Consider the following 288358-nt stretch of genomic DNA (forward strand, 5'->3'; position numbering starts at 1 on the left):
ACACCAATTGGCGTGGAGGTCCCCCCAGGTCCACATCAGACCCTTGTCCGAGACGCGCTACCCGGCCGGCCAGGAAAGGGGGGGCGAGCGAGCGCCCCCCCCTCCTGAGCCGTACCAGACCGCGTGCCCTCAACATGGGGGGTGCCTTGGGGAAGGGGGGGCCACGCGGCCCCCCACCCCAAAGTACCTTGTCCCCATGTTGATGAGGACAAGGGCCTCTTCCCGACAACCCTGGCCGTTGGTTGTCGAGGTCTGCGGGCGTGTGTGGGCGAGTCCGTTCATTTCAAAAGTACGGCGGATAGTACGGCGGACTTAGTACGCCGTATTAGTTCGCTGAAAAAGTGCCGTGTGTGTGCAAGTAGCCCGTTCGGAAAGTCCGACGGACAGTCCGGCGAGAAGACCCCCGAAGACGGAAGACCCCCGAAGCTGTGCAATAAACTATTTTATCTTGTGTGTTGTGTTTTTTTTGTACTTTATTTTACAGGTGAATGGGTAGGGGTACATTGTACCCCATACTCATTCACAAAGGGTGGAGGGCCGGTATCCGGGGGTCGCCTTATTAAAGGGGGCTCCCGGATTCCGATAAGCCCCCCGCCCGCAGACCCCGACAACCAACGGCCAGGGTTGTCGGGAAGAGGCCCTTGTCCTCATCAACATGGGGACAAGGTGCTTTGTGGTGGGGGGGCCGCGCGGCCCCCTCTTCCCCAAGGCACCCCCATGTTGAGGGCACGCGGCCTGGTACGGCTCAGGAGGGGGGGGGCGCTCGCTCGCCCCCCCCTTTCCTGGCCGGCCGGGTAGCGTGCTCGGACAAGGGTCTGATGTGGACCTGGGGGAACCCCCACGCTGATTTTTTTCGGTGTTGGGGTTCCCCTTTAAGTCCATACCAGGTGGCGAGGCCAGCGACGTCTCCTTCGCAGGCCCCACCTACCTGGAGACGCATTTGAAATGAGCGGACTTTCCTCCGCGTGTGTGGCGAGTCCGTTCATTTCAAAAGTACGGCGGATAGTACGGCGGACTTAGTACGCCGTATTAGTCCGCTGAAAAAGTGCCGTGTGTGGGCAAGTAGCCCATTCGGAAAGTCCGACGGACAGTCTGGCGGGAAGTCTGCCAGACTAAGTCCGTTGGATAGTCGGCTACGTGTGTACGTGGCATTAGATGCACAGCCAAAGTGCCCAACCCCTTAACAACAATCCCACACCATAATCCCCCCTCCACTAAATGATTTAGACCAGTCCAGTGCACAAAGCAAGGTCCATAAAGATATGAATGAGCGAGTTTGGGGTGGAGGAACTTGACTGGTCTGTACAGAGCACTGACCTCAACCCAATAGAACACCTTTGGGAAGATGGGAAGAATGAATGGAGAACGCAAGCCAGGCCTTTTCGTCCAACATTGGTGCCTAGGGATGTCCCAGTGATTGTAACAATCAGTCAAGCTAGCTAGAGGCTGGACACCTGTGTGCGGTGACCATATTGGGGGGGGGGGGTTGGGATAACTGTGGATGTTTGCAAAGTATACCTTTTTTTACTTATGTCCTGCTGTTTTTCACCTGTATGACGGTGCACGACAGTGCACCATTTTGCCTTGGTTCACCATGGCGCACGTGCATTCGCAAGAACGCAGCTGGGCTCAGCAGTGTTTTGGAGGCCATGGCACAGGCGGCTTTGCCGCACATGCGCCGTAGTCTTTATTTGGGCACACAAAGATTTGCATCATACCCGAATACAGCCACGCCCGTTCACCGGGACCCCGCATGTGCGTGCACATGCATGCACAGAACGTTCCGGTGCACAGCCAACTTATTTAAGCTGTATATGCCAAGCAGCTGTGAGACACAAGAGCAGCCTCTGAACCAGGCATTTGCATCGGTTCATTTCTCCTTACCTGGGTCACGTGAGTCATTAGGTGTTGTTGGCAGGCTAAAGGTAGCAGGATTGTTGCATAGGGGCTTAATGAGCTCTATTAAATGGTCTCCCTTCTGAGGTGTGTTAATACTACACCCAGGTACTCCCTTTTTGTGGCTAGTAAATGTCTTAAAAAAAAGAAAAGCGGGACTAACACTACAGGGAAGGGCACAACTATGTTGTCAGTAGTTCCTGATGAACCTAGTCATATCCCTATTGTTTTATCCCCTGAAGGACCAGAGGCTTCCGGGCAATCTGAGCCACTCTGCCTATCTGGGATTGTGCCTACAGTCAGTGCTGCTGCTTCACCCTTTATCATTAAGGATGAACTGTCCTCAGCCCTAGCTGGGTTAGAGCACAGGATTACTGGCATGATTGCCTCCATCCCGCAGGGTGGCAAGAAGCATGACAGATTCCCCTCCCCAGAGCCTCCTAGTCTGGAACAGGTATGGGTTGAGGATGGGGAAGAGCTTAAAACTCAGGATTCTGTGAATGGCCTGGCAATCTGCTTCTGAGCAATCTGGACAAGTAGATATGCAGATGGTGTCTGCCTCTCAGTTGTAGATGCTATTGATCCAGACTCTTACCGAGATTGTTCTTTCTGCCTTTAAGTTGCTTCTTACAGAGGTTACTGAGCCTCCCTGGTCCTCTTTGGGATCCCTGAAGTATCTTCAGGCCACACAGTCTTTCCCCTTATACCCTCTGTTGAAGCAGGCAGTGTATGCTGATTGGGAACATCCTGACAGGATTTGTGTTCCTCCTAAGAGGTTTTTCCTTTTATATACCATGCATGAAAAGTTTGTTAACCACTTGAGATCCGCGCTATAGCCAAATGACGGCTACAGCACGGATCTCCTTTTCCGGGACTACTTCTATTGACGTCGTCCTGTGTACGAGCGGCCTGCGCGCCCCCTGAGGGGCGCGCGCGGCGCGCTCTGTGATCGGCGAGTCCATGAGACTCGCCTGATCACCGATCCGTGCAAGGGGTCGATCCCGACCCCTTATCACGTGATCAGCTGTCAGCCAATGACAGCTGATCAGGTGACATAACGGGGCCGGTAATCGGCTAGTATTCCCAGCAATGCAAGCGCCCACCTGCCCCCTGCCAGTGCCCACCTGCCCCCTGCAGTGCCACCCTAATAAAAAGTAAGTGCCCCCCGTCAGTGCCACCCAGCAGTGCCCATAGTGCCACCCAGCAGTGCCCACAGTGCCACCCAGCAGTGCCCACAGTGCCACCCAGCAGTGCCACCCACAGTGCCACCCACAGTGCCCACAATCTGCCTCAAAGGTGCTGCACCCCAGTGCCGCCCATCAGTGCCCAGCAGTGCCGCCCAGCAGTGCCGCCCATCAGTGCCCAGCAGTGCCACCTATCAGAGCCACCTATCAGAGCCACCTATCAGTGCCCATCAGTCCCATCTATCAGTGGTACCTATCAGTGCCCATCCATGCCACCCATCCATGCCACCCATCCGTGCCATCTTATCTGTGCCCATCTTTGCCCATCAGTGCCGCCTTATCTGTGCCCATCGGTGCCGCCTTATCTGTGCCTATTAGTGCCGCCTTAACTATGCCTATCAGTGCCCACCAGTGCAGCCTATCAGTGCCCACCAATGCAGCCTATCAGTGCCCACCAATGCAGCCCATCAGTGCCCACCAATGCAGCCTATCAGTGCCGCGTAATCAGTGCACTTCAATGAAGGAGAAAAATGACCCGTTTGCAAAATTTTATAACAAACTATTAAAACATGATTTATTTATTTATTTTTTTTGCATCTTTTTTTGTTTGTTTAGCAAAAAATAAAACTCCGAGCTGTAACTAAATACCACCAAAAGAAAGCTCTATTTGTGGGAAAAAAATGATAAAAATTTCATTTGGGTACAGTGTTGTATGCCCGCGCATTTGTCATTCAAAGTGCATCAGCGCTGAAAGCTGAAAATTGGTCTGGGACTGAGGGGGGTTTAAGTGCCCAGTAAGCAAGTGGTTAAGAAATGGAGCATGCCAGCTGTAGATGCAGCAGTCTGTTTTTTTAACAAGAACTAGACTTCTCTGGTAGATAACGCACAGAGCTTGAAAGACCCTGTTGACAATAAATTGGAGTCATTATTAAAGGTTACCTTTTCTTTGGCCAGTTCAGCTATTCAGCCAGCTTTTGCAGCAATTGGTATCTGCCAGTCCATAAGGATCAGATCAGATGGCTTGACAGGCCTAACGAGGAGGATGATCTGCCTGAAAATAAGGCAGATATTCCTTGAGCGCTGTGCTTTGCTGTTGACTCCTTAACCACTTTCAGACCGGACCATTTTGCTGGTAAATGACCAGAGGTCTTTTTACACTTTGGCACTGCGCTGCTTTAACTGGTAATTGCGCGGTCATGCAATGTTGTACCCAAACAAAATTTGCGTCCTTTTCTTCCCACAAATAGAGCTTTCTTTTGATGGTATTTGATTGCCTCTGCGATTTTTATTTTTTGCGATATAAACGTAAAAAGACCGCAAATTTTGAAAAAAAATGATATTTTCTACTTTTTGTTATTAGAAAAATCCAATAAACTCAATTTTAGTCATACATTTAGGCCAAAATGTATTCAGCCACATGTCTTTGGTAAAAAAAAAGTCAATAATTGTATATTTATTGGTTTGCGCAAAAGTTGTCACATCTACAAACTAAGGTACGTTTTCTGGAATTTACGCAGCTTTTAGTTTACGACTGCCTATCTCATTTCTTGAGGTGCTAAAATGGCAGGGCAGTACAAAACCCCCCCAAATGACCCCATTTTGGAAAGTAGACCCCCTAAGGAAATTGATAAGAGGCATGTTGAGCCCATTGAATATTTTATTTTTTTGCCTCAAGCGATTGAATAATGACAAAAAAAAATTTTTTTTTTTTTTTTTACACAAAGTTGTCACTAAATGATATATTGCTCACACATGCTATGGGCGTATGTGAAATGACACCCCAAAATAAATTCTGCTGCTTCTCCTGAGTACGGGGATACCACATATGTGGGACTTTTTGGGAGCCTAGCCGTGTACGGGGCCCCGAAAACCAAGCACCGCTTTCAGGCTTTCTAAGGGCGTAAATTTTTGAGTTCACTTCTCACTACCTATCACAGTTTTGAAGGCCATAAAATGCCAAGATGGCACAAAACCCCCACAAATGACCCCATTTTAGAAAGTAGACACCCCAAGCTATTTGCTGAGAGGCATGTTGAGTTCATGGAATATTTTATATTTTGCCACAAGTTGCGGGAAAATTACAAACTTTTTTTTTTTTTTTTTTTTTTTCACAAAGTTGTCACTAAATGATATATTGCTCACACATGCCATGGGCATATGTGAAATGACACCCCAAAATAAATTCTGCTGCTTCTCCTGAGTACGGGGATACCACATATGTGGGACTTTTTGGGAGCCTAGCCGCGTACGGGGCCCCGAAAACCAAGCACCGCCTTCAGGCTTTCTAAGGGCGTAAATTTTTGAGTTCACTTCTCACTACCTATTACAGTTTTGAAGGCCATAAAATGCCAAGATGGCACAAAACCCCCACAAATGACCCCATTTTAGAAAGTAGACACCCCAAGCTATTTGCTGAGAGGCATGTTGAGTCCATGGAATATTTTATATTTTGCCACAAGTTGCGGGAAAATTACAAACTTTTTTTTTTTTTTTTTTTTTTTCACAAAGTTGTCACTAAATGATATATTGCTCACGCATGCCATGGGCATATGTGAAATGACACTCCAAAATAAATTCTGCTGCTTCTCCTGAGTACGGGGATACCACATATGTGGGACTTTTTGGGAGCCTAGCCGCGTACGGGGCCCCGAAAACCAAGCGCCGCCTTCAGGCTTTCTAAGGGCGTTACAGTTTTGAAGGCCATAAAATGCCAAGATGGCACAAACCCCCCCCAAATGACCCCATTTTGGAAAGTAGACACCCCTAAATTTAGGGGTACACTAGTGAGACTAGGTAATAAATGGCGGGTGCCCTGAAACTATAAAAAAATAACTAACCAACCAGCGTCACCTGTAACAGTTATATGGTGATCACTGGTGAAAGGGTTAACTAGGGGGCAATCAGGGGGCTTTATGCGGTAGTATATGGGGGTCCCTGGCGCTATAAAAAGCTGCGGCGAACCTAAATACCTACCTGCCTAACTAGCGTCACCTGTGACACTAATACAGCGATCAGAAAAACGATCGCTTATTAGGCTGGGTTCACACTGGAGCGATGCGAGAACGCCACGAATGCGCGGCGGGTTCCCGCATCGCATGCCTCCCGGCGGCAGTTCACACTGCCCTATGCGAACTGCTGGGAGTGTCAGTGAAATGTTACTGACACCCCCAGATCAGTTCGCATATCGCAGTGCGATCTGCAAACTCGGATCGCATGGTGTGAACACCCATGCGATCCGATTCTGCTGCGGGCCAAAAAAAGTGTCCCGTTGCGAATTTGCGGCGGGTGCGGCGGGTGCGGCGGGTGCGGCGAATGGCTGAACTCGAATCGCACAGAGATCGGATGTGATTTGCACTGCAGTGCGGTGCGAATCACATCCGTTCTCAAACCGCTGCAATGTGAACCCAGCCTTAGTGACACTGGCGACGGGGGGTGATCACGGGGTTAAACCTTTATTGGGGGGGTTAGGGGGGTACCTTAGAACTAAAGGGGGCTAACCCTAACTGCCCTAACAGTTATTAGTCACAAATGACACCCGCCGGGTGATCAGGGGGTTAAACCTTTATTAGGTAATAAATGGCGGGTGCCCTGAAACTATAAAAAAATAACTAACCAACCAGCGTCACCTGTAACAGTTATATGGTGATCACAGGTGAAAGGGTTAACTAGGGGGCAATCAGGGGGCTTTATGCGGTAGTATATGGGGGTCCCTGGCGCTATAAAAAGCTGCGGCGAACCTAAATACCTACCTGCCTAACTAGCGTCACCTGTGACACTAATACGGCGATCAGAAAAATGATCGCTTATTAGGCTGGGTTCACACTGGAGCGATGCGGAAACGCCGCGAATCCGCGGCGGGTTCCCGCATCGCATGCCTCCCGGCGGCAGTTCACACTGCCCTATGCGAACTGCTGGGAGTGTCAGTGAAATGTTACTGACACCCCCAGATCAGTTCGCATATCGCAGTGCGATCTGCAAACTCGGATCGCATGGTGTGAACACCCATGCGATCCGATTCTGCTGCGGGCCAAAAAAAGGGTCCCGTGCGAATTTGCGGCGGGTGCGGCGGGTGTGGCGGGTGCGGCGGGTGCGGCGAATGGCTGAACTCGAATCGCACAGAGATCGGATGTGATTTGCACTGCAGTGCGGTGCGAATCACATTCGTTCTCATAAACCGCTGCAATGTGAACCCAGCCTTAGTGACACTGGCGACGGGGGGTGATCACGGGGTTAAACCTTTATTGGGGGGGGTTAGGGGGGCACATTAGAACTAAAGGGGGCTAACTCTAACTGCCCTAACAGTTATTACAGTCACAAATGACACCAATGCAAAAAAATAAAAAAAAATAAAAAAATGACATTGGTGTCACTGTGACTGGGGGGCAGGGGTAATTGGGGGGGTGATCGGGGGGTAAAGGGGGGGTGTGAGTGTGCCTGGCATGTTCTACTGTGTGTGTAGAGTGTTGGTGCAACTCACCGATCCGCTCTCCTCCGTGTCGGAACGAAAAATACCGACACGGAGGAGAGAATACATCACTTCGTCTCCTGTGTTTACATTACAGGAGAGGAAGTGATGTCACCGGGGATTTCCATTCGTCGAGAGCGATCGCGAGGGGGTGGCCATGAATGAATGGCCGCCCCCTCATCCCGGATCGCTCTCGACGGAATGCCGACCGCCGCAGGCACCGGGGGGGGGCCCGATCGGGCCCCCCACCCGCGGGCAGGCAGGGACTTATATATACGCCCATATGCCTGCCCGTGCCATTCTGCCGACGTATATCGTCGTGCGGCGGTCGGCAAGTGGTTAAAGGATTCAGCACAGCAGATTTCTCGTTTGGCTCTCTTGTCTGTACATATGCGCAGACTTTTGTGACTTAAGAACTGGTCAGCCGAGCTTCCTTATAAGAAGTTATTGGCAGGTTTCCCCTTTTGTGGGGAAAGTTTATTTGGTGATCATTTGGACAAATATAGCCAAAAGATTTCTGGAGGAAAGAGTTCTCTACTTCCTTTGAAGAAAAGCACCAAATGTCCCTCGTTTAAAACCTCAGGGACTGCTTCCTCATATGTCTCAGCGCCAAGGATGTTCCGCCACCAACAGAGCCAGGGGCAAGCTGCAAAGCCAGGGCAAGAAAATGCCCTGGGTCCAAAATTCTTCTAAACCCAGCACCAAGCCCTCCTTTTGAGGGGACACCTCCACTCCATCTGGTGGGGGGGAAGGCTGCTGCACTTTACGGACATTTGGAGAACAGTAATTCAGGACTAGTGGGTCACCTCAATTATATCTCGCGGTTACAAGCTGGCGTTGTGGGGGTGTTCACCTCAGAGGTTTTTAAGATACAGCGTTCCCTCGGATCCTCCCAAAAGAGACTTATTGCTTCAGGCACTACATCATTTAGTGCATCAAGAAGTGATTGTAGAGGTTCCTGTATCTGAAAAAGGCGCAGCATTTGGAAAGTTTAGGCTGGATCATAAATACCGACAAGTCAACCTTGAGATCAGCTCAAAGTCTAAAGTATCTAGGTCTGATCCTAAATACTGTCCAAGCAAGAGTATTCTTGCCACCTGCAAGGATCTCTTCCCTGAAGGATCTGGTGCGTCAGATAAGGGGCACCAAACAACACTCAATTTTGGCTCTGTATCAGTCTTCTATAGGATGGTATCCTCCTTTTGAGGCAATGCCCTATGCCCAGTTCCATTCCAGGCCTCTACAACAACACATCTTGTTGGCTTGGAACAGGAGAGGACAAGCCCTGGATTATCCAATGATCTTATTTCCTTGGGCATGCTTAAATCTAAACTTGTTTTCCCTGTGATTTTCCCTGCGAAAGGGAAAATTCCTCACCCCGGTAACTTGGAGAGTACTGACTACAGATGCCAGTCTCTCAGGCTGGGGAGAAGGGCTCACAGCTTAGGGAAAATGGTCAAGGACACAACAGATCCTGCCCATCAACATCCTGGAATTATGGGCAGTATGACTGGCCCTACAGTCCTGGACGGTGGAGCTTCAGGACTGCCCTATCAGGGTTCAGTCAGAAAACGCCATTGCAGTGGCCTATATAAACCACCAAGGCGGTACCAGTAGTTGTTCAGCTCTGAAGGAGGTGAACCACATATTAGCTTGGGTAGAGGGACATGTGTTGATTCTATCGGCAGTCCATATCCCGGGAGTTGAGAAATGGAAGGCAGGTAATCTCAGTCGCCAGCAGACCTGGCCAGGGGAATAGTCCCTACACCCAGGGGTGTTCCAGGAAATTTGCCAATGTTGGGGATAAACAGAGGTCGACCCACTGGCATCTTGAACTTGGCACTGTCTGTGTTACAGAAACAACTATTTGAGCCTAACTAGGCAATTCCATCTCACTTGCTGTCACGCAAGCTAGCTTTCCTGATGGCCATCACCTCAGCTAGAAGGGTGTCATGGTTGGTGGTCCTTTCGTGCAGAGAACCCTACTTCACCACGACAGGGTCATGTTATGACCTTTTTCATCCTTTTTGCCAAAAGTGGTGTCAGCCTTTCATTTAAATCAGGACATTTGCCTTCCTTTTTCTCTCAGCCTAGTTCAGTGGAAGAGTGACGACTGCCTTTGGACATTGTCTGGGCAGTCAAGGTTTATTTGTCTAGAACTGCAGAGATTTGTGTATCAGACTCCTTTTTTGTTTTACCAAAAGGACCCAAGAAGGGGCAAGCAGCTTCCAAAGCTTCCATTGTCAATTGGATCCATTAATTGGTCATTCAGGCCTATGGTCTGAAACATAAATCTCCTCCCTTTAGGGTGAGAGCTCATTCTACCAGGTGTCATAGAAATTTTGGCCGTATGCAGAGCACACAGCCAAATCTCCTGTTTCTAATAATAATAACACTTCCGTCTTAATGATATAATACTTCTTACCTTCCAACCCACTCAAGTATTCAGACATCACCCGCATTCCTACATCCTCATCTCAGCCTGGCCTCCTCAACCAGGCCCCTCTGGTCCCCCTTTAAAGAGACATCACCAGCATTCTTACATTCTCAAATTGGTCAGCATGTGTGTCCTCTGAGCTGAGCAATCTGCTTTTATCTACATTTCAACAGGACACCATGCCCTGGAGGGTTTGCCTCCAGCAGCTAAACCCCTCCGACAGGATGTGAATGACCACCATATAAGGACAATACTATGCAATATAATACAGAGGAAAGTGGTGTCTTCACAGACAGCCAATCAGACATTTGTTTTCCTTCAAAAGAACCAATCACAGACATGTATACATTCAAATAGTCGATGATGCAAACCATACAAAACCAATGAACGGTGACTACAATTCTGCTGATAATAATCCTTAATATACATTGTTCCAGAGAACAATGTATACCTGGATTATTGTACACTTTCCTGTGGATGAAGGTTATCCACAGATGTGCGCTGCGATCTCCACATGTGGTGATCAGACACAGCAGAGACAATGAGCGCACATCTGCCCACAACCAATCCTTGCAGAGCAAGCATATGCCCCCAGACGATCGTCTGTACAAGGTACAGGGGCCCTTTCACTGGCGGACATACCCCCACTCCGCAAACACCTCTCTCCAATCCCAGGAAGTTATCCACTACCTAACGGATCTCAACCAGCGTCAGTCTGCCCCAGTCAGCTCTTTTAGAGCGGGCTAGGGGGAGAATTAACACAGGGGCACTCTTATGACAATACATATAAAAATACATCTAAAATTTTCCACAACACAGAGGTGGAGGTACCTCCTGGGCTTTTCGCCATCAGGTATCGTGGCTCAGATTTGTAAGGCTGCTACCTGGTCTTCAGTGCATATATTCATAAAATTTTATCAAGTGGATGTTTGAGCAACCGAGGATTCGGCTTTTGGCCACAGTGTACTGCGGGCTGCTGTATAAGGTCTGATGGCCATTGTTTTTTTTTTTTTGCAAATCTGTTTATTGGAATTTAAACAGTGAACAAGCAACCAAAAGCAAAACAAAACAAACAAAAACAAAAACACATACATTGGTCACGATTAGTGTTACAGGCGTGACGTGTATAGAGTTGCAATATAAGGCAGTGCGTTACATACAAAACATGTTGGAGAATTCAAGGCATCACACCGGCCATAAAGAGCCGTCTCCATGTGCAGTAGGACGGCTCGGAACTAAACCATGCTACTCAAATATACAACATTTCCACTAGTGCATATTCCTATTTATCAACAAACGATAATGTGTTAAGTAGGCTGTGGGTCTGAGGCCGTGGAGGCATCCGCCAGCCAGCTGGACCAGACCTTGTTATATTTTTGCGGGCAACCCCTATTAACATAGCAGTCTTTGTAGAGAGGCAGGCTATCGTTCACCAATTTTTTCCACAGGGAGAGAGGAGGAGGAGTGGGCTTACGCCAGCTGAGTGCAATGGCCTTGCGGGCATAGAAGAGAAGTAGCCCAGCTAGGGTGCGCTGCGCCACAGTGGGAATTAGATGGTCTAGCAGGCCCAGTATGCAAGTTTCTATAGAGAGTTGGAGCGATATGGAGGTGACCTGTGTAATGACCCCTAGTATCTCCTTCCAATAGTCGACAATGGCTGGGCAGGTCCAAAAAATATGAATGAAGTCCCCCGGTATTGTCCCACAACGCCAACATCCCGGGGGGGAGGCGGGGTTCATTTTGTGCAATCTGTATGGGGTGAAATATGCTTGGTGGGCCATCTTAAACTGTATCAGCCGAACTCTTAGGGAGACCAGGGATCTGAAGGGGAAGTCCCACATGTCATCCCAATCATCATTATCAAAGGTGGGAATGTCTCGCACCCACTTATCTCTAAGTTTTCCCAAAGTAGGGAGGGAGGTCATTACCAAATGGAAGTAAAGTTTTGAGGTGGGCTTATTGTCACAGCTGGACCTGAGGAGGCCTTCCAGCGCGGATTGGACAACCAGGGGGGGAGAACTGGAGAACTGGCATCTGAAGGCATGGGAGAGTTGTAGATACCTAAAAAAATAACTCAGCGGGACGTTGAAATCAGAGATCAACTTGGGGAGCGGAGCCAGCGATTGGTCAGAAATCACCTGGTCCACTGTTCTAATATTGAACTTAGTCCAAGCATGGGGTTCAGGCAGTTTGTAAAACTGCTCCAGGGTGGGGTTTCGCCACAAGGGGGCAGCTGGAGAAAGTGCATTGGTAGGGTATTTTTCAATTTTAAGTCCTGCCCCCCATGCACGTAACGTGGTGCGCATGGAGGGGGTCAGTGGGTACGGGGCCTTCGGGCCACGATAGAGTAAAAATTTCAACGCCTCCAGCGACCCCAACACCGCCGCTTCAACCAGGGTGGCAGGGTTTGTCTTATCAGGAGTGAGCCACCAAGCTGCTGTAACCAGCTGGGTGGCTAGAAAATATTTGTACAGGTCAGGGCATGCCAGTCCTCCCTGGGAGGACGGACGCGTAATTGTTGACCATCCATACCTGGGGGACTGGTTTCCCCAGATGAAGGAGGCAAAAAGACTATGCAGGTGGGAGAAAAAGGATTTGGGAATCCAATGTGGAGATTGGCGAAGTAGGTAGATACATTTCGGTAGGATTTTCATTTTTATCAGGTTTATCCGCCCTAGCAATGATAGGGGTAGTGACTCCCATGCCTTCAGACGCAGCCGTGTCTCATGAACCACTGGGGATAGATTTAGGGGTACGAAGTCCGAAGCCTGCCTCGAGACCACAACCCCAAGGTATCTGAAGGTCTCCACCCACTGTAGGGGCACATCAGGGGGGGCAGTGTCGCGAGCTGCTGGGTCTATGGGGAACAGAAGCGACTTCGACCAGTTAACCTTAAGGCCCGTGATCGTGGAGAATGAGTCAAGAATTTGTAATGCCCCTCTGAGTGAGGAGTCCGCATCGTTGAGGAAGAGAAGGAGGTCATCCGCATACAGGGCGACCCTCTCCTCCAGCCAGCCAACACGCAGGCCCCTGATATGCAGGGAGGTACGCAGGGCCTCCGCCAGTGGTTCCATTGCAATGGCGAATAGGGCCGGAGAAAGAGGGCAGCCCTGCCTCGTGCCCCTGGACAAAGGGAAGGACCGTGAAAGACTCCCCCCCAACTTAATGGCTGACGTGGGGTGCCTATAGAGCGTCTGAAGCCACTTAATAAATACCAAGGGGAACCCCATTCTGCGGAGGACCTCCCAAAGAAAAGGCCACTCTACAGTGTCGAAGGCCTTCTCTATGTCTAGGGAGGCCACCACCCTGGAACCCTCAGTAAGGTGCTGAGCATGGATGTTAGTAAACAGGCGTCGTAGGTTGATGTCAGTGGCTCTATTAGCCATAAAACCAGTCTGGTCTGTCTCTATCACAGACGGCAGTAGGGGCTGTAGTCTCGTAGTGAGCAATTTGGTGAGAATTTTGAAGTCCGCATTTAGGAGGGCGATAGGCCTATATGAGGCGCAGGATGTGGGGTCCTTAGGGGCCTTGTGGATTAGTATTATGTGTGCATGGCTCATGGAGGTGGGAAGGGTGCCCTCCGCCAGACAGTGAGTATAGAGTTGGGCCAGCTGGGGGGCAAGCAGGTCCCCGTGGGTTTTGTAGAACTCCATAGGGAGGCCATCCGGACCCGGGGATTTCCCTGCGGGAAAGGAGCAAATGGCCCTCCGAACCTCCTCCGGGGTAATGGGCCTTACCAAATTTTCCCTCTCGGCGTCCGAGAGCCAGCCGAGTGCCAGGGGGTCCAGCCAAGGTGCCAGGTCCTGTGGCCTGAGATCCGAGGGCAGTACGGAGGTATAAAGGGAACTATAGTATTGCCTAAATGCGTCCAATATGTCTGGAACTGATGGCCATTGTTTAGCAGGGTTTCTCCCTCCCCTCAAGGCTATTGCTCTGGGATGTCCCAGCAGGTAATGAATATTGGCCTAACTATGTGTCCCATGATGTATGAAAAGAAAAATTATTTTACAGGTAAGTATAACGAAAAAATCCTATATTTTTTGCCCCAACTTCATGCCAACTAACAGAGCCAAGATTGAGACACACATGGATCTCCGCGCAAAGGGAGTGATCTGTCAGTGATCATTGGTCTAAAGCAGCACACTATACACACATTACACCTAGTTAAAGGGGTTATAAACCCCGTGTTTTTTCACCTTAATGCATCCTATGCATTAACCACTTCCTGCCTGGCTTATAGCAGAATGACGGCTGGGCGGTGGTTCTGTTATCCTGACTGGGTGTCATATGACCTCCTGCAGGATAACAGCGGCGATCGGTGGTGCGGTGTGTCAGTATGACACACTGTTACACCGATCTTGGTAAAGAGCCTCCGACGAAGGCTTTTTACCACATGATTAGCCATGTCCAATCACAGCTGATCACGATGTAAACAGGAAGAGACGTAGATCGGCTTTTCCTCACTCGCATCTGACAGAAGCGAGTAGAGGAGAGCCAATCGGCGGCTCTCCTGACGGGGGGGTCTGTGCTGATTGTTTATCAGTGAAGCACCTCCTCGAATGCCCATACTGAACCACCAGGGAAGCTGCCAGGACCACCAGGGAAGCACATAATATGCGGATGGCCAGGTATATCCCTCATGGCCATCCACATGTGCAAATTAATGCCCAATCTATGCCAATCAGTGCCCACAAATGGGCACTGACTGGCACCATCATGGAACAAATTAATTCAGTGATGCCCAGCAATGCCACCCATCAGTGTACATCCATGCCACCTACCAATGCTACCCATAAATACCCATCAGTGCTGCCTATGAGTGCCCATCAGTGCCACATACCAGTGCCACCTATCATTGCCCATCATTGCCACCTCATTGATGCCCATCAGTGCCGCCTTATCAGTGCCTGTCAGTGCAGCCATATCAGTGCCCATCATTGAAGAAGAAAACATGCTTATTTACAAAAAAATTAACAGAAACAAAGAAACTTTTTTTTCTAAATATCCAGTCTTTTTTTATTTGTTGTGCAAAAAAAAAAAAAAAAATAGCAGAGGTGATCAAATACCGCCAAAAGAAAGCTCTATTTGTGGGAACAAAATGATGATAAATTTGTTTGGGTACAGTGTAGCATGACCGCGCAATTGTCATTCAAATTGCGACAGCGCTGAAAGCTCAAAATTGGCTTGGGCAGGAAGGTATATAAGTGCTTAGTATTGAAGTGGTTAAGGTGATAAAACACTTGGCAGTGACTAGCCCCTCCATTTTACTTAACTGAGCCCTGTATATATCGCATCTCAGAACCCTGCACTCTGTACATAGCTCATCCCAGAACCCTGCACTCTGTACATAGCTCATCCCAGAACCCTGCACTCTGTACAAAGGTCATCCCAGAACCCTGCACTCTGTACAAAGCTCATCCCAGAACTCTGCCCTCTGTACATAGCTCATCCCAGAACTCTGCCCTCTGTACATAGCTCATCCCAGAACCCTGCACCCTGTACAAAGCTCATCCCAGAACTCTGCCCTCTGTACATAGCTCATCCCAGAACCCTTCATTCTGTACATAGCTCATGCCAGAACCCTGCACTCTGTATATAGCTCATCCTACAACCCTGCACTCTGTAGGTAATGCACTCCAAACAATTAATTATTTTATCCTTTTTTTTAAAGAATGTGCTGGGGTTTGTATGTATCCATTGTATGTATCTACATTTTTGTCTGAATACTGTGAATAACTTTACTACAGTTTTTCATCTTCTATTACCAGGCTAAAATGTTTGTATATAATCTTGTTTGAATGCGCAAATTCTGTTCAGAACATGTAGATCTTGTCTTACAACTAATCAAGCCTTTTTACACCTTTCTTTCAGCTTACTCAACTGCACATGCACATTGACAAAGCACACCCTTTTATGCTCACCTGACAGGGCACACACGTTTTAGCTTGTTAAATATGTGTGTTGCGCATGGGCGTATCTGCATTCTCCAGCGTGCACAACTGCTTATACATCAGGCATGTGCTCATTGTAATGCTGATCATGTTAATGAGCTTTTTCTTATCACATGGAGAATATTGCTTCCAGTTTTATTCCATTTGTTAATTTCTTTTTGAAACAACTCAATATTCATTCTGGAGATCTTCCTCCTATCAACAATTGTGAAGATGTTTCCTAGACTTGTATTTGTGCATTTTATGGTGATAGTCTATAAACATTGGTGGAGCCGAAACTTCCATGAAAACATCTTCTCAATACATGTTTGTGTATTGTGCATTCTGGACAATTCATTTCCCCATACACCCCATACATAAAATGTACACAATTACATTTTGACAGTTATGACATTTCCCATCCAAGTCCAGGGAATATCTGCACAGTTGTTGATAGGAGGAAGATCACTAGAATGAATATTGAGTTGTTTCAAAAAGAAATTAATGAATGGAATAAAACTGGAAGCCAGGGATGGACTGGCCATCGGGAGTTTCCCAGTGGGGCAGTTTGAGCGGCCTCCTATTGCCTCGGAGGTCAATCGCTGACAGCTGGTGCCGGACGGGTAGATCGAGATTTAGCCAGCATGCAGAGTAGTGCAGAAAGCGTTTGTCTGTAAATAGTTCTCTCTCATGTCACGCAGCGCTGCTTGCTCCCCGGTGGCCCCTCCTCTCTTGTCGTCTATCCCCATTGGCTTGTGACATCATGTGGGATAGACGAGAAGAAAGGAGGGGCCGCCGGAGAGTGAGCAACGCTGCGTGACATTAGAGAGAACTTATTACAGACAGAGGCTGGGAATTTTGCTGCGCACACTTTATAATAAATTGTCTAATAAGGAAGCCAGACTTAATAGGCTATACATCCGGGGGGGGGGGGGGGGGGGGGACCCAGAGCGCTCCACTAAGCACTATCTGCCTCTACAATGGTGCCAGAAGTCTATTAGAATTTCAGCTGGTGATTGGCTGTGTGGTCCCCCTTAAATCCAGCTACCAGGTACATGTGCACAGATTTAAAAGTCCTGTTAATATGTGCGGCCACACCTTCCTGTACAAGTTCTCTTTAAATATTGTGCTACTTTTATTAAAATAATTCCTGGTGATCCTGCCTTGTTGGTCTTTGTCCAGTCACTTCCTGTTATAGGGTGACAACGCTGTGTCCCTATCTTACAATTGCTCTGCTGCGTTGTCACCTGTCACATTGACTTCTGATGAAGAACCCATAGCCCTCAACTGTCCCTGATTTGGAGGGACTGTCCCTGATTTGGAGCAATGTCCCTCTATCCCTCATTCCTCCACATTTGTCCTTCATTTTGGTCTGATCTATATAGTTATATATAAAATTGACTTTTTATCTATCAAAAAGTGTTTCCCAGTGCTAAACCTTTAATCTGATTTCTAAATTGCTGCATTTGTAAATTCCAAAAGCCAATATAAAGGAATAGTAGTGTTAAAAAAGCACTTGTGGGTTTAATCACTCTTGCTTTTTTTGTACAATTCTGCTTTAAGGGGGCGGGACAAGGGGTGTGTCCTATGGTTGCATACTTTTGCAGATAGGTGTCCCTCATTCCCATCTCAAAGTTGGGAGGTATGCATGATGTTCTGGGCTTTGCACATGCACAATGCCAGGTGTTCTTTTGTCTATTGTAGGTCACAACTATTTTGCCAAGATGGCAAAATCTCTGTATTTCAGGCTCATGAATGGAGAGAAATATATGTGATGGTGAGCCACCTAAATCTACAATAGCACAAGGTGCAAAATGCGCTTTTTGCCTCTCCAAAGAATTTGAGGAGCACTGTTTCCCTCAGGATGCCTTCTTGAAGTAATCCCTTTACAACAGTTCCTGTACAGTAATCTAGAGAGTGAAGGTGCTCACATAAACTGTAGCTCAGTCCACTACGCTAAGCCAACAACTGATAGTTGTTGCATTAAGGTGAAAAATCACCTTGCACTCTTTGGCCCCTCCAAACCCCCGTTTTACTTACCTGAGCCCTGAATCTCTGTGGGAGAGATCCTGTGTCATTCTCTCCATGGCTGATTGGCTCCTCATTGGATAGATTGATAGCACTGCAGCCATTGGCTCCTGCTGCTGCCAATCAAATCCAGTGACGTGGCCACCGGGGGGCGGGGCTGAGTCATACACTCGGCAGCTATGCCCCGTAAGGTAACCCCCTTGGAATATGGGGGTTAGCTCTTGTGGGGAGGAGCCGAGACAGCCGATGTAGGACCCCAGAGAGGATGTTCGGGGCCACTCTGTGCAAAATGAACTGCACAGTGGAGGTAAGTATGACATATTTGTTATTTAAAAAAAAAAAAAAAACTGAACCTTTAGTGTCCCTTTAAAGCGGAGTTTCACCCATTTAAAAGTCAGCAGCTACAAAAAGTGTAGCTGCTGACTTTTAATAATCAGACACTCACCTGTCCCACAGTCCAGCGATGCTGGTGCAGGAAGACTCACTCGTCTCCCCCTCCTCTCCGCAGCACCAGCATTCTAATTGTGGGCGCCTGGCTGTGGCTTAACAGCCGGGCACGCACTGCACGCTGTGAATGGCCAGGCAATCTTCTGGGCGGGGGAGAGGTGATCTTCCTTCCAGCGGCAGGGGAGGAAGTGCGAGCTGGGCGCCTCTAAAAACAGGGTACCTGTTCCTCCCACCAAAAACAAAAAAAAATTACATAACAAATGTGGCATATTAGGGGGTCACCAGCACTTAAAGCGTAAGTTCCATTTTTGGGTGGAACTCCGCTTTAAGGACAGCACTTTAAAAGAAAGTACAAAACCTCCCCAAAATATATATTTTTTTTCTGCAAATCCCAGGCTCCACTTCCTGTAGTGTTGTCTATTTATTGTTTGTTACATTAAAGTTTAATTTTAACCACTTACGGACCACCCACTGCAGTTTTACAGCAGCTGTTTGAAGGAAGATATCGTTGTTATGGCAGCAGCTAGCTACCATAACCCTTTCCTTAGTGGGCGGTCCACTACAAGATAAAAGTAGTCTCTGTGGTGGATTTGCCTCAAGATTACTTTTATCGGTGGCGGGAGAGGGCCCCCCCCTCCTGCCACCATCTGGTGCCCTCCGCTGCTTACCTGAGCTGTCTGCAGTGGCGGAGGCGATTGCATCCTGTTGTAGCTGTGCACGAAGAAGAGTGAGGGGAAGATGGCCCCCACCCATCTCCATACAATTGCTGGGTGGAAGTGACGTTAAAACGTCACTTCCGCCCATAGCTCTTAAAGGGACAATTTAAAAAAAAATGTTTGATTTACAATTTTTTTTTTTAATTGCATTATAGTCTAAATATGAGATCTCATATTTAAGAGGTCCTGTCATGCTTTTTTCTATTACAAGGGATGTTTAAATTCCTTGTAATAGGAATAAAAGTGTAAATTTTTTTTTAACAGTGTAAAAATAAAAAATAAAAGGTAAAATAAATAATGATAAAAAAATGTTTTCGTGACAGACTCCATGGCAGCCTTATGGGTTAATCCCGCCTCTCATACCTCATAGGACCCCACTCCCATAAATCTTTGCTCCTAATCAGTGTTCCTTTTTTGTCCTCCTCTTCAAGGACCAAAGAGGTTGTTCTCACCTGAAGGAGTTGTGAATCTGGTTCTGGCTCTTGTTCGCAATGGAATTTTCCTGGTTCCTGATGGAATTTTCTTGTGTCTGGAGTCCAGTATCCCAGCTACTAGCAGGGAGGACATGGGGATGAAATGCGCTGCCATGAAGAGCTTACTATCCAGCCACTGGCTGGTGAGCGGCAGTATGGTCATTCGCCCTAGCTACTAGCGGGAGGCCTTTCCTCTTAAATGATCCCCAAGATCGTGCCTATGGATGGGAGCCAGGTCAGATGGTCGGCGTGCTGGAGTGGTATTGTATGGCAGCCTGTGTATGTGTGTGTCTTTTATCCTGTGCCGGTCGTTTGGTGTGGGGATGGCGGCTGGAGCACATATGCGTTCCAGCTCGCCGCTCTGTTCCTGTATTGCACAGCTGCAAGCCTCGACTGAGATTGAGGCTTGGTTTGCGCCTGCGCAGTATGGTCGATGTGGCGGCGACTGCGCATGCGCGTCATGACGTCATCCGGCGGCAGTTTTAAAGACAGGTTTTCAGACAGATTTGCTGCTTCACCTTAGCAAAAAAAAAAGAGGAAAATTCACTACTTGCTCTGTAGAATTTGGGGGTAAGAGTTTTTATGCTTAATCCTTGTTTAGTTAACTCTGTATTGGCTGGTTTTGAACACTAGATGTATTGTGTTATTCATTAATTTATCTTTTTGCTATTGACTTAGTTGCAGCTTGTCTGAATCAATCTATTACTATGGATGTCTCTTTGCCCCCTTGTGGCCAGCCCTTGCGCCGCAGGTAGGATGGAATTTTATTGTTCCTTTCTGCCTGTTTGTTGGGTTGGTCTGGGGGTAGCAGTTATTAAAAAAAAATAAAAAATCATTTATTCCTTATCATTTATTTTAGCCCTTCCATACCGGATCTTTGTTCGTAAGAACGCAAAGATAATGCTCAGTCTGGGTCACGTCGTGGCCATTCAAGATCAAATTCTGAATGTCATAAGTCCTCTACCAGACACCGCTCTGACAAGTCAAGGTCCGGGTCTCAGCACTATTCCCACTACCATTCTGGTCGCTCGGAAGGAAAATCCTGTTGGGGTTGTAGAGCTAAAGTTCCGGAAGATAAATTTTCCCGAGCCGCAAAAGAAAGGGATGCTAAAGACCAGCAAGTGGAGGCCTTGGTCAGGAAGGTGGTTCAAGAGTCTTTGAGTAAATCAGATTTCACGCATGGGGCCGTTCCTCCCTCTGTACCAACTTCAGTGGTTGAGATGGAAGACCTTGAGGTCCCGGGTCCCTCCCGTGACAGTTGTTCCTTCAGTGGTTCCTCTGACAGTGAGGCTGAAGTGGATGATTCTAATGCAGGGTTTGTTTTTTCGCTGGTTCCTCATCTGGTCAGAGCAGTCAAAGACGCAATAAGATGGGAGGAGCCGGTGGAAGCACCCTCTAAACAGAGGAAGTACTTTAAGCATCTTAAAAAAGAGCGCTCAAATTTTCCATTTTTGGGGGAACTAAGTGAAATCATCTCGGATGAATGAAGCAAGGTCGAGAGGAAGAATTCTTTGATCCCCAAAGTGGCAAGGATGTACCCATTTAAGGGTGAGGAGGTGAAACATTTGAAATCTGCTCCTCTTATTGATGTGGCTTTCATGAGGCTGGTGAGACATGCCACGCTCCCTCTGGAAGACACCATCTCTTTTAAGGATGGTCTTGAAAGGAAAATCGATATTTTTTGAAGCGTATCAATATTATGGCTGGGATGGCCTGTAAGCCAGCATTGGCATTGGCAGCATTATCTAAAGCTATGGAGTGCTGGACTGATGATATGGGTGTGACTTTGAGAAGCATTTCCGCAGATGCATTCAAGAATTCTCCAATACACGAGATGAAGATGGCATCAGCGTTTCTGGGTGAGGCATCTCTGGACATTATTCGCCTAGTAGCACGTGTCACGCTATCTTCTGTTACAGCTAAACGTGTCTTATGGTTACGCCCTTGGGTGGCGGTTCGGCCTCTAAACAGGCTTGGTGCAAAATTCCCTTTGAGGGTGCCTCCCTCTTTGGGAATAAACTTGATTCAGCCATCACACGTGCTACCGGGGGGAAGTCTGCATTCTTACCTCAGGATCACCGGCTCGTGCTAGGGATGCACGCTGTTACAGGCCGGGTCGTGAATTTAGGAAGAACTGGAGAAGAAACCAGCCCTCTGATCAGAAGCCTTCGAAAACAACATCTTCTGGGAGTCGAGAAGCTGTTACATTTTTTTTTTTTTTTACATTTAAACTTTATTAAGAAAAATCGAGCTACAAAACACAATAATTGCAGATGCAACTGCCTGATTGGATAACATTTCAGCAACAGTAGTTACATACTTGCATTGTTAGATAGCTTGGTTTCAGTGGTGGCCGATCAGCGACTATCAGCTAACTTTCCATAGTCAAACATCAATGTAGTGCTTGAGCGGATCAACAGAGAGCCTATTGAACTAGTAATCACATCTATAATAAATTCCCTTGTAAAAGGGTTAAGGCACAATACCGTTCATATTGTAACAATCAAAACCTAAACACAAACATTAAAGCATTGCAAAAGCCTTATTAGGCATATTTTCATTTTTATCAGAATACAGAGCAAGTTACACCATGCTAATTGCAATCACAGAGCCAGAAGTGGCGAAGGAAGATAGAAAAGAAGTGCCAGCCTTTCTCAAGGCCGGCACCATGAAAAGGAAAAAGATAGGATGCAGTTGTCTTAAAAGAAAGAGAGGACATTGCTAGGTCAGGTACTCAGAGACACTCCCGAGAGTGATATAGAGCCTGTCCAGGTGGAGGAGGTAAGGGCCCATCTACTCCGTTTCTGCCATGTCTGGGCAGCCTCGATACAGGTCTTTTGGGTCATAAAAACAGTTTCTCTAGGGCATGCCTGGGTGTTCAGCAGTCCACCCATACATCGCTTTGTTCCCATGAGTCTTCCTCATTCAGAAGAAAAGAGAGAAGTTCTTCTGGCTTACACGGATTCCCTTATCGCTCAAGGTGTGGCCATTTTTGTCCCAACAGAGGAAACATTTCAAGGGATCTATTTCCCTCTTTTTATGGTCCTCAAAAAGAGCGGGTCTTGGAGACCAGTCATCGACTTGACTTACCTGAATTCCTTTATAAATAGGAGAAATTCAAGATGGAAATATTACTGACTATACAACAGACAATACAACCAGGCAATTGATTAGTTTCAATAAATCTGAAAGATGGATACTTTCACATCCCAATCGCGAAGGACTTCCAGAAATATCTCAGATTCTCAGTGAACCAAAGACATCTCCAGTTCATATGTCTCCTATTCGGGCTTACAACATCGCCGTGGATTTTTTCAAAGCTCTTACTGGCAGTGGTCGCCTTCATCAGAGTCAAAGGTATCCGATTACATCATTATTTGGACGACCTACTCCTGCTGTCACAGGACAAGGAGCAGTTGCTTTCACACCAAGATCAAGTCATCTCTACCCTGATAGGGTTCGGTTGGCTGTTGAACAGGGAGAAAAGAGACATGGAGCCAACACAGTCTCTAGTGTTTCTCGGGGCACAGTTCGACACTGCGAAGAGTACGATCTCTCTCCCTCTGGAAAAGAGACAGAATTCATCTGGTAATTTCAGCTGCCATTCTCAGGGCTTCTCAGTGCCTCAGGATAATAGGCACCATGGTGGCCACAGCCCCTATGGTGAAGTGGGCGCAATGGAGGATGCAACCTTTTCAGAAGGGTTTCCTTCAACAGTGGAATGCGGAGTTGCAAGATCCCCTGATTCGAATAACTCCTTCTATGCGGGAAAGTCTCCCATGGTGGTTGCTGCAGAAGAATCTTCTCAACTGCCATTCGATAGCTCCAGTGTCTTGGATAACAGTAACAACAGATGCCAGCAACAGGGGCTGGGGCGCTCTCTGTCTGTCAGAGGTAGCCCAGGGCAGGTGGGATTTTCCACCTCAGGAGGTGGTTTTGAACGTATTGGAGCTTTGCGCTGCCTTCCAGGCCCTTCGGGCTTTCCTCCATCTGACATCGGGGGCCTTAGTCTTCATGAGGTTGGACAATATGACAGCGGTATTGTATATCAAGAGACAAGGAGGCACTGTTCGCATCCCCCTGCAATGGCAAAATGAAGAGATATTATACGAGGGGTTGTTGTTCCCAAGCCATCAAAGTAGAGGCTCTCACGGATCAGTGGAGATTCCACAAGGCATATGCCTTTCCTCCAGTCCCGGTCATCCTTCAGTTTCTTTTGAGGCTCAGGCAGGAAGTAGCTGAAATAGTGGCAATCATCCCATATTGGCCCAACAGGCCATGGTTTCCTCTCCTGTTACAACTGAGTTACCGGGACCCAGTTCCGCTCCCTTCCAGACCGGATCTTATTCTACAGGGAACATCCCTTCATCCATGCCCATCTCATCTCCATCTGATGGTCTGGTGGTTGAGAGGAAGAGGCTGGAGGCGTTAGGATGCCCAAGTTCAGCATTGGCTACTTTGTTAAATGCCAGAAGACAGGGTACGAATAAAGTTTACCAGAGAATCTGGTCTAAATTTATGGACTATGTCTCATCTTCTGGTGGTTCTTGTAACAACCCAAAAATTAAGGATGTTTTAGGTTTTCTCCAATCAGATTTGTATCTGCCATTGTCTGTAAGTTCTTGTCAGGGCTGGCTTAGCCCTTCCTCCTCTGGGCTGGCCGCTCAGCTGTCGGCTAATTGCCAGCTCTCTTCTCTTTCCACAGTTACCAGCTGTTCCCAATGATGCTCGTCTGACCTGCCTATTTAAAGCCTTCCTGCTCACTTTTCCATTTGCCTTCACATTGGTCACATCACAGGGAACCATCTCCTGCTGTTTGTTTCAAGACTGGCTTGCTGACATCCCACCTGGCTTCTTATCCTGCTTGCGGTTGCTCTCCTTGGATCCCTGACTTCCGGCCTAGCTGATTACGCGATCTGGTTAATGAACTTTGGACTGGCTGACTACCCGATCTGGCTACAGGACTCTGACTATGCTTGACTACGCTTTTTTCTATTTACCTTTTTATTTTTATTAATAAACAAGTGTTATTTGATTGTACTTCTGTCTCAGTCTGTTTTATGGTTTCTGACAGTACACGAAGGCCATGAATTCAGAAAATACAGTCAATCCACTTGTTGATAATATTTTTTCCAAATTGGATGAGCAAGATCACCACATGGATCAGTTTGCCTTGGCGTTACAAACGCTCCTGAATCGCACAGCTCACCTGGAATCCCCCATGGTGTCTGCTCCGGTACAACCTGAGTCACAGGCCGTCCCTGCTGCTGTGCCAGTCTCTGTGCAGGTACCCGCCTTGAGTATTACCTCTATAAGAGGTATGTCTGGTTCTGCTCCGCTTCCCCAGCGATTTGGGGGCGATCCAGTTCAATGCAGAGGGTTTCTCAGTCAGGTTGAGATATACTTCGAAATGCTGCCCCAAGCGTTTCCCACGGACAGAAGCAAAGTGGGTTTTGTGATATCTTTGCTTTCTGAGAGAGCCTTGGCCTGGGCTAACCCTCTATGGGAGATGCAAAAACCTGTTGTCTTGTGTTACCCTCAGTTTGTGGCCTCCTTTAAAAGGGTTTTTGACGTTCCTGCACGCTCCGCTTCTGCTGCCAAGTGCCTCATGTCCATCAAACAGCGTACGAGAACTGTTGCTGACTACGCCATTGAATTCCGTACTCTGGCAGCAGAGGTTGCTTGGAACAACGAGGCCCTTGTGGCTGCTTTTTCTCATGGTCTCTCGGATTCCATCAAGGACGAGATAGCAGCCCGAGATATACCCACTGAGCTGGAGAGCTTGATCTCGTTTGCCATCCTCATTGACTCCAGACTCAGAGAAAGACTTTCTCTTAAGGAGCGCTTATGGAAGCCTCCTGTATGTTTGCCTCCGAGCTTTGTAGTCCCACCCATGCCTCCCTCACCTCCCATGCCTCCTGGTACCGAGTTGGTCAGTGAAGATGAACCCATGCACCTGGGCTTCACGCGTCTCTCTGCGGATGAGAGAGCCTTTAGGAGGAGGGAGAGATTGTGCCTTTATTGTGGCCAGGCAGGTCACTTTCTGAAGTCTTGTCCTACCCGTCCAGGGAACGCTCGAACCTTGAGGTCCTGTCATGGACAGACCTTAGGTGGCATTGTTTCGTCCCCAGTTATCCAGAAGGATAAGCCTCTGGTTTTGGTCACCCTTTCTTGGGCTGAGTCATCCATCGAGATACAGGCTCTAATCGACTCTGGGGCTGCAGGCCTGTTCATTGATGCTGCATTTGTTTCGTAGCACTCGATTCTGCTGCAGCTGCGTGACACTCCACTTGCCATTGAGGCTCTAGACGGGAGACCTTTACAGCCTGCCCATGTGGCTCATGAGACGGTTCTGTTGTCCATGGCCGTAGGGGCTCTTCACCATGAGATAATCCAATTCCAAGTTATTTCCTCACCCAGATTTCCGCTGGTTATTGGTTATCCTTGGTTACAGAGGCACAACCCCTCTTTTGATTGGCTCCATGCTGAGGTTCTCTCCTGGTCACCACAATGCAGTGAGACATGCTTCCTGAAGGTTTCCAAGATCCTGTGCACCGATTCACTCCCCTCCTTGCCGGAGGAGTACCGTGATGTTGGCGATGTCTTTGATAAGGGTCAAGCTAGTAGTTTGTCTCCACACCGGCCTTATGATTGTGCAATTGACCTTCAACCTGGTGCCATACCTCCTCGTGGCTGGGTTTACCCTTTGTCGGTCTTGGAGGATAAGGCCATGGAGGAGTATGTTGCTGACGCACTTTCTAGAGGTTTCATCCGCATGTCCTCGTCTCCTGCTGGTGCTGGTTCCTTCTTTGTGAAAAAGAAGAGCGGTGAACTGAGACCTTGTATAGATTATAGGGGTCTCAATCGTGTCACGATTAAGAATGCCTACCCGATTCCATTGATTACGGAGTTATTTGACCGCCTCAAGGGTGCAACGGTTTTCACAAAGCTTGACCTGAGAGGGGCATACAATCTCGTGCGCATTAAGGAGGGCGACGAGTGGAAAGCTGCGTTTAATACCAGAACAGGCCATCATGAATACCTGGTAATGCCTTTTGGCCTTTGTAATGCCCCGGCAGTTTTCCAGGAATTTATTAATGATGTCCTCCGAGATTTGTTGCAATTGTGTGTGGTGGTTTATCTCGATGATATCCTCATATTTTCCAAGTCCCTGGAGAGCCACCACACAGATGTCTGTCATGTACTTCATAAACTAAGAGAGAACAATCTCTATTGTAAACTGGAGAAGTGCGAACAGGTTACATTCCTGGGTTATGTAATTTCCACTGCAGTTTTTCGATGGACCCAGAGAAACTGTCGGCAATCCTACAGTGGCCTCGACCCTTGGGTTTACGTCCTCTGCAGCGTTTCCTGGGCTTTGCCAACTACTATCGGAAGTTTATTTGCAACTTCTCGTCTCTGGTCAAGCCTCTGACTGATATGACCAGAAAGGACGGTAACCCACAGAGTTGGTCTCCGGAGTCCATTAAGGCCTTTGAGACTCTCAAGGCTGCCTTTGTTTCTGCTCCTGTGTTGGCACATCCTGATCCTATGTTGCCTTTTATCCTAGACGTTGATGCTTCTGAGATGGGAGTTGGCGCCCTTCTGTCTCAACGTCCTAACTCTGAGAGCGCTATGCATCCGTGTGGCTACTTTTCCAAGAAATTGTCACCTGCTGAGTGCAATTATGAGATTGGTGAAAGAGAGCTGTTGGCGATCATTTTAGCCCTGAAAGAATGGAGACATCTCCTTGAAGGTACCACTGTGCCCGTTCTTATTCTTACTGACCATAAGAATCTTACATTCTTGTCTGAGGCTAAGCGACTCTCCCCCAGAAGGGCATGATGGGCTCTTTTCTTGTCGAGCTTTAATTACATTGTCTCATTCTTACCTGGTACTAAGAATGTAAGGGCTGATGCCTTGTCTCGACAATTTTCCTCCACTTCCAAGTCGGAGTCGGTTTCGGTTCCTATGATTCCTCCTGATCGTATCTTGGCTACGGTTCGCACCAGTCTTACTTCTTTGGGTGACAAAATTCTTGCTGCTCAGGTCCATGCTCCTCCTGATAAACCTTGTGACAGCTGCTTTGTCCCAGAGAGTCTCCGTACTGCTGTGCTCCATACTTACCATTCTCCCAAGGCAGCTGGCTATCCTGGGAATAATCAACTAATTTGGGCCATCTCCCAACAATTCTGGTGGCCTAGTCTACGGGCTGATGTTACTGCCTTCGTAGCTGCCTGTCCCGTGTGAGCTCAGAGTAAGATTCCACGACACCTTCCAGTGGGCCTCCTACAACCCATACCCAATGGAGAGAGGTCCTGGACTCACCTGTCTATGGATTTCATTGTGGAATTGCCCAACTCCCAAGGCAACACTGTTATCCTTATGGTGGTTGACTGGTTCTCAAAGATGTATCATTGTATTCCACTTAAGAAGTTGCCCACCTCTAAGGAACTGGCTTCCATTTTTGCTCGGGAGATCTTTCGCTTACATTGTGTCATGGTTATGCAGTGATCTTCCTCTGGTTGCTTACCTCCCCTCATGTCTTCTGACTAAGAGGCCAGCTACTTCCACCTGGTGGTTTTTATAACCTCTCCTCTAAGCATGGCTCCACCCCAGGCCCTATCAGGGAACCCTATATTAACCTGTGCACTGCAAGCCAACAATGCTGATCAACCATTGTGTATTCATTGTGTGTTTGGCTTCCTGGTTCCTGCTTGCCGTGTGCTCTATGTTTGACTCTGTTACCGACCTTGGCGTGTTCTCAGTGATTCCTGTCTGCTTGTGACCTTGACCTTTTGCATGTCCCTGACCATCCCTGTCTACCTGTGACCTGAACCTTTGGCGTGTACTTTGTTGTTCCTGTCTGCTGGTTGCCCTGACCTCTGCCTTATCCCTTTACTATCCTTGTTGTTCCAGCCTGCTGCTTCCTTCTCCTGTAGTCTACTGTGAGCGTGAGCTGTGAGACCCTAGGGGCCGTGACCTGGAGCCAGACTGCAGCGAAGTCCATCTTCACCACTGGAGGCTCTGGCGAACACCCGCTGGCTCTTAGACTCCACGCCCTGAGGAATCTATGCTCCAGCTCCCATTGGGATCTGTGTTAGTGATCCTGTAGACCTGTGTCCTGAATCTCCCTGGGTACAGGGTCCACTACCTAGCGGTGCACTTCCAACTCCTACGGAGTGCATCTGTCAACTGGTCTCAGGTGACCTGACAGTTTGATCAGCCATGGACCCAGCTGATGTGCCACTACCCGCAGATGATCCATTGCAGGGCTTAGTTCGCAGACTTGAGACCCAAGAATCGCATCAGACCCAGGTGATGCGATTCCTTCAGGATTTGGCATCCCGTGTTGAACAGGTTCAGGCCTCATTAGGACCCTCGGTTCAACAACCTCAACCGCTATCTGCCGCTGCACCTATCGCATCAGTCACAGCCACACATTCATTACAACTACCAGCTCCGGCCCGTTTCTCTGGGGACTCCAAGGCTTGCAGAGGGTTCCTTAGCCAGTTCACAATTCATTTCGAACTTCAGCCCCAAAACTTCCTGTTGCCACCATCCCAGTATCTTCTGCTCTTCCCGCTGTATATAGCGATCTCTGCAATAGTCGGACTCATGCACTCTCTGGGTCATGTGGTAATCTGGATGAGGGGCCCACCTGTGAACCTGAGTCGATCTTTCGCTCCAATTTGCATGACCATTTACCTTTGCCTGTCCCTAATCTCCCTTGGACGCACAGCCAGGCTAACTTGTCTGAAAGTTCCAGAGTCACTGTGCCCTGTGATGCGATTGAGATGGTCGCTACACCTGACAATACTATTCAGTCAGCCTCTGCACCAGTTATGCCAGTCCAGCCCATGCCCAATGAGCTTCCTGCTTCTTGTTCAGGACCTTCTGTAACCTGGCCTCACCCTACTGCTACTGTGTCCGTTCAAACCCGTTTAAGAGGCTCAATCCATACTTTGGATAGACTGCCTAATTCGGCCATGTGGGGTTTTCAATCTTTTTCTCAGGGCTCTCTGCATTCTGTTTGTGTTTCAGCTATCCAGCTTGACTCTTGTGACATGTCACCTTCTAACCAACCTGACCTCAGGGATCCACTGACCCCTGCCCAGTCTGGTGGTCCTGTGCTGGATCTCCAGCTCATCTTTAAGGGTCTGGGGGACCCTGCTCAGACTCCTGATCTTCTCATGCCCTTACCCATTCCTAAAAAGCCTTTAGTCCTCAAGTCCTCCAGTGCATTGCTGGCTCATGATTGGCCAAGCATGCACTGTGACCCCGCATGCTTGGCCAATCACAGCGCCGGCAGCGAGGAGAGCCATGATTGGCCACAGGCAGGATGCCTATGGCCAATCATAGCTCAGGCTGTGTAGTACACGCCCCACACTATATAAGGCCGCCAGCGCGGCGGCCCTATGTAGTGTGTTGGCGTCTGTAGCAGTTAGTGGGTGTTCTGTGTACCTTCAACACAGTATACACCGATCGTTATCGGCCGATTTTTTGTTCTTGCTCTTCTGTAGTGGTTGTTGTCTGCGTGCCCTGACCACAGTATACACCGCTATATTCACCTATATAGCTAGCGATATATCTATCTTTTATAATAGAGCTTGCAGTCAGTGTTAGGAGATTGTGCGTGCTGTCTGCGTGCTCTGAACCCAGTATACACCGCTATATCCACCTATATAGCTAACTATCTTGCTCATTTTAAATAGAGCTGTCAGTCAGTGTTAGGAGATTGTGCGTGCTGTCTGCGTGCTCTGAACGCAGTATACACCGCTATATCCACCTATATAGCTAACTATCTTGCTTGTTTTAAATAGAGCTTGCAGCCAGCGGTAGGAGATTGTGCGTGCTGTCTGCGTGCTCTGAACGCAGTATACACGGCTATATCCACCTATATAGCTAACTATCTTGCTCGTTTTAAATAGAGCTTGCAGTCAGCGGTAGGAGATTGTGCGTGCTGTCTGCGTGCTCTGAACCCAGTATACACCGCTATATCCACCTATAGAGCTAACTATCTTGCTCGTTTTAACCTATACGGTTTAGGAGATATTTGCCCGAAGATGGGCACCGCTGTCTACGGCGCATACGCCGTAGACAGCGGTGCGCAGGCGCACTGAGCGTGGCATTCTCGATAACGAAGATGCTGCGCGTCTCGGCTCCCATGCGCATGCGCGGGAGTGACGTCATCGCGGCTTCGCCGAATGACAGCGACGGAGCTGCGAGACCCACCGAGAAGATGGATGCGCCGGACTACAGGGGACAGCAGTGACTTCGCTGGCTCCTGTGTCAGGTAAGTGACACATAATGGGCTACTATGCAATGCATAGTAGTCCATTATGCTTTGCCTTTGCTGGGAATGAAAGAGGAAGTAAACTCATCAGGGTTTACTTCCTCTTTAAATGCCCTGATTCCTGTGTAAATGACACTGGCAGTGAAGGAGTTACAGTTACCGCTAGGGGGCAGTGTAGGGGTAGGGTTGCCACCTGTCCAGGATTCATCTGGACAGTTCGGGTTTGGAATCATGTGTCCGGGTTTCAGACTGTCTGCAACCCGGACACATTATTTAGACTGGCCTATGGCTTCCCAGCAGGTTTGCTGGCTGCAGTTGTCTAAGCTGAGAGTGTCTGTTACTCTCTTTTACACTCCCCAAAGCCAACATTAACAACCCCCCCCCCCCCCCAAACACATACAGACAGGAGAGGAGAGAGGGCTCAATCTTCACCTCTTCCCCCCACCCCTACCCCTCTTTGTCTGCCCACACTCCAATCCCTGGCACTGTGCCTCAGAAAAGGGAAATTTGGGCCAGAAATTTGAAGTCCAGCAGCCTCAGATCCAACTGGATGAGAGGTGCTGACTGTCAAGAGGTGAGTGAGCTCACCATCCATCTGTGATTGAAGTTTCCCCCTTCACTCTCTTGGCTCTGAGTAAGTACACTAAGGCAAATCAGGGTTCTCAGAGCATCCCTTATATCAGAGTTCCCCTTTACACCAGAGGCCACAGTCTTTCCCCTTACATCAGAGTCCTCTCCGTACATCAGAGTTCTCAGTGTTCCCCCTTAGATCAGGGTTCCCAGCGCATCCCTTATGTCAGAGTCCCCAGAGTTCTCCCATACATCAGAGTCTGCAGATGTGACGGACTGGGGTTTATATGGTCACAAAACAGACAACCCAAAGCAAAGTACATATTCATTTTTTTTTATTTTTACACATCTCCCTTCTATTCTATTAATAACCAGTAGATGGCAGAGAAGGTACACAAACAGAGTCTATATAAGGCCACACACCATGTGACTGGAAATTAAACTACTTCCAGCCATAAAGTCAGTGGTCATATCTCATGCTGTTTGTGTGATTCTTTGCAGGTATGTACTCTAAATTGTTCCTAATCTGTATTAACCTGTGATAAAAAGATTCCTAAACATCTTGAGCAGATGCAGAAAAAGTCTCAGCAGATTTTATGCTATAGTTTTGCTGTAATTAGAAGTTTAGAACAGCATGTGTGAGAAACAAGGGAAAAGGGCATAAGAACATGAAAATACTGCATTAGTCAGAACAAATGTCTATGATAAACACTAAACCTTTCTAAATAGGTATATTTAAACCTGATTTATTGAAAATTGCATAGATTTATAGAAGCACATGTTTTCTGTTATTTAATATAGAAAAAAACCTATTGTATGTAAAGCTTATGTATTGCATCATACAGACATGCAATGTGCACCATCTAGTGGTTAAAAAAGAGTACCACCATGAAAATATTTGTATTAAAGCAATACATTGCTAGTATGATTATTGCACACTTAAAGTGTACCAGAGAGATAAAGATAATTATCTATAACACTGAATAACAGGGATATATATGTTATTAAATTTAGTAATGTTCATTGTTATAACTACGTTTTAGAATACTTTAGTTAAAATCTGTATTATATATATTGTTAATGGTTATAAACATGTGACTATAAAAATGTAAAAGATGTATTGTTATGTAAAAATTAAACTACTTCCAGCCATAAAGTCAGTGGTCATATCTCATGCTGTTTGTGTGATTCTTTGCAGTCCACGCCAAGCTGATCACCTTATCTCATCGCGTCTACAATCATCGGCTCTCTTAATTAACATTTTGAGGCCGGTAACACAGAGCCCCCCCCCCCCCTGCTTACAGTGAAAGGGAACTCTGCGAATTCAGATGTAAAGAGGAACTCTGTGGAATCTGATGTAAAAGGGAACTCTTGTTATTAACTTCATATGTTTAGAAATGTTATTTAGTAGCAAAATATATGTATAGTTTATACTATAAAAAAAAAAATTGCTGTGCACCGGTAAAGTGTTCGGGTTTGACTTGAAGAAAAGGTGGCAACCCTAGTGTAGGGGTTATGTATGACATTATGTGTTTTTTTTATTGTAAGGGGGCATGGCCTGGCATGTGACGTCACTGATCGTCTTTCCCTATAACAGGGAACAGACGATCGGTGACAGACACAGTAGGAAGCACGGGGAGAGGTATGTTTACACAGACCTCTCCTCGTTCTTCAGCTCTGTGACCCGATTGTGGGACACCAGCGGCGTTCAGGTCTGCTGGTCCCACGGTCACGGAGCTCAGGACCGGGTCAGGAGCACGCCGCCACTGGCACGTCCCCGGTCCACGGCTGGGCACTTAAAGAGCAACGCACAGGTACTTGCTTGTGCTATACGTTGCCATTCTGCCAACGTATATGTGCAGGAGGCGGTCCTTAAGTGGTTAACCCTTTCATGACTAAGCCTATTTTTGGAATTTGGTGTTTACAAGTTAAAATCCATATTTTTTGCTAGAAAATTACTTGGAACCCCCAAACATTATATATATTTTTTTAACAGAGACTCTAGAGAATAAAACGGCGATTGTTGCAATATTTTATGTCACACGGTATTTGCGCAGCGGTGTTTTAAATGCAACTTTTTGGGAAAAGGGACACTTTCATGAATTTAAAAAAAAAAAACAGTAAAATTATCCCATTTTTTTTGCATAATGTGAAAGATAATGTTACGCCGAGTAAATAGATACCAAACATGTCACACTTTATAATTGCACGCACTTGTGGATTGACGACAAAGTACGGTACCTAAAAATCTCAATAGAGATATGCATATGCGGGCGCGACTTCCGTATGCGTTTTCTTTGCTTCGCGAGCTCGCGGGGACGGCGTTGCTTTAAAAAAAATGTTTTATTTTTTTATTTATTTGATTTATTTTAAAATGACTAAATTGTTTTAAAAAAAAAAAAAATTTGATCACTTTTAAAAGACCCCCCACCCCTCCTTTACACTTCAATGTATTCAGATCGCCGAAAACGGCGATTCTGAATACCGGATATTTTTTTTAAACCCTCGCCATTGGCAGCCGAGTAAACGGGAAGTGACGTCATGATGTCGCTTCCGTGTTTACTATGAGGAGACTGGAACGAAGCCGATTGCGGCTTCGTTCCAGTTCCTCCCCAGCGGCCGGAGGCATCGCACCAGGAATCGGTGCTCCCGATCGAGCGGCTCCTCAGGCATAACAGCCGAGCAGCTTTTAGCCGCATCGGTTGTTATGGCTGGATAGCCAATCGCCTGCTGAAAAAAACGGTACCGGGATGATGCCTGCAGGTGCGGGCATCATCCCGGTATACCCCCCAGAAGCCGAGTTCGCACATCTGCATACGCTCGGCGGGAAGGGGTTAAATGTGCCGCGTCCCGCGCACAGAAGCGAATGCATACGTGAGTAGCGCCTGCATATGAAAATGTTGTTCAAACCACACATGTGAGGTATCGGTGCGATCGGTAGAGTGAGAGCAATAATTCTAGCCCTAGACCTCCTCTGTAACGCAAAACATGCAACCTGTAGAATTTTTTAAACATCGCCTATGGAGATTTTTAAGGGTAAAAGCTCCAGTCCACAAGCGGGCGCAGTTTTAAAGCATGACATGTTGGGTATGAATTTACTCGACGTAACATTATCTTTTACAATATAAAAAAATTGGGATAATATCTTATTTTTTTTATTCAAAAAAGTTTTTTTTTTCAAAAAAAAGTGAGCTTGTAAGACCGCTGTGCAAATACGGTGTGAAAAAAAGTATTGCAATGACTGCCATTTTATTCTCTAGGGTGTTCGGTGTTAAAAAAAATATGATGTTTAGGGGTTCTAAGTAATTTTCTATATAAAAAAACAGTTTTAAACATGTAAAAAACAAAATCTCAAAATTAGGCTGGTCCTTGAGTGGTTAAAATAAAAATTGTGGAGTTGTGGGCAGTGGAGCTCAAGCTGCAGTGATTAACAATAAAGTTCAGTTAAAAAAAAAAAGTGGAGTGGAGGCCCCATGCTTCCTGTCATCGGTGTAGCTCCACTCTGCAGCTAGATCCCCTTGGAAAAAACGTGCTAAAGGTCGACGGGAAGTGACGTATTAATTGTGAGGTTTTTTTTTTTTTGTTTTTCAACCTCGCGGGTGCTGAAGGAGAGTGCGGGTTGCATGCAGTGAATTTTCTTTGTCCTCTTTCTTTTTCGGACGCTTCTGAGAGGAAAAAGAGCAAGATGGTGGTCGTGGGAAAGACTAGCGCCATTGCGGCAGGCGTTTGCGGGGCCTTGTTTTTGGGTTACTGCATTTACTTCGACAGGAAACGGAGGAATGATCCCAACTTCAAGAACCGTCTGCGGGAGAGTAAGAGCGGAATTTATTGCTTTACAATCCGTTTGATTTATGTGACACGGGATTAGTAAAGCACGTGTACCAGTCAGGTTTTCTCTTGTATCGTTCAGCCTTTTCTGTGGAGGACTTCCTGTGGCTTTTAGCTCTGTAGAAATAAGGGGATCACTTGTTGCATATCCAGGGGATTTATAACGTGCGTTTATGAATTCTAGCTTACCTTTTTTTTTTATATATGTTTCAGCGTGGACAACAGATTCATGCACCTGTTAGAAACAATGAATTTGCTGCAAGCAGTGCTTGCCAGGCTATCCATCCTCAGCAAGGATGAGCTTAGCCACGTTCGTACACAAGTCTGAACCTGCCTGAGCTATCCTGCCAGGGAGCTGTCAAAGCGGACAGCTAATTGTAGGCGGTGGGATAATTATGAAACCACTCCCATTTGTCCCACTTGTGCAGAAACAAACGCACAGACTCCACTTTAGAGTAGCAAAAGGTAGGAATCTGCAACAAAGGATGTTGTAATCCCTGCAATGTACATAGATCACCCAGAAGGAATTTTTTATGGGACATACTAAAAGGAATGACAGAATGGAATGCCCATAGACTTTAACAGGGAGATGGAATGCCCATAGAGAATAATGGAACAAAGTGGAATGCCCATAGAGAATAATAGAAAAGAAAAATCAATTAGTCTTTAGACATACCAAATGTATTTTTTGCTAACCTACTTTTAAATATCAGTGGCCATGTTTAATTTTGAGATTAGGTGGGATTATTATTTGTTTTCTATGGAATGACAAACATGACAGAAGGGAATGTCCATAAAGTATAATGGGAAGTAAAATATAAACTAATTTGCAGGCAAATCTGAGTGACATAGCAATTTATTCTTTACCACAGCTGTTCCTCAAGTAGAGTATTAGATTGTAAAATTGAGATTATTTGGGATTACAGCTGTTTTCTATGGAATGACAGATAAATAATAGAAAGGAATGCCCATAGAGTATAATGGGAAGCAAGATGTGTCCTGGAGTCAAAACCATGGTCATATCAGATCATTCTTTAGCAAACATACTCTCTATGTCCAGTGGTGATGTCCAAAATTCACATTAAGTGGGATTAATTTTGGTTTATATGGAATGACATGCATATGACAGAGTGGAATGCCCATAGAGTATAATGGGAAGCAAGATGTGTCCTGGAGTCAAAACCATTGGTCATATCAGATCAGTCTTTAGCAAACATACTCTCTATGTCCAAAATTCTGATTAAGTGGGATTATTATTGGTTTCTATGGAATGACAGATAAATAATAGAAAGGAATGCCCGTAGAATATCATGGGGAGCAAGATGTGACCTGGAGTCAAAACCATTGGTCATATCAGATCAGTCTTTAGCAGACATACTCTCTATGCGTTCGACTCTAAACAACAAGCTCATCCCTAATCGTCAACGATCCGTGATCCGAATTAGAGGTCGACCGATATGGGTTTTTCTCTGGCCGATGCCGATATTTAGAAATCGTGGTGGCCGATAGCCGATATATAATGCCGATTTGTTTTTTTTTTTTTTTTTTTTTTTTTTTTTTTTTGGGCCGATATGTTAGGCCGATTTTATTTTATTTCTTTATTTTTTTCCTTTTTTATATATTATTTTTTTTTTTAATCCCCCTTGATCTAAAACACCTTTCCCACTGGGGCGTTTTTCAGGCGCTTTTGGGCTAAAAATAGCGCCTGTAAAGTGCCTGCAAAATGGCTCCCCTGCAGTCTGTGTGAAAGACAGAGCACTTTCACACTGAGGCGATGCGCTGGCAGGATCTTAAAAAAATCCTGCAAGCAGCACGTTTGGAGTGGTGTATACCGCTCCTCCACCACTCCTGCCCATTGATATGAATGGGCACCACTGCCGAAGCGCATGCAATGCGATTTGGCAGCAGTGCTTCATGGGCGCATTTAACCTCTTCCTTGGCCGCTAGCTGGGTTATATGTGCCCCACTAGCAGCCAAATAGCACCGCTAAAATGATGGTAAAGAGCCGCTAAAACTTGCGTTTTACCATCAACGCCTGCCCGCTCCAGTGTGAAAGCAGCCTTCATAAGTGATACAGAAAATTTCTTACATTTAAACATTTATTAAACAAAACAAACCTCCAATCAGTTTACTTGTATGTATGATTTAGATAAAAAAAAAAAAACCTATGTATTAAATAAAAACAGGTAGTCAAAACTTTTGGACAAAAAAAAAAAAAACGGGCTAACTTTACTGTTTTATTTTATTTTTTAAATAGTGTATTTTTTTCCCAAAAAAATGCATTTGAAAGACCTCTGTGCAAATGCCGTGTGACATAAAATATTGCAACAACCGCTATTTTATTCCCTAGGATCTCTGCTAAAAAAATATATATATAATTTTTGGGGGGTCTAAGTGATTTTCTGGCAGAAAATACAGGATTTTTTATTTGTAAGCAACAAGTGTCAGAAAAGATTTAGTCTTTAAATGGTTAAACTGAGAATTTCTACACACAGAGATGACTTCATTCATTCAAGTGTAAACATTGTATCATTTTGTTCTTTTCTTGGCAGCCTGCCCAGAGAGGAGGAAAGATGTTTCTATGACGACTCAGGCAACTTACACTGACTTCTATACAGAAGTAATTTCAAAGTCCCGCTGTAGTTCTAAATCGGCTTTTTATCAGCACAATCGGCCGATGCCGATTAATTAAAAAACGCAAATATCGGCCGGCCGATATATCGGTCGACCTCTAATCCGAATGGGTCACCCTGCTCGGATCGGCACACGCCGCGATCCACGGAGCGCTCCGCAGTCACGGCCTTAGGAGAGGCCGAGGCTTAGGCTTAGCTACGAAAGCGGCGGCCATCTTTCTACACCCAGGCCGTTTACAATGTGATCGCTCCATCATCACTTGTAAACAAACCAGCGTCATGTCATGACGTCGGTTCCTCTCTCCCCTCTCTGTACTGAGCTGTACAGTGGAGGGGGAGAGATCGGATGGATGCAGCGCTGTGGGCAGCATCTGTAGTGCCAACAGCGCTGCTCTTTGACAGCCTACTCTGCCATGCCCTGACAATACCCTGCCAATTCTCTGCCAATACCCAGCCGTGCTCAGCAATACCCAGCCGTGCTCAGCCAATATTACAGTGGGGGAGATTGTGGATATTACAGTGGGCACTATATGGCGATGGAATTTTCACAGGTTTTTGCAATTTCAATTATTATTTTCTGAACCCAAAAATGATCCGATCCGTGACTCTGATCCAAGGAACGATCCAATCTGTGAGTTATTTGATTCGTTGCACCCCTACTCTATGGGCATTCCCCTTTGTCATTCCATAGAAAACAATAATAATCCCACTTTATCTCAATTTTGAACAACACCACTAAACATAGAGAGTTGTGCTGGAATCACAAATAATCTCAATATTACTATATCCTTCTCTACTTGAGGAACACCTGTGGGAAAAGATAAATCGCTATGTGTCTCAGATTTGCCTTGAAATCAGTTTTATATTTTGCTTCACATTATACTCTATGGGCATTCCATTCTGTCATTCACCCTTGTCATTCCATAGAAAACAATAATAATCCCACTCAATGTCGCTCAATTTGGACATCACCACAGAACATAGAGAGTATTTTTGCTAAAGATTGATCTGAAATGACCAATGGTTCTGACCACCTTGCTTCCAATTGTACTCTATGGGCATTCCACTCTCGTATGTTTGTCATTCCATAAAAAAAAAAAAAAAAAATCCCACTTAATGTCAAATTTGGACATCACCACTGAACATAGAGAGTATATCTGCTAAAGAATGATCTGATATGACCAATGGTTTTGACTCCGGGACACATCTTGCTTCCCATTATACTCTATGGGCATTCCTTTGTATTATTTATCCGTCATCCCATAGAAAACAGCTGTAATCCTAAATAATCCCAATCTTACAATCTGCTTCTCTACTTGAGGAACAGCTGTGGTAAAGGATAAATTGCTATGTCACTCAGATTTGCCTGCAAATGAGTTTATATTTTACTTCCCATTATATTCTATGTGCATTCCACTCTGTCATATGTATGTCATTCCATATAAAACAATAATAATCACGCTTCAACTCAATATTACACATTGCCTTTCATTATGGACAGAATGTCTTCTAAAGATTGATCTGATATGTCGAATGGTTCCCAGTCCAGGTGACATTTTGCTTTCGATTCTACTTTGCGGGCATTCCTTTGTATTATCTGTCATTCCATAGAAAAGAGATGTAATCCAAAATAATATCAATATTAATATCTGCTGCGCTACTTGAGAAACACCTGTGGGAAAAGATAAGTCAATATGTCTCTCAGATTTGCCTTCAAAAAAGATTATATTTTGCTTCCCATTATGCTCTATGGGCATTCCTTTCTGTCATTCACCTTTGTCAATCCATAGTAAACAATAATAATCCCACTTCATCTCAATATTAAACATTGTCACTGAACATAGAGAGTATTTATGCTAAAGATTCTTCTGATATATTGAATGGGTTTGATTCCAGGAGACATCTTGCTTCCCATTATACCAGGGCTCGACAAAACCCGGTCGCCAGGTTGCATTGGCGACTAGAATCAGCGACCTTGCGCCTGGGGCAGCATAGCTAGGGGTATCCCGTCTCCGTGGACCCCCCCCCCCCGCGCGATCGCGTCGGGCCGCGCCGCAGGCGGCCGGTAATTGAGCCCCCGGCTTTGAGGCCTTCTGTGATCCTATGGTTCCTTCTGGAATCTGGCGCCCTCTTGTGGTGGCCGTTGGAATTACAACCAACAATGCTAATGGGCCAGTCTTTCTCCATCCCTTTACTTAGAACCCCTAAACAAAAAAAAAAAAATATATATATATATATATATATATATATATATATATATATATATATATATATATATATATATATATATATATATATATATATATATATAATATATATTTTTTTTTATTATTATTTATTCTAACACCCTAGAGAGTAAAATGGTGGTCGTTGCAATACTGTCTGTCACACCATATTTGCACAGCGGACTTACAAGCGCACTTTTTTTGGGGAAAAATTTTTTATTTAATAAAAAAAAAAAAAAAGACAACAGTAAAGTTAGCCCAATTTTTTTTTTTTTTTTATATTGTGAAAGATAATGTTACGCCGAGTAAATCGATACCCAACATGTCATGCTTCAAAATTGCGCCCGCTCATGGAATGGCGACAAACTTTTACCCTTTAAAATCTCCATAGGCGACGTTTAAAAAAATTCTTCAGGTTGCACGTTTTGAGTTACAGAGGAGGTCTGGGGCTAGAATTATTGCTCTTACTCTACCGATCGCAGCGATACCTCACATGTGTGGTTTGAACACCGCTTTCATATATGCGTTCGCTTCTGCACGCAAGCTTGGCAAGACAGGGCACATTTAAAACAATTTTTTTTTCTTATTTTAACTTTTATTTTTATTTTTTTCACTGTTCTTTAAAAAAAAAAAAAAAAAATGTGTGTCACTTTTATTCCTATTACAAGGAATGTAAAAATCCCTTGTAATAGAAAAAAGCATGACAGGTCCTCTTTTATATATGAGATCTGGGGTCAGAGAGACCTCACATCTCATATTTACACTAAAATGCAATTTAAAAATGTCCCTCTAAGAGCTATGGGCAATGACTTGGAGACAGGTGGGGGGCTGGGGGCGCTATCTTCCCCTCACTCGTCTCCATGTCAGGCCAGGGACAGGTCCAGATCGCCGTCACGGACCCGGCTCCTAACTTTTTTAGCTGGCTCCTAGATTCCAAGCAAATTTGTCAACCCCTGCATTATACTCTATAGCAGGGATATGTAATTAGTGGACCTTCAGCTGTTGCAAAATTACAAGTCCCATCATGCTTCTGCCTGTGGCTGTCAGAGTCTTGCAGAGCCTCATGGGACTTGTAGTTGGAGGTCCGCTAATTGCATATCCCTGCTCTATGGGCATTCCTTTCTATCATTTGTCATTCCATAGAAAACAGCTGTAATCCCAAATAATCTCAATTTTACAATCTGCTACTCTACATGAGGAACAGCTGTGGTAAAGGATAAATTGATACGTCTCTTAGATTTGCCTGCAAATGAGTTTATATTGTACTGCCCATTAGAGGTCGACCGATATGGGTTTTTCTCTGGCCGATGCCGATATTTAGAAATCATGGCGGCCGATAGCCGATATTTGATGCCGATTTTTTTTTGGGCCGATATGTTAGGCCGATCTTATTTATTTATTTTTAATCCCCCTTGATCTAACACACCTTTCCCACTGGGGAATTTTTCAGGCGCTTTTGGGCTAAAAATAGCGCCTGTAAAGTGCCTGCAAAATGGCTCCCCTGCAGTCTGTGTGAAAGACAGAGCGCTTTCACACTGAGGCGATGCGCTGGCAGGATCTTAAAAAAAAAAAGTCCTGCAAGCAGCACGTTTGGAGTGGTGTATACCGCTCCTCCACCACTCCTGCCCATTGATATGAATGGGCACCACTGCCGAAGCGCATGCAATGCGATTTGGCAGCAGTGCTTCATGGGCGCATTTAACCTCTTCCTTGGCCGCTAGCTGGGTTATATGTGCCCCACTAGCAGCCAAATAGCACTGCTAAAATGATGGTAAAGAGCCGCTAAAACTTGCGTTTTACCATCAACGTCTGCCCGCTCCAGTGTGAAAGCAGCCTTCATAAGTGATACAGAAAATTTCTTACACTTAAAGCGGAGGTCCACCCTAAAATGGACCTTCCGCTCATCGGAACCCTCCCCCCCTCCGGCGCCACAATTGGCACCTTTCAGGGGGAGGGGGGTGCAGTTACCTGGATAATCCAGGTAACTGCACCCACTTCCGGGCTAGCTCTCTGCGGAAAGGGGCGTACATTACGCCCCTTTCCGCAAGTGCCCCGCTGCCTGCTGGGAAACACACAGATCCCAGAGGCAGCGGGGACCGTCCTCATTGCGCAGCGCGGCTCGCGCATGCGCAGTAGGGAACCGGGAAATTAAGCCGAAAGGCTCCACTTCCTGATTCCCATACCCAAGATGGCGGCGGCAGCACTCGAGTGTCGATCTAGAGATCGGCTTCGGGTGCCGACATCGCGGGTGCGCTGGACAGGTAAGTGTCACTATTTTAAAAGTCAGCAGCTGCAGTATTTGTAGCTGCTGGCTTTTAAAAAAAAAAAAAAAAAAAAAAAAAAAAAAAAAACGCGGAGTCCCGGCGGACTCCCGCTTTAAACATTTATTAAACAAAACAAACCTCCAATCAGTTTACTTGTATGTATGATCTAGATTAAAAAAAAAAAAAACCTATATATTAAATAAAAACAGGTAGTCAAAACTTTTGGACAAAAAAAAAAAAAATGGGCTAACTTTACTGTTTTTATTTTAATTTTATTTTTTAAATAGTGTATTTTTTTCCCCAAAAAAATGCATTTGAAAGACCTCTGTGCAAATGCTGTGTGACATAAAATATTGCAACATCCGCTATTTTATTCCCTAGGATCTCTGCTAAAAAAATATATATAATTTTTGGGGGGTCTAAGTGATTTTCTGGCAGAAAATGCAGGATTTTTACTTGTAAGCAACAAGTGTCAGAAAAGATTTAGTCTTTAAATGGTTAAACTGAGAACTTCTACACAGAGATGACTTCATTCATTCAGAAGTGTAAACATTGTATCATTTAGTTCTTTTCTTGGCAGTCTGCCCAGAGAGGAGGAAAGGGTTGCTATGACGACTCAGGCAACTCACACTGACTTCTTACAGAAGTCATTTCAAAGTCCCTCTGTAGAATCGGCTTTTTATTAACACAATCGGCCGATGCCGATTATTTAAAAAACGGCAAATATCGGCCGATATATCGGTCGACCTCTACTGCCCATTATACTCTATGGACATTCCATTCTGTCATATGTTTGTCATTTCATAGAAAAAAAGAATAATAATTCCACTTAATGTGAATTTTGGACATCACCACTGGACAGAGTATGTCTGCTAAAGAATGATCTGATATGTCCAAAGGTTTTGACTCCAGGTCACATCTTGCTTCCCATTATACTTTATGGGCATTCCACTCTGTCATATGTTTGTCATTTCATAGAAAACAATAATAATCCCACATAATGTGTAATTTGGACATCCTTAAACATATAGAGTATGTCTGCTAAAGAATGATCTGATATGACCAATGGTTTTGACTCCGGGTCACATCTTCCTTCCCATTATACTCTATGGGCATTCCATTCTGTCATATGTTTGTCATTGCATAGAAAACAGCTGTAATCCCAAATCATCTCAATCTTACAATCTGCTACTCTACTTGAGGAACAGCTGTGGTAAAGGATAAATTGCTATGTCACTCAGATTTGCCTGCAAATTAGTTTATATTTTACTTCCCATTATATTCTATGGGCATTCCATTCTGTCATATGTATGTCATTCCATATAAAACAATAATAATCCCGTTTAATTTCGAATTTGGACATCACTGCTGAACATAGAGAGTATGTCTGCTAAAGATTGATCTGATATGACCAATGGTTTTGACTCCAGGTCACATCTTGCTCCCCATGATACTCTATGGGCATTCCTTTCTATTATTTATCTGTCATTCCATAGAAAACAGCTGTAATCCCAATCTTACAATCTTCTACTCTACTTGAGGACAAGCTGTGGCAAAGTTGAAATTGCTATGTCTCTCAGATTTGCCTGCAAATGAGATTATATTTTACTTCCCATTATACTCTATGGGCATTCCATAGAAAACAATAACAATCCTGCTTAATGTCGAATTTGGACATCGAGAGTATGTCTGCTAAAAATTGATCTGATATGACCAATGGTTCTGACTCCAGGTCACATCTTGCTTCCCATTATACTCTATGGGCATTCCACTCTGTCATTTAATTTTGTTTTGCCATAAAAAACAACAATAATAATCCCATCTAATCTCAATATTAAACATGGCCACTGATATCTAAAAGTAGGTCTTTAAAAAAAAAAAAAAACATTTATATGTCAAAAGAGTCTGTCACAAATTGAATTTTTTTTCCATTCTGTCATTCCTTTTAGTATGTCCCATTTTTTTTATTTTCCTCAACAAAAGTGGTGTTATGCTCTAACAATTCTTTTTAGAACTAGCCTTAAAGGGGTTGTAAAGCCTCAGTCAGAAAAAACTCCTGTGTTCCAGGGCCACCTTTTTTTCTTACCTGAACACTATCATTCCAGTGACGGGGACGAGCACACCAGCTTCAGCCAGTGTCAGGGGATGATTACGGGAATAGATTGATAGCAGCGCAGCCATTGGCTTCCGTTGCTGTCAATCAATTCCAATGGTGCGGGGGGCAGGGCCAAGTCCTGCTGTCTGTGTCAATGGACGCAGACAGCAGGACAGGAGCACAAGTGCCACGAGGGAGAGTGGCTCTCTAATGGGGCACTTGGGAAAAGGAGGAGGCGCCAGGAGCACTGCTGAGGGACCCCAGATGAGGATTGTAGCCACTCTGTGCAAAACCAACTGTACAGAGTAGATAAGTATGACATATGTGGGTTTTTTTTTTTTTTTTTTTTTTAGAAATCTTTTACTTACCCTTTAAAAAATATAATACATGTGTCATGCTGTTGCTGGCTGTGACATCCTCTCCTTCATCCCATGGATTGTCACATGAGGTCTGATCAGAGCTGCCTCTATGCGCTGTTCTACGTGTTTTGGCTAGGTGGGGGATGCAATCTATCCTTCAGCTGCCTGTAATTGACATTTAGATTGTGGCAGAACCCCTGGGGACATCTTGTGGAACCCCAGTTTAGAAACCCTGCTCTGGACATTCACCTAGCCTTCCTACAGCCTTACAGATAGCATGAAACCTTCTTGTACCAACATCATTTTGTGAGTACTCTTTGTGGGCTGTCCCTCACTTGTATACTTAGGATGGATAGTCCTGGTAGCCCTGCCAGCTTATGCTCCTCAAAGTGCTATAAGGTCTTGTAGTTTACTCTCAAAGGGACCTGATGCCACTGGCTGTACAATCCTCAGTGTCTTCTCTAACTTCTTCAGGGTCAATGGTCCAATCTGTCATATCTAGGGAAGAATTATCTGCACAGGGGCCACACGTGTGATTCCATGTCTTCTCGATGATACAAGCTGCTTTGCCGCCTCACCTGTTGCCTGATATCTGAGACACTCAAACTTGGCTCCTGCGTTTATTGCAATTCCTTCTTACCAGGCATGCTGGTCCCTTGTATCCATTTTGTGTGTAATTTGTAGGGGAAGCTCCTCACTTGGTGGATTACAGGTACTAGGGAGCACATAGGACAGTGAATAGAGGTTCTGCTTCAGACCCTGAGGAAGCTCCAAATACCTCTCAGGTTGATATCTGTTCCCTTGTTCTGAGGCAAGATCTTACATTAACACTATTGTAGCACCCTAAGGCCTTTTTCACACTGAGGTGCTCCTAAACTGCACACTTTTGAAGAGCTTTGCAGGTGCTTTTGAAGAGCTTTCCATTCATTTCAATAGAGTGGGGTGTTTTTTCACCGACCTGCCAACACACTGCCCCAGTGTGAAAGGGGTCTAAATGTTTCCTGTCTCACTAAAGCAGAATTCTCTGCCGCTACGTCTGATCTATTCCAAAAGCTATTGCCACTTCTGGAATTTGTGGATACCAAAACCTGTAAATGCTCTTCTGCCTCTCCAATCCCTTCATACATTAAAGAGGAAGTAAATCTTGATGAGTTTACTTCCTCTTTCATTCCCTGCAAAGCATAATGGACTACTATGCATCGCATAGTAGCCCATTATGTGTCACTTACCTGACACAGGAGCCAGCTAAGTCACCGCTGTCCCCTGTAGTCCGGCGCATCGATCTTCTCGGTGGGGTCTTGCAGCTCCGCCGCTGTCATTCGGCGAAGCAGCAATGACGTCACTCCCGCGCATGCGCACGGGAGCCGAGACGCGTGGCATCTTCGTCATCGAGGATGCCACGCTCAGTGTGCCTGCGCGCCGCTGTCCACGGCGCATGCGCCGTAGACAGCGGTGCCCATCTTCGGGCAAATATCTCCTAAATCGTATAGGTTTGGGAGATATTTCTTGGACCTACAGGTAAGCCTTAATCTAGGCTTACCTGTAGGTCAAAGTGGTTTTAAAATGGTTGTAAACCTTTACAACACACTTTGACCTACAGGTAAGCCTAGATTAAGGCTTACCTGTAGGTCCAAGAAATATCTCCTAAACCTACATGGTTTTGGAGATATTTGCATGCGCCATCACCGAGAAGATGGATGCGCCGGACTATAAGGGACAGCGGTGACATCGCTGGCTCCTGTGCCAGGTAAGTGACACATAATTAACTACTATGCATCGCATAGTAGTCCATTATGCTTTGCCTTTGCAGGGAATGAAAGAGGAAGTAAACTCATCAGGGTTTACTTCCTCTTTAAAGCCTGAACTAGTTCACTTCCATTTGTAGAATGTGAAGGGGACGTTTTAGCAGAGATTGTGCAGAGTTTTTTACCACCAGAATTTAAGGTACTACTTTAGCTTCTTGCCACATGCTGGCTGGGATCCCACATTTAAAGCGGTAGTAAACCCGCAATTTTTTTTTTTTTTTTTTTTTTTTTTTTTTTTTTTAAAACCTGCAAAGCAAAAGGCATAATGAGCTAGTATGCACCGCATACTAGCTCATTATGAAATACTTACCTTAGAACGAGGCCCCGACATCTCGCCCGATCCACGCCGAGGGAGCCGACATGCTCCCTCGGCGTCTCTTCCGGGTATCGCGGCTCCGGCGCTGTGAGTGGCCGGAGCCGCGATATCGTCACTCCCGCGCATGCGCGCGGGAGATTTAAATCCGGCCGGACGAGCGCTGCCGGATTTTCACGGAGAGAACCCCCTTGTGCGCATGCGCCGCTGCAGTCAGCGGCGCATACCGAGGGGAATATCTCCTAAACCGTACAGGTTTAGGAGATATTTTTTTTACCTACAGGTAAGCCTTATTATAGGCTTTCCTGTAGGTAAAAGTTAAAAAAGTGGGTATACAACCACTTTAAGCATGAAAAAAGAAGGCAATTCCTAGAAAGCCTTTCCCTATACTTGATCAAGTGGAGTGGGCCTTATACAATGATTTGCCTAACTAAAAGTGGTTATATAGTTGCATAGTAGGTGAGGTTATTAATAATAATAATAATATTATTATTATTATTATTATTATTATTATTATTATTAGATTTATATAGCGCCGACAGTTTACGCATCGCTTTACAACATTAGGGCAGACAGTACAATTACAATACAATTCAATACGGGGGAATCAGAGGGCCCTGCTCGTTATTGTAATCTAGGAGGTTGAAAAAAGACACAAGTTCAACCAATGTGTGTGATTATATGTCAGTATTATATTGTATATCCCTGTATGTTGTGGTCATTCAGATGCTTATCTAATAGTTTCTTGAAACTATCAATGCCCCCCGCTGAGACCACCATCTATGAAAGGGAATTCCACATCCTTGCCGCTCTTACAGTAAACAACCCTCCACGTAGTTTAAGGTTAAACCTCTTTTCTTCTAATTTTAATGAGTGACCACAAATCTTGTTAAACTCCCCTTTTCAAAAAAGTTTTATCCCTATTGTGGGGTCACCAGTATGGTATTTGTATATTGAAATCATATCCCCTCTCAAGCGTCTCTTCTCCAGAGAGAGCAAGTTCAGTGTTCGCAACCTTTCCTCATAACTAATATCCTCCAAACCTATTATCAGCTTTGTTGCCCTTCTTTGTACTTGCTCCATTTCCAGTACATCTTTCCTGAGGACTGGTGCCCAGAACTGGGCAGCATATTCCAGGTGTGGCTGGACCAGAGTCTTGTAGAGCGGGAGAATTATTTTATCTCCTGGAGTTGATCCCCTTTTTAATGCATGCCAATATTCTGTTTGCTTTGTTAGCAGCAGCTTAGCATTGCATGACATTGCTGAGCCTATCATCTACTAGGACCCCCAGGTCCTTTTCCATCCTAGATTCCCCCAGATGTTCTCCTCCCAGTGTATAGATTGCATTCCTATTTTTGCCACTCAAATACTCTGTTATGCTCTGTCTGATAATTTTTATGCATTGTACCCCATGGAAGGGGAGTTTGAGAAGAGATGGACTGTTTCCACTGTTGACCCAGACATTCCTATAAAAAAAAAAAATCTATAAAATAATATATATCTGTAGGAAGGTTTAGGAAGTGCATATTGTATTTATATAGTTCAGCATTTCTCAACCAGGTGCCGAGGCATCCTGGTAGAAAAGATGAGATTGAGCTCCCAAACCCCAGCCCAACCCCAAATATACATTGGCATTGTGAGCTCGGCCAGAATACACTCAGGAAAGTGAAGGTAAAAGGAAGACAAGTGTGTGCTGTGCTCTCTGCCTCCCCCTACAGTGCAGTACCTGGCTGTGTGAGGGAAGGGACTGTACTGTAACTTTTTAAAGGCTGTATATGTGTGCTTGTATGTTACCTTTTTAATCCTGACCCCCTATTCCTGTACCATCAGAACTGCTTTTTTTTTTTTTTAGGGCTTGTTTATAATAACAGCAAGGACTGCCGCTCCTCTAAAAAGCAATCCACGCTCAATTGCTTTTCAGAGGCATTTGACAGGTGGTAGAGGCAATATGTTGCCTCCTCACCACCTGTAGATGCAGCGCCGCTACACCGCAATTACATGCAATGCACACAGTTGTGGGGTGGTTGCAGTACAGCCCCATTCACCTGGGAGTATACTTCCAGCTGCACTGTACACCCCCAGATGCTGCCTCTGCAGCTAAAGGGGAGCAGTTGGGGGTAGGGTACCGATTCCAGTTTTTTAAGACCGAGTAGCAATACTTTTCCTCAAGTACTCGCCGATACCGAATAATTTATTTTATTAACTTTGTGGTGGTTAGGGTGGAGGGAAGGGGGTTATTTGGGTTCTCAATCACTGCACTACAACACCCAGCAGACCTGCCCTCCCCCTCCAAGAAGTTCTGCAGCAGCAAAGCCTGGCTCAGTGCAGGACACACTACTCACCAGGCAGGCAGATCGGTCACCATGCAGAGTAGCCCGAGGAGGAGAAGCACATCGCAGGAGGACACAAAAAAACCGAGCCGCCATGGGAGGGGGTGCAGCCGGGGTGGGTCTACTGCAAGGAATGAAAATCCCCACTGACAGCTAAAACGTCATTGTTTAAGGAGGCGGCGGACCTGAAGGTATCGGTTTCAGGTATCGGCGCATTTGCACGAGTACCGATATACTCGTACAGATCTTAGTATCGGTGCAACTCTAGTTGGGGGTAGTAAAAATAGCAATGGCCTACTGTGAACTAGGGCTGAAACAACTAATCGATTACTATTTTCATAATCGATTAATCGGCCAGTAACAAAATGGGGTTCAAGTTAATGAGTCTGATATTTGCTAGATTGACCCTTTAAAAGTATATCTCTCCTCTAATAGTATATACACTATATCTCCTCTAATAGTTTATTCTGTATATCCCCTCTAATAGTATATACATTATATCTCTCCTCTAATAGCATATACAGTATATTGCTTCTAATAGTATATACAGTATATCTCTCCTCTAATAGTATATACCAGTGATGGCGAACCTTGGCACCCCAGATGTTTTGGAACTACATTTCCCATGATGCTCCACTACACTGCATAGTGCTAGAGCATCATGGGAAATGTAGTTCCAAAACATCTGGGGTGCCAAGGTTCGCCATCACTGCTATATACAGTGTGTGTGTGTGTGTGTGTGTGTATGTATATAGAGATCTCTCTCTTCTGTCTGTTATTCTCAGAGTGGATTAGATATTTTGGTCCCTAACCATATAGTTGGTTATTTATATTTTCTACTGCATAGAGATATTTAAGAATAAATTGGCTTATTTTTTTTTTTTTTTTTATTTTAAACTTGACATATTAACAAAATTATACACCACACTTTTTTTATTTATTTTTTTATTTTTTTATAGGTTATTAACCGATTAATCAAAACAATAATCGGGCAACTAATCGATTATGAAAATAATCGTTAGTTGCAGCCCTACTGTGAACAAGCCCTTGGTTCACATCTAGCAGCGCCTAGAGGCGATTCAGTTCGCATTGTGCGCTATACAAGTATTTCATTCATTCATTTGCATCTATATGGCTGTGTGTAGGGCAGTCCATTAATTTCATTGGCCTGCCCTACCTGCAGAAATGCTGGAAACAAAGTCCCTGAGACTTTTTAAAATTGCACCACACAAAAACGCCCTGCATTTGCCAAAGTCCATCTAGTTCAACCATAAAAATAATATACAATTGCAAATACCCAATCCTATACCCACAGTTGATCCAGAGGAATGCGAAAAACCCCAGCAAAGCATTATCCAATTTTCTACAGCAGGCAAAAACAATTCCTTCCTGATCCCCGAGAGGCAATCTGATTTTCCTTGGATCAACTTTACCTATAAATGTTAGTACCCAGTTATATTGTGTACATTTAGAAAATAATCCAGACCTTTTTCTTAAAGCAATCTACTGAGCTGGCCAGAACCACCTCTGGAGGGAGTCTATTCCACATTTTCACAGCTCTTACTTTGAAGAAACCTTTCCGTATTTGTAGAGGAAATCTTTTCTCTTTCTGTTAGGATTCTTCTTCTCTTGTGATCAGTCAAACTCCAGGTGTATTGAGAAGCAGACAATTTATTTTTGATGTGTGACACAAAAGGGTGAAGCTTACAAGCCAAAAGATGCAGTAAGACTCACACAAAGGAATGCATACCCCCCCCCTCCTAATACCTACAATAATACAGCCTCTATGCTTCTATTGGCTGAGGAAACACAGCTGCCTGGTACAAGTTGGTACTTTATTTTGGCTAATCAGGGTTTCCTGTACAATCTTATGCTACCATATATAGTTGAGCATAATCATCCTACAACTTACTAGGGAGTTAAAGCAAAACGATACAGCAAGTTAATTCCAAAACGTTCTCAGAAGTCATTTTAAAAATCAGTCTCTGGGTTATTGTTTTTCTAATAGTCACACAATAAACATTTAAAACATTTCGAACATTCCCTCCTCTTTCTGTGACTTTATCTCAACACATTTTGATGATAGTCCCTTTTGTTATACACTTTCAGACTGTATGTCATTAAGTTGAGCTTTGATGTCCACATAGATCTCCTCAGAGGTAGGAAGGCTTTGATACATTGTTCTTGAAACTGCAGTTTCAATCAGTTTTTGTGAAAGTCCTCGAATACAGGGAATGCAGCAGCATCCGCAAGTGACCAAAACGGCCAAAGCCACAGCGATTGAGATCAAACATGATGTGGTAAGTCCAGTCCATTTACCGAACCATCCTTCAAGCCAGTTTGTGAATGGATCATTAATACCTGAGTTTTCCGCTAATTCATTCGCTAGAGCAGTCAGTCCTAGACTCTAGTCACGGTCCCTCCAGGAGCTGTATTATTAGATAAAGGTGTAACACATGCTACCAAATGTTTTGCATACCCCTCTTTCAGCTAGGACCATATCTAAAGCCATTTGGTTCTGCCATAACATTAAAGATGTGGGGGCCAACTGTTCTGCTAGGCCCTTCACAGCATCCCTAGTATAGTTTACAAATCATTGTTGGTTATAGTATATATTTGTTGGTTATAGTGTATATATAGTTAATCCAGTCAAGATTTTTGTTTATAGTCACCCACCAGAGAAGAGACTCAAACTCAGCTGTCACCTGATTCCTGGCCTTAAACTCATCTGCCACCCCGCGAGGAATCTCAACCTTATCTATGTAAATCTGAGAGTCAAGTGACCCCATGGGAGAGGTGTCCCTCCGATACTGTTGGTGACTCTTACTCCACATGTGTTCTGACAGGATCCTCCGGGGCATAGCCAGCTGGACCATAGTGCAATTGCCTTGGGCATTGGCCGGTAGCCTAGCTCGAAGTTTCTTATCCGCACACATCCACCAGACGTCAGCTCTCTGAATGTCTTGTTCAACCCAGTCACCATTGTCTGTGTTAATCCTCCACACAGTAGTCATCGGGTAGTGACCCAAGATCCACCCCGCTATGGTTCCTTGGGGGTGCAAAACAAGTAAAGTTGCCTAAATACGCGGTAACTGCTGGAGGTATCTGAGGTCTCTGTACTGGGGGAAACAACAAACTCAATGTGTGACAGGTAGAATTTTTTGTTTCAGGTTTATAGCTCTTATTATACAATCACAACATACATTTTAAACCTTCTGGATCTGTATTGCAATCTAGAGGAAAAGGGACCGTTGCTAAATGTGGTCTGGCTTAGGCACAAACTAAACAGTTACTTTTTTTTTTTTTTTTTTTTTTTTTCCCTCTTGGTAACCAGTCTCCAAAGCTATTGCATCTTCTATTGTTAGATTTACTAATCTTATAGTTTTACTCAGAACTTCTATTTTAGTATGGCCTTCTTCTTTCCCTTCCATGTCTACCTTTTTCCTGTTGTCTGGTTTTATTAGGTGGTAATACCTCAAGGAAAAATTTGCCTGAGGGGTCAGTTCCTGACACCCATGCTCCCATAGAATACATCCGCTGATCTTCCTTCCTCGGTTCCTTTAATGTTATCGATAATTGGTTACAGTTCTTACAATGTGTGCAGGAAGAGTTGGCCGCTTCTGTAATTTTAGTCTTTCCTTTTATTCTACTCTTTTTAGGCCCTGGTAGATTATACCCCCAATCTTAATACACTGTGGTCCACGGGGCCTGATTCCATGCTTGACATCCTGTCCTATTCCAGAGCCAGCAAATGTATTTATCTGCCAATAGAAGTCCTCTAGCCCCAGTTGTATCCCTGCAATCTGACAGAAGGCTACCAGTATAGTGCTAGTTATTCCCTCTATAAAGGTTAGATTCAATGCTTTTCCTGTTCTTTCCCAATCCAAAGGTTCCTCTGTTCTTCATAACTTATAACCCCTCTTATGGATGCATCTCCAAGAGTCGCCAGTAACCCAAGGATAAATACTGTCCCTTTCATCCTAACCAGCTACAGAGTTCCAGTGGGGGTAGGGGTGTTGGATGGGGAGGGAGACTTCACCCGTTTAAGACAAGTCCACCTTGTGTGAGACCTCCTTTTGTAGCCGGATTTTCTGGACCTCTTGTAGCCTACTGGCCCTATTCTGCCTGTAAAACCTTTTTGTAATGGGACTGGTGAATCCAGGTAGACCTCTCTGCAATCCTTATTGCAGTAGGGGTAGTTAAGAGGACTTTGAAAAGACCATCTCACCTTGGGGAGTACCACTGCCTTTTCTTATAACTTTTTGTTAAGACCCAATCTCCCATATGCATCTCTTCTTGAATTGGACCTTCTAGGTCAGAACCAAAATCATTAGTACATCTTTGTCTTCACAACCTAGACATGTATTCTGCTAGTGTGTGCTCAGGCTACTCAGTAGGTGTTTCCTTTCATTGTAAGGGTATCTTTTATTTTTTTTATTTTTTTTTTATGGCCTTCCATGTATCATTTAAAATAGGCTTAAAGCTTCTTTTGTGGGTGTGATATGCATACTGGTCACAGCTACTAGTAGGCAGTACATCCAATTTTTACCCGTTTCTTCCATAGCTTTTCTCGGTTTGCTTTTTAGAATGCCATTATGTCTTTCTACCAATCCGGCTGATTGGGGGTGATAGGCACAATGGTATTTCACTTTAATTCTCATCACTTCTGTCAAATGTTGTAGTTTTATTTACAAAATGGGGTCCATTATCACTGTCTGTGCATCTGCGCTTCCTGTCGGGAATATCTCCACCCATTTGGTCAGGGTGTCTGATGACCAAACAATATTTCTTCCTTTCACATTTGTTTAATTCAATAAAATCCATGCAACTGTGTTGGAATGGATATTGCTGTGTGGGGAACTTCCCTTTCCGTGGTCCTATGCCTCCCTTAGCATTGTATCTTGAACATATAATGCATTGCATAGAGCAAAAAGGTATGTTTGTTTTTTTTTTTTTTTTTGTAGTGAAGCCATAGGCTGTACATACCTTTTTTAACCACTTGCCGCCCACCCTATTACAAATTGACGACGGCAAAGTGGTTTCATAATCCTAACCGGACGTCATATGACGTGATTAGGATTATGAGCCGCTGCGCGCCCCCGGGGGCGCACATCGCGGCGATCGTTGTTGCGGGGTGTCAGTCTGACACCCGGCAACTACGATCTCGGTAAAGAGTCTCCGACGGAGACTCTTTACCATGTGATCAGCCGTGTCCAATCACGGCTGATCAGTGTAAATGGGAAGAGCCGGTGATCGGCTTTCCCTCACTCGCGTCTGTCAGACGCGAGTAGAGGAGAGCCGATCGGCTGCTCCTCTGACAGGGGGGGTCTGTGCTGATCGATTATCAGCACAGCCCCCCCGAGGATGCCCACACTGGACCACCAGGGACACCACTAGACCACCAGGGAAAAGGTAATAAAAATCCATAATCCTCCCTAGACCACCAGGGTGCCAGTCAGCACAATGGGTGCCAATCAGTGGCCACAATGGGCATCACTGATTGGCATGCATTATTGTTTGGCACTGATTGGCATCCATTACTATAACACCTGTGCCGCCTGTGAGTGCCCACCTGTGCCGCCTGTGAGTGCCCACCTGTGCCGCCTGTGAGTGCCCACCTGTGCCGCCTGTGAGTGCCCACCTGTGCCGCCTGTGAGTGCCCACCTGTGCCGCCTGTGAGTGCCCACCTGTGCCGCCTGTGAGTGCCCACCTGTGCCGCCTGTGAGTGCCCACCTGTGCCGCCTATCCTTGCCAGCTATCAGTGCCAATTTGTGCCACCTATCCTTGCCAGCTATCAGTGCCAATTTGTGCCACCTATCAGTGTCCGTCCGTGTCGCCCATCCGTGCCGCCTATCAGTGCCGCTTCATTGGTGCCCATCAGTGCCACCTTATCAGTGTAGCCCCATCAGTGCCCATCAGTGTAGCCCCATCAGTGCCCATCAGTGTAGCCCCATCAGTGCCCATCAGTGTAGCCCCATCAGTGCCCATCAGTGTAGCCCCATCAGTGCCCATCAGTGAAGGAGAAAACGTACTTATTTACAAAGTTTTGAAACTGAAACAAAAAAAAAACATTTTTTTTTTCAAAATTTTCGGTATTTTTTTATTTGTAGCGCAAAAAATAAAAACCGCAGAGGTGATCAAATACCACCAAAAGAAAGCTCTATTTGTGGGAAAAAAATGATAAAAATTTCATTTGGGTACAATGTAGCATGACCGCGCAATTGTCATTCAAAGTGCGACAGCGCTGAAAGCTCAAAATTGGTCTGGGCAGGAAGGTGTTTAAGTGCCCTGTATTGAAGTGGTTAAATAAACATCTGTCATCCCCCTGTTTAACACATGAGTTACCCCATGTGTCAATACTGCTGCATACCTAAATAGGGATTTTGACAATACCGATTTTCAATCAGGTGACATGTAAATGTTTATCTATTGTGCAACCTTTTGTTTTCCAATATTTAGGTTCTTTTTGGGGTGCATTCTGCTGCATATCACTAAGGACTGTATGATCTATCTCTACGGATTTCTCTTTCTGTCCTTATTTGTGTTTCTTGTGCCGCTATTTTGGCCTTTTTATTTCCCTTTTGAAATGGAGATGGGGTCTGTATATTTTGTGTGTGCTTGACATTTGCAGAGTACAAGCTCTTTTGGTAACTGTATTGCATCTAGGAATTCTAGAATTAAGTCCGTGTGTGAAATTGGGTTACCGCTGGAGGTGACCATCCCCTTGTTTTCCATTGTTGTGCAAAAACATGTACTGTTGAAAAGGCATATTGACTGTCAGTGTATATGGCTATGGATTTTCCTTCTGATAGCATGCATACTCTTGTCAGTGCTACAAGTTCTGCTACTTGTGCTGAATAATGTTTTGGTAATGGCCTAGCTTCCAAAATTTCATCCTGTGTCGCTACTGCATATCCACTTGCATGTGTGCCATCTGGATTTCTTATATTCACCGACCGACACAGCTCCTCTCTGTAACTACATGGGTTGTATATCCTGCCATTAGGAGAAACTAGGCAAAATTGTTACACAGAACTTTAATCCTGCCCCGGGGTGGGCAGACAGGCCCCTTGCTATCAACCCTCCTGCTGCTAGCAGCTTCAGTTTTTTTATTTTGCCTAGCAAGGAGAATGACCTAGGAAATCCTGCGGGCCTCTTGGTCCATATTTTTACTGCAGGTTTGCTGCTTTTTTGCGTAAGATGAGATATCCTGAGATCTATCTACTGCCGGCTGGGTGACAGGCTGGTTAATGATATCCTTGTAGTCTCCCCAGTCCGGCCATCAAGCGTGAGCAGGCTGCAGCTATGGCTCAGGAGGCCACGACATACATCATGCTCCAGAGGTGGTTGGTGAGCTTCAATGCTCCGGGGTGTACATATGACCGGCTACTGATGTCTGGATCACAGTATACCGAGGCCAACAGCTACCCTGTAACTGCGCAGGTGTAGGTCTGTGATGGAATGCCTCCCAGCTCTTCAGGACTGGTAAGTAAGGCTCTCCCTGCTTCGGTGGGGTGAACAGCTGGGCATTCCCTGGGGGGTCGATTTGGGGGCCACCTCACCTCATCTTCTCTCCCAAGTCCCTATCACCCCTTCCTTTCCCCCCTCTGAGGGGGGTGGCTGTGGGCAGTGTGTGTGGTCGCTGTTTCTCACCTGTGGGGGCTCTGTGCGGTTGATGGTCAGTCCTGGTCCAGGTCTGGGGGTCCCAAAAAAGCAGTTTTTGTGGAGGTTGTCTGTCTGTCAGCAGGTAGCTCGTTTTTTTTAATTTTTGCTCTCTTCACACCATGGTGCCGTTCCGGTGGCCATCTTGGATTTGGGAAAGCTATAGTTTACCCTAGGGAGCTTCAGCAGCCATTTTCTTTAGGATTCTTATTGATTACATTGGCGGCCATTTTGTGAAAGCCTGAATGCTTTCTTTACCACTGGCCTCTTGTGACAGCATGACATGTGCTTTCTCTTGTTACTTCCTGTATCCACTGTGTGTGTGTGGGACACTGGATGGCTCTGTGCTGAATGCTGAAGCTGTTCTGCAGATTGTTGCACCGCTGTTAGAGCTGCAGCTGCTGACAGTTTTTTTTTTTTTTTTCTCCTCTCTGCATCTGGGAACCTCCTATGGACTACAGGCACTATTGTTGTCATTCACAGAATGCCCCAGGGTGGTGAGTCTAGCGCTAAGTACCCCCCCCCACGCAGCAGGAGGGTGGGACCTTCACTCCCTTGCAGGTGGCCGACAGGATAGGGTCAGCATGGCTTCAGAAATTGGTAATTCTTCCCCCGAAATCCAGGTTATAGCAACCGGGTCACCTGCGGTTAGTGCGGTGCGCATGGACACCCTGATGGCATTCCTTGACTCCTATGTTGCTAAGATAGAGGCGGCACGTGGCAGGAAAGGTGTACGTAAGAGGGGGCCCCCCCCCCGTCCTCGGGGGAGAGCTCTGATGCAGACTCGAGCCCTGCTGCGGCTGGAGACCCCTGCTCTGACCTATCAGATGTAGCTGACCAGGACCGTTCGGACAGTGAGGATGATTCCCCGTCCAGGTCTGGGCGCGACAAGGCACTTGTTGGAGCACTTATCACAGCTGTGCGTGGGACCCTGAAGATTCAGGAGCCAGCGGATTCCTCTGCTGACTTACCGGTCCCTTTTGGGTCCCACAAGCCAGCGCGTTCACCTAAGGTTTTCCCGTATTTGACTTTTTGACAAATTCATCTACAGGGAATGGGGTCGCCCGCAACGGACCTTTTCGGTCCCCAAAAACTTGGCGGTGCATTACCCCTTTGAGGAAAGCCTTCTCAAAAAGTGGTCAGCTCCTCCGGTCGTGGACCCCCCAGTATCCCAGTATCTAGGTTAAATAAAGTAACCACGATTCCGGTTGAGGGGACTCCTGCATTCAAGGATCCCACGGACAGGAAGGCCGAAGCAGTGGCTTGTTCCTTGTTTACGGTTGTGGGGTCAGCCGTGCAACCTGTATTGGCATCCGCACTGGTGTCGCAGACACTGACTGAGTGGGCAAAACTTTTGCATCGGGAATTGGGAGAGCAGCATGCCTCCCCGGTTTGCGTGGAGCTAGCAGACCAACTAGTGCATGGCCTTCAGTACGTTTGTGACGCGGCCCTGGATACTCTCCCTCCGCTATCCAGGGCCTCAGTGTCAGCTGTGGTGCTGAGGCGCCATTATTTGGCTGAAATGCTGGTCTGCTGACCAGGCATCCAAGAAAGCCCTGACGGATCTTCCCTTCCTTGGCAAACGGCTCTTTGGAGCCTCGTTGGATGACCTTATTAAAAATGCCACGGGTTTTAAGAGTACACTACTCCCATAGGCCAGGAAGGCTAAGGAGCCATGCCGCAGGCAAGGGCCCTCCTTTTCCGCTCACAAGTGGCTTTTTTGTCTGCCCGGTGCTTCGCCAAAGCGTTCCCAGTCAAAAGTGTCCCTGGAACCGCAAACCTGCGAACAAAAGTGCTACTGCATGAAGGTTTGCCCCCACCCGTGTCTCTGGTGGGGGGTCGTCTTCGGGCGTTTGCAGCCCGTTGCACCTACCAGTTATCAGACCAATAGTTCTGCGATCTGATTTCCACAGGCTACAAGATAGTTTCTCTCTTGGCCGCCAAACAGATTCTTCCCCCCCCCTCCAGCACACCCGTGTCCCCGGTTCGCCGGGAGGCCCTGCTAGGGGCAGTAAGGGATTTGCTGAATCGGGGGGTGATTGTACCAGTTCCGGACTCGGAACGCTTCCAGGGGTTCTACTCAAATCTGTTTGGACATACCCCTTCCTTCTTAGGAACCACAATCTTTGACTTAAAAGCCCTCAATCACTTTGTAAAAGTGCAGAGGTTCAGAATGAAATCAGTTTGCTCAGTAGTCGCTGCACTCCATCAAGGGGACTCCCTGGCGTCTTTGGACATCCAGGATGCGTACCTGCACATGCCCATATGTCTTTGGCATCAAAAATGTCTGTGTTTGGCAGTCGGGGAAGCCCATTACCAGTTTGTGGCTCTTCTTTTGGCCTGGCATCAGCCCCCCGAGTCTTTACCAAAGTACTGGCTCTAGTATTGGCGTTGCTGCGACAACGTGGGATCGCGATCGTGGGTTACCTAGACTATCTCCTCCTGAGAGCTTTTTCCACCTCAGAATTAGAGGAGGATGTGGCGATCACCATGCAGACTCTGCAAGAATTTCGGTGGCTGTTGAACCTAAAGAAGTCGGTGGTTGTACCGACCCAGCGTCTGGAGTACCTGGGTTTACTTTTGGATTCTGGGGCAGCGAGGGTCTTTCTCCCCTCAGACAAATTGCAGACTCTCAGATTAGCGGTCAAACTACTGATGAACCGCAAGTGGTCATCACTCCGCTTTTGCATGCGAGTGCTGGGGCTCATGGAAGCCCCCTTCGAGGCAGTACCTTCTGCCCAGTTCCACACCAGAGTCCTGCAGGAGGAGATCTTGAAAAAATGGGACAAATCTCTGTTGTCCCTGGATCGGCAGATCCAGGTGAGCCAGCTAGTCAGGGACTCCCTGATCTGGTTGTTGAGGTCCCCAGTGATTCTGGCCGGGAAATCGTTCCTTCCTCTAAAATGGACAGTGGTCACTATGGACGCCAGTCTGGCCGGCTGGGGTGGAGTGATCGGGATTCAGTCGGCTCAGGGCCTCTGGTTGATGGTAGAATCTGAGTTGCATATCAATCTGCTTGAATTGAGAGAGATCAGGCTGTGGTCGACGTGTCTTCAAGGGCGTCCGACCAGGATACAGTCAGACAACACCACGGCTGTGGCATACATAAATCACCAAGGGGGAACAAGAAGCTCCACCGCTGCTCGGGAGGTCGCTCACATACTTCGGTGGGCGGAGAGACCCATTCTGGCCCTTTCAGCCATTTACATCCCGGGGGTGTAAAATTGGCAGGCGGACTATCTGAGTCGACAGATGCTGGACCCAGGAGAAAGGGGCATTGCATCCGGAGGTATTCAGGCTGCTGTGCCTGTAATGGGGCACACCAGATGTGGATCTATTGGCCTCCTGGCTCAATTGGAAGGTCCCTAGATTTGTGTTCAGGACAAGAGATCCGTGGGCAGGCGCGCTGGTGGCCCTGTGGGATCAGTACCAGCTGATCTACGCCTTTCCTCCGCTGATACTGTTGCCACGTCTGCTTCGCAGAGGGGATTCCGGTAATCCTGATTGCCCCAGATTGGCCTCAGCGGGCCTGGTACATAGACCTGGTGCGCCTGGTGACAGACGCTCCCTGGCAGCTGCCGTTGCGCGAGGACCTCCTATCTCGAGGTCCAGTCTTTCACCCTGCTTTACCATCGCTGGCTTTAGCGGCCTGGCTGTTAAAAGCCAGGTATTGAGAAACCGGGGTCTGTCGGGCTTGGTGATTCCGACTATGCTGAGAGCGCGGAAATCGTCTTCCAGGAAGATATACCATCACCATTTGTTCAGGGGGTGTGCCATGTAGTCCCTCCATTGCCTCCGTGGGATTTGAACCTGGTGTTGTCAGCGCTTACGAAGCCGCCGTTTGAGAATATCGGGGAGATTCCTCTGTTAACTTTCTAGTGGCCATAACATCGGCCAGGAGGGTTTCGAACTGGCAGCATTGTCCTGCAAGTCACCTTATCTGGTCATCCACAGGGATAAGGTGGTGTTGCGTCTGCAACCGTCCTATCTACCGAAAGTGGTTCAGCATTTCATATCAATGAGGACATTGTATTACCATCGTTGTGTCCTAAGCCGAAGCACCCCAAAGAGGTGGCCCTTCACACTCTCGATGTGGTTAAGGCTCTGAAGGTGTACTTGCCTGTCACAGCTTTCTTTTGGAAGTCAGACTCGCTGTTTGTTTCGGTGGCTGGTCCTAAGAAGGGTATGGCGGTCTCGTCGGCCACCATTTCCAGGTGGATCAGACAGATTATAGTCCAAGCCTACACCTTGAAGGGGCAGGTGCCTCCCTTTCCAGTCACGGCCCACTCTACAAGAGCAATCTGAACGTCTTGGGCCTTCCGGCACCAAGCGCCTGCCGCTCAGGTGTGTAACCTGGTCGTCTGTCCATACGTTTAACAAGTTTTACAAGGTAGACGTCAGTGCATCGGCTGGTTTTGGCTGCAAAGTTTTGCAGGCGGCCGTGTAGTTGCTATTGAGTGTGGGGGTTTTTTTTTTCCTTGTTTCTTTTTATCAAACAGTACTGTTTCGTTTTGCACTGTTGCATTACTTCCACAAGGTTGCAGTCTGGGGGATCACTCCTGTTGAGGATGCCCGGTTTTGTGGTGAAGTTTCCACACACTGCTGTTTTTTTGTGGGTTTAGTTTCACTAGTTCCCATGTGCCATGGTGGATGAAGGTTTTAATGCTGTTTTTCCCACCCCTCATTTGGCACTGCTTGGGGATGTCCCATGTAGTTACAGAGAAGAGCTGTGTTGGTCGGTGAATATAAGAGAAAATAGGATTTTGTACTCGCCGTAAAATCTTTTTCTCTGTAATTCACCGACCAACACAGCACCCACCCCTCCTTTTTCTAAGTTATACTGCTTATTGACGTACTGAAGCTGCTAGCAGCAGGAGGAGGGTTGATAGCACAGGGCCTGCCCCCCCGGTGCGGGATTAAAGTTCTGTGTATTGTGTCACAATTTTGCCTAGTTTCTCCTAATGGCGGGCTATACAACCCATGTAGTTACAGAGGAGCTGTATCGGTCGGTGAATTACAGAGAAAAGGATTTTACGGTGAGTACAAAAATCCTATTTTCATACTGGAGCCATCAACAAAGTGTCATGTCAGGTTTTAGATAACGGTACATCTTTCAAATCACTTTGTGGCAGTACCTTTTCTGCTATGACAGCAGTACAGTCATGTTTATGACCATCACAAGGAAGTGGTATTAGTGTGGACGGGTTTAATGTAGTACATCTCTGTATTGTTAAGTGAGGTGTCAAAGTATTGTCATACAAGAAAGTGTCGTGCTGAGCTCAAATGTGATATCTTTTGTTGTAAAAGGATAATAGATACTGCATGTGGTACTTTACCCACTTCAGCCCCGGTCCAATTTGCAGCCTAAGGACCAAGCCCCTTTTTGCGATTCGGCACTGCGTCGTTTTAACTGACAATTGTGCAACGTGGCTCCCAAACAATATTGGCGTCCCTTTTTATTTTTTTTTCCCCACAAACATAGCTTTCTTTTGGTGGTATTTGATCACCTCTGCGGGTTTTTCTTTTGTGCTATAAACAAAAATAGAGGGACAATTTTGAAAAAAAAAAAAAAAAAATGCAATATTTTTTGCTATAATAAACATCCCTAAAAAAAATTTTTTTCTTCAGTTTAGGCCGATACGTATTCTTCTACATATTTATGGTAAAAAATCGCAATTAGCGATTATTGATTTGCGCAAAAGTTATAGCGTTTGCAAATTAGGGGATCGTTATAGCATTTTTATTATTTTTGCTAGTAATAGCGGCGATCTGCGTTGTGTTTTTTTTTTTTCTCTTCGTCCTTCCCTATAAAAGGGAAGAGACCATCGGTGACAGCCACACAGGGAAGCATGGGGAGAGGTTTGTTTACACAGACCTCTCCTCGTTCTTCAGCTCTGTGACCCGATCGTGGGACACCAGTGGCAATCGGGTCCGCTGGTCCCGTGGTCACGGTCACTAAGCACAGGACCGGGTCTGGAGCGTGCTGTCGGCGGTGCTCTCCAGACCCATTCTGCTGACAAACATCGGCGTGAGTCAGTGGTTAAGTGTCAGCGAGTGATATAACACTATAGATGCAGAGGCCTTAACTGCTTCAGCTGCAGCTACCACTGCCTGTACACAAGGTGGAAGTGCTCTAGTTACACTGTCTAATTTTGTAGAGTAGTAAGCAATCGGCCTCTGGTGCCTGCCATGTGATCTTCCCTTGAGTCTATTTGTCATACCCAAGAAAGATGTCATTTGTCTTTGTCTCTAAGGACTGTGTAGTCTACATTATTTTAGGGCTGAAACGATTGATATTATCGATAATGAAAATCGCTGTCAACGATTTTCATTATCGATTAGTTGGTCCGCATCATGCTATCCGCAGAGCGGGCCGCGGCTTCGGCCTAGCTCTGGAGCTGGCGGCCATCTTGGTACACCCAGCAGCGGCCAGCTGCGCGCTGACGTGACCCCCCCAACACGTTGTTCAGCCTGTGTCAGCCCAAGTGAAGGAATTCTGGAGGAGTCACGCTGGATGCCTTGCCTGCCCTCATTCAAAACGTCTTTTATGCAGGTACCACTACATTTATTACCTAATCTAACCTCATAACTAACTACTATGTAAGCATTTCCACTTGCTCGGCACAGCCATATTGTTGATTTAAATAAAAGGTACAACACTATCTCCCCCCCCCCCCCCCCAATAAAAATGCAGCTTATTACAAGCATAAAAACATAGCATATCACTGATGATTTGCGCCAATAGGCATCCCGGGACTCATCACGGCGGTCTGTTTGGAGGAACTTTGATCGGTGGTGAGCTTGGCGCAAAAGAGATGCTGCCAAAAAAATGTAATTATGTAAAATTAGATAGATATATAGATAGAGAGATATATATATCTATATATATATATATATATATATATCTCTCTATCTATCTATCTATCTATCTATCCCCTTCCCGCCGAGCGTACGCAGATCTGCGTACTCGGCTTTCGGGGGGTATACCGGGATGATGCCCGCACCTGCAGGCATCATCCCGGTACCGTTTTGTTCAGCGGGCGATTGGCTATCCAGCCATAACAACCGATGCGACTAAAAGCCGCTCGGCTGTTATGCCGGAGGAGCGGGAGGGGACGTCCCCCCCCTCCCGCAGCCTCCCGCCGCTGTTACCGGTGCTCCCGTTCGATCGGGAGCACCGATTCAACTTGCGCTGCCTCCGGCCGCTGGGGAGGAACTGGAACGAAGCCGTAATCGGCTTCGTTCCAGTCTCCTCATAGTAAACACGGAAGCGACGTCATGACGTCACTTCCCGTTTACTCGGCTGCCAATGGCGCCGGTTTTAAAAAAATATCCGGTATTCAGAATCGCCGTTTTCGGCGATCTGAATACACTGAAGTGTAAAGGAGGGGTGGGGGGTCTTTTAGACCCCCGATCCCTCCATAAAGAGTACCTGTCACCGCCTATTACTGTCACAAGGGATGTTTACATTCCTTGTGACAGCAATAAAAGTGATCAAATTTTTATTTATTTTTTTTAAACAATTTAGTCATTTTAAAATAAATAAAATAAATAAAAAAATAAAAAAAAATTTTTTAAAGCGCCCGCCGTCCCCGCGAGCTCGCAAAGCAAAGAAAACGCATACGGAAGTCGCGCCCGCGTATGTAAACGGTGTTCAAATCACACATGTGAGGTATCGCCGCGATCGTCAGAGCGAGAGCAATAATTCTAGCACTAGACCTCCTCTGTAACGCTAACCTGGTAACCGTAAAAAATGTTTAAAGCGTCGCCTATTGAGATTTTTAGGTACCGTACTTTGTCGTCAATCCACAAGTGCGCGCAATTATAAAGTGTGACATGTTTGGTATCTATTTACTCGGCGTAACATTATCTTTCACATTATGCAAAAAAAAATGGGATTTTACTGTTTTGGTTTTTTTTAATTCATGAAAGTGTCCCTTTTCCCAAAAAGTTGCATTTAAAACACCGCTGCGCAAATACCGTGTGACATAAAATATTGCAACAATCGCCGTTTTATTCTCTAGAGTCCCTGTTAAAAAAATATATATAATGTTTGGGGGTTCCAAGTAATTTTCTAGTAGAAAATATGTACCGTATATACTCGAGTATAAGCCGAGATTTTCAGCCTCTTTTTTGAGGCTGAAAGTGCCCCCCTCGGCTTATACTCGAGTCATCGCCGTCTGACTGCTCGATCAGCGTATCGAGCAGACAGACGGCGGACATACTACAATTTGAAAGCCGCGCCTCCGCCTCCGCCTGTGATAGGCGGAACACTGAATTTCCCAGCAGCCTGTGTTCCGCCTATCACGGACATCGTCTCTTCCTCGTCCGTAGTACGAGGATGAGACGATGTCCGTGATAGGCGGAACACAGGCTGCTGGGAAATTCAGTGTTCCGCCTATCGGAGGCGGAGGCGGGGCTTTTGAATTTTAGAATGGCCGCCGAGGCGCCGACGAAGAGCGGCGATCCTGGCAAGGCACGGGACGGAGGCAAGGCAAGGCACGGCACGACACGGGACGGAGGCAAGGAGGCAAGGCACGACACGGGACGGAGGCAAGGAGGCAAGGCACGGCACGGGACGGAGGCAAGGAGGCAAGGCACGGCACGGGACGGAGGCAAGGAGGCAACACGGCTCGGGACACAGGTAGGCTGGACACACACACACGGACACACACACACACACACACGGACACACACACACACACACACACACGGACACACACACACACACACACACACGGACACACACACACACACACACGGACACACACACACACACACACGGACACACACACACAGGGATGGATGGATGGAGACACACACACACAGGGATGGATGGATGGATGGATGGAGACACACACAGGGATGGATGGATGGATGGATGGAGACACACACAGGGATGGATGGATGGATGGAGACACACACACACACAGGGATGGATGGATGGATGGAGACACACACACACACAGGGATGGATGGATGGATGGATGGACACACACACACACAGGGATGGATGGATGGATGGACACACACACACACAGGGATGGATGGATGGACACACACACACACAGGGATGGACGGACACACAGGGATGGACGGACACACAGGGACGGACACACACACAGGGATGGACAGGCATGTCTCACCCTCGGCTTATACACGAGTCAATAAGTTTGCCAGTTTTTTTGGGGGTAAATTGGGGGCCTCGGCTTATATTCGGGTCGGCCTATACTCGAGTATATACGGTATTTTAACTTGTAAACACCAAATTCCAAAAATAGGCTTAGTCATGAAAGGGATATATATACATATACATATACATATACATATATTTTTTTTTTTTTTTTTTTTTTTTCGAAAATTGATCCGATCCGTGGCTGATCTGCGGAACGATCCGATTCCATGAGTTTCTTTTTTTTATTTTTATTTTTTTTTTTGTTTCATTGCACCCCTAGTCCGCACCTTCCCCCCCCCTGCCGGTCCGTTAGAATCCTGTGTATCCTCCCATGTCCTACGCATGAACCACGTCCATGAGCACGCAGCTACGCCTGCTTGCATTCTCCACCCAGCAACGCACCTGTGCTGCTTTCGGCTCCTCCTCCCCCCTCTACCGAGCAGCCTTCCGATGGACTCGCCGCTTTCCAGCGCTGCCGTGATTGGAGGTTGTGCTCTGCACATGCGTGTATCCATCTCACGGCTTCGGGGTGCCCTTCGCTCCATTCGGAGGAGTCGGCCGAGTCACGTGTGGCGAGTCCGGACTGGGGCTCCACCCCACACCAAAAGAGAAGGTTCCCATTTTCGGAGGATCCAACATCCCATTTGGAACAAAAGCCCCTAATTGGACACTGCCTTTTCTCATGTCTCTAGCCACACGGACCTGGCATTTGAGGATAAGGGGGGGCCTTGTCCGATGTCATGGACAAGAGGATAGACTCACTGCTCAGAAAAACATGGGACTCAACAATAGGCAACCTAAACCCAGAAATGGCTGATACTGTTGTAGCCCGCAATTTAGAGCATTGGCTCTTCTAGATTCAGGAGCACATTTAAGCTGGTACAGCTAAGGACTATTCTATCCTCTTATTCTACGAGGTATCGCATACATAGCAGACGCGTTGGCAGAATCGGTTCGTATGTCAGCCTGGTCAGCGGCTCTGGCCAACTCGGCCAGAAGAGCCCTCTGGCTGAAGACTTGGCCTGGCAACAGCGCCTATAAAATCAAGTTGTGCGGGATACCTGCGAGGGGTGATCTCCTCTTTGGTCCTGGGTTAGATACTGTCCTAGACCGTACGGCGGACAAAAAAGTCCTTCCTTCTCAAACAGAAGGCCCCAGCGCAAACCTAAAAAGGGGTTTTGTCCGCAAAAGCGTAGGGAGGCTCCAAAGCCGTAGGGGCGGTATTTCACCCTCCTGACAAGGCCTGTAAAAATCAATGACTGCTCAGGTTCAGTGGGGGGGGGGAAGACTGGGGGTCTTCCTTCCGCAGTGGGAGACCATCTCCCCCAACCGATCCATCCTGGGGGTGGACCTCATAAGAAAGGGGTATCTCCTGGAGTTCACAAGACCCCCCCCCCCCCCCCCCCCCCAAAGGTTCCTCATCACTCGCCTATCCAGCTGCACGAGAAAGGCAGAGGCTTTGTTAGAGGCTCTAAGGGAACTAGAAGATCAGAGTAGTTCGCAGAGTACTAAGGGAGGAAGGAGAGGCATTCTATTCCCACATATTTGTGGTGAAAAAAAAACCCTTGGGAAAATTCAGATTGATTCTGAATTTAAAACCCCTAAACGGGTCAATTACCTACAAGAGGTTCTGCATGGAGTCAATCTTCACGGTCAAAGCCTTTCTTCCGCACAATTGCTTCATGGTCTCTCTGGACCTGAGGGACGTGTATTTACATGTCCCTATCACAGAAACTTCTCAGAGGTTTCTCCGTTTAGTAATAGACCTGGATGGTGTAATAGTGCATCTACAGTTTCAGACACTGCCTTTTGGGCCATCCTCCTCACCCCACATATTTACCAAGGTCTTGGCCGAGGCCATGGCTTTCCTGCGGCTCCGGGGAGTGTCAGTTAGCGTATCTGGACGACCTGCTCCTATTTGCAGTTTCCTCAGAGCAGATACTCAAAGACCTCGATCTAACAAAAAGGGTCCTAATAGGCCTGGGGTGGTTGCTGAACTTAAAAGTCCATCCAGATTCCTTAACAGCGTATTGTGTACCTAGGTTACCTGCTGGACTCAACACTGTTGAGAGTTTTTTGCCTGACTGGGAAAATTCTGAAACTGGATAGAGCAGTGGCCTCTCTTCAGTGAAGCCAACAGGTCTCCAAAAGGGCTCTAATGTCAACGTTGGGCCTTCTAACCTCTACCCTCCCAGCAGTGCAGTGGGCAGGACTGCACTTTTGTCCCCTGCAGACATTTGTACTAAGGTTGTGGGATGACAGTCAGAGGGACCTATACACCTTAGTACACATTCCTCACCAGGTAAAGAGATCTCTCTGGTGGTGAGGAGGGAAGCGAACCTGTCACAGAGACGTCTGTGGTTTATTCCAGTTTTTCAGATGGTAACCACAGACGCAAGCGGCGGGGGGCTGGGGGCATATCTGGGTTCCCTTCTTGCTCAGGGCAGCTGGGAAGGCGAAGAACTTTAAAGATCATCCAATTGGAAGGAGCTGAGGGCAGTTGGGCTAGCCCTCAGGTTCTTCAGCAAAGAGTTCCAGGGTCACCACGTCCAGGTGCGGTCAGACAACTCATCAGCCGTGGCCTATATAAACAAGCAGGACGGCATGAGAAGCACAGTCCTGCTGGCCCTAGCAACAGACCTTCTGTACTGGGCTGAGTCCAACACTCTCACACTCGGCAATTTTTATGAGAGGGGGGAGGAACGTGATAGCGTGATAACGTGATTTCTCAGCCAAAGAAAGCTGAAGGAGGGAAATTGGGTCCTCTAAACAGGAGGTCTTCAATCTCATATCCAAAAATGGGGACCCCCAGAATTGGAATTTCGCGTCAAGAGACAACGCAAAAACCCCCTGTTTTTTCTCCTCCCTAAATGGAGGAGCATTGGGGGTGGATGCATTAACCCAGAACTGGCAATTCAGGACATGCTATGCCTTCCCTCCTCTAGCATTGCTACTGGCAGTTCTGAGGAAGTTTCAACTAGACAACACATCTCTGATTCTAGTGGCTCCGCATTGGGCATGGTTTTTGGTTCTTTCTACTCTCCTCAATAGCAGGAAAAAGGATACACGCCGGATATATAAAAAGGTCTGGCTTTATTGCAAAGATTGGAGTGTAGGAAGCGCATTCCCAGTGCAGAGCCCCATAGCTGTATTGAAATTTCTGCAGTGCGGGGCGGACAAGAGTTTGTTCATAGCTACCCTGAAAAGTCAGGTATCAGCACTTCGTGCTTATTTAGAAAGATCTCTAGACAGAGACGAGTCCAAGGTCCACCCTTTCCCGGGTGGGACCTACCTTTTTTAGTTCTGTAGAGCTTAACGGGACCCCGTTTTTGATCCTTTAGGCCAGTGACTCTCAACTAGGGTTCCTCCAGATGTTGCTAGGGGTTCCTTCAGCATTGGGAAATTTCTGCTTCTCAGATAAGTTCCCACGAACACCATTGATCTTTTTAGCTATCTGTAAGGAGGTAATTCTTCCCAATGACCACAAGTGTAAGGACCATTCCTCTCACTGAGCGTCACACTAATGTATCATGAGTTGTAGATCTGTAATTTTTTAGCAGGGGTTCCTCGAGACCGGAGAACTATTTCAAGGGTTCCTCTGTATTGAAAAGGTTGAGTAAGGCTGCTTTAGACGGATGTTTGCTAAAGGAGCTCATTCTAACAAACAGTATTTCCTGACGCCTTCATGGCAGCACACACTGGGTTGTGACTCCGCCCCCACAACCTGACAGGATTGGATTAGCTATAAATTTGAAGAGGAGACCCCCCCCCCCCCGCATTCTTTTTTTAATCCTCACCTGACAGGTTGGTCGGACGCGTTTCCTTGTTACAGATGAATAAGCCTCTTACCGCCTTCGCCCCAGCAGGTTCAAGCCTCTCCTGTTTGGAAGTCCCTCCTGTACAGTCTCTAAAGGAGCTTCTATGGAGGGAGCCCCCGCTCTGGTGGTCTCAAGGGGCATCTTATTGGCATATGACAAGCTTTAAAGAAGCTTTTATCTGCAGTGGAGTTCCCTTCTTTACTTTCCCACTCTCTTCCTTATGTGTATGCAACCTGGCATCTTTTGGGTTAAATTTCTTTGGGTAATTTTTAAAATACCTTGTTTTTTCCAGCAGGGGGAGCAGGACTTGCTGGTACCTGTTATCCCTCATGACCGCCATTTGTTTCTCCGCTCTGCGCATGTACAGTCTTAGGATTTTCTTTCCTATGTTTTTATTGGAGCTTCCCTCTTCCAAGATGGCGCGGGGGTGCTCGTGTCACTTACGCGCATGCGCGGAGCATCATTCAGCGGCGGTATGGCGCCATTTTTTTAAAAACACAGTGTCTGTGTAATTCCAGTGTATGATGTATTGCTGGCTGCAGCTGAAGACTGCTCTGCATCCCTAATTTCAGAATTCTACTAAAGGTAAGTTCCTGTGGGGTATATATGTGTGTGTGTGTATATATGTGTATGTGTATATATGTATATATATATATATATATATATATATATATATATATATATATATATATATATATATATATATATATATATATATATATATATATATATATATATATATATAATATAATTTTTTTTTTTTCGGCTTTATTATGTTTGAATTTAAATATTAAAATATTATTGAAATAATTATAAAATATTCGATATTTTTCTGTGTATTTCGGGCAATTAAATGTTTTTAAAAAAGAAACATTTTTTTTTTTCGGTGGCAATCATAGTAGTTGCTTCCTGCTTATGCGTTCCTTCTTACATTTTAGACTGTCCTGTACCTTTTTTCCTTATGGAGTCCACTGCCCACGCAGACCACCATCAGCAAGTTGGGTAAGAGGCTATACCGGTTAGGTACATATTGAAGGGGAGATAGAAAAAAGAGTGCCAGATGCTTAGTGCTGCCTTTTTCTCTTTCGATAACCCGGCTGAGTAAAGAACCACAAGTTATAGACGGGGGAGAAGATCCAGCCATACCTCAAGTAGAAAATCTCGCAGAAGCCGCTCAAGATCCCCTTCACGCCACCGAAGGCATAGCCACTCACACCATAGCCAGTCAGGACGCAGGAAATCTCCTCCTTCGCACCATCAGAGTCGCCATGCCCGTCCTGCAGCAAATGCTTGCTGGTTATGCGGTGCCCTGGCTTTGCCAGATAAGCTTGCTTGTCGCTCCTGCTTCAATGAGGCTACTAGAGAAAAGGAAGCAGATGCTAGAATGGCCACGGATCTCATTAGGGAGTCTGTACGGGAAACATTACTGGGGTCAGCAACACCAGCTATGGATAGAGCAGTTCCCAGCACATCCCCTGCGGAACCTCGTCTCACCCAAGCATCAGAATCCTCCTCTGAGGATGAGAGTCAGGATATGTCAGCCGGCTTTGACTTTTCCCTTGTGGAACCTCCGTTCAAAATCCGTTAAGGAGGCAATTTGCTTGCAGAAGGACGCGACTAATCCCCCTAAGGTACAGAAATATTTTCCGAATTTGAAAAGGGATCCGGAGACTTTTCCTTTCATTGAGGAACTTGAGGATCTCATCAAAGATGAATGGGAGAGATCGGATAAGAGAGCTAGCCTCTCCAATAGACTGGCAAAAATGTATCCTTTAAAGGAAGCGAAAGTGAGACCCCCCCTAATAAATGCTTCCATCGTCGACTCTTCATTAATGTGTCTTGCCCGTCACGTAACCTTACCGATCTAGGATGCGGTCTCTTTCCGGGATGTTTTGGATCGAGGGATGGATCTAGAATTTAAAAAAGGCTTATTCCACGGCTGGAGGGACCTGTAGGCCAGCGATTACCACGGCGGCAGTGGCCAGAGCCATCTCAGGAGGGGCATCCGGAGTGGAGAAAGACCTCAAGGACGGCGTCGAGATGGAGAAAATAATATTTTCCCTGCAGGAGATCAGACTTGCAGGAGATTTTGTGGCAGAGGCCTCGATAGATGTTATAAGATCTCCTGCTAGGTCAATGCTGGCTTCGGTGACGGCAAGAAGAGCTCTATGGCTGAAACCATGGATAGCAGACGCAGCCTCTAAAACTAATTGGTGCAGGATTCCGTACGATGGTTCAAACCTGTTCGGTGCCAAACTAGATTCGGCCATCTCCAAGGTTTCCGGAGGGAAATCGGGTCTGATCAATTCCGACAGAAGACCCAGGGCACAGAGAGGTCCACCCTTCAAGCGTAATTTGCCAAATACCGGGAATCCAGATCCTACCGTCCGGGTAGGGAGTTTAGAAGGGACTGGAGGAGCACAAAATCCTCCTTTCTCAAATTGCAGAAATCCAAGGCCACCCCAGCTGGGAATCAGCCAAAATCATTTTGAAAATTCGCCTGCCCACCCGGCCCAGGTGGGCGCCAGGCTGAAAAGCTTTTTCAAAATTTGGGCGAAACACAAAAGACTTATGGACACTTTCCACAATAAGATTTGGTCACAGATGGAAATTCAAGAACAGTTTTTTCCACCACACTACTTCCGCTCAACCAGACTTCCGTCTTCATTGTCCAAGAGGAGCCTGTTAGTAAAGTATATAACAGAGCTGAGACAAAAGGGAGCACTCCTAGAAGTGCCATCACACCAAAGAGGGAAAGGGTTCTATTCCCCTCTTTAGTGAAAAAGACAGGCGACTTGCGACCCGTGCTGGACCTCAAGAGACTCAACAGAGGCATAAAAGTGGAGTCCTTCAAAATGGAAAGTCCATTCTCCTAGCGATTAAACCTAAACGACTGGATGCTTTCTATAGATTTGTCAGACGCTTATCTACATGTGCCAGTTCACCCGGTTTTTCAAAAATGTCTGCGATTCGTCATAAAACACCACCACTTCCAGTTTCAGTGTCTTCCGTTCGGCATTTCCTCAGCTCCCAGGACATTTACCAAAATTCTGTTGCCGCTAGTAGCTTTTCTCAGGGGAAAAAGGATTGCAAGTTCACCACTATGGACGACATCCTGCTGTTAGCAGAAGATCAGGAATCTCTGATTCTCCACCTGGAGATTCTCCTTGCAACGCTTCAGAAATTTGGGTGGATAGTCAACTGGTGGAGGAGCAGTTTACAACTTAGGCCGCGTACACACGCGCGGACTGTTTGCCCAACCTTGTTCGTCAAACAGTTTCGGCAAACAGTCCGCTCAAAATTTGCATGAGCGGACTTGCCCACACACGAGCGGACTGTTTCAGCGAACTGTTTGCCAAACAGTTCGCTCAACTTTTGAAATGAACGGACTCGCCCACGTAAGGAGGAGGCAAATCCGCCCATTTCGAGCGCGTGTACAGGTAGGCGGGGCCCGCGAAGGAGACGTCGCGGGCTCCGCCGCCTGGAATGGGCTTAAAGGGGAACCCCAACGCCGAAAAAAATCGGCGTGGGGGTTCCCCCAAAGTCCACACCAGACCCTTGTCCGAGCACGCTACCCGGCCGGCCAGGAATGGGGGGCGAGCGAGCGCGCCCCCCCTCCTGAGCCGTACCAGGCCATGGGGGGTGCCTTGGGGAAGGGGGGACCGTGTGGCCCCCACCCCAAAGCACCTTGTCCCCATGTTGATGAGGACAAGGGCCTCTTCCCGACAACCCTGGCCGTTGGTTGTCGGGGTCTGCGGGCGGGGGGCTTATCGGAATCCGGGAGCCCCCTTTAAGAAGGGGGCCCCCGGATACCGGCCCCCCACCCTATGTGAATGAGTATGGGGTACAATGTACCCCTACCCATTCACCTGTGAAATAAAGTACAAAAAAAAACACAACACAGGGAAAAAATATTTTATTGCACAGCTCCGGGGGTCTTCCGTCTTCGGGGGTCTTCTCGCCGGACTCCTCCGCTATCTGTGTGTAGCTCTTTTACTAGCGGAGGAGTCCGGCTTTCTTCCTCCCCGCCGCCGGCCTCTTCTCCCGACTTCGGGGGTCTTGTCCCCCTCTTCGGTTCTTCTGCCGGGCCACCGCGCCTTCTTGTAGCTCTTGGGGTTGGGGTTCCCCTTTAAGCCCATTCCAGGCGGCGGAGCCCGCGACGTCTCCCTCGCGGGCCCCGCCTACCTGTACACGCGCTCGAAATGGGCGGACTTTCCGAGCGGGAACAGTTTGCTCATTTCGAAAGTAGCCTACACACGGGCGGACTGTTCGCTCAAACACAGTTTCAGCGGACAGTTTTTCGGAATTTCCGAAAGACTTTGTCCGTCCAACTGTCCGCTGAAACGGTCCGCTGAAAGCCCACACACGGGCGGACTGTCCGCCCAAACACTGTTCAGCGGACAAGGTTGGGCGAACAGTCCGCCCGTGTGTACGCGGCCTCACACAGAGAATGGTCTTTCTGGGGGCAGACCTAGACACCAGATTGAACAGGATACAGCTTCCGCAGGAGAAGCTCAAGCCTCTAGTGTGGAAAATGCAGAGACTATTGTTGCCAAATCAGTTGCCAGCCAGAGCCTGCCTAAGTGTACTGGGGTCCATGTTGGCAACCATATCTATGATACAGTGGTCACAGTGGCACATGAACTCTCCAGAACTCATTTCTCAGGCAGTGGGATGGAGTATCGATGCATCAAATAATCATCTTTGTCTCCAGATCAGTGAAGCAGTCGATATGGTGGTGGACACACCACAGCAATCTCAGGAGATACAGACCAATAGTCCCTCCGGATCCAGAAATAGTCACTTCAGACGCCTGCCAGACGGGTTGGGGAGCCCATTTTCAGGACCAGGCAGCCCAGGGGCAGTGGCATTTTCAGGCGTTAGGCCTAGTCTCGAACATTCTGGAGCTCAGAGCGGCTTTCCACGCCTTGGGAGCTTTTGCGCCACTCCTGAGAGGCAAGAATGTGGTTATCCGCATGGACAACAAAGTGGCAGTGTCCTACATTCATAAGCAAGGGGGTACCAGGAGTGTCACTTTGATGGAGGAAGTTCGACCCATTTTAGAGTGGGCTCAGATTCATCTTTCGAGCCTAAGAGCAGTATATGTTCCAGCAGTGCAAAACATATTAGCCGACTACCTAAGTCGAGAGACTTTATCCAACAATGAGTGGCCCCTGAACCCTCTAACCTTCTCTCTTTTGACGGAAGTTTGGGGAATGCCGGAGAGAGACCTAGCAGCTACCCCAGCGAATACCAAATGCCTCAGGTTCCTATCAAGAGGGTCGTTCCCATCGGCAGAAGGGGTGGACTGTCTGTCTGAGTCACCCATGGAACTTCAGGCTGGGATACATTTTTCCTCCAACTCCATTAATCGCAAGGTTTCTGTCCAGACTCCGGAGATCCTCAGCGACGGTAATCGCAATTATTCCACTATGGCCGAGGAGGCCGTGGTTCACGACACATCTGCAAATCAGCCTTCAACCTCCTATTCCCCTTCGGGTATCTCCGGATCTTTTTGTCCCAAGGTCAGTTCCTGCATCTAGCTCCAGAGAGGTTGCACCTGATGGCCTGGAGATTGAGAGGGCTAGGCTGAGAGCCCAGGGATGCTCTCAAGAGGTCATAGCGACTCTAATGCAAGCTAGGAAAGTTACGACCAATTCCATTTATTCTAGAATTTGAGAGAGATTCTGCTCCATGGCTCAACAAAAGGGATGGAATAGCGTTTCTCCAGAGCCTGCTCACATTCTGGAATTTCTCCAATCAGGGGTCAACAAGTACCCTCAAGGTTCAGGTGTCTGCCCTATCAACCAAAACGGATACGAAGTGAGCTTTTCATCCTCTAGTTATCAAACCCCCCAGGAAACCAGTTTTTCCGTCATGGGATTTATCAGTAGTTCTTCACGCCCTGTCTTCACCTCCGTTTAATCCAACAGAAAAAATCTCTCTATGGGACTTGACTTTAAAGCTGACTTTCCTGATTGCAATTGCATCAGCAAAAAGGTATCGGAAATCCAAGCATTAATGATCTCGGAACCTCATTTAGTTCTTTTTCCTGACAGAGTGGTTCTAAGACCCTCGGAGCAGTTTATACCCAAAGTGGCCACTTCATTCCACTACAACCAGGATATCCTTCTTCCATCCTTCTCTAACGATCAGGGGGATCCACACCCTCTGGTTGTGAGGTCAACCATCATCAATTACTTAACTGCTACTACCTCGTTTAGAAGGACCGATTCTCTCTTTGGTCATCCCTCACGGATCCAAGCGCGGACAAGCAGCAGCTTCACGTACCATCGCATCCTGGCTGGTTAGAATCATTAAGAAAGCATATTCCTCCCAGCAACTGGCAATTCCTGAAGGCATCAGGGCTCATTCTACAAGGGCAGTGGCTACCTCCTGGGCAGCATATTGCAGAGTGTCTCCAGAGACGATATGCAGTGCAGCGTCTTGGTCTTACAGGCATACCTTTATTTCCCATTACAAGGTGGATTCAGCTCACTTGTCCATGACTGACTTCGGCAGATCCATCATTAGAGCAAATTCTTCTGCATTATAAGGAATTAGTTTTTTTTACTTGCACCCACCCGACTGGCGAGTTATTTCCCAGTGTGTGTGTGTGTGTGTGTGTGTGTGTGTGTGTGTGTGTGTGTGTGTGTGTGTGTGTGTGTGCTGCCATGAAGGCGTCAGGAAAACGGAAAATTGTATACTCACCTTCCGTAATTTTCCTTTCCTGACACATCTTCATGGCAGCACACGGTTCCCTCCCTGTCTTTGTGATGATATATACAGAGAATGCAACAGGGGGTCTCCCCTTCAAATTTATAGCTAATCCAATCCTGTCAGGTTGTGGGGGCGGAGTCGCAACCCAGTGTGTGCTGCCATGAAGATGCGTCAGGAAAGGAAAATTACAGAAGGTGAGTATACAATTTTCCGTATTTTAGTTGCAGTAACAACTGCCACATGGGTCAGCAAAATTGAGGCTTTATCTATTAGACCACTTTTTTGTGTTATTTTTTCCCAGACTGGATAGTTCTCAAGACTGATCTGCATTTTTGCCCAAAGTGGCTTCAGGTTTTCACAGAAGCCAAGAGGTAGTCTTACCTTCGTTTTGTCCCAACCCCTCAGGAGAAGGGGAATTGAAATTTCATTTTCTGGATGTAAGGAGATGTATCCTACAGTACCTGGAGTTGACCAAGTCAGTAAGAAAGTCAGACTCTTTGTTTTGTTTACTGGGACCAGAAAGGGATTTAGAGCATCTCAACGCACTATTGCCAGATCGCTTGGATCAACCAATGGCCAAGCATATACATTAGCAGGGAAGGCACACTTAACCAGAGCCATGGCAACGTCCCAGGCAGAGAGGGCTGGAGCAGCGCCAGATCAAATATGCAAGGCAGCAACATGGTCCAGCTACTCCATTTTCGTAAAACATTACTGGTGTCGGCAGGTGAGCATTTATAAAGATATGCTGTGTCAATACCCATCCCCATTATGGATTTTAGCTTCCCCATGCTCATTTTGTATGCACAGAACTGAAGAACGTATTTTAATAAATTTGCCTTCTTTGTCCCCAGTCACCCACTCTTGATTATTTTGTAAAGGGCCTACATACTCAGACCTGACCTTTCTTACTATTATATTTGAATACTTTTTTGGGGTTTATCCTAGCTTTTGCAATCTGTCTGTTTTTGTTTGAATTTTTGCATCCTTGATTTCCTTTTTACATATTCTGTTATATTCTTTGTAACATGTAAACAATGGTGTTCCTTAATTTTTATATTTTTTAAAAGCTTTTATAGCTTTTTTTTTTTCCCCTCTGGTTGTGAGCCGCATAGGTTTTATTTATTTAATTTGCCTTTTAAACTTATTGCTCATGGGAATATACTTTGCAGTGAGTTCACAAACAGTCTTTTTGAAGAATTCCCATTTCTGGTCTGTTCATTGATGCCAATATTCCTTCCCAGTCTAAGTCCTGCAGAGCAGCCCCCGTCCTCTTGAAAATTTGCTCTCTTAAAATCAAGTGTTTTATCTTTCCCGTATGGGTTTTTTTTTTATTTATTTATTTTTTTGCCTACAGCTTACATTAAATGAAATCGTGTTATGGTCACTGATACCCAGATGGTTTTTATATGAATATCGGTAATAAGCTCTGAATGGTTTGAGATTACCAGGTCCAACAGATCATTCCTAGTTGGGACCTCAATAAACTGCAACACACATTACCGTAAAACTGAGACAGAAAATATTTATCAAGGGCACCCCGACTGGAAAAAGGTTGAGAAACACTGATATAGATATATATTACCTGTCTGTAAAATTCCATTCCCTTACTGATCAGTCAACTCTGGTCATGTTGATTAGAAGACAGATTTATTACAGATGTACAGTACAAACGGATGAGGGACCCTTCCAGCAGAAGGTCCACAGCAAAATCACACCAGGAAATATGTACACAGTCACTTTATAGTAGTATTTGGCAACCTGCCATTGGCTAAGGCACACTGGTGACTCATGGTGCATTGTCAGCTTTATTGCCAAAGCCAGAGTGCCTTTACAAGCTTTCCTAATTTGGTAATATCTGCTAGTTTAAGTATTGAAAGCAAAGATCTACAACTTTTTCTATGTACGCAAATGGCCTATTTCGCTCAAATATTCATAAATCTATGTTGGTGAGCACTTTGCCGAGAGAATCCACCCACCTCACAGGTGTGGCATATCCAGATGCTGATTAGACCGCATTATTTTTGAACAGGGGGGCCTTAGGCTGGCCACAGTAAAATGTGCAGTTTTACTGTATTCGGAGGGGGGGGGGGGGTGTGTGTCCTGAAAACCAGTCGGTATCTGGTATGACCACCATTTACCTCATGCAGTGCATCACATCTCCTTCACATAGAGTTGATTGTGGCCTGTGGAATGTTGGTCTATTCCTCTTCAATGGCTGTGCAAAGTTGCTGGATATTGGCATGAACTGGAACGCGCTGTCATATATACCGATCCAGCGCATCCCAAACATGTCTGCCCATACCATAACCCCACCGCCACCATGGGCCACTCGATCCACAATGTTGACAATCGTCGACGAGAAACAGCCTGCTGTTCTCTATGGGGCAGTGTCCGCCTGTACATTTCCATCTGGTCCGATCTAGATCAGGCATGTCCAAAGTCCGGCCCGGTTTTGAATGGCCCGCCTGGTTATCAGGGCTGTCAGATGAGCGATCACCTGCCGAACTGTACATCGGCACTGAGAAGCTCCGTCGGCCTCAAAGGTTTTTTGGTGTGTGTGTGTGTGTGTGTTAGCAGCCAGGACTGCTGCTCCTCTGAAAAGCAATCCATGCACAGATAGCTTTTCAGAGGCATTTGAAAGGCAGTAAAGAGGCATTATGTTGCCTCTTCACCACCTGTTTTAATCCCGTAAATGCAGTGTCACTATACCGCAACTGTGCAACCACACAGTTGTGGGGTAGTTGAAGTGCAGGCCTATTCACCCTGGGTATCCCTCCCGGCTGTAGCCACAGCATGTGTACACCCCCAGCTGCTCCCTCTGCAGGGAGAGAAGTCCTCGAACTTTTTTTATTTTATTTTTTAATAGCGCACCAAAAGCACCCCATGTTTTCCAATGTGTGGGGTACCATTAAGAATTAACAGTACCCCTAAAGAACAGAGCATTAGTCTGTGTGTTGGGAACGAGCGCGACAAAGACAAGAGAATTCTTGTTGGACCGCGTATTAGTGCTAGGATGGACACACTTAGACAGCATTTTAATGGTTCAAAGAATGGCAAGCAAAATGATCGGCCCCCACGCATGTTCACTTCATCAAATCTGGCCCTCTTTGAAAAAAGTTTGTGCTAGATGGATGGGGAATGGAATCCCCATCCTTCTCTTTTTTTAGCAGACTGGATCGGATGCAGGCGTATGTAAAAACAAAAAACAATGGGTGGTCCAGTTGAGCCCGACTGGTCTGCTTGCGTGAAAGGGGCCTAAGGCCTGGCTCACACAGGGCATATACAGCGTACCTTTACAGGTATGCACAGGTGTTCCATGCATCTCTGTGCAGGAAGTCCCATTGATGTAATTTGGGAAGTAGCACCTGCACTAACGGAGCCGTTGCTCCCAATTTTTGATCCACGTATGTCCCTGAGCGCCCACTATCTGCGTTTGGGGTCATGTACCCTCACAGATGGCAGATTAGGAACAGCACCTATGCATGTGCAGCAGTTGCATCCCAATTGACATAAATGGGATTGCTGTACGGGGATGCACGGAATACCTTTCTTTTTTTTTTTTTTTTTTTTTCCTTATATTCACCAACCGACACAGCTCCTCTCTGTAACTAAATGGGTTGTATAGCCTGCCATTAGGAGAACTAGGCAAAATTGTTACATAATAAACAACTTTAATCCCTCCCCTTGTGGGCGGACTTTGTGCTATCAACCCTCCTCACTGCTCCCAGCAGCTTCAGTTTTTATTTTGCCTATTAAGAATGACCTAGGAACCCTGCGGGCCCTCTCGGTTCATGTTTTTGCTGCAGGTTTGCTGCTTTTCGCGCAAGATGAAAGATTCTGAGATCTTCTTCAACTGCCGGCTGGGTGACAGGCTGGTTAATGATATCCTTGTAGTCTCCCCAATCTGGCCATCGAGCGTGAGCAGGCTGCAGCTAAGGCTCGGCAGGCCACGACATGCCTCAGCTCCAGAGGTGGTTGAGCTTCAATGCTCCGGGCTATACATATGACTGGGCTACTGCTGTCTGGATCACAGTATACCGGGCCAACAGCTACCCTGTAGCTGCGTAGGAGTAGGTCTGTGATGGAATGTCTCCCAGCTCTTCAGGACTGGTAAGTACGGCTCTCGGTGGGGTGAGCAGCTGGGCATTCCCTGGGGGGTCGATTCGGGGGGCCACCTCACCTCCCTATCTTCTCTCCCAAGTCCCTATCACCCCCCCGAGGGGGGTGGCTGCATGCGCTGCTGGCAGTGTGTGTTCGCTGTTTTCTCACCTGTGGGGGCTCTGTGCGGCTGGCGTTGGTCCTGGTCCAGGTCTGGGGGGTCCCTTAAGGTGTTTGTGGAGGTTGTTCTGGCTGTAAGCAGGCAGTGCGTTATTTTTTTTTTTGTTCTGTCACCGCATGGTGTTGTACAGCAGCCATCTTGGATGTGGGAAAGCTGATATTCCCCTGGTGAGCTTCAGCAGCCATTTTCTTTAGGATTTCCTATTAGTTTCATTGGCGGCCAATTTCTTGAAGCCTGATCGCTTTTTTCTTTGCTGTTCTCTTGTGGCAGCATTACATGTGCTCTCACTTGCTGTTTCCTGTGTCCACTGTGTGTAAAGGACGCTGGATGGCTCTTTGCTGAATGCTGAAGCTAGCTCTGCAGAATGTTGCACCGCTGTTTATAGCTGCTGCTGACAGTTTTCTCCTGTCTGCAACTGGGAACCTCCTAGGGACTACAGGCACTACTTGTGGCTTTCACAGAACGCCCCAGGGTGGTGAGTCTAGCGCTAAGTACCCCCCCCCCCCCCACATGGTGGCAGCAGGAGGATGGGACCTTCACCGTCCTAAGTCCCCTTGCAGGTGGCAGACAGGCTAGGGTCAGCATGGCTTCAGAAACTAGTGTTTCTTCCCCCGAAATCCAGGCTATAGCAACCGGGTTAGCACTGTGCGCATGGACACCCTGATGGCGTTCCTTGACTCCTATGTTGCTAAGATAGAGGCGGCACGTGGCAGGAAAGGTGCACGTAAAGAGGCCCCTGCCCCAACCCCCCCCCCCCCCCATTCCGTCCTCTGGGGAGAGCTCTGATGCAGACTCGGGCCCTGCTGCGGCTGGAGACCCCTGCTCTGACCTATCAGATGTGGCTGACCAGGATCGGTCGGACAGGACGCCCACGGATGGTCAGAAGCATCCCTGGAACCACAAGCCTGCGAACAAAAGTGCTACCGTATGAAGGTTTGCCCCCACCCACTTTTCGGATGGGGGGTGTCGCCTTCGGGAGTTTACAGCCCGGTGGACCTCCCGGTTAACCGACCAATGGGTCTGCGATCTGATTTCCACAGGCTACAAGATAGTGTTTCTCTCTTGGCCGCCAAACAGATTCCTCCCCTCCAGCATACCTGAGTCCCCAGTTTGCCGGGAGGCCCTGTTAGGGGCGGTGAGCGACTTGCTGAATCAGGGGGTGATTGTACCAGTTCTGGAATCGTAACGCTTCTAGGGGTTCTACTCAAATCTGTTTGTGGTTCCCAAGAAGGAAGGGGTACGTCCAATCTTGGACTTGAAGGCCCTCAATCACTTTGTAAAAGTGCAGAGGTTCAGGGTGGAATCAGTTCGCTCAGTAGTCGCTGCACTCCATCAAGGGGACTTCCTGGCGTCCTTGGATGCTTACCTGCACATACCCATATGCCTTCGGCATCAAAAATTTCTGATTTTGGCAGTCAGGGAAGCCCACTTCCAGTTTGTGGCTCTTCCTTTTTGGCCTGGCATCAGTCCCCCGTGTCTTTACCAAAGTACTGGCTCCAGTATTGGCGTTGCTGAGACAATGCGGGATCCCGATCATGGGTTACCTAGACGATCTCCTCCTGAGAGCTTCTTCTGCCTCAGAATTAGAGGTTAATGTAGCGATCAGCTTGCAGACCCTGAAAGAATTTGGGTGGCTTTTGAACCTAAAGAAGTCGGTAGTTGTACCGACTTAGCGTCTGGAGTACCTGGGGTTACTGTTGGACTCGAGGGAACCGAGGGTTTGTATCCCCTCAGACAAATTGCCTGCCGATCTGAGAGTCCTCAATCTACTGATGAGCCGCAAGTGGTTGTCTCTCCGTTTTTGCATACGAGTACTGGGGCTCATGGTGGCGATACCTTATGCCCAGTTCCACACCAGAGTCCTGCAGAAGGAGATTTTAATGAAGTGGGACAAATTTCCGTTGTCCCTGGATTGACCGATCCAGGTGAGTCAACCAGTTAGGGACTCCCTGATCTGGTGGTTGAGGTCTCCAGGAAATCTTTCATTCCTCTGACACTTATTTTTTTTTTTTTTTTTTTATTCTAGAGGTCATATGCTTTCATAAAATGTTTTTTGGGGTCTTTCACAAATTATTAAAGCTGTAAGGAAAATTAAAAACCTTTTAGATTTTTGGAAACATTTGGATATTTAAAATTTTTTGCGTTAAAAAAAAAAAAAAAAAAAAAAGTTTTTTTTTTTTTTTTTTTTTTTTGATTCTCACCATTTTGCAAAAAGGAGCCATGTAAAAGTGAAACATTTTTTGTTGTTAAATCCATACAGGTTAAGCTTTTATATTTAGTAGAGTTTTAGCAGGAATTTTGTAAAATCGGCTGTTTTTGTCTGCTAATAATGGTTTGTGGATTTGTTTTTGCAAATATATTGGTTTGATAAACATTTGCGCAAATACCGCGGGGGGTCTAAAAATTAGTAGCACTTTCTTTTTATTCTAGCGGTTATATGGTTTTGGTGTTTTCGCAAATTCTGAAGGCTATAAGGGAATACATTTCAAATCTTTCGTTTTTTTTTTTTTTTTTTTTTTTTTAGAGAAATTTGGTTATTTACACTTTTTGCATCTGTTAAATTTTCACAATTTTGCCAAAAGGTACAGTTTTAAGTTACAAATATTAACTCAGCACAGGTTAAGCTTCTATGTTTAGTAGGAATTTTGTAAAATTTGGTGTGTGTGTGTGTGTGTGTGTGTGTGTGTGTGTGTGTGTGTGTGTGTTATTTGCTAATGGTTTTGGTGTATTTTTTGCAAACCTATTGGTTTGATAAACATTTTACGCAAATACCGCGGGGTCTAAAAAAAATCAGCACCTCTTTTCTTCTACTGATCATGTGCTTTGTACAGTTTGGCGGGTCTTTTACAAACTCCAAGCTATAGGGGAAAAAAAAGAAATTTAAATGTTCTAGTATACAAAATGTAGCACAGGGCCTGGCAGCGAAATGGTTAAAGGGTATATGTGTGTTCATTTAAAAACATGAACGTGTCCTACTGCCTCCTGTGCAGTTGGTTTTGCGCAGAGTGGCTCCGATCATCCCTTTCGGGGGGGTCCCTCAGCGCCGCTCCTGGCACCCCCACTTCTCCAGAGCCCCATTGGGAGAGACGCTCCCCCTCGCGGGACACTCATGTGTCCTGCTGCTGCATCCATGGACAAACAGCATGACTCTGCCCCGCCCCCAGGAGCCAATGGCTGCACTGTTAATCTATCCAATCAGGACCCCAGACAACGGCTGGAGCTGGTGTGCTCGTTCCCATTCCTGGAAAGACCAAGTTCAGGCAAGTAAAAGGTGGGGCTCTGGGGGGTTGCTGCATCACAGGAGGTTTTTCATGCATGGAATACATTAACCACTTCATGCCCCCACTATAGCCAAAAGACAGCTGCAGCACGGACGCTAACTGCCGGGAGGCTGTCCCTGGATGTCCTCCCTTTAAAGCGGTAGTAAAACCGCAAAGCAAAAGGCATAATGAGCTAGTATGCACCACATACTAGCTCATTATGAAATACTTACCTTAGAACGAGGCCCCGACATCTGGCCCGATCCACGCCGAGGGAGCTGACATGCTCCCTCGGCGTTTCTTCCGGGTATCGCGGCTCCGGCGCTGTGAGTGGCCGGAGCCGCGATATCGTCACTCCCGCGCATGCGCGCGGGAGATTTCAGTCCGGCCGCTCGGCTGCTGCCAGATTTTGACGGCGAGAAACCCCTTGTGCGCATGCGCCGCTGCAGTCAGCGGCGCATACCGAGGGGAATATCTCCTAAACCGTACAGGTTTAGGAGATATTTTTTTTACCTACAGGTAAGCCTTATTATAGGCTTTCCTGTAGGTAAAAGTTAAAAATGTGGGTATACAACCACTTTAACTTCCCCTCTGTGCGCTGCTGCGGGTGTGCATCGGGCAAGTTCTGTGCTGGCCGTGTCCCCTGCACACAGCCAGTCACAGATCGCTGTAAACGGCCAATCACAGCGGCCGTTTACAGCGTGATCGGCGTGCCCAATGAGAGATGATCTCATATGTAAACATATGAGATCATCTCTCAGCGCCGCTTTCCCTCCTCACACAAACAGCGTGTGAGGAGGGAGAGATGAACTGCAGAGATGCAACGGTCAGTGGAAAAAATAAAATAAAATGCCCACCTGTCCCCACTGCCACATAGTGCCATATCGGTGTCACGTGTCATCAGTGCCACATATTAGTGCCATCTGTTATCAGTATCACCTGTTGTCAGTGCCATCTGTCATCAGCGCCACGTGTCATTGTCCTGGTAACTCAAAACATGTAACCAGTAAAAAAAATTTAAAGCGTCGCATACAGGGTTTTTTAAATACCAAAGTTTGGCACGATTCCACGAGCGTGTGCAAATTTGAAGCGTGGAATGTTGGGTATCTATTTACTCTGCGTATCTTCATCTTTCACATTATGCAAAAAAAATAAAAAAAATTTTTTTTTTAGCATAACTTTTTTTTTTTCTGAAAAAAAGGTGTTCGAAAAATTGCTGCGCAAATACTGTGCGAGATAAAAAGTTGCAACGACCGCCATTGTATTCTCTAGGGTCTTTGCTTAAAAAAATATATATAATGTTTGGGGTTTCTATGTAACTTTCTAGCTAAAAAATTATGAATTTTACATGTAGGAGAGAAATGTCAGAATTTGGCCTGGATGCAAGTGGTTAATTGTACCTGGAAGTAACTCTGGGAAAGATGCCAGCCGTGGGAGCCGTTGGCACTACCGAGCATTTTTCTAAGGGGAGTATTTCATAATGAGCTAGTATGCGATATTCGATATGTCGCATGACGTGTGAAAATCACTGTTACCTTATGGGAGCTGTCTTAACTGGTCTGACTTTGAAAATGCTCCCTGCACTACTTTGGTCCAATTTTTTGATAGTACTTCAGCCCATTGAAAATCACTCAAGTTGGATCGCCGTCTTAACTGATCTGACTTTTTGGCATATGACTTGTGCTCTGATCTTAAAGTGGTAACTCCATGACAAAAAAAAAAGGCATGGGTTCCTCCTCCAAGAGCATACCATGCCCTTCAGTCTGGCATGGATTTAAAGGGGAACACCACACCAAAAGAAACGTTATGGGGGGATCCCCCAAAATCCGGATTGGTCCCATATTGGTTGGAGCATGCCGCCCGTAATGAAAAGGGGTGGGGATGAGCGAGCGCCGCCCTCAACATGTGGGGGTGCCCCCCACCCCAAAGCACCTTGTCCCCATGTTGAGGACAAGGGTCTCTTCCTGACAACCCTGGCCATTGGTTGTCGGGGTCTGCGGGGGGCTTATTGGAATCTGGAAGCCCCCTTTAACAAGGCCCCCCAGATCCCGGCCCCCACCCTATCAAAACTCATTACACATGGTTTTGAAAGTAATGTATTAAGCAGCTCCGCCGTCTCTTCTGATCTCTTCTCCCCCCCCCTCTGGCTCTTGTCTGCTCCGCTGATGTCTTCTGCCTCTGCCGGTTCTTCTCCCCTCTTCGGGTCTTCTCCATTGATGTCTTCTAGCCCTCTCTGGTTCCTCTCCCTCGGTCTGCTGCCTTCTCCCTCTGTTCTTCCGATGTTGACTCGACGCTCTCTCCCGCTCTAATTGTGGGTGCGTCGTGTCCCACTACTTATATAGGCATGGGGAGGGGTCACCGTGTGACATCTGGAGGCTCCACCCCTTATCTCACCGCCCAGGGCATGGTAGGCAGCAATGTCATAGGGGGCGGGTCTCTGGTGACCCTGCCCCATGCCTATACAAGTAGTGGCGCAACCGGCATTAGAGCAGAAGAGCACGTCGAGTCAGTATCGGAAGAAGACCCAGCAAAAGAGCACAAAGATAGCGTAGAAGACCCAGTAGAGGCAAAAGACAGCAGACAGGTGGATAAGAACCAGAGAGGGCTAGAAGATATCAGCGAAGATCTGGAGAGGGTAGAAGTCGGAAGAGACGCTGGAGCTGCCTTAATAAATTACTTTAACACGTAACATTAACATTTTGACTTTTTTTCTTTTTTTTTTTTTTTTCTTTTTTTTTTACTTCAAGTGAATGGGTAGGAGTACAATATACCCCATACTCATAGGGGGGGTGGTTGTGATCTTGGGGCCCTCTTGTTAAAGGGGGCTTCCAAATTCCGATAAGCCCGCAGCCCCCGACAACTCTGGCTGTTGGTTGTTGGGGCCTGTGGGCCCTTGTCCTCATCAACATGGGGACAAGGTGGTTTAGGGTGGGGGGGGGGCACAGGACCCCTCCCTCCCCCCATGTTGACAGCATTCAGCCTGGTGCGGTTCGGGGGGGGGGGGCGCTTGCTCATCCCCATCCCCTTTCCTGACCTGCCGGGCTGTGTGCTCAGGTAATAAATTACTTTAACGCTCTGCCACTCCCACTCCGAAAGGGCCGGGTAGGCCCATGGAAAGGGTACCCATGCCGTGTGGGTTTTTTTTTTTTTTTTTTTTTTTTTTTTTTTTTTTTTATTATGGTGTGGAGTTCCCCCTAAAAATTAATACCAGACACAGTCCCTGATATTGTTGGGATCCCTGTTCATTGAAGTCAGGCGCATGTTGGACTTCATCGCAGGGCAAAATCTGATCCAAAGTAGTACGATTGTCCTGTCGTACCAGTGTTAACCCGGCCTCAGACAAAAATGTTTTAGTAGCACATGTTTAACTGACCTCCCCTAACCCCTTTAGGTCTAAGGGCTCCTTCACATGGACATGTCCCAGTATGGAGCCCGCTCTGCTCAGCGGAGGATCGCTCCGTCGTGGTCACCTGATATTATCCGCAGACGGAAAAGTAGGTTTTTCCTCCGTCACGCTTTTTTGGAGCGGGTCGGATGTCAGCGGACATGTCATCGCTGGCATCCGATGCTCCATAGAGGTTTATGGAGTGTCCGTTCAGGTTCGCCTAAAAAAAAATAAAAAAAATAAAACGGACGTTAACGGATCGTCCGTGTAAAAGAGGCCTAAAGGTAGAACAAATGTTAAACAATTTTTGTAACTTCTACGTGTTATGAACCTGCATGCACAAAGTATGGTTTACTTATACCTTGTTTTTCTCCAAGGCGGCACAGTGGTGTAGTGGTTAGCAGTAAGAAGGGTTGCTGGTTCGAATCCTGACCATGACACTAGCTGCCTGGAGTTTGCAGGTTCTCCCTGTGCCTGCGTGTGTTTCCTCCGGGTACTCCGGTTTCCTCCCACACTCCAAAGACCGCAATTGGGTGACCCGGAGTTGGGAGTTCTGGGTTGCAATTGATCTTCTTCTTCTTCTTCTTCTTCTTCTTCTTCTTCTTCTTCTTCTTCTTCTTCTTCTTCTTCTTCTTCTTCTTCTTCTTCTTCTTCTTCTTCTTCTTCTTCTTCTTCTTCTTCTTCTTCTTCTTCTTCTTCTTCTTCTTCTTCTTCTTCTTCTTCTTCTTCTTCTTCTTCTTCTTCTTCTTCTTCTTCTTCTTCTTCTTCTTCTTCTTCTTCTTCTTCTTCTTCTTCTTCTTCTTCTTCTTCTTCTTCTTCTTCTTCTTCTTCTTCTTCTTCTTCTTCTTCTTCTTCTTCTTCTTCTTCTTCTTCTTCTTCTTCTTCTTCTTCTTCTTCTTCTTCTTCTTCTTCTTCTTCTTCTTCTTCTTCTTCTTCTTCTTCTTCTTCTTCTTCTTCTTCTTCTTCTTCTTCTTCTTCCCCCCTCCCTATTCTCTCTATTCATCCCCCTACTTCCTTCCTTCTGTTTGTATTTGTGTGCATTATTTGTCTTAAATTTTTAACCTCATTTAATTTTCATTTTTTTTTATTTTTACAGAGAGGAGAAAACAGAAACTAGCTAAAGAGAGAGCTGGCCAGTCAAGGGTAAGCATTCACACAGCTTTTAAAAATTGAGAGAAATAACGCTTTTGGACAGTTGTCACCAGTACATGTGTCTCATTTTAAAGATTTCCCCTCACCTTGGGTTCTTTGACAGTGACCACCAGGACTAATGGAGTGAATCTATCTAGAGGAGACATTAACAATAAAATCTCAAGCGTTTCTAAACTTTCTTGACTATATCTAATGCCGGCCATACACGGTTCGAATTTCGAAAGAATTTTCTTTCGAAAATCGTATCTAAGAATTTTCGTATGAATTTCGCACCATTAGTGGGCTGCAGCAACAGCCGATTTTCGTGCAGAAATAAAATTTGAGGAATCGGACATGTTGGAAATTTTTAGAAAAACGAACGATTTTCTAATCAATGATGGGAGAATCGTGCGAGAAACGTAAGAAAATGTACGGAGATAAAAGAAAATGTACGGAGATAAAAGAAAATGTACGGAGAGAAAAGAAGATTCCCAGCCAAGAAAATTCTTTTCTGTAGCAACATGAGGTGAAATTGAAGGCTTGGTCGGCCGAATTTCGAAAATCAATGGTGGCATCATCGGATCACAAAAAAAACGAATTTTCTGATTTTGAAAAGAAAATTCGTTCGAAATTCGACCGTGTATGGCCTGCATAACTAAAACAAATCTTGTGTGTTTTTTTATTTAAAAAAAAAAAGTCATACTTACCTGTGCTGTGCAGTGGTTTTGCACAGAACAGCCCCAAGCCGCCTCATGGAATGCATTCAGATAATACACCACCTGCCTTTACAACCTCCTGTGCTGCCAAATCCCTTTAGTAAGTAATGAATAGTGTGTGTGTAAAGGGCTTCAGTGCTATAAATTAAAATAAGCCTAAAACTTAATATAAAGCCTGCCACTAACACTGATGTGTGTTCCCACAAATTGATAGTGTTATTAATAGTGCTGCGCTGCTATCAATGCTAGTATAAAGTGCAATATCTTAATGCACTAATTATATCGTTCACAAAGGACTTGCTATATGTACGACATAAACAATAATGGGGATAATAATTAAAATGCATGATTTAATTCGTTATAAATTCCTCAAAAATTTGATGCACAGTGATTAATGCTGATTTCAGTTCATAATATCTAAGTCCAGCAAAATCTCTCAAGTTGCTCCACGTTTTTGTAATTCTTTTATTGATTTTTTTTTTTTTTTTTTTTTTTCACCAATGACTAAAATTATAAATTGCAACAAAATACCACGCGCTTCTTATTGACTCTCAGAACTCTAACCTCAAGCATGTATCAAAAACGCCTATATAACCTAATATGTATTGTGTTCCCCCTGCTTTAGATGGATACCACTCTCTCCTCCCCTCCACAGGGGTCCCTCTTCTGGATCACTCATTATTCAGGATGTGTTTTATGGCTCCTTAAATCTCATAATATTCTTGCGGCTATTCTTCATAGCTCTCAGCAGCCTCTCCTCTCACCCATGTGTTACATCTCGCTCATGTAACTCGGAGTTTCAACTTTGGTTTAATACAAAGAGTGGTTTCAATATACCATATTTATCAGCATATAACATGCACTCCAAGTTTAGGAGGGAATTTTAAGTAAAAAAACATACACTTAACCGCTTAAGGACCGCCTCCTGCACATTTACGTCGGCAGAATGGCACGGCTGGGCACATCAACGTACAGGTACGTTGCTCTTTAAGTGCCCATCTGTGGGTCGCGCGCCGCCGGTGGCACACTCACGACCCGGTCCTGAGTTTCGTGGCCGTGGGACCTGCGGACCCGATCGCCGCTAGTGTCCCGTGATCGGCTCACAGAGCTGAAGAACAAGGAGGGGTCTGTGTAAACAAACCTCTCCCCGTGCTTCCTAGTGTGGCTGTCACTGATCGTCTGTTCCCTATTATAGGGAAAGACTATCAGTGACGTTGCATGCCAAGCCACACCCCCTACAGTAAAAAAAAGCACACACACGTCACACATAACCCCTCCCTGCCCCCTAGTGGTTAACTCCTTCACTGCCAGTGTAATTTACACAGGAATCGTTGCATTTAAATAGCACTGCTGTATAAATGACAATGGTCCTAAAAATGTGTCAAAAATGTCCCATGTGTCCGCCATAATGTAGCAGTCACAATAAAAATCGCTGATCGCCACAATTACTAGTAAATAAATGTATAATAATTCTATAAAACTATCCCCCGTTTCTCTTATATTCACTGACCGAAACAACTCCTCTCTGTAACTTCATGGGTTGTATAGCCTGCCATTAGGAGAAACTAGGCAAAATTGTTACACAATACACTGAACTTTAATCCCGCCCCATGGGGGCGGGCTCCATGCTATCAACCCTCCTGCTGCTAGCCGCTTCGGTTTTTATTTTGCCTAGCAAGGAGAATGACCTAGGAAACCCTGCGGGCCTCTTGGTCCATATTTTTACTGCAGGTTTGCTGCTTTTTGCACAAGATGAGAGATCCTGAGATCTTCTATCAACTGTCCAGGTCTGGTGGTCCCAAGAAAGCGCTTTTTGTGGAGGTTGTCTATCTGTCAGCAGGCAGCTCGTTTTTTATTTTTGCTTTCTTCACCGCATGGCGCCATTCCGGCGGCCATCTTGGATTTGGGAAAGCTATAGATTACCCTGGGGAGCTTCAGCAGCCATTTTCCTTAGGATTCTTATTGATTACGTTGCCGGCCATTTTGTGAAAGCCTGAATGCTTTCTTCACCGCTGGCCTCTTGTGAGAGATTGTTACACCGCTGTTAGAGCTGCAGCTGCTGACACAGATTTTTCTCCTCTCTGCATCTGGGAACCTCCTAGGGACTACAGGCACTATTGTTGGCATTCACAGAACGCCCCAGGGTGGTGAGTCTAGCGCTAAGTACCCCCCCACGCAACGGCAGCAGGAGGGTGGGACCTTCACTGTCCTAAGTCCCCTTGTAGGTGGCAGACAGGATTGGGTCAGCATGGCTTCAGAAACTGGCGTTTTCTTCCCCTGAAATCCAGGTTATAGCAACCGGGTCACCTGCAGGTTGTGCGGTGCCGCATGGACACCCTGACGGCGTTCCTTGACTCCTATGTTGCTAAGATAGAGGCGGCACGTGGCAGGAAAGGTGCACGTAAGAGGCCCCTGCCCCCCCCCCCCCCCCCGTCCTCTGGGGAGAGCTCTGATACAGACTCGGTCCCTGCTGCGGCTGGAGACCCCTGCACTGACCTATCAGACGTGGCTGACCAGGACCGTTCGGACAGTGAGGATGATTCCGGGTCCGGGCGCGACAGGGCGCTTGTTGGAGCACGATCACAGCTGTGCGTGATACCCTGAAGATTCAGGAGCCAGCGGATTCCTCTGCTGACGTACCGGTCCCTTTTGGGTCCCACAAGCCAGCACGTTCACCTAAGGTTTTCCCGTATTTTGACTTTTTGACAAATTCATCTACAGGGAATGGGGTCGCCCGCAACTGACCTTTTCGGTCCCCAAAAACTTGGCGGTGCCTTAACCCTTTGAGGAAAGCCTTCTCAAAAAGTGGTCGGCTCCTCCGGTCGTGGACCCCCCAGTATCTAGGTTAAATAAAGTAACCACGATTCCGGGTGGAGGGGACTCCTGCATTCAGGGATCCCACGGACAGGAAGGCCGAAGCAGTGGCTCGTTCCTTGTTTACAGTTGTGGGGTCAGCCGTGCGACCTGTACTGGCATCCGCACTGGTGTCGCAGACACTGACTGAGTGGGCAAAACTTTTGCACCGCGAATTGGGAGAGCAGTATGCCTCCCCTGTCTGCGTGGAGCTGGCAGACCAACTAGTGCATGGCCTTGAGTACATTTGTGACGTGGCCCTGGATACTCTCCCTCTGCTATCCAGGGCCTCAGTGACAGCCGTGGTGCTGAGGCGCCTTATTTGGCTGAAATGCTGGTCTGCTGACCAGGTATCCAAGAAAGCCCTGACGGATCTTCCCTTCCTTGGCGAATGGCTCTTTGGAGCCTCGTTGGATGACATTATTAAAAATGCCACTGGTGGTAAGAGTATACTACTCCCACAGGCCAGGAAGGCTAAGGAGCCACGCCGCAGGCAAGGGCCCTGCTTTTCCGCTCACACGCGACTTTTTCGTCCGCCCGGTGCTTCGGAGAAACTGCCCCAGCCTGACAGGACGTCCACGGACGGTCAGAAGCATCCCTGGAACCGCAAGCCTGCGAAAAAAGTGCTAATGCATGAAGGTTTGCCCCCACCCCTGTCTCAGGTGGGGGTTCGTCTTGGGGAGTTTGCAGCCCGTTGGATCTCCCAGTTATCAGACCAATGGGTCTGCAATCTGATTTCCGCAGGTTACAAAATAGTTTCTCTCTTGGCCGCCAAACAGATTCTTCCCCTCCAGCATAGCAGTAAGGGACTTGCTAAATCAGGGGGGGATTGTACCAGTTCTGGACTCGGAATGCTTCCAGAGGTTCTACTCAAATCTGTTTGTGGTTCCCAAGAAGGAAGGGGTATGTTCTCTCTTGGACTTAAAAGCCCTCAATCTCTTTGTAAAAGTGCAGAGGTTCAGGGTGGAATCAGTTCGCTCAGTAGTCGCTGCACTCCATCAAGGGGACTCCCTGGCGTCTTTGGACATTCAGGATGCATACCTTCACATACCCATATGCCTTCTGCATCAAAAATGTCTGCGTTTTTGGCAGTCGGGGAAGCCCATTAACAGTTTGTGGCTCTTCCCTTTGGCCTGGCATCAGCCCCCCGAGTCTTTACCAAAATACTGGCTCCAGTATTGGCGTTGCTGCGACAACGCGGGATTGCGACCGTGGGTTACAGAGGCAATCTCCTCCTGAGAGCTTCTTCCGCCTCAGAATTAGAGAAAGATGTGGCGATCATTATGCAGACTCTGCAAGAATTTGGGTGGCTGTTGAAACTAAAGAAGTTGGTGGTTGTGCCGACCCAGCATCTGGAGTACCTGGGTTTACTATTGGATTCCAGGGAAGCGAGGGTCTTTCTCACCTCAGACAAATTGCAGACTCTCAGATCTGCGGTCAAACTACTAATGAACCGCAAGTGGTCATCACTCCACTTTTGCATGCGTGTGCTGGGGCTCATGGTAGCCTCTTTCGATGCAGTACCTTATGCCCAGTTCCACAACAGAGTCCTGCAGAAGGAGATCTTGACAAAATGGGACAAATCTCCGTTTTCCCTGGATCGGAAGATCCAAGTGAGCCAGCCAGTCAGGGACTCCCTGATCTGGTGGTTGAGGTCCCCGGTGATTCCAGACGGAAAATCGTTCCTCCCTCTAAAATGGATGGTGGTCACTACGGACGCTAGTCTAGCCGGCTGGGGTGGAGTGATGGGGATTCAGTCGGCTTAGGGCCTCTGATCGACAACTTGGATTCTTCAGTCGACAAATCTGCTCGAATGGAGAGCCATCAGGCTATGCCTCCACATGTAGTCGACGTGTCTTCAAGGGCGTCCGACCAGGATACAGTCAGACAACACCACGGCTGTGGCATACATAAATCACCAAGGGGGAACAAGAAGCTCCGCCGCTGCTCGGGAGGTCGCTCACATACTTCGGTGGGCAGAGAGACACGTTCCGGCCCTTTCAGCCATTTACATCCCGGGGGTGTAAAATTGGCAGGCGGACTATCTGAGTCGACAGATGCTGGACCCAGGAGAATGGGCATTGCATCCGGAGGTATTCAGGCTGCTCTGCCTGAAATGGGGCACACCAGATGTGGATCTATTGGCCTCCTGGCTCAATTGGAAGGTCCCAAGATTAGTGTCCAGGACAAGAGATCTGTGGTCAGACGCATTGGTGGCTCCGTGGGATCAGTACCAGCTGATCTACGCCTTTCCTCTGCTGATACTGTTGCCACGCCTGCTTCGCAGCGTGGAACCCGAGGGGATTCCGGTAATCCTGATTGGCATCAGCGGGCTGGGTACGCAGACCTGGTGCGCCTGGTGGCAGACTCTCCCTGGTGGCTGCCGTTGCGAGAGGACCTCCTATCTCGAGGTCCAGTCTTTCACCCTGCTTTACCATCGCTGGCTTTAACGACCTGGCTGTTGAAAGCCAGGTATTGAGGAACTGGGGTCTGTCGGACTCAGTGATTCCGACTATGCTGAGAGCACGGAGATCTTCTTCCAGGAAGATATACCATCGTACTTGGAAGGCCTATATCTCCATGTGTGAGGAGAAAGGGTGGCATCCGCGCTCCTTCTCTATATCCAGGATCCTGCTGTTTCTTCAGCAAGGTGTAGACCAGAGGTTGACGTTGAGCACCATCAAGGGGCAAATTTCAGCTTTGGCTGTTTTTTTTTATTTTTTTTATTTTCCCTCAGCGATCCCTAGCGTCTCACTCACTAGTGAGTACTTTTGTTCAGAGGGTGCGCCATGTAATCCCTCCGGTGCGTCCTTCATTGCCTCCGTGGGATTTGAACCTGGTGTTGGCGCTTCAGAAGCCGCCATTTGAGGATATCAGGGGGATTCCTCCGTTGACCCTTGAACAGAAGGTGGTCTTTCTAGTGGCCATCACATCAGCCAGGAGAGTTTCGGAAATTATGGCCTTGTCCTGCAAGTTTCCTTATCTGGTTATCCACAGGGATAAGGTGGTGTTGCGTCCGCAACCGTCCTTTCTACCAAAGGTGTTTTTGGCTTTTCATTTCAATGAGGACATTGTATTACCATCGTTGTGCCCTAAGCCGAAGCAACCCAAAGAGGTGGCCCTTCACGCTCTCTATGTGGTTAGGGCTCTGAAGGTGTACTTGTCTGTCACAGCTTCCTTTCGGAAGACTCGCTGTTTGTTTCGGTGGCTGGTCCTAAGAAGGTTATGGCGGTCTCGTCGGCCACCATTTCCAGGTGGATCAGACAGATTATAGTCCAAGCCTACACCTTGAAGGGGCAGGTGCCTCCCTTTCCAGTCATGGCCTACTCTACAAGAGCAATCTGAACGTCTTGGGCCTTCCGACACCAAGCGTCTGTCGCTCAGGTGTGTAAGGCGGCGACCTGGTCGCCAGTCTATACTTACCAAGTTTTACAAGGTAGATGTCAGTGCATCGGCTGATGCTGGTTTTGGCCGCAAAGTTTTGCAGGCGGCCGTGTAGTTGCTATTGAGTTTTTCGTTTTTTCGATTAAAAACGCAGTACTGTGTCGTTATTGCACTGTTGCATTACTTCTGCAAGGTTGCGGTCTGGGGGATCACTCCTGTTGAGGATGCCCGGTTTTGTGGTGGAGTTTCCACACACTGGTGTTTTTTTTGTGGGTTTAGTTTCACTAGTTCCCACTTGCCATGGTGGATGAAGTTTTTAATGCTGTTTTTTCCCACCCCTCGTTTGGCACTGCTTGGGGACGTCCCATGTTGTTAGAGAGGAGCTGTGTTGGTCGGTGAATATAAGAGAAAATAGGATTTTTGTATTCACCATAAAATCCTTTTCTCTGTATTTCCATGGCTGACACTGCACCCACCCCTCCTTTTTTCTATGTTATACTGCTTGTTGACGTGCTGAAGATGCTAGCAGCAGGAGGAGGGTTGATGGCACTGGGCCCGCGGGATTAAAGTTCTGTGTATTGTGTAACAACAATTTTGCCTAGTTTCTCCTAATGGCAGGCTATACAACCCATGTAGTTACAGAGAGGAGCTGTGTGGGTCGGTGAATTACAGAGAAAAGGATTTTACGGTGAGTACAAAAAATCTTCTTTTTTTTTATTCTTCAGGTCATGTACTTTTATAAAATGTCTAGTTTGAGTAGTCTTTTTAACCGCTTCCTGACCTTTTTTTTGGTGATATATTATTATAGCAATAAAAACGCAGAGGTGATCAAATACCATCAAAAGAAAACTATTTGTGGGGGAAAAAAAGCCAATTTTGTTTGGGAGCCACGTCACACGACCGCACAATTTGTCAGTTAAAGCGACTAAGTGCCGAATCACAAAAAGGACCTGGGGCTTAAGTGGTTAAATGCCAATCAATGCAGCCTTATCAGTGTCCATCTGCAGCCTTGCCCAGACTCTGCTCCTCTCGCAGTCCTGCCCATCTTCGCTGACTGTGAGCGGAGCTGAGCAAACTCCTCTGACATACAGAAAGCTGAGTTTACTCAGCTCTGCTCAGTCGTGGCAGGGCTACGAGAGGATCTGAGTCTAACTGAATACACTCGGCTTTTTGTATGTTGGCGGCGCTCGCTCATCTCCGCTCAGTCAGCCCTCCATCGGTGGGGGTTGCCATATAACACGCACCCACGATTTTCCCCTGATTTTACGGGAGAAAAAGTACGTGTTATACGCAGATTAAATATGGTACTAAATGTGAGTGTATATGCAACTTAATAAATGAATGTCATGTTTTTTTAAATTTACTACGCTATAGGGAGGTCTGTATTTTCACTTCCCATGTTGAGAGCTATGCAGAATGGCCGCATGAATTTTGTGACCCCTGTGGACATGACGAGACAAGATGGGGGTATCCATCCATCGTGTATTGGGTTATACAGGCATTATTGTACAAGTCATTAGTAAGACCTCATCTGGAATATGCAGTTCAGTTTTGGGCACCAGTTCACAAAAAGGATATCTGGCAACTAGAGTGCAGAGAAGGGCAACCAAACGGATAATGCCGCGTACACACTTTTTTTTTTTTTTTTTTTTTTTGTTTTGCGCAAAAAATAAAAAACCGCAGGGGTGATCAAATACCACCAAAAAGCTCTATTTGTGGGGAAAAAAAGGAAGTCAATTTTGTTTGGGAGCTACGTTGCACCACTGCGCAATTGTCCGTTAAAGCAACGCAGTGCCGAATCGCAAAAATGCTCTGGTCAGGAAGGGGGTAAATTCTTCTGGGGCTTTAGTGGTTAAGAAAGGCCTGGTTTCTTTTCTAAATGTACATAATTGTGTACAATCATTTTATAGGTAAACTTGAGCCAGAGAAATTTTGATTGCCTCTTGGGGATCAGGAAGGAATTTTCCCCTGCTGTAGGAAATTGGATCATGCTTTTCTGGGGTTTTTTACCTTCCTCTGGATCAACTGTCGGTATAGGATTGTGTATATGTGATTGTATGATATTATTTTTTATTTTTATGGTTGAACTATATGGACCTTATTTTTGAAACAAAATATAAAATAAGTATTCACTTGATGTGCCGTTTTACGATTTTGTATGAAAGAAGCACCGAGTGAACACCTTCTCTATGATTTATGATTATAATTTTTTATTTTTTTGTAGCACTTCTGGGATTTCATTTGGACTTTCATTTGGTCGTTTTTATTTTTGTTTCAGCTTTTGTTTGGACACTTGTTGTTTCTGAATCTTTGTATTCACTTTGATTATTGGTTTGCGCGCTTATATTTTTATTTTCTTGCACACATTATTGGCTAATTTATTCAAGCTATCCTAAGCAGCAGCACCTTTAATGTTTTGTCTCTAGCTCTATCAATATAATCTCTCCATCTATCAGGGTGGATTTGATTTAAATCGCTAGTAAAAAGGCTTGAATTAAATCATCTTTTTTTAAAGAGCAACTGTCATCTCTGTCCTGCTGTTGACTCACCGACAGTCCCATCCACTTTAATGATATGGCTGGTGATGCGTCAGTAAAACAACAAGATGAGGGACGTGGCGGCAGCAGGTGAGTGGATGCCCACTAACAAGTGCTTCTATGATGGATCTGAAATGACAGGTACTCTTTAAATAGGACTTATTCTTTTTTTTTCAAATAACATATTTATTTATATTCAAAGAGTGCATTACACGTCATGCATTACTACAACATAGTAGAACAGTTAGAACAGAGAAGAGAGGGCTGCAGGGACCACCCATCCAGTGGCCCGTTCCAGTAGGCCCCCCAGGGCCGGCAACTGCCAGCCCTGGGGGGGCCCCCCGCGAACAACCGAGCCGACCCTGTTAGTCAACGAGTGGCGTTGCCCACCTTAGGGTCCAGTAGGGTAGCCCCGCACCCAGTCATAAACAGCTACCAACAGTATTAACCTCTCATGAGAAGCAGCATCTACGAAGTAGTGTGCTAGAGGAGCAGCAAGGCACGTAGGAACACCAGCCATGAGGAAAAGGGAGAAAGAAACTGGCAGAAAGATATAGGAATACCAAGCAGTAGAGAGAGAGGAAAAACAAGAGCAGAGACGAGAAGGATAGGAAGTAAGAGGGGTAAGGAGAATGAGAGAGAGAATAGCAAAGGAGATAAAGAGAAGAGAAAAGAAAAAGGAGGGAGAGGGGAAGGAGGGGTAAGGAAAGGCAGGGGGTATAGTCACCGTGTGTGGTCCCTGCGGCATTTTCACCTCCGGAGCTCCCGTAAGTTCCATGGGCTCCAGACCACATCATGGGCCTCAAGCCTGTCCCGTATCCTGGCGGTCATCCTCTCCATCAACTCCACGTCCTGAACTCTAGCATGGAGTGCTCCGAGAGCGGGGGGCAGCACCTTTTTCCAATGTAGGGCTATTAGGCATCTCGCCGCTGTCAGGATATGTCGTGACAATGTCTTGCGGGATTTCGTCAATTTAGGGAAAGGGATGCCCAACAAGAAGGTTTTAGGATCCAGGACCACCCGCTGGTCCAAGAGAAATAGGACTTATTCTTGCTGGTAGTTAATATCTTTTAATATTTGCAAACTAAATGAAGGTTTCCTATTTAGAATAATATGTCAGGTTAGCAGAACAGTGATATTGGAACCAATTTTAAGTTAATAGGTTATTAACACATAGCTGAACTACTCAAATTCTTAAGTCTTTTTCATCACAGCACTTCTTCTCATGATGATGTTTCATTCAGACCACCATGTCTTGCATCTGTTTGTTGCATTTTGCACGCATACCTGCTTTACCCATAGGTAGAGGAACTTTATTAACCGCTTCCTGCCCGCCCTATAGCCGAATGCCGGCCTTAGGGCGGGCGGCTTCCCGTGCCTGGCCGTCCCTGGACGGCCTGGTGTTTACTTCCGCAATGCGCGCCGCCGCGGGCGCGCATCGCGGAAGTTCTGTGTTTGCCGTGTCCCCCGGGGACAGGCAAACACAGATCGCTGTAAACGGCCAATCACAGCGGCCGTTTACAGCGTGATCGGCGTGTCCAATGGGAGATGATCTCATATGTAAACATATGAGATCATCTCTCAGCGCCGCTCTCCCTCCTCACACAGACAGCGTGTGAGAGGGGAGAGAAGAACGGCTGCAGCAGCCGTCAGTGTAAAAAAGAAAAAAAAAAAAAAAAAAGTAAAAAAAAAGTTTAATAAAAAGTGCCATCCTCCCCCAGAGCCATCCTCCCCCAGTGCCATGCCCCCCCCCAGTGCCATCCTGCCCCAGTGCCATCCTGCCCCAGTGCCATCCTGCCCCAGTGCCATCCTGCCCCAGTGCCATCCTGCCCCAGTGCCATCCGCCCCAGTGCCATCCGCCCCAGTGCCATCCGCCCCAGTGCCATCCGCCCCAGTGCCATCCACCCCAGTGCAATCCACCCCACCCCAGTGCCACCTGCCCGCGGTGCTATCTGTCCCCAGTGCCACCTGTTGTCAGTGCCATTTGTCCCCAGTGCCATCTGTCATCAGTGCCACGTATAAGTGGCATCTGTCATCAGTGCCACGTGTTATTAGTGCCACATAGTGCCATCTGTCATCAGTGCCACGTATAAGTGGCATCTGTCATCAGTGCCACGTGTTATTAGTGCCACATAGTGCCATCTGTCATCAGTGCCACGTATTAGTGCCATCTGTCATCAGTGCCACGTATCAGTGCCATTTGTCATCAGTGCCACCTGTCAGTGTCACGTGCCATCTGTTGTCAGTGTCACGTGTCATCAATGCCACTTATCAGTGCCATCTGTCATCAGTGTCACGTGTCATTGGTGCCACGTATTAGTGCCATCTGTCACCGGTGGCACGTATTAGTGCCACGTATTAGTGCCACATGTCATCAGTGCCACGTATTAGTGCCACGTGTCATCAGTGCCACGTATTAGTGCCACGTGTCATCAGTGCCACGTATTAGTGCCACGTGTCATTAGTGCCACGTGTCATCAGTGCCACGTATTAGTGCCACGTGTCATCAGTGCCACGTGTCATCAGTGCCACGTATTAGTGCCACGTGTCATCAGTGCCACATATTAGTGCCACGTGTCATCAGTGCCACGTATTAGTGCCACGTGTCATCAGTGCCACGTATTAGTGTCATCTGTCATCAGTGCCACGTGTCATCAGTGCCACGTATAAGTGTCATCATTGCCACGTATCAGTGCCATCTGTCATCAGTGTCACGTGTCATTGTCCTGGTATTTCAAAAGTGTAATAAGTAGTCAACAAGTTAGATGTGTAATTTATGCTCCTAGAACACGTGATGGCGCTCCCTGCATGTTGGGCCTCTCTATGTGGCCAGGCTGCGAAAAAGTCCCACACATGTGGTATTGTAATACTCAGGAGGAGTAGCAGAATTTTTTGGGGGGTGTCATTTGTGGTATACACATGCCACGTGAGAGAAATAACCTATTACAATGACAATTTTGTGGAGAAAAATAAAGAAAATGAAAAATCTTCATTTTGCAAAGAATTGTGGGAAAAAAATGACAACATCAAAAAGCTCACCATGCCTCTTACTAAATACCTTGGAATGTCTACTTTCCAAAAAGGGGTCATTTGGGGGGTATTTGTACTTTCCTGACTTGTTTGGGTCACAAGAAGCGAGATAGGCCACCAGTACATCAGATGTGATCAATTTTGTGCGATTCGCACCACAGCTTGTAGACTCTCTAACTTTCACAAAGACCAAATAATATCCACTAATTTGGGTTATTTTTACCAAAGATATGTAGCAGTATAAATTGTGGCCAAAATTTATGAAGAAAAATTAATAATTTGCATAATTCTGTCACAGAAACAAAGAAATATGCGTTTTTTTTCAAAATTTTCGGTCTTTTTTCATTTATAGCGCAAAAAATAAAAACCCCAGAGGTGATCAAATACCACCAAAAGAAAGCTCTATTTGTGGGAAAAAAAGGACACAAAATTCATTTGGGTACAGTGTTGCATGACTGAGTAATTGTCATTCAAAGTGTGAGAGCACCGAAAGCTGAAAATTGGTCTGGGCAGGAAGGGTGTTTAAGTGCCCAGTAAGCAAGTGGTTAATATATTCACAACCTGGGTCTCTCTTACGGCCTGCTGCCATTTTGCTCCTCAAGGGAGGAATAAAGCACTTCAAGCTATGTGCAGAAAGATCACAAGGTTTATAGGCTGCTTAGGTTTCACCTTCATTTTTACTGCTTGCCTTTCCTCCTCACACTTAGAGCCTGGTACAGATGCATTTCTCTTCAAACAATCGTACATAGATTTGCAAAACAATGGGATAAAGGTATATTCCTGAACTTTGTTTTATCTCATGGTTACTGTGAAATTGTGTGAATGCATAATTGCAGTGCGTCTTATCTCTGCTTGCAGAGCTTGGCAGAGCTTGGATTCATTGAATGAGTTGCACAGTGGGGACGGAAAGTATTCAGACCCTCTTACATTTTTCACTCTTTGTTATATTGCAGCCATTTGCTCAAATCATTTTATGTTCATTTTTCTTTTCCTCATTAATGTACACACAGCACCCCATATTCACAGAAAAACACAGAATTGTCATTTTTTTTCATATTTATTAAAAATGAAAAACTGAACTATCACCTGGTCCCAAGTATTCAGACCCTTTGCTAATTATTTAGTAGAAGCACCCTTTTGATCTAATGCAGCCATGAGTCTTTTTGGGAAAGATGCAAAAAGTTTTTCACACCTGGATTCGGGGATACTCTGCCATTCCTCCTTGCAGATCCTCTCCAGGTCTGTCCGGTTGGATGCTAAACGTTGGTGGATAGCCATTTTTAGGTCTCTCCAGAGATGCTCAATTGGGATTAAGTCAGGGCTCTGGCTGGGCCATTCAAGAACAGTGCGGAGTTGTTGTGAAGCCATTCCTTCGTTATTTTAGCTGTGTGCTTAGGGTCATTGTCTTGTTGGAAGGTAAAATTTCGGCCCAGTCTTAGGTCCTGAGCACTCTGGAGGTAGTTTTCTTCCAGGAATATCCCTGTACTTGGCCACATTCATCTTTCCCTTGATTGCAACCAGTCGTCCTGTCCCTGCAGCTGAAAAACACCCCCACAGCATGATACTGCCACCACCATCCTTCACTGTTGGGACTGTATTGGACAGGTGATGAGCAGTGCATGGTTTTCTCCACACATACTACTTAGAATTAAGGCCAAAAAGTTCTATCTTGGTCTCATCAGACCAGAGAATCTTATTTCTCATTCATCTTGAGTCCTTCATGGGTTTGTGGGTGTTTTTTTTTTTTTTTTTTATCTAGCAAACTCCTTGCGGACTTTCATGTGTCTTGAGGAGAGGCTTCTGTTGGGCCACGCTGTCATAAAGCCCTGACTGGTGGAGGGCTGCAACGATGGTTGACTTTCTACAATGTTCTCCCATCTCCCGACTGCATCTCTGGAGCTCAGCCACAGTGATCTTTGGGTTCTTCTTTACCTCTCTTACCAAGGCTCTTCTCCCATGATAGCTCAGCTTGGCTGGACGGCCAGCTCTAGGAAGGGTTCTGGTCGTCCCAAACGTCTTCCATTTTTAAGGATTATGGAGGCCACTGTGCTCTTAGGAACCTTAAGTGCAGCAGAAATTTTTATGGGAACTTTGGCCAGATCTGTGTCTTGCCACAATTCTGTCTGAGCTCTTCAGGCAGTTCCTTTTGACCTCCATGATTCTCATTTGCTCTGACATGCACTGTGAGCAGTAAGCTCTTATATAGACAGGTGTGTGTGTGGCTTGTCTAATCAGTATAATCAAACACAGCTGGACTCAAATGAAGGTGTAGAACTATCTCAAGGATGATCAGAAGAAATGGACAGAACCTGAGTTAAATATGAGTTTCACAGCAAAGGGTCTGAATACTTGGTACCATGTGATATTTCAGTTTTTTTCTTTTTTAATCTGCAATAATGTCAACAATTCTGTGTTTTTCTGTCAATATGGGGTGCTGTGTGTACATTAAGGGAAAAAAGAACTTAAATGATAGCAAATGGTTACAATATAACAGAGTGAAAAATTGAAGGGGGTCTGACTACTTTCCTTTTTATGATGCAGTGGGGATGTAAACTATATCAGAGAGGTTTTTACTCCAAAAGCATTTTATTAAAATTAGATAAAAATCTAAAAAATAATCAATTCTAACACAAAAAATAAAATGATCAAATGAAAGTCCAAGTGCTACAAAATAAATAAAAAAGGGTGGTGTTCACATGATGCTGCTTTCATACAAATTCGTAAACGACGCAGATTTTGTATGAAAGGGGCGCATGAAGTGAACACTTATTTCACCATTTATTTTTTTTTGGTGCATTTGTTGGACTTTCATTTGGTCATTTTATCTTTATTTTCTTACATTAGGGGACACAGAGCCATAGTAATAACTGTGGGTTACATCGGCATATCGGGTGCTGAACACTGGCACGCCCCTTAAGGTGTGAACTTCCCCATTTAACCCTTCCCATTACTGGGAGTCCTCAGTTTTTTTTTTCGCCAGTGTCTAAGGTTTTGAGCATGTGTAAGGATGCGTGTACTGAGCTCCACGGGCATTAATCCTTTGAGAGCCAGCCATCCTGACCAAATCCGTTCTGATGTCTCCGTAATAGACTAAATGAACTGTCCCCGAGCCTCGTCATCCGAAGACGCAAGGTTTTGCTTATGACTGCTTTTAAGCTGGACCCTGGAATCCAGTACTTTTTGATAGTAAGGCCAATAAGTTTACTGGCAGGGTCTTCTTGTAGGTCCAGGATTACCTGAGTGTACCCCTGTTCCTGAAGGTTTCCTTTCAGGGTCTCGGAGCCTACCGTGAAGGTCGAAGAGGGTTTTTTTTTTTTTTCTCTCTAACAAACCCTGCTGCGAGGAAAGGTAAGGGAGATAATCTCTCCTTCCATGTATTGTGTTGTCATGTCTATGTCACCACTGGAGGCTGTATTGAGGCACTCGTTATTCTGACGCTGCAAACAGCAGAAGCTCCACTCTCCTCTCCGTTCAAGCCAGCTCAGACCCTCAGGTATGAAGGGGTGGTCTGATCACTTCCTGGGCCCCCAGATTGGCGATTTGAATGCCAGCCAGCTGCCTCTTTTTCTTGAAAAGAAGAAAAAAATTTTTTTGCCAAGTCACGGCCGTTCGCCGAGCAGAGGATTCCCCCCCCCCCGCCGCCCGCCATGAAGCCGGGGCTCACGTGGGAGATTCACTTCTCCGTTTGAAACAGGAAGGGGGGCGTGGCTAAATGGCGTCAGACACTGGCCACAGGTGTAGGAAGTAGTTAGAGCTCTGCAAGAGAAGCTAGTGCCTGGGGGTGGAGGGACATAGAGGGGTTGCTGGTCATGTTTGGTGGCACAGGCATTTTCCTTTTGGCAACATTGTATTGTATAGCTAGGACTAATAGCAGTTATTGTACTGTACTACAGCCTAGCAAGTGAAACATTCTTTTTCTGGTATTGCCTCTGCTTTGTACTATAAGCTATGAGTGACAAAGGGACCAGGAACCACTCTAAGGGTTCGAAGGGGTTCATGGTATACAACAAACTAAAAACCCTTCCAAAAGAATGTCTTCCTCCGCCGAGAGGTAAAAAGAAAAATTCAGCCAGTCAGATGAAGCCGTCAAGGGTAGAACACGTCTGTCACGGTGTATTTCATACAACAGGTTTTTCTTCTACCATTTAAAAGATTATTGCTATGATGTCTCTCCATAGTAGGACTAAACCTAGCAGATTCCCATCTAGTCCTCTGGGTCCTTTTGTTGAGGTGCAGGAGGCTGGGGATCATGTAGATCTTCCCAAATATTGGCAGATACTTATTTTTCAGAGGATCCTAACAGGGAGGGAGTAGCCACACAAGTCGGGTGTTTGTCTACTCCCTTACTTAACCCTTCTGTTGCCTGCCACAGGCTCTTGAGGTATCTCCCTCACCTGGAAATGTTTTTTTTTTTTTCCTATTCATGCATAACATATATTCTGAATGGGAACATTTCTTTGAAAGAAATGGGAGGTTCCAGCTATTAATGCTGCAATCACCTCAGTGAGCAGTCTCACATGTCCAGTGGATAATGCACTGATGTTAAAGGATCCAGCAAGTTAAGGTTGGATTTTCCTTTTAAAGACAAGATGTCTTTTGCAGTTCTGGCTGCAATTGGAGTTGCTCAGTTCATTAACCACTTTCAGACCGGACCATTTTGCTGGTAAATGACCAGAGGTCTTTTTACACTTTGGCACTGCGCTGCTTTAACTGGTAATTGCGCGGTCATGCAATGTTGTACCCAAACAAAATTTGCGTCCTTTTCTTCCCACAAATAGAGCTTTCTTTTGATGGTATTTGATTGCCTCTGCGATTTTTATTTTTTGCGATATAAACGTAAAAAGACCGCAAATTTTGAAAAAAAATGATATTTTCTACTTTTTGTTGTTAGAAAAATCCAATAAACTCAATTTTAGTCATACATTTAGGCCAAAATGTATTCAGCCACATGTCTTTGGTAAAAAAAAAGTCAATAATTGTATATTTATTGGTTTGCGCAAAAGTTGTCACATCTACAAACTAAGGTACGTTTTCTGGAATTTACGCAGCTTTTAGTTTACGACTGCCTATCTCATTTCTTGAGGTGCTAAAATGGCAGGGCAGTACAAAACCCCCCCAAATGACCCCATTTTGGAAAGTAGACCCCCTAAGGAAATTGATAAGAGGCATGTGGAGCCCATTGAATATTTTATTTTTTTGCCTCAAGCGATTGAATAATGACAAAAAAAAAATTTTTTTTTTTTTTTTCACAAAGTTGTCACTAAATGATATATTGCTCACACATGCCATGGGCATATGTGAAATGACACCCCAAAATAAATTCTGCTGCTTCTCCTGAGTACGGGGATACCACATATGTGGGACTTTTTGGGAGCCTAGCCGCGTACGGGGCCCCGAAAACCAAGCACCGCCTTCAGGCTTTCTAAGGGCGTAAATTTTTGAGTTCACTTCTCACTACCTATTACAGTTTTGAAGGCCATAAAATGCCAAGATGGCACAAAACCCCCACAAATGACCCCATTTTAGAAAGTAGACACCCCAAGCTATTTGCTGAGAGGCATGTTGAGTCCATGGAATATTTTATATTTTGCCACAAGTTGCGGGAAAATTACAAACTTTTTTTTTTTTTTTTTTTTTTTTTTTCACAAAGTTGTCACTAAATGATATATTGCTCACGCATGCCATGGGCATATGTGAAATGACACCCCAAAATAAATTCTGCTGCTTCTCCTGAGTACGGGGATACCACATATGTGGGACTTTTTGGGAGCCTAGCCGCGTACGGGGCCCCGAAAACCAAGCACCGCCTTCAGGCTTTCTAAGGGCGTTACAGTTTTGAAGGCCATAAAATGCCAAGATGGCACAAACCCCCCCAAATGACCCCATTTTGGAAAGTAGACACCCCTAAATTTAGGGGTACACTAGTGAGACTAGGTAATAAATGGCGGGTGCTATAAAAAATAACTAACCAACCAGCGTCACCTGTAACAGTTATATGGTGATCACTGGTGAAAGGGTTAACTAGGGGGCAATCAGGGGGCTTTATGCGGTAGTATATGGGGGTCCCTGGCGCTATAAAAAGCTGCGGCGAACCTAAATACCTACCTGCCTAACTAGCGTCACCTGTGACACTAATACAGCGATCAGAAAAACGATCGCTTATTAGGCTGGGTTCACACTGGAGCGATGCGGGAACGCCACGAATGCGCGGCGGGTTCCCGCATCGCATGCCTCCCGGCGGCAGTTCACACTGCCCTATGCGAACTGCTGGGAGTGTCAGTGAAATGTTACTGACACCCCCAGATCAGTTCGCACATCGCAGTGCGATCTGCAAACTCGGATCGCATGGTGTGAACACCCATGCGATCCGATTCTGCTGCGGGCCAAAAAAAGGGTCCCGTGCGAATTTGCGGCGGGTGCGGCGGGTGTGGCGAATGGCTGAACTCGAATCGCACAGAGATCGGATGTGATTTGCACTGCAGTGCGGTGCGAATCACATCCGTTCTCAAACCGCTGCAATGTGAACCCAGCCTTAGTGACACTGGCGACGGGGGGTGATCACGGGGTTAAACCTTTATTGGGGGGGTTAGGGGGGTACCTTAGAACTAAAGGGGGCTAACCCTAACTGCCCTAACAGTTATTAGTCACAAATGACACCCGCCGGGTGATCAGGGGGTTAAACCTTTATTAGGTAATAAATGGCGGGTGCCCTGAAACTATAAAAAAATAACTAACCAACCAGCGTCACCTGTAACAGTTATATGGTGATCACAGGTGAAAGGGTTAACTAGGGGGCAATCAGGGGGCTTTATGCGGTAGTATATGGGGGTCCCTGGCGCTATAAAAAGCTGCGGCGAACCTAAATACCTACCTGCCTAACTAGCGTCACCTGTGACACTAATACGGCGATCAGAAAAATGATCGCTTATTAGGCTGGGTTCACACTGGAGCGATGCGGAAACGCAGCGAATCCGCGGCGGGTTCCCGCATCGCATGCCTCCCGGCGGCAGTTCACACTGCCCTATGCGAACTGCTGGGAGTGTCAGTGAAATGTTACTGACACCCCCAGATCAGTTCGCATATCGCAGTGCGATCTGCAAACTCGGATCGCATGGTGTGAACACCCATGCGATCCGATTCTGCTGCGGGCCAAAAAAAGGGTCCCGTGCGAATTTGCGGCGGGTGTGGCGGGTGCGGCGAATGGCTGAACTCGAATCGCACAGAGATCGGATGTGATTTGCACTGCAGTGCGGTGCGAATCACATTCGTTCTCATAAACCGCTGCAATGTGAACCCAGCCTTAGTGACACTGGCGACGGGGGGTGATCACGGGGTTAAACCTTTATTGGGGGGGTTAGGGGGGTACATTAGAACTAAAGGGGGCTAACTCTAACTGCCCTAACAGTTATTACAGTCACAAATGACACCAATGCAAAAAAAAAAAAAAAAAAAAATGACATTGGTGTCACTGTGACTGGGGGGCAGGGGTAATTGGGGGGGTGATCGGGGGGTAAAGGGGGGGTGTGAGTGTGCCTGGCATGTTCTACTGTGTGTGTAGAGTGTTGGTGCAACTTACTGATCCGCTCTCCTCCGTGTCGGAACGAAAAATACCGACACGGAGGAGAGAATACATCACTTCCTCTCCTGTGTTTACATTACAGGAGAGGAAGTGATGTCACCGGGGATTTCTATTCGTCGGGAGCGATCGCGAGGGGGTGGCCATGAATGAATGGCCGTCCCCTCGTCCGGGATCGCTCCCGAACGAATACCGACCGCCGCAGGCACCGGGCGGGGGCCCCCGACCCGCGGGAGGCAAGGGACGTACATGTATGTCCTTATGCCTGCCCGTGCCATTGTACCGACGTACATCGGCGTGCGGCGGTCGGCAACTGGTTAATCCTTTAACATCTGCTCCACTATTGTGGTGGAGCACATTTTGAATGCAAGAGGAAGTCCTTCAATGACGTCCGTAAGTGCCTATGTGAAAAGGACATTAAATACAGCATGTTGTACCCTAGCCGTCTCTGGTCCCTCATAACGGCTCGGTCAGGTTCTTCGACTCTCCGGCAGATGCAGGTGACTGGCTAGATGGCCTGAGATGAGCATCAAATGCTCTTTCTCTGCAGGTTGTCCCCTGACTGTTTTCATAAAGATTCTGTCTCTCTTGGATCCGGGTCCGGAGGGGTCTTTTGTCCAGTTATCAGTCTGTTGTATAGCCCCTTGGGTCTTGCCACCTAAAGTTGTTGCTAGTTGACTCCTGAGCCCCCAACACAGGACTTGCCCATTCATTTTGGGTGAGAGATCAATCTCAGCCCGGGACATGGTATGTTTAATATACCCCCGACTGCAGTTTTTCTCTTGCTAGAGTCATTGCTCACTGGGGATCCTAGTTCAGGACTGGCCATGCATTTCTTCTACATCCTTCTACCCCCGGAGCGATCTCGTTGGACACAACTCACTGAAGTTCTAACCCCCACACAGTTTCTCTTTACCCCAAGTGGAGAGGCATCAGAGGCACTGAATTGCTGCACTTTGGAACTTTTCACAGAAGTCTGAAGTTCTAAGAGTTTTTTTTTTGAGTTCAGGTTTTGGGTATCAAACTGACCATACTTCTTCTTTCTTCTTCTTTCTTCTTCTTTCTTCTTCTTTCTTCTTTCTTCTTTCTTCTTTCTTCTTTCTTCTTTCTTCTTTCTTCTTTCTTCTTTCTTCTTTCTTCTTTCTTCTTTCTTCTTTCTTCTTTCTTCTTTCTTCTTTCTTCTTTCTTCTTCCTTCCTTCTTCTTCCTTCTTCTTCCTTCTTCTTCTTCTTCTTCTTCTTCCTTCTTCTTCTTCCTTCCTCCTCTTCCTCCTCCTCTTCCTCCTCCTCCTCCTCGGTACTTCATGGTCAGTAGGGAGTTTAAAAGAAAAAAAATAAACAGTAACCTGTAAACTCCCTACTAAATAAATAAAAAAAATAGTAACCTGTATTTATTTTTTTTGTACGCTCTATATCTGACTGATACTTATGTCGTGTGTTCCGGCAATGCTCACAAGCCTCAGTGTAAAATTTTGTTTTCCTCCTTGCATTCTCCCTCGGCTACACAGGGGTCAATCCCTCACACGTAGATATCATTATGCGGTCTCATAAATTATTGCCTTCATGGAGTTAAAATTGATAACATGGAATGTACGGGGTCTTAATGACAAGGTAAAAAAGGGCATTAATGTTTAAATACCTAAACAGTCACAGACCCCATATCTTGTTTCTACAGGAGACGTATCTCCTGGGGAATAAGATCCTGGCGCTACATTGACCCTGGGTACGGCAATCATTTCATGCGACGTACTCCTGTTATGCCAGGGAAGTGGCCATCCTATTGAGCAAATCCCTTCCTTATAAGGTCCTACGTCTAGGAACTGATCAGGAGAGCAGATTTATAATCATCTTGCTGGAGATCAGAGCAGTGGTCTATGCTTTAGTAAATATATTCCTCCTCCCTTCAACCAACGGGTCCTCTATAAGTTGTATGAGCATTTAGCGGCATTACAAGTCTCCAGACTAATATATTATATTATATTTTATATATATATATTATATCTCTCTGGAGACTTTAATTCCATTTTGGATCCGTCCCTGGACACATCCAATCCAAATAGGGTGTTTTTCACCAGACCTACTTCAATGGGCACAAACACTTAATTGCACTGAGATCTGGCGATAGAAGCACTAAACCACTAGGGCCTACTCCTTTCACTCCGCCACTCATAGGTCAGGCTCCAGGATTGACCTGATTTTTGGTAACACATGTGCCCTGGCGGCGGTGAGGGGGGTCTCATATTTACCTGTGGGCCTCTCTGATCATGCGCCCCTGGAGGTCATCTTGGGTTTGTCTGACTCCAGGAGTCGAGACTGCTGGCGTTTGGCATCTAAATGGTTGCAGGACTCGAGGGTGGGGGGAGGAAGTTTCTCCTAAACTACAACAATACTGGGAGATCAATGAGGACTCAACCTCAGCACAGGTAGTCTGGGAAGCATTTAAGGCCAACACCAGGAGAGAATACATTTCAGCTATCAAAGCGGTTCGTTCTGAGATGTCCTGTCAGGTTCAGGCACTTGAGGAGGGGGAGGCCAGGGCGGCAGAGGCGCTTTCTGGCTCCCCGACTCTGGATCACTTCAGTCAGCTAGCTGAGGCAATAAGAGCATTGTCTCTGCATCTTGCCGTGGCCACACATCTGGATTTGAACTCTCTGGCCGGCAGGATCTTTGAGTCCGGAGACAAAAATAGCAAACTCCTAGCGAATTTAGTTGCGGAATCTATATCGCAGACAGTGTCGTCAGAAATCTGTGGTTCGGATGGTCAGGTGATCTCTACTCCTGAGCTAATTTTGGATGAATTCAGATCCTTCTATTAACAATATGAAGCAGTCCCTGGCTGGCCTGAAGACCGGCGTAGGGAGTTTTTACATTCCCTGCACCTACCCACTCTTTCGCAGGTGGATCTTAAATTTTTAGACAGATTTTACCACCAAGGAGATAGAGGCGGCAATTTGCTCATTACCCAGTGGCAAAACACCGGGACCAGGTGGCCCACCTGGTGAGTGGTACAGAATGTATGCCTCATTAACTGCACCAAAACTGCTGAAGGTCTTCTCTGAAAGTAAAAAACGGATGTCCTTGCCCCCCCTCTATGTACCAGGCACACATAGTTTTCATCCCCAAGCCTGGCAAAGATAAATCCCTCTGTACTTCCTATAGACCGATCTCCTTGCTAAACTATGATCTCAAGAGCTTGACAAAAATATTAGCAACCAGGCTGCGGGCGATTTTTTTTTTTTTTTTTGTTTTTTTTTTTCCCATCCCTGATCAATATAGACCAGACAGGTTTCATGCCAGGGAAATCAACAGATATAAATTTCCATAGTGTTCACACTTCTTCAGCTACCACTGAGTCCTCCACGAGGGTAATGGTTACACTAGACATTGAAAAGGCATTTGGTGGCATGGCCTTTTATGTCTTCGGTTCTAGAGGTTATGGGTTTTGGAGCAGAATTCCGTAGGTGGATTGCTCTTTTGTATAAGGACCCGACAGCGCAGATAAAACTCATTGGTGTTCTGTCAGCACCCTTTTCTGTTGGAAGAGGTACGAGGCAGGATTATCCACTATCTCCGGCTCTGTTTTCCCTGGTGATGGAACCACTTGCATCGGCCCTTAGGCAGGTGGATGGGGTTAGGGGCATACAGGTGGGATCCATACATGAAAGTAGCTTTAAACGCAGATTATCTCATTCTTTTCTTGAATGACCCTGCTCAGTCCCTCAGACGCTGACTATTCTTTCAAATTTCAGTAGTTGCTCAGGTCTCAAGGTAAACTGAGATAAATCCAGACCCCAACCTCCCCTTATTATGGACAGACAAAATTAAATATCTAGGCATTCACATCTCCTCATCTACCTCTATTATACCCTTAACTTTGAGCCACTGATACAATTGACGAGGATTAGATTAAAGACTTGGGCAAATCTGCCCCTCTAATCGGCAGGATCAATTTATTCAAGATGAAGCTCCTACCTGCCTTTCTTTATGTCCTCAGACACACCCCTGTCTGGATCCCCAAAAAAGTATTTTGCCTGATAAACACAATTTTATTATCTTTCCTCTGGGGAACTAGTCAGCCGAGATTAAGGCTGACGGTGCTACAGAGACCTTGGGGAGAGGGAGGCCTGGCTTGCCCTGACCTTCACTCCTATTTTGTGGCTGCTCTGTTATCCCACAACTGGCTGGTCTCTGAGTCCAATGCAGCGGTGGCTCTGGAAGCAGCACATCTGGGGTCATATGAGGCACTAAGGAACCTACTTTACCGGGAGGTACTAGGGCTCCCTTCCCTATTACAACGGCAATGATAGCGGTCATACGGGTGTTTTCGGTGGCAAACTCCATGTGACCCATGCCTTCTGGACATATATCCCCACACAGCCCTCTTTGGTTTAACCCACAATTGCCAGAATTTGGGTCCATTCTCGACCCTAGTGTCTGGGCATGCAAGGGCATCAAATGTATAAATCAGATCTGTTTGGAAGGCTGACTACAGTCATTTGACAGGTTGAAACAACAATATGATTTACCCAACTCACACTTCTGTGGAAGAATGTGGCTGTGGGGTCCGTTTCAGATATGACACCTCATCCCCAAGTATTTAACCACTTTCAGACCGGACCATTTTGCTGGTCAATGACCAGAGGTCTTTTTACAATTTGGCACTGCGCTGCTTTAACTGGTAATTGCGCGGTTATGCAATGTTGTACCCAAACAAAATTTGCGTCCTTTTCTTCCCACAAATAGAGCTTTCTTTTGATGGTATTTGATTGCCTCTGCGATTTTTATTTTTTGCGATATAAATGGAAAAAGACCGCAAATTTTGAAAAAAAAAATGATATTTTCTACTTTTTGTTATTAGAAAAATCCAATAAACTCAATTTTAGTCATACATTTAGGCCAAAATGTATTCAGCCACATGTCTTTGGTAAAAAAAAAGTCAATAACTGTATATTTATTGGTTTGCGCAAAAGTTGTCACATCTACAAACTAAGGTACGTTTTCTGGAATTTACGCAGCTTTTAGTTTACGACTGCCTATCTCATTTCTTGAGGTGCTAAAATGGCAGGGCAGTACAAAACCCCCCCCAAATGACCCCATTTTGGAAAGTAGACCCCCTAAGGAAATTGATAAGTGGCATGTTGAGCCCATTGAATATTTTATTTTTTTGCCTCAAGCTTGTTGTCACTAAATGATATATTGCTCACACATGCTATGGGCATATGTGAAATGACACCCCAAAATAAATTCTGCTGCTTCTCCTGAGTACGGGGATACCACATATGTGGGACTTTTTGGGAGCCTAGCCGCGTACGGGGCCCCGAAAAGCAAGCACCGCCTTGTGGCTTTCTAAGGGCGTAAATTTTTGATTTCACTTCTCACTACCTATTACAGTTTTGAAGGCCATAAAATGCCAAGATGGCACAAAACCCCCACAAATGACCCCATTTTAGAAAGTAGACACCCCAAGCTATTTGCTGAGAGGCATGTTGAGTCCATGGAATATTTTATATTTTGCCACAAGTTGCGGGAAAATTACAAACTTTTATTTATTTATTTTTTCACAAAGTTGTCACTAAATTATATATTGCTCACACATGCTATGGGCATATGTGAAATGACACCCCAAAATAAATTCTGCTGCTTCTCCTGAGTGCGGGGATACCACATATGTGGGACTTTTTGGGAGCCTAGCCGCGTACGGAGCCCCGAAAACCAAGCACCGCCTTCAGGCTTTCTAAGGGCGTTACAGTTTTGAAGGCCATAAAATGCCAAGATGGCACAACCCCCCCCCCCCAAATGACCCCATTTTGGAAAGTAGACACCCCTAAATTTAGGGGTACACTAGAGAGACTAGGTAATAAATGGCGGGTGCCCTGAAACTATAAAAAAAATAACTAACCAACCAGCGTCACCTGTAACAGTTATATGGTGATCACTGGTGAAAGGGTTAACTAGGGGGCAATCGGGGCTTTATGCGGTAGTATATGGGGGTCCCTGGCGCTATAAAAAGCTGCGGCGAACCTAAATACCTACCTGCCTAACTAGCGTCACCTGTGACACTAATACAGCGATCAGAAAAACGATCGCTTATTAGGCTGGATTCACACTGGAGCGATGCCGGAACGCCACGAATCCGCGGCGGGTTCCCGCATCGCATGCCTCCCGGCGGCAGTTCACACTGCCCTATGCGAACTGCTGGGAGTGTCAGTGAAATGTTAATGACACCCCCAGATCAGTTCGCATATCGCAGTGCGATCTGCAAACTCGGATCGCATGGTGTGAACACCCATGCGATCCAATTCTGCTGCGGACCAAAAAAAGGGTCCCGTGCGAATTTGCGGCGGGTGCGGCGCGAATTCAGCCATACTATCTGTATGGCTGAACTCGAATCGCACAGAGATCGGATGTGATTTGCACTGCAGTGCGGTGCGAATCACATCCGTTCTCATAAACCGCTGCAATGTGAACCCAGCCTTAGTGACACTGGCGACGGGGGGTGATCACGGGGTTAAACCTTTATTGGGGGGGTTAGGGGGTACCCTAGAGCTAAAGGGGGCTAACCCTAACTGCCCTAACAGTTATTACAGTCACAAATGACACCAATGCAAAAAAAAAAATACAATTGGTGTCACTGTGACTGGGGGGGCAGGGGTGATTGGGGGGGTGATTGGGGGGGTGAAGGGGGGGTGTGAGTGTGCCTGGCATGTTCTACTGTGAAGTGTCGTGTTGGTGCAACTCACCGATCCTCTCTCCTTGGTGCCGGAACGAAAAATACCGACATGGAGGAGAGATTACATCACTTCCTCTCCTGTGTTTACATTACAGGAGAGGAAGTGATGTCACGCCTCACTTCCATTCGTCAGGAGCGATCGAGAGGGGGTGGCCATGAATAAATGGCCGCCCCCTCATCCCGGATCGCTTCTGAACGAAAACCGACTGCCGCTGGCACCGGGGGGGGGGGGGGCGATCGGGCCCCCCACCCGCGGGAAGGCAGGGACGTACAGGTACGCCCATATGCCTGCCCGTGCCATTCTGTCGACGTACATCGTCGTGCGGCGGTCGGCAAGTGGTTAAAGAGAAAAGAAGGAAATTGGGAGGAAGGGGGGATTATTGCGGTGCCTAGGTTGCTCGTAGACTAGTAAATATTTAAAAACCAAATTTATTCAGAAAAAGAGAAAAATGGAAAAAAAAAGATGCAAAATCACAATAATTGTCAGAGAATGTTGTACAATCATAAATGGACAAAAGCACATCTTATAACATAGGGCCAAGATGATATAAGCCTAGGTGTGCTGATGGGTCAAAATCCTCCCTACATGTTTCGCCGTACAAGCGGCTTCATCAGGGGAAATGAGATGAGACCACCATAAGAGGACAAATTAGTGCAATTTAAAATGGTACATAAGGTATTTTACACGCCTATGCGTCTGCACAAAATTTATCCTTCTATTCCTGCCTCCTGCTGGAGAGGCAACTCATCCTCAGCGGACTTTATTCACATATTATCCTCAGATCAAAATTTCTTTTGGTTTGAGGTAACCAATTCTATTCTGACCGTCGCCACCGTTCCTGTACCACTGTCTGTAGAGGTATGTCTGCTGGGACTTGTGGAACCCCTGGCTCCACGCCGGGCAATCAGAACCCTGCTAGGATTATTACTTAATTATGCTCGTAAGTTGGATGGAAGGCATCATCTGCACCCTCAATACATTTTTGGAAGAGGTTAGTGAATGTGGATCTACCACTATACAAGGCTACCTACCTGTCCCGCAGTTGTGCCAAAAAAATTCCACAAAGTATGGGATATTTGGACGGACTCCCTGTCCACTAATGCAGACTCGATGGACAATTAGTATCGTTCTAAGTACCGCGATTGTCCCAAGTGGCATTTCTGATCTCATAAACACATCTGGGTTGCTCGTTCAATAGTCATGGGGTGGGGGTGAATGCGAATGCAAATATGTAATTATAATGTACACTTTATCTCATAAGTATCTAAAGTAAGCTTTGTAGGGTATATGTAGAATCGGAAGATTGATTTGGATTTTCTACACAGGTGGTTGAGCGTACCGTGGTTTAGGTAGTTATGCATGTTGTATGTAATGCCTTGCCCCCCCCCTTTTTTATTTTTCCTCTTAGTTTGGTAGTTGTAGTGACTGAGCCTGGGTATGCCCAATAGGATTTGTATTGTTTTATTCACATCTTGAAATGACAATAAATATAACTTTAAAAAAAAAATGGCGCAGAGCGGATGTCCTGTGCATCTCAGCAGCGCTCGGTAGCTCTCAGCCATTCTCAGATATTTTCAGCTGTTCTCGGTGGCTTCCGGCCATTCTCTGGGGCTTTCGAAAGCCGCTGAGAGTGGCCGAAAATAGCCGTGTGCGGCCGAGATGGGCAGAAGAGCTTGCAATTGGCGGGGGATCCGCGTATAACACGCACCCCTGATTTCCCCCTGATTTTAGGGGGGAAAGAGTGCATGTTATACGCCGATAAATACGGTAATCTTTTTTTGCTTGCCTTTTAGTCTGCTAGAAGAGTATTGGAACTAACGGCTCTGTTTTGTAAGAGCCATATTTCATCATGCATAAGGATGAGGTGGTTTGATGTCCTCATCCTGAATTCTTACCAAAAGTGATAACAGGTTTTCATTTAAACCAGGATATTATTATTCTTCCTGGTTTCTCCCCAGAAGCCTTAATCTGGGGAAGAGAAAGCACTACAGTCTCTTGATTTAGTAAGCGCGATCAGAATCTATTTAAGGGCTATCGCTTGGGTCCGCAAAGCACAGGTTTTGTTTGTACTGCCAGAGGGTCCAAGATATGGACAGGCAGCGTCAAGATCCACTATTTTCCAAATGGGGTTGTCAAGTGATTGATCAAGCTTCAGCTTAAAGAAGAAAATTCTTCCTTCTCATATTAAGAGCACATTCATCCAAGGCAATTAGTGCCTCTTGGGTGGTGCATTATCGGGCCTCTATGGCTCAGATCTGTAAGACCACAACATTGGTCTTTGGTTCGGACGTTTATCTGACTTTTATTCTTTTCAAATCTATATTAAAGGTCATGAGGATATTGCCTTTGGGCACAGCATACACTGCAGGCTGCAGTATGAGTCCTCTGGCCTCCTGTTTTCCTTGATTCTGTGTCCGTCCGTCCCCCCTTTCAGTTGCCATTGCTATGGGACATCCCATACAGTTATTACTATGGCTCTGTGTCACCTGATGTAAGAAAATAAAATGGGCTTTTTAAAACGGCTGACCTGTAAAATCCTTTTCTTTGATGTGCATCGGGGGACACAGAGGTCCCTCCCTTCTTCTTCTTATACACTTGTATTGCTTGGCTAAAAAACTGAGGACTCTCAGTAATGGGTGGGGTTATATGGGGGAAGTTCATGCCTTTTAAGGGTGTGCCAGTGTCCAGCACCTGATATGCTGATATAATCCACATAGTTAGTACTATCGCTCCTTGTCCCCTTATGTACATCAAAGAAAAGTATTTTACAGGTAAGCTGTCTTAAAAATCTTATTTCTCTTACATTCACCGACCGACACAGCTCCTCTCTGTAACACATGGGTTGTTAGCCTTATCACTAGGAGAATACTAGGCAAAGTTGTAACACAACACTCAGGCTACAACCCCTCCGTCTGTAGACAGACCTCAGTTTTATTTTGCCTAGTGATGGAGTAAGACCTAGGAACCTTGCTGGCCAAAGGTCCATGTTTTTTTATGCAGAAGCTTTGCTTTTTGCGCAAGATGAGTGATCCTGTGATCTTCTATCAACAGCCGGCTGGGTGATAGGCTGGTTCAGTTATCCTTGTAGTCTCCCCAGTCCGGCCATCGATCGTGTGCAGGTCGCAGTTATGGCTCGGCAGGCCATGACATACCTCAGCTCCAGAGGTGGTCGGTGAGTTTTCATGCTCCGGGGCGTACATATTACCGGGCTACTGATGTCTGCGTCACAGTATGCCGAGGCCAGTAGTCTTCCCTGTACTGATCAGGAGTAGGTCTACAATGGAATGTCTCCCAGCTCTTCAGCGCTGAGCAGCGGGGCATTCCCTGGGAGGTCGATTCGGGGGTCCCTCAGCTCCCTCTCTTCTCTCCCCTGTCGATTCGGGGGGGGGGGGGCGCTGCATGGGTACTGAGTGGTGTGTGTGTGTGTGTGTGTGTGTATGTGTGTGTCCCTGAGGGCTCTCACCTGGGATCTGGCTGGCTGGGGGTGCCTGGATCCTGCATGCTTAACTCCCGGGAGGTGTCTGTGAGGTCATCCTGTGCGTTTTTTACAGCGCAGTGTCTCTGCCACGTTTGTCTCTGTCTCTCATGGAGCTGGCTGGCGGCCATTTTTGGTGTGGGCAAGGGCAGCATGCTTCTGGGCTTCAAGCGGCCATTTTCCCAGTGCTCCCTATTCAGGACACTGGCAGCCATTATCTAGAAGCCTGAGCACGTTTAGTGCTCTAGCAAAAGCTACATGTGCCCGCAGCTTCCTGTTTGACATTGCTGGACAGCCCTTCTATGTAGTCTGTGCACGCTTTTCAGATCGTTCAGCGATTATGATGGACTACCACCGACAGTTTTGGTTCCTCTGCACCTGGGAGCACTAGGGCGGAACTCCTCAGGGCTATGAGTCCAGCGGGTTAGAACTCCTCAATCAGGGGCAGCAAAGAGGGTGGGACTGTCACTGTCCTAAGTCCCCTTCGGGTAGCAGACAGGGTAGGGTCAGCATGGCTTCAGAAACTGGTGTTTCTTCCCCGGAAATCCAGGCAATTGTAACCGGGTCACCTGCAGACTGCGCAGTTCCGGGTCACCTGCAGGCTGCGCAGTTCCCATGGACACCCTGACGGCGGTCCTCAATTCGTTTGTTGCCAAGATGGAGGCGGTGCGTGGGGGGAAAGGTGCTAAAAAGAGCCCCCCCCCCCCCCCGTCCTCTGGGGAGAGCTCTGACGCAGACTCGGGTCCGGTGACCCCTGCTCTGTCTTGTTGGATGACGCTGACCAGGACCGTTCGGATAATGAGGATGAGTCCCCGTCCGGGAGCAACAAAGCGATTGTTGGAGCACTTATCACAGCTGTGCATGATGCCCTGAAGATTCAGGAGCCAGCGGATTCATCTGCTGATGTACCGATCCCCTTTGGGTCCCGCAAGCCAGCACGTTCACCTAAGGTGTTCCTGTATCTGACTTATTTTGACAAGTTAATTTACAAGGAATGGGGTCACCCTCAACGGACCTTTCCGGTCCCCAAATACATGGTGGTGCGTTACCCTTTTGAGGAAAGTCTTTTCAGGAAATGGTCGGCTCCTCCGGTCATCCCAGTATCCAGGTTAAATAAAGTAACCACGATCCGGTTGAGGGCACTCCTGCATTCAAGGATCTCAGACAGGAAGGCCGAGGCGGTGGCTCGTTCCTTGTTTACGGTTGTGGGGTCTGCCATGCGACCTGTATTGACATCCACACTTGTGTCGCAGACACTGAGTGGGCAAAACTTTTGCACCATGAATTGGGAGAGCAACAGGCTTCCCCTGTCTGCATGGAACTAGCATACCAACTAGTGGAAGACCTTAAGTATGTCTGTGACATGGCCCTGGATACTCTCCCCCTTTTATCCAGGACCTCAGTGTCAGCTGTGGTGCTGAGGCGCCTAATTTGGCTAAAACGCTGGTCTGCTGACCAGACGTGCAAAAAAGCCCTGACGGAGCTTCCTTTCCTTGGCGGCTGGCTCTTTGGCGCCTCATTAGATGACATTATTAAAAATGCCACAGGTAGTAAGAGTACATTACTCCCACAGGCTAGGAAAGCTAAGGAGCCACGCCGTAGGCAAGGGCCCTCTTTCCGCTCACAAACGGCTTTTTCATCCGCCTGGAGCTTCGACAAAACATCCCCAGCTGACAGGACGCCCACGGACGGTCAAAAACATCCCTGGAACTGCAAGCCTGCGAATAAAAGTGCTACCGCATGAAGGTTTGCCCCGACCCATGTCTCGGGTGGGGGTCGCCTTCCGAAGTTTGCAGCCCGGTTATCCGACCTATGGGTCTGCGATCTGATTTCCACAGTTTAAAAGCTAGTTTCTCTCTTGGCCGCCAAACAGATTCTTTCCCTCCAGCATACCCGCTTCGCTGGGAAGCCCTGTTGGGGGCAGTAAGGGATTTGCTGCATCGCGGGGTGATTGTACCGGTTACGGACTCGGAACGCTTCCAGGGATTCTACTCAAATCTGTTTGTGGTTCCCAAGAAGGAAGGGGTACGTCCAATCTTGGACCTGAAAGCCCTCAATCACTTTGTGACAGTGCAGAGGTTCAGAATGGAATCGGTTCCCTCAGTGGTCGCTGCACTCCATCAAGGGGACTCCCTGGCGTCCTTAGACATCCAGCATGCGTACCTGCACATATCCATATGCCTTCGGCATCAAACGTTTCTGTGATTTGCAGTCAAAAACCCATTACCAGTTTGTGGCTCTTCCTTTTGGTCTGGCATCAGCCCCACAAGTCTTTTACCAAGGTACTGGCTCCAGTTTTGGCGTTGCTATGGTAACGTGGGATCGCGATCGTGGGATGCCTAGATCTCCTTCTGAGAGCATCTTCCGCCTCACAATTAGAGGAGGATGTGGCAATCGCCATGCAGACCCTGCAAGAAGTTGGGTGGCTGTTGAACCTCAAAAATTTGATTGTGCTGACCCAGCATCTGGGGTACCTAAGTTTGCTGTTGGACTACAGGGAAGCGAGAGCTTTTCTACCCTTCCAACAAATTGCAGACTCTCAGATCCGTGGTCAAACTGTTGATATTTTTTTTTTCTTTTTTTTTTTTTCTTTTTTTGCCATCTCAGTCTATTACTTTATCCTTGCGGAGTGTAATCAACTCACTGTTCATGTCTCCGCTAACTCCTTTTGACATCATTGTGGCAAAAAAAATTTTTTTTTCTTTCCTCTTTTTTTCCCTTTTCCTTCCCCACTTTTTTCCTTTTTTTCCTTTCCTTTTCTTTGTCTTTCTTTTTCATTTAATAAACAATTATACATTTATTCACATATAAATACATTACAGAAAATTTCCCATACTCCCTTATTTCTTCAACCCCCCCCCCCCCCCCCCAAAAAAAAAAGAAAAAACCCTGTCCTCTCCCTCTCTGTCCCCTTAGCCCTCAAACATTTCACGACAGTCCTCCCTCTCCAGCAATGCCAGCCAGTGTTGCCACTCCCCATGATCTTTTTCCTCTGTATGCCAGCCAGTGTTGCCACTCCCCATGATCTTTTTCCTCTGTGTCTTGTAGTTTATGTAGTGATTCCTCCATTTTCCTCGTTTGTTCCACCCTCTGGACCCATTCCGTGATTCTTGGGATTTGTTTAGATTTCCAATACCGAGGAATCAGTACCTTAGCAGCATTTAGGAGATGGGGGACTATCGTGCTTCTATATTGTGTTGCTCCTAATTCAGTATCATGAAAGAGACATGTCCAGGGGTTTTTCTTAAGTTTCTTTTGTGTCACCAAGTTTATGATTTCTACAATTTTATCCCAAAACGGGGATATTTTAGGGCAACTCCACCATATATGTGAGAGGGAGCCCTCTTCCGAACACTCCCTCCAACACAATGCCTGCTGTGCCCCTGTAAACCTCTGCATGCTTTGAGGAGTCATATACCATCTTGATAGTAATTTATACGACATCTCTATCATACGGACTTCTCTTGATAATGAGTGAGTTAACTTGCATATTTTTATCCTGTGTTCATCATTCCTTAGTGCCCCTAAATCTTCTTCCCATTTCCCTATAAATCTCAGAAATTCTAAATCCTTTTCTTGTCTTAATAATTTATAGATTTTTGATACTTTTCGAACCAAACATTTATTATCTTTCAGTAAGTTCTCCAAAGGTCTCAAAGACTCTAATCCCCGTAGTGGGCCTGGTAAACTCTGTGCAAAGTGTGAGATTTGAGTGTACCTCCATTTGTCTAACGTTTTTTGTCCCCATTCTTGTATGAGTTCCATATACGTATACAACCTATTCCCTTTAATAATTTCTCCTAATTTTATTTCATCCTTACTTGCCCATCTACTAAAATATAATCGTTCCTCTTTCCCTGGCAAAAAATAGTCCGTGTCCAAAAGTGACATTAACGGTGAATTGTGAGTCCATTTATGTGCCCTATTAATACTATCCCATACTCTTAACGTGTGTCTAGTTAAATTACTCGTGTTTTCTCCTAAGTTCCGCTGATCAGGTGGTATCCATACCATCTTGTCTAGCGGCACTCCACTCAGTCTCATTTCCAAATTTACCCAACCCTTTTCCTTTTGATTATGTATCCAATCTGCCACTCTAGCTACTATTATTGCCTCATAATATTTCTTAGCATCTGGTAATGCTACTCCCCCCTTATCTTTTCCCTTTACTAAGACTTTATATGGTATACGCGCTCGTTTCAGGGGCCATACAAAAGTCATCATTTAACGTTTTTAATTTCCTAAAGAAGCACATTGGGATCGGAACAGGAATCATTTGAAATGTGTAATTTATAATAGGGAGAATAATCATTTTTATTACATTTACTCTACCCATCCAGGATACTGCTTTGTACCTCATGTTGTTCATTATTTTTTAAATTTTATTTAGAAGCGGGATGTAATTTGCCTCATAAAGACCTTGTCTCTGTGGGGTCAACATTATCCCTAGATACTTCAATTCTCCCTTACACCATCTAAAAGGTAAGCTTGATGCTAGGGCACTCTGTTCTACCTCTGGTACATTCAAATTTAAGATCTCTGTCTTCGTGAGATTTATTTTAAAGTTTGATAATCTTCCATAGTACTCCAATTCCTTCAGGATCGGGGGGATTGAAGTTCTTGGATTAGTTGTATACAATAACACGTCATCTGCAAATGCCGATAATTTATATTCCATCCCCCCCACCCTGATACCCTGGATATCCTGATTCCTACGTATTGCCACCAAGAGGGGTTCAAGGCTCAGAACAAATAGTAGCGGCGAGAGCGGCCATCCCTGTCTCGTCCCGTTGAACAACTCTAGGGGGCGAGACAGGGATCCGTTAACCCTTATTCTGGCCGTTGGGTGAGTATATAATGCCTTGATCCATCTCATCATTCTTTCTCCTACCCCCTTATAACTTAGGGTTTCATACATAAACTCCCAATCTAGCCTGTCAAAGGCCTTTTCGGCATCAATTGACATCAGCACTGTTGGACTCCTCTCTTTATTTACCTCTTGGATCAGAATGATGGATTTCACCGAGTTATCCCTTCCCTCTCGTCCCTGCACGGATCCCGCTTGATCGGCGTGGACCCATGCAGGTAGAAGAACCTTTAACCTATCAGCTATTATTTTTGCGTATATTTTTATATCTACATTCAATAGTGATATTGGGCGATAACTCTCCAACGCTTCTGGATCCTTATCCTCCTTCAGGATTAGGGAGATATGGGCCAGAAGAGCTTCTTTACGGAACAATAGGCCCTCTCCCACTGCATTAAAATACTCACATAGTTTTGGAACTAACAGGGTCTTATATCTCTTATAGTACCTGCTAGAAAACCCATCTGGGCCGGGGCTACTCCCTAGTGACATTTCCTTTATTGCTCTCTCAACTTCCCTAGGTGAAATGGGGACCTCTAGGGCCTCCATTTCCTCTCTCTCCTCTCTTGGGAACTCGAGCTTCCTGAGATATTCCCTGATTGCTTCCTTCCTTTTTCTTCCTTTACCATTTGTTCCTAGTTTATACATGGTACTATAGTATGAATGGAAATTCTCGGCGATTTCAGATGTCGCAAATTTCAACTCCCCCTCCTGATTTCTAATTTTAGGAATGAAAGTCCTATTTTTTTGTTCCTTGACCCTTCTTGCGAGCCATTTACCTGGCATATTCCCCCATTGGTATCTTTCCTTATCTCGTGATACCTTATTCTCCTATCCTGGTCCAGGTGCTCTTCTAACTCTTTATTTTTTTAATTTTTTTTGTAAATCCTGGCTCTCCTGTATCCCTCTAGGTCTAGTTTTCTGTTCCAATTGTTCTATCTCATTATATAATTGGGTCTTCCTTTTTCTGTTTTTCCTGTTTTTATTCCTGCTCCGATCCCAATTAGCCTACCCCTTATTACTACCTTATGTGTTTCCCATAGGGTCGCTCTAGATATTTCCTGCGTGTCATTAAGTTAGAAAAAATCATTCAACTCTTTATCAATTTGTCAACTTGTTCCTTGTTCCTGCATTAGAGAATCATCTATTCTCCAGATCATCTCCCTCTCTGTCCCTTCCTGCGTTTCTATTTGGGCAACTATAGGGGCATGGTCTGATAAGGTAATGGGCTTGATCTCGACTTTTTTCAGGTTGGGCACCAGTCGATGTTCTATGAAAACGTAATCCAATCTCGCAAAAGTTTTATGGACCGCTGAGAAATGAGTGTAATCCCGCTCTTTTTGATGGCTAATCCTCCAAGCATCTAAAAGCTGGGCCTTTGAGAATTCTTTAATTACCCCCCTATATCTCTGTTGCGACGCTCTTAAACCCCCTCCCCCCCCCCCCCCCCCCGAAGAATCCATCCTTGGGTCTAGACACCAGTTTAGGTCACCTGCTAGTACTACTATGCCCTCTCGGAATTCCTCAAGTTTTGTTAGATTTCTAAAGAATATTTTATCTGGGTTTCTATTTGGAGCGTAGATATTTGCTATTGTATATTGCATTGCCCCTATTTTTCCCTTTAAAAACAGAAATCTGCCTTCTGGGTCGGTTAAGCGGTCTTGGATATCGAATTTCAATTGTCTATCAAAACCAATGTCTACTCCTCTTGAGTGGGCTGATGGTGAGTCTCCATAATACCACACTGGAAATTGTACTGATGACATTTTAATTCCAGAGGTATTGGTTATATACGTCTCCTGTAAACAAATTACATTCCCCCTCAGGAAATGCAATTCCTCATTGATTTTAAATCTTTTTTCTCTTGTATTTAACCCCCTCACATTATGTTATCACATTAATGTCATTAAATATTAATTTCTTTTCACGACCTGCACCGACCGAGAGACATTTTTCGAGGGGACAGATCGGGATTGACGGACAAAAAAAAAACCACCACAAATTTTCCCTAACCTCCCCCCCTCCCCCCCTCCCTCCCATCCCTCTCCGTAACGCTATTCGGAGAACCCCCCCTTCTGCGTTGATCATATGGGGTCGACACATCACCTCGAGGTGTCTTTTTACTTCCCATATTTACCTAGGTGGCTCACATTAGTAGGCCTACAAGAGCTCCCGCCCCCCCTCTCCACTATCCCCCCATCCTTCCCCCCTCTCGCCTACTCTTTTTTAATTTAGCTTCTAACTGTCTCCCCGCCATTAAAATCTACCCCGCGCCCCCTCTTCCATCTTGCTCTCCTTTGAGTCGGTCCTTCCTCTATAGCTTCAGTTCCCCACCCTGGTAATAGGGGTTGGGGTATTTCCAGCCTATCGCAAAAGGCTTTAAGGTCTTCCGGAAAACGTAATACTGCCGAACGACCATCCTTTTTCCCTTTTAGACAGGCTGGGAAACCCCATTGGTATGCAATTATTAAGGCAGACATCTGTTGAGTTAGGGGTTTTAGTAATCTCCTTCTCCTTAATGTTTCTGGGGCTAGGTCTGAGAACACCTGCAGTCCTGCCCCATCCAGGGGGACAGTTCTGGGTGCGTCCTCAGCCTCCCCATTATTTGCTCCTTATCCTCTGAATAGTGGAATCTTGCTATTACGTCTCTTGGGGCCTCTTCTCCTGCCATCCTCCCCCTGGGGATCCTATGAACTCTCTCCAATTTTATCGGCTCAGAGGGGTCCCTCTCTAACAGGGGATTGAAAAGTTTTTGTAATGTATCTCCCAGAACCCCGGAGATATATTTCTCCGGGAGTCCTTTGATACGCACATTCTTTCTCCTCCCCCTATTTTCCTGCTCTTCAATTCTATACTGGAGATTTATATTTATTCTCTGCAAGTTTGCCACTTGTTCTGCTATCCCATCCAACCTTACATCCTGTTTATCCAACCTATCCTCCAATTCCTCTACTCTTTCCAATACCTGTCCTATGTCTGCCCTTACTCCTGCTATCTCTGTTCTTATTGACTCCTCCATTTTAGCAAACATTTCCGTTAGCATCTCCTTTATTGTGGCTGCTTCCCCTTCCTGAGGTATAGGGGAAGCAGCTCCTACCCCTCCTGTCCCCGTTTCTGTCTCTCTTGTTTCCTCCCTTTCTTGTTGAGTTCTTGTTAATCTGCTGGGTTTACCTTCCTCCGAACCCTTCTGTCTATTTAACCCTGATCTACGTATTGGTCCTGTTTTTGGGCTGCCTTGTCCTTCCTCTGGTGTGTTAGCCATGTGTGCCATATACCGCTGAATACCTCCCGGACTGGCCACCGGCGGTATATTTTTTCCTGCTTTTGTTTTGCCTTTCATTTTATTCAATTCTAGGCTTCGAGTCTAGGGTTCCCACTTCCTGCCCAGAGAGTCCCAGTCCCAGGTGATGTTGATGTTACAGTCCCAATTAATATTGGTGTTGCTGATATTGTTGGGACCAACAATATTCTACAACCTCAAATTCTACCGGCCTAATTTCCATCCAGTCAGAGCTCTCTGATACTAAATGTAAGGAGAGTCCGTTATGTTCTATTCTGCTCACTTTAACCATATATGGCCGGTAGGCAAGGTTGGGAGGATATAAATGTGGACAATCACCTACTTCTTTCATGCGACTTATGCTCCTGGTTAATATAACTTAAAGTCGCTTCCCACACTATTTCACCTCTTTTGGTATATCAGTTACTACATCACTTTTTAACCTTTACCATCCCGTGTCTAACACACAATAGGGAGCCTTACAGCAGTCCAACCAAGTCACTTATTATGATCGGCGTTGTATAATAACTGATATTTCAGGCATACCGAGCGAGCAGCGACATGCAGAGATTATCTCCTTCCTCCTTCAGATGTCTCACAAGGGACAGTCATTTAGTAGCTCAATTAAACCGAGGACTTTACAGGTATTGCAAAAATGTATCAGATATAACGAAGATAATGCAAATATAAGTCAACAACATCTCTGGATATTGCAGGTTTAGCAGAAATAGATACATATATATGTAGCGTGGACCATGCTGAAGAGTCAGTAGCCTGGGAGAATTATTGTGTGAGAAACAGCCATATAATAGTCCAGCATACCACTAGTACTGATAAGCGCTGCAAAAGTTGCGGGGGAACCAGCTATAATGCTGCAAAATGTAATGCTACAAAATCAGAGGCTTATGGAATTTGTCCCCTACCTCCTTCTTGGGACCTCTCTTCTGTGTTTCCCTTCCTTCCTGGTATTACTTTCCGCTCCAGACACTGACAATTTAGTTTACCTCACATAGCCATGCTGTCTTGCCATTTTGTTTAGTTTCACTGAAGCTACAGCTGTAGCCTGAGGCCGTACTCACTCACCACGCTTGGTCGGTCCAGGGGGGGGAGGAACTGTCAGTTACCTCAGGTTTTCTCTGCTGACTCTCCTTCTCTGGAGCCCGGACGGTGGACGATCACTGCACAGCTCCGGATATCCGCGCGGGCCATCAGCTAGCGAGATTCACAGGCAGGAGTTGGCAAGCTGTGAAGCCGAAGAGCCATAGAGCATTAGGCGGGCGAGGGGATCTCCGTCGGCGTCTCACGAAGACTCAGACGGGACGGCGGGACGATGGAGGTACAGGAAGTCGGGCATGGGAGAAGGTGCTCTCAGCCGCCTACATCATGACGCTCCGCCGCCTCATCCGTCGGCCTTGGTCAAACTGTTGATGAACCGCAAGTGGTCGTCGCGCCGTTTTTTGAATGCGAGTACTGGCACTCATGGTAGCCTCCTTTTGAGGCAGTACCTTATGCCTAGTTACACACCATAATCCTGCAGAAGGAGATATTGAAAAATGGGACAAATCTCAGTTGTCCCTGGATCGACGGATCCAGGTGAGCCAGTCAGTCAGGGACTCGCTGCTCTGGTGGTTGAGGTCCCCGGTGATTCAGTCCGGAAAATCGTTCCCTCCTCTGAAATGGATGGTGATCACAACGGTGATGGGGGTTCAGTCGACTGACGGCCTCAGGTCGACGGAAGAATTCGAGTTGCCGATCAATCTGCTCGAATTGAGAGTGATCAGGCTGTGTCTCCACACGTGGTCGCTGAGACTTCAAGGGTGTCCGATCAGGATACAGTCGGACAACGCCACGGCTGTGGCGTACGTCAATCACCAAGGGGGAATAAGAAGCTCAGCCGCTGCATGGGAGGTCACTCACATACTTCGGTGGGCAGAGCAACACGTACCGGCCCATTTACATCCTGGGAGTGGAGAATTGGCAGGCGGACTATCTGAGTCGACAGATGCTGGACCCAGGAGAATGGGCATTGCATCCGGAGATATTCAGGTTGCTGTGCCTGAAGTGGGGCACATTAGACGTGGATCTACTGGCCTCCCGTCTCAGTCGGAAGGTGCCAAGATTTGTGTCCAGGGCAAGATATCTGTGGGCAGACGCTCTGGTGGCTCTGTGGGATCGGTACCAGCTGATTTACGTCTTTCCTCCACTGAAACGGCTTCCACTCTGCGAATCAGACGTGGCAACAGAGTCCAGTAATACTGGTTGACTCAGATTGGCCTCAGCATCCTTGGTACGCAGACGTGGTGCGTCTGGTGGCAGACGCTCCCTGGCGACTGCCGTTGCTTGAGGACCTCCTATCTCAAGGTCCAATTCTCAATCCTGCTTTACTATCGCTGGCTTTAATGGCATGGCTTTTGAGAGCCAGGTGTTAAAGTGGAGGGCCACCCTGAAAACAAAAAAAATATTAAAAATATAAAAAAAATATAAAAAAAAAAAAAAATGAAAAAAAATTTTTTTTTTACTTACCAGAAATGCCTGTTGCTAGGCACTTTCTCCTAATCTTCCTCTTCCTCCTCCGCGGAGATCTTCTGTCTTCGTCGCGGCGTCTTCTGGGTAATGGGTCGCGCTGTGTTCTGGGAACTGTGTGTTCCAGAACACAGCGCGTCCCATTCAGAAAGCGCTGCGGGACTCGCGCATGCGCAGTAGCTGCGGGACTCGCGCATGCGCAGTAGGAAACGGGCAGTGAAGCCGTAAGACTCCACTGCCTGTTTCCCTTACAAGGAATGGCGGCGCCAGGACCCAAGAGCCGAGGGACGGGTCGGCCTCGGGCGGCCGAAATCGCGGGCGCCCTGGACAGGTGAGTGTGTTTATTAAGTCAGCAGCTGCAGTGTTTGCAGCTGCTGACTTTTTTTTTTTTTTTTTTTTTTTGTATAACCGGCCCTCTTTAAGGAACCGGGGTCTGTCAGACTTGGTGATTCCAACTATGTTGAGGGCATGGAAATCTTCTCGGAAGCTATACCATCGTACCTGGAAGGCGTACATCTCCATGTGTGAGGAGGAAAGATGGCATCAGCGCTCCTTTTCCATATCCAGGATCCTGCTGTTTCTCCAGCAAAGAGTTGACCAGAGATTGGCATTAAGCACCATCAAAGGGCAAATCTCAGCCTTAACTGTCTTTTTTTTTTTTTTTTTTTTTTTTTTAAACGACCCCTGGTTTTTGCACTCCTTAGTGAGTACCTTCGTTCAGGGGGTACGACATATAGTCCCTCCTGTGCGTCCACCATTGCCCCCATGGGATTTGAACCTGGTCTTGTTGGCGCTTCAAAAACCGCCGTTTGAAAATATCAGGGAGATTCCACTGTTGACTCTTTCCCAGAAAGTGGTCTTTCTAGTGGCCATCACATCGGCCAGGAGGGTTTCGGAACTGGCAGCCTTGTCCTGCAAGTTGCCCTTTCTGGTTATCCACAGGGATAAGGTGGTGTTAAGTTTGCAACTGTCTTTTCTACCGAAAAGTGTTCTCTGCTTTTCATATCAATGAGGACATTATATTACCATCTGTGTCCTAAGCCGAAGCACCCCAAAGAGTTGGCCCTTCACACTCTGGTTGTGGTTAGGGCTCTGAAGGTGTATTTGTCTGCCACGGCTCCCTTTCGGAAGTCAGACTCACTGTTTCGGTGGCTGGTCCAAAGAAAGGCATGCTGGTCTCGTCGGCCACCATTTCCAAGTGGATCAGACAGATTGTAGTACAAGCCTACGCTTTGAAGGGGCAGGTGCCACCCTTTCCGGTCACGGCCTACTCTACAAGGGCAATCGAAACGTCTTGGGCCTTCCGACACCAAGCGTCTGTCGCTCAGGTGTGTAAAACTGTGACCTGGTCATCTGTCTATACGTTTACTAAGTTCTACGAGGTAGATGTCAGTGCATCGGCTGATGCCTGGTTCGGCCGCAAAGAATATGCAACATATATTTTTCCTGTTGTGTTTTTTTTTTTTTTGCGATAAAAACGCAGTACTGTTATGTTAATGCACTGTTGCATTACTTCCAAAGTTTGGTGCGGTCTTGGGTGTTTACTTCTGTTGAGGATACCATTTTTTTTTTTTAATTTTTTATTTTTTTTTGTAGGGATTTTCTACGCACTGCTTTTTTATAATTTTTTTTTTGTGGGTATAGTTTCACTAGTTCCCACTTGCCATGGTGGATGAACTTTCTATGCTGTTTTTCCCACCCCTCGTTTTGGCACTGCTTGGGGACGTCCCGTTTGTTACAGAGAGGAGCTGTTTCGGTCGGTGAATATAAGAGAAAATACGATTGATTTTTTTTTTTTCTGGTACTCGCCTAAAATCCTTTTCTCTGTAATTCACCGACCGACACAGTACCCGCCCATCCGGTGGGCGGGTGCTGTCAGGTTGGGGAAAGAAAAAAAAAAGTCCATATAGTTCAACCATAATTGGGCTAAATTTGACACAAAGTATTGCAACGATCTCCATTTTTAATTCTCTATCCTAGGGTCTCTGAATATCTATATCTATCTCCATCACCATGTGTTTGTAATCCTGTGTTGATCCCTTCACCTATGACTAAAAACAAAGTAAAACGCAACACATGCTTTTAATAGGATGCCAGAATGCTTACCTCAAGCATGTTACAGATGTAAAAGATACATATTTTCGCTTATCCCCCCCCAAAAAATGGAAAATTTATATCAAATACGTACCCTAATTTTCCTTTCCTGATGGACTCCATGGCAGCCTACGTATGGGTTAATCCCGCCTCTCATACCTCATAGGACCCCACTCCCATAAATCGTTGCTTCTAGCCAGAGACTGTGTTCCGTAACTTAGCCTACTCCAGCAAACGGGAGGGAGCTCCTGCTGTCATGGAGTCCATCAGGAAAGGAAAATTACGGCAAGTATTTGATATAAATTTTCCTGACAGACTCCACGGCAGCCTACGTTTGGGAAATAACTACCCATACACACCTGGGTGGGCAATTGCTGGATAAAGAAAAAAAGGTTTAATTGGCACCGTCAACAGATAAGACATTCAAACCAAAATTAACCGAAGACAAGGATGCTGGTTCTACACAATAGTGCGTCATAAATGTATTAATTGACGACCATGAAGCCGCCTTGCAAATCGCTTCTGGAGAAACGTGACGGGCAGCCGCCCAAGATGTAGAAACGCTCCTAGTAGAATGAGCCGTCACCGCTTCTGGAGGAGCCAAACCCCTAGCCTTATAAGCCCCTTGGATGGCCTGAACGATCCAAGCTGCAATAGTTCTGGAAGAGGCACCGAAGAAAAGGATGAACAAATGATTGGATTTCCGGAAAGGAGCTATGGCTTTCAAGTATTGCTTTAAAACGTCCCCAACGTCCAAAGAATGAATACTGGAATATTCAGAGGACTGAAAGATTGGAAGAAAGATTTCTTGATTTTCATGGAAAACGGTTGACACCTTCGAATTTGACCCTAACATTGGAATCAAAACTGCTCAATCGGGAAAGAAAGTGAGAAACGGCTCCTTACAGCCTAGAGAACTGATCTTGGAAACCCTCTTAGCTGATGTTATGGCTACTAAAAAGGCAGTTTTACAAGAAAGTTCTTTAATAGATACTTGATCCCCATGATGTAAATCTTTGAAAAGTATTCCAGGACAAAGGGGAGATCCCACTTAGAAAATCTCGGTTTCCTCTGAGGTCTGAGCCTCACTGCTCCTTTGAAGAACTGTTTTCTGAGAGGATGCTTGGCCCAGGAAATGCCTGAAAAGGCAGATATTGTGGAAACCTGGACCCGCAAGGAACACAATGACAATTCCAGGCCTGTCTGAAGAAAGCCAATAACATCCCTTATCTTCAGGTCTTTACACGAACCATTGGTTGTGGACACATTGTCTGCAAATTTTGACCAAATTCTCTGATAAACCTTGTTGGTACCTGGTCTTCTAGCATTCAGTAAAGTTGCAATTGCCGTCTCAGGACAACCGAACGCTTCCAGCCTTTCCCTCTCAAAAACCATGCCATCAGATGGAGCTGGGATGGGCATGGATGAAGAGTCGTTCCCTGTGATAAGAGATCCGGTCTGGAGGGCAGAGGAACTGGATCCTGGAAACTGAGCTGCAACAAAAGTGGGAACCACGGCCTGTTGGGCCAATACGGAAGAACCGCTATTTTGACTTCTTCCCACCTGAGCTTCACCAGAAATCGGAGAATGATCGGAGATGGGGGGGAAAGGCATAAGCTTTGTGGAATCTCCACTGGTCCGTCAGGGCATCCACTCCGAAGGCCTGAGGCCAACGACACCTCGTGTAATATTTCTCCAGTTTGAAATTGCACGGGGAGGCAAACAGGTCTACTTCTGGTAGGATCCCCAGAGACAGAATCCAATCGAATACCTCGCTGTGGAGAGACCATTCGTTGTTGTCCAGGGAGAATCTTGAAAGAAAATCTGCCTGGACATTTTGAACTCTTGGGAGATAAACCGCCGTCTGATCCATCAGATTCGACTGGGCCCAGGACATAATCAGGCTTACTTCCCACAGTCAGGAGAGACTGCAAGTACCCCCCTGTATTTTGACGTAAGACACAGCTGTTGTATTGTCCATTCGAAGGAGAACTGAAGCCCCTGACGTCCGGTGAAAGGCTTGCAGCGCTTGAAAGGCGGCTTGTAGTTCCAGCGCGTTCGACACCACGCTTTAGAAAAGGCTACTTCCGAGAGACAGAGAGCTCCCCAACCTCTGCTGCTGGCATCCGTTGTCACTGTGACCCAGGAGACAGGTACTATGGAATGACAATGAAGATTTTTCCGCTGTAGCCACCAAGGGAGGCTCTCCCGCATGGAAGCGGTTATCGGGAAGAGATGATCTTGAGCCCCTGGATCCCACTGTTGGAGGAACCCTTTCTGAAAGGGACGCATCTTCCAGTGTGCCCACTTCACCATAGGGGCTGTGGCTACCATAGTAGAGGTCGACCGATATGGGTTTTTCTCTGGCCGATGCCGATATTTAGAAATCATGGTGGCCGATAGCCGATATATGATGCCGATTTTTTTGGGCCGATATGTTAGGCCGATTTTATTTTATTTATTTATTTATTTTTAATCCCCCTTGATCTAACACACCTTTCCCACTGGGGCGTTTTAAGGCGCTTTTGGGCTAAAAATAGCGCCTGTAAAGTGCCTGTAAAATGGCTCCCCTGCAGTCTGTGTGAAAGACAGAGTGCTTTCACACTGAGGCGATGCACTGGCAGGATCTTAAAAAAAGTCCTGCAAGCAGCACGTTTGGAGTGGTGTATACCGCTCATCCACCACTCCTGCCCATTGATATGAATGGGCACCACTGCCGAAGCGCATGCAATGCGATTTGGCAGCGGTGCTTCATGGGCACATTTAACCTCTTCCTTGGCTGCTAGCTGGGTTATATGTGCCCCACTAGCAGCCAAATAGCACCGCTAAAATGATGGTAAAGAGCCGCTAAAACTTGCGTTTTACCATCAACGCCTGCCCGCTCCAGTGTGAAAGCGGCCTTCATACGTGATACAGAAAATTTCTTACACTTAAACATTTATTAAACAAAACAAACCTCCAATCAGTTTACTTGTATGTATGATTTAGATAAAAAAAAAATATAAATATATATATATATATATATAGATATATATATATATATATATATATATATATATATATATATATATATATATATATATATATATATATATATATATATATATATATATATATATATATATATATATATTTTTTTTTTTTTTTTTTTAATAAAAACAGGTAGTCAAAACTTTTGGACAAAAAAAAAAAAAATGGGCTAACTTTACTGTTTTTATTTTATTTTTATTTTTTAAATGGTGTATTTTTTTCCCAAAAAAATGCATTTGAAAGACCTCTGTGCAAATGCCGTGTGACATAAAATATTGCAACAACCGCTATTTTATTCCCTAGGATCTCTGCTAAAAAAATATATATAATTTTTGGGGGGTCTAAGTGATTTTCTGGCAGAAAATACAGGATTTTTTACTGTGTCAGTGTCAGAAAAGATTTAGTCTTTAAATGGTTAAACAGAACTTCTACACACAGAGATGACTTAATTCATTCAAGTGTAAACATTGTATCTTTCTGTTCTTTTTTTGGCAGCCTGCCCAGAGTGGAGGAAAGTGTTTCTATGACGACTCAGTCAACTTAGACCATTCTATACAGAAGTCATTTCAAAGTCCCGCTGTAGTTCTAAATCGGCTTTTTATCAGCACAAATCGGCCGATGCCGATTATTTAAAAAACGGCAAATATCGGCCGATATATCGGCCGGCCGATATATCGGTCGACCTCTATACCATAGTGCTGATTTTATCTTTTGACAGTGAGAGACTGAAGAGAGAAGAGGACATTGCAAGATGAATCCTGTTTCGGATCACCGGAATTTTCTCCAGGGGTAAGGATGTGGTGCTCATTACTGTGTTGAACTGGGCTCCGAGGAAGATTAGAGACTGTGTTGGCTCTTCTCCTTGTTCAGGAGCCAGCCGAACTCCATTAGGGTAGAAATAACCTGTTCCCGATGAGACAACAGTTGCTCTTTGTCTTGAGAAAGTAGGAGCAGATCGTCCAGGTAGTGATGTAACCGGATGCGTCTGATCCTGATTAAAGCCACGACCGCCAGTAAGAGTTTCGAAAATACTCAAGGCGACGTAGAAAGCCCGAACAGGAGACATGTAAACTGAAGATGCACCTGATCTACCGCAAACCTGAGATACTTCTGGTAATCTTTTGCAATCGGTACGTGGAAATAGGCATCCTTGAGGTCTATTGAGACAAGCCAGTCGCCTGGTTGAATAGCCTGGCGTATTGTTAGTAGGGACTCCATTTTGAATTTTTCCTTTTTTTATGAAGGAGTTCAGATTTGTCCGATCGATGACCGGTCTCCAGGAGCCATTCTTTTTGAGGACCATGAAAAGAGGGGAGTAAACTCCTTGAAATCTTTCCTCGGCTGGAATCAGAATGGAGGCTCCTTGAGCCATCAGTGATTCTGTGTATGATACGAGAATCTGTCTTTTTTTTTTTCTTCTGAAAGGGGAAGATCCGTTGGTATAAACTGGTGAATGGGTGGATTGTTGAAGACCCAAGAATGTCCTGAAGAGACTGTTTTGATGGTCCAGTAGTCCTGAATCAAGGTTGTCCAGACGTGCTGAAAACTGAGTAAACAAGCCCCGACTTGCTCCGTCTGGACAGACCCCGTATCAATAGGACTTCAAAGCCTCCCAACCACCAGAAGAAGCAGCTTTCGAGGACTTTTGACCTGAAGGCTGGCTTCTTTTCCAGTTCTTCCTAAACTCGCCAGGTCTGTAACGACGTGCGTCCCTAGCACGTTCCAGTTCGTGTCTGGGGAGAACTCTTCTCTGACCCATGAGATGGCGATCCTAGGGCAGAAAACCCGATTTCCCCCGGTAGCACGGGTAATGGCTGAGTTAAGTTTGTTCCCAAAGAGGGAAGATCCCTTGAAAGGAATTTTACACCATGCCTGCTTAGAGGCAGGATCCACAACCCATGGGTGCAACCACAGGGCACGTTTGGCCGTGACCGAAGAGAGCATTACGCGAGCTACCAGACTAATCGTGTCCAGGGATGCCTCCCCCAGGAAAGCCGAGGCCATCTTCAGCTCATGCACTGGTGAGCTTTTGACCAGCTCCTCAGAAATGCTTCCTAAGGTCGTACCTATATCATCCGTCCAGGATTCCATGGCCTTCGATAACACTGCGAGGGCTGGTTTACAAGCCATGCCTGCAGTAATGTAGATGCGCTTGAGGTCCGTATCTATCTTCCTCTCCAGACCATCTTTGAAGGAAACGGAATCTTCCAGAGGGAGAGTAACATGCCTCACCAACCTCATTAAAGTGGCATCGATAAGAGGGGCCGACTCAAGATGTTTAACGTCATCGCTCTTGAAAGGATACATTTTTGCTACCTTTAGAGATCAAGGAATTTTTCCTCTCAACTTTGCTCCACTCATCAGATGATTTCACCAAGTTATTCCAGAAAAGGAAAGTTTGGACGGTCTTTCTTGAGATGCTTGAAGTATTTCCTCTGCTTAGAGGGAGCTTCCACCTGTTCATCCCATTTAAAAGCATCTTTGACTGCTCTAAGAACGGAACCTGGGAAAATTCAAAACCTGCGCCAGGTTCATCCGTCTCCACCTCGCTATCGGAGGATCCACTAATGGTAAGACTGTGGTGAGAGGGACCTGGAGCCTCAGGATCAACCCCATCAGTAACTAGGGCTGGAAGAGGAGGAGGATTGAAAGTATGGCTGGAATCTGACTTGTTCAAGGATTCTTGGATCACCTTCCTGACCAGAGCCTCAACATGCTGGTCCTCAGATCCTCTTTCCTTCATAGCCCGAGAGTAACAACTCGCATAGATTTACCCTCTGGAACCTGAGTTTTACATCCCCAGCAAGCCTTTTCCACAGAACGGCTGGAATGGCGGTAAGAATGGTGTCCAGAACCAGACTTTGAGCCTTCCTTCCGATGTCTGGAGGACGATCCGGTATGTCTAGTGCTTGAAAATTAAGGATGGCGCTGTGACCTAGATTTGGCACTATCGCCATGTGTCAAAACTTGAAATTCAGACCTACAGGGGCTGAGGAAAGAAGAAAATAGTTAACTTGCTCCAGAAACCCAAATACAAACAGGCAGAGGGGAAAAAAATTCCATCCTACCTGTGGCATAAGGGTTGGCCACTAGGGGGCGGTGACACATCTATCGCAGCAGAGATTCAAACAGCTAAAACAAACACAATTCGAATAAGCATGTAAAAGGTGGGAACATAGAGAGAGCAATGATATGCACAGTACCACACAATAACACTTGCCTGCAAACGATACCATCTTTGCCTTTTTCCTTCTGGGGATGTGTACTCCGGCTCTGTGACTGGGCGAAACCGCATGATGTTACCCATAAGAATGAGGCTTACCAGAACGTGCAGATGTAAAAGCCTCAAGTCGCAATGAGCTTTCAAATGGTTGTGGCAGGTCTCTACTTCTCATGGATCACCAATGCTTCCCTCAATAGGGCGCTTGCACAATCATAGGAGGTAGGAAGGCAAAATAATAGGCAGTATCGGAATGGTCATCAAAACTCCACGTATTCATATATAATCATACGGAAACTCTCACATAGTGTAATAACGTTAAAGGGTATTTAACCACTTAAGGACCGACGTATTGCCAATGTACGTCATTACAATGGCACCGACAGGCACAAGCACGTACATGTACGTGCCTGCCTTCCAGCGGGTGGGGGGTCCGATCGGACCCCCTCCCGCTGGATACGGTGGTCCGGTTCGCTTCAGGAGCGATCCGAGATGAGGGGATGGCCGTTGGTTTCTGGCCATCCCCTCTCGATTGCTCCTGGCGAATGAGAAGCTTCCTCCCACTGTGTATTGTATACACAGGCAGGGAGGAAGTGATGTCATTCTCCTTGGGGCGGTCTTTTTGACCGGACTACAAGGAGAAGACAAAGTGTGCACCAACACACTGACATGTAGGCACACACAGGCACACAAACCCCCCCCCCCCCCAGTCACAGTGTCACTGATTGCAGTGATCATTTATTTACTGATCACTGCATTCAGTGTCAGTTCTAACAGTAAAAACTGTTAGGGCAGTTAGTGTTAGGTCCAGGGTAGCCCCCTACCACCCCCCAATAAAGGTTTAACCCCCTGATTGGCCCTAGAGTTAACCCTTTCACCCCCTTTTGCCAGTGTCACTAAGTGATCATTTTTCTGATCGCTGCATTAGTGTCGCTAGGTAGCTAGTTTTTTTTTTAGGTTCACCGCCAGGTTTTTATAGCGCTAGGTACCCCGATATACTACCCAATAACGGTTTTAACCCCCTGATTGCCCCTAGTTAACCCTTTCACCCCCTTTTGCCAGTGTCACTAAGCGATAGTTTTTCTGATCGCTGCATTAGTGTCACTAGTGTCGTTAGGTAGCTAGCTATTTTTTTAGGTTCACCGCCAGGTTTTTATAGCGTTGGGTACCCCCATATACTACCCAATAATGGTTTTAACCCCCTGATTGCCCCTAGTTAACCCTTTCACCAGCGATCACAGTGTCACTGGTGACGCTGGTTAGCCAGTTAGTTATTTAGGTTCCCCGTCAGGTTTTTATATAGCGCCAGGGACCCCCATATACTACCTAATAAAAATTTGAACCCCCTGATTGCCCCTAGTTAACCCTTTCACCAGTGATCACCGTATAAGTGTTACGGGTGACTCTGGTTAGTTTGCTTTTTATAGCATCGGGGCACCCACCATTTGTTACCCAATAAAGGTTTAACCCCCTGATCACCCGGCGGGTGATATCAATTAGGTTTTAGGGTCAGGGTCTGCGTCGCCCCAGGCAGCGCTAGGTTAGTGCCAGTACCGCTAACACCCACACGCAAAGCATAAACCTCCCGTAGTGGTATAGAATCTGAACAGATCAAGATCTGATCTGATCAGATCTATACTAGCATCCCCAGCAGTTTAGGGTTCCAAAAAACGCATTGTTAGCAGGATCAGCCCAGATACCTGCTAGCACCTGCGTTTTGCCCCTCTGCCCAGCCCACCCAAGTGCAGTATCGATCGATCGATCACTGTCACTTACAAAACACTAAACGCATAACTGCAGCGATCGCAGAGTCAGGCCTGATCCCTGCGATCGCTAACAGTTTTTTTTGGTAGCATTTTATATTTAAATCCGGAAGGCAGTGCTTGGTTTTCGGGGTCCTGTACGTGGCTAGGCTCCCAAAAAGTCCCCCACATGTGGTATCCCCGTACTCGGGAGAAGCAGCAGAATTTATTTTGGGGTGTAATTTGACTTATGCCCATAGCATGTGTGAGCAATATATCATTTAGTGACAACTTTGTGCAAAAAAATAAATAAATAAAATTGTAAAATTCCTGCAACTTGTGGCAAAATATAAAATATCTCATGGACTCAACATGCCTCTCCACAACTTCCTTAAGGTGTCTACTTTCCAAAATGGGGTCATTTGGGGGGGGGGGGGGGCGGGGGTTTGTGTTATTTTGGCATTTTATGGCCTTCGAAACCGTGATAGGTAGTGAGGAGTGAAATCAAAAATTTGCACCCTTAGAAATCCTGAAGGCTCCCAAAAAGTCCCACATATGTGATATCCCCGTACTCGGGAGAAGCAGCAGAATATATTTTGGGGTGCAATTCAACATATAACTATGGCATGTGTGAGCAATATATCATTTAGTGACAACTTTTTGTAAACTTTTTTTTTTTGTGTCATTATTCAATCACTTGGGACAAAAAAAAATATTCAATGGGCTCAACATGCCTCTCCACAACTTCCTTGGGGTGTCTACTTTCCAAAATTGGGTCATTTGGGGGGGGGGGGGGTTTGTACTGCCCTGCCATTTTAGCACCTCAAGAAATGAGATAGGCAGTCGTAAATTAAAAGCTGTGTAAATTCCAGAAAATGTACTCTAGTTTGTAGACGCTATAACTTTTGCGCAAACTAATAAATATACGCTTATTGACATTTTTTTTACTAAAGACATGTGGCTGAATAAATTTTGCCCTAAATGTTTGACTAAAATTGAGTTTATTCGATTTTTCTTATAACAAAAAGTAGAAAATATAATTTTTTCTCAAAATTTCGGTCTTTTTCCATTTATATCGCAAAAAAAAAAATCGCAGAGGCAATCAAATACCATCAAAAGAAAGCTCTATTTGTGGGAAGAAAAGGACGCAAATTTCGTTTGGGTACAACATTGCATGACCGCGCAATTACCAGTTAAAGCAGTGCAGTGCGAAATTGTAAAAAGACCTCTGGTCCTTAGGCTGTTTATTGGTCCGGGGCTGAAGTGGTTAATAGTACTAAATGAGATTAAAAACACTCACATTTGTGAAGACAAAAACAGGCCTTTTCTAATCGCAGAAAGAGCGTAATGTGGTAGGTAGGTCCATCTGGCGCGTTTTGTCATCTGGGGTGTAGACCACCAGACCACAATATCACACTTAAATAAAAAATGTGACCACCCCCCAAGCTGAATTGGGGAGTTTTACTCAGGATACACACTTCCCTCCTGTTCCCATTTCACTAAGCTGATGGAGAAGAAATATGAGGAGAATTTTGAAAGATTGAAAGCGTCACTCAAAGACGTGGAATTAAAAATGGCTCTCACCACAGACGCATGGACCAGTATTGCCACAGAGGCATACTTGGGTGTCACGTGCCACTTCATCAATGAAGACTGGAATCTTACATCGTACAATCTGACCACTATGCCACTTGAAGATCGGCACACAGCTGAAAACATTGCTAACTGGGTGGAAAAGGCAGCTGAAAAGTTTGAGATATCCATGGCCAATGTAAATGTAGTTGTCCATGATAACGCTGCAAATGTTGTCCCTGCTCTGCATATTTTGGAAGAAAAGCATGGCATCTCTTCTCTCAGGTGTGCTGGTCATGCATTGCAATTAGTTGTCAACCATGCCCTGAGGGATCCCCAGATCAGCAAGACCCTGAGGGCTGCAAAGTGCCTTGTGGAACATATTTTTTAAAAAGTGAGCTGGCCACTACAAAGCTTAAAGCAAAGCAGCAACAAATGGGTACCCCTGAGCATGCACTAATAAATGATGTATCCGTAAGATGGAACAGTACTTTACACATGATTAGCCGCCTGCTTGAACAGAGGTGGCCTGTGACTACAACTCTTTCCGATCCTGATGTCACACCACGAGGGAAGTGCTTCCTGGATTTAAAACATGATCAGTGGAGCTTACTTGAGGAAGTGGAACAAGCCCTGAAGCCGTTTGAGTGTGCTACTGTTTTCTTGAGTGGAGAGTCCTATGTGACTGCTTCCGCTCTACCTCCTCTGGTAAAGGGCCTCCAGAAATCCATTCCAGTCAAGGCTTTCCAAAGTGTTGCTGCACAGGAGATGACATCAAGATGGGAGTGGAAAACTAAATTCAGAGATGGAGAAAATGTCTTGCGGCAGCAGCCCTGGACGCCAGATTCCGCAAACTAAAATTCCTGCCAGCAGAGCACAGTTTAAAAGTTCACCTCGAGGTCCAAGCTCTTACTCCTTTTTTTTTTTTTTTTTTTTTTTTACTTTATCTCTTTATTGATTTTTCTTTCCCAATTTAAACATAAGATACAACATTACCATATAAAACCAAAACACCATACAAATTACATATAGCCCTTTTACACCCTTCCATTCCCCACATTCATCTCATTCCCCCACTCACTCAGACGCACTCCTCACACTATTTAACTGGCAACACCCCCACTCACTCAAGCCCACTTCTCCTGCTGTTTCTTGACTAGCAGCTCTTCCCCTTTTAAGTATAAACCCCTTCGTTCATTTTCTCATACCACAACTTCCAGATCCTATCACATTTTTTAATACCACCCTGTCTTATATATGCTACCCTTTCCTTAAGAATAACCCTATTCATGTTCTGCCATTTCTGAGCTATCAATTTCCTGGCTTGATAGAGGGACCTTTATTTTCGCTAGTTTACTATCTTTGGGATCACTACCCCCCCCCCCCCCTCAATCCTCCCCAGTACGCACCCCATCGGCTCCACTATCGTCTCGAATACTCGATTGATTATCTTCACTACCTCTCTCCAATACCGATATATAGCTTGGGGCATCTCCAAAACATGTGCATCATATCTCCTTCTGTTCTTCCACACCTAGGGCAAGCCGCATCACACCTTCTACCAAACAGAAAGAGCCTCTTGGGGGTGTAATATGCTCTATACAACAGGAATAGGTGAGAAAGCTTTTGAGGAGGGGAGATGGACACCCAAGGTGCCAACTCAAGCATCCTCTCCCACTGATCTTCCGAGATGCTTCCCACATCTGCTTCCCATTTTTTCCTATTCGTTTGCTCCTGCGTTCTTACCTGGGTCTTCTTACACAAATTTACGTAGACTTTAGATATTAACCCTTTCCCCGATTTTACTCGCAATATATCCTTGATTACTGGCATCTCACACCATTCTATTGCCTCTTCCCCAAACAGTTTTTCCAACGCGTGCCTAACCTGCAAATATCTGAAAAAAAACTTCTTCGGAATTGCAAACTGGTCCCTTAACTCTTGGAATTGTTTCAAATTACCGTTCTGGTAGATCTGGTGGATAAGCTTTATGCCGCACCTTTCCCATTCCCTTATTTGTCCTATTTTCTGTATCTCATCTAGTTTATTGTTATCCCAAAGGGGGGAGTACTCCGTAAATCCCCTATATCCCAATATTCTTTTGGTTGCCTCCCACACCTTTATCATCAACCTTATAGTAGGAACATCTCGCAGATGGATCCCTGACTCTAGTGTCACTACCAACAGTCTACCCAGAAGTTGTTCAAGACGGGTTTTCTTTTTCCATCCTCCATTCTCTAAGCCCTCTCCCACCAGATGTTGTAGATGTTTAGCTACTAGGCTAAAAAATAGTTAAATGGGTGTGGAAGTGCCACTCCCCCTCCATTACTGGGAAGTTGCAACGTTTTTAAGCTAATACGTGCTTGACCCCCTTTCCAAATCAATTCTCTAAATATGGAATCTACCTTATAGAACCATTTTTTGTAGATCCATACTGGAGAATTGTGTAGAACATATAAAAGTTGTGGTAAGACTATCATTTTAATTAAGTTACATCGACCTGCTGCTGATAGAGGTAGATTCTTCCAGATATTAATTTTATGTTTGCTTTTAAATAGCAAAGGGACCAGGTGGTCCACTATGTACTGTTTGGGGTCTTTAGTGATGCATATGCCTAGGTATTTCATTTGCGTCACTATCTGGATATGTGCAGCTTCACAAGGTAGAGGACTATCCAGGGGGTCAATAGGCAATATACAGGATTTCTCCCAATTTATCTTTAATCCCGCAAGATGTCCAAAATCTTTAATTCTATACATTACCTCCCCTATAGAATGCTGCACATCTCCAAGAAGCAGGAGAAGATCGTCTGCAAATAACACTATTTTTTCTTCCTCATTCCCTCTCCTGAATCCCTTTATCCCCATATTTGATCTAAGGGATACGGCCAGGGGTTCGATTGCCATGGCAAACAAGAGAGGAGACAGAGGGCACCCCTGTCTTGTTCCTCTCTTCAATTGAATCCCTGCCGAGCTATCATTATTTATTCTTATCCTTGCTTCCGGGGACCTAATATAGCATTTTCACCCATTTTATAAATACCGGGCCCACATGAAATTCCCTCAAAACCCTCCACAAATAGCTCCACTCTATGGTATCAAAGGCCTTGGCAGCATCCAAAGATAGGACGGCTCTCTGACCCTCTCCATCCACTGGTATTTGAAGATTTAAGAAAACCCGCCTTATATTTATACTTGTGGATCTACCAGGGATAAAGCCTGATTGATCAGGATGAATAAGGTTTTCTATCACTCTAGTCTAGCTGCCAAGACCTTTGCTAGGATCTTTACATCCAAATTCAATAAAGAGATAGGTCTATATGACGAGGGGTGGAGGGGATCCTTATTTTCTTTCGGTATCACTATTATGGTTGATTCCATCATTGAAGACAGAAGCTCTCCTGTTTTCAATGCCCAATTAAAGACTTTTAACAGTTCAGGCAATAACACCTCACCAAAATGGCGGTAAACCTCCACCGGGAGGCCATCTGGGCCTGGAGCTTTTTGTCCTGCCATTTCCTGCACGATACGCCGAATCTCTTCTATCGTTATAGGACCATCAAGAGTATCACTATCTTCCTTAGAGAGGTGAGGTATTGTCAGCTCGCTAAAAAATGTGTCCATTTCTTCCCCCTTCTCAGCCTGGTTAGAGTGGTATAAATCCTCATAATAGGCTCTAAATCTCTCTAGTATGTCTAGCTTATTTGTAGATATCCCACCCTCTGCCATACTAATCCTTGTTACCATAGAAGGTGTCGAGTTCGTTTTCACTAAATGCGCTAGCATCCGACCAACCCTTTCACCTTCTCCGAATGCTTGTTGTTTCTGGAATATATATTTGTTTTCAGCTTTCTCTAACATTATATGACGGTATTCCTGCTGCGGTTTTAACCATTGTCTCTGGTTATCAAGTGTTGGGGCATTTATATACTGGATTTCTTGAGGCAAATTCCTCCCTTTCCCCAGACTGTTTTTTGATTTTAGAGATCTGTTGTATCAGGAGACCTCGAAGATAGGCTTTTAATGTATCCCACACCATCCCCTGCGAAGCCGTGCCTGTATTCATATTCCCTTAATGCATCGAGTAGATCTTTTGGGTCTCCCATAAGCTCCAGCCATAGGGGACTAAGTCTCCACCCTCGTTGCTGATTTCCCTTTTCTATCTCCAGGAAGGCCATCATTGCCGAATGGTCAGAAAGGCCCCTTGGCATATATTTTATTTTACTTACTAATCCAACTGCCTCATCATTCCCTAGGATCATATCTATCCTTGACAGGGTTGAAAGTGAGGTAGAGAGACACGAAAAAGACCGGGCTTTTGGATTCTGGATTCTCCAGAGGTCCTTCAGTCCCATTTCTCCCATGAACTGTAAAAAACGACTTTCTGTTGTACCTCCTTGTTGTATCCTCCCTTTGGGAAATCTATCCATTGTTTTATCAATAACCATATTAAAATCCCCCACTATCATCAATGGGACCCCTGGCTTATCCAACACAAACTCAACCAATGCATATAGAATATCCATGGAAGAGGGCGGCGGTATATAAATATTGGCCAAAATCAAAGTCTTTTCTTTTATCTTACCATATAAGAAAACATACCTCCCCTGTTCATCAATCTTAACCTGAAAACAATTAAAGGGTGTCCCTACTTTGATCAAAATACTAACCCCCCTAGAGATGGAGGTATGTACTGAGTGGTATTGGATAGGGTACTCCCCCCAACTTAACTGTGAAATAGAAGCATTTGTAAAATGTGTCTCCTGTAGGCAAAAAAACGTTAATCCATGTGACCCAGCTATTGACTTAACCGCCATCCTCTTCCTCGGATCTCATAGACCGCTAACATTCCAAGAATATACAATAAAGCTTTCCCCTTTTGACACTGTGAATTCACTCATTATTATAGTGTTCATCCTTATTATAAAATGTATATACTCCACCTTTGACACTCAGTTTTATGTGGTTATCTCTTACCCGTTGTTTCCTTGTGGTTAAATATTCATTATACAGTGCTCTTAGAGTGTGCTTCTCCCACCCTTTACTACATCCTATATACCGACCCTCCCTTATACCCCTCCCCCCTACATCTCTCCAATCACACCCACCACTCGACTCGCACACTTCTCCCATTGCCTCTCTAGGCACCTCCTGGGGCCTTCTAATGTGACCTTCCCATACAAAAACTTTCCACACCATTCTACCGTGGGTTACTCCCTTTCCTCGCCCCCACCCCTCTACCCCCCCCCCCCCAAAAAACCTCCAAACACAGAGTGTACCCCATACAACAAACATATGGGGAGAGCAGCTCGCTAACCCCCCCATATAAAGGGATGTAATGCGTGCCGTTCCCCCTCTTCTCTATCTCGCACTCCCCCACCAATAGTAATAGAAACACCTTCTTTAACAATTGCCTCCACCCCCCCCCCCCCCCCCACAGCAAAAAATGGCCCAGCATTCTCCCTCCTCTCCCCCCCCCCCCCCAAAACAGGGAGAGGGGGAAAAGCCGAAGAAGAGATTAGCAGTCCACCAGCATTATAGTCTCTAAGAGTGGGACTCCAACCACTCCTCAACCCCTCTAGGGCTATCGAATATCATAGCCCCTCCTGGGGCGTTTAACCGCAATCTTGCTGGATATAGTAAAGCATAAGTCACATTCTTCTGGCGGAGTTTACGTTTTACTTCCCCAAATTTGGCTCTCCTCCTTTGCAAATCTGGCGAAAAGTCCGGAAAAATCGATACTCAGGAGCCATTATATACAATCTTGCCCATCTCTCTAGCTTTATATGTAATGGTTTCTTTGTCTTTATAAAACAATAATTTGGCCAAGAATGGTCTTGGGGGAGCACCAGATTGTGGGGGTCTTGCAGGGACTCTGTGTGCCCTTTCGATAGCAAAGAATGGTGAAAATGTATCTTGACCAAACATATCTCCAAACCATTTCATTAAAAAAGCTATAGGGTCTGATCCTTCAGTGTTCTGGCAAACCCACTATCCGAATATTTTTCCTCTTCATCTTGTTCTCCATTTCATCTAATTTGTTTTCCTGTTTGGTTAGCTGTACTTGCATAGTCCTGACTACCCGTATCAAAGGATCTAGGTCGTCCTCGACCCGACCAATCCGGCCCTCTAAGGCTGTAGTCCTTTCCTGAATTTTTTGGATATCCTGTCTAACATAGGATAATTCCTCCTGAATGGAGATAAGTTGAGCACTCATTCCTCCTAGGGATTCTCTACATGAATTGACTGCCATCAGGACTTCTTTTAATGTTGGCTCAGATTCAGGTTCCACCCCTCCCCGAGTCCCCTCTTCAAGCGGGGCAGGTACTCCTTCCAAGTTTGCAACGATGGCCTGACCTTGGGTGTTTTCCATATCTTCACCTCCTTCCAATACCATCACGGGGTGGTTTAACCCGTGACTATTCCTAGTTCCCTTGGCGTCTGACAGTCTATTAGTTTGATTTTGCTGTCCTTGTTGGATACCCTTCGGAGGGGTCTGGCGTATTTTTCTAGTTTCACAGCCGCAGCTGCTTGGCTTGCTTTAGTCGCACGATGCGACGGCATAATGACTTTAACTTTATGCAGGGTTAATATTCAAAAAGTAAAAACACTGAATCCAATTTACCCGATATCTCGTAGTAGCTTAATAACCTAGTATATTACCCCAGAGTAAATCAGCCCCTGGGGGAAAAAGTTGTAGTTGTTGTCAATACTATGGACAGAAACAGCTCTCTACCATAGGTTAGTAACTTCTCCAGTGAATACAGTTCTTTATGTTGTTCTCTTAAACAAAGACCTTAGTTATCAGAGCTGAGGCAGGGGAGAAGCGCCGAGCAAGCAGATATATAGAGTGGTATTTTAAAGGACTGTCTGGCTTTAGTTTACCAAGTAGCTTCCATAGCCTGATGTGCTATCCCAGCATCAAACAAACCCTGTGAGGGGGCAATGTCCCAGCAGATCCAAGTGGGTCTAACAGCAACAACTCCACTCAGTACTTGTGCACCCAGATAGGCTCTTCAAAATAAATTAGTGACTCCTCCAAAAAAACAAAACCCAAATTCCTCATATTATCTTTTAAGCAAACTGCTTAATTGTCAGGGCTGAGACAGGGGGGGAGTAGAAAACAGATGTATAGGGTGGGAGTTTAAGGAACTATTCAACGTCCTTCCACAGCGTATACAATCTTACTCGCAGTTCAGTTCAAGATTCACTGGACAATACTCACTCACCACCCTATTTATACAAAAGGGTTTCACTTCGCTCAGCTGCTTCTCACCACCTTCTTTGAGATCATCTGCATGTTGCTCAGTTCCTGTCTCTTTTAGCAGTAGATACGCAGAAAGCCTGTTCCACCCATTGTTTGCTTCTCTGGTCTCAGCCTTCAGGTCCCGGGTTAGTCTCCCGATCTAACTACTCCACGGGAGGCAGGAAAAGAGCTACCCCCATCCAGAGCTGCGCCCACTGCCTCCGGATCACAGGCTCCGCCGCACGGCGGGACGGCAAACGGGGGGAGGAGAGAGCGTCCGTTCTGCGTAGGGTCGCATCCCAGGCCGCTGTCCATCCGCGAGCAGGTGGGGCTGGCGGGGGGAAGACACCGCTCAGTGTGGAGACATGGAGAGGAGAGCGAGACGCCGGCTCACTCACACACGTACAACCTCCTCCCTCTGCATCCGGTCACGCCCATGGCATCAAAAGACATCAACTTAGGAGGTGTTTAGAATGTGGCCTGCCCCAAGCTCTTACTCTTGAAGTGAAAAGAAGATATGAGGAAGAGCAAACGCAACATCGATGTGAGGAATAACAGTCAGCCAGTGCAGACATGAAATTTTCTGAGAAGAGGCAAGTGTCAGACACTGCTTGGTTCTTCAGATTCAGATGACCACCACAGTAATGGCGAGGATGACATGACTGGTCTCGTCCAAGATCAAAAAACCCACAGTGAAGGTGTGAGGAATGAGATACACATGTATTTCAGTGAGCAGGCTATGCCAAAGGAAGAAAATCCCCTAAAACGGTGGAAGAAAAATTAAGTTTTCCCGTCTTGGCCATGCTGTCAATTACTTGTCCGTGCCTGCAACATCAACCCCCATCTAAAAGGCTTTTCTCAGTTGCTGGCAACATTGTGACTAAAAAAAAAAGCAAGCCTAACTTCAGAGCATGTCGATATGCTTACCTTCCTCCATTACAATGCTAAAATATAGCAATGCAATGGAGTAACACAGGCCCCCAACCTTTGGCACTCATGCACTGTTCTTGTTGGGCTGTATTAGTGTATTTATGTTGAGATGGCTCATGGCTGCCTTCAGTGTATTGGCCATTATTTTTGCACAGCCACAGTGTTGAGCAGTGCTTTTGTTGGGCCTTCCTTCCTTCCTTCCTTCCTTCCTAACTGTTACCTCCTCGGGTATGTTTTACATTACAATTACCACACCACAAAAATACTTCTAAATCAACACTCTACAATAACACTATTTAATGATTACAATTACATAGTGTTATTGTATGTTGACCAGCTTTTTTGTGGCGTTACTTTATAAACAGTTGTGCAACAAAGTGTGCAACCTCTTAATATGATCCAATCTTCTTGAAATTTAGCATATATATCTTTTATGTCACCCAGACTCGGGGCATAAATTTTACGGTGTATTTTTTTTTTTTTTTCCCATTAGAAAATGACACCTTCATAACCCCCCCCCCCCCCCCCAAATAGATATCTAAATAAATATATATATATATATATATATATATATATATATATATATATATATATATATATATTATATATATTTATATTTTTTTGCCGAGACCCTAGAAAATAAAATGGTGCTTGTTGCAATATTTTATGTCAAACGGTCAAAATTTGCGCAGCGGTCTTCTTTCAGTTGTATTTTTTTGGGAAAAATGCACTTTATTGAATTTTTAAAAAACGAAACCGTAAAGTTAGCCTATTTTTTTTTTTTTTTTTTTTGTGTATACTGTGAAAGATATTACGTTGTGAGAATTGTGATTCTCATTTTAGCCAGAATCGCGCAGCTCTAACCTGTGTATAATTGAATCTCTGTAAAAAAAAAAAAAAAAACAGCTGTTTTGTAAAGCCCTCAGAGGTTTGTTAGAAAACCTTGATAAACATCATCATGAAGGCCAAAGAACACATCAGTCAGGTCCGGGATAAAGTTGTAGAAAGGTTTAAAGCAGGGTTAGGTTATGGCACGACTGCAAACCTACCAAGACATGGCTGTCCACCTAAACTGGGGCAGACTGGACAAGGAGAGCATTAATCAGAGAAGCAGCCAAGAGGCCCATGGTAACTCTGGAGGAGCTTCAGAGATCCACCACTCAGGTGGGAGAATCTGTCCACTGGACAGCTATTAGTCATGCACTCCACAAATCTGGCCTTTTATTTAAGAGTAGCAAAGAAAAAGCCATTGTTAAAAGAAAACCATTAGAAGTCCCATTTGCACTTTGCAAGAAGCCATGTGGGGGACAAAGCAAACGTGGAAGAAGGTTCTCTGGTCAGATGAGACCAAAATTGCACTTTTTGGCCTAAAAGGAAAACTCTATGTGTGGCAAAAAACTAACACTGCAAATCACCATGCACACACCATTTCCACTGTGAAACATGGTGGTGGAAGCATCATGTTTTGAGGCTGCTTTTATAAAGCAGGGACAGGGAAGCTGGTCAGAGTTGATGGAAAGATGGGGCAAAATACAGGGCAATCTTTAGAAGAAAACTTGAGTCTACAAAAGACTTGAGGCTGGGGTAGAGATTCACCTTCCAGCAGGGTAAGGACCTTCAGTCAACCAGGCGGCGGTGGCTTTCCTCAAAAGGCACCATTGTTGCTGTTGCAAACTGCAGAGGGACCGAGCAAAGGTGGCATGTAATACAGGTTTTGGTAACACAGGCATTCCTTTTGACACATTTACTACTGCATCAGGCTGAGCATTAATAGCAGCAGCAGCAGCAGGGCTAGACTATTGCTATGGTCAGAAGGAGGGGTTAAAAACGCCTCAAACAAGTACTCTAGAAGGACTATAGTCACTGGGGAGCCTAGAACTATCTGAAAAAAGATGGCATCCTCCCCTTAGAGTAATATGGCTGGTCAGAGTGAGCCATCAAGAGGGGCAAGTGTTGCAGTTGCTCTTAACACTGCAGCCCCTGTGTATATTACTAAGGGGTTTTTTTTATTCAACCATTATAAGCTTGGAGCAGAAAATTGATGCCTTAATCACATCCTACAGTGGGACTAAGCGTAGCAGGTCCCCGTCCATTGCTCCGGACCCTCATGCTGAGGAACAAGGGGCGAGAGATGACACATTTCTCTCAAAGGACCAGGAAGAGGCTGATGTCTCCTTCCAACCTAATGTGGAAGGATTAGGTTCGCAGGAAAGGTTGTTGGTACAATCTCACTGAATTGGTCCCCTCCACATTTTTACTGCCAGTAACGCAGTCAGTTGACTAAAGCCTCCACAATCTGGTCATGCTTTTTCCTATCCATTCATGGCTAAAAAAAGCTTATGTATTCTGTGTGGGAGCACCCAGATAAACAGGTTTTCTCTTATATTCACCGACCGACACAGCTCCGCTCTGTAACAAATGGGTTGTTTGCCTAGTGATAAGGCTAAGTTGTAACACAACACTCAGAACTCTTAGTTCCTCCCGGGGGGGGGGGGGGGGGGTGGTCCCTCTACAACCCCCCCCACCCTGCAAAGCAGCATCAGTTTCCTTTTGCCTAGGATTCCTCCCATCGGTCCGTGCTTTGAGCAGAAGCTTGGGTTTTTGCGCAAGATGATTGAGCCTAAGATCTACTATCAACAGCCAGCTCGGTGACAGGCTGGATACCTTTATCCTTGTAGTCTCCCCAGTCTGGCCATCGAGCGTGTGCAGGTCGCAGCTACAACTTGGCAGGCCACAACATACCTCAGCTCCAGAGGTGGTTGTGAGCTTTTATGCTCCGGGGCGTACCTATGACCGGGCTACTGATGTCTGCGTCACAGTATGCCGAGGCCAGTAGCTACCCTGTACCGATCAGGTGTAGATCTACAATGGAATGTCTCCCAGCTCTTCATGACTGGTAAGTACAGCTCCCCCTGGCCCGGCAGGGTTGAGCAGCTGGGCATTCCCTGGGAGATCGAATCGGGGGTCTCTTCTCTCCCCTGTCCCTATTCCCCCCCCCCCCCCCCCCCCCCACGGGGGGATGTCACATGTGGTACGGAGCGGTGTGTGTGTAAGATCCCTGAGGGCTCTTACCTGGGATAGGGGGCTGGCTGGTGGTGCCTGGATCCTGTGTGTTAAGCTCTTGGAAGGTGCCTGTGAGGGTCTGGCTGTGTTTTCAGTGCAGCGCTGTGTGTCTGCCACATTTCTGTCTCTGTCCCTCATGGAAGCTGGCCGGCGGCCATTTCAGGTGTGGGTGGGGGCAGCATGTCTTCTGGGCTTCAAGCGGCCATTTTCCCAGTGCTTTCCTCTGCAGGACACTGGCGGCCATTTTCTAGAAGCCTGAGCACGTTTCAGTGTTCTCCAGCAGCAGCTACATGTGCTCTCCGCTTCCTGTCTGTTTTTACTGGACGTTGGGTGGCTGTTTTATGTAGTCTGAGCATGTTTTGAAGATAGTTTAACAATCATTCTGACGAACTGCCACCGACCGTTTTGGTTTCCTCTGCCCCTGGGAGCACTGGGGTCTACAGGCACTGCTGTGAACAGCGCGGAACTCAGGGTGGTGAGTCTGGCGGGTTAGAGCCCCTCAGTCGGCGGCAGCAAGGAGGGTGGGACTGTCACTGTCCTAAGTCCCCTTCGGGTGGCAGACAGGGTAAGGGTCGGTATGGCTTCAGAAACTGGTGTTTCTTCCTCCGAAATCCAGGCAATTGCATCCGGGCCACCTGCGGACTGCACAGTTCCCATGGACACCCTGACGACGGTCCTCAGTTCGTTCGTTGCCAAGATGGAGGCGGTATGTGGGTCCTCTGGGGAGAGCTCTGATGCAGACTCGGGTTCTACTGAGGCTGGTGACCCCTGCTATGGTCTTGTCAGACTACGCTGACCAGGACCATTCGGACAGTGAGGATGAGTCCCCATCCGGGTGCGACAAAGCGATTGTTGGAGCACTTATCACAGCTGTGCATGATACCCTGAAGATTTAGGAGCCAGCGGATCCCTCTGCTGATGTACCGGTCCCTTTTGGGTCCCGCAAGCCAGCACATGCACCTAAGGTGTTCCCGTATCTGACTTATTTTGACAAGTTAATTTACAAGGAATGGGGTCATCCGCAACGGACCTTTTCGGTCCCCAAATACATGGCAGTGTGTTACCCCTTTTTGAGGAAAGCCTTCTCAAGAAATCGTCGGCTCCTCCAGTCGTGGACCTCCCTGTATCTGGGTTAAATAAAGTAACCACAATCCCTGTTGAGGGGACTCCTGCATTCAAGGATCCCACGTACAGGAAGGCCGAGGCGGTGGCTTGTTCCTTGTTTACGGTTGTGGGGTCAGCCGTGCGACCTGTACTGGCATCCGCATTTGTGTTGCAGACACTGACTGAGTGGGCAAAACTTTTACACCATGAATTGGGAGAACAGGCTTCCCCTGTCTGCGTGGAACTAGCATAACAACTAGTACAAGGCCTTAAGTACATCTGTGACGCTACCCTGGATACTCTCCCTCTGTTATCCAGGGCCTCAGTGTCAGCTGTGTTGCTGAGGTGCCTAATTTGGCTAAAATGCTGCTCTGTTGACCAGGCATCCCAAAAAGCCCTGTCGGGTCTTCCCTTCCTTGGCAACCGGCTCTTTGGAGCCTCATTAGATGACATTATTAAAAATGCCACTAGTGGTAAGCGTACCCTACTCCCACAGGCCAGGAAGGCTAAGGAGCCACGCCGTAGGCAAGGGCCCTCCTTTTTCTGCTCTCAAACAGCTATTTCGTCCGCCCGGAGCCTCGACAAAACGTCCCCAGCCTGACAGGACGCCCCGCGGATGGTCAGAAACGTCCCTGAAACCGCAAGCCTGCGAATAAAAGTGCTACCACATGAAGGTTTGCCCCCACCCATGTCTCGGGTAGGGGGTCGCCTTCGGGACTTTGCAGCCCAGTGGTCCTCCCGGTTATCCGACCAATGAGTCTGCGATCTGATTTCCACAGGCTACAAGATAGTTTCTCTCTAGGCCACTAAACTGATTCTTCCCCTCCAGCATACCGTAGCCCTGGTTCACCGGGAGGCCCTGTTGGGGGCGGTAAGGTATGTTGAATTTGCGGGGTGATTGTACCGGTTCCGGACTTGGAATGCTTCCAGGGATTCTACTCAAATCTGTTTGTGGTTCCCAAGAAGGAAGGGGTACGTCCGATCTTGGACCTAAAAGCCCTCAATCACTTTGTGAAAGTGCAGAGGTTCAGAATGGAGTCAGTTCGCTCAGTAGTCGCTGCACTCCAAGGACTCCGAGTCTTTACCAAGGTACTGGCTCCAGTATTGGCGTTGATCTTCTTCTCGGAAGATATACTATCGTACCTGGAAGGCTTACATCTCCATGTGTGAGGAGCAAGGATGGCATCCGCACTCCTTTTCCATATCCAGGATCCTGCTGTTTCTCCAGCAAGGAGTAGACCAGAGATTGGCATTAAGCACCATCGAAGGGCAAATTTCCGCCTTAGCTGTCTTTTTTTCAGTGACCCCTGGCATCGCACTCCTTAGTGAGTACCTTCGTTCAGTGGGTACGACATGTAGTCCCTCAGGTGCGTCCACTGTTACCCCCTTGGGATTTGAACCTGGTGTGGTCGGCGCTTCAAAAACCACTGTTTGAAAATATCAGGGAGATTCCCCTGTTGACTCTTTCCCAGAAAGTGGTCTTTCTAGTGGCCATTACATCGGCCAGGAGGGTTTGGGAACTGGTGGCCTTGTCCTGCAAGTTGCCCTTTCTGGTTATCCATAGGGATAAGGTGGTGTTGCGTCCGCAACCGTCTTTTCTACCGAAAGTGGTCTCGGCTTTTCATATCAATGAGGACATTGTATTACCATCTGTGTCCTCAGAGCGAAGCACCCTAAGGAGGTTGCCCTTCACACTCTGGACGTGGTTAGGACTCTAAAGGTGTATTTGTCTGTCACGGCTCCCTTTCGGAAGTCGGACTCACTGTTTGTTTCGGTGGCTGGTCCAAAGAAAGGCATGCAGGTCTCGTTGGCCACCATTTCCAGGTGGATCAGACAGATTGTAGTACAAGACTATGCCTTGAAGGGGCAATGCCCCCTTTCCCGTCACGGCCCACTCCACAAGGGCAATCAAAACGTCTTGGGCTTTCCAACACCTGGTTGTCTGTCCATACGTTTACCAAGTTCTACAAGGTAGATGTCAGTGCATCGGCTGATGTGTGTTTTGGCCGCAATGTTTTGCAGATGGCCGTGTAGTTGCAATTGAATATGCAATAGATATTTTTTTTTCCTGTTTTTTTGGGAAAAAAACGCAGTACTGTTATGTTAAAGCACTGTTGCATTACTTCCGCAGTTTGGTGCGGTCTGGGGATCGCTCCTGTTTTTTTTGTGGTGGTTTTCCATGCACTGCTGCTTTTTTTTTTTTTTTTTTTTTTTTTTTTTTTTTTTTTTTTGTGGGTATAGTTTCACTAGTTCCCACTTGCCATGGTGGATGAAGTTTCTATGCAGTTTTCCCACCCCTCGTTTTGGCACTGTTTTGGGGAATCCCATTTGTTACAGAGGAGCTGTATCGGTCGGTGAATATAACAGAAAATAGGATTTTTTTTTTTGTACTCACCGTAAAATCCCTTTCTCTGTAATTCACCAAACGACACAGCATCCGCCCCTCCTTTTATCTTTACATTGTACTGCTTTGCAGGGTTAGGGGCTTGTAGCCCCGGGCGGAACTAAGAGTTCTGAGTGTTACAACTTTGCCTAGTATTTTCCTAGTGATACGGCTAACAACCCACTTGTTACAGAGAGGAGCTGTGTCGGTCAGTGAATTACAGATCAAAGGATTTTACGGTGAGTACAAAAAAGCCTATTTTTCCCTCCGAAAAAGTGTTTAATACTTTATCCTATGGAGGAAGAGTTCTGTAAGAAATGTGGAATTCCAGAAATTGACGCTGCTATATCCTCTGTAAACAAAAACCTGACTTGTGCAGTAGACAATGCTCATATGCTAAAGGATCCGACAGATTCCAAGTTGGAATTCCTTTTTAAAAACTATTTTGCTCGCAGGTTAAGTTGTTCAGCCTGGGCTGGCAGCGATTGGAGTATCTCAGTCCTTAAAGGACCAGATAATAGAGGCACGCAAGGTTATTTCTGATCAGCAGGCCCAGGATTTGGCCGGGATATCAGAAGCTTTGTGTTTTACAGTCGACGCTATGAAAAATTCTATTCTCCAGGCATCATGGCTCATTCTAGGGCTGGTACATGTGCGTAGAATCCTATGGTTGAAAAATTGGTCAGCCGACGCTCCATGAAAAATGCTCTTGGCCAGTTCCCGTTTCTTAGTGAACAGTTATTTGGAGACGTTCTGGATAAGTATATCCAAAGAATTTCTAATGGGAGAAGTTTCCTTTTATTGGTTAAGAATAAGTTTAAGCATTTTTCTTTTAAACGTGCTTCTTCTCCAGTGCCAGGGGCATCAGTCTCCAGGCAGTCATGACGGCCTCCACCGTCTGGGTTCAAGTAAACCTCAGGGTCAGACCCAGGGCCAAAAGAGGACCTGGGGGAGGAAATCCACAAAACAAAATACTAAAGCCTCCTTATGCAGGGGTGTCCCCGCTCGCTCGAGTGGGGGGGGGGGGGGGGGGCTTCAATTTTCAAGGGTTTGGCAGGAACAATGTCAAGACAGATGGGTGGCTTCCTCAATTTCTCTAGATAACAAACCGGATTTCCGAGAGTTCCCGTCTCATTTTCTCAGGTCAATCGTTCCCAGAGATCCATTGAAAAAAATCTTTCTTGCTTTGGATCATCTCTTGTCTCCAAAGAGTGATATCGGTGGGCCCCTTGGAAGAGCAATGATTAGTTTTATTCAAATCTTTTCATGGTTCCAAAACCAAACGGGGATGTCGGACCCATTTTGGATCTCAAAGATCTAAACCAGTTTTTGAATATTTTTTTCTTTTTGCATGGAGTCAATCTGATCAGTAGTCTCCATCCTACAAGGGGGAGAATTTCTGTCAATCGACATCAAGGATGCTTATCTCATGTGCCAATTTAACCCGCTCACCAGAAATTTCTACGCTTTGAGGTAGAAAATCTTCATCTTCATTTTCCGTTTGTAGCTCTGCCGTTTGGTCTGGCTACTGCACCTTGAGTGTTTACAAAGGTCCTGGTTCCTCCTTTAGCCAGGCTAAGGGCTCAAGATATAACGCTACTAGCCTACTTAAACAATCTACTCTTGATAGATCATTCGGTAGCCCACTTAAAGTTTGGTCACCACAGTCAGCTACCTGGAATACCTAGGTTGGATTCTCCACCTAGAGAAATCCTCTTTAAAACCCTCAAGGATATGGCAGTACTTGGGGCTGATCATAGATACAGTTCTGAAGAAAGTGTTTTTGCCCCAGGAAAGGATCACTTCCATAAAGGAACTGATTCAGTTGGTCAAAACCAAGAATCCTTCTATTGGACTTTGCATGAAATTATTGGGTAAGATGGTGGCTTCTTTCAAGGTTTCATTCAAGACTGCTGCAAAACAGTATCATGTCAACTTGGAACAAGAAGGTCCCAAGCTCTGAACTTCCCAGTGCGTTTATCCCCCGAAGTGCTTCAGAGCCTCAATTGGTGGTTCATATCCAATAATCTTCAAAAAGGAAAATCCTTTCTACCAGTTACCTGGAATGTGGTAACAGATGCCAGCCTTGTGGGCTGGGGAGCAGTCCTGGAAGAAGCGTCTGTCCAATGGAAATAGTCTGAATCTGAGATTACCTTGCCCATCAATATTCTAGAGATTCAGGAAGTATTCCTGGCCCTAGAGGCCTGGATGCTCAGACTATGGAATTGTCCTGTCCGGATCCAATTTAATAATGCCACAGCAGTGGCCTATATCAATCACCAAGGGGGCACGAGAAGTCATGCGGCCCAGAGGGAGGTCCCTTCACCCCGACCTCTTCCTGTCAATATGTCAAAAATGGGGCGTTCCAGATGTAGATCTGTTTGCGTCCAGGTTCACCAACAAGATCGACAACTTTGTGTTAAGCACAAGGGATCCAATGGCATTTGAAAAACAGATGCCTTGGTTTTTCCATGGGATCAGTTTTGCCTGATCTATGCATTCCCCGTTTCCTCCTGTTCTGCTTCTGCGTCGTCTTCGCAGGATCAAGCAAGAAGGGAAGGTGGTGATTCTTTGTGGCCCAGGAGATCTTGATTTGCCGAGATCGTAAAGATGGCACTACCCCTGTGGCCAAACCTTCTCTCGCAAGGTCCGGTATTCCATCCTACCTTACAAACGCTAAATGTAATGGTATGGCTATTGAGACACACATTCTGAAAGACCTTGGGCTGTCGGCTTCAGTAGTTTCTACTTTGGTTAATGCTAGGAAGCTAGCCTCCAGAGTCATATATTAGAGTCTGGAAGGCATATGTCTCCTGGTGTGAATCCAGGGATTGGCACCCCAAGGAAATTTTGTCATGAGTAGGAGCCTTGAATTCCTCCAGATGGGATTAGAAATTAAGCTGGCCTTGAGTACTATCAAAGGCCAGGTGTCTGCCTTATCGTCTGTCGCCCAGGTGTGTAAAGCGGCGACCTGGTTGTCTGTCCATACGTTTAGCAAGTTCTACATGGTAGACATCAGTGCATCAGCTGATGCCTGTTTTTGGCCGCAAAGTTTTGCAGGCGGCCGTGTAGTTGCAATTGAATATGCAATCAATATTTTTTTCGATAAGTACTGTTATGTTAATGCACTGTTGCATTACTTCCACAGTTTGCTGTGGTCTTGGATCACTCCTGTTGAGGATGCCCTGTTATTTTGTGGTGGTTTTCCACTCACTGCTGTTTTTTGTGGGTTTTTGTTCACTAGTTCCCACTTGCCATGGTGGATGAAGTTTTTGCTTTTTTCCCACCCCTCGTTTGGCACTGCTTGGTGACGTCCCATTTTGTTAGAGAGGAGCTGTCAGACGGTGAATATAAGAGAAAATAGGATTTTTTTTTTGTACTCCCCGTAAAATCCTTTTCTCTGTAATTCCCTGACCGACACAGCACCCTCCCCTCCTTTTTATCTTTACGTTATACTGCTTGTTGACGTACTGAGGCTGCTGGGGCAGAGTGTGGGGGATTGTAGCCTAAGGGACCGCCCCCTGGGTGGAACTAAGTTCTGAAGTGTTGTATTGCAACTTTGCCTAGTAATCTCCAGTGATAGGGCTAACAACCCATTTTGTTAGAGAGTTGTGTTGGCCTGTGAATTAAAAGGGTTAAAAAGGATTTTACAGTGAGTACAAAAATCCTATTTTCCCCAAGTCATCTTCCAGGACAGCCCTTGAGAAAGGGAGCTCCTCTCCGCAGACAGGAAACACATTGCCTCCATCTTTTTAAAAGGCAGTCCCTCAGGCATTTGGTCAGTTTTTTGTTTCCTCAGCCGGAGACATGTTGCCTAGGGGAAATGTCTTTTAGGAGAGATGGAGTGAGAGAGCATCAAGGGCTGTCCAGACCAGCCGAAAATTCCCCTCACCTTAAAGGCCAGGAGGCCTTCCTCTGCGCAGGCCACGTGTTCCTTCCACGTTGGTATTGAGTCCCCCCCCCCCCCCCTCTCTCTCTCTCTCTCCAGTGCCGGGCGAGGGAGTGGGCAGGGATGGCAGAGCGACTGCGTCAGCTTTAAGAGAGCTTGCTCTCCTGTAGGGCTGAAACTAATCGATTATCAAATTAATCGATTACTATTTTCATAATCGATTAATCGGCCACTAACATAATGGGGTTAGAAAAAAAACTAAAATTAGCCCTTTATAGTACAAAAAGAGCAAATCGGTACTGTAAATATTACTTTCACTGTCCCATAGTAAAAAATGAACCCCTTACAGTAGCGATTATTTGCTCTTTTTGCTCTAATTTTAGTTTTTTTTTTAACCGCATTATGTTACTAAACATCTCAGGCCTGGGTCACACCTCTTTATTTTTTGGTGCTTTTTGCAGAAACACACTACAGTTCGTTTACATGGTTACCTATGGGACACGTTCACATCCATGATTTCTTCAGCTGCTGCGTATTTGGAAAAGACTAGGACTTTTTTTAACGAAAACAGTGCTATTTTGTTTTTTTGGTTCAATATACTTCAATGGAGAAGCTGCAGAAAAGCATGCAATAATGCGTTTTTGCGGAAATTTGTTTTTTTTTTAATATGCCCAAGAAATCGGGCCAAAAAATATGTAAAAATGTAGCAAAATTACTTTTTTTTTTTTTTTTTTTTTTAAGGTTATCAATCGAAACAATAATCTGCCAACTAATCGATTATGAAAATAATCGTTAGTTGCAGCCCTACTCTCCTGGCTGTAGGACGCCATGACCTGGAAACCGCTGGGCATTCTGGTGGATATGATGTCATTACTGCATGCTGGAGGTTGTAGCTTCCGGTGCAGAGAGCCAAGAGGTATGCTGAGCTGGTGTATTTAAATACGCAACAGCATGCTCTTTAGACGTCAATATCAACAGAGCACCGTTGAGGCATCGAACACTCCGGGGGAGTACAACGCCAGCTCATCACAAGTAAGCTGGCCTGGCCAGAGCCTTTTTCCAGTGTATCACTTATTACAAGTGGAGCTAGAATACCCTAGGGGAACCATCTTTTTATAGCTCTTTTTGTCCACTTTAGTACACTGGAAAGAGGCCAGGATTAGATGAGTTATTTTGTTAAACAAAACCCTCTTTCCTTGTCCCACACTATGAATCGTCCAGATCAGAGACGGGAGAATTCCCTTAAACACTGACCTGGACTCCTCCCGATCAGATTCAGGAGAGGAGGAAGCTCAGGAGGATTCAGGAGTGAGTACCCACAAGGTTATAAGTAGGTGTGCACCTTTATGGGCTTTTTGGTGCCGAAACAAATACCGAAAATTAAAAATACACTAGGCCGAAAAACTGATACCAAAACTTAGTGCAGTTTGCCTGCGTCCCCAGTGCAGCCAGCCTGCCTGCCTGCGTCCCCAGTGCAGCCAGCCTGCCTGCCTGCGTCCCCAGTGCAGCCAGCCTGCCTGCCTGCGTCCCCAGTGCAGCCAGCCTGCCTGCCTGCGTCCCCAGTGCAGCCAGCCTGCCTGCCTGCGTCCCCAGTGCAGCCAGCCTGCCTGCCTGCGTCCCCATTGCAGCCAGCCTGCCTGTGCAGGGGATAAGAGGAGAGCTGCCACTGCCATCTGGTTGATTAGAGCACCAGGAACATAACGTATTTCATTTCAATAGCTGTGCTCCGCACGCTGTCACATACAGCCCCTCCTTGTCCGGACACTTAGACAGATCACCCATCCAAATCTGGGACGGGTGTTCTGTCTGTCCAAGTTCCCCGGACAAGGGGGATGGGCTTATGTGACGGCACGCGGAGGGGAACATGGCTATTGAAACGAAAGCGGTTATGTTCCCTGCGCTCTAATCAACCAGAAGGTGATGGCGGCTGTCCTCTCTTCTGTGCTATAGGACACCCCCGTAATGGGGGGCTGAGCCCCACCCCATTTTCGGCTCCATTATCAGCCATTTTTCTCTTTCGCAAATTGCCAAAAAGGTGGAAGGCACATATACAAACTGTTGTAATTCATATGCCGTTCACCTGATTTGGATGTAAATACCCTCAAATTGAAGCTGAAATTCTGCAGGTCAAGTACATCTTGTTTCATTTCAAATCCATTATAGTGATGTATAGAGCCAAAAAGGTTAGAATTGTGTTGATGTCCCAATATTTATGGACCTGACTGTAGGTTTTGTAAAAATTCCCAGTAGCGCACAGCCACAGTAAATTTGAAAATAGAATGCTGCACCCTGTTGAACCGACCAAATTTCATTGCATCTATCTCCTTTTGTTGCTTGTGTGTATTCTGTGTATATAGTTGATCTGGTATCAAAAGATGCAATAAACGTTTTTATAATTTACATGTAAATAAAATAAAAACAATCTAAAGCGCACCAACCCTTCATGCTCATGTGCTGGTCATGTAAGATGTCACTGTAAATGTGTGTGAGAGAGAGCAATATTTCTAGCACCAGAGTTTAGTAACACTAAACTGGCAGACTGTAAAGGTTTTTAAAACGTTGCATATAAGTGATTTTGTTTGTAGCAAAAAAAGATTTTTACTTGTAGGAGAGAAATGCCAAATTTTTTCCTTTGTGGCAAGTGGTTAAAGAGGAAGTAAACCCTGATGGGTTTACTTCCTCTTTTTTTCCCTGCAAAGGTAAAGCATAATGGACTACTATGCATCGCATAGTAGCTCATTATGTGTCACTTACCTGACACAGGAGCCAGCGAAGTCGCCGCTGATCCCTGTAGTCCGCCGCGTCCATCTTGCTGGTGGCATCTCGCAGCTCCGACCAATGACAGCGGCGCAACCGCGATGACGTCACTCCCGCGCATGCGCACGGGAGTCGCGCCTCGCAGCTCAGCCGCTGTCATACGGCGAAGCCGCGATGACGTCACTCCCGCGCATGCGCACGGGAGTCGACAAATTTGGCAAATCCATTCTTGGATTTGCCGCATTTAGTGCGCCTGCGCTCCGCTGTCTACGGCGCATGCGCCGTAGACAGCGGTGCCCATTTTCGGGCAAATATCTCCTAAACCATATAGGTTTAGGAGATATTGCTTGGACCTACAGGTAAGCCTTAATCTAGGCTTACCTATAGGTCCAAGTTGTTTGGAAGGGTTTACTTCCTCTTTAATGAAGGTGTCTGAAGGTATGTTTGGAAAGCTGCTTCTTGTGAAAACGTTTATTTTAATATAGTGAAACTTTGAATCTTCTTACAGTTGCCTGACCTTAAAGACGCAGAGGCTGTTCAGAAGTTTTTCCTTGAAGAAATTCAACTTGGAGAAGAACTACTTGCACAAGGTTGTCATAGCACAGTTTTTGTTGTATATTTCTAAAAATAAATTTTAGTCTTCATTATATATTAAAACCAAAGAGCTTGTTCACTCCCATGCACTGTGATTTTATATGCAATATGAATGCATAGTTAAAATTGTGTGTGTGTGTGACACTTAAAACAGTTTTGCATGCAAAATACCATATGTTGCATTTTTTTTTTTTTTTTTTGCATTCAAAAATTAGCATGCCAAGTTGTAGCCTCTACTTAATGATCCAAAGAAACCGTGTGATCTGCACTAAATTTCTGCAGCCCTGTCAAATGTTTGGTCATTGATTGCACTATACAGTATGTGCAGCTATAATGAATTAAAATAAAGACAGTTCTAGACTGAAATTTTATCAAAGCTTTGGGGGTTCTTTGAGTTAACCTTTACATGAAAAGGAGTACAACTTTGAACATGAATAGATGTATAAAGGAAAAAGTTACAGCAAACCTGTACTTTGTCCATGCAGGACACAGCAACAGGTTTGCTTCAAAGCCGAGGCCTCTGCAGCATTGTCCTTCTTTAGCTTTTCTCCCCACTCAATGCAGCTGCTATAAAAGCATTGTTGCTTGATGATTGAACCAGGAATGTTTTTTGTGAGTGGGAGACAGCCCTGGGTACACTCGCACTGTAAATTTGACTTAAACGTACGTGGTGCTGTCTTTCCTCATTCCTTGCAGCTAAATAGAGTGATGGTGTAGAGGAAGAAAAATATATGCTGGGGACATGGAAAACTTTAAATGACCCTGTAGCATATTGTTTTCTTTTCTCTTATATTCACCGACCGACACAGCTCCTCTCTAACAAAATGGGTTGTTAGCCCTATCACTGGAGATTGCTAGGCAAAGTTGTAATACGACACTTCAGAACTTTAGTTCTGCCCCGGGGGGTGGTCCCTAGGCTACAATCCTCCATACTCTGCCCTAGCAGCCTCCAATTTTATTTTGCCTAGTGAAGGAGATACACCTAGGAACCCTGCGGGCCCATAGGTCTGTGATTTTTTTTTTTTTATGCAGAAGCTTGGCTTTTTGCGCAAGATGAATGATCCTGTGATCTTCTATCAACAGCCGGCTGGGTGACAGGCTGGTTCACTTATCCTTGTAGTCTCCCCAGTCCGGCCATCAAGCGTGTACAGGTCACAGCTACGGCTCTGCAGGCCACGACATACCTCAGCTCCAGAGGTGGTTGTGAGCTTTTATGCTCCGGGGCATACATATGACCGGGCTACTAATGTGTGCATCACAGTATGCCGGGCCAGTATCCTTCCCTGTACTGATCAGGAGATGACTACAATGGAATGTCTCCCAGCTCTTCAGGACTGGTAAGTACAGCTCTCCCGGTCTCGGCAGGGTAGAACAGCTGGACATTCCCTGGGAGGTAGATTGGGGGGCCCCCTCACCCCCCTCTCCCCTGTCCCTAACTTCCCTCCTCCCCCCCCCCCCCCACGGGGCTGTGCATGAACACTGAGCGGTGTGTGTTTGTGCCCCTGGGTTCTCACCTGGGTTCTGGCTGTACTGGGGTGCCTGGGTCCTGAGAGCTTTATTCCCGGGAGGTGCCTGTGAGGTTTGCCCCTGTGTTGGTGTAGTGCTGTGTCTGCCACGTTTTCTGCCTCTCATGGCACTGGCAGGCAGCTATTTTCAGTGTGGGCAAGGGACAGCATGCTTCTGGGCTTCAAGCGGCCATTTTCCAGTTGATTCCCTATTCAGAACACTGGTGGCCATTTTCTTGAAGCCGGAACATGTTTTTTGTGCTCTAGCAGCAGCTTCCTGTGCCCTCAGCTTCCTTTGTCATCCCAGAGCGCTGGAAGGCCTTCTGTGTAATCTGGACATGTTTTTCCGATCACTCAGCGATCTTTCAGCAATCGTTCTGACGGCTTGCCACCGACACAGCTTTGGTCCCTCTGCATCTGCGAGCGCTACAGGCACTGCTGTATACAGCGCGGAACTCCTCAGGGCGGTGAGTCCAGCGGGTTAGAACCCCTCAGTCAGTGGCAGAAAGGAGGGTGGGACTGTCGCTGTCCTTAGTCCCCTTCGGGTGGCAGACAGGGTAGGGTCAGCATGGCTTCAGAAACTGGTGTTTTTCCCCCGAAATCCAGGCAATTGCAATCGGGTCACCTGTGGACTGCGCAGTTCCCATGGACACCCTGATGGTGGTCCTTAATTTGTTTGTTGCTAAGATAGAGGTGGTGCGTGGGAAGAAAGGTGCTAAAAAGCGGCCTCGCCCCCCCCCCCCCCTCTGGGGAGAGCTCTGCCGCAGACTCGGGTCCTGCTGGAGCCGGTGACCCCTGCTCAGTCTTGTCAGATGACACTGACCAGGACCGTTTGGACAGTGGGGATGAGTCCCTGTCCGGGTCCGTGCACGACAAAGCGCTTGTTGGAGCACTTATCACAGCTGTGCGTGATACCCTGAAGCTTCAGGAGCCAGTGGATTCCTCTGCTGATGTACCGGTCCCTTTTGGGTCCCGCAAGCCAACACGTTCACCTAAGTTGTTCCCATATCTGACTTATTTTGACAAGTTCACTTACAAGGAATGGAGTCGCCCGCAACGGATCTTTTCGGTCCCCAAATACATGGCGGTGCGTTACCCCTTTGAGGAAAGCCTTTTCAAGAAATGGTCGGCTCCTCCGGTCGTGGACCCCCCAGTATCCAGGTTAAATAAAGTAACCACGATCCCGGTTGAGGGCACTCCTGCATTCAAGGATCTCACGGACAGGAAGGCTGAGGCGGTGGCTCGTTCCTTGTTTACGGTCGTGGGGTCAGCTGTGCTACCTGTACTGGCATCCGCACTTGTGTTGCAGACACTGAGTGACTGAGTGGGCAAAACGTTTGCACCATGAATTGGGAGAGCAACATGCTACCCCTGTCTGCGTGGAACTAGCAGACCAACTAGTGCAAGGCCTTAAGTACATCTGTGACGCGGCCCTGGATACTCTTCCTCTGTTATCCAGGGCTTCAGTGTCAGCTTTGGTGCTGAGGTGCCTAATTTGGCTAAAATGCTGCTCTGCTGACCAGGCATCCAAAAAAGCCCTGACGGATCTTCCTTTCCTTGGCGACCGGCTCTTTGGAGCCTCATTAGATGACGCTATTAAAAATGCCACTGGTGGTAAGAGTACACTACTCCCACAGGCCAGGAAAGCTAAGGAGCAACGCCGTAGACAAGGGCCCTCTTTTTCCACTTACAAGCAGCTTTTTTTCGTCTGCCCGGAGCTTCGACAAAATGTCCCCAGCTGACAGGACGCCCACGGACGGTCAAAAATGTCCCTGGTATCGCAAGCCTGCGAATAAAAGTGCTACCGCATGAAGGTTTGCCCCCACCCATGTCTCGGTGGGGGGTTGCCTTTGGGAGTTTGCAGCCCGGTGGTCCTCCCGGTTATCCGACCGATTCTTCCCCTCCAGCATACCCATATCCCCAGTTCGCTGGGAGGCCCTGTTGGGGGCGGTAAGGGATTTGCTGAATCGCGGGGTGATTGTACCGGTTCCGGACTTGGAACGCTTCCAGGGATTCTACTCAAATCTGTTTGTGGTTTCCAAGAAGGAAGGGGTACGTCCAATCTTGGACCTGAAAGCCCTCAATCACTTTGTGACAGTGCAGAGGTTCAGAATGGAATCGGTTCCCTCAGTGGTCGCTGCACTCCATCAAGGGGACTCCCTGGCGTCCATAGACATCCAGGATGTGTACCTGCACATACCCATATGCCTTTGGCATCAAAAGTATCTGCGCCTTGCAGTCGGAGAAGCCCATTACCAATTTGTGGCTCTTCCCTTTGGTCTAGCATCAGCCCCCCGAGTCTTTACCAAGGTACTGGCTCCAGTTTTGGCGTTGCTGCGACAACGTGGGATCGCGATCATGGGCTTCCTAGACTATCTCGTCCTGAGAGCATCTTCTGCCTCAGAATTGGAGGAGGATGTGGCGATCACCATGCAGACCCTGCAAGAATTTGGGTGGCTGTTGAACCTAATAAAGTCAGTGCTTGTGCCGACCCAGCATCTGGACTACCTAGGTTTGCTGTTGGACTCCAGGGAAGCGAGAATTTTTCTACCTTCAAACAAATTGCAGACTCTCAGATCCGCGGTCAAACTACTAATGAACCTCAAGTGGTTGTCACTCCGATTTTGCATGCGAGTACTAGGACTCATGGTAGCCTCCTTCGAGGCAGTACCTTACGCCCAGTTCCACACCAGAGTACTGCAGAAAGATCTTGTCAAAATGGGACAAATCTCAGTTGTCCCTAGATCGACAGATCCAGGTGAGCCAGTCAGTCTGGGACTCGCTGATCCGGTGGTTGAGGTCTCTGGTGATTCAGTCCGGAAAATCGTTCCTTCCTCTGAAATGGACAGTGATCACAACGGACGCCAGTCTTTCCGGCTGGGGTGGAGTGATGGGGGCTCAGGGCCTCTGGTCGATGGAAGAATCTGAGTTGCCGATCAATCGGCTCGAATTGAGAGCGATCAGGCTGTTTCTCCACACATGGTCGATGAGTCTTCAAGGGCATCCGATCAGGATACAGTCAGACAACGCGATGGCTGTGGCATATGTAAATCACCAAGAGGGATCAAGAATCTCAGCCGCTGCACGGGAGGTGGCTCACATACTTCAGTGGGCAGAGCGACACGTACCGGCCTTGTCGGCCATTTACAACCCGGGATTTGAGAACTGACAGGCGGACTATCTGAGTCGACAGATGCTGGACCCAGGAGAATGGGCATTGCTTCCGGAGACATTCAGGTTTCTGTGCCTGAAGTGGGGCACACCAGACGTGGATCTACTGGCCTCCCGTCTCGGAAGGTGCCAAGATTCATGTCCAGGATGAGAGATCCGTGAGTAGATGCGTCAGTCGCGCTGGTGGCTCCGTGGGATCAGTACCAGCTGATCTACGCCTTTCCTCCACTGAAACTGTTGCCACGTCTGCTTCGCAGAGTGGAAGGCGAGGGGATTCCGGTAGTTCTGGTTGCCCCAGATTGGCCTCAGCATCCTTGGTACACAGACCTGGTGCGTCTGGCAGGCGCTCCCTGGCGATTGCCGTTGCGAGAGAACCTCCTGTCGCAAGGTCCAATTCTCCATCCTGCTTTACCATCGCTGGCTTTAACGGCATGGCTATTGAGAGCCAGGTGTTGAGGAACCGAGGCCTCTCGGACTCTGTGATTCCAACTATGTTGCGGGTACAGATCTTCTTCACGGAAGATATACCATCGTACCTGGAAGGCCTACGTTTCCATGTGTGAGGAGAAAAGATTCCATATCCAGTGTCCTGCTGTTTTTCCAGCAGGGAGTTGACCAGAGATTGGTATTAAGCACCATCAAAGGGCAAATCTCAGCCTTGGCTGTCTTTTTTTTTTTTTTTTTTTTTTCCAATGACCCCTGGCATCGCACTCCTTAGTGAGTACCTTTTTGTTCAGGGGGTACGACACGTAGTCCCTCCGGTGTGTCCGCTGTTGCCCCCATGGGATTTGAACTTTGTGTTGTTGGCGCTACAAAAACCACCGTTTGAGAATATCAGGCAGATCCCCCTTTTGACTCTTTTCCCAGAAAGTGATCTTTCTAATGGCCATCACATTGGCCAGGAGGGTTTCGGAATTGGCGGCCTTGTCCTGCAAGTTGCCCTATCTGGTTATCCACAGGGGTAAGGTGGTGTTGCGTCTGCAACGGTCTTTTTTTACCGAAGGTGGGCTCGGCTTTTCATATCAATGAGGACATTGTATTACCATCGCTGTGTCCTAAGCTGAAGCACTCAAAGGAGGTGGCCCTTCACGCTTTGGATGTGGTTAGGGCTCTGAAGGTGTATTTGTCTGTCACGGCTCCCTTTCGGAAGTCGGACTCACTGGGTTTTTTTTCGGTAGCTAGTCCGAAGAAAGGCATGGCGGTCTCGTCCGCCACCATTTCCAGGTGCATCAGACAGATTGTAATACAAGCCTACACCTTGAAGGGTCAGGTGCCCCCCTTTCTGGTCATGGCCCACTCCACAAGGGCAATTGTAATGTCTTGGACCTTCCGACACCAAGCATCGGTCGCTCAGGTGTGTAAGGCGGTGACCTTGTCATCTGTCCATACGTTTACTAAGTTCTACAAGGTGAATGTCAGTGCATCGGCGGATGCCTGTTTTGTCCTGCAAAGTTTTGCAGGCGGCCGTGTAGTTGCAATTGAATATGCTATCAATATTTTTTTCCTGTTTTTTTTTTCGATAAAAACGCAGAACTGTAATGTAATGCACTGTTGTATTGCTTCCGCAGTTGGCTGCGGCCTTGGGGATCACTCCTGTTAAGGATACCCTGTTATTTTGTGGTGGTTTTCCACGCACTGCTGTTGTTGTTTGTTTTTTTTTTTTTGTTTTTTTTGTGGGTTTAGTTTCACTAGTTCCCACTTACCATGGTGGATGAAGTTTTTATGCTGTTTTTCCCACCACTCGTTTGGCACTGCTTGGGGATGTCCCATTTTGTTACAGAGAGGAGCTGTGTCGGTCAGTGAATATAAGAGAAAATAGGATTTTTTTGTACTCGCCGTAAAATCCTTTTTCTCTGTAATTCACTGACCGACACAGCACCCACCCCTCCTTTTTCTCTTTACGTTATACTGCTTGTTGACGTACTGAGGCTGCTAGGGCAGAGTGTGGGGGATTGTAGCCTAGGGACTGCCCCCCTGGGCGGAACTAAAGTTCTAAAGTTGTATTACAACTTTGCCTAGCAATCTCCAGTGATAGGGCTAACAACCTATTTTGTTACAGAGAGGAGCTTTTGTCGGTCGGTGAATTACAGAGAAAATGATTTTACAGTGAGTACAAAAAATCCAATTTTTTTTTTTTTTTTGAAGCTCTTGCCTGTAAGACTCCATTCACACTTGTGCGACTTCAAAATCATGTGATTTCCAGTGCGGCTTTACATTGCTACCTAGATGCAACTTATGGTTAAGGAGCATGTGGCTGCGACTTCCTTAACCAATAAATCGCTAGCTAGTTGGAGCGGAAGGTCGCTGCGTCCTTGACAATGTCCCCCGCCGACAGCTGATGAGCCATCGGTTGTCAAGGACGGAGCGGCTGCCCACTTAGTCCGACTGGTCTCAGTATCCTTGGTCATGGGCACTATAGAAACGTCACAATCGTGCCCTTTCTTCTGTGCGCATGCGCTGATGACGTCAGGGCAAGCGTATATGGTAAATACCTTCTAAACCATACAGGTTTAGATCTTTCTAGTACCTACAGGTAAGCCTTATTATAGGCCATATGCCGCATACACACGACCGGCCTTTCCGTCGGAATAAACTCTGACTGTCTTTCTGACCGAACGGACTTGCCTACACACGATCACACCAAAGTCCGTTCACTTTAAACGCAATGTCGTACGACTAGAAAATGAAGTTCAATAGCCAATAGCCGCCCTTACATCGTATTTGGTCCATCGGACTAGCATACAGACTAATGGTTTTCCTGATAGGAAATGAAGTCGAGGTGATGTCACCTGCCAATCAAGTCGTAGCATTGTGGACACCCGAAGTGCAATATGTTGATGCTACAATTATATTCAACATCCCTAATACCGCTGCAGGTGCACGTGCTGATGTGAGGTCAGAGGGAAGAACCAATGAGAACATGGTAGTACAGAGATTAACACTCCTGCAATAGCTGGTTTCCCGGGGGTGGGGGGGGGGGGGGCAGTTCTGGTGATAAATTTTTTTGGCAGTGCAGATCCCAGAAATTGTTAGGCTTTACGGTCACCTTCTTCAGGTCAGCTTACTTTAAGAAAACAAAACATAATGTCACACTCAGTCTAAATCTGAACATCTTGCACATCCTATAGCTAAAGAACACCTCTTAGGCCTCTTCCTCACAGGAGTTAAAATTTTTAAATTTTACCTCCGGTGCAGTAATTTTATGTGCATGTGCTGCAACATGTGCAATTGGGCATGGATTAAGATTTTTATGCGCGCACATATTTGCAGTACTCTCAGAGCATTTTAATTAGGATCTTTCTGTCTTATCTGAGTATAGACATCGATACTTTATTACGTTTGTGTGCAACTGGCCTTACTCATCACTAGAAGAATATTAGTTTTATGCTTTGTTCCAATTGTAACTAAAATATTGTTTTTCTGTAACCAGGTGATTTTGAAAAGGGTGTGGATCATTTGACAAATGCTATTGCAGTTTGCGGGCAGCCTCAACAGCTTCTTCAAGTTTTACAGCAGACTCTTCCACCACAAGTTTTCCAGATGCTTTTGACTAAATTACCAACTATCAGCCAGGTAATGCGCTCTTTACATTCCACTATGTATGACAAATATGTCCTTTGGGAGATATTACATGACAGATCTAATTTAGCAGCATTCTAAAAAAAAATTAAAATAGTTTTGAATGCTTACCGTAATTTTGCTTTCCTGACGCTAAACCATGGCAGCATACTAGTGATAGAGCTCTGTCTGCCTCTTGACCACTCCTTCAGGACTAGTGAATAGCCTAAAAAAAAGTAGTTAGCTGCCCCCTCATTCTTTGTTACAAGCCACATACCGAAAAGTACAGTGTGGAGACCATATGCTGCAATGGGTTGACATCAGAAAAGGAAAATGTTGGTAAGTGTTTGATCCATTTTTTCCATTTTCCAGGTGCCAACATGGCTGCATACTATTGATAAATAACTAGCTGACAAGGTGAAATTGATATTTTATAGATGGGCAACTCCTATCCTCATATTGATTAGTGGTTCCAAATTAATAACTACTGCAGTAGGGAACAGACACAAAAGATGCGCTCAGCATCTTTCCAAATAACCGTTCTCCTTTATTATGACACATTTGAAGGTTTTTATACACATGATTACGTGGGTATCACATTAATATTACAATTGTATGTTTATGGTAACAAGGGGCATTACATAGGCAGGCTAATTCTAATCAGGACTCGAAAGAATGCAAAACATGTACTGAAAACATTTAGTGCCGTGAGGACGTATAAAATGGAATACAATTATATACAGAACCTACAAATTTCCGTTAGTCTCCTCTCTTTTGATCAATATTTTGATCACTAACCATACCTGCTATCAGTCCTGGCCAAAGAGGCAAAAACTCCATTGTGGAGAAAATAATAGCTGAGCAGCTTTTTTCATTACAAAATGACATTTCATTGTGAAAAACAGACATATTTACAGAGTACTGGCTGTAAACTCCTGTGGCCAGAATGGCCTTCTAGCTTAATTGTTGGTATGCTGACTTATCAGCTTATGTAAACACAGACAATTCTACGTAAAATGGAAAAGGTACAAAAGACAAATATGACTTCAACATGGCTAAACTACTTTTCAAATATATATATATCCCTTACAATTAAAGTAATTGAATTAAAAAGTACCCTAGACTGTGATCGCAAGAGGGAAACAAATCAAACAGAAATTTCTTTAATTTAGTCTTTTTTTTGCAGTGTCTGGTGTGGATCCAGGTGACTTTTCCTTCAAGTTTTGCAAAACTGTTCATGAATTAGATGCTGTATTGAGTCTCCAAAACTTTCCTTATAGATAAATGTCTCTTAATCCACAAGTCACCTGGCTTTAGTTTTAGATCCTTCCAAACTTTTAGGATCTGGAATTGGGGAGAAAACCCATAAGTTTGTCAAAAACCCTAAAAGATCAGCAACATTCTCTGTGAGATCCAAATGGAGGACTTCAGCTGCTGAAACAAAATATAAGCAAGTGAGTAACACACTCCCAAACCAATTCCCATAGGGAGAGAGTCCAACATCCACTTAGGGGCTTGATAAAATAAATTAAAACATTCAGGCAAAGGTTTTCTAGTTTCTTTAGTCTACTTTGTCTGCTACATTGTAGACAGTAGGGGGTGTAAAAAATAAAACCTCAAAACTTCTAATAAGGACTCTCCTATAAAAATGATTTCCTCTGTTACTCTCTGTAGATTCTGTACTTAAAAACTACTTCTGATAACACTTTTTTACTGTGGCATTTGCAGTAGCATTTGCCACTGGACATCCAGAAAACATGTCCACACAAACAAAATACATACTCATAAGATCCTGACTTGGGCATCTGCTTATATCTTTTTGTTATCTCTGGAAGGGATGTTCAGCTTTTGGTGACGGGTAAAACAAGAAGTGGTATGTTATAAAAACAAACTGTGGTGAACCCTGGCTCTATCCCATTCTCATTTTTCTAAGGCAGCCATAACTGCTTGTGACTGATGACACGGTCCATGTTTCAAGCTGAAGGGAAAAGAGTGTCTGGCAGACATAAATGATCACCTTTTCCAAACTCTTGTTTCGTAAGAAGTTGCCCTCTGTGGACCACTTGTTCTTCTCGTTCTGGGATCCTTAAAGTTGAATTATTAATCCTAGCTATACTGGGCCAGAACTAGGGTCGAATCTGAGTTGCACAGACCCAGCAAGTGTCCGGGGCTGTAAATGCAGCATCCTTAGAGTTGCCTGGTCTTGCTTCCTTGTGTGAGTTTTACTGTTAGTATGGCTACCTCAGCAAGAACCTGGAAGGCTGAAAACAGCCAGTCAAATTTAACTTGGCGTGCTTGATTGTTTTACCTGCCGAAGTAAAAAAAAACTTCTGGGCCCTTCAAATGGAACCAAAAGCTCTCTCTATCTCAACTATCTACATAAATATCGCACTTTTTTTTTTTTTTTTATAGCTCACAGGCTTTGCTAAAACATGGAGCTCTGCTTCTTGAGCTGGGGAAAAAAGATCCAATGACTCTGAATAGAGAATACTTCTGGGTGATAAACTTCATCCTCCGTATAAAACCGGGCATAACACTACAAAAAAAAGTAAATACTTGGGTCTTCAGGGAGAGTGTACTGCACTGGGCTCACAGCAGCTGATTTCTACGTCATCAATTTAACACATGTGGGTTTTTCTTTGTCTCCAGCCTCCTCCAATAGAGGCAAGAAGGTGGCTGGATTCAAATGTACGCATTTTTCATTGTTAGATTTGTACATAAACAAAACAAATTCATATTTTGAACCTTTCATTAGACAAACATTTAGTTAGCTATATATTTGCTGTGCAGAATGTCGGACCATTAAAAATTAAATATTCAACCAAAATGTCTGTAATTGTCTAATAGCAACTTTGCATAAAGCTACAGCTCTGATATATCGGGGTGAACCCTTCATTACTGGGTCCAGCTTGCATAAATATAACAATGGCTTGTTTTCTACCAAGGTTTTTATGCACATGATTATGTAGGTATCACATTAATATTACAATTGTACGTTTATGGTAACAAGGGGTGTTGCATAGGCAGGCTAATTCTAATCCGGACTCGAAAGAATGCAAAACATGTACTGAAAAGTTTATTAGTGCTGTGTGCACAGTGAGGGCACTGTGCAATACATATAAAATAGAATACAATTATATGCAGAACCTACAAATTTCCATTACACAAGGGTAGGTTATGCTTGCCAAATTTTTTTTTTTTTTTTTTTATGGGACAGAAGACTGAATAGTCCTTCCAATGTCCATTGTTGACAAGGCACCTGGGTCCACTCTGTAAGGCTTGAAAAGGTATGCTGGGACCACCAAGATACCTCTACAAATGGGTTCCTCTTTTTTTAATATTAATCTTTATTAGAAATTTTTTCATATATTATACAGACATCCTTTTAATCATTTTAACAATAACCCAAGGTTACCAATAATCCAGTACAGGTTCCTTCCATTCCAGAGTCTGGGATTTTAGAAAAAGGGGGGGTCATGTTTATATGCCCATACTCCAAAAATAAATAACAACATGAAAACTATATTTTAAACAATACCATAACACCCCAACATCCCTCCTCGACTATTTTTCACTACCTTCATTTTTCCTATTTAATTACCCCCCCCAACCTTTCTCCCTTTCTATCCCTTCCTCCCCCCCTTCCCCTCCCCCCTAGTGCTGTATTTGTACTTTTGCCCTACCGTGCATCTTCCTTTTCACCTTTCCCTTTTAAAGCTAATTTCTTAAAGTGATACCAACTCCCCTATTCCTCTCTTCCCTACTCCCTCCCACCTCCCCCCCCCCCCCCCCCAACTCATCTTCTTTTAGTTCTTATAATTTATATTGGGGTATGCATCTCCTCTAACCAATCTTGCCAGTTTTTGTTAAACTCTTTTAAGTTATTTCGTTTTGCGTATACTGCTCTCTCCTTACATAGATACTCATTTACAGCTCTCACCCAGTCTTCTACTGTGGGGGCTAAGTTTGATTGCCATCTCCTAGTGATTATCCTCCTGGCTTGAAATAAACATCTTAAAATTACAGTGGTTACTCCCTTTTTCTCTGCTCTCTCATTTCTGTATCCTAGAATACACACCACAGCGTTTAGTTCTATTACTGTCTCGAAAATTCTACTTAATGTCTCTGCTACTCCTTTCCAATATCGGAATAGTTTAGGACACTTCCAGAGCATATGTATTAAGTTTCCCAACCCCCCACACCTAGGACAGCTATCGTCTACTCTTTTACCAAATCTAAATAGTCTCTGGGGGGTATAATATGCTCTGTTAATCACCATCAGGTGTGATATCTTATGGGGGGGAGAGACCGAGATCTTTGGGCATGATTCTAGAATCGTTTTCCACTGTAACTGTGTTATATTACCTACGTCTAGCTCCCATTTCTCCTTCTCAACCCTACTTTTCCTCTCACCATTAATCTGTTTATCTAAGTGGGAGTAGAGTTTTGATATTAATCCTTTGGTGGGTCCTGCTTGCGCTACCAGTTGTATCAACGGCAGTTCTTCCCACACCAATAACAGGTTTCCAAACTGTGTCTTTATAGCATGCCTCACTTGTATATATGCATATAGTGAGTTTTGTGATATCTTAAATTCTGTTTGCAGTTCCTCAAAGGTTTTGATACCCGTGCCTCTATATAAATGGTTCAACCTTTCAATACCACATTTTTCCCATTCTAAGATTTTACTGACTCGCCATAATTCTTGTAGCTTCTTGTTATTCCATAGAGGGGTGTACTTTGTTATTTCCCTATATCCCATTTTTTTTTTTAGCCATATCTTTAACATCATTTTTACTGTAGGACATCTATACTGGAATGAGTCTGCTTCTAGGGTCTCGATCAGCGTCCTATGTGGTGAGCCTGTTAAAACCAGTCTCCCGTTTGGGGTTCCTCCATTCGCCACCTCAATTCCCCCTAACTGTTGAAGTTGTGCTGACCAAAAATAACACTCTGGATATGGTACTGCGAATCCTCCTTCCTCTACCGGTAGCTGGAGCATCCGCAGTCGCAATCTGGCCTGTCCTCCCTTCTATATTAAATCCCTAAACAACATCTCGATCTTATTGAACCAACTTCTGTTAATCCATATCGGAGCATTATGCAGTATATAAATAAGTTGGGGCATCCAAATCATTTTTATCAAATTACATCTGCCAGCCACCGATAGAGGAAGTCGCCTCCATATAACAATTTTTTGTTTAAATTTAACTAATAGGGAGGCTAAATTATAACTTATAAATTGCTTGGGATCCTTAGGGTAATTCCAAGGTATTTCAATTTGTCCACTATTACCATTTGGGGTACTCCCAGGGCTGTTTGTTGATCAACTGGGTCCATAGGAAGACATTCCAACTTTTCCCAGTTAATCTCCAGCCCAGTAAAACCACCAAACTCCTGCACTATTCCTATTGCTTTTATCGATGAATGTCTCATATCTCGCAGAAATAGCAGAATATCATCTGCGTAAAGCGCAATTTTTTCCTCCCCCGTTTTTCTCAGAAAACCAACTATCTCCCGATTTGCTCTAATTGCACAGGCCAAGGGCTCTATAGCGAGAGCGAAGAGTAGGGGTGACAATGGACACCCCTGCCTCGTTCCTCTCCCCAGCTCTATTTTATCGGAGAGCTCATTATTGATTTTTAGTCTTGCACAAGGTTTATCATATAGCATCCTAATCCAACCAATAAAGGATGGGCCCAGACCAAATTTTTCCAATACTTTCCATATGTATCCCCATTCTACACTGTCAAATGCTTTTGTTACGTCTAGTGCCACAACTGCTCCCGGGGTATCATTATCTGTTGGAATCTGTAAGTTCAAAAAAGCTCTCCTAATATTCATGCTGGTTGACCTATTGGCTATGAATCCTGTTTGGTCCATGTGCACAAATCTTGCTATAACTCGGTTAAGTCTGATTGCTAATACCTTAGCCAGTATCTTTGTATCAGTGCACAGAAGAGAAATTGGTCTGTACGCTGCTACATTTAATGGGTCTTTGCCTTCCTTATACAGCAAAATTATAATTGCCTCCATCATTGATAGGGGCAATTTGCCCTCCCCACTTACTCTTAGTGTCTCCAGAAGTTCAGGGAGCAGTATCTCGCCAAGATTTTTATATACTTCAATCGGGAGCCCGTCTGGCCCGGGCGATTTTTGATTTGACATGCTTGCAACTGCTTCCTGAAGTTCTTTCAAAGTGATTGGGGCTTCCAATTCTTCTCTTTCTTCTTGTTTCAAACATGGTACCTCTAGGTGACCCAGAAATGTCTCCATCTGCTCATCCATCCCTGTTTTCTGTGCGGTGTATAATTTTTTTATAATATTCTCTAAATGCTTGACCTATACTCCCAGTTTCAGTTGTAACCTCCCCCTCCGTTGTTCTAATCACCGGTATTGAAGATGGACCAGAATTACTCTTCACTAATTGTGCTAACATTTTTCCCATACTTTCCCCTTCTACAAAAGAGACTTGACGATAGAACATACGTTGTAACTCTGCTTTTTTCAAAGCCATTAACCTAAATTCTTCTTGTTTATCTAGCCATATTTTTTCTTTTCCCAGGGTAGGGTCACTGATATAGTTCCTTTCAGCCTCTAGCACTTCTCTCCCTATACTTGCCTCCTGCTCTCTTGACTTTCTATTAATTTTTGCTATGGATTGAATCAGGAGCCCCCTCAAAAATGCTTTCAGAGCATCCCATAATATCCCTGGTGCTACTGTACCTCGGTTGTTTTTAAGAATTCTTTTAGTTCCACCTGGATTTTCTCTAGGCCTTCTTCTGACTCTTTTTTTATTAGTTCTAACCAAAGAGGGTTCAATTTCCATACCTTCTGTCCCCTTCGTTCACTCATTTTTAAGGTTACTATCATTGGGGAATGATCTGATATACCCCTGGGCTGATATTCAATCTTTTCCACCAGTTGTAGGGCCAGGTCATTCCCCAGCGTCATATCTATTCTGGACAACGTGGAATGCGAGGCCGAACGGCAACTATACTGCCTGGCTCCCGGATTCCCCGTTCTCCATAAATCCAGTAGTCCTACTTCTTCCATATATTGACCCAGCCTCCCATGCCCAGCTGATTCCACCAGTATCTTTTCTGGGAATCTATCCATTTTGGTATCTAAAACTGTGTTTAAATCCCCTACTATTATAGTAGGAATTCCATCTACCCCCAATAAAAATTCATATAATTTAAACAACACTTCCATTTTAAATGGTGGAGGAATATAGATATTTGCCAACACACATTCTCTATTTTCAATTAAACAATGTAAAAATATATATTTACCCTTTTCATCTTGGATGACCCACTTACAAGCAAAATTCACCCCTGTTCTTACCATGACACTCACCCCTCTACTATATGACGAGTATACAGAATGATATTGATATTTTCTATTCTGCAGCCGATGTATTGTATCTTTAATTGAGTCTCCTGCAGACAGACCAACCCAACTCCGTATCCCTCCATCATAGAAAACACCGCTTTTTGTTTCACCTGTGTTCCCAGGCCCCTCACATTCCAGGAGCCTATCTTAATTTTCCCATCCTGCATTCACAAAGTAAACAGACAGATAAAGAGAAAATCAAGGAGAAAGAAGGATATAAGAAGGCAGGGGATATTTCTAGAAAAAACAGATTGAAATCTCCTTATATCCCAATACCTTCCATCTCCTCGCTACCTTCTCTATTAAGTTAAACCCGGCTTCCGAGACCTTGATCCCCACTAAGATGACATATTTTCTAACCAACACCGCTATTTCATCTATTATATATCTCCTAATGTGAGTTGTGCTATATACTTGTTTATTACAATTTTTCCCCATGTAACCAATCAGTTTTCCTTGTTTTTTACCTCCCAGTATTTTATATCTTTTCTTTATTTGAGTTATCTCCCGAGCCCCGTTCATTAGTACACACACCTTTTTTTCCCCCAACCTTCCCCCTATTTTCCCCTCCCTTCCCACCCCTCCTCCCACCGACCCTCCCCCCACCTACCCAGGTGATATTCAGGGGGCTTCTTAGTGACCTTATTCCACTATTTTCACAACATATATACCACATATCCCTTCTCCACTCCTTCACGCCGTGTATTACCACACTCACCCCCCTCCCCCCCCCCCCCCTTTCTACCTTCCAACCAGACTCACACTCCTGACCAGGAACCATAAAGACTAAAATTTTTCTCTATTCTCTTCTATCCACTTTTCCACTTCCATTGGGGAGCTAAAAACCTGAGTATACCCTAATGCATTAATCCGTAACTTTGCAGGGTAAAGAAGAGCATACGTCAATCTAAGGCCTCATGCACACGAGACGCAGTTAAACGCGCGTTCAGATGCAGTTGGACAGTTTTTTCAACTGCACCTGAACTCATTCAATGTTATCCTATGTGTCCATGCACACAGTCTCGTTTTTTTCCATTTATATGCAGTTGCGTTTAATTTCGTTTTTCCAGAAGCAAAAAAATGCGTTCAGAAACAAAAATTTCTGCGTTTCAGACGCAAAACGCGGCACCCGCGTTTAGCCGCGTTTGCGTTTATATGCGTTTTTAAAGGTGACCTTTTTTTTTTACATTAAAAATCTCAAAAATGATTGCAAATGATGAAAAACCATTAGAAAAATATTTTAAACAATTGCAATTGCAAGTGGACAATCCACAACTTGTGGCAAGTGACGTGGCAAGTGGACAATCCACAACTTGTGGCAAGTGACATGGCAGGTGGCAAGTGATGTGGCAAGTGGACAATCCACAACTTGTGGCAAGTGACGTGGCAGGTGAAGTGGCAAGTGACGTGGAAAGTGGACAATCCACAACTTGTGGCAGGTGACGTGGCAAGTGACCTGGTAGATGACGCGGCAAGTGACTTGGCAGGTGACGTGGCAAGTGGAAAATCAACAACTTGTGGCAGGTGACTGGCATGTGACGTGGCAAGTGGACAATCCATAACTTGTGGCAGGTGACGTGGCAAGTGGACAATCCACTTGTGGCAGGGGACGTGGCAAGTGACGTGGCAAGTGGACAATCCACTTGTGGCAGGTGATGTGGCAAGTGACGTGGCGAGTGGACAATCCACAACTTGTGTCAGGTGACGTGGCAAGTGGACAATCCACAACTTGTGGCAGGTGATGTGGCAAGTGATGTGGCAAGTGGACAATCCACTTGTGGCAGGTGACGTGGCAGGGGACGTGGCAAGGGACGTGGCAAGTGGACAATCCACAACTTGTGGCAGGTGATGTGGCTGGTGACGTGGCAAGTGGACAATCCACATCTTGTGGCAGGTGACGTGGAAAGTGGTGTGGCAAGTAGACAAGCCACAACTTGTGGCAGGTGATGTGGCTGGTGACGTGGTAAGTGGACAATCCACAACTTGTGGCAGATGGCATGGCAGGTGATGTGGAAAGTGGACAATCCACATCTTGTGGCAAGTGACGTGGCAGGTGATGTGGCAAGTGACGTGGCAAGTGGACAATCCACAACTTGTGGCAGGTGATGTGGCAAGTGATGTGGCAGGTGATGTGACAAGTGGACAATCCACATCTTGTGGCAAGTGACGTGGCAGCTGACGTGGCAGGTGATGTGGCAAGTGACGTGGTAAGTGGACAATCCACAACTTGTGGCAGGTGACGTGGCAGGTGATGTGGCAAGTGACGTGGCAGCTGACGTGGCAAGTGACGTGGCAAGTGGACAATCCAAAACTTGTGGCAGGTGACGTGGCAAGTGATGTGGCAAGTGGACAATCAACAGCTTGTGGCAAGTGATGTGGCAAGTGGACAATCCACAACTTGTGGCAGGTGACGTGGCAAGTGACGCGGCAAGTAGACAATCCACAACTTGTGGCAGGTGATGTGGCTGGTGACGTGGCAAGTGGACAATCCACATCTTGTGGCAGGTGACGTGGAAAGTGGTGTGGCAAGTAGACAATCCACAACTTGTGGCAGGTGATGTGGCTGGTGACGTGGTAAGTGGACAATCCACAACTTGTGGCAGATGGCATGGCAGGTGATGTGGAAAGTGGACAATCCACATCTTGTGGCAAGTGACGTGGCAGCTGACGTGGCAAGTGACGTGGCAGGTGATGTGGCAAGTGACGTGGTAAGTGGACAATCCACAACTTGTGGCAGGTGACGTGGCAGGTGATGTGGCAAGTGACGTGGCAGCTGACGTGGCAAGTGGACAATCCAAAACTTGTGGCAAGTGACGTGGCAGGTGACGTGGCAAGTGATGTGGCAAGTGGACAATCAACAGCTTGTGGCAAGTGATGTGGCAAGTGGACAATCCACAACTTGTGGCAGGTGAACAATCCACAACTTGTGGCAGGTGACGTGGCAAGTGACGCGGCAAGTAGACAATCCACAACTTGTGGCAGGTGATGTGGCAAGTGACGTGGCAGGTGATGTGGCAAGTCACGTGGCAAGTGGACAATCCACAACTTGTGGCAGGTGATGTGGCTGGTGACGTGGCAAGTGGACAATCCACAGCTTGTGGCAGGTGGCATGGCAGATGACGTGGAAAGTGGACAATCCACATCTCGTGGCAGCTGACGTGGCAAGTGACGTGGCAAGTGGAGTGGCAAGTGGACAATCAACAGCTTGTGGCAAGTGATGTGGCAAGTGGACAATCCACAACTTGTGGCAGGTGACGTGGCAAGTGAACAATCCACAACTTGTGGCAGGTGACGCGGCAAGTAGACAATCCACAACTTGTGGCAGGTGATGTGGCTGGTGACGTGGCAAGTGGACAATCCACAACTTGTGGCAGATGGCATGGCAGGTGATGTGGAAAGTGGACAATCCACATCTTGTGGCAAGTGACGTGGCAGGTGATGTGGCAAGTGACGTGGCAAGTGGACAATCCACAACTTGTGGCAGGTGATGTGGCAAGTGATGTGGCAGGTGATGTGACAAGTGGACAATCCACATCTTGTGGCAAGTGACGTGGCAGCTGACGTGGCAAGTGACGTGGCAGGTGATGTGGCAAGTGACGTGGTAAGTGGACAATCCACAACTTGTGGCAGGTGATGTGGCAAGTGACGTGGCAGCTGACGTGGCAAGTGACGTGGCAAGTGGACAATCCAAAACTTGTGGCAGGTGACGTGGCAAGTGACGTGGCAAGTGATGTGGCAAGTGGACAATCAACAGCTTGTGGCAAGTGATGTGGCAAGTGGACAATCCACAACTTGTGGCAGGTGACGTGGCAAGTGAACAATCCACAACTTGTGGCAGGTGACGTGGCAAGTGACGCGGCAAGTAGACAATCCACAACTTGTGGCAGGTGATGTGGCAAGTGACGTGGCAGGTGATGTGGCAAGTCACGTGGCAAGTGGACAATCCACAACTTGTGGCAGGTGATGTGGCTGGTGACGTGGCAAGTGGACAATCCACAGCTTGTGGCAGGTGGCATGGCAGATGACGTGGAAAGTGGACAATCCACATCTCGTGGCAAGTGACGTGGCAGCTGACGTGGCAAGTGACGTGGCAAGTGACGTGGCAAGTGGACAATCCAAAACTTGTGGCAGGTGACGTGGCAAGTGACGTGGCAAGTGGACAATCCAAAACTTGTGGCAGGTGACGTAGCAAGTGACGTGGCAAGTGATGTGGCAAGTGGACAATCCACAGCTTGTGGCAAGTGACGTGGCAAGTGGACAATCCACAACTTGTGGCAGGTGACGTGGCAGGTGACGTGGCAAGTGATGTGGCAAGTGGACAATCCACAGCTTGTGGCAAGTGACGTGGCAAGTGGACAATCCACAACTTGTGGCAGGTGACGTGGCAGGTGACGTGGCAAGTGGACAATCCACAACTTGTGGCAGGTGACGTGGCAGGTGACGTGGCAAGTGAACAATCCACAACTTGTGGCAGGTGACGTGGCAAGTGACGTGGCAGTTGATGTGGCAAGTGACGTGGCAAGTCACGTGGCAAGTGGACAATCCACAACATGTGGCTGGTGACGTGGCAAGTGGACAATCCACAGCTTGTGGCAAGTGACATGGCAGGTGATGTGGCAAGTGGACAATCCACAATTTGTGGCAAGTGACGTGGCAAGTGGACAATCCACAACTTGTGGCAAGTGACACAGCAAATGCAAGTGTACAACTGCTCTCTATGCTGCTGCTGCTCACTCTGATCAAAATAGCAGAAATAGTTTAAAAAAATGCTTTGAGAGCTTGGGGAGGGTCTACATGATGTTATCTTTATAAACGCGTTTAAACGCAAACGCGTCTAAACGCGGCATGCAAAACGCGCGTTTCTGCTTTTTTTTAACAGAGGTTTCATCTGCGTCTCGTGTGCATGAGGCCTAAGTTTCTGTAGCCTGCGCTTCACTTGAAAGAACTCTGCCCTTTTTCTCTGGAGTTCTGGGGAAAAATCGGCATATAATGAAATTCTAACCCCCTTATACAACATATTCCCCATTTCCCTTGCTTTCCGTAACAGCACCACTTTATCTTTATAATTTAGTAATTTCATCAGTAATGGTCTAGGGCGACTTCCCTCAGGTGGAGCTCTAAAGGGCACTCTGTGCGCCCTCTCTATAGAAAACGTTGAGAATGAGTCCCTTCCAAACATGTCAATTAATAAATGTTCCATAAACTCAGCGGGGTTTACACCCTCGCTTTTTTCAGGAAGGCCCACTATGCGCACATTGTCCCTCCGGAGTCTATTTTCCATTTCGTCCATTCTTGTTCTGTATCCTGTAAACTGCTCCTTCACGCTTTCTAGCTCTTTAGTTAGGAAGGTTGTATCGTCTTCTAATCTACTGGTCCTTATCTCAAGTTCTACCATCCTCTCCACCACTTTCTGCAAGTCTTGCCTTACCTCCAGTAGATCATCCTTCACTCCCTTCATTTGAGTACACAATTCTTTCAATGAGATGTTACATGCATTTACGGCCATTAACACATCCTTGATAGTAGGCTCTTATTCCAACGGAAGAGGATCACCTGTTATAGTCTCTAAATTCTCTAAATTCAGTTCCCCTGCACCCGCATTCTTATTAACTGAACATTTTGCCACTGCATCGGCCTGCGTATTAATATTAGTATTTGACTGTCCCGTGCTTTTCCTTTCAGGCATTATCCCTTGCTGCCCCTTTGTCTGCCCCTTTTTTGGAGGGGTCTGAGATGACTGTGCAGGATTATGAGCAAATTGTTCTAGTTTGGCTGCTGTGGCAGACTGTTGCATGCTTTTTTTTCCCCCCTCTCCTTGGCAGAGCGCAGGTGCTGCATCTTTCTTTCTTTCTTTTTCTCTTTTCTCGCCACTTTCCTCCCCCTTCTCTTTGGGTATTTCCTTCTCTATTTATCTTATTCCAATCTTATACCAATCTTCAGATCAGTCCTGGATATTGTATTTAATAATTTTTTAACATTATGACACAGCCGTCCATCACTCAATCAGAGATTTAATACAGTGTTAGCCGTATCTTATACCCAGTTCTCCAGTATACACTTCATGTATCGCATTTAACTCACTGCTTTATTACTTCACCGCCGATACTTGTTCACACGCACTAATTCAGAAAATCAGTTAGTTTCTAGGACTGCCACCATCCCTTGGTAAATCAATTAGTGCAACCGTGGTCTTGCCTTATAGCCATTCTACAGATATTCAACTCCAGTATCACAGTCTTCCTGGTTTCACTAACCACAAACACCTGCCTTTACAGCAGGTAGTTAATTGCATACGCCACTTGAGTTACCATTTGTTCGTCTTGATGAGCAATACGAAGCGATACAAAGCAATGTACTCCAGAAAGGAGAGGAGAAAAAAAAAGAAGCGCTAAAAGTCCTCCTCACCCCCAGCCAGCGCTCTCCTATTAGCTTTTTGCTAGTTTTCAGACACCACAATGTCCACAAGATTACATTGCCAGACCTCCGCCTGCTACCCCCCTCACTCCTCCGTCTTCTTCTCCCCCCCGCACACCACCGCTTACCTCCCTCCTCCTGTCGCGGCTTGCTGGGGCGGGCGGGAGAGCCTCTTGATGTCAGCTGTATGCAGAGTTATTCGGCGGGGTTCGGTGGCTCTGAGGCAATCGGCGCTGGGGGTGCTCGTATGTCCTCGTGTATCTTCGGCCGTTTTCGCTAGGGATTCGGAACCCGGAAGTGAACGGAGCTCCCCGAGAGCTCGGTTTGGCTCGGCTCCGCAATACAGACGTGTATCGTCACCTCTCCTCCCATCCGGCTTCAGCAAGTGGCTCCGACCCTCCTCACACTACATCCATGACTAAGCACCGTGTTCGGTGTGAAACATGTCAGCGGCTGTGCAGTTAGTCTGTTTGCCAGCCTAGATGCTATGATTTTAATTACATTTTTTAAATAAAGTTGAATAATTTGGAGTGCGGCTATCCAGCTACATCTTTTCTACTTCAGTTCCTGTTGCAAACAGAGCCAGCACCCTGTGGGATTGTGGAGACAGCTGTTTTGGGAGAAGTCATTACCTTAGAGCGGTAATTCTTTGTATCACACTGCATCCAGCCATAACATCAAACACGCCACGCTCTCCTCATGGGGTCCGGGAGGAGGTTGCACACGGCGTCTCACATCTCTCACTCCTCCTTACACATCCGGTCACGCCCCCGGAAACTGTGTTGATTGGATCGGCCCCTTACTCCGATCAGTGATCAGCCAAGTCTCACTCGGTCATCACCACAAATGGGTTCCTTAGATGCTCTTAAATAGGCTGCACCCACTCTGGTGGAGTGTGCAGCCACCCCTAACTGAGGCTTATGACCCCTCACCCTTTATACACAACCAAGCCAGGCAGTAGCCTCTTATCTTTGCAGCTTTCCATTCCAGCTGGAATGATGAAAAGCTTTTAGATCTGTAAGGAAGAGAAAATTGAGTACTGTCCGTGATACTTTTTTTATTTGCACTAACATACAATTTTTCAGGACAAGCTTTCGGGGTATGTCCCCTTCTTCAAGGTCCAAGCAGTACTGATTTACAAATTTTTAAGCAAAATGTAAAAACAAAAAACAAACCTCTGAGGGAAAGAAGAGAAGAAAAAAAAAAACACAATTGTCCTGAAAAATTATATGTTGGTGCAAATAAAAAAAAGTATCGTGGACAGTACTCCATTTTCTCTGTCACAATTGCACTAATACGGCTACAATCACATTAAGTAGATCTGTAAGGAACAATTTGTGGACAGATACTTCTTTTTTTTTTTTTTTTTAAAAAAGCTTATGAGAACATCCAATTCATGTGACACTCCTGTGTGATTTTCTGAAAAGTTGGGCAATGCCCAGATGTTTGTTGAATGAAGGGCCGTCTCTACCTTTTGTTACAAGATGATCTACAGGATGCAACTCTACTTTCTGTAAAGAATGCAATACAGTGGTACCATGAATTACGAGCATAATTTGTTCCAAAAGAATGCTTGTCATCCAAAGCACTCGTATTAAAGAGTTTCCCCATAGGGGTCAATGGAAACTCAGATAATTCGTTCCACAGTGACTAGAGACACTCTGAGTGCATTCAAGCAGTCTGACACTGAAACAGTGTTTCCAAGCTGCTCCAACTGTCACCGGCGACCCCGCACTTGTGGTCAAACACCCCATTGGCTTCAATCCTGCTCATCTTGCGAGACAATGCTTGCACACTGAGTCAGGGTTAAAAAAATAAAATAATGGCTCATATTGCGAAATGCTTGTAAATCGCATTTTCTTATCGTACCTCACGAGACACAAAGCCGCAGTAGTTACTATGTGGGCCACCTATAAAGGCTACCTTCAGGTGATGGACACTGGCACACCCTAAATTAAAAAGTGCACTCCCTATACAATCCCTCCCACTGGTGGGAGTACCTCAGTTTTTTCGCCAGTGTCTAAGGTGTTGATCATGATTAACCACTACAATACAGGGCACTTCGCCCTCTTCCTTCCCAGCCCAATTTTCAGCTTTCATCGCTCTCGCACTTTCAATGACAATTGCGTGGTCATGCTACACTGTACCCAAATGAAATTTTTATCATTTTGTTCGCACAAATAGAGCTTTATGTTGGTGGTATTTATTCACGTCTCTGTTTTTTTATTTTTTGCGATGGAAGCGCAAAAAAAGCGGAAATTTGGGGAAAAAAATATATTTTCTATTTTAAAATAAATCCAATAAAACCAAATTTTGTCCTAAATTTAAGCCAAAATGTATTCTGCTACATGTCTTTGGTAAAAAAAAATCAGTTAAGTGTATAATAATTGGTTTGTGTGATCACGGGCATGCGTACATATGTGTGCAGATAATCATTGGAACATGTGATTTTAGTGGGACATATGTGGGGGACATGTTTTTTTTATTTGGGGACGTGTGTTTTGGGGACATGTGTGGTGACGTGTATTGTGGTGACGTGTGTTTACACTGTAGGTTTATACTAGACTGGTGATCAGTGAGTAAAAAGCTGTAAAAACAGCTCATACTCCTAGCTCAGCAGCGATATGTTCTCCTCTCCTCTGCATCAACTTCCGTGTGAGGAGAGGAGAGCCGATTGCCTAGCAACCGGCTGTTTACATCACATGACGGCCGTGATTGGACACGGCCGTCATGTGATCAGGAGGGCCAATCACAGCCCTCCTGCCGATCCGAGATGCGCCGTGTCCAGGTGATACAAGCGCATCGGGATCGCGCCGCTGCACGCGTGACCCCCCCCCCCTCCTTCTGACGGACGTTCCTGAACGTCCAGTCAGAAGGAGGGGGGGGGGTCACGCGTGCAGCCGTATATGTACATTGGCCGGGTGGGAAGTAGTTAAAGATGTGCTGTGCTCCAGTGGAGCAATCCCTGCTGGGGCTAGCCTTGCAGAGTGTCTCTTTGGCTGAATTGAATGGTACCCGGGCCTTGTATCTAAAGAGAAGCTTTACAGACAAGAACTAATTTCTTCAGAGAGCTGGACCCCGGGATCCAGTACTTTTTGGTATTAAGGCCATTAAGTTTTTACTGGCGGTGGTGCTATTACAGGTCCAGGACTGTGGTTTTCCACGACATGCCCCTCAGGCTCCAGGGGCGGCCGGTGAGCATAATGCTCCGCGGCACACATACCACCGGCTACTGATGTCTGCGTCAGTTTGCCGGGCCAGCAGCCACCCTGTACTGATCTGAGAGTGGGTCTGTAATGGAATGTTTCCCCAGCTCTTCAGGACTAGTAAGTACAGCTCTCCTTGCCTCTGTGGGGCTGAGCAGCTGAGCATTCCTTAGGAGTTCGATTTGGGGGGTCCCTCTCCTCTCTCCCTGTCCCTATCTCCCCCCCCATGGAGGATGCTGCATGGGCTGCTGAGCGGTGCGTGTGCCATATGGACAGGGGTGGCTCTCACCTTGGGTGGTGGGCTGCTCTGGGTGACTGTGCCCTGGATGTCGGTTGTCTCTCCCCTGGATGTCTGGAGGTGTGTCTGCTGATCGCTGTAGTGCTTTTTGCCGCCATTTCCTCTGCCTGTGTTTCACTGTCCCGCTCGGTATACAGTGTTCGGACATTTTTGGTGTGACCAGGGAGAAGTATGGTCAGAAACCTTCTACCCTCAGTCCCCAACAGGTGACAGACAGGGTAGGGTCAGCATGGCTTCAGAAACTGATGTTCCTTCCCCCGAAATCCAGGCACTTGCAACCGGTTCGCCTGCCTCTGGACGCTTGTCAGCGGCCCTTAACACGTTTGTTGCCAAGATGGAAGCGGTGCGTGGGTGCAAAGGCAGTAAGCGGTGGTCTGTGGCAAACATCTGGCAACATCCGTATCTGACTTATTCAATAAGTTCACTTACAGGAATTGGGGCAACCGCAACAGACCTTTTTAGGTCCCAAAACGCATGGCTATACGTTACCCCCTTGAGGAGAGCCTTCCTAAGTAAGGGTAGGCTCCTACAGTCATGGACCCAGGTTAAATAAAAGTAACCACGATCCCGGTAGAAGAGGTTCCTGTGTTCTAGGACTCCACGGGCAGAAACCGAGGCAGTGGCCCGTTCCTTATTTACGGTTGGGGGGTCAGCAATACGACCACTACTGACCACAGCACTTGTGTCGCAGACACTTACTGAAGGGCAAAACTTTCGCACTGCAAAATGGAGAAGCAGCAGGCTACTCCCATCTGCATGGAACTAGCAGACCAATTAGTGCACAGTCGGAAGTACGTTTGGAATGTGGCTTCGGTTACATTTCATCTGTTATCCAGGTTTCAGTGTCGGCATTGGTGCTGAGGAGCCTGATTTGGATGAAAGGCTGGTCGGCGGACCAGGCATTTGAAAAGGCTTTGACGGATTTACCCTTCCTTGGTGAGCGGCTCTTTGGAGCCTCGTTGGATGACATTTTTAAAAATGTCACAGGTGGGAAGAGTACCTTGCTTCCACAGGCCAGGAAGACTAAGGAGCCACACCGTAGGAAAAGCCTTCATTTTCTACTCAAGAGGCTTTTCTGTCCGTCCGGGACTTTGGCAAAACACTTCCAGTCCAACAGGATGGCCTTTGGGGACAAAAGCGTCCCTGGAACCGCAAGCCTAAGAAGCTTGCAAGAACAGTGTTACTGCATTAAGGGTTGCCCCCGCCCATCATACGGGTGGGGAAGCTCGCCTTTGGGAGTTTGCAGCCCGGTGGACCTCTCGGCTATCTGGCCAATGGGTCTGCAAACTGATTTACTTGGCTAAAAGTTCCTCTCTTGGCCAACAAACATATCTTCCCTTCCAGCATACCCTTACTCCCGGCTCGATGGGAGGTCCCAAGGAGGCAATATGGGACCTGCTAAACCTCAGGGTGATGGTGTCCGTTTCGGTGTTGGAAAGGTTCCAGGGGTTCTACTCCATTCTGTTTGTAGTCCCCGAAGAAGGAAGGGGTACGTCCAATCTTGGACCTTAAAGTCTCAATTGCTTTAAGTACAGAGAGGCTCAGTCTGGAATCAGTTCGCTTAGTAGTCGCTGCACTCCATCAAGGTGACTTCCTGGCGTCTTTGGACACCCAGGATGCATACTTGCACATACCCATATGCTTCAGGCATTAGAGGGTTCTGCGAAATGCAGTCAGGGAAGCCCACTACCAGTTGTGGCTCTCCCGTTTTTTTACTTGGCTTCAGCACCCCGAATCCTTACCAAGGTATTGACTTCAGTTTTGGCGTTGTTGAGAAAACACGAGATCGCACTCGTAGTTACTGGGACGACCTCTTCCCGAGAGCAGCTTCTGCCTCAGAATTACAGGATGTGGCAATCACCATGCAAACCCTGCAGGTGTTTGGGTGGCTATTGAACCTAAAAAAGTCGGTGCTCATACCGATTCAGAGCTGGAGTGCCTAGGCTTACTGCTGGACTCCATTGGAATGAGAGTTTTCACCCTTCAGACAAACTGCAGACTCTCAGAGCCACGGTAAACTATTGCTGAACCACAGGTGGTCGTCTCTTTTGTTTCTGCATGCGAGTTCTGGGTCTCATGGTGACCTCCCACGAGGCAGTACTGTACGGCCACTGTTTACCAGAGTCTTGCAGGAGATATTGGCATAATGGGACATATCTCCGTTATCCCTGGATCGACAGATTCAGGTAAGCCAGCCAGTCAGGGAAGTCGTTCCTACCTCTGCATTGGTCTGTGATCACAACAGACGCTAGCCTGACAGGCTGGGCTGGGGTGGAGTACTGGGAGTACAGTCGACCCAGGGTCTCTGGTCGGGTGAGGAACCCAAGTTGTCGATCAATTATGCTCGAACTCCGAGCGATCAGGTTTGCCTCTCCACATAGTCGATGAGACTAAGAGGGCTTATGATCAGGATCCGGTCAAAGCCACGGCAGTGGCATATGTCAACCATCAAGGAGGAACAAGTAGCTCGCTGCAGCACGGGAGGTCGCTAACATCCTTCAGTGGACAGAGCGACAGGTACCAGCCTTGTCAGCCATATTACATCCCGGGAAGAAGAAACTGGCAGGTGCCTGCGGTGAGACACACCAGATGTGGATCTCCTGGCTTCTCGTCTCAATCGGTAGGGCCGAGATTCATATCCAGGATAAGAGATTTTTGGGCAGACACATTGATCGCGCTGGTGGCTCCATGGATCAGTACTGACTGATCTATGACTTTTCCCCGCAAAAGCTACTACCACGTCTGCTCCACAGAGTGGAGGCCTGGGGGTTCCAGTAATACTAATGCCCCAGAATGGCCTCTGCGTCCCTGACGTGCCAACCTAGTATGCCTGGTTGTAAAGACTCCCTGGCGACTGCTGTTGTGAGGGGACCTTCTGTGTCAAGGTCCGATTTTTTTTTTTCCATCTTGTTTTACCATAGCTGGTTTGCACGGCTGTTGAGAGCCAGTTGCTAAGGTACCAAGGCCTATCGAACTATGTTGAGAGCATGGAAATTTTTCTTCGAAGATATACCGTCGCACCTGGAAGGCATACATCTGTGTGTGAGGAGAAAGGGTTGGCATCCGTGCGCCTGTTCAGATTCCAGGATCCGGCTGTTTCTACAGCGAGGAGTAGATCAGAAGTTGGTTTCAAGCAGCATTAAGGGACAAATATCCTTGGCTGTCTTTTTCAGCGACCCCTGACATCTCACTTTCTAGTAAGCACTGTTGTTCAGGGGGTCCGACTTGTTCCTCAGGTGCATCCAACGTTACCCCGTGGGATCTGAACCTGGTGTTATCGGCGCTTCAGAAACCGCCATTTGAAGAACATCAGAGGAATTCCTTTGTTGACTCTTTTTCAGAAAATGGGTCTTTCCAGTGGCCGTTACGTCGGCCAGGAGGGTTTTGGAACTGGTGACCTTGTCTTGCAAGTCGCCCCTATATGGTTAACCATAAAGATAAGGTGGTGGTGCCTTTGCAACCTTCCTTTCTGCCAAAGGTGGTTTCAGCGTTCCACGTGAATGATGATATTGTGTTACCATCTGTATCCTAAAGCGACACATCCTAAGAGGTGGCCCTCTATTCCCTGGATGTGATCAGTGCTATAAGGATACATTTGTCAGCCACGGCTCCTCTTAGAGAGTTGGATCTCTGTTTGTTTCGGTAGCTAGTCCGAAAAAGGGGTATGGCGGTCTTGTCGATCACCATTTCCGGGTGGGTCAGACAGATGTGGTACAGGCCTACACCTTTTAAGGGGCAGGTGCCCCCCTTTCCTACCATGGCCCATTCCACCAGGACAATGGGCTTCCACCAGGACAATGGGCTTCCGAAATTTTTTTTTTTTTTTTAACCTAACCCTGCTTTAACTAGTTAAAGTGGGAGTCCGCCGGGAGCTCCGCCGTTTTTTTTTTTTTTTTTTTTTTTTTTTAAAGCCAGCAGCTACAAATACTGCAGCTGCTGAGTTTTAAAATAAGGACACTTACCCGCCCAGCGCGCCCGCGATGTCGGCACCCGAAGCTGATCTCTCGATCGTCTCTTGGGTGCTGCCACCGCCATCTTGGGTATGGGAATCGGGAAGTGGAGCCTTTTGGCTTCATTTCCCGGTTCCCTTCTGCACATGCGTGAGTCGCGCTGCGCAATAAGGATGAACCCGCTGCCTCTGGGATCTGTGTGTTTCCCAGCAGGCAGCGAGGGACTTTTGGAAAGGGGCGTAATCTACGCCCCTTTCCGCAGAGAGCTATCCCGGAAGTGGGTGCAGATACCTGTACTGTACAGGTACCTGCACCCCGCTCCCCCCTGAAAGGTGCCAATTGTGGCGCCGGAGGGGGGGAGGATTCCAATGAGCGGAAGGTCCACTTTAGGTCCACTTTACCTCCGCTTTAAGGAACAGAATGATTTGCCCCCTTAATGACCAGGCCATTTTTTGCGATATGACACTGCGTCACTTTAACTGACAATTGCGCAGTCGTGCAATGCTGCATCCAAGCAAAATTGACATCCTTTTTTCCCTACGAATAGAGCTTTCTTTTGGTGGTATTTGCTCACCTCTACGGCTATTTTTTGTGCTATAAATAAGAGAATTTTGAGAAAAAAAAAAATAAATTCTTATCAGTATAGACCAACTTCTACATATTTTTTGAGGGGGAAAAATTGCAATAGGCCTATATTGATTGGTTTGTGCAAAAGTTATTGTGTCTTAAAACTATGGGATAGATTTTGGAAACATTTTCAATTTTTTTTTTTGTTTATTCGTAATGGCGGCGATCTTTAATTTGTAGTGGGGTTGTGACATTGCGGCAGACAAATATGACCCCAAATGATCCTTTGTGGGAACCAGTGACATAATTACATTGATCAGTGCTAAAAAAAAAAATGCCCTGATCAATGTAAAAATGGCACTGGCAGGGAAGGGTTTAACTGTGTTCCCTAGGTGTGTTCAAACTGTAGGGGGGACGGGCTGCCTAGGACATGACAGAGATCACTGTTCCTGATGATTGGGAACAGTGGATCTGTCATGTCATCTGTCAGAATGGGGATCTGCCTTGTTTACAAAGGTAGATCCCCATTCTGCCTCTGTACTAATCGATCATGGGTCGCCGCCTTACATAGTCTGCCCAACCCGCTGCCTGCAACTGCGCCTGCGCCAGCTGACATACAATGGATGCCCAGGAAAGCCAACCTGCCACAGTACAGCTGCAGCGCCTGGTCTTAAAGTGGTTAAAATTTTACCACAATGTTATCCCTCACACGTCTGGTGTGTTCCTTGGCTTTCATGATGCTGCTTGTTCACTATGGTTCTCTAACAAACCTCCGAGGGCTTCACAGAACAGCTGAAAGCAATTAGTTCCACTAGATTTTAGATAGGGTATCAGAGTAAAGGGGATTGAATACAAATGTACACTATACTTTTCAGATATTTGTAAAAAATGTGGAAAACCATATCTCATACCATATACCTTTTCCTTCCACTTCACAATTATGTGCCACTTTTGCGTTGGTATATCACATAAAATACATTTAAGTTTTTGGTTGCAACATGACAAAATGTGGAAAATGTAAGGGGTGTGAATACTTTTTTCAAGACCTACAGCAGCCAATTTAGCTGTTGGAGAACATACCTGGTCCATGTCTTATTTAAGCGCACCATTTAAATACCTAAAAACCTCACATATACAGTTTCTTTAACTGGTTCCCGACGGGCTCATGCAGCTATACTGCATCAATGTGTCTCCTGAGTGAAATCCCGTATGGGTACGTCCTTCCCCATTTAGCCTGCTGCTCATGGCTGGAGATCGGCCACTTGTGATTGCGTGAATGAGCGCCAGCATGGGGGTGTGTGTGTGTGTGTGTGTGTGTGTGTGTGTGTGTGTGTGTGTGTGTGTGTGTGTGTGTAAACCTACAGATCCCTGTGCTGTCAGGAGTGGAGACATGCTGTTTGTTCATAGTAAGTAGGACAGCAATATGTCTCCTCACCTACTCAGTCCTATCCCCATACAGTTAGAACACACATTTAACCCCTTGATCGCCCCCTAGTGTTAAGCCCTTCCCTGTCAGTGACATTTACACAGCAATCCGTGCATTTATATAGCACTGATTGTGGTATAATTGTCAATGGCCCCCAAAAATGTGTCAAAAGTGTCTGATCTGTCTGTTGCAATACAGCTAAAAATCACAGATCACAGCCATTACTAGTAAAAAAAAAAAAAAAAAAAAAATGCCAAAAATCTTTCCCATAGTTAGTAGACACTAATAACTTTTGCACAAACCAGTCAGTATACACTTATCGCAATATTTTTGGTAAAAAAAAAAACGAAACTTTTTTTTTTGTTTATAACGCAAAAAAATAAAAACTGCAGAGGTGATCAAATACCACCAAAAGGCAGTTATATTTGTGGGGAAAAAAAGGACACAAATTTTTTTTGGGTACAGCGTTGCATGATCGAGCAATTGTCAGTTACAGTGACAAATTGTAAAAAGTGCTCTGGGCAGGAAGGGGGTAAAATTTTCTGGGGCTGAAGTGGTTAAAGTGCAAGTTCACCTTTGCACAGGCCCGTCCCCCATCCGGCTAATCTGGAGTCTGGCGATCCTCTGCACTGATGGGTTTTTTTTTAAGCACTGATCACTGTATTTGTATTGCTGGCCCCCAAATAGTATCACTTAGTTTCAGATTTGTTCACAATTTTTTTTTTATTGTGAAGCAAACAACAAATCGGACAAAATAACAGATAAAGCTCCTTCAAGTTGGATGGTTTGCGCTTGTTAACGGCAATCTTTAAGTTTGACCACAGATTTTTTATTGGATTGAGGTCTAGGCTTTGACTAGGCCATTCCAACACATTTACATGTTTCCCCTTAAACCGCTCAAGTGTTGCTTTAGCAGTGTATTTGGGGTCATTGTCCTGCTGAAAAGGTGAACCTCCGTTCTAGCCTCAAATCACACAGTGTTACAGGTTTTGAATATCCCTGTATTTAGCACCATCTATCTTTCCCTCACCTCACCAGTTTCCCAGTCCCGACTGCGGAAAAACATCCCCAAAGCATGATGCTGCCACCACCATGTTTCACTGTGTTGATGGTGTTCTTTGGGTGATGTTTGGTTTGCGCCAGACATGGCGTTTTTCTTTGGCCAAAAAGTTCAATTTCAGTCTCATCAGACCAGAGCACCTTCCTCCATACATTTTGGGAGCCTACCATATGTCTTTTCACAAACTCAGAGCGTGCCATTTTGTTTTTTTGCTGGAAAGTAATGGCTTTTTTCTGGCCACTCTGCCATAAAGCCCAGCTCTTTGGAGTGTATGGCTTATTGTTGTCCTATGTACAGTTACTGCAGTCTCTGCTGTGGAACTCTGTAGCTCCTCCAGGGTCAACTTAGTTCTCTGTGCTGCTTCTCTGATTAATGCCTTCCTTGCCCGGTCCGTGAGTTTTGGTGTGCGCCCGTCTCTTAGCAGGTTTGCTAATATGCCATGTTCTTTCCATTTGGTTATGATAGATTTGATGATGCTCCTAGGGATCATCAAAAATTTGAATATTTTTTTATTTTTTTTATAACCTAACCCTGACAACATTGTCCCTTGGAGAGTTCCTTGGTCTTCATGGCAGTGTTTGGTTAATGGTGCCTCTTGCTTAGGAGTTACAGCCTCTGGGGCCTTTCAAAAAGGTGTGTATATGTAATGACAGGTCATTTGACACTTGGATTGCACACTGGTGGACATCATTTCACTAATTATGTGACTTCTGAAGGTAATTGTTTGCACCAGAACTTTTTATAGGCTTCATAACAAAGTGGGTGAATACATACGCACATGCCAATTATCAGTTTTTAATTTCTGAAAAATTGTTTTATGTATATATTGTTTTAATTTCACTTCACCAACTTAGACTATTGTGTTCTGATCCATCACATATAATTCAGATTAAAAAAAAAAATTTAACTAAAGGCTGTAATGTAACAAAATAGGTAAAAAGCCAAGGGGATGAATACTTTTGCAAGGCACTTTATGTAATGCAATGTAATCTATTTTTCATGAAATCCTTTCTCACTGGGTTTCTTTCTCCTTAAAGAGCAAGTAAACCCTGATGGGTTTACTTCCTCTTTCTTTCCCTGCAAAGGCAAAGCATAATAGACTACTATGCATCGCTATGTATCGCTACTATGCACTGCTGTGTTAATTACTTAGGCAGTGAAACTGATCAAATCGCCTATGCAAAATAATGGAAAGCCTGAATACATGACCTGTTGGGGGCGCCTTGAGGACTTGACTTGAGTTGAGAAACACTGCCCTAGACCATTTTAAGGAGGGAGCAAGAGACTGGATCGGTTCATACATAAAGTGGGACAATTCAGGACGAATGTTGCCACCCTCTAACAGGAAGTTGGATCAAAGCGTCAAAAAAATTGAATTTGGGGGAGACTGACTGCTCCAGTTTTTTCTTAAAAATGCAGACTATAGGAGGAGCTGCAGTCTTAACACAATAATTGCTCTGGTCTGGTCAAGGTCCTTCAATAATGTGTGTGTGTTTTTTTTTATTATTATTAATTTTTATGCCTTTTTAGCATGAGTAAAACTTGTTTGTTTATTTTCATGATATGTGATTAAACTTCTTGGTAAGGTGGTTATTTCTTGTTAATTTTTTTTTTTTTTTTTTTTGTGATATATAGGCAGATTTTGTGTATTAATTAGCAGTATTTGAATATCTTAATACTGAATAACGGTCTACCTACAGTTGGACACTTCTGTTCTAAGCATTGATAATATTTCCTATGGTGGTGCCAAGAGATTTCTTGAAATTTTTGCAAGACACAGTGACTGCTGCTCTATTAATACTGCCCTGCCTTTCCCAGGAAAGTAGAGTTATCCTTGCAGTCCTTTGTAACATGTATCTACAACTCGAGTTTTTCATTGGTTTCCCATTGTTTTGTCTTTCAGAGAATTGGAAATGCTCAGAATCTAACTGAAGATGATGTTGAATAAAATGGAACCAAGTCATGTTGCTTCAGCACACCTGATCTGTGACATTCAAATGTTATTGAATATGCTAATGTTAAACACAAGCATTTTTCTGTCCTGTTAATACATCTTTGTTACAAGAAATAAACATGACATCCAAACACTTTTTTTTTTTTTTTTTTTTTGTGGTTAGAGGTGAAGTATTAAAATGTCTTTATTGAATTTTAGCAGGTGACACACCATGGAACCTTTTTTTTATCATGTATATAAAATGTGTTTTTATTGTACAAATATAAAAATAGACAATATTTTAAACTTTAAAACACTTTCATACAAAAGAACTTTCCAGCTATACAGAGCTACATTGATATTATGTATACATGCATTTGTAAGTGGTCTACACATTTTGCTGGATCCTCTGATTCTTCAGGACAGTAAAAAAATGATGCCAATATTTTTCTCATTTCACCAAATTAATATAAACAGCATAATTCTCATGTTAACTATTAAGAGTACAATTCAAATTTTATTGAACAAACTGTTAACCTTTAAAATTTATATTTCTGATTTATTAATCCGAAGATATGATATGGGTTGAAAAGAGAATTCTTATTGACAAAGGAAAGAAAGGTTTAACATAACACCATTTATTAGAGTAAGTTACAGGTCTATCTAATACACAGAAAATATCTATAGTCTAAGTGAGGGAGTAAAATATTAGGTTAAAATACAACAAGAGTACAATACATTCATTACAATACAATACAAAACAAGACCTATGACAAGCAGGTATACCTTTTAAGTGCTGGGAGATGATCTGATAATTTACCTAATCTCTGGTCAGTCTCATCTGCCCTTATCCTGGGTTTGGGGTCCCCTTAAGAAGGGCCATTTCTCATTGACTTGCATAGGACCACCCTGATTGGTTAGCCCTCTCCTTCCCTCGGTGTATTTCTTGCAAGATTGGTCCATTTTCTCATAACTTAATTTCCCCTCAATAGCACCTCCTCTTTTGGGTTTAATTGGTTAGTGATAATTAGTCTGAAGCCCACTTAATTAAAGAGGAAGTTTGCTCTTGAATAGGGCACTTAACTATGCATAGTCCTAGCCGGGGTAAATTGTCCATTCCTGAACAGATCAGAAATATTTTAAGCATATCAACCACCCTTTGAAATGGATAAATGGTTGATTAGCACGGAAGAATACACAAGCCTTTATCTAGCAAATGAATTCGGCTCCGTACCGACTACACACCCAAATGGTATCTGTTCCTGGGTTTTGACTATCACATTAGGTAAACAGCAGGACATCTCCCTCACACCCACACTTAGCATACCTGTAAGACAAAGGTATTTTTAATTGAATTATATACGCTGACCAGAAGTCTGTTCCTGTAAGTCAAACCATATGGCCAGGTTAAGCTAAAACTATTATAAACCTTCTTTATTTCTTATCCTAATATATACATCTATAATACAAATATTTTACAGATATTAATGAAGATTTCACATAAACTCATAAGGCAACAGATGGCCCCTTGTGGCCAGTTGAGAATATGAGACTCGGCCACACATAGAATAATGGTTTAGGTGTAATCTTCTTTAATATTTGGAACGTTTGGCTTTGCCCTCTGAAATGAAATAAAACTCTTTGAGGAAAAAAAACTTTTAAACTCTCCATCTCTACAGTTCACATTTCTGGATCCTAGTATCGGTAGTCCTCACTTGTTCTGAATGTAATAAGTCCATAATAAAAATCAGGATACAAAACACAATAAAAAACACGAGAGGGATAAAAACATGAGGATCCTTGTTCTCAACCGTCCAATAATGATAGTGCGAAAGTCAATAATGTCAATCTGGTCATGTTGCCCTTGCTTCTGGGACAGCCTCCCATGGTGATTCCCGGTGGATACCGCATACAGTAATGGCCTTTGGATCAGCTTTCCCGGCTAAGATTATACTTTGTTAATGTGGACAGAGGTAGAGAAAGAACACCACAAGTACATTTGAGACACATGCATTCAAATTAATGCTTGTCTGGTAAGTCTGAGCAGTTAGGACCTTTTATTAGAATTACCATAGATATACTGCGACATACTGATGAGACCCCTTTCTCAGTGACGTGTAACAATTTAGTTACGCCCTTCAGCCAGGTGTCTGATTTCCACCCCCCATCTTTCTTCCTCCATGGTCATATGCCTGCAAGTAACTCTGTTCTGCCTCTGCTGTATACCACTGTGTGTCTGTGTATGACCCTTCAAGTGTCCAGGGGGCTCTTGTTGCCATCGCAACTCACCACTAACTCCTGTTACTGAAGCTGTGTTCAGCGCAATATTTGGCCATATCGCTCCATCCTTGGCTACCATGTGTAGCTACTGTACGAGCCCTGCCTTTAGCAGGCTACGAAAGAGGTCATCACTTTAAGAGTTCTCATTGCAGATTAGGCAGTGTCACCTACGCAGACAAACATGACTGGATTTCAGAATACAGATAGGTGTGATGTCACCAGTCACTAGTGGCTTCAGGAAAAATCAAACTAAAATACTCTTAAGTACAAATGTACTATACTCCCTGCTATTTGCCAATCACTATGAGTCTCACAAGTCCCAGTATATCTATATGATATTCACGCAATGCTCTTTGAACTGATTATGGCACAAAAAGGAAAAACTGAGCAACATAAAAAAAAGGAAAAATGATCAATGACCACATCTGATGACTAACCGATATTAGAACTGTAGAGAGGATTGTATGTCACATATACACAGAAAATAGTCACATGGCTGTTGCTAAAGCCTTATGTTACTATTGTCATGATAATAGCTACAATGACCTAAAATTATATAAAACAATTATCCAATGTCATAAGAGAAAAACAAAAACTGTTGGATACTCGACCCATCCCCAAAATGCTAAAGGGAAGCTGTTAATATTCTATATCAACATTTGTAATTGCTTTAAATGTTCTCCATATAATGTTCCCCATACTCCCCTCCTTTTTTTTTTTTTTTTTTTTTATTTCACCATAGGCAAGCCAAACTGAAGAATCACCAAAAAAAAATAAGGTGATATAGGAAGTAAAGAAAAAAAAAAAAGTTTTCCTTAAGAGAAAAAGTTGAAGGAAAAACTAAACAATAAAGAAAAAAAAAAAAAACTATTCAGATTGAATGCTGCCTCAACCTTTAATTTGTTAAAGAGCCTTGAATCTGTAATTGTGTTAAACAAAATGATTGAATTTGCCTTTAAACATTGCGCAACACCCTCTCTTGGTGGTGATTAACATATTAATTGACTCTCCGTGCAAAACAATTTGCAAGTCAAGCAGGCCACAAAAATTTGTATTAGAGAGCGCAGGACCTCTGTTCATTGAAACAGACCGCCCCTAAAACTTTTTTTTTTTTTTTTTTTAAGAATTTAGTTAGGCCTGACTGTAATTAATTCCATTCAAGGCTTCTCCTTAAAACCAACATAAAATTATGTTTTAAGGTCCTCATCTGTGTTTCACAATACTTTTCCCCGTCTGAGTCCAATCATCCATCCTTGTTTTGGGCAGTTACCCTAAAATACAAAACTTAAAAATCATTAACACCTCACTGTACCTCTCTGAGAGGTTCATAATGGTCTACAATAGTAGTGGATGCTTGGAACATACTTCCAGCCAAGGTAATGAGTCTATACTTTGACAGACCAAATATGGAAAAAACTGGGAGGGTTTGTAAATACTTCAATTCTAAAATGACAACATGTAGATCTAGAACCTTCACACATATTAGCATCACATGAGTTAATTTGGAAGGAAAAACAAAACCAAACACAAGACCTACTGAATTCATAAGATGCCACAAGGTGCAAAGTAATGTATCATGGTAGTTTCCGAGTGTCAGAGTGAAAGAACTTTCACTCTAAGCCACAGGAAAGGAGAAAACAAAGATATACACAACATCCCTACAGTTCCTCCTAGTTATAGGGATTGAGATTTCATATTTGTGCACAGGTTATTTATTCGCAAGTATATTTAGACTTGTAAAAAAAAAAATATAAATTGAAACTGGTACCAGTATTGAGCTCATTTCCAATGAAAAAAAAAAAAATTATAAAATAATCATAAACAGTACAACGCATGCGCATTAGTGTGATCACACTTATTTATGGCCATAAAGCAATGTTGAGTACACCCCCTAAGAAAAAAAAATCTTTGTTTACACATGGACAGTTCATACCCATGCATTCCATCACTCACACATACACATTCATTTCGATAGCATCCCATACATCCTGGATAGCACTTTGGTAATTGCAAATGAATTGTTAGGTGTTTCTGGCCTCTGGGAGAATACAAAGGAAAGTGAGAGGAAGAGAGAACAAAAAAAACAAAAACAATGGACTGTTATACCTTACCTTTGTTAGGCGTGTTTTTACGCATATGTACAGCTAATTTGTATGGACATATACTTTCCTGAACTCACTTAAACCTGCAAACAGATTACTTTGTAGAAGACAGTTATTAATCTTTCCCCCTTTTTATTTATTTAACCTATTTAAAGCAAAACAAAATAAATTAAGAATACATCATTCTTATGTGTACATTGGTAAATGGACAATTACATTCCCACTTAGAGCTAATGAAACTAAAATGCCATAGACCTCTAAAACGAATTTATATGTTGTATTTCATCCCCGCTTTTAGTGTACTGGTTTGGTTTGCGGTGGACGAGTTACTCCCTCCATTTCTCAAATTCAGGGAGTCAATGACGTTTCTTTTAAAAGATTGGAATTCTTTCACAAATTCATCCCGTTCCTGTTTAATTTGCCTAATCTCCTGCTGTAAGGTCTCATTCTCAGCCTTAATAGTTGAGGAAGGGATGTATGATTTTGTATTTTCATATTTATTACTCCTGGGCCCTTCCCCCCCAGCGTGGTGAGTACACTTCTATGTCCCGCCTCCTTGTTGTATATTGCTTCTGTTTAAATATCATTTCACCAGAAGACACACAAAAGTGAGAAATGTGGCCTAATAACCCACAGGTATAGCACTTTATCTTTTGTAAAGTATTAAAGCGTCTCTTAACAACTGGTGTGGTTTTAGGCTGAGAATCTTCAATGGCTAAAACCTGATGAACTGCTTTTCCTGTCTTCATAATAGATCTAGGGGTACTTACACAAGAACTCTCACCTTTCAATGAGTTGTTGAAATTAACGCCTACTCCAGGCGGAGCTAGTTTTCTGTTGTCTGTAGAAATACTAAAAATGGTTGCATTACAATCTATGTTATGTGTAGATTGCCCCCGCTGCACTGGGCTTGGAGATGCCTTAACCTGATCACTATGCCATCTCACACCTGAGAGCTCCCCCCTCTGTTGCACATTGGTTGCGTGTGAAATAATGAGTTCATTATTTTTAATTTTGCCAATGTTGGGGAACTTGTCTTGCTTCTCATTTGTGGATATCTGGTCCCCATTGTCTGGTGGGTATGTGACCATGGTGCATTCTCGATTTTCTTGTGGCTCTGCGATTTCTCCCATCGCCACAGGAAAAGTAGAATTAGGATCGATATCCTCCTTTCCCTCATACTTTTCATATTCTTTAATGTCCCCAATTTCATAGGCACAAGTAGGTGCCATAGTATTACCATGTTCGCATCTGCTGGCCATAGCTGCCTGTCCTTTAAGGATTGAAATTGTTTGTAGCAATTGTGACATTGTAATATTGTTATTGTAGATTATAGCTTCAAATTGCTGTATTTTAGCATTCATAGCCATGCAAGCTGCATACATGCCTGTCAAGGCTAGACCTTTGAGCTTTTTCTTTTTGGTTGTTTTAGCTTGTTCCTCAAATAACTCCTGGACATAAGTCCAAGGAGATGCTTTTAACTTGGCATCACAGGCAAATTTATTGCTCTTGTGTTTAAAAGTATAAGTTGCTACAAAATTTTCTAGACAAGACATGGCAGACATTACCAAGCTATACAATGCACAATTTGTAAGCTAAATTACGTTAACTGTTCCCCTGTACTATACAGTCACTTTGAGATTACCGTAAAGAAGTAGGGAAAACAAACAAACTCCCATTGAATAAAATTCAGAAAATGCAGTAAAGTGGAGAGGATAAAAAATAAAAATATATATATATATATTTTCAGCTCTCACTAAAATAATCCTATTAGATTACTGGAGACACCCAAAATCTACTCACAATAGCTTGTAGTTCACCTTGTCTGAGCCTACCCCCGCAGAACAATAGACCCGGGGGACAATAGGAACAATACTAAGGCCACAGGTATCAAATAGGGTGAATAACGCTTTCAGTTTACAATAGAAAGGTAAACACAGCCGTGTTTACACCAAAGTTAAACCCAATTCAGTTTAAACCCAAAAAAAAAAAAAAATGAATCTACCACAAACTCGAATTACCAAATTTGTGGTAAGGTTTCATCCTTAAAAAAAAATTTCAAGGTATAATACAGTATGCTAGATGCATCTTTTTTTACCCTATACTAATAATCTTTCTCAGATATTAGCTTCAGCATTCAGCAACAAGATCAAGGTATAATACAGTATGCTAGATGCATCTTATTTTACCCTATACTAATAATCTTTCTCAGATATTAGTTTCAGCATTCAGCAACAAGACTTCCACAGTTCTGTACTGTAACTGAAAAGCATGAGAATATTACTGCTTGTAAAATTCCACAGCTAAAATAAACAACACTACTCCCTTGTAGCTAGTTTTACTGTCCTATACACAAATCGTATGCCTTTAGTGGACAGACCATTTAAAAAAAAAAAAAAAAAAATTTTCCCGCAAAGTTACTTCCTCCCCCTTACATCGACCGGTATATAAAGGTACATCCAAAGAACTTTTTCAATTATAATTTTGGGATATTAATGAGAAATTTTTTTTTTTATAATAATAAAAAAAAAACAACAATGATAATAACTTGTGCTGTATATTCTCTCCTTAGAGTTAATCTAATACCCACTTAATAATAAAAAAAAAAAAACATATAAAAAAAACATTTACCTATATTTTTCCCTATATAGATTGGATAAGCTGACTCAGCTTAAATTCCCCCTAATAACCTTTTTATCTAGGTAGATTGAATAAGCGGACTCGGCTTAAATTCCCTTAATAAGCTTAATCTCTAATACACAAATTGTGGTATTATATTAAATACTTTCAGTCCTGTACTCAACTTCGTGGTCGCCACTGTTAACCTTTAAAATCTATATTTCTGATTTATTAATCAGAAGATATGATATGGGTTGAAAAGAGAATTCTTATTGACAAAGGAAAGAAAGGTTTAACATAACACCATTTTATTAGAGTAAGTTACAGGTCTATCTAATACACAGAAAATATCTATAGTCTAAGTGAGGGAGTAAAATATTAGGTTAAAATACAACAAGAGTACAATACATTCATTACAATACAAAACAAGACATATGACAAGCAAGTATACCTTTTAAGTGCTGGGAGATGATCTGATAATTTACCTAATCTCTGGTCAGTCTCATCTGCCCTTATCCTGGGTTTGGGGTCCCCTTAAGAAGGGCCATTTCTCATTGACTTGCATAGGACCACCCTGATTGGTTAGCCCTCTCCTCCCCTCGGCGTATTTCTTGCAAGATTGGTCCATTTTCTCATAACTTAATTTCCCCTCAATATTACCTCCTCTTTTGGGTTTAATTGGTTAGTGATAATTAGTCTGAAGCCCACTTAATTAAAGAGGAAGTTTGCTCTTGAATAGGGCACTTAACTATGCATAGTCCTAGCCGGGGTAAATTGTCCATTCCTGAACAGATCAGAAATATTTTAAGCATATCAACCACCCTTTGAAATGGATAAATGGTTGATTAGCACGGAAGAATACACAAGCCTTTATCTAGCAAATGAATTCGGCTCCGTACCGACTACACACCCAAATGGTATCTGTTCCTGGGTTTTGACTATCACATTAGGTAAACAGCAGGACATCTCCCTCACACCCACACTTAGCATACCTGTAAGACAAAGGTATTTTTAATTGAATTATATACGCTGACCAGAAGTCTGTTCCTGTAAGTCAAACCATATGGCCAGGTTAAGCTAAAACTATTATAAACCTTCTTTATTTCTTATCCTAATATATACATCTATAATACAAATATTTTACAGATATTAATGAAGATTTCACATAAACTCATAAGGCAACAAAACCACATAATAAGTTTATTCTCTTATATTCACCGACCGATACAGCTCCTCTCTGTAACTAAATGGGTTTGTTAGCCTGCCATTAGGAGAACTAGGCAAAAATTGTAACACAATACACAGAACTTTAGTCCCGCCCCGGGGGGCGGACCCTGTGCTAACAACCCTCCCAGTTCCCAGGCAGAACTGTTTTATTTTGCCTAGTGAAGGAGAATGACCTAGGAACCCTGGGGGCCCTTTGGTCCATTTTTTTTTTTAATGCAGGTTTGATGTTTTTTGCGCAAGATGAAAGATCCTGGCATCTTCTATCAACTGCCGGCTGGGTGACAGGCTGGTTAAGTTATCCTTGTAGTCTCCCCAGTCCGGCAATCGAGCGTGTGCAGGCTGCAGCTAAGGCTCGGCAGGCCACGACATTTCTCAGCTCCAGAGGTCAGTGAGCTTCAATGCTCCAGGGTATACATATGACTGGGCCACTGATGTCTGAATCACAGTATACCGGGCCAGCAGCTACCCTGTAACTGCGCAGGAGTAGGTCTGTGATGGAATATCTCCCAGCTCTTCAGGACTGGTAAGTACGGCTCTCCCTGCTTTGGTGGCTTGAGCAGCTGGGCATTCCCTGGGAGGTCGATTCGGGGGCCATCTCCCCTCCTTCCCCCATCTGGGGCGGGTGGCTGCATATGCTGCGGGCGGTGTGTGTGTGTGTTCCGCTGGGTCTCTCACCTGTAGGGGGCTCTGTGCGGCTAGTTTGGTCCCGGTCTGGGGGGTGTTCTGACTGTAGGCAGGCAGCACTGTTCTGTGATTTATTTTTATTTTTTTCCTGTCACCGCATGGTGCTGTCCGGTGGCCATTTTGGCTGTGGGCAAAGCAGGTTCCCCTTGTGAGCCTCAGTAGCCATTTTTTATAGGATTTTCCTATTAGTTGTATTGGCGGCAATTTTTTTTGTTTTGAAGCCTGAGCACTCTTTTCACAGCAGTTCTCTTGTGACAGCTCTCACATGCTGTTTCCTGTGTCCACTGTGTATTCAAGACCTTGGATGGCTCTTCCCTGAACGCTGGTGGAAGCTCTGCAGAACGTTTCACTGCTATTCTATACAGCTGCTGTCGACAGTTTCTTCACTCTGCAACTGGGTAACCTCCTAGGGACTACAGGCACGGTTAGTAACATTCGGACACCCCAGGGTGGTGAGTCTGGCGCTAGGTACCGCTACCCCCCCCCCCATGTGGTGGCAGCAGGAGGGTGGGACCTTCACTGTCCTAAGTCCCCTTGCAGGTGGCATTCAGGGTAGGGTCAGCATGGCTTCAGAAACTAGTGTTTCTTCCCCTGAAATCCAGGCTTTTGCAACCGGGTCACCTGCGGATAGCGCTGTGCCCATGGACACCCTGACGGCAGTCCTTAACCCCTTTGTTGCTAAAATAGAGGCGGTGCGTGGAAGGAAAGGTGCGCGTAAAAGGCCCCTACCCCCGTCCTCTCTGGAAAGCTCTGATGCAGAATCGGGCCCTGCTGCGGCTGGTGACCCCTGCTCTGACCAGGACCATTCGGACAGTGAGGATGATTCCGGGTCCGGGGGTGACAAAGCGCTTGTTGGAGCGCTTATCACAGCTGTGCGTGATACCCTGAAGATATAGGAGCCAGCGGATCCCTCTGCTGATTTTTGGGTCCCGCAAGCCAGCACATTCACCTAAGGTGTTCCCGTATTCAGCTTATTTTGACAAGTTCATCTACAGGGAATGGGGTCAGCCGCAAAGGACCTTTTCGGTCCCCAAAAACATGGCGGTACGTTACCCTTTGAGGAAAGCCTTCTTCCTGGTCGGCTCCTCCGGTTGTGGACCTAGTATCCAGGTTAAATAAAGTAACCACGATCCCGGTAGAGGGGACTCCTGCATTCAAGGATCGCACGGACAGGACGGTCGAGGCAGTGGCTCGGTCCTTGTTTACGGTTGTGGGGTCAGCCCTGCGACCAGTACTGGCATCCGCACTGGTGTCACAGACACTGCCTGGGCAAAACGTTTGCACCACGAATTAAGAGCAAAATGCCTCCCCTGTCTGCATGGAACTAGCAGACCAACTCGTGCAAGGCCTTAAGTACGTTTGGGACGTGGCCCTGGATACTCTCCCTCTGTTATCCAGGGCTTCAGTGTCAGCTGTGGTGCTGAGGCGCCTGATTTGGCTTAAATGCTGGTCTGCGGACCAGGCATCAAAAAAAGCCCTGACTGATCTTCCCTTCCTTGGAGACCAGCTCTTTGGAGCTTCGTTGGATGACATTATTAAAAATGCCATGGGTGGTAAGAGTACACTACTCCCACAGGCCAGGAAGGCTAAGGAGCCACGCCGCAGGCAAGGGCCCTCTTTTTCCGCTCACAATCGGCTTTTTCGTCCACCCGGTGCTTCGACAAAGCGTTCCCAGCCCGACAGGATGTCCACGGACAGTCAAAAGCGTCCCTGGAACCGCAAGCCTGCGAACAAAAGTGCTACTGCATGAAGGTTTGCCCCCACCCGCGTATCAGGTGGGGAGTCGCCTTCAGGAGTTTGCAGCCTGGTGGACCTCCCGGTTATCCAACCAATGGGTCTGCAACTCGATTTCCACAGGCTACAAGATAGTTTCTCTCTTGGCCGCCAAACAGATTCTTCCCCTCCAGCATACCCGTGTCCCCGGTTCGCCGGGAGGCCCTGCTAGGGGCAGTAAGGGACTTGCTGAATCAGGGGTTGATTGTACCAGTTCCGGAATCGGAAAGCTTCCAGGGGTTCGCAATCAAATAAGAACACAGTGCTATAAAAAGCTGGGAGGGTGCTGCTCACCCCAGGTAGATACAAATAGAACTAGTTCCCCCACAAACGGGGTTTTTAGGCAGCGAGAGACAGTAATAGAAGCCAATAGGAGTAGTATAAAAGGTATTTTAATAATAATTGGTAAAAACAAACATGAGCTTCACCTGAACACTTGGATAACAGACAAAATCATGTATATAAAGTACATATAATGTCACATGGAAGTAAAACGCGTTTCGACCCCAAAGGGGGTCTTCTTCAGAGATGGTGGTCTGTTGAAAGAAAAACAAGATTACACTGAATAAATAAATCCGGTGTTATACATATTAAGGATACCCAATATTAATTAAAAAATGGTTTACCCAGTAGTGTACTTCCAGATAGGTAAGGTAGATTATAGTGCTTCAGAAAAAAGGTTCTCTCATAGGGCAATGTCTCAATTTCCTTTACGCATCTTGAGTGGTACCTGGTCCGTATGTATTGCCAAGATGCCAGATGGAAGAGAAGGTAGCGTCACAAACCCACTGGCGTGACTCGCGGGAGGTCACACCGTTGCCTTGCCCCCCAGAAGAGGAAACTCCGGGGGGGTAGGTGCAAGTAAGGGTACACCGAAGATATGGCGGGTCACACCTGCAGCGAGATCCCAACAATGGCAAAAAATTAATTAAATAATTGAAAGCGAGGATTATTTGATATTGGAAACATGGAGTGCATACATGATATGGGGATAATGGTATCATATCCCCATTATGTATGCCAAAGGTTGTACACATGTATATATATATATATATATATATATATACACACTTGCACCCCCAATTGTCCAAATGTCCATATAGCATGCTTTCTAAGAAAAGAAAAAAAGGGGGGGGAAGTGGGACCATGCCTGGGAGTCCAAGGAGCCTAAGAAAAGAGGGGAACGAAGAAAGAAATGGCCTGGAATGAGTAGGTGTGTAAGTGTGTGTTGGTGTGTGAGTCATGACACGCAAGAGAAAGGGGATGGGAAAAAAGAAGAAAGGGAAAAAGGGGGAATAAAAAGGTGATGGGAGATGGGCTAGTGAAGACGGTGTAAGTATACACTTAAGCAGAGAAAGAAAAAGTGTGCAAGGGAATGGTGAAAAAGTGAAAAAATGAATAAATAATGATATATGCGGGTCATACATCAAACAAACAAGAAAACACCACGTGTGAAGGTGTGCAAAAACAAGATGCGCTGAACTGTTCAGCGCATCTTGTTTTTGCACACCTTCACACGTGGTGTTTTCTTGTTTGTTTGATGTATGACCCGCATATATCATTATTTATTCACTTTTTCACCATTCCCTTGCGCACTTTTTCTTTCTCTGCTTAAGTGTATACTTACACCGTCTTCACTAGCCCATCTCCCATCACCTTTTTATTCCCCCTTTTTCCCTTTCTTCTTTTTTCCCATCCCCTTTCTCTTGCGTGTCATGACTCACACACCAACACACACTTACACACCTACTCATTCCAGGCCATTTCTTTCTTCGTTCCCCTCTTTTCTTAGGCTCCTTGGACTCCCAGGCATGGTCCCCCTTCCCCCCCCTTTTTTTCTTTTCTTAGAAAGCATGCTATATGGACATTTGGACAATTGGGGGTGCAAGTGTGTATATATATATACATGTGTACAACCTTTGGCATACATAATGGGGATATGATACCATTATCCCCATATCATGTATGCACTCCATGTTTCCAATATCAAATAATCCTCGCTTTCAATTATTTAATTAATTTTTTGCCATTGTTGGGATCTCGCTGCAGGTGTGACCCGCCATATCTTCGGTGTACCCTTACTTGCACCTACCCCCCCGGAGTTTCCTCTTCTGGGGGGCAAGGCAACGGTGTGACCTCCCGCGAGTCATGCCAGTGGGTTTGTGACGCTACCTTCTCTTCCATCTGGCATCTTGGCAATACATACGGACCAGGTACCACTCAAGATGCGTAAAGGAAATTGAGACATTGCCCTATGGGAGAACCTTTTTTCTGAAGCACTATAATCCACCTTACCTATCTGGAAGTACACTACTGGGTAAACCATTTTTAAATTAATATTGGGTATCCTTAATATGTATAACACCGGATTTATTTATTCAGTGTAATCTTGTTTTTCTTTTAACAGACCACCATCTCTGAAGAAGACCCCCTTTGGGGTCGAAACGCGTTTTACTTCCATGTGACATTATATGTACTTTATATACATGATTTTGTCTGTTATCCAAGTGTTCAGGTGAAGCTCATGTTTGTTTTTACCAATTATTATTAAAATACCTTTTATACTACTCCTATTGGCTTCTATTACTGTCTCTCGCTGCCTAAAAACCCCGTTTGTGGGGGAACTAGTTCTATTTGTAGCTTCCAGGGGTTCTACTCAAATCTGTTTGGACATACCCCTTCCTTCTTGGGAACCACAATCTTGGACTTAAAAGCCCTCAATCGCTTGGTAAAAGTGCAGAGGTTCAGAATGGAATCAGTTCGCTCAGTAGTCGCTGCACTCCATCAAGGGGACTTCCTGCCGTCTTTGGACATCCAGGATGCGTACCTGCACATACCAATATGCCTTCGGCATCAAAAGTTTCTGCGTTTGGCAGTCGGGGAAGCCCATTACAAGTTTGTGTCTCTTCCCTTTGGCCTGGCATCAGCCCACCGAGTACTGGCTCCAGTATTGGCGTTGCTGTGGCAAAGCGAGATTGCGATCGTAGGTTACCGAGACGATCTCCTTCTGAGAGCATCTTCCGCCTCAGAATTAGAGGAGGATGTGACGATCACCATGCAGACTCTGAGAATTTGGGTGACTGTTGAACCTAAAAAAGTCAGTGGTTGTGCCGACCCAGCGTCTGGAGTACCTTTGTTTACTATTGGACTCCAGGGAAGCGAGGGTCTTTCTCCCCTCAGACAAGTTGCAGACTCTCAGATCTGCGGTCAAACTCCTGATGAACTGCAAGTGGTCGTCGCTCCGCTTTTGCATGTGACTGCTGGAGCTCATGGTAGTCTCCGAGGCAGTACCGTATGCCCAGTTCCACACCAGAGTCCTGCAGAAAGAGATTTTGACAAAATGGGACAAATCTCTGTTGTCCCTGGATCGACAGGTCCAGGTGAGCCGGCCAGTCGGGGACTCTGGTCTGGTGGTTGAGGTCCCCAGTGAATTCAGTCCGGAAAATCGTTCCTTCCCCTGAAATGGACGGTGATCACTACGGACGCCAGTCTTTCAGGCTGAGGTGGAGTGATGGGGATTCAGTCTGCTCAGGGCCTCTGGTCGACGGACGAATCCAGGTTGCCGATCAATCTGCTCGAATTGAGAGCTATCAGGCTGTGCCTCCACACGTGGTCGACGTGTCTTCAAGGCCGTCCAACCAGGATACAGTCAGACAAAAGCCATGGCTGTGGTGTACATTAATCACCAAGGGGGAACAAGAAGCTCAGCTGCTGCTCGGGAGGTGGCTCACATACTTCGATGGGCAGAGCGACACGTTCTGGCTGTCAGCCATTTACATCCCGGGGGTGAAAAATTGGCAGGCGGACTATCTGAGTCGTCTGATGCTGGACCCAAGAGAATGGGCGTTGCATCCAGAGATATTCAGGCTGCTGTGCCTGAAATGGGGCACACCAGATGTGGATCTATTGGCCTCCCGTCTCAATCGGAAGGTGCCAAGATTCGTGTCCAGGACAAGAGATCCATGGGCAGACGCGCTGGTGTCTCTGTGGGATCAGTACCAGCTGATTTACGCCTTTCCTCCACTGAAACTGTTGCCATGTCTGCTTCGCAGAGTGGAAGCCAAGGGGATCCCAGTAATCCTGATTGCCCCAGATTGGCCCCAGTGGCACTGGTATGCAGACCTTGTGCATCTGTTGGCAGACGCTCCTTGGCGACTGCTGCTGTGAGAGGACCTCCTATCTCAAGGTCCATTTTTTCACCCTGCTTTACCATCGATGGCTTTAACGGCATGGCTATTGAGAGCCAGGTGCTGAGGAACCGGGGTCTGTCGGACTCTGTGATTCCAACAATGCTGAGGGTGTGGAAATCTTCATGGAAGATATACCATAGTACCTGGAAGGCCTACATCTCCATGTGTGAGGAAAGGGTGGCATCTGCGCTCCTTTTCTATATCCAGGATCCTGCTGTTTCTTCAGCAAGGAGTAGAGCAGAAATTGGCGTTGAGCACCATTAAGGGGCAAATTTCTGCCTTGGCTGTCTTTTTTTTATTTTATTTTTTTATTTTTTTTCAGCGACCCCTGGCGCCTCACTCATTAATAAGTACCTTTTTGTTCAGGGGGTTTGACATGTAGTTCCTCCGGTGCGTCCACCGTTACCCCCATGGGATTTGAACCTGGTGTTGTCAGCGCTTCAGAAGCCATTTGAGAAAATCAGGGAGATTCCCCTATTGACCCTTTCACGGAAAAGTGATTTTCCTAGTGGCCATCACATCGGCCAGGAGGGTTTCGGAATTGGCGGCCTTGTCATGCAAATCGCCTTATCTGGTCATCCACAGGGATAAGGGGGTGTTGCGTCCTCAACCATCCTTTCTACTGAAGGTGGTTTTGGCTTTTCATATCAATGAGGACATTGTATTACCATCGTTGTGGCCTAAGCCCCCCAAAGAGGTGGCCCTTCATGCTCTCGATGGGGTTAGGGCTCTGAAGGTGTACTTGTCTGCCACGGCTCCCTTTTGAAAGTCAGACTCACTGTTTGTTTGTTTCGGTGGCTGGTCCAAAGAAGGGTATGGTGGTCTCGTCTGCCACCATTTCAAGGTGGATCAGACAGATTGTAGTCCAAAGCCTATGCCTTGAAGGGGCAGGTGCCTCCCTTTCCAGTCATGGCCTACTCTACAAGAGCAATTGGAACGTCTTGGGCCTTCTGACACCAAGCGTCTGTCGCTCAGGTGTGTAAGGTTTCTCTTGGTCATCTGTCCATACGTTTACCAAGGTCTACAAGGTAGACGTCAGTGCATCGGCTGATGCTTGTTTTGGCTGCAATGTTTTGCAGGCGGCCGTGTAGTTACAATTGAGATTTTTTTTCCTGGTTTTTCGATGAAAACGCAGTACTGTTTGTTAATGCACTGTTGCATTACTTCCGCTAAAAGGTTGCGGTGTTGGGGATCTCTCCTGTTTAGAATGCCCGGTTATGGTGGTGTGTTTTTCTGTACACTGCTTTTTTTTTTTTTTTTTTTGTGGCTTTAGTTTCATTAGTTCTCAATTGCCATTTTAATACTAAAAACCAAATTGATGCATGATCTCACATACCCTCCAAAATGTGCATCACCACTGCGCTACAATTACCCTCTCCTATACCCTCAGCTGCTACTTATACAAACATTATATCAAATCGGTACAATAATTCTCAAAAAGCCAAAAAATTATGTGACAGGTAGCGCTCAATAGGTGAATGTTTAACCTCACCCTGCCTAAAAATAAAAACAAAATAACAGTAACATTCAAATGTATACTTGTAAATATATATAATATAAATATATGGGATCCCATGAATAAGTCTATTGATGACGAAACATGTTGGATGTGGCTATCTGGCGAACTTAGTTGTGGATTAACTTGAGATCTGGGTGACGTGCGGTGTTGCTGGACGGAGGAAAACAAAGGAGTGCGCTGTAAACACCCACACTGGCCTCTAATCAGCTGTGCGAGACCAAGTGTGAGGAGGGGTGAGAAGGAATCAATTTGTTTCTCTAGTTAAAGGTTCACGGTGACCACCAATGCCCCAGGATACTTGGAAACCTAAGGTGTGGAGTGGAGTGATTTATACTTTGGCTTGTTCATTTATTTTTCATGTGAGTGCATTGAATTTTGGTTTATTTGGATTAAAGTGCTTAACTGTATTACGCTATTGGAGGCTTCCATTGTCATTCTTCAAGGTATATTTACATATGACTTGATGAGAAGGGATCAAGATATGAGCTTCCCAAGTCTGGTGGTATACAGCGGGCATCTATCTAGAGGATATAAAGCTTGTCTTGCCAAACACGTGAGTGTGAGGCTTATGAGTCGGTGAGTGCACCCACAACGGGGCTTTTCACGATCACAGCTGGTGTTGTGAAGGAGCAAATTAATTTTGGTGGACACTGATTATCACTTTTCACGTGGACTTTATTATTCGGATTTCATCTATTCGGATTGATATATTTATTTATTTGTTGATTCACGGATTTTTATGTATTTTAATTAATTTTGAGCACCTGTGTTTAGATTGGTTGGTTAATATTTATGTGATTTATTTGCACTGGAATATTTTGGGCAATTGAGAAATAGATAGATAGATAGATTATATATATAACACATATATTTATTTTATTAAATTTTTTGGAATATATATTTATATATTTGCATGTTTAGCAATGTTTATATATATTTATGGGTATACATGTGAATGTTACTGTTATTTTGTTTTTATTTTTAGGCAGGGTGAGGTTAAACATTCACCTATTGAGCGCTATGTGTCACATAATTTGGCACTGCTTGGGGACGTCCCATTTAGTTAGAGAGGAGCTGTCTCGGTCGGTGAATATATTGTACTCACTGTAAAATCCTTTTCTCTGTAATTCATCGACCGACACAGCACCCACCCCTCCTTTTTCTCTACGTTATACTGCTTGTTGATGTACTTTACTTGGTTGTTAGCACAGGGAACGCCCCCTGGGGTGGGACTAAAGTTCTGTGTATTGTGTTACAATTTTTGCCTAGTTCTCCTAATGGCAGGCTAACAAATCCATTTAGTTAGAGAGGAGCGGTGTCGGTTGGTGAATTACAGAGAAAAGGATTTTACGGTCAAAAATCCTATTTTTATTTTGAAAAAAAAACTTACAATGCACTGTTCCAAATTATTACGCACAGTAAGTTTCAAAAACACTTTATTAGGTGGTAAAGAACTGAAAATTGTTATTTGTTGTGTTTTGCGGTACATTTACTGAAATCAAAAGCTATTTCTATCAAACTTTGACCAGCATTTTAAGTTTTTACACATTTTAACAGGTCATGTTACATTTGTATATAGGACCCATTATTAGATAGCAGCTTCCCAAGTCTTTCATCCTTTGAACTTGTGAGTTTTTGGACAGTCTCTGCTTGAATTTGTTTGCAAGATGTGAGAATAGCCTCCCTTTCTCTCCTATTATCCCCATAGCAGCCATTGATGCAGAGGTATTCTTTGCAGCATGAGCTGGTGTATTGTCATACCTGAAGATGATTTTATTATGGAAAGCATAGTTCTTCCTTCTGTACCAGAGAAGGAAGTGGTCAGTCAGGAACTCCCCATACTTTGCAGAGGTCATCTTTACACCTTCTGGGACCCTAAAGGGGCCGATCAGCTCTCTTCCCATGATACCAGCCCAAAACATGACTCAACCACCGCCATGCAGACATTGCAGCCTTGTTGGAACAGGGTGGCTGTCCGCCAACTATCCATTACTCCATTCATCTGGACCATCCACAGTTGCATGGCACTTGTCAGTGAAGAGGACTGTTTGAAAATTGGTCTTCATGTATTTTTCTGCCTGTGACCATTGGTTAGTGGAGACTCTGGAGGACTCTACACCTTGATGTCCGTGGGACTCCAGAGGTGCCAGCAGCTTCAAATATCTGTTTGCTGCTATGTAATGGTGTTTTAGCAGCTGCTCTCTTGATCCAATGCTTGGATCTGACAGAAATCTTCCTTAATGTGCCTTTATCTGCATGAAACCCATTTGTTCTCTGAATCAACCACAAATCTCTTAATAGTGTGTTGATCACCCTTAATTTTTCGTGAAATATTTGTTTTCATACCTCATCCAAGGCATTGAACTATTTCACTCTTTTCGGCAGCAGCGCGATCCCTTTTCTTCCCCATATTGCTTGAAAATGGTGCTCTGCTTAATAATGTGCAACAACCTCCTTTTAGTAGTATTTCCTTTTAATTGGCTCACCTGGCAATCTATCACAGATAGGTGTCCGAGATTGTGATCAAAGATCCCTGAGACACAATGCCATCCACGAGTTAAACTGAAAAACAAAATATTTAATCTTTGTGATTCTGAAATAGAATTTGCATAATAATTTGGAGCAGGGTCTAAAAAGAAAAAAAAAAGCATAATTACAAATTCAAGCTACCCTAAGTGATTACAGAACGAGGAAAGTAGGGGGAAAAAAAATATTTAACCTTTGTGTTTTAGATGGATAATAGAATTGCAGTGATTTTTATATGTATGTAAACCAAGGAGAAAATAATGGTACAACCAAAGCTTTCATCTTCCTATATCAGTGCAATGTCTAAATAAGCTCTGGACAATAAAGGCAATCACAAAAAATATATACCACTTCCTATGACAGACGTATATATCATGTAGCAGCCACTTAAAAACAATATATAGTAAATGACAAAATCAATTATTTCTGTCTATAAAAAAAAAGCCAGACACAAAAAATCTTATTACAGCATCACTCATCCAATTTAAGCAACATTAACTGACTGGCATCAGTGAGTAAATTGAAAAAAGAATTAAAAGTCAGATAGCAGGACAATAAAATGTTGAGAAAACAGTTCATATATTGGATGGTGCATGGAATTGCACGTGCTTTATCTATAGTGAATCTGTTAGTGAGTGCACCTTCACCGCAATCCTTCACAGTAAGCACCACACGCTGGGGTTTCTACTCACCAAAAAGATGTTAGAAATAGACCTTACACCTCCATAATATCTTGCCAGGTAATCGCACTGGAACACTCAACACTGTGGATATTCTTCCAATTACACACGTCTAAGATGTCCTTTTTTTTTTTTTTCTCTGTAAGATCAAAGGCGTTATGCACATACTACGTGAGCAGTTGCAATACACTCAACCCTTCCAGTTTCTCAGTTCAATCTTGTGGAGCCTGTAATAAATTTCTTTCCCGGTTGCCGGGAGGACAGGGCAGAGAGGTTGGCTGGATCAGGTTTGGTGACACAGGCATTTGCCTTTTGACACATTGTACTGTAAGAAGCTAGGATTAATAGCAGCTATTGTGCTGTACAAATGTGCCTAGCAAATTTACATTCTTTTGCTGGTAGTGCTTTCTACTGTAGGCTATGTGTGGCAAAGGGACCAGGAACTCCTCTAAGGGGTCAATGGTTACACAACAAATTAAAAACCCTTTCCAAAAGAATGTCATCCTCCCGCGAGAGGGATACGGCTAGTCAGATTGAGCCGTCAAGGGTAGAACACTTCAGTCCCTGTATATATCATACAGTTTTTTTTTTCTTCTACCATTTAAACATTTGAAAGAAGATTAATGCTATGATGTCATATTTTTTTTTTTTTGTTTGTTTATAGCGCAAAAAATAAAAAACGTAGATGTGACCAAATACCACCAAAAGAAACCTATTTGTGGGGGAACAATCAAAATTGAATTTTGGTACAATGTCGCAAGACCACGCAATTCCCATTCAAAGTGTGACAGTGCTGAAAGCTGAAAATTGGCCTGGGCAGGAAGGGGGTGAAAATGCCCTGTATTGAAGTGGTTGACATTGAAAGATTCAGGAGAATGCCCCTGGCACTTTGTGGGCAATTGCCACGACTAGATAAGAGCGTAGAAGGATATAGTAAAAATATAAAGTTTTATTGAATATAAAAGTTTTAATGTAAACATCAAGATCATATTCTATACAATACAGTACTGTGGCATGGAGCCTGAGACTCTAGCTGAGGGGTCAAACCGCAGGCAATGGTGAAGTAAATCCCAACATGTTTCGGAATATAGGAAGGGGGTTTTTTTTGGAGGTGCCAACTCCAGTAGTTCTATCACATAAATAAATATATATATTTTTTTAACTTACTGGTTTGCAGTTTCATAAAGTGGTGATGTCCATCAAAGGTTAAAAAAATCCTTGTGTTAGTGATAGGGTGCAGGCTCTGCTGGCAGTCCTTTTGCTGTAAGGATGTTAGTCCTGGTTGTTTTAGCAGCTAGTCTGTGTTGTACATGGTGTGGGAAGCTCCGCGCTTCCCACCTTTACTAACTGCCCCTGGTCACACAACACTGTTTCTGCAAACTTTCCAGGTAGAGCCGACACCCTGAATATCTCACAAGCAATTTTCAGAAAGGACAGTACAGGCTCCGGTTTTGCCATTAATCACTATCAGTGGAAGGAGTGGACATCCCTGGCCTCTTCTGCGGATGTGTTCTGCTTAAAGGGACTCTGTAGTGGCAAGGTGGGAGAAAGCACACAAAGGTGGCTCCACCCTAAACCATCTGCCTGATGTCTACTTTAAATGGAAAAAAAAAAAAAGTCCTTCCTGTGTCAGGTTGTTTAGTCCACAGGTGTAGTCTGAGGTGCCTTCACCTGAATCTGTATTGTCTACTGGAATTGGCGCCTCCAAAAAAAAACCCTTTCCTGTCTTTTTTACTTGTATACTGAGGTTATGGACACCCTCTGAGGATGGCTGCCTTCTCACGTGCAAATAAATAGTGACTGATTTTAATGAGCCATTTAAGCATATATTGCACCATTCTAATAAGACATTACAAAAACTGGAGCGCCGAAATCCCTTTCTTTAATGTTTCGGAATATAAACAATGGTAAATTCCTTCTTCAGGGGGTGGTCACAACAGAGTGTATATTCTAGTGATACAACAGCAGATTGTCAATATCAACATAAACATGTAGTGTGCACAAGAAGTGTACAATGTATAACAACATTGTTGTACATGGTAATAATGAACAGCATGGCATGATGGAAAAAAAGTAACAGATATAGGCCTAAACATACTCACATAGTAGCTCTATTTAAAGAACCTTTAGAAGATATATCATCGATCATTTAAATATTTCCAGATCACCCCACTGCATCTTCTGACACCCTAATACAAAGGATGGTACGCCCATTAGTGGATGGGGTAGTCTCCTAAATCCAGGATGCGCTTCTCATATAGATGGATGATGAAAGGGGAAGTTTGTGAGGATCGCAAATAGAATAACGGTCCTGGTTAGAAAAACAAAGGGAACAAGTGTAATATGGAGAGTATAATCAAAAATTCAGATCACTAATGGAAGGTTGAGCAAACAAAAGTGGGTTTGGATAGAATATGCCCAGATTCAAGGACTGTATAAGTCCATGAGTATAGCAGCACAGCTGTGAGGAAAGATGGCATAGGAGGACTCGCTGAGAAAACGACCACTGCAAGGAATGGAGGGAAGTGGTAAATCAGTAAAACCTACCTGTGCACAGATCTGTCCTAGTTCAGAAGAATCATTGTATCCAATGATGTCCAGCATTATGACTGCCCAATCCACCATTATATAGCAGATAACAATCTGCTAAGATCCACCAACAGTGGAGTAAGAGCGGGGGGGGCGCATATAAGTGTCAGGTGAGAAGAGGGCTCATGCAGTGACGATGTCCAGTGCACACCTGCATCACATCCAACCAGAAAATTGTCAGTCCGGCACCGCGGCATTGCCGTACACTTCCTATGTGATGATGTCAGATGACAAGGGGCCGCTGACTCGCAAGGTGGGCATTGCATGTAGGTCAGGTGGATGCAGACCAAGCCAGGCGTACGTGAGTTGGCAGACACCAGACCAGACAAAACGCACCTGACGCTGCCCAAAGGGGTTGCCCCAGAATACCAAAAAAGGGGGCCCAAACGTGCCAGGGGAGCTCCACAGGTGCGGCAAATAAAAATATATGCATTTTAAACACATATAGCAATGCCGGAAGGTGCATATGGAGAAAACCAAAGAACGATGAAAAAAAAATAGGATTTTTATAACAGCTTACCTGTAAAATCCTTTTCTTGGAGTACATCATGGGACATGGAGCACCATAGTAATCACTATGTGAGTATGTGGACACTGATATACCCAGTACAGGAAGTTCACTCACTATATAACCCTTCCTCCTACCAGGAGTACCTCTGCTTTTGTAGAAAAGCAATATACTTAATCCCCAGAAAAAGGGGGGGGGACCTCTGTATCCCGTGATGTACTCCAAGAAAAGGATTTTACAGATAAATCCTATTTTCTTTATGGTACATCACAGGACACAGAGCACCATAGTAATCATTATGTGGGATGTCCCATAGCAATGCTATTTGAGGGGAGGGAGCGACTACCCGTAGGTTGCATGCTGCGTGTAGGGCAGCCCATGCATTTCAATGGGCTTCCCTACCCACAAAAATGCAGGGAAAGAAGTCCCAGAGCTTTTTTTTATTTTTTTTTAAATTGCACTGCACCAAAAGCACCCCATGTTTCCAATGTATGGGGTACCATTAAGAATTAACGGTACCCCTAAAGAGCAGAGCATTTGTCTGTGTGTCGGGAACGAGCGTGGCAAAGGCAAGAGAATTCTTGTTGGGCAGTGTATGAGTGCTCGAACGACCGAATTTTAATGGTTCAAAGAATGTCAGGCAAAATGGTCGGCCCTCACACTTGTTCACTTCATCAAATCTGGCCCTCTTTGAAAAAAGTTTGGACACCCCTGCCTTAAATCATAAGCCTGAATTATAACTTGCCAAATTCTAGAGTACTTCATGCTTCCCTCTGCTGACCAGCTTTTTGGAGATGCTGATTTCATTTTATAGCAGGACTTAGCACCTGCTCACACTGCCAAAAGTATCAATACCTGGTTTAGCCTCCTTTCACCTTGGAGCATGGCCTGGAAATTGTGTGAGTTCATCTTAACCACTTCAGCCCCAGAAGGATTTGCCCCCTTCCTGACCAGAGCGTTTTTTGTGATTCGGCACTGCATCACTTTAACTGACAATTGTTCCGTCGTGCGACGTGGCTCCCAAACAAAATTAACGTCCTTTTTTCCCCACAATAGAGCTTTCTATTGGTGCCATTTGATCAACTCTGTGTTTTTATTTTTTTGCGCTATAAACAAAAAAAGAGCAACAATTTTGAAAAAAACGCATTATTTTTTACTTTTTGCTATATTAAATATCCCCCAAAAATATATAAAAAAATGTTTTCCTCAGTTTAGGCCAATACATATTCTACATATTTTTGGTAAAATAAAATCGCAATAAGCATTTATTGATTGGTTTGCACAAAAGTTATAGCGTCTACTAAATATAGGGATAGTTTTATGGCATTTTTATAAAAAAAATTTTTTTTACTAGTAATGGCAACGATCAGCGTTTTTTTATCATGACTGCAACATTAGGGCGGACACATCGGACAATTTTGACACATTTTTGGGACCATTGGCATTAATACATCGATCAATGCTATAAAATTGCATTGATTACTGTAAAAATGTCACTGGCAGTGAAGGGGTTAACCACTGGGGGGGGGCATAAAGTGTATCCTAGGGGTGTGTTTCTAACTGTCTGGGGGCGTGGCTGTGTGTGACATCACACTGATCGCTGCTCCCGATGACATGGAGCAGACGATCAGTGTGTTGTCATTAGGCAGAACTGGGAGATGCTGTTTACATTGTCATCTCCCCGTTCTTGTGCTCCGTGACACGATCGTGGGTATCCCCGAGGAGATCGAGACCGCGGGACCCGCAGGCATGGTCACGGAGCTTGCGCCATGTGCGGGCATGGCAGGAAATTCAAAGAAACGTACGGTTACGTTACTTTGCCCAGCCGTGCCATTCTGCTGACGTATAAGTACAGGAGCCGGTCTCGGGAACAGGTTAAATGAAATTAGTTAATTTCAAAGCCGCATTTCAGTCCAACTTCGGGGGGGGGGCTTGAAAGACATTTGTGTGGGTTCATGCACAGATGTCTATGGAAATCACCCCCAAAGTCACCAAAAGTAGTGCATGAACTACTTTTGGAAATCGGTGTGGTGCTGCAAAGTCGGCGTTGCACCGCTTGTGGCACTCCTATTGCTGGCAATAGACTCCGATTTGACCTGTCAAATTACACCACCATGAACAGGGGCTGAATGATCATGGTATCACTGTGTTTGATCGGCCAGCAAACTCACCTGACCCCATAGAGAATCTGAGGGGTATTGTCAAGGTGAAGATGAGAGGCACCTGAACAAACATTGCAGACAAGCTGAGGGCAGCTATCAAAGTAACCTGAGCTGCCATGACACCTCAGCAATGCCACAGGCTGATCACCTCCATGCCACACTGCATCAATATAGTATTTAACTAGCAATCATTTGTGACCACGTTTAGATTTGGAATGCATGAAAAAAGTAAACTCTTCATTTGGACTTTGATAGTACACTTGAAAAACTGGTTTTGACCTGCACCAAAATAATGGGATCATCAACATTGATAACATGTATTTGAAAATAAAAGCCAAAAAAAATGTAAAAGGGGAAATTAAAATTTTCTTTTGATTTCAGCAAACAAGGTAGTTATGTCTATTTTTTTAATGCAAGAACAATGTGTGTCAGACCAACATGGTCAACATAAAAAAAAAAAAATGCGAATGGTGCTGAAAAAAAAAAAAAAACGAAGCCACACATTACAGGATTTCAATGACATCCATTAATTTGTTTTGCAGGGCAGACAAGTTTTCTTTGATGTGTTCCAGGTCACTGCGGCAGAGTAACAAGATGCTTGTGAGCCTGTTGGCTGTAAGATGGTTTATTGCAAATTCTTAAGCTGTAAATAAAAAGAAAAGTGAAATATAAATATCCCTTTTTTAGGCACCCTCACCCTACACATGAAGAAACATATTGAGAAAAACATTTTATAAACAGGACCCTCACTTTAGATGTCATTACAAGTATTTAAGGAGTCAGACAGGCATTTTCCAGTAAATGATGTTGTTGTAGAATGGGTACAGTGGTTAATATAGCAGGGATGATATATATATATATATATATATATATATATATATATATATATATATATATATATATATATATATATATATATATATATATATATATATATATATAAGTAACAAATATGATGCACTTACCTTCTCTGCAGTGATTTGGCACAGAGCAGCCCAGATCCTTATGTTCTCAGGTCCCCTGCCAGCAATCCTGGCCCATCCCTCATACAGTGTCCCCACACCAAGCTGCTTGCTATGGAGGCACCAGAGCCACCCCACTGCTCTGTGTGTCCATTCAGACTCAAATGCGTGGCTCAGCCCTGCTCTCGCTCTCTCCTCATTGGCTCACATTTGAAGTGACAACAAAACAAAAGCAAGCACATTAAATTACATAGAACACAATAGCTTTTAGTACTCACCTGGTACAGGAGCATTTCTTTGTTCTTCAATGTTGTCGAACTCCTTTTCATAGTCAGTTGCTATAGGATGTTCAGAAGACTTTATAATGTCTGTGAAATCCTTATCAAATGGGCATACATCTTGACTATCCCTTGTGTTATTTGACCTTAGTCATGAATCACTTCTAGACTATGTTCCTATTAACAAAAAAATAGAAAACTGTAATTAGTTATTATGCAATATTAATATTATCATATGATTTACATTTCATACACATTGCACATAACGTTTGTATAGTCATATAAAGAGGTGATCTATATGCTATATATACGGTTCCTAAATTATTTGGAGAGAGAGAGAGGGAAAGAGATGTAGAGAGAGACGGAGAGGGAGACAGAGAGAGGCGGAAAGAGAGAGAGCGCCAAACAGTACACAAAAAATTGTGTTACACTTTTCTACTTGTGCTGGTAACATCAGGTTCTCCTAGAATCCTCACCATGTTGGCCTTCTCATTCTGCTGATTTATGTTGTCATCATCATACATGAGATCAACAGCTGAGATAGTAGGTACGGTATATTTTCTTTCAAAAATATTCCTTTAAAATCAAGGAGTAATCACATACATATCTGCTTCTTGAGAGACAAAGCACAAATTATTTTCATAAATATGTATTATTACCTGGTTTTACGCTTGATGCTGAAATATCGCATGACAAAAGCTCACCCAACCCTTTTTGTACACCCTGGACATACTGCACTTCAGCACAGTCATCTTTCGCTTTCTTTTTTTGTTTAATTTATGTTTATTCAAAAGAAGAGAACAAAGAAATAATAACAGAAAGCTTGGCACATACAGTAAACAGTACAATAGTGAGACCAGAGTTGCAGATGACATTGGTCGAGGCATGGGACACTGAGTTGCTAGCAACACGACAGTAAACTTCTGTTTATAGTCTAAGCCCACCCAGTCTATCGGAAAGAATTAATCCCCAACCAAAAATTGGGGTTGTAACTGCATGACAGCATAGTATCTTGGTGCACCAATCCAATAGCATTGAACCAAGTCTCTAGAAAGGAAGAGGGAGAAGAAAGACGATGGGAAAAGAAGAAAAAGAGAGGGAAGTCAAAGAGAGAAAAAGGGAGGGGGAAGGGGAAGAGATAGTAGGGATCTGCCTCGGTCCCATCCTCGCCTGAGAAATAAAACACATAGAAGCACAACATCTTATCCATTTTGTGCCATAACATCCGCATATTCAGATGTATACTTGAAGGCTACCCAGCAGGACCAAATCCATTTCCCCAGATCCGACTTATTCCGGAGGGAGTAAGTAAGATCCTCCAAATGATATGTGCGATCTACCTCCATAAACCATTGACGTAGAGAGGGTACCGTGGGTTGCTTCCACCTACGTGGAATAAGTGCTTTTGCAGCATTAAGCAAATGTGGGGTCACAGATTTTTTTATAGGATCCTGCTGGGGAGTCTGTACAGTGAAACAATATGACCCATGGATCATTTGATATCTCATAACCCAGAATGATTTTCATCCAGTGTAGGATAGTTAGCCAATAAGGCCGGATAAATGGGCAGTACCACCAGATATGGGCGTGTGAGGCATAGTCCCCACAGCCTCTCCAACAGAGAGGCGATGTTTGTGGGAACAACTTATTTAGGGCAACTGGGGTATAGTGCCATCTCGTCAACAACTTATAGTTCACTTCTGCCGTTTTAGAGGCCGTAGATGATAAGTGAGCCATAGATAACATAGTAGATTTTTGTGCCTCCGAAACCTCACTGTGAAGGTCTTTCTCCCAATTAGACAAAAAGGTGGGGTAGCCCTTAATCAACAAAAGCTGTAGAGTGTGGTAAAAAAAGGACAAAGGTCTCTCCACCGGTTGGTCTTCCATGAAAGCCGATTCGACCGGTGTTTAAGTCAGCTCATGAGCGAAGTGGTTTCGGGAGGGAGTGTACGAAAGCCGCCAGTTGACGGTAAGTCCAGTGATCCATGGATGTTGCCTGAGAGGGGGGCATTAGTTGAGATAGGGGCACAATGCCAGCTTTGTTGGCTACGTGATGTAAAAGGGGTGTAGTGCCCAGGTTCCAAGAATGAATTCTAGGATCAATGTTTCCTGGTGGGAAATAATTATGTCCAGTCAAAGGCATAATGGGAGAATGATATAACCACTTGTGTTTTTTACAAATCGAGTCCCAGATCTGTAGAGTAGAATAGGTGAGGGGGTAGGTGGTGGGTGCAAGTGACCTATATTTCCGAGGGATCCATATTTGGGTGTATAAATCTGTGCCACTGAGCGCCAGTTCGAGGGCAACCCACAGTTTTGAGTGTTTGTGGTATTTCCAGTCCGATATCCTGCTTAAAACAGCGGCTAAAAAATAAAGTTTAATGTTCGGTAAAGCCAAGCCCCCCAGCCGTTTGGGTCTGGATAGAAGGGCTCGGGACAATCTCGGACGTTTTCTGTTCCATATGTATTTGCCTATCAGTGAATCTATGAGTGTGAAAAAACTAGCCGGAATACCCACTGGAATCATCTGGAGCAGGAACAGTACCCTGGGTAGGATATTCATCTTAATCACACTAATCTTCCCTAACCACGAATGTGCGACTTGGGACCATCTTTGTAAATCAAATCTAATTGCATTAAGAAGGGGTATATAATTAGCGCGAAAAAGAGTCTGGGGTTTGGATGTGAGATAGATGCCTAAATATTTCATTTTGTGTTTTTGCCAGCTAAATGGGAAGGAAGCTTTAAGGAGATTGACAGTTTCCACAGGAATAGAGACATTTAGAATCTCAGATTTGGACATGTTAATTTTAAAATTAGATATGATACCGAATTGTGAGAAGGCAGACATCAAATTGAGGAGGGAGATCAGGGGCTGTTGTATGTAAAACAGAATATCATCTGCATACGCAGCCTATTTATGTTCTCGGTCACCAACCGTGACCCCATGGATGTTTGTATTGTGTCTAATTGTAGAGAGGAAGGGTTCCAGGGATAGAGCAAAGAGAATCAGAGAACGGGGGCAGCCCTGACGCGTGCCATTATAGAGTGTAAAGGATTCACTTAGGGAACCATTAATATGAATTTGAGCTGTGGGGGAGTGATATAGTGCTGAGATGTGAGATAGAAAAGTTTGGCTGATTCCCAAATGAGATAGGGTAGCCATAAGGTACTCCCAGTCCACCCTGTCAAACGCTTTTTCCGCGTCTGTAGAGAGTAACAGGGTGGGCTGGGAGGTCTCTCGAACGAAAGCCATCAGGGATAGGGTGCGGAGGGCATTGTCGCGTGCTTCCTTACCCAGAATGAACCCAGTCTGATCACTGGAAACCCAGCTTGGGAGGAGGGGTAACAACCTGTTTGCGATAACCTTGGCGTACAGTTTGGCGTCTAAATTCAAAAGAGATATAGGACGATAACTCCCGCATAGACTAGGGTCCTTCTCCGGTTTAGGAACCACCGAGATATGTGCATGCAGGGTTTCCGGACGGAATGCCCCCCCCGCGAGATCGTGTTAGCATAAGAGGCGAGGCGCGGCAGCAAGGTCCCCGCGAAGGTCTTATAGTATAAGGCCGTAAAGCCATCTGGTCCAGGGGCCTTGCCACTCGCCATAGCCTTCAGTGCCACGCTGAACTCCTGGACAGAGAACTCCCCATCTAACGTAGCGAGGACCTCTGAGTCCAATTTGGGTAAATTGGCCTGTTGTAAATAATCTCGGATTAGAGCACTCTTGGTCTCCAACTACGGCACAGATTGAGGAACACGATATAAGCGTTGGTAGAATGCATGGAACTCCTTAGCTATATTTGTAGTCTCATACGTGAGAGTGTCAGAAGGTGTCTTAATTTTATCGATGAAAGTCCTAGTTTTTGCCTGTTGTAGGGAACGTGCTAGAAGCCTCCCCGGTTTGTTACCCCATTCGTGAAATTTTTGGGACACCCTACGGGCCTCCCGCTTCCATTGCTCATGAAACAGAGTTTTCAACTCCTCCCGCTTTACTGTTAGGGTATGTAGTGATGCTTGTGCGAGACTGGCTTTGTGTTGTGACTCAAGGGCAGCGATATCTGACAATAGCTTAGATTGTATCTGTGCGACTTCCTTTTTCCTTCTGGACCCCAACTCCATGAATTTACCTCTCATGTGGGCCTTATGGGCTTCCCAGAGTACGCCTGGGGAAATATCTGGATGGGCGTTTTCAACGAAATATTGTGTTAGTTCCTCTCGCATGTGTATTTTGTCTGCCTCCTCACTAATAAGGTTCTCGTTCAATTTCCAATTGGTTGATTTTTGGGGCAACGACGATATATTAAGGGTAAGCAGAATGGGGGTATGGTCTGAGATGGGTGATGAGGCAATACCTGAATTTGTCAAAAGGGAAAGGTGATGATGGTCGAAAAAGAAAAAATCAATCCTAGAATAAGATTGGTGGATGCTCGAGTAATATCAGTAGTCTCTTGCCCGCGGATGCATCGTCCTCCACACGTCCATCAACTGGGCGTCACACAAGCGCTTAACGCATGAATGCAAGACGCTTATGGGGAACCGAGGACTTCCCCAGGGATGTATCAAGCACAGGTTCCAATGGGATATTAAAATCTCCAGCTAGGACAACGCATCCGCCAGCAAAGTCCCCCAACTTCCTCAGTGTGGTTGCAATAAAGGTAGCCTGATCTCGATTAGGAGCATAGAGGGTCGCCAACGTACATTGCATCCCACCCAGACTGCCCCTGAGGAACAGAAAATGTCCGTGAGGGTCACTCATCATTTCCACCAAATTAAAGGGGGTACCTCTGCGGAACCCAATGGCCACACCTATAATACCAGGTTGGGTATTGCGGGGAGAATAATTTCACCGAGGTGGTGTGGGTAAGGTGGGTCTCCTGCAAAAAGACAATGTCCCCCTGCAGGCGACCCAGTTCCCGATACAGGTTATGGCGTTTACCAGGGGCGTGGAGACCCCACACGTTGAACGATATTAATTCTACCGTCAGGGCACTTCACATAGAAACTGATACCAAGGAATAGGACCGGAGGCAGAGGGGTAGAGAGACAGGGGGGTGAGAGAAAGAGGGTGAAAAGGAGAAGGCAGAAAAGGAAATTAATGAGAAAGTAAAGATTACAGGGCATCACAAGCAACCCCCGCGGCACATAAAGCAAAGCCCCAGTTGGGCCGAGAGCAGCATACGCATGCAGCCGACCGCTGTGCGGGACAGGGGCAATCGACCGGGACCCCGCCCCCAGACCCCGCGCCAACAAACCGGAGGGGGCCCGGGGGCCGAGACCCGCCCAACGCCCCCCAGCGGGGGAGCATGAGGGGCCGGTTAGCAGCAACCGTCCAGGACAGAAATCACAGGCCGCTGCCCCGGCCCCAACCCCAAATTACCAGACATATAATAGCACGTATACAAAAGAAGTATCACAAAGTTCATGTAAACCTCAAAGAAAAAGAAAAACAGGAACTGAGAACAACAACCACCCATGATTATAATAGGGAAACCATGTGTCATGAGTCAAAAACATACAGGGTCATGTCCCACTTAACCCCAAAGCGGATCTAACCGTAGGTACCCGGGGACTCAGTTTCCTTAAGTTCGGCACCCCGAAGGCATCTTTGAAAGTATGGGTGTAAAAACCAGGACAAGAATAGACATGAAAAATTATATAAACAACGTGTTGTACTTGCGGGACCAGGAACGCCAGGTCAGCGGAGCGGAGTAACTGGCAGGAGAGTGCCATCAGACGTGCCTTCTATGTTTGCCTATCAGGCGGGCTGAAAGAGGGGACACGTTGCTTGCGAGACACCTTCTGCCAGGGCTCCTCAGGAGTATTCGGTAGGGGTGGAATGCCTTCCTGCCAGCCCGGTAAGTCCGACGGGGAGATATTGACATCTAAGCAGAATTTCTCCAGATCCTCTGGGAATTGCAGAACCACCGTCTTCCCATCTCTGTGTGCGATCAGGGCGGCAGGGAAACTCCAACGGTAATTGATGGAGGCTGAGCGCAACTTTTCAGTTAAGGGACGCAGTGCCCTGCGTCGCTCCAGAGTCTCCCTGGCTAAATCGGGAAAGAGGGAAAGCGATGCCCCATCAAAGTCCAAAACTGGCGTCTCCTTGATTTTTTTCATAATGCGGTCCTTCTCTTCAAAATAGTGCACCCTGCAGATCACGTCACGCGGAGTCTCCATTGCAAGGTTGCGCGGACGAAGGGCCCTATGAACTCGGTCAATTTTTAAAGGATGGTCCGCCGCTTTCCCCAAGAGGCCATTAAAGATGCCTCTTACCGTTCGGAGGAGGTCCTCATCACTGGTCACCTCCGGGAGCCCTCGGATACGGATTTTATTTCGTCGATTACGGTTTTCCTGGTCCTCGATCTTATAGAGGGCCGACCGGTGGGCGATGGCAAGTGAGCAGGTGGACGTTTGTAGGGACCTAATGGCGGTCGCATGTCTGTCCAGCCGTAGCTCAGTCTCCTCCACCCGGTCCAAAACTTGTGCGAGATCCGAACGGACCGCGGACACCTCCCTCTTAATAGATTTCTCGAGCCCCAAGAGCATCGAAGCCAGTTCAGACTTAGTGGGGAGTCCGCTCACCAGTGCTGCCACTTCCGAGTGCCTTGGCCCACTCTCTTCCCCGTCAGAGCCCGCCGTCGAGGCCGGGGATTGTGATCTGCGTTCAGGCCTGAGGCGGGGGGTGGGGCCCGCAATCGCACTCGTGTTCAGCGGAGAGCGGCCTAAGCCATCCACATCTCCTACCTCATCAGGTTCCGCCAGGAACCGTTTAATCGAACCTTCGGGTGCACCCTTTTTCGGCAAGGACTTGCCGGTCCTCCTGCCCATCGTTCCTGGGGGTGTGGCGGTGTTCATGCGGCGAGAAAGTGCTTTAAAAACGGGGTCAGCGCCGAAGCTCAGAGACAGTGCGTCCTCACTGCTGCATGTCGAAACCACGCCCGGTCATCTTTCGCTTTCTCAGCTGACCTGGACTTCTTCTTTCGCTGACTATCCTGTCCATACAACATATCCTTTTGTTTATCTTTATTTTCTGTTGGGGTATAACAAAAAACATTTTTAGTACCAATTGAATTATAACATTATGCTATATAAGAATTAGAAAATGTCCGTAACCCCCCCCCCAAAGAAAAAAGGATTATGACAAAAGGGATCCTTCACGTATGACAAAGTAATGCATAAAAATTTAGCATTGTAGCATTTCGGTAATGGCAATACAGTTTATAACCAAAAATAGAAAGTGAAAAAAGTGCCAAATGGCCAATGAAAGAGTTCACATTAACCCCTTAAAGACTGCCCACCGCATATATCCTGCGGCAGGGTTCCCCATTGACAATGTCATTTATGACGATACGCGTCTAGGAAAGGCACGCAGTGATGCCACCATGCTACACGAGGGGAGGACAGGCTCCCAAAAGAACGCCGGCTGGCTTTTCGATTGTTTTTATTCATGTGTTTGATGCAAGTTCTCTTGTAAGTGCAATTATTTATTTATTTTAATAAATGTTTAATCGGTTTTACACTATGGGCGGTTTCCCCCTTTTTATGAGTCACCACTAGTGAAACATCTTTTTGATGCTTGGAGTGCTGACTTTGGGAGATCTAAGTAACGCTGTAGAGGTCCTGTTCAGGGTTGATCCCTGATTCCTGGTTAATGATGCGGATGGTTCAGATCTAAAAGCCTCTTTAGCTTTGCCATCTGGTAAGCTCATTCACTCATGCACTTGCTTACTATTTTTGTGTGGAATCACTGTGGTGTCCTTATAAGAACTACCAGAAAGGATTGTGTTTCTGCAACTTATTTCCTTTCTTGTGAATGAACTTTTGCCATATAAGAGTCACTTTCAGTAAATTAATTTTGACTGATGGGAACCTTATGAGTATTTAAAATCACTGATCACAGTGTTTTCATTTTTTTTATTTATTACATTTATTTAATTCTGTTATTTATTTAATTCTGTGCTTGCATGAAATAATATCAATCCTATCAATAATCACTGTATGTGGCACAGCTCTTGAGTCTTTTCTTATGCTGTTTTGTGTGTGTTTACCACTTTAAGCTGCAGCCTTTTGATTCACCTGTTATTATTAATTATTTGTTATTTATTTATTTATTTTATGTCGAGCGCAGTTTATCTTTTTCTATATTCGTGCTTGCTGACCCTATATATAATCTACAATGTACAGCTATAAACAATAATCATTCTGTTTAGGAACATCAGTGTTTTAATTAAAATATCTAATAAGGAGCACATGGTTTTTAATCATGCATCAATGATTGTTCTTCACATCACTTGATATATATATTTATTTTCTTACATCAGGGGACACAGAGCCATAATAATTACTATGTGGGTTATATCAGACCGACAAGTGCTGGACACTGGCATGCCCCTAAAGGCATGCCAGTGTCAAGGGACACTGGCATGCCCCTAAAGGCATGTACTCCCCTATATAACCCCTCCCATTACCGGGAGTCCTCAGTTTTTTCGCCAGTGTCTAAGGTGTTGGTCACGAGTAAAGATGTGCTGTGCTGAGCTCCATGGGTAGTAATCCTTGATGAGGGCTAGCGATGCTGACCGGATTCATTCTGATGTATTTTCATGGGCTAAATGAATGGTTCCCTGGGCCTCGTATCCGAATAAACGAGATTTTGCTTGCAAACGCTTCTCTTTAGAGAGCTGGGCCCTGTGATCCAATACTTTTTGGTAGTGAGGCCATAAAGTTTTACTGGCAGGGTTCTGTCGCAGGTCCAGGATTGTGGGATAACCTGAGAGTTCCTGGTTCCTGAAGGTTTCCTATAAGGTCTCAGAGCCTACCGTGAAAGGTGAAGTTTGGGTCTTTTTCTCTGATAAAACCCTGCTGCGAGGATAAGGTAAGGGAGATATCTCAGGAATTTCTCCTTCTATGTATAGTGTTGTCATGTCTATGTGTCACCACTGGGGGCTGTATTGAGCACTCACCATGCTGACGCTGGAAACAGCAGAGGCCTTATTTTTTTAAAAGAGTGCAGATCGCGGCCGCTCGAAAAAGCGGAGGATTTACCCCCGCCATGCTGCAGAAGCCGCTCGCACTGGAAAATTTTCTCTTTTCAAAAAGGAAGAGGGGGGCCGTATTCCCCGCGGGGGACATGGCTAACGGCATCAGATGCCGGCCAGACGTCCAGGAAGTCTTTAAAGCACTGTGAATGAAGCTGCTGCCTGGCGGTGGAGGGACAGAGCAGAGAGGTTGGCTAGATCAGGTTTGGTGACACTTTTTTTGCCTTTTGACACATTGTTCTGTAAGGAGCTAGGATTAATAGCAGCTATTGTGCTGTACTATAACCTAGCAAATTTACATTATTTTGCTGGTAGTGCCTCTGCTTTCTACTGTAAGCTATGAGTGGCAAAGGGACCAGGAACTCCTCTAAGGGGTCACTGGTTACACAGCAAACTAAAAACCCTTTCCAAAAGAATGTCATCCTTCCCTGAGAGGGATATGGCTAGTCAGATTGAGACGCCAAGGGTAGGACACTTCGGTCCCTGTATATATAATACAACAGGTTTTTTTTCTTCTACCATTTAAAAATTTGAAAGAAGATTAATGCTATGATGTCTCTCCATAGTAGGACTAAACATAGCAGATTCCCATCTAGTCCTCAAGGCCCTTTTGTTTAGGTGCAGGAGGCTGGGGATCAGGTAGATCTTCCCAAATATTGGAAGTTACTTATTTTTCCTCTTCAGAGAATCCGAACAGGGAGGGAGTAGCCTCACAAGTTAGGTGCTTGTCTACTCCCTTACTTAACCCTTTTGTTGCCTGGTTCTTGAGGTATATAGGTGTATATGTTTCACAGTAGATGCTATGAAAGACTCTATAGTTTAAGCCTTATGGTTTATACTTGGACTAGGGCATTCTTGCAGAGTTTTGTGGCTGAAAGATTGACCAACCGAAGCACCCTGTGAAAACTCTTAACCAGTTTGTTTCCCTTCCTGGGGTATGGTTATTTAGAGTGGATAAGTACATCCAAAAGGGATAAAGCTCTCTTTACCAGTAAAAGGAAGTTCAAACATTTCTCCTTATATCGTGCTGCCTCCCCTATGCCTGGGGCATCAGAACAAAGGAAAGTTCCTTCTTTCGGCTGCGCAGGAGATTATGCGCAGTTTTACGCAAAGACTGCTTCCAGACACCATCCTGTTGGTTTGGAATAAAAATTCAGGCCTTGTTTGTTTCCAATACGCTTGGCTCCTGACATAGTCAGAGCCTAAGTTGGTGGTTATTAATCAAAAGGGAAAACGGAAAATCTATATCCTAGAAGGTGTTAACAACAGATGCCAGCCTTCTAGGCTGGGGAGCAGCCCTGGAACAAGTTTCAGGCAGTATGTCTGGCCCTAAAATCTTGGTTGTCAGACTACGGGACTATCCGGACACAATCCAGTCTGACAAGGCCACGGTGGTGGCTTACATCATCACTAGGGGGGCAGCCCAAAAAGAGGTGAATAATGTTCTAGCTTGGGCAGAACACAACACTCCTAGCCTATCGACAATTCTCATTTTTCAGGCGTACTACTTGAGTCGCCAACAATTATTTCAGAGAGAATGATCTCTTCACCCTGACATCTTTCTTGCAATATGTCAGAAGAGGGGGTATTCCGGACAAGGACCTATTCACATCCAGATTCATTGACAAAGTTGACAACTTTATGTCGAAAACAAGGGATCCGCTAGCAGGAGGAACAGATGCAGTAGTCTTCCCATGGGATCAGTTTTCACTGATCTATGCATTTCCTCCAGTTCTGCTACTTCAGCGCCTTCTCCGCAGGATTAAGCAGGAACGAAAGAAGGTGATTCTGGTGGCCCCAGCGGGTCCCAGAAGATTCACTGAGATTATAAAGATGGCAGTAGGAGTCCTTCAGACTCTGCCATTATAGCCAGACCTTCTTGCACAAGGTCCGGTATTTTATCCTACCTTACGGACAAAAAATTTAACAGGTCTGACTGTTGAATCCCACTCTATAAAAGATTGTGGGTGATCTCCTTTGGTAGTGCCTACTTTGATTAATGCCAGGAAGCCGGCTTCCAGAATCACTTACTATAGAATCTGGAAGGCATATGTTTCTTGGTGTGGATCCAGAGGTTGGCACCTGTTAGAAAAGTTTTAAATGTTTATTGTGTGACTATTAGAAAAACAATAACCCTGAGACTGATTTTTAAAATGACTTCTCAGCACGTTGTTGTATTAACTTGCTGTATCGTTTTGTTTTAACTAACTCCATAGTAAGTTGTAGGATGATTAGGTTTAACTATATATGGTAGCATAAGATTGTAAAGGAAACCCTGATTAGCCAAAATAAAGTACCATCGTGTACCAGGCACGCTATCTATGTTTCCTCAGCCAATAGAAGCGTAGAGGTGGTATTATTGTAGGTATTAGGAGGGGGATATACATTCTTTTGTGTGATTCTTACTGCAGCTTTTGGCCTGTAAGCTTCTCCCTGTTGTGTGCCACATCAGAAATAAATTGTCTGCTTCTCAATACACCTGGAGTTTGACTGATCACAAGAGAAGAAGATTCCTAACATTTTTGGTCCTTCGATGCCGCAAACAACTAGTTGGTTTTCGGATCAGATGGCCCCGACAAGACTTAGGTGAGTATTGGACTTCGGAGCTCACTGAGAAGTAAAAGTCCCCCCACTCAACGTTAGTGGTGAAACAGGGGCGGGGGCCTAAGATCCGGATTCCACTGTCTGTTTCCGAACTTTGTGTGATCCAGTCTTCTGGTGTTTGAGAGGTAAGATAATTTAAATTATTCTTAATTCTTTCTAAGAGTCTTTTCTTCTCTTTCTCTTTGATTCTGGTTTAATGTGTTGTAATTGCTGACATTGGTATTGATCGTATAATATCTAGATGATCCAGTGCTCATAGACAGAGACACTTGGGGACGTTGTCTAAGGTAAAAAATTATGTCACCCGCTGTCCAGGACAGATAACAAAAAGATTTGAGGTATACCGAACGTCAGAGGTTGATTGCCTAACGCTGTGGGAGGTTGAATGCCCGACGATTTAAGTGCTGTTTAGTTAAGTGATCTAAAAAGATCGCAAGGCTAACTTTCTTCTGTGTGTTTACTTTATCTTTGCCCATGTTTAACCTTTTTTGATTCTGTCTATAGTGTGGGGAGTGCTGATATTTTTACTCTTGTATTCCTATTGTTACCGTGGATCGAGGGTCACCATCCCAGTGTTTTATAGGTTAATGAGAGACCTAATTAACGCTGGCAATGGGGAACAGTCTTTGTTCTTTTACATGTTTTGTGCTGCGTATTCCTAATGTGCCATTAGAAGGAGATAAGAAATCATTCTTCAAGCTCTCATGTTCTGTGTATCTGAAAAAAAAAAAAAGTAGGCACTGGATACACTTTCCCCCTCCCCTCATGTAAGGAGTGAGAATTGCTCTTCAAATTCCTGTGTGAAAGATTGTCTGTACAAAAGTTAACTCTTGACCAGCTATGACAATACAGAAGGGTTATATTGTAAATATTGAAACTTAGCATAAGAAAAAAAAAGAAAAAAGGTACACTGATAACACCAGGTTGCTTTATTATTTTAGCATGCCATGGTGTTAAAGGAAGCAAGTGGCAGCAATTGTTGATGGTTTGGCTGTAGATGGGAGACATGAAGGTGGATTGCACTGTGGAGTGAATAGAATGTTGTAGAATTATTATCAGGTGGCTTGATGAATGTGAGAAAAGAAAAGGCTGAGGATGTTTTCATTACTATGATGGTCAAGAAGCTGTTTCTCGGAAACAAGAAAATGCAGATTGCCTGACAGAGGTAGCAGAAGAGAGGGAGATGATGATGGGTGACTAGTAGGGTAGCATTAACCCTTTGAGCACACAGAGGTTAATTTGTGCATCTGTGAAAATATTAGGACTTTCGGTGGGAAAGAAAGTCTGAATAATAGTCTTAAAGTAAATATTTATATTGGATGTGTTATTTTTAGAATTCACAGACTTTCAACTGTGAAGTGTTAATGATACAATGCTGTTTATATTTGGGTACATTTATAAAGTTAAAAGGCTAAGTTCTGAATCAGAATATTAAATATTAATTAAAAAGAAAGAAAGTTCTGTTTTGGGACCCTGTGGATTTCACTTGGGACCAGAGAATAAGGGGAACAATACAAAAGGGGGTTCAAGTTTTCTTAAATTCTGCTAAAATATTGGGGTCTGAGGAAAAATATTCAGAGATGTGTGTGTGTGAGTGTATGTAATATATATATTTGAATAAATGAAAGAATATTGTTTTTAACAACATCAAGGTAAGGAAGGCGTTTGGTAGTTTGATCTGTGATCCTGTGCTCATTCATGTTAGATAAGGAGTATCCATTTTCCCAGCCCAAATTCAAGTGCAGATATGACACCCCCCATCCCCTCCTTCTACACAACTGAAGAATGAGGCGCGCTCCTTTCTATGGGGCGGGTGTCTACTGATTACATGAATGAGTACAAAATTGAACCTTTAGAGGTATTTTAAAGTTTAGAACATTAAATGAAGGTATGAAATATTGTAGACTACACAGTCCTTAGCGACAAAGACAAATGATGTCCTTCCTGGGTATGACAAATTTTCATAGAGCCTGGATTCCCGGGTATTTCATGCTGACGGTCCCATTGGTTCAGGCAACACATGGGAGCCCTATGGCTCCCCAGGATGCCATAAAATGGAGTGAGGAAACAGACGGCTTTTACTGACCTAAGACAAGTCCTTTCTAGTTCATCAGTGCTAGCCTTACCAACCAATGACAAACCTTTCGAACAACAGTAGACTTAAGGGAAGGTCACATGACATCAGTACTTACATAGTCACATGGCGGGCACCAGAGGCCAATTGCTTACTACTCTACAAAATTAGACAGTGTAACTAGAGCACCAGATGGCACAAATGCAACTGGATATGCAGTAGTGACACAGGATGAGATTTTGGAAGCTGGACCACTACCAAAACATTATTTAGCACAAGTTGCAGAACTTGTAGCACTGACAAGAGCATGCATACTATCAGAAGGAAAATCCGTAACCATATACACTGACAGTCAATATGCCTTTTCAACAGTACATGTTTTTGCACAACAATGGAAAAACGGGGATGGTCACCGCCAGTGGTAAACCAATTTCACACACGGCCTTCATTCTAGAATTCCTAGATGCAATACAGTTACCAAAAGAGTTTATAATCTGCAAATGTCAAGCACACACAAAATATACAGACCCCATCATAAAAGGGAAATAAAAGGTTGATGAGGCAGCCAAAATAGCGGCACAAGAAGCACAAATAATGACAGAATGAGAAATCCATAGAGATAATACAGTCCTTACTGATATGCAGCAGTATTGACACATGGAGTAACTCATGTGTCAAACAGGGGGATGACTGAGATGTTTATTTAAGTACAGCCTATGGCTTCACTAACTACTAACAAAAAAAACTTTTTGCTCTCAATGCATTGTATGTTCAAGATACAATGCTCAGGGAGGCAAAAGACCACAGAAAGGGAAGTTCCCCATACAGCAATATCCATTCCAACACATTTGCATGGATTTTATTGAATTACACAAATGTTAAAGGAAGAAATATTGTTTGGTAACCAGGCACCCTGGCCAAATGGGTGGAGATATTCCCGACAGGAAGTACAGATGCACAGACAGTGATAATGGACCTCATTTTGTAAATAAAACTATACAACATTTGACAGAAGTGATGAGAATTAAAGTGAAATACCATTGTGCCTATCATCCCCAATCAGCTGGATTGGTGGAAAGACATAATTGCATTCTAAAAAGCAAACTGAGAAAAGCTATGGAAGAAATAGGTAAAAATAATTGGATGTACTGCCTACTAGTAGCTGTGACCAGTATGCATATCACACCCACAAAAGAAGCTTTAAACCCATTTGATATGATACATGGAAGGCCATATAAGATACCCTTACAATGAAAGGAAACACCTACTGAGCAGCCTGAGCACACACTAGCAGAATACATGTCTAGGTTGTTAATACAAAGACGTACTAATGATTTTGGTTCTGTCCTAGACGGTCCAATTCAAGAAGATGAAAAGGTGCATGTGGGAGATTGGGTCTCAACAAAAAGTAATAAGAAAAAGCAGTGGTACTCCCCAAGGTGGGCTGGTCCTTTCAAAGTCCTCTTAACTACCCCTACTGCAATAAGGATTGCAGAGAGGTCTACCTGGATTCACCAGTCCCATTACAAAAAGGTTTTACAGGCAGAAAAGGGCCAGTTGGCTACAAGAGGTTCAGAAAATCCGACTACAAAAGGAAGTCTCACACGAGGTGGGACTTGTCTCAAACCGGTGAAGTCTCCCTCCCCTTCCAACTCCCCTACCCTATCCGCTGGAACTCTGTAGCTGGTTAGGATGAAAGGGACAGTAATTATCCTTGGGTTACTGGTGACTCTAAGAGAATAAGGGGAACAATACAAAAGGGGGTTCAAGTTTTCTTAAATTCTGCTAAAATATTGGGGTCTGAGGAAAAATATTCAGAGATGTGTGTGTGTGAGTGTATGTAATATATATATTTGAATAAATGAAAGAATATTGTTTTTAAGAAAAAAATGAGTGGTTAGAATGGTTGTGGTACACTGTTAAAACTCAAAAAAAGGAAAACTGTTTAGTTTGTGCCAGAGCCAGACCAGATTTAGCAACAGTTCCTTTTCCTCTAGATCACAATACCGATCCAGAAGGTTTAAAATGTATGTTGCAATTATATAATAAGATCTATAAATCTGAAACACATCTATATGATCTACATAGATGAGATTGGGGTTCCTTGCGGGGTGTCGGATGAGTTTAAGGCCAGGAATCAGGTGACAGCTGGGTTTGAGTCTCTTCTCTGGTGAGTGACTATAAATAAAAATGTTGACTGGATTAATTATATATATATTATAACCAACAACGATTTGTAAACCATACTAGGGATGCTGTGAAGAGCCTAACAGAACAGTTGGCCCCCACATCTCTAATGGCATGGCAGAACCGAATGGCTTTAGATATGGTCCTAGCTGAAAGAGGAGGGTATGCAAAATGTTTGGTAGCATGTGCTGCACCTTTATCCCTAACAATACAGCTCCTGGAGGGACCGTGACCACAGCCTTGGAAGGACTGACTGCTCTATCGAATGAATTAGCGGAAAACTCAGGTATTAATGATCCATTCACAACCTGGCTTGAAGGATGGTTCGGTAAATGGACTGTGTGAAAGAACCCACTGTCACTGTGTGTTTTGGAGGGGGCTGTAGGCTCGCCTCCTACCCACAGACTATGGCCCAGCAGAGAACATGATATTTGGAGGGCTATTTGCCGTCTCCCACCACCTGGAGAAGATGCCACCTCCAGACATTTGTGTCAATTTGTTCATCGGAACTGGGTGAACGCGGGATCTATGGCTGGGCTTGTGGAGTCGTTCCTGGCTACCTAAACCTATTGGCCCGTCTGGGTTATATATATACTTTTATTCCACAATGTACTTTTAGCTGATAAAGACCTATACAAAATGGTACTGAGATAATGTAATGCTGTATCCCTTCTCTCCCCCCTCTTGTTGCTGTGTTTAATTGTGTTGGGTCATGGCATGTAGACAAAAGGTCTGGACTGGAGACACATCCCAGCAGGGGATGTGTAAGGAGGGCTGCCTGCTTATCATAATCCCTTTATGTGTTTCAACTATACAAGTGTTGAGTTTCCATTGGTTCTTCCTTCTCCCCTACCCGCTCTATGACAAGGCAAAGGGGAGTGCCCCTAACTGTGTTTAAAGTGTATGTTTGAAACTTAATAAAGAGTTTTTTTTGCTCTGCATGTTTAACCCTCAACACCTGTGTGGCTTGTCTCGTGATTGAGGGGTTAAGGGCTGGTTATGGCGAATCTGCAGGCTTCGGGTGCGTTTGGAGGACAGGAGACACAGGTCTGGTGGAGATGCTCAGCAGGAGTATCCAAGATCCGTCACAGACTGGACTTATCACATCATGTTTGATCTCAATCGCTGTAGCTTTGGCTGTTTTTGGTCACTTGCGGATGCTGCTGCATTCCCTGTATTTGAGGACTTTCACAAAAACTGATTGAAACCGCAGTCTCAAGAATAATGCATCAAACCCTTCCTACCTCTGAGAAGACCTATGTGGACATTGAAGCTCAACTTAATGACATACAGTATGTATAACACAGGGACTATCATCAAAATGTGTTGAGATAAAATAGTCACACAAAGAGGAGGGAATGTTAGAAAAGTTTTAAATGTTTATTGTGTGACTATTAGAAAAACAATAACCCTGAGAGTGATTTTTAAAATGACTTCTGAGCACGTTGTTGTATTAACTTGCTGTATCGTTTTGTTTTAACTAACTCCATAGTAAGTTGTAGAATGATTAGGTTTAACTATATATGGTAGCATAAGATTGTAAAGGAAACCCTGATTAGCCAAAATAAAGTACCATTGTGTACAAGGCACGCTATCTATGTTTCCTCAGCCAATAGAAGCGTAGAGGTAGTATTATTGTAGGTATTAGGAGGGGGGATATACATTCTTTTGTGTGATTCTTACGGCATCTTTTGGTCTGTAAGCTTCTCCCTGTTGTGTACCACATCAGAAATAAATTGTCTGCTTCTCAATACACCTGGAATTTGACTGATCACAAGAGAAGAAGATTCCTAACAGCACCTCAGGAAGTATGTCATAGGCAGGATTCCTGATGTCCTACATATGGGATCTGAAATTAAGCTAGCCTTGACTTCTGTTAAGAGCCAGATCCCGGCCTTGTCATTGCTTTTTCCTATGGCCTTTTGCTTCCCACTCTTGGTGCATAACTTATTCAGGTGATAACACGGTTTATTCCCCCTATCAAGGCACCTCTAAATCCTTGGTATTTAAAATTGGTCTTATGGGCTTTGCTGAATCAACTTCTGGTTGCCATTTCTTCTGGTTGAAGAGTATTGGAACTAGGGCTCTGTCTTGTAAGAGCCATAATTCTTCATGCATAAGGATGAGGTGGTTTTATGTCCTCATCCTGAATTCCTACCAAAAGTGGTAACAGGTTTTCATTTAAACCAAGATATTCTTCCTTCTTTCTCCCCAGAGCCTTAATCTAGGGAATAGAAGGTACTACATTGTCTTGATATAGTAAGAGCGATCAGAGTCTATGTAAAGGCGACCGCTCAGGTTCGCAAAACACAGGTTTTGTTTGTACTGCCAGAGGGTCCAAGATGTGGATAGGAGCGATTAGTGCCTCTTGGGTGGTGCATCATCAGGCCTCTATGGCTGTAAGACCGCGACTTGGTCTTCGGTTCATACCTTTATCAGATTTTATCAAATCGATATTAAAGGTCATGAGGATATTGCCTTTGAGCACAGTAGACTGCAGGCTGCAGTATGAGTCCTCTGGCCTTCTGTTTTTTGTTCTGTCTCCCCCCCTACAGTTGCCATTGCTGTGGGACATCCCACATAGTAATTACTATGGCTCTGTGTCCCCTGATATAAGAAAAGAAAATAGGATTTTTATAACAGCTTACCTGTAACATCCTTTTCTTTAATGTACATCAGGGGACACAGAGGATCATCCCTTCTTATTATACACTTGTATTGCTTGGCTACAAAACTGAGCACTACCAGTAATGGGGGGGGGGGGGGTTATATGGGGGAAGTACACGCCTTTGGCGCGTGCCAGTGTCCAGCACCTGTCGATCCCATATATACAGTGCCTTGCGAAAGTATTCGGCCCCCTTGAACTTTTCAACCTTTTGCCACATTTCAGGCTTCAAACATAAAGATATAAAATTTAAATTTTTTGTGAAGAATCACCAACAAGTGGGACACAATTGTGAAGTGGAACGAAATCTATTGGATATTTTAAACTTTTTTAGCAAATAAAAAACTGAAAAGTGGTGCGTGCAAAATTATTCGCCCCCTTTACTTTCAGTGCAGCAAACTCACTCTAGAAGTTCAGCGAGGATCTCTAAAATGATCCAATGTTGTCCTAAATGACTGATGGTGATAAATTGAATCCACCTGTGTGTAATCATGTCTCTGTATAAATGCACCTGCTCTGTAATAGTCTCAGGGTTCTGTTGAAAGCGCAGAGAGCATCATGAAGACCAAGGAACACACCAGGCAGGTCCGTAATACTGTTGTGGAGAAGTTTAAAGCCGGATTTGGATACAAAAAGATTTCCCAAGCTTTAAACATCCCAAGGAGCACTGTGCAAACGATCATTTTGAAATAGTAGTATCAGACCACTGCAAATCTACCAAGACCTGGCCGTCCCTCTAAACTTTCAGCTCAGACAAGGAGAAGACTGGTCAGAGATGCAGCCAAGAGGTCCATGATCACTCTGGATGAACTGCAGAGAACTACAGCTGAGGTGGGAGAGTCTGTCCATAGGACAACAATCAGTCGTACATTGCACAAATCTGACCTTTATGGAAGAGTGGCAAGAAGAAAGCCATTTCTCAAAGATATCCATAAAAAGTCTTGTCTAAAGTTTGCCACAAGCCACCTGGGAGACACACCAAACATGTGGAAGAAGGTGCTCTGGTCAGATGAAACCAAAATCAAACTTTTTGCCCACAATGCAAAACGATGTGTTTGGCGTAAAAGCAACACAGCTCATCACCCTCAACACACCATCCCCACTGTCAAACATGGTGGTGGCAGCATCATGGTTTGGGCCTGCTTTTCTTCAGCAGGGACAGGGAAGATGGTTAAAATTGAGGGGAAGATGGATGCAGCCAAATACAGGACCATTCTGGATGAAAACCTGTTGGAGTCTGCAAAAGACCTGAAACTGGGACAGAGATTTATCTTACAACAAGACAATGATCCCAAACATACAGCAAAATCTACAAAGGAATGGTTCACAAATAAACGTATCCAGGTGTTAGAATGGCCAAGTCAAAGTCCAGACCTGAATCCAATCGAGAATCTGTGGAAAGAGCTGAAAACTGCTGTTCACAACGCTCTCCATCCAACCTCACTGAGCTTGAGCTGTTTTGTAAGGAAGAATGGGCAAGAATTTCAGTCTCTCGATGTGCAAAACTGATAGACATACCCCAAGCGACTTGCAGCTGTAATCGCAGCAAAAGGTTGCTCTACAAAGTATTAACGCAAGGGGGCCGAATAATTTTGCACGCCCCACTTTTCATTTTTTTATTAGTTAAAAAAGTTTCAAAAACCCAATAGATTTCGTTCCACTTCACAATTGTGTCCCACTTGTTGGTGATTCTTCACAAAAAATAAAAATTTTATATCTTTATGTTTGAAGCCTGAAATGTGGCAAAAGGTTGAAAAGTTCAAGGGGGCTGAATACTTTCGCAAGGCACTGTATATAACCCATATAGTAATTACTATGGCTCTGTGTGCTCAGATGTACATCAAAGAAAAGGATTTTACAGGTAAGCTGTTTTAAAAATCCTATTTTTTGGCCTAAAAGCAAAATGCTTTGTGTGGTGGAAAACTAACACTGCACATCACCCTGAATGCACCATCCCCACCATGAAACATGGTGGTGGCAACATCATGTTGTGGGGATGCTTTTCTTCAGCAGGGACAGGGAAGCTTGCCAGAGTTGATGGGAGGAAACCTGTTATGCCCCGCCCCGTACACACAAGCGGAATTTCCGTCAAAAAAATCTTGGATGTTTTTCTGACGGACTTCCGCTCAAGCTTGGCTTGCATATACACGGTCACACAAAAGTTCTCAGAACTTTTGACTGTCAAGAACGCGGTGACGTAGAACACTACGACGAGCCGAGAAAATGAAGATCAATGCTTCCGAGCATGTGTCAAATTGTTTCCAAGCATACATAGGAATTTTGCGCGTTGGAATTGGTACAGGCGATCAGATTTTCCAATCTGAACTTTTTCCGAACGGAAAATAGAGAACATGCTCTATTTGGCTGGCTGGAATTCTGAAAGTCCGATGGATCATACACACGGTCGCAATTTCCCACCAAAAGCTCTTATTGGACTTTTGCTGGCGGAATTTCCACTCGTGTGTATGGGGCATTATTTTGGGGCATTATTTTGCAAAAAACTTGAGACTTGAGACTGGGACAGAGGTTCGTCTGCCAGCATAACAATGACCCTAAACATACAGCCAGAGCTACACAGGAATGATTTAGATCAAAGCATATTCATGTGATAGAATGGCCCAGTCAAGGTCCAGACCTAAATACAATTGAGAATCTGTGGCAAGACTTGAAAATTGCTATTCACAGATGCTCTCCATCCAATCTGACAGAGCTTGAACTATTTTGCAAAGAAGAATGGGCAAAAATTTCACTGTAGATGTGCAAAGCTGGTAGAGACATTCCCAAAAAGACCTGCAGCTGTAATTGCAGCAAAAAGGTGGTTCTACAAAGTATTGACTTTTCACATATTTATTTTGAAAAAAATTCTGAAAACCATTTATCATTTTCCTTCCACTTCACAATTATGTGCCACTTTTGCCGCGTACACACGGTCGAACTGTTTGACGTACTTAGTCCGTCGAAACACATTTCAGCGGACAATCCGCTCGTGTGTGGGCTTCAGCAGACTTTTTCAGCGTGCAGTCCGGAGTACTAAGAATTTCGGATTTTCCAAAAATCTGTCCGTCGTACTTTGGTTTCAGCGGACAATACGGTCGTCAGTATGCTAGTTCGACGGACTAAGAATGGCGCATGCCCAGAAAGGATTTACACGGCGGAAGGGTGCTTTGCTGTGTCTTGGACTTCCTATTTCTAGTCCCGTCGTACGTGCTCTACACGTCATCGCGCAAGCTTTGGACGGACTGTTTGTGAATCCGTGTGGGGTCAAGTCCGTTCAGTGGAAAGTACGACGGATTGTCCGTCGGATTGTATGACGGACTAAGTACGTCAAACAGTTCGACCGTGTGTACGCGTCATTTGTGTTGGTCTGTCACATGAAATCACAATAAAATACATTTACATTTTTGATTGTAACATGACAAAATGTGAAAAATATCAAGGGGTATGAATACTTTTTAGGGCACTGTATTTTACAAATGTATGGTATATCAATATGAATTTTAATCAAGGTTGTAAACGTTGACATTGTATTGGGATGGTATGACATACGTTTTTTAGTATGTGTTGTGATTGTATGACACATGACATGTTGTTATCTACATATCTTAACAAATTCACAGATTAACCCTTTCATGACTAAGCCTATTTTTGGAATTTGGTGTTTACAAGTTAAAATCCATATTTTCTACTAGAAAACTACTTGGAACCCCCAAACATTATATATATTTTTTTAACAGAGACTCTAGAGAATAAAACGGTGATTGTTGCAATATTTTATGTCACACGGTATTTGCGCAGCGGTGTTTTAAATGCAACTTTTTGGGAAAAGGGACACTTTCATGAATTTAAAAAAAACAAAACAGTAAAATTATCCCATTTTTTTTGCATAATGTGAAAGATAATGTTACGCCGAGTAAATAGATACCAAACATGCCACACTTTATAATTGCACGCACTTGTGGATTGACGACAAAGTACGGTACCTAAAAATCTCAATAGGCGACGCTTTAAATTTTTTTTACGGTTACCAGGTTAGCGTTACAGAGGAGGTCTAGTGCTAGAATTTTTGCTCTCGCTCTGACGATCGCGGCGATACCTCACATGTGTGATTTGAACACCGTTTACATACGCGGGCGCGACTTCCGTATGCGTTTTCTTTGCTTTGCGAGCTCGCGGGACGGCGGGCGCTTTAAAAAAAATTTTTTTATTTTTTTTAAAATGACTAAATTGTTTAAAAAAAAAAAAAAAAAAAAATTGATCACTTTTATTGCTGTCACAAGGAATGTAAACATCCCTTGTGACAGTAATAGGCGGTGACAGGTACTCTTTATGGAGGGATCGGGGGTCTAAAAGACCCCCCACCCCTCCTTTACACTTCAGTGTATTCAGATCGCCAAAAACGGCGATTCTGAATACCGGATATTTTTTAAAACCGGCGCCATTGGCAGCCGAGTAAACGGGAAGTGACGTCATGACGTCGCTTCCGTGTTTACTATGAGGAGACTGGAACGAAGCCAATTACGGCTTCGTTCCAGTTCCTCCCCAGCGGCCGGAGGCATCGCAGCAGGAATCAGCGGCGGGAGGGGGGGACGTCCCCTCCCGCTCCTCCGGCATAACAGCCGAGCGGCTTTTAGCCGCATCGGTTGTTATGGCTGGATAGCCAATCGCCCGCTGAACAAAACGGTACCAGGATGATGCCTGCAGGTGCGGGCATCATCCCGCTATACCCCTGGAAGCCGAGTACGCACATCTGCGTACGCTCAGCGGGAAAGGGTTAAACACTACCTTCATTTTGTTCATTTCATGGAATAAAGTTGTTATAACTGGATTATGGCCCCGCAGGTCTCCGGAATTATTCAGCAATGCTAGTGGAGAACTTCAGGTCTTCGAATGATCTACCAAAGGCAAGATATCTTAAGTTTGCTATGAGCCTTTCTTCTGGTGTAATGGACGGCCTCAGCACAGTGTCCTCTTTAGAGATGGACGAACTTCCGATGGGACGTTTTCGCGAATGCGAACCACGAACGCGGCCAAAAGTTTGCAAACCGCAAAGTTTGCGGCGGGCCCCATTGACTTCAATGGCAGGCGAACTTTAAAAACCTACAGGTCATATTTCCAGCCACAAAATAATTACTAGCTGTGCACACATAGTCCCACCCCATGGCCACTGAGATGACACATGTATGAAGTGAATCTGGGATCGACAACTACAAGCATTCTTTTTTTATATGTGACATTTTGACAATTCAGGGCTCAGGAGCGCATGAAGGCAATGGAGGAGAGGAAAGGTCAGGGTAGGCTATGAAGAGTGTGCAGGAGATGATCACCAGCACCGTGATATAGAGCACTGACCCCAGCACCGTGATATAGAGCACTGACCCCAGCACCGTGATATAGAGCACTGACACCAGCACTGTGATAGAGTGCACTGACACCAGCACCGTGATAGAGTGCACTGACACTAGCACTGTGATATAGAGCACTGACACCAGCACCGTGATATAGGGCACTGACCCCAGCACCTTGATAGAGTGCACTGACACCAGCACCATGATAGAGTGCACTGACACCAGCACCGTGATATAGAGCACTGACACCAGCACCGTGATATAGAGCACTGACACCAGCACTGTGATAGAGTACACTGACACCAGCACTGTGATATAGAGCACTGACACCAGCACCGTGATAGAGTGTACTGACACCAGCACCCTGATATAGAGCACTGACACCAGCACCGTGATAGAGTGCACTGACACCAGCACCGTGATATAGAGCACTGACACCAGCCCCGTGATAAAAGATAAAAATAGGGACAGACAGGAAGCTGTGTGTGGCAGTGAGGGACAGTCAGTTTAATCAGTAGCTGTTACTATTAGGTCCACAAAGGTCCTTTTCAGGACTGGTATGGTAATAGGCTTGTACACGTATAATATTCTTTCTTCCAAATATAGAAAGAATCTAAGGAGCCACGCCACAGGCCGGGACTTCGGCTATACGCTTCCAGTCCAACAGGATGACCTCTGAGGGACAAAAGTGTCCCTGAAACCGCAAGCCTAACAGGCCTGTGAGAAAAAGTGCTACTGCATGAAGGTTTGCTCCCACCCATCATACAGGTGGGGGGTCGCCTTCGGGAGTTTGGGCCTCTCGGCTATCTGACCAATGGATCTGCAAACTGATTTCCTCTGGCTACAAGATAGAGTTCCTCTCTTGGCCACCAAACAGACTCTTCCCCTCCAGCATACCCTTACTCCCGGCTTGCTGGGAGGCCCTATTGGGGGCAGTATGGGACCTACTAAGCCTGGTGGTGCCTGTTCCAGTCAGAAAGGTTTCAGGGGTTCTACTCCAATCTTTTTGTAGTCCCCAAAAAGGAAAGGGTAAGTCCAATCTTGGACCTACTAGCATTAATTGCTTTGTTAAAGAGGGATTCCGCCCAAAAAAAAAATATTAAAAGCCAGCAGCTATAAATACTACAGCTGCTGACTTTTAATAAATGGACACTCACCTGTCCTGGGTTCCAGCGATGCCGGCAGCCGAGGCCGATCGACCGCTCGGGCCTCGGCTGCTGCCGCCGCCATTCGAGGTGAGGGAATCAGGAAGTAAAGCGAATCGGCTTCACTTCCTGGTTCCCTACTGCGCATGCGCGAGCCGCGCCGCGCAATAGGAGATCTCCGCGCTGTCACTGGGACCCGTGTGTGTCCCAGCAGACAGCGCGGCAGGGCAGGAAATGGCGTAGACTCCCGTGGGAGTCTATGCCCGGAAGTGGGTGAAAATACCTGTCTTTGACAGGTATCTCCACCCCCCTCCCCCCTGAAAGGTGTCAATTGTGACACCGGAGGGGGGGGGGTTCCGATCAGCGGAGGTTCCACTTTAGGGTGGAATCCCGCTTTAAAGTACAGAGGTTCAGAATGGAATCAGTTCGCTCAGTAGTCGCTGCACTCCATCAAGGGGACTCCCTGGTGTCTTTGGACTCCAGGATGCATACCTGAACATACCCATATGCCTCAGGCATCAGAGGGTTCTGCGAATTACAATCGGGGAAGACCACTACCAGTTTGTGGCTACCCCTTTTTTGGCTTGGTTTAAGCACCCCGAGTCTTTACCATGGTATTAACTCTGAATCAAAACTGAATTTTGGAGTTGTTGAGACAACGCGGGATCACAATCGCAGGTTATCTGGATGATCTCCTTCTGAGAGCAGCTTCCACCTCACAATTAAAGGAGGATGTGGCGATCACCATGCAAACCCTGCAGGAATTTGCGTGGCTGTTGAACCTAAAAAAGTCGGTGTTCATACCGATTCAGAGCTTGGAGGCTTACCGCTGGACTCCATGGAAGAGAGAGTGTTCTCCCTTCAGACAAAACTGCAGACTCTCAGAGCCGTGGTAAAACTATTGCTAAACCGCAGGTGGTTGTCGCTGTGTTTCTGCATGCAAGCTCTGGGCCTCATGGTGGCCTCCCTCGAGGCAGTACCGTACACCCAGTTTCACATCAGAGTCTTGCAGAAGGAGATATTGACAAAATGGGACATATCTCTGTTATCCCTAGATCGGCAGATTCAGGTGAGCCAATCAGTCGGACTCCCTGCTTTGGTGGCTGAGGTCCCCGGCACTTTGGTCCGGGAAGTCGTTCCTACCTCTGCATTGGACTGTGATTACAGCAGATGCCAGCCTAACCGGCTGGGGTGGAGTACTGGGAGTACAGTCGATCCAGGGTCTCTGGTCGGGTGTGGAACCCAAGTTGCCGATCAATGTGCTCAAACTCCGAGCGATCAGGCTTTGACTCTCCACATAGTCGATGAGACTACGAGGGCGTCCGATCAGGATCAGGTCAGACAACGCCACGGAGGTGGCATATGTCAACCATCAAGGAAGAACAAGTAACTCGGCTGCAGCATGGGAGGTCGCTCACATCCTTCAGTGGACAGAGTGACAGGTACTGGCCTTGTCGGCCTTATACATCCCGGGAATTGAAAACTGGCAGGCAGACTACCTAAGTTGCCAGTTGCTCTGCCCAGGAGAATGGGTGTTTACATCCATAGATTTCAGGCTACTGTGCCTGCGGTGGGGCACACCAGACGTGGATCTCCTGGCCTCCCATCTCAATCAGAAGGGGCCGAGATTCGTATCCAGGATATGAGATCCTTGGGCAGATGCGTCAATCGTGCTGGGGGTTCCATGGGATCAGTACTGACTGATCTATGACAAATACTAAGGGGGTAGCTACGGCGCTCACCTGCTGTTAATTATACCTAGTATCTGCAGGGGACTCACCTGCTATTAATTGTACCTAGTCCCTGCAGGGATCTATTTAAAATCAATCAGTGTAACTAAAGTGAATTCTTGTATCCAAATTACTTAAAGAGGGATTCCACCTACAAAAATATATTAAAAGCCAGCAGCTATAAATACTACAGCTGCTGACTTTTAATAAATGGACACTCACCTGTCCCGGGTTCCAGCGATGCTGGCAGCCGAGGCCGATCGATCGCTCGGCTCTTGGCTGCTGCCGCCACCATTCTAGGTGAGGAAATCAGGAAGTGAAGTGAATCGGCTTCACCTCCCGATTCCCTAGTGCGCATGCGCGAGTCGCGCAGCGCAATAGGAATTGTCTGCGCTGTCTCTGGGACCCGTGTGTGTCCCAGCAGACAGCGCGGCAGGACAGGAAGAGGCATAGACTCCCACGGGATCTCCACCCCCCTCCCCCCTGAAAGGTGCCAATTGTGACACCGGAGGGGGGAGGGTTTCCGATCAGCGGAAGTTCCACTTTAGGGTGGAACCCCGCTTTAATAGTAATTTTACACACATAAATAAAAATTGTAATATAAAAATGAAAATTAAATAAAATTAAAATTCCACATGTGCAATATATATATATAACTAACAGATGACAATATGAAACGTGCATGAAAGTGTTATAGAAATCCTGGTTTACATTATCACAAAAATGCTATACATTAATGCAAAAACTTCAATACACTTTCTACAATGTTAGAAAGTGCATATGTGCATTTATGCAAATCCCATAATGAAAAAAAGTGCTAAGTGCTTATAAAGGTGCCACAATTTTAATATATGCTGTAAAAAGTGCTTCTATAAGTGCCGCAATATGTAGATACAATACTTTACACTTTGTAAAGTCTCTAAATAGAAGAATGCAAATATAAGCTGATACACAAATCCAACAGCAGAAAATTAATATCAGAAGGTCCCTCTGGAACAAAAGTGACAGTGTGCTTCAGTGCTTAGTGGGTTCCTGGATTGCAACCGGTGTGATTTCCGTGCATAAAGACAATATTCCGCACTCACCAGCTCCCCTGCCCCTTAAGGGGTTAATGCGCCTCCACAGTGTAAGCCCCTGTGTCGCTATATAGAGCTGTTCCGGTTACCATCCAGTGATTTTTTCCTCATTAAAAATAGAAGGAAGCATACATAGTGTAATCCAGTTTAAAACCAAATTTTATTATGTGCATAAAATGCTACTCACAAAAAAGGATAAAACAGCGCCTCAGTGTGTATGCTGATCACAGCATTTGAATTCACCGCCACCGCCATTATGAGAGAGTGTACACCTTATGCCACGCGGAAGATATGGCTTGATAAGCAGCAGGAATACAAAGAGGCTATAACTAGGAATGCTGAAAATAAGAGACTCTTCCGGAGACAGACATTTTTTGGAGAAGGGGAAAAAATGGGACAATTATTGGCACTCCCAGCGAGAACCAATTCTCCCTGTTCGGCCATGTCTTTGATCAGGATTCCAGGCGGAGAAATTTTGTCTGAACCTGTATTGATTATGGACATATTCTCCGAGTTCTATAGGGAACTGTATATGACAAGGCAGGGAAAAGACTGTGGAGAAATGGATCGGTTCCTGGGGAAAGTAGAATTGCCCACTCTCTTGGAGAGCGATAAGAATATGCTTGATTCCCCAAAAGTTTTGGAGGAGCTGATTCAAGCAGTAGCTGGTATGTCAAAAGGTAAATCTCCTGGCCATGATGGGTTACCTCTGGAAATCTATAAACATTATGGGTAAGTTTTACTCCCAGAACTCCTAAAGACACTAAATTGGGCAGTTGAGAGGGGGAGTTTGCCTCCTTCGATGATGGACGCTACCATAGTAGTTTTTAGTAGTTTTTGCCTCTGTCAGTGGCAGGACATGCCAACTTGATCAAAATGATCTGGATGCCACAGTTGCTCTACTTGCTTCACAACTCCCCAATCTTAATTGAGCAAAAATGTTTTAAAAAGATAGAGACACTTTTTAGAGCATTAATCTGGAAGAAAGGGCAGGCCAGGATTAATCTACAAGCATTGCAACGTCCAACAAAGTTAGACTAGATAGTGGGCGTCCAACATTAAAATTGATAATTAAATCATGGCTGACTGTGAAGAGAATGATGGGGTACAAGGGAGTTACTGAATACTCACCCATTTGAAATAATAAGAACCTGCAAGAACTCTTTACTATAGGAAAGAATAAGGACTGGGAGAGCCATGGAATAAATCGAGTAGTTCAACTGTATGCGGGTAATATCTTAAAATCATTTACAGAGCTGAGACAAGAATATGGAATATCAAATAAGTCATTTTATACTTACTTACGGATTAGACATGCCTTGGGTAAGCAGTTCAATAACTGTATACCAGAAAGGTGTGAGATTCCCCATCTCCAAAGAATAATTAAAGCTGATACTAATAAGGGTATAATATCAATAGTGCATGCGCAAATAATGGGCAAGTGCAACAATAAGGAAAGGCTTCATAAGAACAAAATTAGATGGGAAGAGGATGTGGGTGAAATTACAGCAGAGCAATGGGCAAGGATCTTAGAATGTGGACCACTGGTGTTGGTCTCTCCCTCGCAAAAAGTGTCCCATTTGTTTTTACTATATAGAGCCTACCACACACCTAAGAGAATGTATATGTTTGGCCGTCGCCCCGATGACAAGTGCCCTAGATGTACTGAGACAGGGGATCTCATACATATGTTTTGGAGATGCCCAAGGCTGCATAGATATTGGATAGAGATACTGAAAATTATCAATGCTACGTTTAGAGTTACTTTCGAACTGGATCCTAGAGTATGTGTCTTGGGCCATATTAAAAAAAGAAGTTGGACCGACGGGTACACTGACAGTAGCCTGTACCAGGCAAAAAAAATTAATTGCACAGAATTGGCAATCACGGATTTCCCTGACACCGAAGAATGGGTTAGTACTATGAACAAGTTAGTATGGATAGAAAAAGTAACGTTAATCAGACAGGGCAGCCGCGGCAAGTTTGTTAAGTTATGTAAACCCTGGCTGCAAAGAATGAATTTCCCCTGGGGAGCGATAGAATTAGAGTAGGATATAAAGATTATTTAAATTGAGTAGCCTCTGAGAGAATATAAGAATACATCAAGTACTGGTAATTGGAAATTAATGGTTATACGGTATATTAGCATTTTATGTGTGTGTGTGTGTGTGGGGGGGGGGGGGGATTGGACAGTAGAATATGTAAAGTTGTATATAATATTGCTTGTTGTAATTGGTAAATATGAATTTCTTTGTACCATAGCTTGGCTATAATGTTATTTTGAAAACAATAAAAATGATTACATTTAAAAAAAAAGAAATGCTTATTGTGATTTTTTTTACCAAAAATATGCAGAAGAATACTTATCAGCCTAAAATGAGGAAAAATGTTTGTCTAAATATTTTTGGGGGATATTTATTTTAGCAAAAAGTAAAAAATTATAATTATCTTTCAAAATTGTCACTTTTTTTGTTCATAGCACAAAAAATAAAAACCACAGAGGTGATCAAATACCACCAAAAGAAAGCTCTATTTGTGGGAAAAAAGGGACATCAATTTTGTTTGGGAGCCACGTCGCACATCCTTGCAATTGCCAGTTAAAGCGACGCAGTGTTGAATCGCAAAAAGTGCTCTGGTCGGGAAGGGGGTAAATTCTTCCGGGGCTGAAGTGGTTAATGATCTTGCTATCACTGTGCTTGATTGGACAGCAAACACGCCTGACCTAAACCCCCTAGAGAATCTGTGGGGTATTGTCAAGAGGAAGATGAGAGACACCAGACCCAATAATGCCGACGCTGAAGGATGCTATCAAAGCAATCTGGGCTTCCATAAACCCTCAGAGTGCCACAAGCTGATCGCCTCCATGCCAGATCTCATTGATGCAGTAATTCATGGAAAAGGATTCTAACCAAGTATTGAGTATTGATATAATCGTTCACAGCAGGGCGCTCCAGCGCCCACCAAGAGTCACTTTGAGGGCTTACAATGTTGTGGCAAAACCAACACCTTGTTCCGCCATTTCTGCAGAGCATATAGGGCAGGCCCCTACTTTCAAACGTCCAACTTACAAACATCTCCTACGGAAGGAGACAACAGCAAGTGAGATGAAAAAAGACGGACGGCAAAACAAATTATACAGGGGTGATAACCCTTCCCTATGTTTTCCAAAAAACGTAAAAATCGTTTTTTTGACTGGAGCTACACTTTGAAAATGTACCAGTTGAAAATTACAAACAGATTCAACTTAACACAACAAACCTACACAGTCCCTTGTTTGCACCGCCTGTATACTGCTGTTCTGAGTATATAGGGCCTGGGGGCCACACGTATTTCCTTTTTTTAATATGAGTGCTGGGTTCCCCTTAATATGCGTACAAGACCCAAAGGGGCTGGTAATGGGCAGGGAGGGCTACCCATGCCATTTTTCTCAATGATTTTAAACCATATTGCAGGAACCAGATATAACATTAAAACCGCAAGCAGTTTTAAATGACGTTATTTCCGTTAAATGTCATTTTGTGCAGGGACTTTTCTAAACACGGGAAAAACGTTGCACTTCACAGGAATACTACAGACACCCCCCAGGTACGATATTTAAAGGAATATTTCACTTTTTTTTTTTCACTTTAATTGTCATTAAAATCAGTGCGCCCGCCAAAACTGCCATTTTTAAAAACATTTTAGGCATTGACCCATGTCCCCTGGGGCAGGAGCCAGGTCCCCAAACCCTTTTTAGGACAGCATCTTGCATATTAGCCGTTAAAATTAGCACTTTTAATTTCGAACGTTCGAGTCCCATAGACTTCAATGGGGTTCTAAAGTTCGTACGAATTTGGGGTCCGTTCGAAAGTTCTGGTGCGATCCGAACCGGGGGGTGTTCGGCGCATCCCTACCTTTGAGTATAATGCACTGTTGCATTGTTACCGCAAGTTCTGCAGGTTCTGCGGTTAGATAAAGTGGTGTCTCCCCTGTTAGGGAGCACTTCTGATTGTGGATGAAGTTCTTTAATGCTTTTTCCCAACCCTTGTTATGGCACTGCTTGGGGATGATCCAATGGTCAAGAGAGCTGTGTCAGTCAGTGAACGTAAGTGAAAATAAAATTTTTTACTCACCGTAAAAACCTTTTGCTCTGGAGTCCACTGACTGACACAGCACCCTCCCCTCTTATTGATTACGTTATACTGCTTGTTGATGTACTGAGGCTGCAGGAAGCAGGCTGGGTGGTTGTTACTGAAGGAACCACCTCTTGGGCAGAACTAGAAAGTTCAGTTTTTAACATGTTTTGCCTAGTCCTCTCCTGGCATAACAACCCAATGGTCAAGAATAAAGGCGCTGTGTCAGTCAGTGAACTCCAGAGAAAAGGATTTCACGGTGAGTACAAAAATCCTATTTTTGTAAAGACATCAAGTGGATTGTATCTCACTTTGTATGGCAAGGCAAAAAACAAGGTGCTCATACGATGTACTAGTGAAACATAAGAACAAAGGTGGATTGGGCCAACTTGACCTCCAGGATTATTATGTAGCTTCTATCTTAGACCAAACTAAGTTTTGGTTTTCTTGCCCAGAGAATAAAAACTGGGCAGAATTGGAACAATTCTTTGTCACCACAGGCACCTTAAAAGCCCTACTTCTCACCTACTCTATACCTACTTTCAAGTATTATACAATCTACCCAACTATTCAAGCAACCCTTAAAGTGTGGGCATATTTTCTTCAACAAAACAACCCCCCCCCCAATCACAAAACCCGTATTGCTCTGCCATTGGAAATATTTTCCTTTCTCTTGCCACACGTTTCTTTAAAAAATTGGCCTCCAGCCAGTAACATCATGGTTGACGACCTACTGCACAAAGGAAACTAGTGTGACTACATTCTTCCCTTACCTGTTCTTCCCAGGAATTTATTTATGCGCCAGTCTAAAATCATATCTCCAACATAATTCTTTTACAATTTGAGAATTATCTACACAGTCCTGGAGATTCTGGTCAGCTGCTTCTAACAATCTTTTTTTTTAACAAATAGTTTATTAAAGTTTTTTTCAAATCAATAGACATTGAAAAAGGTTACAAATATTCACAGACAGAAATCAGCAGGGATACATACAGTACAGGTATGTGGCAAAAACAGTAAATGCCGCAGACAAGTGTTTCAGTAGTCTAAACGAATACAGCAAGTTTAGCAGACATAGTGGTACCTGAGAGAAGAGGGAGGGGGGGTGCGGTGCCAACCTCTCAACTCCTGTCTAGCCGGTGACATACCCAATAGGGCTAGGTTGCCATTGGTTCAGGAGCATTAAATGGCTTCAGGGGTGTATAGGACTGTTAGTTTATTTATTCAAGGTTCAGATGTTTTGCCTTCACCCATGCTTCCCAGATTTTATCAAATTTCTTGGGAGAGTTTCTACCTAGATATGTTAATTTATATAGTGGAAGGGCTGCTTTGACCAGTGTCTGCCAGAGTTGTCTTTCTCGCATACATTGTCAGTTTTTTTCCACTGAGGGGCCTCTAGGAAGTAGCAGATACTCAGAATGAGCGGGATAGGGCTATATGGAACGTTCATTTCCCCTATAGAGTTAATGTCAGCCAGGACTGCCTTCCAGAATTCCACTATACTAGGGCAGGACCAGATCAAATGATAGAAGTCGGCATTCTCTAAGCTACATTTAGGCCATTTGGACTCTCGGTCAGGATAGATTCTCGCCAATCGTGTCGGGAAATAGTAGGCGCGGTGTAAGCCCTTGTACACGCGGTCGGACATTCTGACAACCAAATCCGTTGGATTTTGTCTGACGGATTCTGTCCGAAACTGTTGCATACACACGGTCGGGCAAAGTTGTCGGAAAATCCGATCGTTCAGAACGTGATGATGTAATTTTCGTTACGATGGGACTACGTTCAGGCTAGTAGCCAATAGCTTTTGTCTAGGAATTTGATCTGAGAATGCGTGTGGCACTTTGTCCGATCGGAATTCTCTACACACAATCGGACAAAGTCCGATCGGATCATGTTGTTGGAAAATTTTATAGCCCAGCTGGAAAACTTGGTCCGTTGGAGTATTCTGACAGAAACAGTCCGATGCAGCCCACACACAGTCGGATTATCCGACAACACGGTCCTATCGGACATTGTCCATCGGAATATCTGACCGTGTGTAAAAGGGCTAAAAATTTCAGCTGAATAAATATATCTCGTGATGATATCATCAGGGGTAGATATTGCTATATTCCCCTTTTCCCAGTTGTCTTTCGCTAGCTCTGGAACATCCCTTTTCCAGACTGAGAACAGTTGAGAGACCTTGGATGTGTCTAGGACAGCAAATCTATTGTATAAAGTAGAGTGCACTCTCCCTCCATCTGGGGATCGGAGCACGCCCTCCACTTTGAATTCCTCCAAACTTACCGAGGAGGGCAACTGAGAGTGGAAAGCATGACACAGTTGGATATATTGGAAGAACATCTGGTTCGGGAGTCTCCGGTTTCATTTAAGATAATCAAAAGTAATCAACTGTCATTATAGGCATTATATCACCCAAAGTTGTGATCTCATATCTGGCACAAATAATCGGATCTGGGCTGGAGCGAAACTGGGGCAGACGGAAGTTACCCTAGAGAGGAGTGTACCATATATGGGGCTTCCCAAGTTTTCGGGCAACAGAATCCCACACTCAAAGGGTTGTACGCATTGGGGGGGTCACCCAAGGGTTGGACCTGGGGCCTCTGTGTATCAGGTTACGCAGTTCTACTGCCAGCATAGACGCCGGGTTGGCCGGCCACCATTTGACAGTGACCAGGACTGCCACCCAATAGTATTTTATAAATCAGGGTATTGCCAGGCCACCTAACGTAACATGTAGTTGTAGGGTTGTTCTCGCTACTCTAGCTGTCTTACTATTCCAAATAAAGAAGTGATGATACTATCCAATTTCTTAAAGAGATGATTCGGCAGGGGTATAGGGGTCTGTCTGAAGAGGTAGGTGAATTTAGGTAGTACGGACATTTTAATAAGATTAAACCGACCTACTAGGGTTAATGATTTCCTGGCCGCACAGCATTGGGATAGCTAGGATATCAATGAGTCCAAGTTAAGGGCTATAAATTGTTTCAGGTCCCAATGAATTTCAAACTCTAAGTAGCTGAACTGAGAAACCCGCTGGAGTTGTGCATCCGTTGGGAGGGGATCTGTGTCAGAATGCAGAGGAAACAACACAGATTTCCTCCATTTAATGCAAATACCTGAGAAATGCCCAAATTTGTTAATAAGTGATAGGTCCGCCTGCATGGAGACTCTGTCATCCCTAAGGTATAGTACAGTGTCATCGGCGTAAAAGGACACCTTTTCATGGAGGGGGCCTATGACAATACCCAAAACCTCTGTTGCAGAGCGGAGAAGGGCGCCCATGGGTTCTATCGTGAGTGCAAATAACCCTGTGGAGAGGGGGCAGCCCTGTCTCGTCCCCCTGCACAGAGAAGGGAGGAGAGATGATCGTGCCGGTATGAACCCTGGCTGTTGGGGACTTGTAGACGGCCTCAACCCAGGAGATGAAGACCGGACCGAAGCCAAATCTGCGGAGGACCTCCCAAAGATATCTCCATTCAATGCTTTTTCAGCATCCAGGGAGGCCACTACCACCTTCAGTTCCTCTCCATTCCCAGAGGCCAAGACCGTGTACAACCTTCTAAGGTTTAGGTTGGTTCCTTTGCCTGGCATGAAGCCCAACTGATCCTCATGTATCAGAGTAAGGATTTGCTTCTAACAATCTTAAAAACATCACCGCTATTTATAATATTTTGCTGTCTAAATTAATTAAATTTTTACATATACTGGGGTTTTGCCCCTCCCTTCGCAGTTTTTGGAGAACAATATTTAAATTACTCTCCTTGGTTATGGGAGTGACCCTCAAACCTAACATAGAACTTGCTCTCATTAAAGTGTTTGTAAACCTCAGTCAAGAAATCTGAACAAAGCACATACAGTATATCTGTAGTGTTTACGTATCTCTCTCCAAAGCTCTAATGCCCCGTACACACACAATTTACAGACAACAAATGTTGGATGAGACCTTGTTGGCAGAAAGTCCAACCTCATGTATGCTCCATCGAACATTTGTTGTTGGACTTTCTGCAAACAAATGTTGGCTAGCAGGTTCTCAAATTTTTCCGCCAACAAATTTTTGTTGTCGGACTTTCCAATCGTATGTATACAAGTCCGTCGAACAAAATTATGAGCTGGAAGCATGCGGGCTTGTAAAACTAGCGTTCGTAATGGAGATCATGTACGTCACTACGTTCGTAATTGTTGGCCAACATTTGTGGGACCGTGTATATGCAAGACAAGTTGGAGCCAACAACCTTTGAACAAAAATCAACAGTTTTGTTGTCGGAAAGTCCGATCGTCTGTACGGGGCATACGTGTTGTTTCTCTCTGGTGCTTCGTTCCTCTGTTATCAGCATGTGTCACTTCTGAGAAGTTTTCCTGACACAACATAAATTTGTGATGCAGAAAGGAGCTCAGCTCGGAACTTGTCTATTGAGAACACAGCTCTGTATCCTTCCTTCGCTACTGTTTGCTGTGTGGAGGGGGTGTGTGCCTTTCCTCCAATCGGCTGTCAGTGTAACTGCAGCTCTCTGCCCCTCCTTTGTGATACTAACAGATGGAGAAGGACTTTAACACAGGGATTTAAGGAAGAGAAGACTGCAAATAAACAAGTAAAACCTATGTAGGAGGATTTGTTTAATCTCTGCGTATCATTTGAGGCTATCCACTTCACTGCCTATATGAGAGTTTTTTTACAAGCTCCTTTATTATAGGTATGGAAAAAACCCAGGCAAAAGTCCGCTCTATCACAATACACATACTGTTTGCAGCCAGGCTTTCTATAACTAAAAAATGGAGCTCAATAAATCTCCTAGTGTATTGTAAGTTAAAAAACAAATATACCTATGCTATGAGAGCTGGAGCTGTCTAATAAAGTATTTTAAACACCTGTGTTGTGTTTTTTTATTAACACTTTTTTCCCCCAAGTGAATGGGTAGGGGTACATCGTACCCCATACTCATTCACATAGGGTGGGGGGCCAGAATCTGGGGGCCCCTTATTAAAGGGGGCTCCCGGATTCTGATAAGCCCCCCGCCCGCAAACCCCGACAACCAATGTCCAGGGTTGTCAGGAAGAGGCCCTTGTCCTCATCAACATGGGGACAAGGTGCTTTGGCAAAGCACCCCCCCATGTTGAGGGCACGCGGCCTGTAATGGCTCAGGAGGGGGGCCACTCGCTCGTCTCCACCCCCTCTCTAAAATACAGTATAAGAACAGTATGACAAAATTACTGTCAGACAGTGTTACCTATACTAAATTACCAAAAAACCCAGTGTTTAAATGTAGAAAGGAGCTGGAAAAGGTGGTGCATCTGGGATTAAAAAGAAACATCTTGACTAAAAAAGAAGCGAAGTATCTGATCCCCGAGGCATGTAGGACCCCGATTATTTACTCACTTCCCAAGATCCATAAGGATAAAGCAGACCCGCCCCCAAGACCCATAGTTAATGGGATCGACTCTTTAACCTCTAGAATGGGGGAATATATCGATAAATATCTTCAACCAGTAGTCAAACAAACAAAAGCGTACCTCAGAGACACCAAACAAGTATTACAAATTTTGGAAGGGCTACCAAAAGAGGAAGGCCCATGGATTATGGCATCTGCAGACGTTTCGTCACTATATACAATAATCCTACACCATCAAGCGTGTGAGGCAGTGAAGTGGGGCTTAAGGAAATACAGTACTTTGCCATGCGTACAGCGAAAATACTTAGTGAAATGTTTGGACTTTTGCCTCAAGAACAGCTATTTTTGGTATGATCGCGAGTATTACTACCAAAAAACTGGAGTTGCGATGGGAGCGAAGTTTGCGCCCAGTGTAGCTTGTCTTTATATGTCTCAATGGGAAGAGGATGCGATACTACCTGGCAAACCTGAAGAGTTAATATTATATAAGAGGTATATAGATGACATCCTCATACTCTGGAAAGGAGACATAGATAGCCTAACCTTATTCCTGGAGACACTGAATCGCAATGACAGAAATATTAAATTATCATGGGTAGTTAATAGCGAATCCATCTCTTTTCTTGATCTAGAAATATTGCAAGAAAATGAAACTCTACGCACAAGAACGCACTTTAAGAATGTGGACAAAAACAGTTATTTGCCAATCATGAGCTGCCACCACAAAAACTGGTTGTGCAATATTCCAAAAGGGCAGCTGATGCGATTGCGCAGAAATTGCACAAAAACGGAAGAATATCTGACACAAGCAGAGAAGATTGGTCATAGGTTCACAAATAAAGGATATAAAGACGAAGAAATTAGAAGGAAAATTTTAGAAGTTAGAAATATGGATCGCATGGAGATGATTAAAGACAAACAAATCCCTAAGCTGGAAGCAGGCAAAGTACCAATCGTTCTGAATTATAATGCCCAATATAAGAAAATAGAGGCAATTATTAAAAAGTACTGGTATATTTTACGCTCAGATGTGCATCTAAAAGACCTTCTACCCCAATTTCCCAAGTTCGTGTACAAAAGGGCACCAACATTGAGGGATAAGATCGTCCGGAATGTTCCTGACCCACCATACAATGGTGTGACCTTTTTCACAGGAAAGGGTTTTTTTCCATGCAAGCGGTGTTTCGCGTGTACAAAAACAAAACGCCCACCAGAAAAAAGATTCAAATTTAGCTCCACAAGCACTGGGAATTCCTACGATATTAAAGAGTTTATTTGTTGTAACACTGAAGGGGCCGTTTATGTCCTACAATGCAGTTGCGGCCTACAGTATGTAGGCCGCACCAAGAGACCGCTGAGGGTTCGCATAAAGGAACATATTAAAAATATAATTAATGGATTTGACAAACACAGTGTGTCAAAACATTTTCTAACACACCATAATAAGGATCCCACCCACCTCACATTTTGGGGGATCGAGCCCTACAGAAAGCATTGGAGGGGGGGGCATAAAGTGAGAACGCTCAGCCAGCTAGAATCTAAATGGATTTTTACCTTAGACACTTTCACACCTCAAGGACTCAACATAGAATTTGATCTTAACTGTTTTATCAGCGATTTTTAGGTAATTTTAGATATTTTATTATGAATTTGAATTTTATATATTTAAAGCATTATGACATACAACATCTTGCCTGTTACTGTACTCTACAATGATATACTGAAAGGGGTGTGTTTGGAACTCTGGACTTCATTTCCGGTACCCATCCCCCAAATCGCATATATATGCGTCCTTTTGATATCTTGATCATCGCTTAAAGTGTCGGGAGCAATTTTAATTTTATTTTATCTTAATATGAAAAATACTATGTCACACTATTCTAGATATTTTACTTATTAACCAGTACCAATATTTTAATTTATAGGAAAGATTTAGAGTCAATATGTTTTTTTACCAATTAAAGAATATCTAATAATTCGCACATTACCCTCCATCTCAAGCCATTTTTTATAATTTTATAATTTTTTATGAATTTTCTATTTCCTATTACAATACTAGTTCAATTTTAAGTTTAATTTTAAACCAGCTCACGAACGAACTGTGGTCCCGTCGTTCCAATAGCAAGCGAATGTGTTTACATTGCCACTGACATTAAGAATGCTATTAGGTAGATCCCGGGTTATTGTTTGAATAAACATAACCACCAAATGTCCCAATTAGGCTTGAAGCCAGGTAAGCGGACACAGATCTACCTAATACACGAATAGACTATTTCTGTATCTATAGAAAATACGACCGTGAAGCGCACAAGAACCGGTCGAGAAGGTAGTCTATCACAAAATGGCCGTCTAACTAGAGTCGTGCCTGCGAATAGTAGTAAATAGGATTGACTACAGGAAAATGGCCGCCCATTACAAAGACTATTTAAACGTTCGTCCACCTCCTATGCATTAGTCCCTGATGAAGTCACGTGATCAATGACGATACGCGTAGGATTGGCCTAGGAGGATACCGGAAGTGACGTCCGGGGTACGAACGAGGAAGCCGTTCGTTGTTTGTTAGTGAAAAAAACGCTTGATTGTTACTGTATAAGTGTGAGTACCCAGGACTTAGTTCCTTTTTATAATAAAGTATTTGTGTGAACGTACTTCACTATTGGAGCACCCCTCTTTCTTTCTTGGGTCTGATTTGCGATCCCTTGCGGAATATCTGGAGGAAAAGGTTTTGGGGGCGCCCATACTACATTTAGGATATACACCGCAAAGTGTTGAAGTTCCCCTATACCTACTGAGGATATACACCCCATTTGAGGACACAACTGCTGCACTGGAGTATTTTGCTGTCTTACTGACAGCAGTGAGGTAAGGTACCCACTGCACTCAGTGTGTGAGCACCCACGTTTAAGGAGCTGAAAAATCACTGGTGGAATCATCCCGGGGTTGTTCATAGGATTCATTTCCTCACATAGCACAGCGTGGATTTATTTCATCTTCTGCATGAACTTTATGATTTAGCCTTTGTACACTTATTTAGAGACATTTTTTTATCACGTTTGCTGGACTACTATCTTTTGCATTTTGTGATAATAATTTTTTCATACACCGTTTTTTATATTTTTATTGTATATTTTTATATATACTCTTTTTTGCACATATTGCTGGCACTTGTATGCACTTTCATGGACTGACACAGATTTGTTTGATGTCACGATTTTGTTGATAATTTTAAGACTTGCGATTTTTTTTTCTTGTCACTTTATCATGAGTATATAGATTATTTTAGCTTCTTCATTTTATGAATATTAGTAGGAAATAGCTTCAAGCACTGTATTATTCACTTGGTATTTATTCTAGAATTAATGGAATTTTTAATCGCATGAGCACATTTTCAAGATTTTATGCGATTATTTAGTGATTTTAATTTTAATCACATGAGTGCGTTTTCAAGATTTTATGAGATTATTTATTAATTGTGTTATTAGACTTAATTTATTTTATGTGGAGCGCAACACCATCTATTTACTATTTACTGTCACTTTGAGGGGAGGGTTTGCACCTCTGTCGGTGTTTTCTGCTGCAACCACACCAACCTGCTCTAACTTTACCACTATAGCGCGAGGATAACCTACCATTGATACTAACAGATGGAGAAGGACTTTAACACAGGGATTTAAGGAAGAGAAGACTGCAAATAAACAAGTAAAACCTATGTAGGAGGATTTGTTTAATCTCTGCGTATCATTTGAGGCTATCCACTTCACTGCCTATATGAGAGTTTTTTTACAAGCTCCTTTATTATAGGTATGGAAAAAACCCAGGCAAAAGTCCGCTCTATCACAATACACATACTGTTTGCAGCCAGGCTTTCTATAACTAAAAAATGGAGCTCAATAAATCTCCTAGTGTATTGTAAGTTAAAAAACAAATATACCTATGCTATGAGAGCTGGAGCTGTCTAATAAAGTATTTTAAACACCTGTGTTGTGTTTTTTTATTAACACTTTTTTCCCCCAAGTGAATGGGTAGGGGTACATCGTACCCCATACTCATTCACATAGGGTGGGGGGCCAGAATCTGGGGGCCCCTTATTAAAGGGGGCTCCCGGATTCTGATAAGCCCCCCGCCCGCAAACCCCGACAACCAATGTCCAGGGTTGTCAGGAAGAGGCCCTTGTCCTCATCAACATGGGGACAAGGTGCTTTGGCAAAGCACCCCCCCATGTTGAGGGCACGCGGCCTGTAATGGCTCAGGAGGGGGGCCACTCGCTCGTCTCCACCCCCTTTCCTGACCAGCCAGGCTGCATGCTCGGATAAGAGTCTGCTATGGACTTTAGGGGTTCCCCTTTAAATCCATACCAGGTAACAGGACTAGCGAGGTGTCAATCTCGCCGATGGAGGCGCCACATTCACTTCCTTCGCTAGTTTCGTCTACCTGGAGCCACGTTCAAAATGAACGGACTTTACTCCATGTGTGGGCAAGTCCGTTCATTTCAAAAGTCCGGGGGACTAGCACACAGACGGGCAGGACTGCCGGCGGACAATTTTGAGTCAAGACTTCTTTCTAAGTCCTCCAGACTTTTGGGAAGAAAAAGTCTGCCGGAGCCCACACATCCGCCGGATAGTCCGTTCTTGTGTACGCTGCATTAGTACCACTTGGGGTAGGAAGTGTCACATTTTTACTGCTCTAACACAAAATAACTCTTTCCACAATCTGCTTGTTGCTAAACCTCCTTTGACTAACCTAAATTAACGCCTGCGTGTCCTCTTCTGTGACCTTAGAGTAAATAGTTTATTATAGTTACTGAAGTCACCATTGATATATTGGCACATACACATACAATCATATTCCCTTTTAAGTGCCTCTTCTCCAGGGTGAATATCTGTAATCTATGTAATCGATCCTCATAACTGAGGTTCTCCAACCCCCTTACAATTTTGTTGCCTGTCACTGACCCCTTTCTAATTCAACAACATCTTTCCTGAGGATTGGTGCCCAAAACTGAACTTCATATTTAAGATGAGCCCAAACAATTGTTTGGATTTATATCTTAAATGTATGCACTTTTAAATGCATGAGCGTATTTTACTAGCTATGTTAACTTCAGGTTGGCATTGAATACTGATGATAAGTCTGTGATGTACAAGCATCCCCAGATCCTTTTCCATCACTGATTTTCCCAGGTAAGCCCCTCCTAATGTGTAGTTTGAATATGTATTTTTGACACCCAAGTAAACCTCATCTACAATGCAGTTGCCCAACCCCCTATTTTGTCAAGGTCTGCCTTTAGGCCCCTTTCACACTGAGGTGCTTTGCAGGCACTAAAGTGCTAAAAATAGTGCCTGCAAAGCGCCCTGAAAGAGCCGCTCAATGCACTCCAGTGTGAAAGCCCTCGCGGTGCGCTTGCAGGACATTCAAATAAGTGTGAAAGTAGCCTTAATGATTAAAAACCAAAAATACACATGTTATGCACTAAAAACTTTATTCCCATTTACCCAAATTGTTATCCCCTAAGACAGCTGCTGTTCACAAGTTGCTTAAAGCTCATTTGACAGATAACGGCTAAATATTCTTTCACAGCACTAATTATCACCTCCACTTGTGTATAAAATAATATAGATAATATGAACGGCAAACCTAAAATGACAAAATATTCATCATACAGGTGCATCTCATAAAATTAGAATATCATCAAAACGTTAATTTATTTCAGTAATCCAATTCAAAAAAGGAAACGTATATATTTTATATAGATGTGTTACACATAGAGTGATATATGTCAAGCATTTCTTTATTTTAATTTTGATGATTATGGCTTACAGCTAGTGAAAACCCCACATTCAGTGTCTCAGAAAATTAAAATATTACAAAAGACTAATAAAAAAAGGATTTTTAATACAGAAATGGTGGTTTACTGAAAAGTATGTCCATGTACAGTATAGTATCTACTCAATACTTGGTCAGAATCCTTTTCCATGAATTACTGCATCAATGAGATCTGGCATGGAGGCGATCAGCTTGTGGCAGCCCAGATTGCTTTGATAGCATCCTTCAGCGTCGGCATTATTGGGCCTGGTGTCTCTCATCTTCCTCTTGACAATACCCCACAGATTCTCTAGGGGGTTTAGGTCAGGCGTGTTTGCTGTCCAATCAAGCACAGTGATAGCAAGATCATTAACCACTTCAGCCCCGGAAGAATTTACCCCCTTCCCGACCAGAGCACTTTTTGCGATTCGACACTGCGTCGCTTTAACTGGCAATTGCAAGGATGTGCGACGTGGCTCCCAAACAAAATTTATGTCCTTTTTTTCCCACAAATAGAGCTTTCTTTTGGTGGTATTTGATCACCTCTGTGGTTTTTATTTTTTGCGCTATGAACAAAAAAAGTGACAATTTTGAAAAATAATTATTATTTTTTACTTTTTTACTTTTTGCTAAAATAAATATCCCCCAAAAATATATTTAGATAAACATTTTTTCCTCATTTTAGGCTGATAAGTATTCTTCTGCATATTTTTGTTAAAAAAATCACAATAAGCATTTCTTTTTTTTTAAATGTAATCATTTTTATTGTTTTCAAAATAACATTATAGCCAAGCTATGGTACAAAGAAATTCATATTTACCAATTACAACAAGCAATATTATATACAACTTTACATATTCTACTGTCCAATACCCCCCCCCCCCCACACATAAAATGCTAATATACCGTATAACTATTTATTTACAATTACCAGTACTTGATGTATTCTTATATTCTCTCAGAGGCTACTCAATTTAAATAATCTTTATATCCTACTCCAATTCTATCGCTCCCCAGGGGAAATTCATTCTTTGCAGCCAGGGTTTACATAACTTAACAAACTTGCCGCGGCTGCCCTGTCTGATTAACGTTACTTTTTCTATCCATACTAACTTGTTCATAGTACTAACCCATTCTTCGGTGTCAGGGGATTCCGTGATTGCCAATTCTGCGCAATTAATTTTTTTTTACTGGTACAGGCTACTGTCAGTGTACCCGTCGGTCCAAATTCTTTTTTTAATATGGCCCAAGACACATACTCTAGGATCCAGTTCGAAAGTAACTCTAAACGTAGCATTGATAATTTTCAGTATCTCTATCCAATATCTATGCAGCCTTGGGCATCTCCAAAACATATGTATGAGATCCCCTGTCTCAGTACATCTAGGGCAGTTGTCATCTGGGCGACGGCCAAACATATACATTCTCTTAGGTGTGTGGTAGGCTCTATATAGTAAAAACAAATGGGACACTTTTTGCGAGGGAGAGACCAACACCAGTGGTCCACATTCTAAGATCCTTGCCCATTGCTCTGCTGTAATTTCACTCACATCCTCTTCCCATCTAATTTTGTTCTTATGAAGCCTTTCCTTATTGTTGCGCTTGCCCATTATTTGCACATGCACTATTGATATTATACCCTTATTAGTATCAGCTTTAATTATTCTTTGGAGATGGGGAATCTCACACCTTTCTGGTATACAGTTATTGAACTGCTTACCCAAGGCATGTCTAATCCGTAAGTAAGTATAAAATGACTTATTTGATATCCCATATTCTTGTCTCAGCTCTGTAAATGATTTTAAGATATTACCCACATACAGTTGAACTACTCGATTTATTCCATGGCTCTCCCAGTCCTTATTCTTTCCTATAGTAAAGAGTTCTTGCAGGTTCTTATTATTCCAAATGGGTGAGTATTCAGTAACTCCCTTGTACCCCATCATTCTCTTCACAGTCAGCCATGATATAATTATCAATTTTAATGTTGGACGCCCACTATCTAGTCTAACTTTTTGGACGTTGCAATGCTTGTAGATTAATCCCGGCCTGGCCTTTCTTCCAGATTAATGCTCTAAAAAGTGTCTGTATCTTTTTGAACCATTTTTGCTCAATTAAGATTGGGGAGTTGTGAAGCAAGTAGAGCAACTGTGGCATCCAGATCATTTTGATCAAGTTGGCATGTCCTGCCACTGACAGAGGCAAAAACTACTAAAAACTACTATGGTAGCTTCCATCATCGAAGGAGGCAAACTCCCCCTCTCAACTGCCCAATTTAGTGTCTTTAGGAGTTCTAGGAGTAAAACTTCCCCATAATGTTTATAGATTTCCAGAGGTAACCCATCAGGGCCAGGAGATTTACCTTTTGACATACCAGCTACTGCTTGAATCAGCTCCTCCAAAACTATTGGGGAATCAAGCATATTCTTAACGCTCTCCAAGAGAGTGGGCAATTCTACTTTCCCCAGGAACCTATCCATTTCTCCACAGTCTGTTCCCTGCCTTGTCATATACAGTTCCCTATAGAACTCGGAGAATATGTCCATAATCAATACAGGTTCAGACAAAATTTCTCCACCTGGAATCCTGATCAAAGACATGGCCGAACAGGGAGAATTGGTTCTCGCTAGGAGTGTCAATAATTGTCCCATTTTTTCCCCTTCTCCAAAAAATTTCTGTCTCCGGAAGAGTCTCTTATTTTCAGCATTCCTAGTTATAGCCTCTTTGTATTCCTGCTGCTTATCAAGCCATATCTTCCGCTTCTCTGGGATTGGATCTATTACATACTCTCTGCCTCTGACACCTCATTTCTTATTTTTTCCTCCCATTCCTTGGATTTCTTCTTAAATTTTTCAACCTGTTCTAATAACAACCCCCTAAGGAAAGCTTTAAGGGTGTCTCAAGTCACTGGTGCTGTCCCTTTGTTAATTTCCACAAACTCTTTATTAAGGAATTTATTGCTCACCTTGTTGGAGTACTTCTAACTTTTAAGTTTACTGTAATGACTAATGTTGAGTGATCCGATACTCCCCTTGGCCAGTACTCTATTTTTTTATTAACCAAAGCGCAAAGTTGTTACCCACTACCATATCTATGCGGGAGAGTGTAGAATGTGTGCCAGAGAAACGAGAGTATTGCCGACTATTTGGATTCCTAGCTCTCCATAAATCCCACCATCACACTTCTACCAAGAATTGACCTAAACGGCCCTCTGATGGCCTATCTATCCGAGTCCCTGATGGAAATCTATCCAGGCTACTATTGAGTACTGCATTGAAATCCCCCATGGCTATTACCAGAATATCCCCCTTATCTTCTATAAATTTTAATAACCGATGTAAGATCTCGAGTTTAAACGGAGGGGGAATATACACGTTTGCAAAAATATATGGTTTATTTTCTATCAAACAATCTAAAAAAATGTAGTGACCTTGGGTATCTATGCTGACACCCCTGCAGGAGAACGATACTCCCCTCTTAACCAATATGCTCACCCCTTTAGAATAAGAAGAGTAAACCGAATGATATTGATTTACAAATTTCTTACTATTAAATTGCATTTTAGTGTCATTTGTGAGGTGTGTCTCCTGCAAGCATATCAGCTCCGCCCTCTGGGATTCCATTACAGAAAACACTGTAGCCTTTTTAATAGGATCGCCTATCCCTTGTATATTCCAAGAACCTATATTTAAAGTTTTAAGCATCCCCTGGTAAGTAAAGAGAAGCAAGGGGTAAAGAAATTTCCAACTTTCTCCCCATTTATAAAACAAAAACACACCAAACCATAAAAAAAGGGACATATATCCCGTAATAGCAAAAAATAGTGGGGTCGGGAGAGAAGAGCTCTTTTTGTTTACCTATTTGCCATACCCGCTCTACTCCCCTTTTCCACTTTCTTAATTTATTTTTATCCCTGAGTGCCATATTTATAACCAAATGTATATCAAACCTAGCTGTGCATTCTCTGATTATGTTTATAAGTAGGGATGAGCCGAACACCCCCCGGTTCGGTTCGCAACAGAACTTTCGAACAGACCCCAAATTCGTACGAACGTTGGAACCCAATTGAAGACTATGGGACTCAAACGTTCGAAATTAAAAGTGATAATTTTAACTGCTAATATGCAAGATACTGTTCTAAAAAGGGTTTGGGGACCTGGCTCCTGCCCCAAGGGACATGGGTCAATGCCTAAAATGTTTTTAAAAATGGCCGATTTTAATAACGATTAAAGTGAAAAAAAAGTGAAATATTCCTTTAAATATTGTGCCTGGGGGGTGTCTATAGTATATCTGTGAAGTGTAGCTCCAGTCAAAAAATCTATTTTTAAGCTTTTTGGAAAACATAGGGAAGGGTTATCACCCCTGTATAATTTGTTTTGCCGTCTGTCTTTTTTCATCTCACTTGCTGTTGTCTCCTTCCGTTTGCAAGTAGGAGATGTTTGTAAGTTGGATGTTTGAAGGTAGGGGTCTGCCCTATATTCTCTGCAGAAATGGCAGAACAAGGTGTTGGTTTTGCCACAGCATTGTAAGCCCTCAAAGTGACTCTTGGTGGGCGCTGGAGCGCCCTGCTGTGAACGATTATATCAAGAATTGTAATTACATGCCATTATTGAACAGTGGTAGAAAAATTGACCTTTGGTGGTTGTGGTGCTGGTGCCACAACACTATAAGTCCTCACAGTTACTCTGGGTGGGCACAGGAACGGGCCCTCCGGTGAAATATTACGGTATATCAAGAATTGTAATTACATGACCCTGTTAAACAGGGGCAGAAAAATTGGGCTGCTGGCACTGGTGCTGGTGCCACGACACTGCAACCTCTCCCATATACTCTAGTTGTAGTGCAGGAATGAGCCCTGCTGCAAAGCATTGCATCAAAAATTGTAATTAAACGCCCCTGTTAAACAGGGGCAGAAAAATTGGGCCTTAGGCACTGGTGCTGGTGCCACGACACTGCAACCTCTCCCATATACTCTAGTTGTAGTGCAGGAATGAGCCCTGCTGCAAAGCATTGCATCAAAAATTGTAATTAAACGCCCCTGTTAAGCAGGGGCAGAAAAATTGGGCCTTAGGCACTGGTGCTGGTGCCATGACACTGCAACCTCTCCCATATACTCTAGTTGTAGTGCAGGAATGAGCCCTGCTGCAAAGCATTGCATCAAAAATTGTAATTAAACGCCCCTGTTAAACAGGGGCAGAAAAATTGGGCTGGTGGCATCACCCAGAACCAAAAATGTTCTTCCAATATATCAGCGGAGGAGGAAGAGGATAGACAATCAACATAACAGGACAGTCACTCAGCATCAGCATAGGTTGTCTTGAAGGGATGTGATATTTCTAAAAAAAATTATTCAGTTACATCAGCTTCAGGTGCTTGGTAGCTGTGGGTGATCCAAGACTGTTTCATCTTGATGAAGGTCAGTCAATCAACTGAGTCGGTGGACAGGCGCACCCTGTGATCGGTAAAAAAGCCACCAGCAGCACTGAAGGTGCGTTCCGAAAGAACGCTGGATGCAGGACAGGCCAGTAGCTCAATTGCATACTGTGCAAGCTCTGGCCAGTGATCCATCCTCAAGACCCAGTAAGCCAGAGGATTTTCGGTGGGAAAGGTGTCCAAGTCTGACCTTGCCCCTAGGTATTCCTGCACCATGTAAATCAGACGCTGGCGATGGTTGCTGGAACCGATCATACCTTGGGGCTGCAGACTAAAAAATTGTCTGAAAGCATCGGTCAGACGGCCACCTTCTCCACCGCTCCTTCTGACCGATGCCTCAGCAACACGCTGTCCAGGACCAGGAGTTTGTAACCTCCCAGTCTCTGGGAACACGTTGCACAGACCTTTCTGCAAGGCCTCCCGGAGATGTCTCATCCTCTGCTCCCTCTGCGATGGCAAGATAAGGTCGGCAAACTTACCCTTGTACCGTGGATTAAGGAAAGTGGCCAGCCAGTAATGGTCCCTCTCCTTGATCCGAAGAATACGAGGATCCTTCCGCAGGCTTTGGAGGATCAGGGAGGCCATGCAGCGTAGGTTAGCTAAGGCATTTGGTCCGGAGTCCTCCGGGTCACTAAGGACAACATGATCCGCAGCTACCTCCTCCCAGCCACGTACAAGTCCACGTGTTTCTTGGGACTGTAAATCATCCCTACAAGACTGCTGCTGCTGCTGATGTTGAGTGCCAGCCTCCACCTCCATGCTGACACAATCATCCTCCTCCTCCTCCTCATCCTCTTCCTGTGTGATGGGTGGCACAGCAGGAACACTGTCTGGATAAAGGGGGCTCTTCTTCCTGCCTCTGTTCTGCCTCAAGTGCCCTGTCCATTATTCCAAGCAGCGGACAAGAGGTACAGTGTCACTGATGCATGCACTGTCACTGCTCACCATCCTTGTGGCCTCCTCAAACGGTGACAGGACAGTGCATGCATCCCTGATCATGCCCCACTGGCGTGGTGAGAAAAAAACGAGCTCCCCTGACCCTGTCCTGGTGCCGTAGTCGCACAGGTACTCATTGATGGCCCTCTGCTGCATGTGTAGCCGCTGCAGCATGGCCAACGTTGAGTTCCACCTGGTGGGCATGTCACATATAAGGCGGTTCTTGGGCAGGTCCAACTCCTTTTGGAGCTCAGCCAGCCGAGCACAGGAATTAAATGATCGGCGAAAATGCACACAGACTTTCCTGGCCTGCTTCAGGACATCCTGTAAGCCCGGGTACCTGCCCAAGAACCGCTGCACCACCAGGTTAAGGACGTGAGCCACACAGGGCACATGGGTCAGTTGTCCCTGTCGGAGGGCGGAGAGGAGGTTGGTGCCATTGTCACAAACCACCATTCCTGGCTTAAGCTGGTGTGGTGTCAACCACCTCTCGGCCTGTCCCTGCAGAGCTGACAAAACATCCGCCCCAGTGTGGCTCCTGTCCCCCAAACAAATCAGCGCAAGCACGCCATGGCATAGTTTTGCCTGCGTACTTGCGTAGCCCCTGGAACGCCTACGGAGCACCGCTGGTTCTGAGGACAGAGCACTGGAAGAGGCCATGGAGGAAGAAGAAGAGGATGGGGTGGAGGAGAGAGGTGTGTCACAACCAATAGTAGCATTTTGGAGGCGTGGTGGCGGAACAACCTCCAACACTACTGCACTTTTGTCCTGCATCCTTCCCAGCTGCCAGAAGAGTGACCCAATGGGCCGTGAAAGACAGGTAACGTCCCTGTCCATGCCTGCTGGACCATGAGTCAGCGGTAATATGCACCTTACCGCTGACCGCCCTGTCCAGCGAGGCAAGGTCATTACCTTCCACATGCCGGTAGAGAGCTGGAATCGCCTTCCGTGAGAAAAAATGGCGTTTGGGGACCTGCCACTGAGGAACCACACATTGTACAAACTCAAGGGGGCCGAGTCTACCGACTGAAAAGGCAGCAGTTGAAGTGCTAGCAATTTAGCCAAGCTAGCATTCAACTGCTGGGCATGTGGATGGCTGGGAGTAAACTTCTTTCGCCGGTCCAGCAGGGACATTTGCCTGCTATAATCGGACGTGGATGTACTGCTAGCAGAGTGCCCGGAAGCACTTGGCTGTAACACACCTAATCCTACACCTTCATTCCTCTCAGAGCAGGTTTCAGAGAGGACTGAAGGTCTAGTGGGGTTGGAGATCCCAGCTGATGAGGAGCAAGGAGAGGTCCACTTTGTTCTTTGGTGTGGGTCTTTGAGATACGCTTGCCAATGAGCTGCATGGCAGGTCAACGTATGTCTGGTCAAGCATGTGGTGCCCAAGCGGCTGATGTTTTGGCCACGCGAGATACACTTGAGACATATGTTGCAAATAGCAGCGGTGCGATCTGATGCACTCATCTCAAAAAAGGCCCATACCAAAGAACTTTTAGAATAACGTGCAGAGGCAGCGCCCTGCACAGGCGGAGCTCTGCGGTGTGATTCAGTCGGTGTGCTGCCCCTAAGCTGGCCCCCGGAGGGCATCCTGCCTCGTTGGACATGTGCCTCCTCCTCCTCTCTCCTACCAGGCACCCACGTGGAGTCAGTGCGCTCATCATCCCCTCCCTCTTCATCGCTGGAGCAAACCTGGCAGTATGCTGCAGCTTGTGGAACATGACTGACCAGATTGCTGTCCTTCTTGAGCATCCCCTCTCTCTGCATTCATGCTACTGCCTTTCTCTAGCTGAGTATCATCATCAGCCTAAAAAACACTGGGCATCCTCCTGGAGCATGTACCCAACACTGTGCTCAAAGAGTTAAGGAGACTCCTCAGGAGGACGTGGTGGGTCTAGGGAAGGAGTCACTGATGATGACATTAAGAGGAGGGAAGACGATGCATTGGCAGCTTCTTTGCTAGTACCCTGAGCCTGGGTGAGAGAGGATGAGGAGGATGAAGAGGGCTTGGTCATCCACTCTACCAAGCCGTTGGCATGTTGCGGCTCAACATGTCCAGCTGCCGAAAAGAAGGACAAGCGTGTCCCATGGCCACGTGCTGATGATGACGATGCACCGCGTCCATGACCAGCACTGTTGTCTCTAGACACAGAGCCTGCTTGCCCTCTTTTATCGGCTCGCGCCTGTCTGCCTCTCCTTGCTGGCCTTCCAGACATGGTAATGGCCTGAAGGGAGATGGAAAAACCAGCAACTGGGTAGTGTATATTGTGCTGGAGGCACACACAACATCCACTAACTCCTGCAGATGGCAGATGGCTCAATTAGAGAAGAGCTATGTAGGTGGATATAACAGTGCATACTGGGTTCAGGGCACGCAGACAGCACACACAATCTCCTACAACTGACTGCAAGCTCTATTTAAAAATAGCAAGATAGCTAGCTATATAGGTGGATATAGCGGTATATACTGGGTTCAGAGCACGCAGACAACACGCACAATCTCGTACAACTGAATGCAAGCGCTATTTAAAAAGAGCAAGATAGTTAGCCATATAGGTGGATATAGCGGTGTATACTGGGTTCAGAGCACGCAGACAGCACGCACAATCTCCTACAATGGACTGCAAGCTCTATTTAAAATGAGCAAGATGGCTAGCTATATAGATGGATATAGCGGTGTATACTGGGTTCAGCGCACGCAGACAGCACGCACAATCTCCTACGACTGACTGCAAGCTCTATTTAAAAAGAGCAAGATAGTTAGCTATATAGGTGGAGGTTTTTATTTAAAAAAACTGCTGCCAGTTGTATTTACAAAACAAAGACATAAATACTCATTCTTGAAAAGAAGAAAGGAAAACCGACTTAATAAAATAGAAAAGAAAACATGCTTTCTTCACCAGCTTAAAAGAAAAGTCACTCGGATTAGAACAGTTTATCTACAATAGCATCCTATCTATATACACTACACACCCTTTATAGACAGGAACGTAACAAAACCATCAGTGCCTACCATGCTTTTAAAATTAGATTGCCCAAAAAACTAAATGTGAGGGACAGGACAGACAGACCCACCACCTAGGGAAAAAGAAGGGGGAGTATCGTCAAGGTGGCCGGAAAGAAAAGCCTCTCCACAATCTGGCACACCTTTCCCTGCCCGTTCTTTCTCCTTCAAGATACCTCACCTTCACCAATTCCCGAAAGATATCACCCGCCACCTTAATGCACGGGCAGGAACTTGCCCCTAGTGGACACTAAGCACTGCTCGTGCCAGGTGTAATAAAGGCAAACTGTACTAACTAAAAACAGTGACGATAACTCATGACCCCTCCGGACCCTGAAGTCGCCGTACACCTTCTCAGAATAGGTAAGGGCCCAGAGACGGGGATAGCCAATGGCATCCCCAACCTCCCCCAGAACCTCCAAGTTGAAAGGCTAGTGGTCTCAAAAAGTCCAAGGTCATGACCCGCTGGTACAGCTCGCGCCGACCCAACGAGCCCACCTCCAGGGCCGTTATCCTCCACCGCCTCAGTACCCTTAGGGCAGTTGGAACATAGGTGGGGAGGTGCCCATGGGATCTCCGTAGATCACCGGGGCGACCACCCCCCTCCCACCCACTCAGGAAAACCAGAAACCAGTTCTTACATGAGCGTTCCCACAGAGAGGGTTCGTCCTGAAAAATGGATTGTAGGTTGAACTTAAGAAACACCACGGTAAAGAAAACCGTGGGATTAATCATGTCCAACCCACCCTGCCTCCTCTGTCGGTACGTGACCTCCCTCTTTATCAGATTCAGCCTGTTTCCCAACAAAAGCAGAAAGAACAGACCGCAGATCCGCGCATAGAGCGATCTTGGCAGAAGACAAACGTAGCTGACAAAGAGAAATTCAGGAAGCAAATAGGTTTTGACCAGGCTCACCCTTTCCCTCAGTGACAGCTTCCAGCCTTTCCAGGCATTAACCTTTTGGGTGGCACTCACCAGCCTGCACTCCCAGTTTAGTTTGGGATAGTCACCCTGGCCAAAAAGGATGCCCAGAATTCTAATTTCTGGCCGGGGCGTGGGGAACACGTCCGGGAGGGCAAACTGCTCACCCTCCCTCCCCAACCAGAGAACTTCACTCTTAGTCCAGTTGACCAGCCAACCGGACGCCTCGGAGTAATCTCCAATCTGTGTTTCCACAAACTGGGCCTCCTTTCGGCTAGCCACTACTATCGAGACGTCGTCTGCATAGGCCACCACCCTTACCGCCTTATCCGGGCCACTGCAGGGCTCCGCCTGGACCCCCCTCAGGTGTCCGCAGTCTGGCCTCCTTACGAAGGGGTCAACCGCAAAGACGTAGAGCAGGGGACTCAGTACCCAGCCCTGCCTAACACCAGAGTCCACCGGAAAGGTGGGACCCACCCAACCATTGACAAGAGGGAAGCTTTCAGCCCCCCTGTACAAAACTCTGAGCCAATCGATGAATTGATCAGCAGACCGTATCTCCCCAAGAGAAGCCAGAGATACTCATGGTTCACCCGGTCAAAAGCTTTCGCCTGGTCTAATGCCAACAGATACCGCCCGTCACCCGTTGCCCTGCACCTTTCCACAGCCTCCCGGACGTTGAGGACAGCACTAAAGGTGCTGCGGCCAGGAACCGTGCAGTGCTGGGAAGCAGACAGTAGCCCGCTCTCAAGGAGCGAAGCTTATTCCATAAAGAAGTCTTCATAGGCCGACCTGACTTCAGGGTCCTCAAGTAGCGACCCATTTAGTCGCCACAGGCCCCTACCCTTCTGAGGGGTGTCCGCCACATTCAAAGTGACCGACACCATACAGTGATCGGAAAACTCGACCGCATGCAGCACAGGAGCCGCAAAGGACGAGTCCCCCTTCAAAAAAAAACTATCTAGTCTACTCTTACTACTACCTCTGGAGTATGTGAAACCAGTGAGGTTGGGGAAGTGGTGAACGTGCACATCCACCAACCCGGCCTCCCTCACTATGCGATTCAAAAAGATACTATCATATCCCAGAGGGCCTGAGGTGCCTGCCCTGTCCTTTGATCTGGTGACTAGGTTAAAGTCACCACCAAAGACCACCTGCTGGGATGTAAACAGGTATGGTTTCAGCAGCGCAAGAAGGTCCTTCCTCCCTCTCCTTGACTGGGGACCATAGAAATTTATGAGGCGGAGAAATTCCCCTCTCACGACTGCATCCACAATCAAACACCTACAGATTTCTAATTCAATCACTCGTCGACAAGCCACCGAACCAGTCTTAAAAAGGACTGCAACACCACTGCAGGGCTCAGCCGCAAGAGACCAGAGGGAGGGCCCATGTCTCCACTCTCTCTTTGCTAGGTGCATCTCTGCCACAGATGCCAGCCAGGTCTCTTGCAAAAACAAAATTTTGGCTTCAACGCGGCCGAGAAAATCAAAGGCTGAAAACCTAGCCGCCGCAGAACGCACACTTGCAACATTAATCGTCGCAAGGCGTATTGGAGCGGGTACCGTCATCCTTAGTGATTAAAGTTTACGTTCCTCTCTATATTACAAACCTAAGTTAATCCTCCTCGGAATCGGAGGATAGGACCCCAAAACGGTTCCAGAGGGCGAGCGAGGGTCCCCCACCTGCCCCCAGACTCGTGCTGGGCTGAGGGTCCTCGCCACCCTCCTTCCCCAGGCCCCTCCTCCTCCTCCGTTTTTTAGTTTTTTTCTTAACCCAGCCCGACTTGGGGGGCTCTCTCCCACTCTCGCCGTCCGACCTCCCACTAGACACCTCCTTGGGGCGCTTATTCACCCCCTTACCCACCTCAGAGGTGTCCATTGGGATACCACCCTCCAGGTCAACCCGCCGACCACCCACCACCTCCGTGGAGGCGGGAGGAGGCATGAGAAGGGCCGCCGGATCCGGAGGCGGACATGGTACATCTGGGGGGGGAGAGGCGGACGGGGAAGGAGAAGAAGGGGGGGAAAGGGAAGGTAGCGGGGGACAGGAAGGGGAGGCAGGGAGAGGAGAAACAAGGGGGGGAGGGGAAGGGGCGGGAACTGGGGGAGGGGGGGAGGATGCTTCTTAACAGAGGTTTTTTTTGGTTTAGCCTGAACCTCTGCTGGATTTCCTACCGTCGCCCCATCGGGCACAGAACCGGACGGGGCCGGGGAACCTGCTGACATACCCACCCCTGCAGTACCGGCCCCCTGCTCACGCCTGGGGGGTCTGACCCTTTGAGGGAGGGGGGCGCCCTCATTCTGTGACCCAGAAGGATTGGGGCCCCCACTTTGTCTAGGGACCTGCCCACCCTCCGGGCCTGGAGCACTCTCCTCAGCCTGGCACCCCCTAAAAGCTTTGGGGCAGCGGCTGAAGGGGTGCCCCATTTCCCCACAGAGGTTGCAGACTATAAGTCTGCAACCCTCAGGTGAGTGGCCGAAACCATTACACCTCACGCAGCGAGGCATAGTGCAGTCCGCGCTAAGGTGCATGGGACTGCCACATTTGAAACAGTGACGGGGCTGGCCAGGGTAGAAGACCAGGATCCGGTCTCTCCCTAAAACGCACTCCCGGGTACATGCGCCACGGTGTTTTTGTGGCGCTTGAGCCGGATCCTGACCAACCAAGCACCTGTCCAGACCCCGCACTCATCCAAATTCTTCCTCAACCCTGTCTGGAGCTTCCCATACCGCACCAGCCAGGTTGCGATGTCCTCAGGAGGAAGGGACTCGTTTCTAACCAAGACGGTCACGTTCTTTATCTCCTTCTGCCTCGAAAGAGGTACTACACGGAAACCTTTCCACGGATCTGACTTCCTGACGATCTCATACAGGGTCAGGAAAAGTTCCATAGAGACCACGGAGACGAAGCTCACATTGAACTCCTTGCTGTTCGCAGGATGTATGACCACGAACAAGTCAGAAACCTTGAAGCGTAATCCCAGAAGGTAGTCAATTACTTGACTCCTACTGGGACACGCAGCCGTCCCCTCCCACCTAAGCTGCACCACATTCCGCCTGCGCCTCTCCGGACCCCCCGTACCCCTTGACCAAGCCTGTGCCCCCTGGAGCTGTTCCTCAGGGGGGCCCTGAAGTTCTGGGCACTGAACTGGCCATACAGGGGGCCCAGAGGAACCTGCCACCTGGGCAAATGAGCGCCCAGCTTTCAGGGCACCTAAGAGGTTTGCCTCTTCCTGCGTGCCCAAGATGGGATTCGGGACTGTGGGGGAAGGGTCAGACCCCCGCTGAGATGAGCCCATTTCCTCTGACGGAGCAGCACACATTCCCCCACTCCCACCCTCTATCCCTCCCCCAACAGGTGCCTTGCTCCCAACCACCTCCGCAGATGGAGACGTAGCCATACCCCCCACAGCGGCGGGGCTTGAGAGGAAGCCACTTCCATTCCCCGTGCCATATACTGCTCCTGCCGCTGGGACCCCTCCAGTTCCCTGATGAAGTCCAAGGCCGGGCATTCTCCCCTTAGTTCCCCCATAGGGGACTCCCCCCAACTTGTCTGTCCACCGGGTAAAGCTCCACTGGAGGATTCCAGGGTACCCAAGGCAGTAGCCACCAGAGGAGCCCCGAGACCCCCAAAGCCCCTACCTGACTCAGAGGAGCAGGAGACTTGGTCACCGAGGTCCGGGGTGTCCCCACCTCCTCAGTACATTCTTTCACAACCTCCGGGGTCACCGCAAGTGGTACTTCCGGTTCACGGAGGTCACTTCCGGCCGCACCTCTGGAAACAGGAAGTGACGCATCCACCTCCCCGCCCCCACCCTTCCTGGTGTCTGCAGAGGATGTTTGTCCAAGGTGTTTTTTCTGAACACAGTCCGCACTTGCCGACACCTCCCCCTCACTACATGCAGCCGCGGCAGGGGCCGCCATTACGGCCGGCACCCCTCGCACTGTCTCAGATGCTGCGGGCTCGACCGGGGCCACTGGGGGGGCCCGCACAGCATCACCATCCACCAACCTCCGTCCACCGGCCTTCACAGGTCCCTCCGGGTGGCCCCTAGCAAGGACCACCACCAGCTTCCTTCCATGCTGTTCCATCCGACTTGCCTCTCCCCCGAAGCTTCCCTGTGCATCATGGGGTTCCCTACCCAGATCTATCTGATCCACAGCCTCTGGCTGAGCAGGTGAAACAACAGGGATCCGGGGACCCTCCGCACTTACGGCTCCAGGGGCCACGCTCACAGGGCTGGTCTCCACCTCGGGGCGCTGATCTTCCTCACCCATCGAGACTACTTCCTCCACCGGGGTTCGCAGCTTCTCCTCCATTTTCTGGTAAGAGCCTTTTCTCCTGGCTGCCTGGGATCCCTCCTGGCTTGCTTTCAGGAGCTCTTTTTTCACTTCGGAGAGGAAGCCCCTCTCACCAACTCGTTCGCAGAGACCTCCCAGCAGCCGCCACAGGTCTCTGCACTCATGTTTCAGGCCTTCAATGGCCTCCCGGTACTCTTCCCTTCTGCTACTGGCTGAGCGGTCTCTGCGATTCCGCAGGTCCGCTAGCCTCTCCGACTTCAGTACATAGGCCACCGTGGCCTTCTGTACAAGGACTTTGATCCTTGTCTGGCGCTTCTGCAACCTCCCGGGGTCCTCTCCCGGCTGGGCCCGGGTCCAGTCCAGCAGCTCAAACTGCGTTTGCAGGAACAGTCTTTCCTCCCTGAAGAGGTCTTTCGCTCCAGAGGGATGAACCACGTTCCCAGGCCGGGAAGAGGGCCCCGGACCTGGGCTGGCTGACGCCATCAGCTCCCACTCCTCCACCTCCCTGGAAGCTCTTAATCTCTCAGGACAGGTCAGAGCACGCAGCCAGCACGCACAACTCCTACCGCTGACTGCAAGCTCTATTTAAAAAGAGCAAGATAGTTAGCTATATAGGTGGATATAGCGGTGTATACTGGGTTCAGGGCACGCAGACAGCACGCACAATCTCCTACAACTGACTGCAAGCTCTATTTAAAAAGAGCAAGATAGTTAGCTATATAGGTGGATATAGCGGTGTATACTGGGTTCAGAGCACGCAGACAGCACGCACAATCTCCTACAACTGACTGCAAGCTCTATTTAAAAAGAGCAAGATAGTTAGCTATATAGGTGGATATAGCGGTGTATACTGGGTTCAGAGCACGCAGACAGCACACACAATCTCCTACAACTGACTGCAAGCTCTATTTAAAACAAGCAAGATAGCTAGCTATATAGATGGATATAGCGGTGTATACTGGGTTCAGAGCACGCAGACAGCACGTACAATCTCCTACAACTGACTGCAAGCTCTATTTAAAAAGAGCAAGATAGTTAGCTATATAGGTGGATATAGCGGTGTATACTGGGTTCAGGGCACACAGACAGCACGCACAATCTCCTACAACTGACTGCAAGCTCTATTTAAAAAGAGCAAGATAGTTAGCTATATAGGTGGATATAGCGGTGTATACTGGGTTCAGGGCACGCAGACAGCACGCACAATCTCCTACAACTGACTGCAAGCTCTATTTAAAAAGAGCAAGATAGTTAGCTATATAGGTGGATATAGCGGTGTATACTGGGTTCAGAGCACGCAGACAGCACGCACAATCTCCTACAACTGACTGCAAGCTCTATTTAAAACAAGCAAGATAGCTAGCTATATAGATGGATATAGCGGTGTATACTGGGTTCAGAGCACGCAGACAGCACGTACAATCTCCTACAACTGACTGCAAGCTCTATTTAAAAAGAGCAAGATAGTTAGCTATATAGGTGGATATAGCGGTGTATACTGGGTTCAGGGCACACAGACAGCACGCACAATCTCCTACAACTGACTGCAAGCTCTATTTAAAAAGAGCAAGATAGTTAGCTATATAGGTGGATATTTTTTATTCCAGTATACTGCTACCAAATTACAAGCTTAACATAACAAAACAAACATCAGTTTACATTCACTTTACAAAAACTAACAATGATAAACTATACAGTCAAAAAGGGAAAAAACAATTTTTACATATCATCTTCCCCCTCCTCCTCCCCAGAAGAAAAATTTATAAGTAGAGCATCACCCCTACTGCTAGGCCCTTCCGGTGGCCCAGGATCCACCTCAGGTAACGGGGCCCTTTTTTTCTTCTTCTTCCCCTGATTTTTCCTAATCGTGACCCAAGCCACTTCACCCTCCTCATCCGATACTTCTTTTGGGCGTTTCTGAGCCCCCTTAACCGAGACTTCCATCTCCTCCTCCCCAGACCTGTCATCCCCAGCCGAAGAATCGGATGAGGAGACAGTGACCAGACGTCTGCCCGGCCTACATCTCCGAGGAAGGGGAGTGGGAGCAGTAACCTGGGAAACAGAACCCTGTGCCCCCCCCTTATCCAAAAGGGGAGGCCCAACTACCTCCACCTGACCAATATCTGGACCGGGCACCTGAACTTCAGTGACAGGGGCCTGGGCAACATCTGCAGGCCGTACCCCCTTTCCTCTTTGAGGGACCCTACTTGCCTTCTGGGCTCGGGGTGCACCCTGTGGCTCCGCCGTAGGAGCGCTTCCCTGCCTTTCCCCTCCAGAACTCTGCCCAGCAGGAGGAGGTGCACTATCCCCTCCTGGCCCACCACCTGCTGCAGCTTCACCCCTGTAGGCTCTGGGGCATCTGCTAAAGGGATGCCCCATTTGACCGCAAAGGTTGCAGCAGATCAACCCACACGTGTCACCTGAGTGTCCAAACTTATTGCACTTAGTGCAGCGCACAACTGTGCAATCTGCACTCATGTGGGTTGGACACCCACACCTGAAACACCTACGGGGCTGGCCTGGGTAGAACACCAGGATTCTATCTCGTCCCAGGAAAGCACTTCCTGGGACATGTGCAACCGTGTTGCCAGATCTTCTCAAACGAATCCTGGTGTTCCATGCTCCAGTCCATACCCCACGCTCGTCTAAGCATTTATTTAGAGGACACTGCAACTGGCCGTGTCTCCCCAGCCAAGTTGCTATGTCCTCCGGGGGCAGGCTCTCGTTCCTTACTAACACCGTCAGGTTTTTAATCTCCTCCTGCCTACTCAAAGGAATCAGGCGGAACCCTTTCCAGGGATCAGCCCCTTTAACCAACCCAAAAGCGGTTATAAAACGCTCCATAGTCACAGCGTTGGTGAAACTGACATCAAAGTCAGGGGTGCCAGCTGGGTGGATCACAGCAAATAGCTCAGCCACCCTGAACCCCAACGCCAGGACCATGTCAACCACTTGGCCCCTCGTGGGGCACTGACCTTCACCCTCCCATCTCAGCTGGACCACATTCCTACGCTTGCGCTCCGGACCACCTGTCCCCCTAGACCAAGTACTGGCCCCAGGGGTCTGACCAGCCGGGGGTACCCGGAAGTTACTGGCCCCAAACTGGTGGTACAGGTGGTCCAGAGGCACACTGGACCCAGCCACATTGGCGTAGGAACGCCTTTCACCAAGTGCCGTCAGCAACTTTACCTCCGGTGTCCCCCTTAGTACGGGTCCCGGAGGAGGAGCCTCTGCCACAGACACTGGGGGTACAACATGAGAAGCAGCCCCCCCACTCACGGCATGGGAAGTCACACTCCCCACATCGTTTACCCCAGCCTGAACTTTAGGATAGGTCTCATCCTCAGAGCTATAAAGCAAAGCCTCCCAGGCTTCCTGCCACTCCACCTCCATATGGGCCCCGCAGGAATCCACTGACACTTGGCTCGGCCCTGATTGAGAACCCTCCAAGCCGCGAATGAACGTCATTGCAGGGTTCTCACCATCAAGCTCGCCCATTGGGCAGTCACCCCAGGCCGTAGCTTGTTCTGGCACTATACAATTAGACATTTCAACATTACTGTTACTGTTACTGTTTACACTCTCTTGACCAGAAAGCAGACCGGAAGTCCTTTGAAAACGACCCTCGGGGTCAACTTCCGGACCCGCCACCATCACTTCAGGCCGCGGGCTATTCTCGCCATGAACCAGCTCGCGCACCGGAAGTGCGTCATCACCCCTTCCCGCGCTACTATTGGCCTCGCGGTCAGTAGCACCACCCCTCCTCCTGCGGGAAGACGGCGTTCTCTTATTCACGGCCGCCATTCCCGAACTGTCAGATGCCATGCCGCCGGCCGACACTGCACCGCTGCCCACAGCGGCAGCCAAGCTGGCTTGACTCTCATATACCCTAGTCCCCTTACCCTGAGACCGGCTTGCAGCAGTGGCAGCCGACAACACAACTGACGGCGTGCCCTGCTTGCAACCACCGGCTGGGATCACTGGGGACTGTACAGGTAAGTCCATTTTTCCTTTGCTTACTATCCTAGCAAGCTGCACCACTGGTATCTTCTTAACAACACTCCTGTCTTTAATGTCCTTTTGCTGCCTCCTTCCCACTTCACCGGGGTCTAACCTGCCCTCTGGGGACACAGCCTCATTCATAGGCTGGCAACCCTTAGGCTTACCTGACCCCTCTGCAGGATTAGTGGAGTTAGCAGGGCTAGCAGTCTTTTCACCAGGAATGCTCTTCACATTTTCAGCCTTCACAGCACTCTCTCTCTCCAAAACTGTTTCTTTACACACCGCTGGCTTTCTTTCCACCACAGTCTTTCCCTCTGGTTTGTCACTGGCCACCTTTCTTTCCACCACACTTTCCTTTTCTTCATGGCTGGCTTCCACAGAGGGACCCGCCATTTCCTCCTCCTGCGTTGTGTTCGGGGCTGGATACAGTCTACGGCGTCTCCCTGCCTGGGTCCCCTCGTCACACGCAATTCTCATCGCTTTGTCCACGTTAGATAGAAAGTCTTTCTCACCAGAAGCACTGTCAATCAGGTTGGATAACAGCTCACCCAATATGTTGCACTGCTTCTTCAATCCGTCTATCACCGTCTTATACTCCTGTCTCTTTACAACGCCTGATCTGTCTCTCCGGTTCCTTAGCTCCGCCAGGACCTTCATTTTCTCGCAGTAGCTGCGGGAAGCCTTTACAATTAAGCTTTTAGCTTTCTTTCTTCTGTCTGCAGATTTCTCCACATCCTCTCCTGGCTGTCTCAGAGACCAATCTGCAAGATCCAGCTGGTTCTCCAAAAACAACCTCTCCTCCTTGACGAGCTCCAGGAGCTTAGGGGCTCCACGTCCTTCATTAGGCTGAGAAACAGGCACCTGGCCTGGGCTGACTGAAGTCATCAGCTCCCTCTCTTTCTCCACCACTCTGGAAGTCCTCAGAGATCAGAGCACGCAGCCAGCACACACAAGCTCCTAACACTGACTGCAAGCTCTATTAAAAAAGAGCAAGATAGTTAGCTATATAGGTGGATATAGCGGTGTATACTGGGTTCAGGGCACGCAGACAGCACGCACAATCTCCTACAACTGACTGCAAGCTCTATTTAAAAAGAGCAAGATAGTTAGCTATATAGGTGGATATAGAGGTGTATACTGCGGTCAGGGCATGCAGACAACAACCACTACAGAAGAGCAAGAACGCAAAATTGTCCGATAACGATCGGTGTATACTGTGTTGAAGGTACACAGAACACCCGCTAACTCCTACAGACGCCAACACACTACACAAGGCCGCCGCGTTGGCGGCCTTATATAGTGTGGGGCGTGTACTACACAGCCTGAGCTATGATTGGCCACAGGCATCCTGCCTGTGGCCAATCATGGATCTCCTCGCTGCCAGCGCTGTGATTGGCCAAGCATGCGGGGTCACAGTGCATGCTTGGCCAATCATGAGCCAGCAATGCACTGCGATGGTGCAGTGCATTGTGGGCCGTGAGCGCCACAAGAATTTGGCGCGAACGGCCCATAACGTTCGGAATTCGCCGAACGGGCGAACAGCCGATGTTCGAGTCGAACGTATGTTCGACTCGAACACGAAGCTCATCCCTATTTATAAGCATGTTTTCCCCTAAACACATGCCATATATATGTAAATGTATTATTTGTCTTTCCCTTCTCAGTGACTTTGCTATATTTTCTGCCTCCTCCCTACCCCTCCCTCCCCTATTATATTTCACCCTCCCTTTTACCCCCCCCACGTATCCCTCTCCCCCTCCCCTTAAGCCTACTTGGGCTGACCATAGGGGCATAATTTGTGACCTCTTCATTTGTTCCTTTCCCACTCCACCCTTCCACCTTAACCCTGTGTTCGTGCAACTCATTTTTAATTTCATATTCATTATTACATACAGATCGCCCCTCACCTCCCTCCCCAATTCATTACCACCAAACATAGAGCCATCATACCCAAAACCCACCATCCTCTCATTTATAAACTTTACGTAACAAACCCCTCTCTCCACCCCAGCTCCAAAAAAAAAAAAGGTGGGGGGGTCGCCATATGTTACAGACCGTGGCTAAAAGTTGTTTATCAGCTACCACCCATTCACCTATAAATCCTTTTTGTTATCCTCCAGCCATTTTGTAGCCCCTTTAACTGTATCAAAAAAATAAGTTGTGCCTAAAGCCGTCATACGTAGGCGTGCTGGAAAAAGTACTGTGTATATGATTTTGTGGCTCCGCAGGCTGCGCTTAATTTCTATGAATTCTGCCCTGTGTTTTAGTAAATCCAGCGAATAATCTGGATGTAAAGAAATCCTGGCTCCGTTATAAAAAATTTCCCCCATTTCTCTATATTTCTGCATCAGGGCCACCTTATCCTTGTAGTTAAACATTTTCATTATTACTGGTCTGGGGAGGCCTCCTGGTACAGGTGTTCTAGTAGGCAATCTATGAGCTCTCTCAATTGCAAAGAGACTTGAAAATGTCTCTGTCCCAAATATTCCCTTAAGCCATTTTTCCATAAACTCTATAGGGTAAATACCCTCACTCTTCTCCGGTAAGCCCACCACCCTTGCATTGTTCCTACGCAGCCTATTTTCCATTTCGTCCATTTTAACTTTATAGGTGCCCAGTTGTTCTTGCATAGTTTTAAACTCCTGCTTCATTGGGTATAGGCTATCCTCCACTTGGCTTACT

The 288358-nt window shown here is 45.5% G+C and overlaps 1 protein-coding gene across 1 annotated transcript; it reads left to right on the forward strand.

Annotated features, from left to right (window-relative positions):
- Positions 1–35004: 35004 nt before the first annotated feature.
- TOMM20 (translocase of outer mitochondrial membrane 20) lies at positions 35005–197957 on the forward strand. The gene is made up of 5 exons (XM_077486554.1): positions 35005–35254; positions 88693–88739; positions 163235–163316; positions 171427–171569; positions 197774–197957. The coding sequence occupies exons 1-5, from the start codon at positions 35128–35130 to the stop codon at positions 197816–197818; spliced, it is 444 nt and encodes a 147-aa protein (XP_077342680.1). The 5' UTR covers positions 35005–35127; the 3' UTR covers positions 197819–197957.
- Positions 197958–288358: the final 90401 nt, after the last annotated feature.

This window comes from Lithobates pipiens, unplaced genomic scaffold (genome assembly GCF_037356315.1).
Source record: "Lithobates pipiens isolate NorthernLeopardFrog02 unplaced genomic scaffold, aLitPip1_a1.2 Scaffold_18, whole genome shotgun sequence".
Classification (NCBI taxonomy): Eukaryota; Metazoa; Chordata; class Amphibia; order Anura; family Ranidae; genus Lithobates; species Lithobates pipiens.

Bases quoted from the DNA above. Each gene is read 5' to 3' on its own strand.
- TOMM20 (XM_077486554.1), top strand. From the start codon at position 35,128: ATGGTGGTCGTGGGAAAGACTAGCGCCATTGCGGCAGGCGTTTGCGGG. The intron at 35,255-88,692 runs GTAAGAGCGGAA...TTATTTTTACAG, and splicing joins CAAGAACCGTCTGCGGGAGA to AGAGGAGAAAACAGAAACTA. The intron at 163,317-171,426 runs GTTGTCATAGCA...TTCTGTAACCAG, and splicing joins AGAAGAACTACTTGCACAAG to GTGATTTTGAAAAGGGTGTG.